Source organism: Lagopus muta, chromosome 4 (genome assembly GCF_023343835.1).
Source record: "Lagopus muta isolate bLagMut1 chromosome 4, bLagMut1 primary, whole genome shotgun sequence".
Taxonomy (NCBI): domain Eukaryota; kingdom Metazoa; phylum Chordata; class Aves; order Galliformes; family Phasianidae; genus Lagopus; species Lagopus muta.
The window spans coordinates 15,588,516-15,876,873 of NC_064436.1; the positions used below are offsets into that span (position 1 = coordinate 15,588,516).

The following is a 288,358-nucleotide window of genomic DNA, read 5'->3' on the forward strand; positions in this document are numbered from 1 at the left end:
CAAATAAACACACAGATAAACACATGCACAGAAACAGTTATGTGCACATGGACACACACAGACATACAGACATGCACTCACCCCCCACCCACAGAGAAATGCATGTACAAGCATACGTGGAGACATGTGAATGCAGACATGCAGATGCACAGAGGTACACCCATGGACACACAGATGTGCAGAGACACACAGACACACAGGTAGATGCACACATTCATACACACAGTATATACACTTTGTATATGTGCACACACACACACACTACAAATTGCTACTAAATTACCACCAAAAAAATAAGTGTATGTATGTTATATGATGAAAGGAAATGTCTATATTACCCTGAAGTTCAGGATCATCTCAGTGCCTCTGTATGTTATGGGAGGTGCTGGTCACCAGACCCCTCCCAGGAGAGGGACTAATCAGTGATGTAAAAAATCCTCATTTCAGAGATGATCTGGTAAGGGGCTGGTCTGTCCGGGAGATCTGGCGCAGAGTTTTTGTGGGGAAGCTTTAGCAGAGATGCTCCTTTGACTTACTTTATTACCTTTTTGGTGTTGCTCCTGAAGCAGGCATAGGACATCAGCTCCTGGTGCTGCTCACCGTGGCTGCTGACTGGCAGTGGTATCCCGGACAGCCTAGGAACCCCCTCTCCCCACCCCCACTATGGCAACCCCACAGCAGCCCCTCTGGCAGAGCTCCCGTTGGGGAGCGCTGTGGCCATGGCCAAGGGCTCCATACAGCTGTGGTTGGTGCGGGCTTGCATACCACCGTGCCACAACCCAGGCAGCACCATGGAGTCACCCCACCAGCACCCAAGGCAAGGACTCCAGCACATGCAGACATGGCTCTGGCTGCTTTCGAGTGGTTGGACTCGATGATCTCTGGGTTTCAGGGGTTGGACTTGATGATCTCTGGAGGTCCCTTCCAACCCCTACAGTTCTGTGAGTGCCAGGGGCACGCATGCTGCCACCAGGATCAGGCAGCAGGTAAAAAAGGGTGGCTGAAGGCACAGGTAGGCGCAGGAAAAGAACACTGCTGTCACGCTCTGGTAGGTTCACATTCAAACTTTACTCTGTAGCACCGTGAAATGTGACAATTCATGTCCCTTAACTGCCATATCTACCCCAGAGAGCACCACTGTAGCAAAGGTCCCATAGGGTTACAGCCCAGCTGCCAGCAACACAAAGCTCAGGCAGAACAAACCCCCCAGGTCCCACTGAGCACTGAGGCTGCACTTTCAACTTCTATTGTAGTTTTGCTTCATTTGAAGAAGCAAATCAAGTCACTCTGCCTCTGATATTACATGAGGATATATTACTTCTCTTACTTTTTTCCCTAGGCAGGTAGCAAACTGCTCCCACATCCTGCTGGCACACACACTGTTGTGCTCAAAGCTCAACAACGTGGATTCACAAACACATTAAGTTTCCCAGACATCGCTAAAAGTGCTCCAAAGTCCTGCAGGGAACTGTGGTCTCCTCAAGAGGGCTGAACCAGGCCCTGCCATAGGCCCGTGTCACCTTCTCCAGGGGATTTCTGCCCCTGCAACATAACCCTCCTGCTCAAACATCAGATGGACCGGTTGTGTGTGATGCAGGAGCTCAGCTACAGGCAGAGCAGTGACCGCCTGGGCTGCTGTGCATCACACAAAGCCAGAGCTCCTCCTTTTCTCATGAGAGTATAAAAATACCAGCATACTTATACTTATCTTTTGGTTTTTGTTTCTGTGGGTTTTTTTTCCTTTTTACAAGTTATAAAAGGCTTTTACAAAACATAAGTACGCACTCCATTAAACTTCTGTTCCGTCGTGCAAATTATTGTGGACTTTAACTTCTAAGTTCACCTGCTTCACCTTCCTGCTTTTGACACTGGAGATGCCTCCTGTTTCCCTCAGTATATTGATGTTCCTCACGGTGCAGTACTGACTGTTCACTGCCTTCTCTGTGCCCTTGGGCAGCTCCACCTTAGTGTTCAGAGGGTGCTCCTCTGGGGCAGCTTGAACAGCCTCTCTCTTCCTCCGCAGTGTCCGGCACTTCCTGGTGACAAGGCAGACTCCCAAAAGCACCAGCAACAGCAGCATGACAGCAGCAAATGCACTCCCAAGGGAAGCACCTGTCTGCGATAAGGAGGCTGCAACCACAGCTTCCTGCATCTCCAAGATCAGCGACTTCATGTTGGTGCCGTTCTTGACCTGATCACCCTCGTTATCATAGATTAAGGAGTCATCCAGCATCAGCCTCCCATCACCGTCAACCAGGTCTCTGCGGCCACGCTTCAAGTGGTGAGTAAGGGATCGCTGAACACGAGGCCCTGCAATGCTCTCCGGGCCTATTATGTAGATTACTTGAAGGTACCACTGATGTCCAGCTTCCACCTGTGAGGAAGGCAAGATGTGCACACAGGAAGTCAGATAAAATGATTTTGTTAAGTAAAGACAGAACTGGATGCTTTTTTTTTCCCCACTTTTTTTGAGTCATGCAGATATCAGCAAAAATATTCAGCATAAGTACCTGCAACAATGCTTATCACCAAATTCAGTCTTCTTTTCTGTCTTTGGCAGTTGTAATGATTAATGGAGAACACTGCCAACCTGTATTTTAACTGTTCACTGAGTGCTTTGAAAAAAATCCTAACCATCAAAACATATTCTTCATCTCCACTTCTCGTGCAGGAGTTTGATTCTGAACTGTTTCCTTTGTTCATCTATGGTGTGACCCTAGGAATGCCAAGAAGTCACTTAAGCCCATGGAGGTTGCTATGTTATAAAGAGGACCTGACTGGGGAGGGATGACAAAACTAGGAAATCAGGATCACCATAGCTGCCCTCAACTGAGAGTTTCCTTTGCGTTCCTCCCACTGTGGCAATTCCTGCTGTGTTCTGCCTAGCTCCTCCAAGTTTTGTCCTAAAGCCGGCCTCTGAGCATGGAGGGGAATCGCAACCTGAGCTCTCCTGGCCCTGTCAGTGGGAAGGGGTGCAGAGTGCTCTGAGCTACCTAATACAGGACTTAGTTCTGCTCTATGGACATCGCTTAGTACATACCTTGTAGAGAGCATCCACCTTGAGAGTAAATCCATCCACACCAGGCATGCTGCTTACTGAGTGAAACTCAGACAGTTCAGAGGCAAAGTGGGCATCAAAAGGCACATCATGGAAATACTTATCTGTGACCTCTGGTTGGTTTCGGTCCTGAAAATCAGAGCAAGAGTGCATGCCATCAACACCGTGCACCTGAATAACCACGTGGCTTTCAAGAGCAGCTTCAGTGATACTGTAAAGGAAAGCAACACTCCCAGTGATTGCTTTCTTTTGCCAGAGCTAATGTTGTCTCTCCCTGAGCTCATCTCACTTTATATCCTAAGGCTTCCTCCTCTGTAATTAAATATTCCCTTAAAATATGTCCTTTCCTGCTCAGAAACACTTGCTCACGCGTGGGCACAAATTTCTTAAAATTGCTCATTATTGTTTTAAAAACAAATTCTAACACATTGGGGCATTTTAAAGCTCAGCCTGGCGTTTCTGCACACCTTTCCAAAGGGAAGCCAAAAGCTGAGTGTCTCAGTAACACCTGTGCACTTCTGCAGAAATTGAATCCAAAGGTCCAAGTTCCACAGACATGAGCACACACACTTTTTTAAAATGATTATGTTTGTGCATGGGACATATTTCTAACCTGCATGATGTTTAGGCACTTCACACTGTTCTAGCACCGAGCAGTTCAACAGTAGGTTTGTAGAATGGAGCATCAGGAAAAAAAGCAGCTAGCTCATGTGCACACTGGATGAACTAATAGCACTAAGCTATTAGCTAAGTAAGGCTGCCAGTGAGGACGCTGGCAAATGTTAATTTGAAAGCCTGTAATTAGAGCTGAACGCACCTTGAGAGCATGCCATAGCAATGAAGGGGAATGCTGTGAAGCTGGTGAATAGATCTCCCTTTGTACGCTGCCTGTGCCACAGCACAAACAGAAACCATTTAAAACCTTGGTACATGTGGGTTTTCTTTTCCTTTTCTTTTTTTTTCCTCATTCATTTTCTTTTGCTTTAGACTAAGAAATACTCATGGTTTAAGACTGAGGAAGATTTGGTGTTGTCTTTACAGCTTGGACCTGTCTGCCAACCAAAAAGCCGCAGCATTTCACTTCTCATCCTTTTGTAGACAGAGCCTGTTTGCTCTAGGGAAAACAAATCCAAAGCAAAAGCAGAGGACAGCACTACAAGCACATTATTTCAGTAAGAACCTCTTACAGTACTCCCTGATGGGCAGCTTCTCCCCGCAAGCTGGAATGTCATTTAGTTCCCCATCTGTTAGGTTAGCAAGGGGCTAGGAGACCAGACTTATTCAGACATGACTGCACCTAATGCCCCACATTATCGTTTTGTCCACAGCAGAAAACTTACCAAGAGGAGAAATCTGTGTTTCAGGTGTTTGTTGGGTTGAATACAGCCATACTGAGGCCCCTCATTATAGACAGTTCCTGTTGGGTCAAAGAAGGGCACATAGCCATCCTTGCCGGTGCACAGGTAGACTTTCTCCAGCTGCAGTTTGTAAGCAGCATTTAGGTTTTGTTCAGGATTCCAGAGTACACGGCCGTACAGGATTTGCCCTGAGGAGATTGGGAGGTTAAACTCTCCAAAGGGCATCAAGGATGAGAGAACAAAAAGTTCAACAAGAGAACCTCTGTTAGAGCCACACACCTCCCACAAAAGCAGCTGTGCTTTTGTACAAGCCCATGTGCACAGAATAGCCTGCCATGACAGAACACCCTGCCACGAGCACATTCTTGTCTTGTGGTCCTGACACTGCAGTGCTGTGACATGCTCAAAGTACCAGTTGTTGCTGTACAAGAGGCAAAGCCAAATCTGAGTTATACCTTTTTTTCCAAAGTTTTTTTTCGAAGTTCTGCAAACAGAAACATCCAATACAAGAGGAACAAGAAAAGAAATCCTACCTTTTGAAAAAGCCCCTTTGTAATCCATTTCTGCCAGAGACATTTCAGACTTGGTGGGATCCATCAGAAACACCTTCTCATTGTTACAGAGCTGAAACTCTGTGTTTAGGGAGTAGACAACAGGAACTGGGCGGTTTGTCTGCTGGAAGGCAATCGGGATCAAAAATCTATATTGAGACAGAAAGGGTGAAGTTTAGTTTAGATGCATCTGAAGTTACATGCCGGTGACACGAAGTTACATCTGCTTTACCATTTTTCCATTCTGCTTTCACAGCCCAGCAGACTGTACTACAGCAGTATTCAGCCTAAGCTTGCCTGTTGCCTCTCACCCTGCCCACTTTTCAAGTAAGACTATTGTGCCCCACACAACCAGCTAAGGCTTTCTGACTATTACACAGGGTTCTGTAGCCCCAAGGCTGAAAACCGCTTGGCTGAGAGCCCATAAGGGGAGGTTACTGCCCTTCCCCTCCTGCTCTCGTGGCACATCCCCTGCTTCCTGGGATCATGCAAATAACCCAAAACTGGGTTCAGAGGTGAAAACGGTGACTCTTTACCGCTCAGGAGCATGAGCTGTACAGGGCAGGGGCTTGTCTCCAGGCTCTATCCATGGCTGCGTTGGCTGCACAGTACAAGGAATTAAGAGGATTGTGTACTCTCCAGAGTAGTCCTTCCTGAGAACAGACAAGAGACACCATCATCATCAAACCAAACTCCAGACCGTTCCACTCTCTGATGCATTTGCCTAACATCCACATTTTCCAAATTAGTGGAGCAAGGAGGGTTCATAGTAGGACCTAACCCACAGCCCAGAAACACCCATTCAGCAGGTGCAGGAGGAACAATTTTGATTGACAGTGTTTTATTTGATCCTCAGTGCAAGTAACCTAGATTAAAGAAAGATGAAAATAATAATAAAAAAGATGGCCTGAAGAGCTGAGCCTGTGGTCCTCACCTGTTATAAGAGCTGGTTGCTCTCCAGAGCTGGTAGGGAGAGTCGAAAGTCTGAGCACTCCACAGCAGCTGCAGGTCAAATTCGATCCCTCCCAGATGGTCTGGAGTCATTAAAGATGACTTCATATCTGGCAAACTGTGGTGCTCCATTACAAAGAGCCCTGTGGTGAGGACAAGGAGGTGACAATAAGGCCCTGTGAGATACCACAACGCACACAGCAGCACAGAGGGAGAGAGACCCCAGGTCTCTCATTAGGAACAGCCTTAGAACCTGCTCAGCATCTCAGCTATCGGTACTTCACATCCAAGTGCAGATTTTAGCTTCTGGTAAGTACACTGGCTTGAGGTGGAGCCTGCCTGGGTATTTCTGCAGCCTGCTACTCCCAAATGCCAGCAGTTTCCAGGCTGTCAGGAGATGCCCCTGTTCCCATGACCTGTCACTGTGCTGCTCCACTTTCTTGTTTTAGGGAATGATTGGTGGTACAATTACGAAGACAGGCTGAGGGAGCTGGGCTTGTTCAGACTGGAGAAAAGAAGGCTGCGGGGTGACCTCACTGCAGCCTTTCTGAACCTAAAGGGAGCCTATAATCAGGAGGGGAGTCAACTCATTGAAAGGATAGATAACAGCAGGACAACGAGAAATTGTTTTAAGTTCAAGAAGGGAAGATTTAGGTTGGATGTCAGGGGGAAGTTCTTTACAGAGGGAGTGGTGAGGTGCTGGAACAGGCTGCCCAGAGAGGTTGTGGATGCCCCTTCCCTGGAGGTGTTCCAGGCCAGGTTGGATGGGGCCCTGGCCAGCCTGGTCTAGTAACAAATGGGGAGGTTTGTGGCCCTGCATGTGGCAGGGGAGTTGGAGATTCACGATCATTGGGGTCCCTTCATCCCGGGCCATTCTGTGGTAACTGTGTGAGACAACAGCAGAGAACGTGGAGCTGTCCTGCGTTGGCAAGAACAAGAGAAAAAGGAGAAGGCAGTCTCTATGTAAGACACCTGGTGCTACATGAAGGCTTTTAATCTAATGGAAATAATTAAATCCAAACCAACAAGGGCTTATGAGGGCCCTAGCTCAATCAATGACGTTAGGTGTAAAGTTTGTAAAGTTAAAAGTGAAAAATGTGAAGTATTTCTAAGCTGAGAGGCTAGTAAAAGGAAGAACAAATTGGCTCTTGGGCAGAAATACTCTGATCATTAACACTGATCTTAGCCATAGCTTGTTTTACTACCTGTGCTTTCAAAACTGGACTGTATTCTCATGGTGCTCTCCTTCTTCATCAGGACTAATATTCATTCTCACCTCTGAACTTGGCCTGGGTCTTGAACTCAATAACCAGTCGGCCATCCTCACGGATGTAGATCCTGATTATCTGCAGCCGGGCTGAGAGGACGCTGTCCGTCTGAATCCCTGTGTGGTAACAGAAAGAACAAAGTCACTGTGGAGGACAGGTGGCACAACAGTCCTCACATGGTGACAGTCAGCCCTAATCAGCCCAGAAGCATCCAAAAGGGAGCTGAGATCATCCTCCAGTTGAGTCAGCTGTACAATTCCAGATATTGCGGGAAAGAAAGATAAATGAGCTGGAAATAGAAGACTGACAGGCAAAAGATAAACCATAACTATACACGGTGATGTTAAGTCTTAGATGTCACCAGGAGTGGAGGACGAGCACAGAATGGGACCCACCACTGGCAGTACTGCCGTTATGATGTGAAAAAGTCAACCTGTGAGAGCTAGGAGGCTGAAGATCACAACTGCAGTTCCCACATGGAATTCAGTGGAGAGCATTGGAGAAACCATGCCAAATGTCCCATGGGGAGCAATTTCTGCCTGGCTGAGGAAGCTCCAATGAACACCTAGCTCTTTTCCTGCACCGTCTCTGATGACTGTTCCCATTAACACATGCTGGGAGAAATGACAACTCCCTTACTAAGCTTTCACAAATGCAAGCACAACTGGACTGACACTGGATGCTACCCAGACTCGGGACTGCAGTGACATTGCATAAACTAAGAAAAAGGGAAAACTGAGAAGAAAACAATGCTCATATACACTCTGAAGTGCCTTGGACATACCTGTCCTCCACAGAACAGTGTCGTAGAAAAAGGAGAACTCCATCTCTGTGTGATGCTCAAGAGAAGCCCAACCTCTTGGCGCTGTCACGTAAATATAGGACACGTAGAGGGGGACGTGGACTGTTAAGAAGGACTGAGCAGAGTCCCGTACCTGTCAACAGAACCCAAGCAGGTGATTATGCACTCTTCAAAGGAGAGACACTGGCCTGGACTTGCAGCACCCTCTTTGTTCACATTCTGCTCTGCAAGTGGGGAAAAAAGTCACAATGTCTGCAACAAAAGACTCCTATTTAGTAGAGGTGAGATGAGACCAAGCATACTGGTGCAGTCAGGAGCAAATCTTTTTTCCTTCCTTTTAATGTCTGAACTATTCACTACAGGAATAAAACATCTACATCCACATTACAGCTGCAGCCTACTGGGATGTGAGACACAGGGGATGGCAGCATGGAGCCCTGCATGCCATGCACCTCTGTAGCTTCCTTGGTACTCCTGTGTCACACAAGCTCTGTGGTGCAGATGTGACCAGGCTGGGGGAATGCTACTTTGCATATCACACAATAGAAGTATTTTTTAAAAGCTTTATAAATCCGAGTGTTTCCCAGGCTGCCTGCACTAACTGAATGACTGTCAAGCAAGCAATGTTACTTGACTACTGAAGGGCAGAGTTTTAGACAAGGCTCAACAAAGCTCCCACGTTCACTGCTCCCACTGTGGACTAAAATTAGGTAGGCCCTTCTGACTATGGGAGCCTACACCAAACTTCTAGAAAGAGGGAGAAAGCTTGAGTCCAGGATCAGCTAAAAGTATACGCATCACACTTTTTTGTAGACCCCCCCCTAATATGTGGCTTTGAACATCTGCAATGAACATAAAATGAAAATGCCCACAGTGTTTCTGGGAAATCAGAGGCATGCAAGTTTTCCCCTACAATGCAGGAATTTGCACTAAAAGGAATTAATTTGCAAAACATTTATCACTAGACGATAATTTGAAAAATAATGAAGAACTGATGTTATAATAATATATATAATAATAAAGAAGTATACGAGCAGAGAGCACTCCTCACATACTAGAAAAACCCTACAATTAGGTCAGATATCCACACATGAACTTTCTTTGCAGGTTTGACCAAAGTGCCTTCCTTTTAAATAAAAGCAAGTGCTAAAACACACTGCTGTCCTTAATGCACCTAACAAAGGGAGTTGTGCTCACAGCTTTACCTTGAAAGGAGTTTCCAATTCCATGAATTAAAATGAAGCAATTCTGCTTTCTCAGAACTGCCCTAAAAGCACTTGGAACAGCACAGGTCTCTGGCTCTGTATACAGCATTTATGATTTGTGGGGCACAGCTGTACTGTGCGAGCCCTCAGAGAGCTCAGAGAGACGTTCCAGACTGGTTGGTGCCAGTCTGCTCATAATACATTATGCAGTTGCCCAGGTCAAGGAGCATCTCTGAATTTGTGTAAATAACTGGAGCTATAAAAGTGAAGTTAACAAAATATTCCAGACCAGGAGAAATTAAAATAGTTTGTGTTGACCATAATCTTCTGATTGGAAATTCAACAGAAGAATCTAATGCAGATGAGAATCAGAGACTGCAGATGAGTGAGATGGACGTTTATAATCTGTCCATGAGAGGGCAGTGAAGCACATGTTTGTCGTGAAAAACACTATTTTACAAGAGAACGTTTCTGGCTTTTGATGTGACGGTAATTAATTATGTGTATTTCACAAATACTGTTTTTCTCTTGGTAAAGGAGGAAAAAAATGTGCTTCAGGTGTACAGAGCAGAGCAGCAGAAATACCAAGCAAGTAAGTATTCATGAACACACAGTAGAGGTCTGCCACAGAATGGACAAAAATCTGGATGATGTGATGAGTTCAGGATATGCCATCTTACCTGGAAGTCAGCAGTTACAGAGCCTCCGCAGACATCAATTAATTCAGTCATGTCGTAATAGGCATCAAAGGTCCATATGCAGCTCTTCAGATTGAGGTGCTTGTACAGCTGGATTGTCTTTGGCTCTCTCACCGTGGGGTCGAACTGGTAAGGGCGGTCATAACCAGGACCAAGAACAATGCTTTCGTATGTCACTTCATCAAGGAATCCTGCCTCTGGGAGTAAGAGATACAAGGCCTTCAGATCTTAAAGAGTTTGAGCTGTGCATTGAAGTCCCACTTGCATTCTCAAGTCATGTCAGTGATTTTTAGTATATTGAGGACTTAATGTCTCCTCTCCATCACCCTAGAGGTCAAACTGAACATACACAGATCTTCAAGGGTGAAAACATTACAGGAATGCGCTAACAATTTTAAAAAGCAAGCTTAAAAACCTATTAATTAAAGAGTGAAGTTAAATTTTAAGCTTAAAGGTAGAAAGAGCTTGAGCATGAAATGAAGAGTGAAATGCAACAACCCTTTGCCCTCCATGGAGCAACCATAGGCCACATTGCCCTGAATGTGAGACATAAACTGTATTTTTTCTAGCTCTGGCATTTACCCTAGCGATGACCTTGCTCTGGCTGCTTCTTCTTGCCCAACTGCAGAGCTCAGCGACACAGACTTCCTGTGAATTCCACTTTATCCACACGGATGTCACAGAGACAGGTTTGAAAAACAGAACATGAGCAACACAATGTGAACCTACAGCCTCTTCAAGCAGCGATGCTGCTTAGCCCTGTTATAATTTGAACATTCCTGTGCAGTACATCATTTTCAACAGAGCAACTCTGTTACAACAGAGCACCATTGCTATTAGCACAGGAAGGTTATTTATTACAGGAATTATTATTTCCATAATATCAACAGCCCAAAGGAAGACAGAGCTTGCTGTGCATTATTGTTACTGGTTTCCCAGTACTCCCCTGTTGTGCAAATAAAAGCTGGCTTTAAAGGTTACCTGAGATGCCTTTAAGGTCTCTGATGGTGACCAGGTTTGAGCAGACATGCTGATGTCTGTAGATAGACTCAGAGAGCAGGAAATGCAGATTGTGTAGTGGCAGGGTGGAGATGAGGGGCAGCATACCATCCTGGTGCGGGATCTGAACCGAGATGTGAATCCTGGAACAAAGAGTGGATGAGAAACAGAAAAAGCAGTGCTAGCAGGCATGGGAGCCCTGTGTCACATAGCAGTGCAGAGCAGACATGGTAAGCCTGGCAGTGGCAACTCTCAGGTGGGCTCTGTCACTCCAAAAGGCCTGGCAAAGGACTGTGCCCTCTTCCAGGTTTATACCTGTTGGGATGCTCCTTGTGTTTGACATCCAGGTACTTCAGAGTGGCAACAAACGACTGTGCCTGGAAGCCTCGAGCTGTCCCAGCGACCACAGGAGTGTGACAGATGGCACTGTCTGTCCCTATAGTAACTGTGTTGCTCCTCAAGGGGGTGCCCACATGGCCAGCCTTGTCCACAGCCTTGGCCACACAGCGCACGTGGAACCGCCGGCTGAAATAAATGCTGTCCAGCACCTGCAGGGAGCAAGGAGAGAGCAGTGTGCTCCTGGGTCAAATGCACCAGCACTGCGACATCTCTCCAGGTCACAATAACACTTTGTCCTGGAGTTTTGAAGCAGCACAGAGGTGAGACAGACAACTGCATACAGGCAAAATGGGAGCATGTGCATGCCAGTGTCTGCTTCTCTTGAGTTGAGGTTCCAACTGTGAAAGGTGCCTGAATATGCCGGGTGCTTTACAGCTCCTTAAGTCTGCCCATACACATGATGGACCTGCAAAGATCTACCTATCCCTGCCTCCAGGGATTTGCTCAAATGTCTGAGTATTAATAGCTGCTTCCTGCATCAATAGAAGTAACACCTTCAGCAGGCTCAGTGAAATTTTCTGAAGCCAGAAGAAAAATATTTCTCTAAAGAGGACTTCATATTTCATACTAATTCACAAATCTGACATTTTAATCTCTGTGTAACCAAAGCACGCACCATTCATACCTGAGTATGCATCATCTAGAAACAGACCCAAATGCTTGAAAAGAGCTGAGACACCGCAGCTGGGAGAACTCAGGAAAATCCCCAGAGGAAAACAGTAATTCTGCTTGTGGGGCAGGATATGAACAGTCCAGGACAGAGAGGTCTGAGGCCACACATGAAGCAAGGCAGCAAAATGAGTGCCTGGACTAACAGAGGCCAAACTAACAGCGATGCCTTTCCTTCAACTTGAGCAGGATGGGAAGAAAGCAGACAACCCTGAAGGCAAACGATGGTACTCCAGATAACATCAGAGCATTGAGCTCCACCCTCAAGCACAGCCACTTTTTCAAGCACCAGACTTTACAGGTGAGTGATCACACAACACACAGACTGACAGTGCTGTTCCAAGCCCTCTGCTGACTTACACCACATGCTTTTGTTGCTTGGCCACACCAGTATCTAGCCACATACCTTATGGTTGACGCTGGTGAATGGTGTGTTGTCAGTGATGGTTTCAAAAGGTGACCTGGCCCCATTCCCATCTGTGGGGGTTGCTACTTCCCAGCTAAACTGTATGGAAGACTGGTTGATCCCAGCCTCGCTGCAGCGCTCCTTCGTAACCATGAACTTGGGGAAGTGAGGGTCACAGGGAGTGACACAGATGAGCGGATAGCCTGGAGAAGGGGATTTCTTAGCACCATTCTTGGTGGCCTCTTCCACACGGTCATAATCAGCCAGGGAGACAACCTATACAGATGCAAGATAGGAGCATTCGCCTGGGTCTGAAGGAAGTAGCGTAACAGGCAGTCCTTCCTACTCACTCTGAGCCTGCTGCATCATTGCAGCTCTTAATGCTTTTTTCAGAAACTGTACAAGAGTTCTGAGTCTGTACTTGAAGCGTACTAAATCACATTCATTGCAATGGGCAACTCACCACAGGAGGTGCTGGCAGAATGAGGCTGCCTGATGCCTCCTGATCCAAAATAGTCACTGTTGCAGTGCTGATATCTCCAAGAACAGCTTCCACTGGGTCATCTGGACCCAGCACCAGAGAAAAGGACTCATGCCATTCCCGATCTTCATTGGACATAATCTCCACCTTAAACATGATGTGGTCCACACCTGTGAGAATAAATGCAAAAGAAACAGAGAATTCATCCCTGGATATTGCTCTAAGTTCTCATAAAAAAAAGGCAGAACTCATCTATGCCGTGGCCACTGAAATACATCGATAAAATACACATTATAAATTTTATTTCCACTCATTGCTACTAATAATTCAGCCTTTTCCACACAGGAGTTTATATATAAAACTTCAACTATGACAACTGATCTGATTGATCAAGCGATAAATTTACTAGCAGATGCCATCTGAGGATTAATAATGCCTGTCTTATATTAGCTGTCTGTAATAAAAGTCTATGATCTGAAGAATATCCCCCTCTGCAGTGAGAATCTCTACTCTCTCTCACACCAGCAGACACAAATGTTTTGTGACAGCTTTTGTCTTAGCAACATGGTCTATGCTTTTAGAGGATTCAGAAAGATCTCTGGTGAACCCCTAAGGACTGCTCTGCCACACACCCAGTGCTTCTGGTACACAGGATAGTTCTGAGGGCTCTTCATCCAACAAACCAGCGTTTTTGCATCACAAAACTACAGCTGTAGCAGTAGATAGGGCTGCAGCCTGGGAGAATCACACTTTTAAAAATAAGTTTTCATACTACTACACACATACTATATTTGAAATACATTACCAGAAAAAAAAAAAAGCCCAAAAAAGCCCAACAACAACAACAACAAAAACCCAAAAAATAACCCCAGAAATCCACAAACAAAATAAATCAAGTGATAGAATGTATACAAGAGAAAACAAGGCAAGATTTGAGATGGTCTTCCTGTCTTTTCATGTACTCTTAATTCCAGCAAGCAGAAATCTCAGTCATCTTTCTGTCTCCTTAAGTATCAACAGCCTGCTCAGTAAAGAGCTCTCCACATCTAGGATTTCATTTCCTCTTTCTCATTGCTCTCCTGCTTGGATAGCAGCTGAGCACTTTGCATTTTGAGCAGAACACTTGTGCTCAGAGAAGAAGCCTCTACTTTGAGGTGTTTGACCTGAGAATGATTAAGACAGTAAGGGGAATGGACAAATCACAGAACGCTAAGGTTGGAAAAGAATGATGTGTTACATTTGTTGTAAGTAAAGTTTTACATCCCACTTGTAGCAAGCTTAACAACTGTGTGTCTTCTCCCACAAATACTGTGAAGAACCCAAGAACAGATTCCAAATAAAATCTAAACTGCTGAATCTAAAGGTATGTTATATCTTCTTACAGTTCGTGCAGTTTACAGTAAGACCAGTTAAACTGGTGCTGTGTTGCAAGTCTAATACAAAAAGTCTCTTTGTCTAAATTTCATGTTTTCCTTCAGTGCTCCTTCCTAATATCCTTCCTGATATCTCTGGTGACACCACCAGCTCCGACCTCCCCTCCAAGAACTCTTTACCTGGGCTGAATTTGAGCACTCGACTCTTGGGGTAGTAATCCACTCCGGCCTGAGCTGAGCCATCACGAGTGCTACAGCGCACTTTTGAGGTCCTGTTCTGATCTCCTCTCCGGACCACTTTGATATTTAAAGCAGTGACGCCCTCTGGTCCAGGTGGCTCCCGTACTTGGTATGCAGCTTCCTCAAACTCAATGGTGGGTGCTATAAAGAAAAGTGAAGAAAAAAACCCCACATTCGCACAGCAGCTGTTTACAGATGAACTAAATGTACTCAGCAACTGGGCTGAGCCAAGTCCAGCTCCTTTTAGACTGTATCTACATGTCTACCGAGCAGGGGGCTCCTCAAAGCAGGGGCCAAAGCTGCAGCTGTTAGGGTTGGATGTGTACTAGGGCAAGGAGTGGGGTAAAGCCCCATTCCTGTGCTTTGGGCTTTGGAGCATGGCACACAAATCTTATGCCCCTGTCTTCCATGGAACCATATGTACTCAATCCATTCCATGCAGTGGCACTATAGCCTCCATTCCACATCACCCCTGGCAGCCCCCTTCTTTCCTCGTGGATCTCTCCAGCGTGAGACACTGGAGAAAAGGCAACATCTCCTAGGAGAAGCACAGCTGTGACCTATACAATTGCAGGGGCTTGGGACAAACTGAATCAAATTGGGTGTTATTCGATCTCTCCCATACGATTACACCAGTGCACAAAGCACCCACACCAGCGACCATGTGACGGTCCAGCATACAAGTCTGTAGTTCTCCAGCAGACAAATTGGTATTTCCATAAGAAATAACAAAATAGATCTGTTGGAACCATGTTATTGAGACTGTGTTGATGGCCTTGGAACCATACCCTACGCTACGGCTCCCACAACTTGCTGAGCCTACTCTCTTACCGTCTTCATCATTGGTGATGGTCACAGTTGCCATGTCTGTCTTTCCAATCCTAGCTCCACTCCAATGGTTTCCAAGCGGACTACCAAGATAGACATGGAACTGCTCCTCTGGTTCAAAGGCAGAGTCATCACGGATGTAAACACTGCAGTTTTTCACCTAAAGCCAAGAGAAGAGGAGATAATAGAAGACACTGATAAATTCCCTGAAGCCACTGGAAGATTACCCTGTTTCCTCACTGTCTGGATTTAATGTCTGAGCACTGTCAGTCTTGGAAGAGGAACCCTTCTATTTTTAAGGCTACTCTGCATGGAGAAACGCAGTTCCACAAATCCATCCTTGTTTGCTACAACAATCCTGAGTCTGATTGACAGAGGATTTGCATTTCACATCTTAATCAGTTCTGTTATGAAACAAAGACCTTCATTCAGAGACAAGTCGTATTTCCAGAACCAGAACGATTTATGACCATAAGCATCTACATAAGTTCTGACAGCCACTGTCAGCTCCTTCTAACAATGCAGAGTCACGGAGGAGATCTGCACCACTCCTTTCAGTGGTTCTTCACTCTCTCCATAAGCCAGGTTCAGCTCACCTTCTCCCCTTTCAAGAAAGTGATGCGGGACTCGTCTGCATTTCTCCTCTCTGCAAAGTCCTCCGTGACCTCTGCTGTCTGGCTCTGGGTGTAGCACCTCACAGAAGACTCATAGCTCAGGTCGCCGGTGCGGAAGATGGGGATGTGTAGTGCACCCTCCTTTTCCCTCACTGTGAACACATCCTTGGTGAACTGCATGCTTGGTACTGCACAAAGAAAAAACAAAGCAAAACAAACAAAAAAAACAACGAAAAAGTCAGGCAACGCTGGAATCCCAGAGTGACGAGTCAGTTCCACAGTGCCAGGAAGTGTTCCAGGCATATACAGCTCTGGAGAATTGCTGCACAGTCTGACAGACAAAGAATGAAATGGCAGCTTTATTATGCCTCAGTAAAGGATTTCATTTCAAATTAACAAGCGATCATGACTGCTATCTGCCTTCCTAAGAGCACAGGGCTGGCTGACCCCACAGCACTTCAGAAAAAAGATACCCCTACTCATTGTCTTTAAGTCACTCATTCCAGTGGCTCGTGAAACCCGCTCCTTCTCTAACACTGTAGTGCTGTTCCAATGTGCTGAAGAGCAAGACAGGTCTGGCAGTGCAGGGATTGTGTTTGCGGGGCATGTCAAGAAGGGATTACATGAGGACTCAGTACTGAAATACGTGCTAAGTCTCAAAGCATTATCCTACTGTCTGTAGACAGACATAGAAGATACAGCTATAGCAGCATAAAGGACTATTACAAAGTTAGATTATACAGTGTGTGCTGTCCTTAAAGAAACAAACATGAGAGAGGAACAGAAATAGGAGATGAGAGGAATGAAGGGAAACAACAGAAACAGGAGGATGAAACATCCTCACATAGTTAAGAGAGACTTCAGTCCATAGAAAGCATGAATGAGGATGGAGCTCTGTGCAGAGGAGTGTGGCTGAAGGTGAGTGAACACTACAGCAGAATTCATGTTCTGCACTTTTGAAGTCTCCAAGCTCACGTGAATAGTGATGCACGGACAGAAACAGGGCATCCAAATGGAACGAGAGGATCCCAGGAAAACAGGTTAAATCAGACCTAGGAGTAATCTCACTTGGACTAGCTTCTTGCTGCATGCAAGTGTTAAGTAAGAGGTAAGGTGATCCAGACAGAACTGTGGTAAACAACTTACCATCTTGGATGATGTCATTAATGGCCACAATTGCTTGGAAGGGCTTTATCAGCTCAGCTCCATGGGGTGAGCTGAGATAAACAACAAATGTCTCCAGCCCTTCTATCACTGGGTACTGAGCATCATCCAGGATTGTCAGAGTGCAGAACTAGAAGGAAAGCAGAAGTCCCACTTTCAAAAATGTGAAAACGTCATCCTTTCTGGTACTTGTTTTTGGTTGTCTAATGCTGCAGTTATGTTGGGCCTCTCCTAACATCACTAATCAATGGCAACAATGATATAGATAAACTGGGCTTATCAGTTCAGAGAAAAGGGAAGAGACAACTTTTATCCTAGGAGACGTGATCTGACTATCTTTTGTAGCGGGAGTGCTAATCTGATGGGAATCTGCATAGCAGTTTCATTTACAATTCTCAGGTGGCCTCCAGAGGATTTTCAAGATTGTCAAATGGCAAACACAGAGTGTGCACATACATGAGGGAGAAGAAGCATCCTCAGACAGAGAACACTCATCAGGAGACTAAGTGGCTCCTCACCTCTTCTGTCTTGCCTGGCCTGAACTCTATTTTTCTGGAGCTGGGGACATAATCGACTCCTGGGCTGGCAGATGGAGGGTCTGATGTCCGAGTGGCACACCACACTGATGTGGGGGTTGAAAGATCAGGTCCGTGCCGGAGAACTGGAATTTCAATGTTTCCTGCATCGTGAGAGACAACCAAGATCAGAAAACAGGCTCATACAACAAAAAATATTCCTCAATCTTCAGCGGGCGCTTTTTCCATCATTACTGCCCCTTGCAGAACACAGGCTGTTGCAGAGAACAACTCTCAGCCCTCTCCACTCAGGGCAGGAGGGAAATACTATAACCTTACACAGATGTTATATGATGCTGCTGCTGTGCTGCAAATCACACTTTCTGACACCTCATCCTAGTGGAAACCCCTACCACTCCTCACCTGCAGCCTCACTGACGGTGAATGTGGCATTTCCCAGGAACACTGTTGAGGCATCATTGGGACCACCGATGAAGACGCTGGCTGAAGCCCGGCTGCCAATGCGTGCGTTTTCCGAAGCATCGGCCAATACTATCTCAAACTCCTCTTCTTCTTCATATTCACTGTCATCGATCAGCATGACATCACAAGTCGACATGGTAACACCTGGTCCAAAAACTATGCGGCTGTCTTCTGTCATCCCTCGGGACTTGAAGTCAGAGCCAGACTCCAGCATATAAAGGCTGCTTCCTTTGGCTGATTTGGGAACAGTGTAGCAGACAGCAGACACAGTGCTGCCAGCATCTCCTAAAGTGCAACAGAAAAAAAATGTAACTTTATGGAAATACTCTATTTGGTAGAGGAAATCAGATGTTGACTAAAGTAACAAAGCGGTATTTGCTATAGAAAGTGGGAAGAACACCATCCCTGTTCCTAAAATTGCACCAAAGCTGCCTCAGGCCTCACTTCCAGGCACACTCCAAATCTGAACTCTTGGTTACTACGGCCAGGAAATAGATGGCACTTTGGCACTTGTCTATGAAAGAATGTAGGGCGCAGTGATAGGGTCTACTCAAAACATGGTATCTAAATCACAGAGAAGCAGTAAATAAATACAAAGGTCTGCTCCTGCTCATGCTGAGAGAAGAGATGGATTCAAGAGCAGGGAGCTTTAATTTGTTTGGTGAATCTTAAAAGCAGAGCTGGGGAACAAAAAAAAAAAATTAAGCCACCTCTCATGCGTTGTTTCTTGTCTTCTGATCTGTACCACAAATCAGTGGTACTTTTAGTACTAGTGGTGGCAATGGTGATAAGGAGACGGTTGGACTGGATGATCTTATAGGTCGTTTCCAACCTTGTGATTCTATGATTCTATGATTCTACAAAGCTACTTCACAGCCTGTCCACAAGTGCCTTATGTCTTGGCTATCATCTCCAGGGCTCCTCATCCACCTTCTGGCAGGGTGGGTTCAGATTCAACCCACCTTTCCTTTCAACAGGCGCAGAGAGAAACCCAGCACTCTCACTGACGTGGTACGTCTTCTTGTCGAACTGCAGCATGGGCTCATCCTCAGTGTCTGTGATGGTGACTGTGGCCTGGGTGATGTTCCCCAGCAGAGCATAGGCTGGCATGCTGAGCTCCACAGTGAAGCTCTCGGAGCTCTCAAAGACGTCATCATCGTTAATGACGATGGTGCAGGCCTTGGTGTCTTCCCGCTCTTCAAACTGCACCTGGAAGGCAGCAAGTGGTCTGCAGGAGACTGAAAATTTCCTGCCCCTTCTGCCTTACCCCTTCCTCAGGTACACACCCTGCACATGCAGCACTACACACCAACCTTAGCCAACAATAAATGACTAGGAGAGGTCAAAGGCAGCAGCAAATGCAGTGTGTAGGCAAGCCCTGAGGCCTTCTGCCTTCATGCTTTTGGACTTTTGCATGACTTTAAGTGACATTCCTATCCAGGCAAGCACATTATCTTTCAAAAAAGGAAGAGTCCCTTTAATGTTCTTATCAGTTCTACTGGGAATCTTAAAATCACAGGGACTATAAACTTCACCAAGCCACAGAGGTCCCCTGAATGAGCACTTGGTGAACTTCACTCTTGGCCACAAAAGTTCCTTAAACTGAAAGAAGTATTGCTGAAATATGCTCAAAGTTATGGCAACGCTTCTATCAGATTAGCAACAGCTGTAAAACCCAAGAATTTACACAGTGCAGGACAAGAGAGAAAGAGTTAATCAGCAGGAAAAGTGGGCTTTCTGAAAGTTTCCAAGGAGCCTCTGGGTAAAAGATGTGACTATGAATTCCCAGTACTGAGGATGATTAATGCAGTCCTTAACTGCATAAGGAAAACAAAGTGAAAGGATGGAGGTAACAATCCCATGCATAGCACTGGGAAGACAGTGGAATTTTTCACAAAATCCTAGAGTCTCTGTTATAAGGATTGTGGAGAAAGAAATGGCTGCAGTCAGAGAAAAGTCCTAGCAACATATATAAAACTACAGTGAAGCCAAATCTTCAGGAGTTTCAGCTCCTGGAGATGAAGGCAAAAAGAGTGCTGCCTAAGCAGAAAACACACAGCACTGCACTATGTTTCCATCTGGAGGAACAGGAAAAAACTCAAAACGTGGATGGGAAGCTCATGCCCAACAGCTGCAATGACCAACTGTAGGAACAATGTAACAACAGTGTTCTTCCAACTCAGATTCAGCTTTTCTAGAAGAAGTATTATAGATGCTACTGTGTTTTAACGCAGACTAATGATTTAGATGACAGCTGCATCACTTTTCACCCTTCCAAGAGGCACTGAAATTATTCAATTCACATCATGCTCCATCTTTGAAGTGCTGGGCCCTACTTCTCCATCCTTCTCACCCTCACTACGCATCAATCACACACCACAAGGGAGCTGTCAGGGTAAAAACAGAAAAAAAATTGTAACAGCAATGTCCAGGCATTCCATACTGGGGAACAGGTGAAAACGTAACCCAGTTTACAAGCTTAGCCATAATGATTAGAAGCAAGCTGCTGCTCTCCACCAGTTTCCCAGTGTGCCCTGCCTTCACTGTCACCCCAGTGGCAGTATGTACAGACAGAGCGTTGAGATGATTCCTCCCTCCTCTGCCCCCTTCCCCAGCCTACCTGTCCTGCGTACTCCACATAGTCCTGCTCTCCAGACTGTGAACCAGAGCTGGAAGTGGCTGTTCCCTGCTCCGTGCGGCACAAGACAATGGCATACTGGTTGAGGTTACCAATCCGCCGCACGGTGACGCTCACAGAGCCAGCACTCTCACTGACGTTGTAGCTGGAAATGTATTGAGCAGAGACAAATAACAGTCACTACTTAATGCACAAACTGAGGGCGCTGGCATCCTATAGGAACATGGGCAAGACGCTCATGCTGGATAGCAAACTGTTTAAACTGACACCAACAAACTCAAGCTGACTGTTGTCTGCACAAAAACGCACAGGATGCTAACAACCAGGGACTTGGGCAGATGTCAGCTATTCAGCAATCCTGCTCTAGGGTGTAACCCAGCATCAGCAGGCCCCTCTCCTCACTGAAACACATGGTTGGCTCCCCCAGCACACTTACAAATCAGCAGCACGACTGCTGTGTGTGGTGCAATAGTAAGTCCTCAGTCCTGACTAGGCATCAGGAAACAGGCTTATTTGATGGTACCTGCCCCAGGATTCTATCCTCATGTTGTGGGCCCATCAGATAATAGAGTTCTGCCTGCCCAACCCTGTTAAGACCCAAATTGTCAGCAGAATGCTGTAAGCCCCGTGCCCTTTACCTGCTGTACGTAAAGCTGAGGAGAGACCACTGAATGTGGAAGACATTGCCACGGACCACATTGGGTTTGCTGTCCTTCACGAGAAACTGAAAACTGTCTGTAGTCTCCTGAACCTTCTCCTCATGCAACACATACTGAATAAGGCCCTGGTTCACATCCTCTGTGGGAGGAGACATCCAATGAGCCCATGCAGAACATAGTGAGCAGCACAGACATGCAGCCACAGCATCAGGGTCTCCACAGGCCCTTTATGCTGCTACACGCTAACTTCCACATCCTATCTGTGCCAAAAGCCAGCCTAAAAGAGGCAACAAGACATCTCCTTGTCTAGTCTTTATTTGCAATATTTAAAAATACAGTAAATTTAAAGAAGTTTTAATCAAATGCATGGAATATGAACTTGCTTGTGCAGCAGGTTTCAGCTCTTTTCCATAAGCTGGAATGTCCTAGCAGGGCTTCTCACTGCTGAGATGGCTCCAGCTCTAAAATAACATAGGTCTTTTCCTCTTTTTTTCCTTTTTTATTTTTACCCTTTTTTTTCCTGAGCACACAGGACACCAGGCTTGGCTGGCTGATGAGTAAGAACTGCTGACTGCATTTGTACAGGACCTCGTGCAGCATGGCATGAGGCTCTGCAAACTGCAGTACCAGAAATGCTAAACGCTGTGCTGCCCGTTCACTCTCATCCTGCCTGGGGGAGGCTGGAGGGAGCAATGAGAAAGAGCACAGTGGGTATGAAGCAGAGTTACTCTCTCACCTCTTGTTGCTAATGGAGGACCCACAGTCCCGGAAGACTGAACTTTTTACATGCTGCTGACTTTGTACTGCTGGATAAACATCTCCTTGACCTTAGGATCACATGCAAAATCTACAACCTATTATGTCCCAAGCCAAGCCTCTAGCTCTAACCTGGAGAAGGAGGGCATATTACAGGACACAGGATGGCACAAATTACAGGATTTCTGCAATCAACAAGAAGTGAAGTTCATTTCTTACTTTTGGACAAAATTTGGAGACTTCAAAAGAGAGCACCGCTCTTCTGATCAGGCAGTGAGTCTACCCTGAAGTCAGTAATATGATTTTACTCCTTTTCTTCATCCCTCCCACCATTTCTTCCCCCCATATATAGGCTATTTTGACAAACTGAAGCAGATGAAGAAAAAAGCAACAACACATAGCCCATCTTCCATACCCTGAGAAAATGTGGTCACAGTTGTTCCTGGTTTCAGCTTGTTCTCCACATAACCATTCCTGGGAACATTTGTTATCTCATAGATCAGCTGTTTGTCATCTGTGTCGGGATCGGTGGTCAGTAATTCCTTCTTAGTGATTAGATTGGTTGCCTGGATTAAAGCCAAACCAATGGACTTAAACTGTGAAGATCAAGCAGTGCAAGTCTTTTTAACCAGTCATCCAAAAAGACCTACCACCCTGCAGTACTCCATGAGGGAGGTTTAAAAGCATGGAACAGAGTGGCCTTGGACACACAGAGGCTGCGGAGCCCTTAGCTACACCCCACATGAAATTTGACGGCATAGGAAGGACTCAAATTCTGCCTCAGATCTGGAGTAATAATAATTTTAAAAAAATCTGGTTCAAAGAAAAGCAAATTCAAAGCACGCTGCCAAGCCCTACCTAGCTGAGGCTAAAAGCTATGACAAAATCTTCCAGTTTCAACTGGAAAACATCACTCTGTGGACTCAATGATGCTGAGGTAAGCCCCAACCTTGACAAAAGCATTTGCAAACAGTCTCGATTTTAACGTTTCACTCAGGACAGTTCATGCTGCTTTAGTCAGCTTATAGTAACCTACTTTCAAATGACTTGAAACAGATGTGCCTCAGTTCCACCACGTTTTGCTCTCTCTTTAAAAAGAAAACACCTTTAAAAGCAGGAGAAAATAAGAGAGAGAATTAAACTGCCCAAGACTGTAGGATTGCTTTTACTGAAGTCAGGAATTTGAGCTGAGACAGCCATTTCTTAATGCAGCTTTCTAATGCAGTGCCTTCAAACTCTTTTTCCTAGGAAGAACTGAAGTTTTCAGTTAAGAGTGAGTCCTTAAAAATGAGCACAAGATAACCTTCCCTGCAGTTTTGTTTAGACTTTAGCAAAACAAAGGCATGCCACAGCAAGAAATTCCTGTATCTTGAAAGCCATACATCTTCAGTGCAGCTGTTGCTGCACATAATCACAGATTCCCTGCCATCAGCAAAACTGAAGATATACTGCCCTGGGGAGGAGAGACAAGGGGCAGGACATCTCTGTCTGGTTAAGGTGGGCAGGAGCTGTACAGAGCCAGAAGCATGTACAAAAGCCTGCTGATGTAAGGGAAGGAAGTAATTTTGTGCTCTGGAGCCACATTGTCTGGATTAGCCAATGGAGCCACAGTGCAGGCATCCCTGCACGCCTGTCTTTTCCAAGAACACAGAGGGGCTCTTGCAGTCTATCACAAGAACAAAAATGCCAAAGGGTCACAATATTCTCCTGTGAAGTTCTTTCTTCTGAAACAACTTGAGAAACAATCTAATTCAAATCCAGACAACCAGTTACCTTGCCATCCACATACTCCAGCCATTGCAAACCCTGGTTGGTGACCACCCTGGGTGTCCCATCATCCACAGGGAGAATGTCCATTCTGAAGCGCTGCGGTGCTGCTGTCATAACCTGACAAAGTTTCAGAGAGACAGCTGTTACTCTGGGAGTCAAAGCCTTGGCCACCATATTCTCAGCCTGGCTTCCTTTCTGGCTCATTAGGATCAAGATCCCAGAGCAAATCTGCATTCACAAATCTTGCCGTTACAGCACTGAAGAATTATAAAGGATCTCATAACCAAGAATATTCAGCCTTTATCTTCTGTGGAGTAGCGGCAGCCAAATCTGCCTCCTCTGAGAGGAGGCAGCTTTCTATCAGCTATTTCTGTGGTCTCTCTCACCTCCCTTTGTCCCTTTACCTTTTTCCCCCCATCCTCCATAACGAAGAAGGGATTGGTCCCATCGGACACAGTGAAAGCAAAGCGATCCTTCAACGAGTTGCTTCCATCGTGACTGTAGCTGATGCGGTTCTGGTAAATGTCATCCATGGTGAAGGTGGTGGTTTGGTGGTAATGCTGCCCATTGCTGGTGTGTTCAATCAGGCCGTGTCGAGGGGGCTGCACAACTGTGAATGTAATTGCCTCAGCCTGCATGAACGAGACAGGGTGATAAAGCTGATGACCCTGAATTGATTCACCCTGAGTTCTGCCTGTTCTCGTCTCTCCCCCAAAAGCCAGACCAGAAGGAGCAGGAGGAAATGCCATTTTCATCCGTGTCAAGCATAAACTTGGTATCAGGACCTAAGCTCTGGTCAAATCCACCATGTTTGGAGAGGGACAGGGCAAGGGTTAGCTCTGATGATAACTTTTAAACATTTTGCATGCAGGTTTGCTGTATGCGTCTCAGATATATCCCAGATGAAGCACATATTTCTCAAGCCAGGGCTTTGCTTTGTTCAGTCATTCATCTATTTATATACAAACTGGGCCTCCCACAAGCTCTTTGTTTGATGTTATCAGATGGGGTATGAGCAGGGAGGGATGACACTCACTGTAATCTCTCTCTTTGAGCACGAGCCCACTTTTCTGATAGCCCACATGTGCAGCAGAGCAGGGGAGGGAGGAGCCTTACCTTTGTGTCAGCATCTGTTGCTTTAAGCTCAAACTCTGTGATGGTTTTTCTCACACCTTCCTGAACTCTCATCCCAAGGCTTTGCACTACCGGTAAGGAATCATCCACAGGGTTTATGGTGATGTCAAATGTCTGGCTGACCTGGAATAGGAGGAAAAGTCTCTATTGATGAATTCAGTTCAACAAGAGCACAACTCCATTCAAACAGTAACACTGTAAGGAGATCACAGTCACCCACTGAGTTTGGGTCAGTTCCTTCTGGAGTTATTTAGTGAGTGAATGTGAGCTTATAAGCTTAGATTACATAAACTTGACCTCTTCTATCCCTCCCCACTAATATCTTCTTCTGCTTTCTGTGACATTTGTAGACACTCACTCTTCCCTCAATCACTCACTGTACTTTGTTCCTTTCTATTTGCAGCTACAAATTTTCCTTTTCAGAAAGTAGGAAGCAGATCTTGAGGGTCTAACTGCTTCTGGGTGCTTTATCAGTGCACTGGATCAAAGCTGATCTCCATGAGCAAGTGGTAAACAAAAGAAAATCAGATGTTGGTAAATCTGTCTCATGGGTCTACACCTCAGGTGGCTGCCCCTCCCCTTCACAGAGCTCTTAACTCTCCCTGTGGTACATAACATCTCTCACAGCAGGGAAGAGTTACCACCATTGCTAAATTATAAGCTTATGTATGGCTTTTTTCACTTCCTATGTTACATGCATCTCTCTCTTGACAGGACAAGAGAACAGACTCCCAGCACATCTTACAGAATCAACAGTCTGCCCAGACTCAGGGGAAAATTCATGCTGGGACCTACCTCATTTGTTCCATCAGACACAGAGAAGGTGAAGGCATCTGTATGCTTTTCAGTGTCACTAGTGTGAACATACTGGATGCTGCGAGAGGCCAAGTCTGCCTGGCTGAAAGAACTGATTTTTATCCCTAGAAAAAGAACGATAGGGGATAACGCATATAGAAGGAGTGAGGCAGGGAAAAATGCAGGGCGTTGGACATATGTAGCCACAAGTGTTTAGTCTTCACTTGCCATGCTCTAACTCAGGCTGTACCTCATGAACACTCTGTTCAACAACTTCTAAACGAAAAAAGGCACTTCCACAAACAGAACTATAAACTCCTTTACAGACTTCACAACACTTCTCACTGCTGGCACACCCTATTCAGGATGAGTTGCTTGTTATAGAACAAGAGAAAAACTGGTGCAAAAACAGGAGCTGTTTCAATCTTTTTTTTCTTTCATTCTCACCACCATGAAAGATTGATCTAATCATGGTATCACTGACTATGGGCAGAAGATTCCCAGCCTCACAGCTTACAAAAATGTTCTCAAACTCTCTGCTTTATTTTCCCCTTCTTGTACCCCAGCATGTAGAACAGACTAAGCTCCATTTTCCATGCTGATTTATACTGACACTTTTACAGGTCCTTAAGTGTGACACACACAGAAAGGTAGCCAAAACACATTTTAAAAAGCACTCAAGCCTTTAACCCTTACTGCTGTATTTGCCAAGTTTTCCTGCTCTTATCAAGAACAAAAACCCAGAAAAAAGGTTTTTGCTAGTTTATCGTGTTAAACGGCTACAGGCTACTATCCCACATAGCTAAGATAGAGAGATTTGGCTTAAATAAATGACCCAGGAATGGTTGATTAGCCAAAGTTTCCCTTGAGCTCATTAGCTTTAAAGGTTTGTGCTCCCTTTTGAGCACTTCAGAACTCTCTCCTTAGGTTTAGGTCATTTAAATCTGAGAACAACTCTTTCAGTTTGTACAACCCTCTACCTTTGTCCATCGTGGACACAAAAAATCAGAATTGTCACATCTTCAGTAACAAGGGGAATAAAATCCTTAATCCATCTATTTCAGATTTCAAAAGAACCAGATCCATCAATTAGTTTGCAACTCAGACAGAAGTACTGCTTTTTAATTTTCTCCCAGCAGGGAGTTTACTTATTTAAATCTTTCATTCATTATTCCTACTCTGTCAACATGTGTGTCAGAGTACATCTTACACCGTGAGGCTATGAGGCCAACCATGCACTGAAACTGCTATACAGGAACTGACTGCATTCTGAAAACACAGCAAACACACTTCAATGTCTTGTCAAGGAGAAATCTAATTCCAAGAATTCTAAGAAGAAATATATCTTAGATGAGTATAATCTACATCAGAACAGCGTATTATATGACAGTACAGATGTAAACTAATTCAGCAACAAGGAATATAATACTCATACTCTTTGTGGATAACTGAGCATGGAAAGCAATTCTGAAATTCAGATCATATTTGCATGGAATTGTTTTCTGAGTTTCACAGGATTGATCAAAACCCCCCTGAACTACCAGACTTCATTAGCTAGCAGATCCATCATGCCACAAAAAGAACTCACTGCATAATCCCCTTCTCCTCTCCAGAGCATAGCTGAAGATGAGGCTGGAGTTTAAGTACCAAGGTGCACTGTGGTCAAGAGGGAGGCAAAGGAAGGTGTCTATTCACAGACGTGGGCTCTATTATCGTGGTCATTAGGGGATGTATTCTTTAGGGCACTGCACTCTCTGTGGTCACAGAGAAGGCTGAAGGTTTGCCTGTCACGCCGAAGCAGCAGTCAGTACTGAAAGAGGAGATTCACACAGTGCGCTGGACTGATCTGCTAAGTCCACCAGGTAAGGCATGGGATATAAATTCAGCAGCTGAATTTATCCTCATCTGCAATTACCAGGCTGCTGTGCCTTCATGCCTTATCCTCCAGCCCTTTGAGCTAATGGCCATCAATTTCTAACGGGAAACATATTTCTGTGCAGCTGCCTCCATGCTCATTTTTCCTGCAGTGAATGTTTAGGACTCAAGAGGTCTGCAGAGCTTTGCTGTTAGGATCACCCAAGCAATCAAAATGTCATCCTACTAACCTGGGGAGGCTGCATGCTCCAGGTGCCCCAGCTGTGGCTGCTTGGTGAGCTTGTATTGGAGCTGGGCTGGCTCACTGTCCTGGTCAGTGGCAGAGAGCTGCAGCGTTGTGATCTTCTTTGAGGAGTTCTCATCTAAGACCAGTCCTGTGTTAGTGATGATAGAGGGCGGGAATCTGTCCTCTGCAAGGGTTAAATGCAAAGCAGAGTTAGGAGAGATGGTCTCTTTCCATTCCTTGGTGTTATTCCCACTGGGTACTAGCTCACAAGCAAAAGACAGCATAGTCACACGCCATCCTCAGAAGGGAACCCCTCCCAGAGTGATAATTTCAAAATGAATATTCTGGGACTTGTCATTAACAGAAGGGACAGCAATGTAATGTCTTGAAGACAATCTGGACAGAATGAAGACATTACAGGGAATTCTTATGTCTTTATGTCGTTTCCAGTGAAGTCTGTCAGAGGCCAAAGAACTAATCTTTGCAGCCACAGATCCTCCCCGTACTCCAAACTTCAAAGGCCTTCAAAATGGCAGAGAATAAAAGCTGCATCTCAGGAATTCCATCTCAATTTGCTGTACACGTGGAATGGGCATCTATAAAGCTTTGCAGCAATGAAAATGTAACTTTTGACTACTTTTTACCTAATACACTAATATGAAAAAACTGGTCCATCAGCCTGTTGCCATCTGCATCAATCACATCAAAGGTGAAGGCAAAATTTCCACCAGGATCCCCCTTCTTGTGACTGTAAACCACTTGCCCTGGAGAAAGGGAGAGGAGAAAAGAGGCACTTTATTACAGGTAACTTCATGTAACTCCCAGTTTGGAAGCAGGCTGACAAATATAAGCCAAGGGACCTGGAGCTTGACAGAGCTCCTGGATTCAGGTTTCATTGCTTTTTCTCTTTATTCTTTTTCTCCTGCTGAGAGAGACTTCTTAATACTTGCTTAGTGATTCTACCATAACAACCTTATCTTACCTTCTTCCTTGTCCTTTTCTTTTTCAAATCATCCTTCCCCATAAAGGGACAGCCATATTTCACTTGCCATGATTATCTAAAGTCATTCTCACCTTTCTTTATATTAGCCTGGGTAAAACTTTTGACAGGCCCTCTGACAGAGATCTCGACTGGATTATCAGTATCAGTCAACTGCAGACGGCCCATGCTGGGATCTCTCTTCATGACATATCTGATCATTGTGTCACCTGGATAAACAGCTGCTGCTTTCAAGTGTTGATCCGTGATGCGTGCTGCAGAGCCTGAACCAGAGAAAGAAAAAGCTCACAAATAGCTTCAGCCAATCCAGCTAAGTGATCTGACTAGACTAGACACACTGTATAAATAGCAGCTCACATTTTACAGAACCAGAATATGGTACTTCTGGGGGAGAAAGGAGAACCCCACCATAAGTAAAACAGAGGCCTCATCTACAAGGATCCTCCACCTGGATGTCCACTGTGGCACAGCAGTGTCCCAGGCATATGGTTTGTTCCTGCTCAACTGCTTGTTCACTAGGCTTGCTGGAATGCCCTGGAATAAAAACTGTGTGGGCACTGCACTGCCGTGGAAAAGTGGCTTTCAGCCTTGCATGATGCCATACTTAACCAGCCCTGCACAACAGAGACATAACAGCTTGAGTAGAGCTGACACATTTTCAGAAATGTGAATTGAGTGTAGACAAAGTTTCTGAAAAGCCGGCAGCTGTCTGTCAGAACTGAGGTTAGATGCTCTCACATGTTCCTTCTCAACTAACAAATACAAAGCCCTGAAATTGTTTTTGGGAGGCAGTGCTTAACTACAGCATGCACAAAAATATCTATGCCTGTAATTCTTTTTCCCCTGTCCCCTTGAACAGACAATTGATCCTGGCTCTGTTATGAGGAGATTATTTGGAAAAGACCTCCCCAGTCAAGCAAGAGGCATGAGTTTACACCTACACCACGCAATTATATTCAGCAGGAGATGAATTTCTCCCACAGGGCTGGCTAAACAAGTGACACCATTCCACCCTCCCTCCCCATACCAGTGGGGAGCTGCAGGACCCTGTTGACAGTCAATGTGGGCAGCTGCTTCTTTGGCAACTCCATGGAGAACTCCAGCTTCCCTGTCTGCATGTAGAGACCATCTGTAATGGAGAAGCCAAATTCATCCGTCTGCGCTTCTGCACCGCTCTGAGAATAAACAATCAGCTCATCCAAAATGTCCTGGTAGGTGAAGGATGAGCCCAAAGACAGCACGTGTCCATGCTCTAGGGGCTCCACAGCAGTCTGCCTTCTGCGAAGGTGACCTGACAAACAACAGATGCATCAAAATTATGAGGAGGACATGGCACTCTTTGCATGCAGACTCCCAGTGCGATGCATGGAAGTGAACATGGTTTTACTAAAAGAACTGATGGAAGTTTTTTGCATACTGCCTTCACTGTACACTTTGCCTTTTCTTTATCATTGCAGGTAGATGCTCAGTTCTTTGGAACTGAACCCCACAATAGAAAATGGAATAACAAAAAAGGGAGCTTTCCAGAGAAGTGGGTGCAGTCTGCCTTTTCTCTCTCTCACAGATTGGGAAAGCTATCAAAGAGCATGTCTGCTCTGAAGTGCGACTGTTATGTCACTGCTGATCTAAACATGCTTCATACAAATGTAGCAGGCTTCCCTCTCACATCAGGGGCTATTACAGATACAGACAAACACACACACACACACACGAACGTTCCTACTCCCACCCCAGCTTGTCAGGACTTACCATGTTCAGGACTTTTAGTAACCACAATGACAAGCTCACTGTTCTGGGTGTCCAGGTCCTGCAGGTTGAGCGAGGCGTTGGTAACAACCACACTAGAGCTCTCATGCACTCTGACAGGCTCCAACACCATCTTTGGGGGCTCATCGTTCCGCCGCTGCACAGATCCCGAAGTCAAACAAGGGAAAAGGCCAAGGAGAAATGAGCACTTTATGACAGCAGTGGCACTAATATCAACAGACGGACTACAGCAGACTCTCCAAATCTCCCCAATAACGTGGCTGCTTCTAAGAGGATGAAGACACCTGAGAAATAAGCCCTGATAAGAGTCTGCAGTGCACAGCCCTTCTCTGGTGTGGCAGGGGAAATATACTCCTGTACTAGGGCAAGGAAATAGTTCAGAGGAAGGAAACTCTCTAATCCCCTACCCACGTATTATAAAGGTGTGAGGAAAGCTCACAACTAGAAGGAGCTGTACTTCAAAAAGTCAAGTGTCTATGTGAAAAGAGAGTGTTCTTGCAGCCAGAAAGCACAGGCGTACCTGAATAGTGATGTTGATGCTGTGCACCTCAGACTGGCTGAAGCCATCGCTCACGTAAAAGCTGAAAACATCACTTGTTGGCTCAATGCTTTCGTGGACGCTCTGAAAGTAGTAAATGCTGTTCTCTAGAACATCTTGAATGGAGAAGGATGCATCTGTGGTAACAGCACTCTGAGGTCCAAAACTCTCACCTGCAAAACAGAATGCTTCTGGTAAAAAAACGTTCAAGTCACTGATAAACTAAAAATAGAAGCAGCAGGATTAAGAGAAGAATGACACACTGAAGGATGCAAGATGTTCATTCCTAAAGCATGGCTTTTGTCATCTTGTGACCTTTGTAGAAAGCGACATCTGCTGCATTAGAGCAGGCATCAAGAAAGCTGCAGTTCTATCCACAGTAAAAGCAAGCCCACATCTGAGAATTACAACATTCTTCAGTGATGAGACAACGGCTAATGTGCCATCTGGCATCGGTACAATCACTGTATCAAACTGCACCTTGCAATAGTCTCATCCCCAAGAAAACCAACCAGTTGTGGCCCATTCAAGGATGCAGGCTCTCCATTACCTAGATGGCAAGAGCTGGGAACTATTAGGAGGAATTAGGTGTGGTGGTTAGCAAACCATGTACTCCAGAAGAAGGGCAGTACCTGCTGCAACAAGCTGTGACACTACCAGCCCATGATGATATTTTACCAAGGGAAGCTGTGATTTGAGTAAAATGATTTATGTTATTGCTGCTGGGATCACCTATGGGTGTAACTAAGAAGACAGTCCTCCTGGATGAATAACTCTAGACAGTCCAGCATAGATTCTACTTATTCTTGGAATTACAATGACATAAAAGTGTGTTACCCAAGATGCTATTCCATAGCTCTCCCATCCTTCAAGCTCACTGTAACATTTAGAGAATTCAGTAGAATTTGTTCCGTAGAACAAGGGCAGTCAGAATAAAGCATGATGAAAACAGAACGTTTGAAAAAAGCTCTTAATGCCCCAGTATCACAGCTTGGACCAGCTTCCAAACAAGAATTAGAAACTAATGCTCTCCAGAGACAGTTTATCTCATAATGCTGACCACTGCACAGAGGAACTATGATAAGGTAAACTAGAATCTGCAATTTCTATGTTTCCTTTCAGTAGCCAGGAGGAAGAAGAGAGAGCCAGGCACTTTACCTGTTTTAGTGTTTTCAATGTAGCCATACATAGGTAGAGTGATAACTGTGACCCTCAGGTCTTCCTTGGCAGCAGTATCATAATCAGCAGCTAAGTGGTGATGAGCCAGAAGTGGGACCCTGCCCCCCTCATCCACCTGGAAAACAAAAGTGTATGACAAAGTACAGCCCACGCACACAGCAATGGATGAGTCATGACTGAACAAGTGTATCACCACCCCATGTAGAAAAATTTCCTGGTCCTCACAGTGCTCATTTCTCTTAAGTCCTGTCCCATCCTCCCTCAGATCCCACCGTGAGATTAGCTGGGAGGTGAGGCAGGATGATAAAAACAAAACCTGCCTGGCCCACAAGAGAAGCCTGTGAATGATTTATCAAGGGAAAAAAAAAGGACTGGCAGAGTCATGCTGACCTCTTAGAAGGCAAAATCTGCTTTTCTTGTTGAGAAGAATCTTTTGAAAGCGAGGGAGGGTGAACTCCAAGCTACAAAAGAGGGAGATGACTTCAAAAGGCTTTGATAATGAGTCTGAAATGCCAGGTATCTGTTCAAAACACCAGATGTTTTCAGAGTCTTTCATCTTCTGCTCATCTTTTATATATAAGCTGGTGAAATAAGGGACCAAATACTAAACAAGGTAGATTTGATTTGTTCTACTGATATCAATGGGACATTCTAGGACAAACCTAGCTCCTGACTAGAATAGAAGTAAGCAGATGAGGTTCAGGGATGCAACAGTACATTCAGTCTCCTCTGGGCTCCAAGTAATTTCTTAACCCTCTGCACTCACAAGATTGCACGTGTAACACCATGCTTCTGCAGTGATTTGCCCTCAGTCCAGAAAAACTATCTGATTCCCCATGTGTAAGACATTCTTATAACTGTTTCCAATCTGTTGGGTAGCCACTTACAATGATATGGTCAGCAAACACAATGAGTGACGGTACTGCCAGGGCGGACGTGATGGTGATGGTAAACATCTGTCTGTCAAGCCGGTTATTATCAGCATCAAAAACAGAGAAGTGAAAGACATCCGTAACTGGCTGATTGCTTGTCTCAAACACAGTCGCGTAACTGCAAGTCAAAACACAAGCTGTGTCAGAGAGTCTCGCTGACAGCTGGGTCAAAGCACCTCATCCAAGCACATCTCTTGGAAGAGAAGCGGTATTTCAGTTCCCAAACCCAGCCATTTCCTGAACTCTCTGAAATCACTCCTTTTACACTGTCTACCTAACGTATCATCATGACATTGCACAGAAAAAAATTCTCATAATTTTAACCAACTACCTTTCAGATATGTGTAAAACCCTAATTCTGTACAAAGAAAATGCTCTTACTTACAGTCTCACAGGTTACAATTGCCAAGAAAATACTATCTTGGAAACATTTCACCACCCTAATACAGTCCCGAGTTCCCTGTGGAAAGCCCACCAAGCTGTTAACTAGTATGACTTAGAAGAACAGCTATTTGACACCTGATCCTCTGGTTGTTGATGTCTTCCATGGTGAAGTTATAAACCCTAGAAAGCTCTTCATCATGAGAGCCAGATGTCCGTAAGAGGGTGCCGTATGTGGGCAGAGATATTAACTGGATTCTTATCTCTGAGTCAGGAGAATTGTTGTCCTAAACATGAAGGAAAAATGAAAAAAAAAAAAACAAAAAACAGGATTAGTGTTTGCTTCCATCCATTGAAACTGGAAGGATGAAAAAAATATTGTTTTAGGGGAATATATCAAACCAACAGGGTCAGACCCTCAGCTGATGAACAATGAATGAATGATGAGAAAAGTCAATTAGGTGGACATTCCCAGTACCTGCTACAAAATGTATTTTCCTTTTCTCTCAGCTCAGAGAGGTTCTCCTTCTGTCCTTGTATTACGCCAACAAATTCCCAGAGATAAAACTGGCACTTCTATTTTCAAATTACTTTACACTCCCAGAGGACTGGGTCATTTATGTAATACGCTTTTCCCAACTCCAGAAAAAATGAGCCAAAAAGACACCCAGCAGAGGGAGTAACTGTTGCCCACTAATGCTTCAGAGGCACTCTCTTGTTCAGTTCTTAGTAAAAGTGGTGTGGAGCAATGCTTCAAAAGCCTGTTTCATATTAAGCGAGAAGTTGTTCCTGGCTCTTTTAAACTTCATTAGGTACAATCACTTCTGTGACATAATGACTCATATGTCATCTTTCTAATAAAAGCCTTTCTTGGTTGCCAGAAAGATAAGACCCAAGGCAGAAATCATATTCTCAGGATATGGATCAGGAAATAAATCCTCTTTTCTGTGACTGTTGTGTTCTTCACATTAAACCTGAACAGCTCCCTTGTCAACCTCCTTCTTCATAAGGAGAATGGAACAGGTCCCTGACTTTTATCCAGGCAGATCCTTTGGAAAAAAACATTTGCCTGCCTTGTTATTCTACCTCATTCTGCAGTTTCCTAACCATCTCTCTGACAGCCACTACCGTAGGTCTCTCCAGACTCACATGTGCACTGCAATCTCTCCAACCTCCTCTCTAAAAGGAGCATACCTGCACACCTGAAATCCACTGCCAGTGTCTGTGCTGCTAAATTAACTGGGAGAACACCCTTCTCTGAATTTTGCCAGCAGGACGACGCATACAAGAACACAAACATTGGAATAAACTCAAAGCTACACCAGGAAGCACAGAATCTTGATTTGCTCAAAAAAAAAAAAAAAAAAACAAACCCAAACCAACAACCCCTGAAGCTTGTGCAGAAAAGAACCAAACAATTTCACAATTGTGTGAGGAGGAAGAAATTGTCATGAAAATACATGTGTTGTTAGGGAGTCTGTTTGATACAAAAATCTGGGATTAACTCAGTTCTCATCTTAGCATGGCAGTTTCAGGGAAGCAGGGATAGCCTTAAAACCCTGCTGGAAGAAAGAGTCTATTGTCCCCTTTTTGGCAGGACACAGTCAAAAGCTGAGCTCTTTGCCAAGAATCCACACTAATGGCAAAGAGGTGTGGGTGGCAAAGGGTTTGTGTGAGGATTAGGCATGGGATGATGGCAACATTCATCGGATTCAGAAATAGACAAAAGCTTACAGTATAAGCAAGGTGCAATCGAGAGAGAGTTGCAGAGCTTTTACTAGCCACAGTGATTGCCAAGAGGCAGCCTGGAGCCAGCTGTGGACCGCTGTTATCCAACAGGGACACTTCCACCCTCAGCACTGTGGTCACTGTGGTGACGCCATCGGTGACAGAGATTTCCATGCTGTCTTCTGCTGCTGCTGAACCATCATGCACGTACTGCAGAGCATTTCGAGTGACGTCTTCATAGGTGAAGGTGTCACCTTCCCAGAAAGAAATACAGAAGTCAGGAAAACTGCTAGTGCACCAATCCAGTTCAAATGGCCTAAGGCCCCAATTTAGCAAAAGATTTAATCACACACTTACCTGGCATTTAATACCATCCCTACAGAGCTGTGAGTTATGAAGACATTTTTAAGAAAGTAATACATGTGTAGGGCAAAGGAAAAGCTGTAACCTTGTATGTTTTATAGACACAGTGACTCTTCACAGAGACAATTCTCTGGAAGTGCACAGATCCTCCTTTCTTCCCAGGTGCTTTGTGAACTCAGGCCTGTCATAACTAGATAAGGCTTCCCTCTCCACATCTGTTTGCACTACTCTCTTACAGACAATATTTGCTCATCTGATCATACACTGGAAACTGTTGCCATCAAAATCAACAGGAAAACTCCACAGAAGGTTTTGACTGCTGCATCACCACAGATTATGCAGACCTCAGCAGAAATGTTCACTAAGTATTATTTCATACGTAATTTACCACGTAGAGCAAAAGGTTTCTTCTGATTAGCAGCTGATATTCTTATCACAATAGAGTGACTGCCCACCAGCCCATATGTGTGTTATAGAAATTCATTATCTTGGCCAGGATCTAAACAACAGACAGGAAATGATCTTTCACGTACTCTCTCCTGAAGTCACACTCTTTCAGTCAAAGAATTCAATACATTTGTGGCTGCAGCTGCATCTGTTAGAGGCATCTGTCTCCTCCTACCCAACTAAACCAGTTAATAGATAGGTAGAAGCTGGATGTGAGTGGGCACTCCCTCCCCTGTTCTGAAGAAGATTTCTGCTCAACTCACCTGCTCTCATGTGCTCCTGCACACCTGCACCATGCTTGAGCACGATGCCATGATGGGGAGGTTTCACCAGCTCAAAGAAGAGGCCCTCAGGAGCTGTATCTGTGTCGCTCACAGCCAACTGGATCCCTGTGCCAGACACATAGAACAGAGGCTTCAGCATCCTTACACTCTGCTCTGGTAAAGTCCCTAAATTTTTGTCATCTGTTTTTTTGAATGGAGCCAAAAAACTTTAATTTAGTCAGTACCTGAAAAGTCAAATAATTCTGGAGCATCCCTAGCCCAAGGGATTGCTACCTTCATGGAAATAATTAGTCCCCTGGTAACGTTTGGATCGGATATTGATTCAGAGAACTTACTGTCAGTGACTCACAGTATTTCTAGTATGACAGCTACACAAATCTCCAGTTTTTGAGAGAGATGTGCATATGTCCACATATTAGGGGGATATTTATGAAACCCCCAGCAAGCATCCTGACACCACCAAGAAGTGGCTTACGTGAAAAACTCTGCTGCCCCATCCTTTCAGTCTACTCACCGATGGTGGCCTTGCCCCCCTGGTTGACCTCCAGGAAAGGAGCTGCGATCTGGAAGACTGGAGGCTGCTGCTCTGCAGAGAGCAAGTGAATGACAAACACCATCTCTGGGGTTGTGTGCTCTCCACCTGACACTAGACACAGACAAAAACAACAACTGAGCATAGGGATGTGCTTTCAGGGATTCACAAATCTACAGATCTGTGTGGACGTAAACACACAACTCACACCTATCTGGAAGTATCTACCTTTGTCCCTAACTCATTTTCTAGCACAAAAAGTATAACTTGTAAAAATCAGAGCATGTTTGCATGCATACTATTTTCCATTTATCTACAAAGTGTACCTGTAAGTCTCCTTGCAGGTGGATCACTTTGCATACCTGTGCTAGATAGTACATGGAAAGGGAAACATATTACGTAAGTAAGAAGCAGCTAATTACTAGCAATTCAATGGTGGAAATATTTCCATGGTATATTTAAAAAACAACAACAACAAAAAAAAAAACCATAAACAAAACAAAACAAAAAACAAAATCCAACAAATTGAAACACTGATGTCCCTGTTGAGATAGAGGGAAAACAGGAATGAACATGCATTTATGACACATTCCAGGAAACTACTGGAAAAAAGGTGTGCCTACTGAACTGCATCTTAAATTGTATAAAACACTGCTGGGACAAAGGGAACGAACATTCCTTGGGCACATTATTTCCAGAAGTTCCTACTGGGTGCCCTCAAAAAGGCCAAGGAGTAACAGGCAGCGTGAAGGGCACAAGAAGGAAAACTTTGGCCAAGAAACAGCAAATGGTTTGCATACCTGTAAATCGGAAGTTCACTGACTCTGGGAGACCTGATGGGATAAATACAAGCACAGAATAATTGTAGTTAGCAGAGGACAGATCATACTGATGTGGATTTGGACAGCTTTTGGAGAAAGCAAGTGCAGACATTCAACCAGACTGGACACCGTCCTCAATAAGGAAAGCACTCTTTTCTGCACTTTCTTTCCAGGTAGTGAGAAAAAACACGCTGCTCTCCTCCAGTCTGTGAAACTCCTCTGGGTGTCAGCAGAGGGCATGGCAATGTATAGAACTGCATCTACCATGTACTGTCATTTCATCACATAATCCCATACACCAACTGGTCCAACATGTTTGAAGTTTTTCCTGTTTTTCCTCCTCTACATCTTGCTCCTGACTGTTATCCTCCTGATGGCAGAAATCTAATGTTCTGGCAAAATTGATTCAGTTTACACTCATCAGTTCTTGTCTGAATCCAAAGACTGCTGGAGCCAGTACTCAAGCATGAGAAGGGCAACAGTTCCTAACCACAGGGCACCAGATCGACAGTTTGACCACTGCCACATCCAATATGAGTGCCAACAACGCTAAATGCAGCAAAGAACACAGTCATACCCCAATAATTCACTGAAAGCTAATATACTGAACAAGAGGCAAAAAATCATTTCAAGAATTGAGTGAACTTCTGAAGCATTCCCCAAGACAGATTTCCACATCCTTTGTATTATTCAATGAGTAGCCCCAAGATCATTCCAGAACTGGAGGAGAACCAGCACTCTGACTTGGCACTGCAAAGAACAGTCAGCTCCTTACCTGCAAATGAGAATGCAATAATCTCTCTCAAGTGTGGAGCTGCAGTTGGTGGACGATAAGCAATCTTGCCATGGTTTATATCTGCTTGAGTGAAATACCTGACTGGGGAGAGAGGCCTGTCTCTATGCTCCACAATACCTACAGAAACAGAGTTCAGTATTAAGAGAAGGAACCCATTTATTTTTAAAACAATACACCACAGAGGATGGCTTCTTTTTATCTTCCCAAGTATTTCTTTTTATACCTTCAGCTGTTGCTACATGAGTCAGATGTTTGAAACTGCACCCAGTATGGGTTCTACAGAGCAATACAGGACAGTAACTTAAAACAAATTCTTCACTTGCTTTTTTCTTCAAATACCTCTCACTAAAGAGGCTAGAAGCAGAAAGCCACAGTGCAACATGCAATGTCTTCCAGTCAATCATAAGAAAAATATGTGCACTGCAGCATACTCCTAAATAAGCCAAAGAAACAAGATGATAGAATGCTAATGAAGGGGGGCAAATAGTTTAGCAGATGCTTTCACAGAACAATATACAGTAAAAAAAAAAACCATAAAATTTGCTCAAAGAAGCATACCAATTAATTCAAGCTGCCATGTTCTGAACAGGTACACTTGCCTTGGCCAGGAAGGAGAGGGACAGTCACGTTGAACAGGATTTTCTCACTGGGTATCTCTGGGTCCACAAAGGAGAGGTGATGGGGCTCAATCACTGTCACGCGGTCCTCCAGAACCTCAATAAACACATTAGAGCAAGAGCATCAACACAAGAGACATGGAAAGACAGACAAAAATACAACAAGAAAGAATTCGCTTTGCAATAAAAGATAAGATAGACTTTGAATGTAAAGGTCTGCCTCTTAGACATAAAACTGATGAAAAACAGATGAGCTGAACCCTTACCAAGTTCTTCAAACTTCTACAGAATAGGAACTAATTGGGATAAAATTACAGAAGAAAATAAAGCTTAACAGTAGTCAAATTTGCTTTTAGGGACATCTAAACTCATTTTCAGCTCATCTAAAATCCAAATTGAACATGTAACACAGAAGCTGAGTACTATTATGCTCAGAAGATGTCACTACACAGGCCTACCCCCAATAAGTCCTTACTGGGGAATTAGGAAGGGCTTATAACTTTGGAAAAATAAGAATCAAATGCCTCCTCCTTCCTGTTACCATGATCTTGCCCCCACTTTGAGATTGTCCATGAGAGGGGCAGCATTTTTAGTACAATCTGTCTCCTGCAGATGCTGGACCACCTCAGGTAGAGAAGCTGCATTTTTCTGTCTACAGGAACCAAGAACAGATAAAAAAAAATCTGCTTTGATCAAACACTCCCTGGACAAAAGTATAATTCACTACCTACCTACTCTTCCAGTCCCATCTAATGTGGCTGGACTGGATTTGCTCTTAAAAGAAATCTTGAAAATGTTTCAGTCATTTCCATACAAATACAGAGGAATCAAAGCTTTCCTTTTTGTTTTAAGCCTGTCTAAAAATGCCCTGATCTTTCCATTATAGGATCATCATTAGTCAAGGGCGGGCAGTGTGTTACAAGAATTATGGTGTTGTACGATTAGACGTCAGTGGTCAAAGGCAGTTAACTTGCATGAATTTATGAACCTTAACCCTGCAAAAATAATGGCCATGAGAAATCATCAAATTAAGTGAAGTCCAGCTGAGTATGAAAAATAACTAGCTCATTTCATAATCACTAACATAATATGGGGAGTACAAGCCAAATTAGGGAAAGTACAATTAATTCACCTCTGTTGGAACATCAGATGATCAGGTTCAGGAACAAATTACAGGTTTCCACCCACCACATCATGTGCAGCTCATTGAATCCCAGCACTTTAATGCCTTTAAGTCCACCCTGTCAAACCGATGTCTCATCCTGCAATCCAGGCTGCCCAGAGAAGCTGTGGATGCCCCATACCTGGAAATGTTCAAGGCCAAGCTTGATAGATTCCCGGGCAGTCTGATCTACTGGCTGCCAATATGGCCCATGGCAGGGAAGCTGGACCTAGATGATCTTTGAGGTACCTTCCAACCTTTCATTCTATGATTCTAAGACCCTTGAGACCCAGTCTGGACACTGAAGGAAGGCAGGGTTCCTTAGCAACAGCTCAAAACATCACAAATGTCACGAAATCTACAGTTCATTTCTCTTCAGTATTTTCATGCAAACACATCAGAAGAGAAACCACAGCCTAATCTATGAATGTCTGTTGGGAAGCATCAAATAAAAGTTGACAATCCATCTCAGATGTGAAACAGTCGCATATACAGCTGGAACCAAGAGCCATGAAGTTTATTTGTGATATTATAGAATCACAGAATCACAAGGTTGGAAACAACCTATAAGATCATCCAGTCCAACCATCTTCACCTCACCATTGCCACCACAAGCACTAAACCATGTCATGCAGCACATCATCCAGATGCCACTTGAACACTGCCAGGGACAGCGACTCCACCACCTCCCTGGGCAGGGCATTCCAGTGCCTGACCACTCTCTTGAGAGAGAGAGTTTGTCTTTATGTCCAACCTAAACCTCTGACACAACTTGTGGCCATTACCCTGTGTCCTGCTTGTTGCCTGGGAGAAGAGGCCAAATCCCTCTTCATCACAGCCTCCCTTCAGGAAGTTGTAGAGTGCAATGAAGTCTCCTCTGAGCCTCCTGTTCTCCAGACTGAACAATCCCAGCTCCCTCAGCTGCTCCTCATAAGACTTGTGCTCCAGACCCCTCACCAGTTTCATTGCCCTTCTCTGGACACGCTCCACGACCTCAACATCTTTCCTGTAGTGAGGGGCCCAAAACTGAACACAGTACTGAAGCTGTGAGGTTTCTTTCAACGTAGCTATATACAGCCTCTGTGCAAAAACTCCAGGCTCCAATGTAACTACAGTGTAACAGCAATTCATGCCACCTCAGGAAGCGAGAACCTTCCTTTCCACATGCTTAGAAAAAATGTCTCCTTCACCAACCCAATTTCTGTTTGCATTGAGCTGGTATGTATGTAGCTCAGGCTCCTGTTATCAGTGGTATCAGTGTACTGCAAACAGGTAACACGAGTGAAAAAGTAGTATAGATGTTTGCCCAGTTCAACTACCAAAGTGTCATCAAATTTTCTTCCACCTTTCTTGGAAGGACACTCAAAGAGACAAGGTTTACAGGTATGAGAAGACTTAACATTTTATGCTTGCTGTTCAGCTAAAGGAGTTTGAAGATGAATGAACAGAACTCAATCATGCTGATGCAAGGAAGTGCAATTTTACGATGAAAAGATTTAAGATTATAGTTTCTTCATAGTTGCCTCTAAGGCCTATTTGTCTCTCCCACAGGTAGGGCTTGCAGGTTGTGAGGCGTCCCTCTGTAAAATGTGTTTTATGGCACTATTGAATTTTGTGGTGTGTAATTAGCTATAAAATCCAGTGCAGCATGGCTTAGTCAGACACCTCTCCCATCAATTTTACCAGTAATGGCAACAACAAAAAGTCAAGAGAAGAAAGACACATTGCAGGCTATTGCTCCAAGTAGCAATCTGAACATGTTTTATTAGTGCCTGTGAAAGGTCAACACTATTTTAAACGCTGACAAGGCCCTTGTGTCATGGAATTTTGACTAACTCCACTCCCATTGCTTCCTTTGGTCTTTTCTGGCAAAGCCCCATACTCTCCTCCAGCCCAGGCACCCAGAATCCCTCCTTATACAGCAGGAAAAGGAAAGCTAGACTTCTCCCACGTACATGATGGGGCTTGTCTAGAAGGCATGTGCTGAAGTAGGAGGGTTCACAAAACCAACTCTAGACTTTGAACACAATCAGAGAAACAACTAAGTTACAGGCAATGTTGTTATCAAAATGGTTATTCCTTGAGTCAAAGCTCCAAGACAAGGTAGTTCAGTCCATGCATGTAGATGCACCAAGGCTTGCCTGAATAGTTTCCAAATGCATTATTATCTGTGTTCCAACATCGTAACAATAAATGAAAACTTTCTGGTGTAGAAGGGTAAGTAAATTTGCAGTGGAATTACTGGCAAGATCTACTCATTGCAGTCTCTCTAAACCACAGCTTCTTCACTCTTGCTACTCCTAAAGGCTTCTCAGGAAATGGTATTTTGAAAATACTAAGAATTCAATAAAAATATTTAAAATATTTTCTCTTTTCCCTCTCCTTTCAAGTTTATAAATTCATTGCTTCTAACACTGAGTTTCTCAACTTTTTTTTTTTTTTTTTTTTTTTTTCTTTTCTTTTCCCCCCAACCATTTCCACTTTTAGCCTATCTAGTTTTTTGTTTGTTTGTTTTCCTCCCGTTTCCACCCTAGTTATCTATGTGGTCTGTGCGTCTCATCCCTTGGATTTAGGTGTTCGAATCGAGCACAATAGTGTGGACAATAGCAAATGCAAGAACCAACATTCAGCAGCCATCGCTTGATGCAAGGCTTTTGTCACTTTGCACTGCAGCAATGAACATGGAAAACAGCAGTCAGTGGTGTCAGACACTTACAGCCATGTGCAAAGAGGAGCCAAGGGAAAGCTGAGGTGCTCTGGGTGTCTGTGGGAGCACAGCAACATTGAACACGTGGCTTTCCAAGCTGGCTTGTGGACTGGCAGAGCTGGACACCTGCAAAACAAAGATCAGATAAATGGAAACCTGTCAGAGGACATGGAGGACATTTCTACATAAGTTTCTTAATTTTCTTCTCCTCTCCTGCAGATCTATGAAGACAAAGACACAAATTGCTCCAGGGTGTACCAACCCAGTGCTGCAGGGAACTAAGGCTATTAAATAAGAATCAGTTTCTCTATTATTGCCTCTACAGTCTGTTCACCAGTTCTCTACCCCCCACTCGCTCATTACTGCCTGTGCTGGACACTTCCATTTTGCCAGATTTTACTTCAGCTGGCTGTATATTTTAGTGGAACTCTTCATCACGAGAACAAAAAACAAACATAACACATTTTTAAACTATCTTCCCATCCCCAAAATGACAACTCACTGTGCTGGTTTTCCAACAATGGTACCGCCTTGACAGTGACTCCCTGTGATCCCAACATCTTCCATGACAGTCTGTGCTCATGCTTCAGAAAGACCCATAAAGATTTTTCACGCGCAACTTCAACACCAAAATTAAGCCAACTGCATCTATCTTACCATAACACACTCACAGTGACAACATACAAACCAAATCATACTGCATTTGTAAAAATTCAAAGAACCAAAACCCTGTCACAGCAACCCTGGGAGGCAAGTGCCTCAGTTACAGCTCTATCTATCAGCAGGTATGGAAGCCCACGCTTGATTTCAACAGAGCCCTCTGTGAGTCAGAATAACACCTCAGCTCACAATTTCAAGAAAATGCTTGAAAATGCTCTGCTGACTTAAATACAGTTAGTTTAACCATTTGCTGTCATCTGAACATCAGCTATCAAAATACTGATGAAAACTACACATCAGCTTCATCTGAGCTATCCCAACCCATAGCTGAAGGCTCAGATGTGTTTCTGTCTCCTGATGTCACCCAGGTAACCACAGCTTCCTTTCTTACTTAGTATGGCACTATGTACAATTACTGCTACCATTTCAAGACACTAAAATCAAACATTTAGCTCATGCAAAATGCATACTCTGAAGAACATGGCAATTAAGCTACAGATTAGATTGTTCAACATCGACACTCACAAATTCCTCATTATCACTTATGTTAATTACTTTAGAAATTACCTTAATTGCTTCTCCAGTGCTACAGTAACACCTTCTGAGTTTTAAACCAGATGTATGCAGTGTTTTTCACAAGTGTTCACGTTTGCTGGATATTATGGGATATTGTTAGATGTTCCACACAAACAGAAAGGACCAATTTGAAGATTTTTTTGGCCATTAAAACTGATGGGAGGTGAGACTTTCTTTATTGTTACATCTGCTGGAGAATATTGGTATCTTTTTGTTTGCTTGCAAGAGAAATTACTGTAGGGCAAAAATTAATGATTAACTGAAGCACTGAAGAAATCAGGAGGGTTGCTTGGTGTTGGAACTTACAAAACAAACATTAAAACAAAAAAAAAACCAAACCAGTCAATACTCTGCACCCAGAGCACATATTATGGGTTTTAGGAAAGGGTGCTGTAATTACCATACGGTACCAAGGAGTCAAACCTACTGCTTGACATGCAAATAGCCCAACATAAAAACTGCCAAGATATGAGCTATGGTAAGATACCCTGCATGCAGAAGCCTTTTCACACAGGTCTAGACTTCAGGAATACCCTAGGAGAGCATGGGCCAGAGGACTTCTGCAAGCATCTCCTCATGCAGATTTGTTACCCAGCCAAAGGATCCCAAGAACAGCCAAACATGTGGCCATATGAAACCACATCCCTGCTTTTCCCTCCTCCTATGGGATTAGCCTCATCTCAAAGAAAGCTGGGGGATGGGGGACATCACATCACAAAGAAGGATGGGAATACAATAATGAAGTGTATCCACCCTGGTACATAAACTCATGCACACTCATTCACCAACACCACACACCTACATACACCTAAGTCTGTATGTAAGCATGAAAATGCCCACAGAACTTCTCTGTGAATAATAGAAGTACCTGGAACTGAAAGGAGTCACTCTCTACTTGAGTTCCAGAGTGCCTGTACCACACAATGCCATTGTTGATGTCCTGCTGGGTAAAAGAGGTTGTAGGTGAGGCTGCTCTTCCATCAGGCAAAAGCTGCCATGACTCCGCTGGGCCATCTGCTGGCATTGGGACCAGAAGCACCACTTCACCTGGGAAAACGAAGATGAATAATCAGGGCACAACTCATAAGATGATGATGCCTTTTCACCAATTAACAAGCATCTGAAGACAAATGCCCACCAACTCCACATTTTTTTCCATCTAGACTGATGAAAAGATACTGCAGTAAAGCACATAAAAAAAAAAATCACCAATGAACCTTTGTGGTTACACAAGGAAATTTTATTTACTGTCTTAGCAAAGGGCAGGTTAAACAGTTTGTTCAAGGACACAGGAGAAATACATGGCCAAGCAAAGTACAGGATCTGCAAGCTCACACTTCCAAAGTGTATTTCTGCTAAATGACCAACACACGTCAACCTTGAGATCTGTCTGCCTGATAAACTGAGCAGAAAAATACTTCTTGGAGCTCCTGTGAAGGGGCAAGACAACCAGACACGATCAGGGTTAAAAAGCATTGCATCACACTATCCATCTTCCCCTCAAGGATACAACTTAAGTATCAGAATTCAGCATACTAATTTTTTCAAGGTCAGATTTTTTTTTTCTAGCTGTTTTTGGTACTTATTATGCCAAAAAGTATCCTCAACAGACTTCTCTGAATAGAAATACTCAATTATAGAGCTCCTGAACCAACAGAGTGAAAAAAACCTCTATCACAGGCTGTAGATAAAGTCTGTATGCTCTGGTGTGTAGCTCCTACTCCAAAGGATGTGCAACTTTTGTCTCCCTAACATTCTGCTCATTTCTGATTTCTGTATTGAGAAACAGGTTCTCAGCTGGGCTAAAGGTCACTAGTACCACAGAAGTAAGAGGAGAGCAGGATGAGGGAACATCCCACGGGTTATCAACTTATCAGCTTTCCTCATGTATGCCTACAAAGATTTTGATGTCCCCACTGAAATTCCATCGACTTTAATCTAAAAACATTATTTAAATACAATTAATCAAAAGTGCTGTGTGCCAGAAGATGAGCATGAAAACCATGGTCATCAGTTTCACTGAGCCACACGAAACATGAATGCCTTTACAAACCACTTACATGAGCAAAACAAAAACCTGACAAAAAGCTTTACGATCAAAATGAATTGCGTATTTTTCTGTACTGCAACACAACTTAATTGTCCGGGAGTTAGCTCAATCTATGAAAAAGTGTATGTTTCCCCAGTCTTTACTATTCTTGGTTATATATAACTTATCCGCTCTTTGCATAACTTGTTAGTTGAATATTGTTCTTTTGTACTCATCTTAGAAAGCATCCCTCACGGCTACCAATTCAGAAGCTGTCTTTATTACAAATCACTTCCACCCTCCTTACAGCTTTAATCATTCTGTTATGCAAAACACTCATCATAAGCTCTCTCAGTTCATTTCCCAAAACCACTCTCATATAAAGTAGTAAAAAAATAATTCAAACTGAAATAATACACTTCCATTTTATAATCAAACCCTATGCTAATATTCACTTCCCAGTGAAATCCACTGTCCTAACTATTTTCCCTGATGCTTTTGGTGCATGGGAACTCAACCCCTGAATACAATGTGCCATTTCTAGAGATGCTAATCAAATCACTAAAGCTGTTAGGGCCTGCATGTCGTGCACCCCTCCCAAAGAAAGAGAAGAAACAATCAGAACATACAGCAGCTTTAAGCATGCCTGTGTGTCTTATAAATTAATATTTAATTCAACCAGAAAGCAAAGCTCTGTTGTTTGCTTACATTGCTTACGAACTTCATTTCACTGGAATCAAACTATTTTTAAACAGAAAGGTATCTGTTGATAGGCTACACACAGGATTGTACAGCTTGTGTATACTCTGGCAATTTCTTGGAATATGTCATAGAATCATAGGATGGCTAGGATTGAAAAGGACTGCTAAGAACAACCAGTTTCATCCCCCTGCTACATGCAGGGTCACCAACCACCAGACCAAGCTGCCCAGAGCCACATCCAGCCTGGCCTTGAATGCCTCCAAGGATGGGGCATCCACAACCTCCCCAGGCAACCTGTTCCAGTGTGTCACCACCCTCTGTGTGGAAAAACTTCCTCCCAGTATCTAACCTAAACCTCCCCTGTCTTAGTTTAAAACCATTCCATCCTCTAAGAATGTATTCCACACACAGAACTTTATGGTTTAACAATACCTGCCCTAAGAAGAGAGGTTTTTTTTTTTTTTTTTTTTTTTTTTTTTTCCCCCTCCAAGTCACAGAGCTATATTAAGAATCCTCTGTGCTGGGAGAACAGAGAAGATAGCAATTCCATTTCTATGGACAAAATTAGGTTCAGCATAAAGGGATCCTTAAAAAGATCTGTTAAAAAGATCCTTAAAAAAAAAACAAAACTGTTTCCTGAAAAGCAGCTGTAAAGAACCAAGTCAACCCCTGCAAATGGAGGGGATCGGGACAGGGAACTTCCTTCCCCAATTACATCCTTTCTGTTGGGTTTCAGGGTCTCAAAATAAAGGACAAGCAGCATTCTTTGTCCATACCGTTGTCTACAGAAATACAGAGGTTAATTCTAAAGTGGGTTTACATCCCAAATTTTCTACATTTTCTATGAATGTTTTTTCTATTAGTCAAATACCAAGATAAATAGACGAGCCTCCCTTAATTAATAATTCATTTTCTACATCACTGATTTTTTCCTCTCATTCTATGAAATATTTTATATGAAACTTTGAAGATCATGAATTTCCACTGCATATTCCTCACTTGAAGCTACAAACTCACTTGTACTACTGCAATTAATTACAGTAGAGATAATTATGGTGATACAAACTCAAGATTATAAATTTTAGTTATGGTTAGGCGGCAGGAGACAAACTCCTCGGGGAAAAATTCTTGTTTTCATGTAAATGCTTATTAAAAATGAGAGTATGTCAGCAGCAGAAGAGAATACAAATTAATTGTTTCTCTTCTAAATTGCAAAAAAAAAAAAAACAAAAAAAAAACAACACCCCAAACCAACGTAACGTATGTCTCCAACAGGCACTGGCAGCTGTTAAAGAAACCAGCCTATCCTTACAGCAAAAGGTAAAACCACAGCACCTACATTGCTAACGTGACCCTCTAATTTCATTCAGCTCAACAGATTTAAGGTAACAATAGCATTTCATAAAAGTACAACATGTGTAACTTATAGACATGGTCCTATTGAAGAAAACAGTGACACTAATGGGGAAAATGTCATTTCTCTCTTTCTATTTCCTTTCCCATTGCATATGACGCCTTCTCCTTTCTAAGCTGATTCTCTGAATTTCTATCTCAGTCACAAGTTTTAGCACCTTCCCCACTCCTCAGCATGAGTACAGAGGATATTCTGAAAGCTGTAGTCCTAAGCAGGGGGATGCTCGTGAAAGCCATTACCCATAGATATGAGAGACAAAAGCCTGCCACAAGCAATTTGGAGACGGGAATTATATATGGAAGCAAATGTCACCAATTTGTGTTTGTGCCAATAACCTGTATTCCATCTGTAGAAATTAATCTAAATGATGTCGTGGAGTTCAGGGAGCTCTCTAATTCTTCAGTGTAAACTTCTGCTCAACTGTTTCCAGAGATAGATACTACTTTACGCTGCTCTTCATCTAGACATTAGTTATGGGATATTTTCTTCTGGCAGAGAGAGAGAGAGACTCAGCTCTCGTAAGGATCTAAATTTACCAAGATTTCACTACTCTTAGAGAAACACAGTTGCAGACAGGCAGGTTACTAGACAGAATCATAGAGCTTCACTACTTTGCACTGCATCTGAACTGGAAACAGAGGTCAGTGGCACTTCTTCAGCATAGTATTACAAAGAAATATTTCCTCAAATGCAACTGGTTTTGGGAAAATGCCACTGAAGGATCAACTCTGGCATGTCTATGAAGAACATTCTTTTCCCCATAAATAACCAGAACACTGTACTTTTATTTAGCAATTGGAGACTTAGACACACGCAGGGTGAAGAGCAACACACTCTACAGCTGCTTTTTGACAATAAAACTCCAAAGAAATTCACCATGTCTTGGCTGGTCCTTGATGTTGTAGGTTATCTCAGAGTCACGGGCTCCAGGTACCTCAGCGTGCAGAATTGTCGTGGAGATCTGCAGCATGCCTCCCTGGGGCACCCAGACCAGGGAATTTGTCACCAGCCGAGGGCTTCTGTAAGTCTGCATGTGAAGGGAACAGTGCAAAGAGACTTAGCTGAATGTCACCAATACTGTGCTAATGGAAACAGACTGAAAGTGAAAAGAACAGCAACTACTTTGTAGCTTTTTAGACATTCAATGCTAGTTGTCCGTTCAAGAAAAGGGTGTGCATTTTTCACCTGTATCCCTTGGACCCAATTCTAACCCCGCAAGACTGACCTTGCTCTGAAGTGTTTTTTTATTTCCTGTATCCTACACTAGACTTCCCCAATTTCAGCCTCCCTCCATAATTCTGTCTCCTACTGCCATCCCTTGTTCTCTCTCCTTTTGACACATCTTGACAGAATTTATCTCCTTGGCACAGTGGAAAATTCATTATCAACATCATTGGAAAACATATGTCTAGTATCCAATGGGCACTTGAAATGTATCTGACACCTTAATGACCACTTCTTCTCTCACCTCTCCTTATTTTATTTCTAAAAATAGACACTGTGCTTATAGAACAAACGAAAATCTCTCTATGGCACCTCTGTATCCTCACACGGATTCCTGTTATCACGAAAAAAAACAGATTCAAAAATCAACCTCATGCTTTTCTAAAAGAAAATGGGGATCATTCTTGCAGCTTTTGGCCAAATCATTTTTTATCCACTATTTGTTCCTTCATTTTTCAAATCTGTATGTCAGGGCTGGATGCAGTCATAGTTTCCTGACTGACATATTTCACTAACCCCTACTATGGCATTCAAAGGCTATATTAAAGCCCTTTGGAGCTCTACATAACTTTGTTAGCTTATGCTCTGTTGGACAGGCCACCAAAATCTGTATCCACTTCAGTGCCATGGCTCTTATAAAACCACTTGCATACTTGAAGCATGACTTCTGCTCTTGATTTCTGATAATTCACTTTGAAACTAGTTGTGCTGAACTGCATAGTCTATCAAAATCTGATAGCTTCATTTAAGCTATCATCTTCCTCCTCATCACTGCCTCACACAATAATGCATGACCCAAAAGAACTGATGAAAAACTCACTATTATTTTCTTCCAGAACTGCAATGGAGACACTTCGAAAGGGTTAAAAAAAAAAAAAAAACTATCTGAAAAATAACATTAAAGGACAATTTCACAGCTTCTTTTTGACATTTGTCTGCCAAGCATTTTTCATCTATTCAGTTTGTGTTTATTTTGAAGGATTAATTTTTAAATGCCACATGATATTGAATTGTATCAGGTCAACAGCTTCGTAGCGTAACGGCTGCTTTATCTTTTTAGAAAACAACTGAAAATAAGCCAGACCTAGTGCCAGTCAAAAGAACCCTGTCACCATATCTAAGTTTTGTTTGACACAATTAATTAAGAGTATGAATGAACTCACTGCTCAGGAAAAGCACTTTCAGAGAGCTGGCAGAGACCAACATCCTTTCTGACCCATGCTACTTGCCTCCAGGGAAGATAAGATGCAGCACACTGTAAATGAGTTAGACTGCCTACCTGAAACTCTTAGAGTAGTCCAAGGACTACTCAAGTCTTTGAGTTCAGTCTTTGCAGGTGTGTACAATAACCCACTGCAGCTGGCAGTGACTGCAATTAGCAGTGCAACTGCAGAAGCAGCTAAGATCTACTAGATTTTGCACACTGTCAAGACCCCAGGTTTTTATGAAGTGAATGGAAACAACCTGCCCATTCAATATGGACTAACACACATTCTAGAACCAACTATCTCTTGTCCTTTTCCTCCATTCACGCCAGCCTCTTAGGAAGAAAAGGCATCCATACTCAACAGAAATAGGCATATCACATGTGAGTTGGTCTGACCTTATCTTACAGTACACAGCCTGTGATCATATTTTCTAGGACATAGGCTCACAATTCTCCACGGGAGCACCACTGGTGGTTCTCTGCCAGAAATGGAGCACCCGCAGGCCTCAAATTAACTTCACAGAAGCTGTAATTGTTAAAGAACATCAACAGAAACACACAGCAGAGCAAGTCATTATTAAGAGCTCTCAGAACAGAGGCTGGCTATTCAGACTGCAGTAGGCCAAATTAAGTGTTTCAACAGAAGTAAATAGTGAAAAGAAAGCTGTTACCAACCAAAGGGACGAAATAAACCATCCAAACACCTTGCAGAAGACTAGGCACCCGTTGTGAACAGACACAACCCTCTAATTCATAATACTTCAAAGGTTATGTCATGCTTTTATGTTTTCACACTTTCACCACAGTGGATTAATGTCTGAAAATTATACCATCTGAGCCTACCAAATAGGAATCCTTAGACATGTCCTTTCACACCAGGACTTATTAAATAAAATCATCCAGCAATACATTATAAAAAGCTTCATGTACTTTGATAAGTAGCTTGGTTTAAAAACCACCCCTTAAACTCCCACTCCTCCAGCCAGGGTTCTACCAGGCTTTTCAGCAATCTCTAGATGTAAATCAAGGAAAGAAAAAAGGGTCTTTTTGCAGGCTTGTCTCAATTATGTATTTTCAGAAAGAAACCCTGCATCCAATTCAGCTCCCAAGGCTACTTCACAAAGATGATAATTAGGATGAGGCAGAAGCTGGGTGTCTGCCAGCTCTACCCTCATACTAAAAGCTGTTCCACTCTCACCTCTGCCACCACCTTCATTCCCCTCTGTCGTCAAGCACTGCATGTAGGGACTTGGAAAAACAATGAGAGAGAAGGGAGCACAAAATTGGCTAATGGGAGAAATCGTAACCCAGCACAATTCACCCTCACTGGCACTTACAACAAGAGCCTGCTTAATCAATCAGAAATAAAATAACAAAGTTACAAACAACACAGCAGTGCCCAAGAATTTTATCGTCCCTCTGATCGTGACTGCTCAGGGCCACAGGAGGGTAAAGAAGCCATAGGTGGGGCTGCTCTTATTATGTGACTCTAAAAACTCAGTATCAGCCTCGTAAGCAATCCCTTTTGATTTGCAGGCAGATCATGTCACTGATTACCATTAATTACTACATTTCAGATTTAGGAGCACTCTCAGGGTCCAAATGGGATCACTCCTACCCTGTGCTAACTACACATGGGCATAAGTATGGCTTGTAAACTCTCCTCAAGATTTTGATGCCCAAAGCACTGCAAAAGACATCAAATACAGCAGAGGGCAAAAGAAGGGTAATAGTATTTCCTCTTAAATTCCTTTTACAGAGTGGAAGCACATAAAGATTATGTAATTCTCAGATCCACACATAAAGAAGACTGTGAAAAGTGTTCCACATTGACTAAGGAATAAGAAAGTACTCAGTTCTTATTTGTTTTTTTTTTTTCCCCCCTTCTGTTTTATTTCAGCTCAATACCAGAATTGAAAAGCTTGCAAGCACTTCTGCACCTTTATTTTGTTTTAAGACTCCATCACACAGTTTCGTTGGCTGGGATTAGGTCCTCCAAAAACAGACAGATGAAGCACCTCTGTTTCTAAATTTCACTGCTGTAAGCCCTGTGAAATTTAATACAGTGTGCCACTTCATGTCCAGATACAGAAGACAAACAACTGTTTTTATACCTATGAACTGCAATAAAAGTAAGAAACAAAAATTTAAGTGCTGATTAATGATCACTGAATATTGGTCTCCATGCCCCATCATTCTGGAATTTACCATACAGAAGCATCAGATGAAAGATTTCAATGGAGTCTGACCCTGGGAGACACCAAAGTACCCAAGATACACCCTCTCAATATCAGCCTAGTAGCAACTTCATTGTTCCCGTTGCTCCAGCCCAAGGAGCAGTTTGACCATCTCACCAGCCCTCTTTCTCTCCATCCACTCGTTCTCCAACTTATCACCCTTATCAAGACTAAACTCTCACCTGCAACTTCAGAACACATACTTAAATTTTCAAGTCTCTGAAATGCAAACCTTAATTTTTTGAAGCTGCACAACCTGAGCTGAACCATTCCCACCACAAATCAAGAATTCCTGCAAACCTTCATCAACACACTCCTTTCTCCTGCCTCTGACCACGGCCTGACACGGGATTAGCGATATCTCAGGGATCTAGCAGTACTTCTCCAGATTGCTAATTTGCTTGCAAAGATTTATGTCACAGCAAGTACCTTGGGAGCAATCTTAATGTGGAACAGGATGTTCTGGAAGTGGTACCCATCGTTCACTTGCAGAAGAACCACATCATCCTGGGTGTCAGAGCCATCATGAGCATAACGTAGCAGTCCACCAGCAAGGTCATTGAGGTGGAACATGTAGATCGAAGAAGCTGAGTCCTTGGGAGGTTTGATCATCTGACCATGACGTGGAGGCTCTAAAACCATCAACATGACATCCTGAGGATTGTCACCATCTCTCACATCAAGCAATACGTCTGTTATAGTTCCAATTTCCCCTCTGTGGACAAGGAGAGCCTCATTTCTCAGCAGATAAGGGGCCTGAAACACAAAAGCAGCTCTTAGCTGTTTGCTAAACCTTAGTGATTTAGCCAAATCTGGAAAGAAAAATGTGGGGGTTAAAGAAATTAATTTGGTTTGACTCTGCTGCCGAGATATAGCAGGCTTTCAGAGGATCACTCTCTATTTCCCCCCCCCTCCAGTAGGAAGATCTAATAATATCTAGTAGTTTAGACCGATTTAGGATTCTCATGCCACAGCAAGCTTAGCAAGGCAAAATACTCAGGACATTTATAAAGAAAGCAATTTAGCTATCAGCCAGAGTCTGCATGGGGGGGAAAAAAAAAAAGAAAAAAAAAAAAAAAGGAACACAACTTAACTTTAATATCATCCACAGAATTTCAAATGGAAATATGGACTTCAACTATCTTGGAAGGGCTACATTTCAGATGTATGTCAGCAGGCCCATCTGGAACACAGACACCTCAGATGCTGAAGGTTCACGTATGTGAACAGCAAGTTCCGAGCTGGGGTGGGGATGGAGACATATCACATTTTTCCCCATGTATAGCCTACAGCTTTCATAACTTAAGATACCTTTCTCATGCTTGAAAGGCTGTCTGTCCAAAATGAGCTCCAGAGACGGAAGAAAGGAAGCAAAGAACTCTGATGGTGAGCCAAACTGAGAGGCAGATGCTTGAATTAATACTTCTAAGCAGAAATAAGTTCATCAGCTAACAATGAAGGATGTACTTTTACTTGTCTTGAACTAAGACCACCTCGAGGACGGCCAAACTGGGTGTCATCAGCACTATTACTTATTTTTCTTTGAAGACGCCTCACAGACTCACAGCATGCTAGAAAGAAGATCAGCTAGAGTCTACATTCCTGCTGATTCAAATTAGTTCTCCAGTTCTTCACCATCAACAATATTCAAGACTGCAGTCTCATTGATCACAATAAACATCATCTGCCATCAGTAACACTTTGCCTCAGGAGGTAGGCAATCCTGTAGAGACAAAGTCAAAGACCTGGGGACATTCATCAGAACTAACTGCTGCCATCTCACCTGCGTACAGCTTATGAGGGTTATTAACCATCAACAGGCAAAATTCCTATTATTAAACCTCGCTTATGTATTCTGGGGCAGTGACTGTAGCTGTTACTCAGATGGATGTCCTGCTGAGGTGAACAAGAGATTAGACTAAGAAAAGATTTCAGCGCTGGCCAGAATCAATAGACATGGATCAGAATCAAAATCCATGGCTTTTCTTACACTAGAAGTCACATCAGAACAATTTATAAGTTATTAAGTGACTAATATGGAGTACAATTAAAAGCAACACAACACAGTTATGTCTAATGCCTAATTAAGATTCCTTAGGATATTTCCTAAAGAACATTAAATAGAACACACATGCATAAGACTACAGGATGTAGTAGTCAAGTAAGCAGCTCACCATATTTTTGGGCTACTGGTTACAATCCAACTACCACCAGCACAGAAAAGCACCTTTCAGACACAAATCCATCCACAATAGCAATGATTAGAAGAGACACATTTCTTAAATCAATCATTCTGAGGATGGATGCTGAGTCAGGCTTGTAAGAACGTAATCCGAACTAAGAGACAAACGATTGATTTTCAGTTACAGTTTTAACAAGCCACTTAATGCCTCACTGAAGGTGTAAATGGACCTTAAGAGTTGATGATATCATTTGCACTTTTTCATACTAAAGAATAGGTCAAGCAGCCCCAACAACTTCAGCTCAAGCACAGCTATTTGACAAGCTTCCAATTTGGCAGTTTTTCTACAAAAAGGGTTCAGTGCAGGCTGTAGTCATTTTGGAATTATGGGTCTCACTCTACTAAGTGAGCCCAGCCCATACTGATCATACTTCCACCACCATCAGCAGTCAGCAAGGAGCTACGCCTGGGCAGCTCCAGCACATCTGCAGCATTCTGCAATGTAATGCGCTCACAATTTGCATCTTGCACACCTCTTCATGTCTGGCCTTTTAGGAAGCCTAGCTTTAGAAAATGATTCATGAATGTATTTCCTGTTTAGTATCTCTTGGTGATGCTCTCCCATCAAATGATGCTACAGATTTTAAATAACAATAAATAGAGATGTGGACAATTAACAGCACCATCAACTTGACTAGAAATGGAGAGCAGTTTAAGAGAGACACTGTAAATAGTCTGTGTTGATTTAACTCCCAGCTATCCCTGAACAGAACATTTAAGTAAAAGCTACTGTCAAGGCATCCCTACCATAACAATCAATCATCATTCAATCACCCTGCAATAAGAGACTGAAGTAGACCACCTGCTGTCCCAAAGAATAATTCAAATGGCTGAGACTCCTTAGCCCTCCCTGATAATGGTTCTATCTAACATATGGTTCTGTGCAATCACTCTACAAGCAAAGTTAGACAGGCCAGCTTCTTCAGCCACTTTACCCAAGTCCAGCTCTTCCAAATGACTCTGGCTGCCCCTCAATGAAATGAGAGTTGAGCTTCACTTGCTTGAGCTGAACATCAGCTTGAGTATTGCCCAGCTCCTTTGTTACCGCTGCAAGAAAGCAGGGCTCCAAACGGTAAAAAAAAAAAAAAAAAAAAAAAAAAAGGTTGTTTCCAAGCTTTGTTACATTACCTGTGTTGAAAATGTTTGAATGTTGATCACCTCAGGATGGGAGAACTGCTGATCGCTGACCCTCAAGGAAAGCTGTCCTTTCCTAAAGAAGTTCCCAACAAGCCAAAATACAAGGTAATATAAATGAAATAATCTCATAGGACTCAGTAAATATATAATTTGTATTTTAAAATATTACGTATTGAGCAAAAATTATTAACTTAGCAAGAGGTGCTTTAGATAAAGGTTTTACAATTCTGGTTTTATGGAAGTTACTCTTCAGGAAAAACAAAAGTCTCAACATGTAATAAATACTTTTAACTACGAAATAACATACCCTCATTTCCCTTTAATTAATGCTATCCACATAGGATGGTGCTTCCAGGATTAAGTATGAATTCTAAATGTCAGCTATTCTCAGCTCAAGAAAAATGTCATTTATACAGCTCTGAAGCAGATGCTCCTGTTCTTCAGCGCTTTTGTTTCTTAATTATTTTTTCAATAATGCCACCAAGAGTTTTGTACATAACAAAACACATACATAACAAAATCTTCATGTTTCATTGTGACTACCAGGCAGAAAAACAGCGCACGATACAGAAACTCATAATGCTGCTTCTACACTGGTGAACATGAGCTAACCCTTAGCATCAGAAGGACACCCAGAAAATTTTATTGAAATCAATGATCAAAGAACACCCTAATTTCCACAGGCAGAAATTTAGAGCAACACTCTATCAGTCTGGGCTAAGGCTTTATGGTGAAGTAAATCAAGTGTGAAGTTTGGCAGGATGACTGGCTCACTGCCTGGCAGCAAGCAAAATCTGCCTCCTTGCAACCTACTTGCAGCGTGAGCACTGCCAGATGCTAATCACTGCTAATCATCCCAGAACACTAACAGGGCTCATGCTGTAGGCAAAGTCATGATCACTGAAAGCAGGCTATGCTGCAGACCAAATCAGTAACAACATTTCAGCATCTTCCTGACAGTTTCAGAGAACCGTTGTAAGAACCAGCATGATGTAACAATTCTAAACCCACAGGAGACTATGTTATGTCTAAGATGGAATCCTGCATCACAGTTCAGGCATATGGATTACCATTACCCCTCACATCATAAAGGAAAGTTTCAGACCACCATTTCCACTATGGCACAGTATCTCAAAAATACAATGAAAATATATCTAGTAGCAGTGGGAAGTGTGCTTCAATGTAAGAATGTTTCCAACAGGCAAAGGAATAACTGTTTTCAAGATAAATAAATTTTCTTAAGGCAAGAGTTTAGAAGAAGTATCCACACAGTTATACCTGGATTTCTCTCTGCTGTGCACAAAGCGGACTCTATTCTCCTTCACATCCTTGAAGCTGAAGTGGTCACCTTTGCTCAGCTGCACTTCTTTCCCATTCACCACCATCACTAGCCTGCCATTGGAGGGAGCACTGTCAATATGGAACAAGAGCTGTTCTGTGTCACCATCCAGATCATGCACATCCAGTAAGGAGAGGTCTAGGGGCTTTACCCCACCAATCCCTACTGTGAGGGTACTGTTTACATGGAAGCTTGAAGGATGCCTGCTGACTAAAAAAAAAAAAAAAAAAAAAAAAGAAAAAAAAAAAGAAAAAAAAAAAGAAAGAAAACACAAAAAAAGAGAAAGAAATACCACTGAATATATATTCTAAGTAAAGACAGCACTAAGAAAATAATGCACATCTGCATTTTAAGAAGAAACAGCACAAAACTGAGCACCAAAAACGATTCTGACTGAACATGACTTCTGGTCTTAAAATCTCAACTCTTTACATGGGTAGATAACAGTAGGACAAGGGGAAACAGTTTTAAGTTGAAGGAAGGAAGATTTAGTTTGGATATGGGGGAAGTTCTTTACAGAGAGAGTGGTCAGGCACTGGAACAGGCTGCCCAGAGAGATTGTGGATGCCCTGTCCCTGGAGGTGTTCAAGGCCAGATTGGATAGGGCGCTGGTCAGCCTGGTCTGGTATTAGATATGGAGGTAGGCAGCCCTGCATGTGGCAAGGGAGTTGGAGCTTCGTGATCCTTGAGGTCCCTTCTAACCCAAGCCATTCTATGATTCTGTGAAATCTGCTAGAAGCCTGCCAGCTTAGATGCCTCATAAGGACAGAGACCCACCTTCACACTCTCTGGTCCACTTGCTGCCATAGAATCCCTGTCCACAGGCAGAAACACAAATCTTGTTTTTCAGAAAAGTGTTGCTGTCACAGAGGTGGCAAAGGCTGTCACTATCACACTCCAAGCATCCATGAGGACAAGCTGCATTAGACACAAAAAACGCAACCCTGAGACGCAGTTAAAACAGAGCAAATGCTGGTATGCAGAGCTGTCCTCCAGGTCAGGACGGAAACATCACTGCTATTACTGTCCTACAACTTGACACAATAAAAGGGCATGGACAAACTGCTTTGATAAAAATAGCCATTGAGAAGTTCCTTCCTCACTTGACCAGCATTTTGCACTGACTACAGAGAACCTGACACAATCTTCCAGTTGGAAGACACGTGCTTTTAAGTTACTGTTCTATCAATTTGAATAAAAGTACTCCAAATATATATTTACGTCCTAGACAGCTTCCTAACCCACAAATCCAACTGAAACCTTTCTAACAATGTATTTTTAATACTGAGCTTCTATGGACAGTGTATCTACACAGTATTTCATTACTCCAGCATTAGATTTATGTAAACACAGATGCAGCCTGTTATTTAATACTCAGGTTGACTGCATTATTTCAACAGTGAGCTAAGAGAGCATCAAAGTGCTTCCTCTTCACTTCAGCATTGCACAGTGTACAGAACACAGCCTACAACCTTGGTTCCTCTCCGCCACATCACACTCACTTCGCTTACCCATGCATTTTTGCTGTGCATGGTCTGTGTAATATCCCTTCCCACACTTATAAACACACTGAGTGTCCAAGAGGAAAAACGGAGCTTCACAAAGGCTGCACTCATTTGGTTGGTGACACTGAAGGCAATGTTGATCACACCCTGAAAAACACATGCAAAGAGTGAATTCAGTACCCCTTCTGACTGTTTCCCACACTATGCTGTTAAGTCCCCAAACAGCACAGCTCCATGGTATGCAAGTGGTGGACAGCAGCGAGCGATCTGACATATGAGCACATCTTCCATGTGCATCAGCTGGAGACAACAGGGCAACCCACTGGTAGAAGTGGTTAAGTGGTAACACTCAAGAACTTACTCTGGCACGTATCTGACTCCTTGTAGAAACCTGTGGGGCACTGTTCCACACAAGCTCCTTCGTGGAGAACACTGCTCTCCATACACTGCAGGCAGTCGGTCCTCAGGGGGCCTTTACAAGCATTACAGCTCCAGTCACACTCTGGAAGAAAAAGTGTCCAGAGCCCTCTCTAGGGTGAATAGTTCACTGTATAGGTAAACATCCTAGCACAGTAAACTTCGTAAAATAAAAACTGTTAAAGATACACTAAAAACAAACAAACAAACCCCTACCGTGCTTAGTCCTGAATCACTTACTACACAGGATACGTATTTCTTCTTCCCCTCTTGGAGCTAACGTGTCCCAGCTATATCAAATTTGTGCAAACTCAGCTGTTGTTCAGCATTAGCAGGGGAGTTGGAATAGATATCCAAAGTTCCCTACAATTCTGTGATTCTGTACTTCAGACCTGCTATCACTAGCACAGGTTTCCTGTCCATAAAGCCTGACTTTAATGCGTGAATATAAATGCTCCTTCTCTGCAAACAATGTGATTGTTGCTCACAACTATCCACCCTGCTTCACCAATCTCATCCTTCCATTTGACTGTGACCAAAAGAAAATGCAACTGTTGCCCCTCACTGTCCAAATACACGACTGGAAACCAGAAAGCCTCCAGATCCACACAGGACCGGATCTGTCTTCAGATGCCCCCTGCAAGTCTCTTCCCTTCAGTCTCTGTAATAGAGTCCCAACCAAGCACCTGTGCCAAAGGGCTACTCGGGCTGCTAAGCTACTGTTTGTACCTTGGTGGAACTGAAAGGGTCTTCATCAGTCATTAATGATAGATGCATTTAGCTGATGAGACAAACAAACAAGAAAAATGGAAGCGAAACAAAGATTTACTGAAGTGAGCCCACACAGCATGTCCAAGGCAAAAACAAAAAAAGCATCCTGCCCCATTCCAACACATTGAACACTAGATAATGCTACCTCTCTGAACAACTACAGTGTTAAAGGGATGATGTTAATTAGCTCAGGTAATGGAGAGAGAGAGTTAGAAACAAACACTAAGCACTCATCTGTACTATATTGTCACATGGTCGTGGTAGCACACAATAAAGCCATGTTATCCTCACTGATTTCCATTACGGAATTTTCACCTTGGAAGTTTTAGAAATCCTTCAAGCTATATATCTTTTAAATCACTCCAAATTCATTTTTTGCAGTCATTCAGTGATGCAGTATTTAATATGACAGAAAGAAGCAGGTAAGTACACAAGGCCCTATAAGCACTCTAAAACAGATTTACACTGCTAAGCTTCCTCATCATTCAGCTGACCCATAACTAAATCAGTTCCAGGCCCTGACCCTTAAAAAGTTTGCTGGCTCACTTACTAAATCATTTACAAGAGAAGGATTTAAAATTAACTTGTTTTTCTCTGAAAGGCTAAAGAATATGACAGGTGACTGCTGAAAAACAAGAAAAGCGTAAAAAACTCACAAGTTATATGTCACTGAACAACTCTCCTCCCTCTACACATATTTTAAAGCAGGCTACTCTTCAGATCATGCTGCAATATAACAGATTATTAATCAAGCAACTTGCTTTTTTTTTCCCCCCCCCCCCCCCCCCCTTTAAATCAGCATTTCATTTTCACCTTTGCAAGTCCTAGTAGAAAAGTCCAAATAATACTGCTGAGCACAGTTCTCATACTGGCATTCTCCAAATAAAAGAACCTTAGCTGGATCTCTACAAGATGTACAGCCAGTAGCTGATTCACAGCTCCGGCACTGGCTGTTGCAAGCTGCAAAAAACAAAAACAAAGAAAATCATTGCAATTATCGGTACACCAACCAATTGTGCAAATAAAAATGATGTTAAACCTACAATTACTCTACTCAAGAACCTCTTCAGAAACACTAGAGCAAACATCACAGATCATTCTTCTTATGTTCCCTCACACAGCCCTAAAAATGCAAAAAGCCTTCTTCCACTTGAAAGTCTCCTTACAGAATCTCCTGCTGCTACTTCTCTCTTCTGAGAAGGTCAAGATAAAACAATGCATGAAAACAGCTAAATCACAACCTGAACCTCCAATTGATCACCTGAGTGGAGCTATAAATCAGCCCTGGGAGCACAGCTGAAGGCAATTCACCTGTACTGCCAGAAGGGGTGGAGTCTGGCTCCACCTCTCCTAGACCCATTTAAAAGCTGGCTACGGGGAGGGGGGGAAAGAACTCTTCTGGAAATCTTCTTTGGAGTTTTGCAGTGAGCCCAGGATGTGGGTAAGTTTATGTATTTGTGGTTTTTTTTTTTGTTGTTGTTATTATAATCTACTTAGCTAAACTCTCTTTTTTATTTCATAATTATAAAATTTTTATATCCATTGATATAACAGACATATATAACATATATATAACAACATATATATTGTATATAACAATATATAACAATAAACTTAAATTTAAATCCCAACTAACTATCTTCCCCAACTCTGTCTGTCATAGTCCCTTTTAAGCAAAATGTGCCTCACACAATTCTAGACTTAACTCATAAATACACAAACTTAGGGATCAAAATAGACTACTAGAATCCATTTTTTTTTTTTTTTTTTTTAGCCCTAATAGGACCAAAGACTTCTTAAACTTCACTTGCTGCTTCTTCCTGTTCATTTGTATGGCTTAAAGTTTTAGAATTCTAAGGTGCAAGTAAAATGACAGGGGAAAAAAAGTAATCAGATGTACTGAATCTAGGACTAAAAGTCAGAGGCCTAAATTACTTCAGCCCAGTCCTTCAATGTCCTTAGTCTAAACTTGTAGAAATTCATTTCACTTGCTTTTAAATAAAACTAGACTTTTACAATTAACAAAATTTCCAAATACAGAAGTGTGGAAATAATGACATTGCACTTCTCAAAATGAGACCCAGTGTCCTTCAAAACTATTACTTGTTTTATCTCAAAAATGTCACCAGAAGTCTCTATCTTATTAAGGTGCAAATGAATTTCTGGCAAAACATTCATCTGAAGAATCCAGTAACTATTTTCAGGTGCTCTGGTGCCAGTTCCATTTCACCTAACTTAAAATAATAAGTAGAATAATTACTATTTGTGAAGTGCTATGAAAAAACAACTATTGAAAGTACAGCAAAATATGCAATGAGGTAAAAACGTGTCATGGTTCTATGTTTTTTGTTTTTGTTATTTTTTTTGTTTTTTGGGTTTCAGTATTCCACATTCGTTTCCGAACCATCACATCAATGTATTACAGAGGAACACATGGAGTCATTGTTGTCTACGATGTAACCAGTGCAGAATCTTTTGTGAATGTAAAACGGTGGTTGCATGAAATTAATCAAAATTGTGATGATGTCTGCCGGATACTAGTGGGGAATAAGAACGATGACCCAGAGCGAAAAGTAGTAGAAACAAAAACAAAAAACATAGAACCATGACAAAACGTTCAGAAATTAGATTTTCCCCAGAAAATATGCCAGAACAGTAAGCAAAAGTGTATCAGAAAGCAATTCTGTCTGTCAGTTGTATCATCATAAATCTGTAACTGCTTTTTTACTAAATCCAGAAATAACTTTCAAAGCTTTGCACTGTTCTTCAGACAGGCGCTTAAAAGCATCTTAAGAACACACATGTATGCACTCAGCACCTCTCTGAACTTCAGTATGAACACGAGTTCCTCAAAAGTGTATGGCGACTAAAATAAACTTTGAAGAGAGACCCAATTTCCTCTGCCTAACTGTCAACCTCTGATTAAACAACTTTCATTACCATTGAGTGGCAGTTTTTCTGCAGCCTGAGACAGTTCATATCTACATGGCTTATAAGCAGTACTTCACTTGAAAAGGCACAAGTAACACTTGGAATGGAAAAAAAAATCCACTGCACCAACACACTTTGCCTTGAGTCTCCTGCCACAGTGAATGCATACGCTTCTCAAAAAGCCATTTGTAAATGAAGAGATTAGAAATGGCACATCGTAGCTGACCTTGTGTGCAAAAATCTATTTGCATTTGAGCTACTGAACCAAATTCAGGAAGGGCACAATCCTTAGAAACATTCCACTTCTACTAAGTCTTAATAGAAGAGGCTAAGTGTGGTAAGTAGGCTTTCATTAGAACAGGCCAATCTGGTGTAGTTAGCAATAAAAGAATCCATGCTGCAGGAACAAACAGTGAACGTCTTGTAGAGTTTTCAGGAAACTAGCCAGGACAGTGAGAATCTCATGATGCCTTTTCTATTCCTCTTTTTCTTAATTCCTTTCCTTTTTTTTTTTTTTTAACTTTTATTATTACTGAAGAGTGTTTTTATGTCAACTAAATAATGGTACAAACTCTTCCAGTTATTTCTTTGAAGTCATGCAAGGCATCTCCATTTTCACGGGTAATCTGGAAATGTTGTGAGTTGTGTATTTCAACAAAAAGCAGGTAAAACTGACAAACATATTGGCTTCTTCCTATAGCAACCTCATCAGTAAAGAAATTGCATCTAGAGGGGAAGACATTGATACCTATATTAACTGCCGTGCAACGCTGTTATTCTATCATAAATCAGGGTAATACAGATAACAAATCTGAGCATTCAGGTTCAGAGCAACTAAGTCCCTTAAACACTCATTTTTAGTTATGCGTATTATAATGGGTCGATTCCAGTGAGGGTTTTAAAATATACGTTTTTAATGTCTCTGGGCCATAATTTTGAAACATCAGGTCCAATAATTGTGAGGAATAACTCAATTGATGTCAAGGTCAAAATAAACATAGAATAATATAAGGAAAGGGAGGCCCTGAGAGATTCACAAGGGATAGCAAAAGTAGAATGGCATATTACTAGACTTAATGCCAGATCAATTGTATCAAATAATCAGAAGGCAAAAATACCATAGCTCTACTAAGTCAACTGGGGATTACCTAAAAGCTGTACTCCATTCTACTGAGGATTCACATGTGGGAAAAATGTGGCACAAATGCTCAGGTTGTAATACAGCTTCCACAGCAGACATGGCAGTGAGGAGTGAGAGCAGTCTAAGAACAAATTGATAAAGCTCTTCTAAATTCGTCAAGTTCTCACAAAGCACACAATCTACCTGCATGTTTGGCTCCTTCTCTATGTACCACCTAGACAATTTAACAAGAAAACCAATGCAAACTCTAGTGCAGATTTTTCCTATGGGACCCCAAATCCTCCTGTTTTTGAAGCCAATAACAAAACTGCAACAGTTCAAATTCAAACCATGCTGCAGGCTCTGTTTCTAAGGCAGCTAATCACTTCTGTCAACTCAGATCACATTTTTAGGCACTTGAAACCTTCCTTCTCCTGGCAATAGGAACAATAAATGAAGAAGCAAGAAAAGATGTCAGTGAAAACACTGTGGAAAGCACAGACGGCTTGGAGGGAGACACTCACGTTTGCAGGTCTGGCTCTCATCCTTGTAGTATCCTGGAGAACAGACTGTAACGCACATTTTGGTGTGGGACAGAACCAGGCTGGTGTTGCAGGAGGAGCAGGAAAGAGGACCCCTACCTTTGCAGGTTTTACATGAGGGATGACATCCTGCAGGGACAGCAAAAGCAAATGTTTCTGTTCAAGCAAAAACAGATCTTCAAGGCAATTCTGAAGTGTTTAGCAGCCGTACTCTCAGAGATTCAGTCCCAAAAGTCCCTATCAAAGTCTAAGCTCTTACTGGTGCTCAGGTGCAGAACCACAAGCATTCCATCTTGTGAAACATGACTTAAATAGATTCAGTTAAGCCCTCTCATTTCTCTTTTTACCCATTCCTTTTTACTTCAATCTTCCCCTTAAGAAGAACTCTACAAGATCTGCCCAAGAAGCATCTATCAAAAAACAGCAAGGATAGGGAAAACAAGTGTCAGTACCCCTTCTCATGCTACCTCTCAGCTATTTTCACGTCAGACACTCCTGAGCCCAAAGTACTTTGTTTAGAATCCCCCTTGACAGAACCACTAAGTGCTTTTCAAACAGCTCTACACATCCCTGAATATTTATAACCATCCCTTCAATAGGAATTGCACCAGCTACAATCTATTTCAAGAGCCAACACTAAAAGAGAGATAACAGTCCATTTCACAGAATCGTAGGGGTTGGAAGGGACTTCAAAAGATCACAAACTCTCTGGGCATCCTGATCCAGTGCTCTGTCACCCTTACCATACAGAAGATCTTCCGCATGTCAATACAGAACTTCCTACCTGCAAGTTTTAGGCTGTTCCTCCTGTCCTATTACTACACACCACCAAGAAGAGCCTGGCCCCACCCATCCATCTCTCACCTCCCTTCAGATAGCCATGCATTCTCTCTATATTTCATTAACGACTTTGCAGGCCTCCATCACATTCCCTTCTCTTAAGATCTCCTATTTTCTAAGTTGAAGAACTTATGTCTACTTGGTTGTTCACTGTACAAAAGACGTTGCCCCCTTCCAGCTTTCCTCCCCTTCACTTTGAGATGGGCAGAACTGCTCACAGCATGCAGCATCTATAGTCAGCAGTAGAATGAGTTCTTTTGCTTTCCTTTCATAGTAGCTCCTAACAGTTTATTTGATTTTGCAATATTGCTCAACACTGAGACGGCATTTGCATACATTTCAAGATTAGAGCAAAGATGCCATCATTTTGCACATGAGTCTAGAACCAGTTATCTTTGCATCAATGCAACTGCCCACATCAAACTTCCACCTCTTGCTGTATTGACCAGACCCAGTTTTACATGGCCCTTCTGCTTTACAGCCAGCAAATCCACTGTCTGTCTGAAGTAAGGAAGTACATTACAACCATTCTTTTTCCGTGCATTTTTTAAGAGATATTTTTATGCCACATCTCTTGTTTATCTTCCCTGTTTTCTTTATTCTCTTTCTGCTTCTTAGTTTGGCTTAGAGATTTAAAAAACCACAGCAGAGGCCAATAGATCCTACCAATTTCTTGAAAGAGGATACAAACACACAAAATTATTATTCTACTTTATTTCTTGATACACCTTTACCTAAAGATTGATGTCATCATTACACCTATCAGGCCAAACTGATCACAAGCAAGAGCAGGCAAAGGAATCAGAGAAATGACTGCATTACATCATGATGGAGATCTGAAATGCCAGCACAAACTGTAATATAAGCTTTGACACAGTCTGAATAATGTAAAACTTCTTTTAAATGAAACCTTTATAGCAAAAGGAAGAAATATTATCCCTAGGCTTAAATTTCTAGGAAGGTAAAATATATCTCTCAGGGGTCTTTTCTATTAAATGACACTGAATATATTTCATAAGTCTCTGAAATTTCATTTGTCAAAAACCAAGTAAATAGACAGCTCCCAGTGTGCTTGAGAGTAGCTTCAAAACATTAATCATGAGCAGTCAGACTGGATTAGAAAAAGTTACTTCCAGTAAAAGGTGCAGTTTTGGCACCTACATCTTAATTCTAATGCGCAGAATTTCTTGTTTTAATTTTCTTCTCTTAAAATAAACTGCAGTACTCTTTGCTTTGTGTAGGATGCTTTAACATGTCTCCATTGGCCGCATAACAAAAGCAGCCTACTTAGTTCTAAGAGTTCAGGAACTGTAAAGCAGCTCAGACACAGTGTGGAACAACATGAAAACTGAAGGAGATACTCAGATAAGTAAAGAAACAGAGAAACAGAAGGCTGGATAACAAAACATTTTGATGCTCCTTCCCCTGTACAGATGAAAAGCTGAATCTACCATACCAGCCCACCTGCAAAGTTAAATGGCTTTTTGCATTAGAACTTGCTAGAGACTTTTGGGCCATTACTGTAGCTAGACAAAAACTGAAAGATTATAAATGTGGAAGGGGATGATAACTCCACTTTAGGTAGCAGACTTCCTGAGAAGTTCCTACGAGCAAGAGTTCTATTTTCTGAGCAGAATTTGCATGGTACTTCGTGGAACACACCCAAAAAGCATTTTCAGTGTCTGCATCCTGTAACAGTGCAGGTACTACACAAACTGGAGACCTGGTTAACAGTCATATGGAACATCTCTGTTTGAAATTATCCCTGATTCTATTTAAGTAGCTCACTTACTCACAGAATGGACCTCAGAGTAGCCATCTCTAAACAGAACATCGTGTATTGTCATTCTATTCCCTGTGCCACCGCCTTTGAGAGGTAGGATTTCCCACAGAGAAAATCTGCCCCTCACCTCCTCCTCACAAATACAGCCCTACCTGCTACTCATTATAGTCCCACTAGCTCAAGACAGTGGAGCACTGTGGATTAAACAATATGTCTCAAGGATCTCTGCCATCCTGCTGCTACTTGAGGTTTCTACAGGGATTACTCACGTTTGCAGGCACCGCTCTCTGTGTAGTATCCCATGGGACAGTCAGGAACGCAGTGATCACCGAGGAGCAAGTGACGGGCGTTCTGGCACTTGAGACAGAGGCTGCCAGTGTCCCACAGGTTGGCCACACACTGACGGCACAAAGGATGGCAGTCTAAAGGAAGCAGGAGAACGGATACTGTCATCACAAGTGGACAAAACAGAGCTGCTATTGGGGAACACTGCCAAGAACTCAAGGAAGGCATTACAAAAGGAAGACAAAATTTTCAGACCCTCTTACCTCTTAACTGGTACCCAAGGGCAAGATGTTGAGCACTGCACTCCCTAATGTCCCCAATCTATTCCTCAAGCTCTCAGCAATGTGTTTCCCCAAAGCAAAACACTGCAATGCTCAGGAAGAGCACATTATGGGGATGAGGGCAAGACGAGAGGACTGCTGCTTGAATGTGGCAATTTCTGATTGCTCTCCTTTTAAACATGCACTCCCAGATGTTTGCAAGAGAGGAGATCAGAAACTACCACATTCATCCTGTGCTCCTCCTGAGCATCATGATGTCTTCATTCCTCCTCAGCAAACATTCTCTGCATCTCTCCTGTCCTACTGAAGCACACTCCATTCTATTTGCCCTTAAGTGAGCATGAGAAAACTGAATACCAAAGTCAGTTCTAAGGCCTTTGTTTCTCCCAAGCCCTTCTCTGATTTTAGGTGCTTCTAACAACTGATTCACCTTTAACAAACACCCCCTTTTGAAGAACAAAGAGCACAACCTGTACAGCTGTACAATCTTCTCCAATGGTTAGTTCATCCTGATCAGATTTTCCCACACAAATGAGACATCCATACCCTGAAGAGGCCAAAGCAGACCTCAAAGCCAACAACAGCATTTAGAGTTCACATGAGAGAGCCTCTAAACCTTTACCTTTTCCTCTTTTTTTCCCAGCAGCACACAAACTCATGTCTCCTGACCTTTCCCTGAACCTAAGCACGTCGAAAGATTTTATAACAAACCTTTTGTATGCACAATGGGGCAGTGTAAGGCAACCTGGAGGCCAAATTAATCCTCATTATGGTAATTCAGAAAATTATAAAGGAAATGACGACTGTCTTGAAAGAAATGTAATTACGAGGCTTGATTCCAGTACCTGGCCTCTTGTCAGATTTCTACCAAAGGTTCAACTTTCTGTCTTTTGTCTGTTATGACAGCATTACTACAGATTGTCAGGCAATCTAAATTTACAAGCTGAAGACAGGTTCACATAGGAGTCTGGGGGAATTCTGCATCCATACCTGCAAGAGTATAATTGCAAATGTTGTCTAAACCGAATCTAATTTCTTCTATATGTTACATGCATGATCCTCACCAAACAGTGATGGAAAAGCACAGATGCAGCTCAGAAATCAGTACAATCCAGACTGCACACAGGATTCAAGGCTCTTAAAGCAGCTGCCTCCTTCACCTCTTGACATTACTCAGGATGTCTAATCTGCCTACTGTCTGCCCACACTCCTAACCTTTCAGATGGGAAATTAACAGCCAGACAGGAGATAAAGGTGAGCAAAATGAAAGAGTACGCTTAAGACAGTGACCCTCTGAGTTCTCAATCCATCACTGTCAGGACAGTGGTAAGAAGAACGAAGCAGTACGTGAGGACACCCTTAAACTCAGTGACAGACCCCCAAACCTGCTTAAAGGGGTTATTGTATTGCAGATTCCTAACTCTCTACAGAAGAGCTTAATATAACCAGTGCATCAGCCTAAAGGGCATTTACACCTTTACCATCAAAGCAAGTCAAGGTCTCAAACCTGCCCTGCCATCACTAGAGAGACCCGCCATCTTATCTGCAGCCCCAATGAAGTAAGAAGGGACAGCAAACAGCTTGCCATAGAATACAGTGCCTAATATCATATCATCCACAGGTCCCTGAGTATGTGATGTGATTGTATGTATAGAGCTGAAGGTAGGGGGAAAAGTTTTATGCACTCATATTCAATAAATTAACAAATTCAAATAGTTTCTCATGCTTCCAAGTTCAGTTTCCAAGCTCAAAATAATACCTCTCAAGATTAATCTCTTTCTGGAACCACTGGTCTCTATCATAGAGAAAATTCTGGCAAGAGACAGTAAGTAACTGAACATTCCAACTGTTTTTCAGCAACCCTGAACAAGGGACTCCTGTGTACCGTCAACAGGTTCCACAAGCAGAAAATAAAAATGGGACAGGGAAAAGCCAGGGTGCCCAAAGAATTAGTATCTTCTATAAATAACCAGGCTCTCCCAAACTATTGCTTAAACATCTATGTATCTACGAAACCAGGTACTGCTGCACTGCTGCAGTACAGTCTCCTCTGTTTGCTCCTAATGTGTTGAAAGAGATCAGCTACTGCTTTATAAGAAATCAGCCTCATCACTCTCTTCCTTCTTTGTAAATCTGCAGATCAAAGAACTCACAATGCCAAAAAAAAAAGAAAACCTCCAGATGCTCATGGTGAATTTGAGGGACATTGGGGAACTAGTGACAGAGTAAAGGAAGAACTGAAGTACTTTGTTTTGGAAAAGATTATTTAAATTTTTCACAGCAGGCTCCCTCTGACATGAGGATGAAAAGAAGCAGAGTGTTTTCTTTATGCTTCTCAATAACAACTCACACTGGTATCTGTATCCTGCTTCTGCCTTCTTCCTGTCCAGACTCAATCCAGCTCAGCCAGCAGGCAAGTTACTGCTCGAGTGGTCTGGGATTCAAGAGGCTTTTATTGCAAGCCAGTGTGGTGTGACTACCCAATTCCATCAGATTTCTTTCAGAACCCAAACTGCACTCTTCAGAGCAGCACATTACCACCTTGCTCACAGTCTAAAAAGAGTTTCCCTTTCTCATTCCCCTTCTTGTTTAATACCTTTATTGCTGACCTAGATGAGAGGATTGAGCGTACCCTCAGTAAGTTTGCAGACAACACCAAGGTGGGAGGTGGTGTCGATCTGCCTGAGGGTAGGGAGGCCCTTCAGAGGAATTTAGATAAGCTGGATCACAGGGCTGACCTGAATGGGATGAGGTTCAGCAAGGCCAAGTGCTGGGTCCTGCAAAAAACTCCAGCTCCAGCTCTTTGTAATGGTATCAATGTCTCTCTAAGAGTAGGGCAATAGCTCATTAATTTTACAAGGAGCTGAGTGTATTTCTTGTTCTATGTTCCTTCGGGAATTTTAAGAGCAAGGCAGAAAGGCTTGTTGTAGGCATCCTCCTGCATAAGCTCTCCTGGTTTATTTTTGAACATTTTTCACAACTGCACACAACATAAGAAAGCAAAGGCCCAAGCAGCCGAACACAGCGACTCGGAGTTTCCTTGCAAGGAAGATTATTTTTTCTAACTACTCTCACACCAAGTCAGGAAAAGATCAGTGATGAAGCCCCAAGACAAGCAGATGACCTATCTGAAGTACAAAAGTTAATGCTGGTTTTCCTAAGCCAGACAGGAGTTTTAGCAATGGTGCTATTTTTTAAACTGATGCTTGCAACAACATCCAGAAGCTAAATTGGATAAGCAGCTGAAAGAGGAAGAGAAACAAAAGAGAAAAACTAAGTATAGAGAAGACTTGAAAGTCAGCAGGGAACTGCTAAAGCCACAAATGTGTTCCTGTACATACACTTTAGATAAGAAATGATGTTTATGAATTCGGCATTCTAAAGAAAACTGACAGAAATTCAATGTGCCCAAGTACAAGTTGGAAAGACATCGATCCATTGAAACTCATGGCCATTTTGACTTTCTTTTGCTAACGTTTGAAATGCTTATTTGGTTAAATGTTATAAATAAGATTCTTTTTCTATTAACAAGGCAAACGTTCCAATCCTCATTCAGGTAACATGTACAATAATGACATTAATTCACAGGCAATGACTTGAAGTGACAGTTAGTTTTTTCTGCCCTATGAAATATTTTTCCTACATGTCTCCATAAAGTATGACAGGCAGCTGCACTGCATAGCAGTCCCTGTAAGTCAGAAAACAGTTCTGCCTGGAGGGTCAGAAATTAGACACAAATGGGAAGATAATTGGAAAAATAAAGAAATTAAATACTATTTTGGGAAGCAAAGGAAAAAGCTTTGTTACATTCTGATGCATATTACATATCACTGAAGTGTCAGGGGTTTTAATGCTTGGTTTTACAGGACAGCTGCTCTTTGAACAGTAATTAATAACTTGCAAAGGCAAACTTAGTAGTTCGATCAGTGCTGAATTAAGAGAGTGAGTGAAATTGAACAAGCTGGATGTGGACTTTTGTGCTCGTAGCAGAATTGGCGACACACATCCTTTTCATAATCATCAGACATAAATTTGGCACAAAAATCAACACACCTAGAACTGCAGATCCAAGACCAAAGCACAATTTTATTTATTATTTATTCTGTATGGCAATAAATGACTGTCCTCCAAGGATTTTTAAGACTTCAGTTAGATAAAGAAACATCACTCCATCTACCTGCAAGATCCCATGGATGTGAAGAGTCCATATGATACAAAGACCAAGTGAGAATACATACTGCCCTCTTAAAGACAGGACAAGCACACAAGTCACAGAGTTAGAGCAAAATCAGAGCTCATAAAAGGAACAGTGTCTCCTGATGTTCCTACTATGTTGGAGCTGCAAATCCTTTCCTTTTTTGGGGTTATAGATCCAAACATTGACACTCAATGATACCAGGCGCTATGAATCAAGCCTTGAAAACACATTTCTAGCTTGAGAAGACAGCTCTCCAAACAGTGAATCCCATTCAGGGTTTCATACTCGAAAGTAAATTCTACCACTTTGTAAGGAGAGGCTGCATCACCAGAACAAAGCTTGTTAGTTTGCAAGGAACGGATGCATCATCGGATTGCAGTTCAGTTGGAGCCCAGAAAGCCAAGCAAGGTTCTCTGCAGGTGATTCATTGCTGTCAGAGTAACGAGCCTGGAGGTCAAACCATGCCCTCCACATTGCTTGCATGACCACACAGTTTGCAATTTCTTCTCCTCATGATTGCCAGGCATTGTGGTGTTTACCTATTCACTTAGGAGCATGCTTATTGCTTCGTGGCATTTCTACAAACTTACAGGAAACAGTCACATAAAAGGAATAATTAAAGCACATAGCACGCATCCAGCAGCAGAGAAAACATTCCTGAGATAGAATCCTGGTTTATGATAAATAGTATATACTTTTTTTTTTTAATAAATAAAACGTACAGCTGTAAGATCATGTTTCCAGCAGCCTTTTTCACAGGAAACATAATGCAAAGTAACGGGAAAAAAAGGTGGAAGATATAAAGTGCATACAGCTATGATGTTACAGGACATTAATGAGCATCATTATAGCTCCCGAAATTTTACAGGGCAGAAATAGCTCATCACACTGAAATTACTTTTTGAATTACTTGCTGAATTACTTTCATCATATAATTACTGGACTACATGAAACATCTTGACTCCCCACTCTCACTTTCTGTTTATCTAGGAATTTCAGGGGATATTTTCCTCTCCTCAGATATTCTGTTCTGCCTCCCTTCTTAGACTGAACAGTAACTGTTGTTTACAAGGAAGGTGAAAATAAAATAATCTTCAGAGAGGAAAGTAAGCATTTCATTAAAAAAAAAAAACAAAACTCAAGAACACATAGTGTAAGCAAAAATAAGTCCCTATGAAAGGGAACCATCTAGATTAAATTGAGAATGATAGCCTCTCAGTGGATACATTTACTACATTTATTGCGTTTTTCCCTTTTCTTAGGATTCTGTATCTCATATGGTACTGTTCAACCTAGCATAAGACTCAAATACTGAATCTTTTATTGATAAAGAAAAAACTGGCTTGATAAAGCTCAGAAATTGCTGGAGCTCTTCCCAGGATATGTTTATATGCATCTGTGTGATGGATTAAAAGTGATTTTTCTTTTTAAACAAGTAAATGCAATCAGTGGCTTTTGATGACAGGCTTAAGTGCAGGCATCAAGCACCCACAGTGTATAACCCCTGTGCATAAATCCTATTATCTCTCAAAAATGCACACAGCAAACCTAGCTGTGCCAATTTTTCTTTAGAGCTCCCAGAAATTGCTTCTCTGAATCACAAACGTTTCCTTAGCTCACTTCAGTGAAGCTCTGTGCAGCACCTAAGCAGCCCTCCTTGCTCTGGGCCCATCAGGGACCCACATCTCTGAGAAGAGACCCCAGCCCTGGTAACTGCCACCTAGCACTACCAGGTGTTACAATTACCTGAGGCTGCTCCATCCCAGGCAAAGCCAGTGCCAGCCTGCTGCAGAGAGAATTCAGGGAAGGAGAAAAGCAAGCATGATGCCTTTAATAAGCACTGGGTGCTCTCACAGACTGGTAGGACAGGGAATGCACTGACAAGCCCAGTGTAAAAACCAGATTGCAACAAGATGCAGTTACATACTTGGCCTAGTAAATGCAGCTGCAGCCCATCCTACTCTTAAAAACATATTCATTAAGTTATTATTAACCATATGAATGCTCTATTGATTGCCAGGTATACCAGTCTGTACATGTGATCTCAAATCTTCAAACCAGCAGCAAGGCTGGCAGAAGAGCACCTGAGTCCCCCTCCCTTCCACCAGCTTTACACAATTTGCAATTAATTTCATGCAGCTCACAAAAGACGTGTACAGCAGGAATGGCCAGAGGCTTTGCTGTGTACTATGTACACTGGGGGTTTCCTAATGGTATCTACACGATATTTCACCCACAACAGGCATTTTGATTTCTTCCTGGTGTGTGCCTGAGTAGCTGGCAAATACTACAGAAAGACCATCCCTACGTATGACCCAAGGCCATCTCCTCTTACTTACCCACACAATATCCCACCAAGTTGAGATACTGCTCTTCCTTGCAGCTAGTCCTGCACCTTCCAGCAGCCAGAGTTGCGTGGGGATGGCAGGTTAAGCACTCCAAATCAGAAGGGCCATGGCATGTCTTGCATGATGGATGGCAGGCTGGGTAAGCAAATCATAATTGTTGTAATGCTGTTGGTATAGTCTATCTTATATTCTTCCCTCCCCAGGAAAATAGCCTTTACAATAATCATTTACTCCTACAAAACATAGACATAAAACAACACTCAAAGCATCAGTGACTGGCGAGTCATGGTTTGGAAGGCTCTTATAACCACACTTTGACTAAATGAGATGAAAACAAGGAGTTGAAAACTGAAAAAAAAAAAAACAAAACACATTTATTCTCTGTGTTAGTCAAGGTATAGAAGTACACATCATACCAATAGATTGTCCCCTTTTATTCCTCCCCCTCTAGCATACATATAAGAGAGAGTGGGACTGTACAAACATTATACTGGCATGAGTTGGTATTCACAAGTGGGCAAATGAGGAAGTTATTTCTGCACAAACCCTCCCAAAGTGAAACCAATAAAATGTGAACGCTGTGCCAGCTCGTTAGTTACTCTGTCTCCCAAAAGCTAAACAAAAGCATTGCAAAACAAGCGATTAAGATTGCTCAACAATATTTCATTCAGACTGTTTTTGTATCTTTCCATCTTTACAGCCAGATGCCATATTTCCATGATTTCCACACTAGATCTGAGGGAGACAGAAATACTACAGCTAATGATCTGTAAAAATATCTTAGAAGTTACTTTAGAAACTTTTCTATGAATAAAAGCAAACAACTTCAAAGTCTCCCACCTCAGGACTCCCCCAGGCTACACACAATTGCTCACTCCCCACACAGAAGATGAGCTTTTCACAGCTGCCATAGCATACAGCGCCACTGTTTAAGACCTAATGCACCAAGTCCCATTGCCTTCTCAGCGATAACGCCTGTGAATTGAGTGTTTAGAAAATTAATTCTTTTTAGACAAACCTCTATTAACTGAGCTTCACTGTTCAAAAATTGCCAGAGATACAAGCTGGCAACATAAAGATATCACTTCCCTGACACTGAAGTTTTGTTTCTAAGACATTTACATAAAATGGGATCCAGACTCACATAATACAGCAGTCACCTCAGCTCTAAGGTGGCAAAGCACAGCCTCAAAATTGATGAACGTTTATAACAATAAATACATTTACAAGAAATGAATACATTTACTTGTCAGACTGTTTTTCCTCGGACAAACAAATTGAATAAACACAGCCATGGACTATAGAAGCAGTTCCCTTCCCTAAACTTGAGGCCTCCAAGGGCAGAATCAAATACAACTTCAGCAAATTTATCTTACTGCCAAAACAGATGCAGGGAAGCCTTACTCAATGAATCTATTGCAAAACAACAGACAGCTTTCAAATGACCCTGAGGAGACTAATCAGATTTCAAATGCCTGCATTTCCCCATCCACTGTACAGAAAAGCTAATAATGAATGGCGCACCCCAAAGGCCACAGTTTTCTGCAAGCAGCATAGAAGATGTAATTATTGCAGTCACTTGGAAGGTCAGAAGTCAGAGCTATCTGTTGAAATGAGATCAAACAACCTGAATGAGAAGGCCACTTGCTGACCAGCGGGCAATGCTAAGACACAAATAACACTGTACTTGCTACTGGTCAAGCACATCCATAGAGGTAATAGCTTTTCTCCCGTATTTGCAGAATTCCTTCTTTTTAAACCCTGCCTCATAACAAGCAGTGGATTAAAAATGAAGCTAAACCTAATTCAGTGTGCTTATCTAGCCAAAGAAAAGTAGACATGTTTCAGAGCTGGCCAGTAAGACCTTTTCTACAACAGTGCTGGCTTAAAACTTCATCCAAGCCTAGTGAAAAGAAAAGCAAAATATTTTCAGGAAAGCTGTCCATGGGAGTAAAACTGATTATAATTTATGATTCAATCTGTATGCTTCCCTTCCATTTGGAAGAAATTCCATTTCCCAAAATTGGACCAATCTATTCTCTCCTGAAAATACTTAAATAGCCTCATATAAATCTGACAGCATCTCTAATTACATTCAGAAATGCATTACAGAAAATGCACACAATGAAATTCAGCAGTATAAGCTGCAGGTGCCTGCACTACGCACTTACAGGAGCAGTGATCTTGCTGGCTGAACAACCCCTCTGGACACCTGGAGAGGCATCTGCCCTCGAGCAGGAGGTGTGAAGACAGACAGGCTGTACAGTCCTGGGAAGTGTTCCCTATGCAGCCTGCACAGGAGGAGTGGCACTCTGCAGGAAAGCAAAAAACAAAAAGACAGAAGCGAAAAATCAATTTATCTCTCTCTCTTTTGCTACTGTCCTTGAGTACAGCAAGATTGCTTTGTTCCCAAAGAGAATAGGAAGGTGTTTCCTTCGCAGGATTCTCTATTTTATAAAAGGTAGAAAGGGCAAGAATGCAGGAAGACTGTACAGCATGTTTCTGGAAGATAGGAGCAACCACAGATATCTGCATACTTAATTGCTTTGCACCCATGCAGTTCATCTCCAAAATGGAAAGCTAACGCACGACAACATAATATCATTCTCCCCCCTCTAAGAGCTCTGGGTCTTGCAGACTCAGAGTCCAAAATCATCTTTTGCTATCACCCTACAGTTATCCCAGGAAGGATTTTCCATCCAGCACCCCTGGACAGTTATCATCAGTCATTCTGGAGCAGTCAGAGTTGGGTTGGCTGCCTGACTTTACAGCTAGCAAAGTGAATGTTCATTAAAAGGATTCAGCAAGAAGGATGAGAGTGCAGTTACAATGTCAAGACTTTTCCACTTTAGCCTTTACTGGTACTGATTCTAAAAAAAGTCAGTTTAAAGTAAACAATCTGATGAAATAAAAATGCAAACTGATTATCAAAAAAAACCTACTCATTTTAAGAGTAGTGGCTCAAGAACACAGATTCAACTGCATGTTAAACACGACAGAAAACTTCCTGCCTTCTGAGGAGATAAGACAAACACAGGGTTGGAGAGAATAAAAGAAAGTAAATGATTTATTTAACTACTATTAGCTGCCTGTCAGAGTTATCATAAATGCTGTGTTTTTAGGACTATCTCTGTCTCAATGGACTCGAACCAAATCAGAGAGAAATTTCTTAGTTTCAGCAGGGAAACCTGCTGGACATGTGGACAGAAATATTTCTGTAGATTGGTTAGAAATTCACAAGTACAGAGGTAAAAAATCCAAAACCAACACTATAACCTACATATGAATGCACTTCTTTTTTTCCTGCATAGACAGTGTAGGCATGTAATGTCTGCTGTGGGTTTGCATTTTCAAAAGGATAGATCTGTAAAATTTGTATGAGAATTTAGATGGGTAGCTCTAAGTCTGAAATGGTGAATATTCACATCCTTCTGCAATAAATCAAATTACTACTCTAATCCCTTTACTAATACAGAAGAGCTAATAACGTGAGGCTGTGCTGACATTCTTGCTCAGTGACATAATTAAGTGCTGTCACCGAACTCTGCTCAGTCCTGTCTGTGCAGGTCTGTTCACCCACTTGAGGCAACGGTATATGGATTTATTTATTTAGTTTCTATACCATAACCTGGATTCAGACAAAAAAGCCCATTCTCTGCCAAGAGACAGCCACTGCATGAATTGGGAGGTTCTGCATTAATGCCTTCAGGAGCCAGTCCAAAGTACTGAAACTTTAGTAGCTTGTGTAGGTCACTGATAAAAGACAGAACCATTCCATACAGAAATTACATTTCTTCCTTTTGAAAGAGCTACTAAGGCAAAAAAAAAAACAAAAAAACCAAAAAAACAACCCTCTCCCCCCCCCCCCAAGAAAACCACAAACTCCTGTCAATTTGATAAAACACAATTTAAAAAGAATTTATGTTGCGTCCACTTCCACTTCCAAAAAATATTGACCAGGAAGAAACAGCCATCAGTTGTGCTATTACTGATGTTGTTATTGCTATTCCATCATTCAAATGCTGTAGATTCACTGTCTCCTTGATGGCTCTTTTCACATAGGGAAAACATTTCCTCCCATTAACTTCCTTCTCCTTTGCCTTCCGGTGGTCTGTGTTACTGTGAGAGATTCTGTCTCATTCAGAATCATCCTGAATCCATGCGCATATTTTCAAGATACGGCAATGAGTTTGTTGTACTGACGTTCCATATGGCTGCCACAGTTGGACTATACAGAGCCTGAATGACTAGCTGATACACTCAGACAATATTCTGCAGTGGAATCTCACAGCAGTGGGAAGGCATGCATATACCCTAGTGAACACATCTTAGCCTCTCTTCTAAACTGCAGCCTTCATGGAAATGCTTCCTACTTGGCATTTCAGGAGCAGTGCTAGGACCCGTGCTGCGGGGCATGCATCAGAAGAGCTTTCACAAAAGAAAAGACTGCTGAGGGATTTTTTGACCAGCTACAGGGCTAAAAGTGGACAAAAGCTCAGTCTTTTCTGAACAAGGCTTAACGACTGATCCTGCTTAAAAATAATCAATGGTAAAATCTTACACTCAAACTGAAAGAAAAGAAAGCTACGCTAAGGTGACCAGACCAGAATCAAATCATTAACAAAAAAAAAACCCCAGCAACAACCAAATCCTTTACATGCAAATTACATGCAGAGTGTATTTTCCTCCAAAAGTGTTACAGAGGAACTCAAAGCATACTAGAAGCAAACATAGTACGAAGTGACCAGAAACATAAAATTCAGCACAGTGCTTAAAGCCTCAAAGAACAGTTTCCATCCTCAACTCACGTCTGCAGACTCCTGTGACATCCAGGTAGAACTGAGCCTGGCAGTGTGAGAGGCAAAAGCCGTGCACAGCTCCTTCCACAGGTTGATGGGGCTGCAGCACATCCTCTGGTGCCCAGCACTGCAGGCAATGAGAGGCCTCTGGGCCAACGCAGGTACGGCAGGATGGGTGGCAACCTGTGCATGTGTAAAGAGAGCAGTCAGAGACACAGCTCTGAGGAGAGATGTCTCAAAGAGATGGACAAGGCCCAATACCCATGCAAAGTCAGGCATCTTGTAAACAAAAACTGAGAAAAAAACTGGTTCAAGCCCTGTGGTCCTCTTTCCAGTTTTGCACTGCGGTGAACAGTCTGACAATCAAAGAGCTAACCAAGCAGCGACGTCTTGCAGCAACTCATGTGCTAAGGAATTTCTTCCATAAACAGACAGAGTGCCGTATCATCTATGATTAAACAGGGAAATACTTTGCTGTCACACTTTTAAAAGAACAGCTCTTCCCTTCAATAAAGTTGACAAACAGTTGGAAGAAAAAAAAACAACCAACAACCTTGATTGCTAGTGGCACAGTATTACAATGTTCCTTTAATTTCAGGAGCTGGAAACATGAACATAATCTCACCATTAAGACAGCTAGAAATAACAGTATGATGGGCTTAAAGGAAGCAGAAATACATCTCCTGAATTTTCAGGTTTTCCACTGTTGCAAAATATATTAAGTATGTGTATTTTATTCACCTCTTCAATTGTCTCAAGAAAATTTTGCAATTGATAGCAATGTGTGCTTATTTCAAGAGCATGGAGAAAAGAAACTTCCCCAAGATCAGTAAATCTTGAAGGTGTAAAACTACAATGTATTTGGGAACATTTGATTTTTCTCAAAATGGAAAACAATCAGTAAGCAAACATGGAAATGACTCATTTCTTGACCAGCAATAAGAATCAGTGTCACAGTTGAATGCTCTGAGCACAGCCAACAAAAGCCAATACAAATACATCAACTCTCAGCAGGTGAGGAATTCACTCAAATTACAGAGCTTACCCCTGCAAATGTTGTGATCCAGATAAAAGCCCACTCCACAGCTCTGCAGGCACTGGCCCTGGTGCAAAGCCAGAGGAAGGGAACAGGAGGTACAGTGAGTGGCCAGAGGTCCCTCACACGTGGAGCACGAATCATGACAAGCTGATAAAAGAAACAAGCACATGGAACTGAAATATTCTGTTTTCCCTCCTTGCAAATTGTGTTGCTGACTACAGCATCCTCCAGCCAACTGTGAAAACTGCCAGCTGGGAGGATATTCAGCTGTGTGAACTAATGAGAGCAGAAGAGCACTACTAATAACCAGTAACACAGTAATAACTCCTACTCATACTGCACTGCAAACATTTATCTCAGTTTGTCTTAATATGTTTCACAAGGCAGAGGTTATTTAAAACAATCCATCATAAGAAAACCCCCAAAGAAAATAATAAACAACGTTCCCCATGCTCAATTCTGTGATCTTAAAATTTCCTCCCCAAAGACAAACATTTGAGGAACAGAAGACATGTGAAGAGTTCCTTGAGAGTCTTAAGAAAGCTCATGCAAATATGCCTCTTACCCCTGCATTTTCCATTGCTGCCTGGGAAATATCCACCTGGGCACTCTGAAATGCACTTCCCATTGTGTAACACTTTATCTGAAGCACAGGTTAAACAACTGGGCTGGGCTGCAGTGCACGTTTCACAGGACCGGTCACAAACTACCAAAGAGGGGAGCTCATTAATGAAACACACTCAATAAGCTAATAACAGAAACATCAAACCAACCAGATAAATACAGTAAAGTAAACCGCCCCGTCTTTTAAACGGCACCTTTTAAATGATCCTCACCGGCACCAGCAACCTCTCACAGTATCCTGGAATAAGTAGTGACGTTCACAGAGGGAGACGTGCATGTACAGACATGTATACAGACTGACCTATGCAGTGTCTAGGACTCCTAAGTACAAATACCAGCAATAGCTCCATAGCCATGCTCCCTCCAGCTTTTGCTGCCCACGCAGAGGAATGCTTGGATGGATTACGGAAAGGAAAACTTACAAATCCCATCAGGCTTCTGTTCTCTACAAGCAGGTACTTGGAGTGAAAGGTCTGCATTTTCGTGCCTAGATCCAACTGCTACCACTGCAGGTTGTTTCTGGTGTTACACCCAGCAATGGGAAGGGGGGGGGAGGATCTCATTGCTGCCTTACAACATCCATCACCCTGCTTGCACCAGACTTACCTTCTATTTGGTCAGCACACTCTCCAGATCCAAAAGAGTTTTCATCTCAACAGCAACGTTATCAGCTAGGTTGCTGAGGCACAATTATATTAATGCTCTGACAATCATTGTAAATGACTCTGCCTCCCTGTAACTTCTGTATGTGCAACGCTTTAAGCTGAAAATGGACAACACCTCTACATAATTGCATACAGATCAGACACTAAAATCTCTTATTTTCCTCTTTCGTAATAAAAAATTCGAACAACTACTTAGTGAATCAAGAGGTTTACATGTCCTGGGACATACAGAAAAAGACTCTCCAGATAGCGTTGCATTTTTCTTTCCTGTTCACCAGTGGTCCTACAAATAAACCACCTCACAAATGTACATAACTGTACAACAAACATACTTCTCAGACTGTTCAGGAAGTAAAAGATGGAAGAAAAGTTGAGCAAAAATTTACCAGTTTCCCCCCTCTTCCTCTTTGCTACAAATCAAAACTACAAGCACGAAATTGCATCTAAAATCAAGCATGATAATGTTCCTAATCAATTTCTGTGGTCAGTATTTTCCCAGGCAGTCAGTTCTGAAGTTAACTGACTTCTTGTTCAAGAGAAACAGTATGAAACTCTGACTTCCTTAAGTCAGCAGCACTATTGCTGCTGTGTATTCAGCATGGCCAAGAATTGTACGTGTCTAATTTTTGTTTTCACCAGTAAGACAGCTTCACTTTAAAACAGCTTACAGATCTCCAGCTGGGTATCAAAATCAGTGCTTTTGGAAGATGATAAAAAACCTGAGCTCTGGTGGGTGTGAGGAACAGCTGTGCAGTTTTGAGGGATTTTTTTATTGCACTGGCAAAAAGTAACAAAAATGGTTAAGCTGCACCTGGATAAAATTTCACTTTGAGCCTACATAATTTTTAGCTACAGAAGCAAAATTTCAATTCTGCACATTTCAAAACACACGCTTATAACATTTACTGGGGCAGTGGCCAAAATTTTATCCGTGTGCCACCAGTTTTAGGCTTTCCCCCTAGCTAGCTGTGCCATAGCTAGTAACATTATTAACTATGCCAGCAAGTCCTTCAAAGAAGCTGGAGATGGCTGCCAGTAGAAACACGAGCTTGGTCCAAATGATTGCAGCAAATTTTAGATTATTTATTTGAGGGTTTTTTCCCCCTTTGTGATCTGTTTGGTTGAGATTTTGATTTTTGCCTCTAGCCTTCTCTTCCTCCTCTTCTCACAAAGCTTCCTAGCTCCCAAGTCTCACCCGTTGTTCAGGTATTAGTTACTGTGACGCTGAATTACAATCAAATTTACAGAAATCTGCTGGCAAGGGCCATTTTTCTTTCCACAGATAAATGGATTTGTCAAGCCCTCAAAAACAACTCAGTTAGGCTTTCAAGCTGTTCAATGAGAGAAAAACCTTAAACCTTTCAGCATCTGATTAGCTTAAATGAATTAATAATCTTACAAACAAACAGCAGCTTTCCTTATCTGATTTTTATGCACAAGGTGCATCTGGCTTCTTACACATTAATAAAATCACAACTGCTGCATGGCTGAATGAAATACTGATTGCATTTTTGCAGAGCATTTCTCAAACTTCTTGCAAGGGAGAAAGAAAACAGGCATTTACCGTTGCAGATTCCATCCTTCTCATAAAATCCCTTTCCACAGCTGGCCACACAGAGCCCTGCTTTTAGCACATGCGACGTGTCCTTGCAGGAGAAACAATTGTTGTCAGCAGGTCCCCAGCACGAGGAACAGGACTTGTGACAAGCTGCAGGAAAGAAAGGTAAAAGATTAATAAATGATTAACTTTCAGTCTTCTTTTTAAACTGAAGAATTTGCAGCAATTCATTTTTCTGCAATTCTGCTCCTAAAATTTAAAGGCATCCACTGCTTCAGAAAAGAAAAAAGAAAAAACAGAAGATCTCTGCTTTTCTTATACTAGTATTTTCATCCATCTCATCTCAGCGGCATGATTTACATCACCATTTTGTACACGCACTGCGACACCTAACATGCTTCAGCATTGTCTCTGTAGCTGTAATCAGATTAGAAGAGTGTTTGTAACATGACTAAAAGAGTGTCTGTAACACCTAAGTCCTGTTCTTCATTGTGCTAGAGAGAAGATGCATCCCTTTGCTGAGTAGGAATACTAGCAGCATTTCTCCCTGTGTGAGCCACGTATCATGGCTGGGATATAGCAGTGTTTTGCGTATGTCTGAAGTCTTATCACATCCCTGCAATGAAGGAAAGTCAAAATGCCCTTTTTCAGGCACAAGGGCATAGCAACATATAGGCCAAAATGTCATCCTCAACCACGATGATGTCTTGCAGTTGAAGTCATAGCTGTAAGGAAATCAACTCCGCTTACCAAAGCACATGTTGAACGAGCCACCATATTCAAAACTCTGCAAGTTCAGCTATGAGGAAAATACAGCCCATTATGGTTCCGTTTATGGAATTTGTGAAGCAGATGCACATTAAATCCCATGCTATCAGTGCTTACATGAACTGCACTAATTACAGTTCTTTTAGAGATTAGATTTTTTTTTTCATTAACACATCCAAAAGTGTTCTTAAATTTATTCTTTCACAATGAGGCAGGTACATGAGAACCACAATAGATAGGAGAAAATAGCACTATATGACATTTGCTCTGTATCAATGAACATGTCTGAAGTTGCAGCCACACAAGAAAAACTCATCAGTGAGTAACTAAAACTATGCTTACATGTGGAGCAGTGACAAAAGCAAACACCTTCCTGCCAAAATAAACCCCCTAAATGAGTGACAATTCATCTTCTCCCCAGTAACAGGAGAAAATGAAGTGCTTCCATTCCAAGACCATGCCTAATATTTCTGCGCAAGGGCAGAACAGAGGAGGAATGATTATGCAGGACAGCACACAGCTGTAAACATGCTTACAGCAAAAGAGCTATCACCAGTATTCCCCTCTCACTCTTGTTCTGCATGATTCTTATGCTTCTTCTGTCTGCCTGAGGCTATAATTGCTCTTGTAGTTTGTTAATTAACGAGACAGAGCACCTATGTTTATGCTTAAATATGAGTCACGCTGCCCAGAAGATAAACACCCTATCTCAGTGGATCTCATTACTCCCCGAAGCAGGGAAGCATTATCATCTCCATCTCATAGACAGGCAACTGAAACACAGATGTGACATGACATACACAGGGTTGGAAAAGGGTATGTTTAGGGGCTAAGATACAGGATAGACATCCAGCATTTGGTCTTTTGACCTTCTGCATGCTTCCTTCTCCATAATTCTACCTTTGATTAGTTTACCTTTTCTCATCATTTTCTTTTATTGCCTTATAATTAGCTGTTTGCTTTCTCCCTTCTCACCTTCCTTCATGGTTTTTCCCTGCATTATGCTAGATTTCTCCACAATGCTCTGACTATTCTGTCTGAATATTTCTATGTGAGAAGTCTGTCATAAGGATGTTGGGCATTTTGCACCTGATAGGATTTCTCCCACTGACTCCTACAGCAAGGTGAACTGGTACATATGCCAAGACTATCAAGTGCATCTAATTGTGGATGAATCACAATGCACTGAATACTAGACATCCCATTTGAAGGCAAAGATTTAGCACATTTTTTTGCTCCAGTCGATAATTTCCTTTGCTGATGAAAAGCTCCATCTCATTCCAGCTTGGATGATTCTCAGGGCATGTTCACACTTGCAAATTAACTTCAGATATGAGTTCATGCTGTAAATTCCTAGGTACTGAATCGTCCTCACTTCACCTTCCAGTCGGGACTATTTTGCTCCTCTAAGCTCACTGTACCTTTCAACACTTTTCTGACAGGATGGACACAAGGACTCAATCTTCTAATAATACACTCCCCACTGCACAGCTTGACTTCTTCACTGTTAACCTGCCTAAATTTGTTAACACATCTGAAGTTACGCAGTTATTTTCAGAAATTCTCATGTCATTTCTGTAAACACCATTCTTTTCCAAGAAAGGCTACTCCCTCCTGGCAGCCTGGCCTCCAAACTCTGTTTAAAAAACAAACAGCCTTGCACACTGTATTAAAAATGCCCTTTTTTATTAAAGACAGGTCAACTAGGCAACTGTGATTTGGCTCTAAGACTGTCCTCCCACTGGGCACCATTCACTGCATGTAGCAGATCAAGTACTCTTGAGAAGCTTCTCTCCTCTATATATTCTCCCAAGCAGCTGCCCTAAGCTGTGCTATGTGTAGGGCAAAATAAAGACTTGGCCTCCTTCTAGAGCCACACATTCTGCTGAGTGTAACTCTTACTATAAACAGCTCCATGCTGGGAAAGCTGTTTGGTATGATTGGAGTTACGTTCCAGGCTCTTCTCTGGAGCTAGGTCCCAGTAGGATCACCTCTGTCAAGTCCACACACAAATGTTCTGCTGGGATTTTGTCACCACTACCACCGTTCTCACCTACAGCTAAGCATGATGCTTTCTCTCAGCTCACCTTCCCTTCTGGCACTGGCCATCCTAAGCCCAACTACAGACAAATGGCTATAGGGCTAGCAGAGCAGCTGACAGTTCAGACCAGCTCACAGATCCTGTTCTCCACAACAAAAGAAACTCCCTATAAATGTTACTTTAAACACAGCCAGCAGGAAAGGGATGGAGACAAGAAGTAAAGATATTCTACAGAAGGGAGCTAACAGCATTCCCTATGCCATACTTTAAGTGGGAAACCTGTAATGCCTAGAGTTGAACCAGGTAATGATACAAAACTGTGAAGTCTGCAGCCTGCATGAGTTTAGGATCTTACTTTTCCCTCTCTCTCTCTCTCTCTCTCTCTCTCTCTGATTGTCACAGCTCTCTGTACTGATCCTGCAAAACTACTTCAGTGTATCACAGCAGCTTTCAGGCCCTTTAATGAGGCAGCTGTTGTTTTGAAATCATAAAAGCATAGAATTGCTCAGGTTGGAAAAGACCTTACAGATCAAGTCCAACCGCAACCTAACCAAACTACGATAACTCTAACAACCCTCCAATAAATCATGTCCCTCAGCACCATATCCAAATGGATTTTAAACACACCCAGGGATGGTGACTCAACCACCTCCCTGCGGAGTCTATTCCAGTGCTTAACAACCCTTTCTGTAAAGAAGTTTTTCTAATTCTCCAAGTCCTTCACAAGCCTTTTTGCATTCCTAGAAGGGAAATGACTTCTGTAGTTTTTCAGTTACAGTGAGAGAAATGAAGTACATCCTACTGGAAGTCATCACACCTGAAAACTCACAATGAATTTGATAAAATGCTTAGAAACAGATCCTCTGGAATCCAATCTACACAACACTGACCAGGCCCACATGGTTTCTTTCAAGCAGGAGATGTAAGAACTGAGGTTTGGAAGAAGGCATGGAAAGGAGAAGGAATGCAACTTGATTTTAGCAAGAGAGATATATGTAGCGTTTGGGAGAACAGTGAATGACTCAAAGCAGATCGGTGACTATTTCCTCAGGTTGGCTTACAAAAGAAAACAGGTTTGCAGTAAACCTCAGCTCTGCTTTGCAAGCCCTCCCTGCAATCGTGCTCCACAGTCTCTTCCGATACAGCCATATCTGTATGCAAAGTAACACATGGCTCCAGGAGGTATCAATTAACAGTTTCCAGATGACAAACAAGCAGAGCCTTATTCCTGCTCCTACAGATACAATCCTACACTTCTTGTGCTTGCAGCAAAAGGCATTATTTCCATGTCTTGAGGATCATTCTGACACAAGTGCAGCAGCTACCTAATTCATTTGTTCTGTTTGACATCAGATGGCACAGCCATAGCTGTGGAATCTGTTGGTGTGGCTGAGACAGCAACTCAAACCCATTCCTGCCCATTATACGTACTTGTACACACCCAGCCTGCAGAGGCTTTGCTCTTTCAGCGCTGGACCACTGCCAGACTCCACAGCTGCTTGTTGCCCAAACAGCCAGTCACCAGACTCACTGAAAAAGTAGGGGGGAAAAAATGGAAGCATTCAATGAGCCACTGTCAGCTAAAACATCTTTGCCTGGAGCAACTAAGTGGCTGTGAGAAAATGTGTCAACAGAAGCATTGCCAGGAAGCTGTTTTCACCCTTCCTTGCTATTTTCAGTTCAGATTCAGTAGGCGTTATTTTCTATTCGCTTTTCTCTTCAGTGTGAATGGACACGTGTGCAAGATTCCGCACCTTATCCAGAGACTGCTGCAAGAGTTGGAATGTGTTTTTGCAGTAAAAGCTTCTAATATCAAAGTATAGGCCCTCACTAAACTTGTAACCTTCTTATAAAATGGCTGCATATGTTACTTTTCACAAAAAAATTGCTGAGGCAGAGACTGGCACAAGATAGGTCGTGCATTTTGCTTAAAAGCAGAAACTGGAGCATTCTCTCTAATTCAAGATAAGGCAATCTGCCTAGCATAGGACAGAACAACAGTTCTATGCTTCAGTTGACACAATGGTATTCATTAAGCTGCAGTCAAATATCTTTTCAGAAAAATCAATGCTAAACAGACAGAACTTCGGAAACACTTATTTTCTGTGCAGGTGACAGGAGCACTAGCACAGGTAGGCTGGAGAAGCTGTGGAGTATCACAGTATTACAAGTCAGCTAGGTGGTTGGCCCTGGGCAATCAGCTCAATATGCCCCTGCTTGAGCTGGGCGTTGGACCAGATGACCTCCAGATGTCCCTTCCAACACAAGCCATTCTATGGTTCTGCAAGCCTCTCTTCTTGGTGAAAGCAGGAACACCCTGGTGGCTCCTGAGCCAGTGGGTGCCTTTCTCTGCTCTTACTCAGGGGTCAAACAGAAGTGACTCCGGGCATTGAGAAAACGAGAGGTCCTGCAAAGTGATATTTCTGTACTTTCTCCTAGAAATCAGACAGTGACTTAACAATCCACTTATCAAACTACCTCTTATCCACATAAGCACAGGTGTAATATTGCCCAGCTTGATGACAGCAGAAGGGCTAATACAAATGGCATTCCAGCAAGAACACAGTAAGAAATCACTGGTCGACTTTTAGAAAGCAAAGAGAGGTCCATGTTCTGAGCTACATAGCATCAGTAACCACCTCTAACCTGTGAGCTGGGAATGCTTAGCTTAGCTTAGGCACATTCTGTCACTAACTCTCAAGGTGAGCCTCTGCAGCCAGGATACAGCAAAGAAAAACAACATGCTGTGAATAAAAATTAAAGGGCTTTGCTACAGTGCAAGCTGGGTCTTTTAGTATCAAGTTACACATCTCAACATTTGCACTCTCAGAGATCAAAGCACAAACACTTGTGCTCTAAGTTTTTGAATAATCTTGAAAAACATAAATAATTAAGTTAGAAAAATGCAAGGAGAGTAGTGAACACTGCAAGTCCTTTGAGCCCTTCCACTCTATCAGGCAGACATCTTACATTTTTCCTTCACTTTGCTTTGCCTTTGGTGTAGGCTTAATTGTTTCCATGACCGATTTCTTACAGAGAAGCCTTCATCTGCTACACTGTTCCAAGCCAAATTCAAAGTGAACCATGAGTTCTAAGCACACCACTACAGGTTCTCAACTTCACATTCTCTTACTGATTTTAACACTTTAAATAAATAAGGGTGGGGAGAAAGGCGTGAAGCAACGTTGGTGTAAGACTAAAACTGGGAAGACATCAAGAAACAACTGTCTTCCAAAATTCCAAGTACGTTCAGTTAAAGCAGATGTCATAAAACATGAACAAAAGGAAAGACTAATTCATTGTCTTTTGTTGCAATGCAGACAATGGTGTCTCAACAGCAGAATGCTGTGGGAAACCTGTTTTTATAGGTGTTTTTCATCTCCAGAGTGAATTCCTCAAGAGAGACTTTACTGGAACGGTAACATTAACACAGTCTAGTTCATTCTTTTTATGATTTTGGAACATGCTTATCGCAGTTGTTAAAACGATTATGAGAAAAATACTCCTGAACAGCCTAAGGCCCATCTGGGCAATCAGATTACAGATCTGTAAAAATGAAGAGAATACAAAGAAAGAGTGAATGGAAACGAATTATGGACTGTATCTGAAATTTAAGACTTATTCCACCAGTTTTACTTTATGCAGAAAATGCAGCCAGGCAGAACTAAAGCAAATCAGTTTAATTCCCCCGGGGAAAGAGGAACAAATTTTCCCAGCAACTTTCAGCTACAAGCACGCGTGACTGCAAATTTGGATGGAATGTACAATCAGTAATCTACAAACCAGTAATAAAATGAAACATTAGCCTTTCCCTCTTGCTTCAGCAGTACATGGGCACTGCCAATTAAAATACTGGTAGCAGGTGGAAAGGAAATGGTAAAATAAAACCAAACGAAGTAGAAGATTATTTGATACTTAAGACTGTAAATTCTTTTGGATTGGGTCTCTTTTTTTCTCTTTATATGTGCACAAAGGGGCTCTAGCCTGTAGTCAGTGCTGACAGAGGTTTCTCAGACTTTCAAATCCTGAAACAAATGGTGAGCTCTTCAAGGCAAGCCACTTTAGAAAAGGAATCTGGACTTAGAATCTAAAGTGCTTTCCCTTGAAATCTGCCAAATACCCTACGTTTTTGTTTAATTTTAAGGAGCAAGGCTAGTTTCAAAGAAATTAAAATAGTGGCTCAAGAAGTTGAGCATGTGCTCCATACTGCTTATGAATTAGAGCTGTAGAAATAATCAGAAGCCTTTGAAAAAAGGCAACAGCAAGAGAAGAAAAGTAGTATCTTTAGGGAAAACAAACTGCCACGATGAAAAAGCTGCTCCATTACAGTTTAGGAAAAACACAAATATTTCAGAGGAGCATGAGAAGCTCATAAAAACACTATTATAGTCCCATCACATAGTAAACTAACACTGCTACCTTCATATCAGTCTTCGAGACAGTATGGTTTAGGATTTAGACACGGACCAGATGTCTCGTGGAATTACTAATTTACTTGGTAAATATTCTTCTTAAGAACAGTTAGCCCAACCACGAAGAGAGAGCAACACATGAAATGAAATGAACAATGGCAGAACAGAACAAAAAATATTTTTAACAAGTCTTTACTGTGAGTTTTTCTGGTCCTATAAATAGTCCATCCCTACAAGTAATTTATACACCTCGAAGTGCTGACTCCTCATAGGTTAAGCATTAGCAGCTGCAGCTTAGTCCACACTAAGCTAAAAACTCCTATGGAGATCAGACTGTCAGACACAGTTCAGGGTGTTAAATCCTTAGTGAAATGAAAGCACACACTCTGCTCTGCATCCTCAACACCACAAGAAACACAGTCATGTTTCCAGAAGAGAATTCTGAATTGTAAGAGGACTCTGATGAAAATCTGAAACTGCAGCCTTCTAAAGCAGAGAGTTTTATACCTACCAAACTCACCTGCTCAGGAATTTCAGTGAGTATTTCCCCAACCAGTAATCAGTTTTATACCATACGACTTGGTTCCTTTGATCACTCCTCACTTTACTCTCGGGTGAACATTAACACCTATGTCAACAGCAAGTCCCCCAACAGAGCACATATCTAATCACGTGGGTACCGCTTTGTCTGCCATTTTGCTATCACAAAGCACTGCAATCTTTTTTTGCTTCAAGTTACCTGCACATATGAGTTGATCCTGAAAGAATCCCTTCCCACATGAAGTCACACACTGCCCATTCTTCATCAGCAGTGATGTCCGGCACGAGGAACACTCGAAGCCATTCATACAGGCTGAGCACGTTTCATTGCAGGCTTCCATGAGAGGAAAAGAAAGATGCATTAATTCCAAACGTCTTGATGTAGCACAACACGTCTGCTCTGCTGAAGAGACAATTTTGTCTCACTGTGGCAAAAAAAAATTCAGAATTCACTCTCATTTGAAACCAAAGCCTATGGCTACCACTCAGTATCGTGCCTGCATACTTTTCCAAACAGAGCTTGACAATCTGTATAGATTACTACGGGATTCTGCAAACAAATGCAAAGCAAGCCACAGAACACACAGTCATTTGGCAGTGTACATCCCCTGCAGGCTTTACCTAAGCAAGTCCCCCCATCCTGATAGAAGCCTGACCCACACGTCTCCACACAGCGTCCATTCTGCAGCCGCTTCTTCACATCACGGCAGGCAATACAGTGATCAGAGGACTGAGAGCAGGTCAAACAGTCTGGGTGACACTTCCCTGGTGCAAAAGAAAAACACAAGGGCAAAAACCATCAGCAGTGTTTTCAGATGAAAAGAATAAAATAAATGCATAATCCAAAATCAGAGTAAAATTAATTACTAGCTTATCTTGCTGGTTCATGTTCTGTCAGTTTTGGAATGGTTTTCTTCCAAACTAGCATGAAAAAGGCTAAATACTATATTGTTGTGTCCTAATATGTGGGAGGGTATTGTAAGGACTGTGGTTTCCTAGGCTATAGATAAAACAGAAATTTCTTGACCACACTGTTGTAAAACAGTAAAAATCATGAGCGATCTGGAATTAATGGCAAAAAACAACCTAAATTTTACATTCTTTTACGCAAACTCTGCAATAAGTCACCTGATGCATCCACATCAGGTCAAAGTATAGTGGCAGACCACATCCCCTCCAGTCAGAAGCTTTATGTCACAGTGCTGTAGAAGAATTTCTTGACCACAGGTATTTCCTCAAAAGTTATGTCCAATCTCTCTGCAGAGACCAGGAAAAAAAGCCTATTTTTTCTTTATTACTGTGCTACTTCTGCTTGCTGGAAGAAAAGCTGTCTGCTCCTATCTGACAAGTCAGCAAAAGGACCTCACTACTGAAAACTCTCTATTTACACTAAATAACCTGCAAGTTTCCAGGCAGCTGTATCTAAGGAAAGAATTGGGAATTTCTCACCAGTTACTTTCGAAAGGTACATCCAGCTCCATCCTCACAGGCTGACAACAAACTGATTGCTCAGAGAGGTACAGAATGGACAATCTTTCTTTAAGTCCCCCCAAAAAAATCCCTCTGCTCCAACTAAAATGTTCTTAGTGAGTGGGCATATTTGCTGTTTTTTTTCTTTTCTTTTTTTTTTTTTTTTTTTTTTTAACTAAACACAACTATGCTTGGGGCTAGGTGCTCTACAGTGGATGAGAATAAATGGGTTCTGTCTGCCTGCTTCCCCCAGCACATCTGTGAGAAGCAGCAATAAATTTTCACTGGCTTTAAGGACGCAGATGTGTTAGGAGCTGATGTCCTGGGTTCACAAGTCAAACTGCTGCAGGCTGGGTTGTGTATTTGTTTCTCATAGCCTCCAGCGGAAAACAGAAAAAGTGGAAAAACTCCAGGTTCATTCTGTGTCCATTCACATTTTAGGATACAAAAATGCAGGTTTGCTCTGTAAGTCCAGTATCATGACTTCAAGGTATGCATTTTCCAGAGCACTACCACTGCAGAAGTGAGAAGAAGAGGCCAGGATTTTCAAGGGTTACGGGTACACCGGTACCTCTTGATAAGAAAGAGAATAGGTAGACCCAGGGAGCACTTTTATGTAATCTGTCACCTCCCCTGGAGTTAGCGCAGATGCTGTTCCCTTGTGAAAATCTAGGACAATTTTATCTCAACTGCCCCAAACCCATTTTCCTCACTTTTCAATTTGCAGTGCTTTGCATTTTTATTAGCATACAGTAAATAAAAAGCTTTAACACATTAATATGGCAAATGTGCCAAACCACTCCTGCAAATGACAGTATAATTAAACTGAGAAGCTCTTTTTACATAGATAAACCATCAACTGGAGCGCTGTGATAGAACCAAAGTTAGAAGAATACATCAAGAACAGCTACCAAAACGAAGAATGAGCAAACCACAGATAAAGCCTACCAATTACAAAATGTAAAGCTTACTAACTGCAATACATAAATGAAGGAGAATGAAAACATCCTGGGGAATAAAATGAATTTATATGTAAAATTAACCTATAGCTAAGGCTATTCTGATTTTTCCAAACAATTATTATCTAGCAGCTGTTCTGCTCCAGGTGAGCCTGTGGCACTGTAAGCATGTTCTTTCTCCTTCACACTCTCAAGAAATAATCATCAGCCCATAAGCTCTAAGACTCTTGTTAAGATTGGAAAGACAGTGATCTGCATTATAAAATTTGTGTTGGAAAAAAAGGAGAAGACAAAATACTTTCAAAACACCACCTCCAGGAAGAGACTCTTGACAAAAGAAAGCTATCATCTAAAGCAAACAAAGTCAGTAGGACTCACTTCCATTCTTAGGATGGAGCCCTATGCCTCTCCAGTAAACTGAATTACAGAAACCAGTTACTTTGCAGCTGCAGATTGAAGACAAGTTAAAATTCACTGCGTGTGTCAGACCAGCACGAGAGAGACAAGGGACAGCCAGGATCCCAAAATGTGTGTCAGATGAGTGCACGATGCATGTGCTCCCACCCAAAAAGAGTGACAAAAGGGATAAAGGAGTAATACAAGTGATAAAGCACAACAACAGACACTGGGTCCATACCTGGCTGGCAGCGTGGACAGCAATCACCCTTCTCCCTCACAGCCATGCTGCCTGGTGGGCAGGGCAGACAGGAGCGCTGAAAGCAGACCACCTCTGCATCGCGGCATTCACACTCTCTGCACAGCCCTTCCTTCCACGTCTCTCCACTCTGCATAATACGACATCCAACAGCCAGGATTAGTGCTCTGCAGCACCAGCATAGCTGCTCCGCAGTCAAACCAAATCAAGATAGCGCCGCAGCAGTAATGCCGGGTCTGCCATCCAGCAGGGATTCCCTGCTGCTTACTGCTTCTGTGGTAAAGGAGAGTCTCTGCATAAAAAAGGTGTTTTTCCTCATGCATGGAAGTCCCCAGATAAACTTCAAGGCTACACCAGTAACAGCAGAAAGCTAAACATCTCTGAGGCTGTTTCAGCTCTGAGGCCAGTTGTCATGAGACTACGCGTCTCTATACCTCTTGCCCTCTTTATCTTTCCAAATCAAGGCAATCTGCAAAGTGCTCACAGAAAAGTCCATGGCCTGTGACCTCCTGATCACATTCCCTCTTAGCAGTCCCTCCACAAGGGGATGTTTTTCAGTTAGCACTAAGTCGTTTCTGCTTCTAACACTTACCTCTCTTTTCTCCAACTCAAAGCACTTCCTTGTGTCTCCAAATTTTGCTGCGTCACTCATCCACTTTTTTTCCCTCACAGTTCAGAAACATGGGTTTGATATCCTAAATCTTCTGGGTCTGAATCTATTTATTTGCATAATGACCTTCTTGACGCACTTAAACCTCCTTCTAACCTTGAAAGTATTTTACTTTCCTTACTCCTCTCTTCCGTTGCCTTATTCTACTTCAAAAGGACTTGCCACACAGACTGAGGTGGTGCTTTCCTCAGAACTAACCATCCAAACTGACACTGCCAGCTGCATGGTAAATGAAGGAGAGAAATCTCTGTCCCCTCTCCTGCAATCTGCATCTTTGGGTCTGCACCAAAGCTGCCCTTGATGGCTGAGGCTCTGCTGGTACCATGTGAAGAAATAAAAAGGCAGAAACGAGTCAGCAAGCATTTTAAATGCTTGTGAAGCTTTTGTGGCAGTTCCTCTCAAAAAGAATAAAGCACAAACCTGAATAAATCTAACATCTTAATATATTTTATCTCACTTGGGTCAGAGAGAGATCCAAGAAAGAAAAGTAAAGTACTAGCATTAAAAATTAAAACAAACAACAACAACAACAAACAGCATTAAATTTTTCTCTTCTCAAATCTGTTGACAAACAGCAGCCGTCAATCAGGTCCAACTCTCATCTACCTGAGCAATAAGAAGACCATTACTGGCATATTTCAACCACTTTATGTTTTCATTCTGTATAACTTAAGAAGAAAGTTCCTTGAAAATATTTGTAAAATAATGAACTCATGTCATGGTGAACATTGCATTAAATGATACAGGCAGAACATTATGCATTGCCTCTGCTATACAGCCTCTACCAAACAGGTCAAAAGTAAGGTATCTTTACCTCCACGAGATGCACAGGAAACCAGTGAGTACAGAGATTAAATATTAATGGGAAATGATTGATTATACTGCAGAAAGGAAAGCAAGGCCAATCTTCTCTGTAGTAGACGCACACATATAAACAATGTAAATGTAACAAATTTCATACATTTTAAAAGCAATCTGCAGATAATATTAACAGATTACTTTTCTGCTGCACTGAAAATAATGTCCTCCTCGGAACTCGGGAGAGTCACTTCTCCAAACCTTCATAAGCAGGATTCTCTATTACTGCTCCAAAGTATCATGATACTTACAGCTTTGGCATGTTCTTTGTAAACACAGTGACCATTGTTTGAAATACATTCAGGACAGCACTTCCCATCTAAGTGAATTAATTCTTCACCCTGTGAAGAGAAAGTCTGCTGAAATTCAAACGAAATCAACAATACCAAAAATACTGCAGAATGCAGAGGCAGAGCAGCTCTTGCCCTGGAATGCAATCTTCAGTCTCTATTTCATGTTATCTTTTCTGCATCCTATTTTATCTCTGTAAGTACAGTTTGAAAAATGTGCTTAATGAATACTGAATTGCAGAACAAACCTCAGAAAAGGCTAGGGAATTCAGTGATAAGACTATCCTTAAACCTTGCTGAGAAAGAACACCCGAGTGAAATCCACAGCAGATACAGAGAACAGGAATACCATTTTTTACTGTCCTTATCCAGGACTTTACTGAACCTTTACTGAACCACTGTCAAGATCTGAATGCATAAGCATTCAAATGAAGGTAACTTCATTTCCAATGCTCTGCTTTTTTTTGTCCAGTAGAGTTTCAAAGCACATGCTCTATTTATGCCACATGGAAAAATCCTGTTCTTCATTTCAACTGCAGAACTCCATAGGTTACACTTGTATAACCAATAACCCTGGTCTGGAGATGATAATTTATCAGTAGAAGGAGGAAATGAAGTGCCCTGACTGGTCAGAACTTCTTACGCTTAAGTGGAAGCTGATCATTCCAGAAAAAGGAAGACTCTGTTTTAAGGAATTAGGACACAGCTCAAAATGTTCCCTGTTCCCCTATATTCAGCACTAGTGAGGCCGCACCTCGAGTACTGTGTCCAGTTTTGGGCCCCTCACTGCAAGAAAGATATTGAGGCCCTGGAACGTGTTCAAAGGAGGGCAACAAAGCTGGTGAGGGGTCTGGAACACAGGCCATATGAGGAGAGGCTGAAGGAGCTGGGAATGTTCAGCCTGGAGAAGAGGAAGCTCAGGGGAGACCTCATTGCTCTCTATAACTTCCTGAAGGGAGGCTGTAGTGAGCTGGGGGTCGGTCTCTTCTCTCTTGTCATTAGTGATAGGACCAGGGGGAATGGTTTCAAGCTACGGCAGGGGAGATTCAGGCTGGACATGAGGAAGTATTACTTTTCAGAAAGGGTGGTCAGGCACTGGAATGGACTGCCCAGGGAGGTGTGGAGTCACCGAGCCTGGGGGTGTTCAAGGAAAGGCTGGATGTTGTGTTGAGGGACATGGTTTAGTGGGAGCTACTGGGAATAGGTGAATGGTTGGACTGGATGATCTTGAAGGTCTTTTCCAACCTTGGTGATTCTATGATTCTATGAAAAGAAACAGCTTCTATTTCCTGATATGAGTTGTTTCTCTAGATCAGATTCTCACGCATTACAAATATAGACGAGCTGATATATGCCAGTCATGAAACAGACATAAGTCTACAAAACCACTACAACAAAGAAGTTACGAATGAATGGCTAAATTAGATTTATTAAGTGTTCATTAAGTGTTTGCAAGGAGCTCACATACCAAAAGAAATTCCACAACTATTGTTGGTTTCCCTTTCAGCCTGTTACTTGTTTCTTTGGCTGGCTCGCAAAACTCAGCACCAAAGTTTAACAAACAGCTTTGCTGATTCGCCTCAGCCAGACACACATTCCAGCACAGTCACTCCAAAATATTTTTCACCTTGCCACCTAATACCTATACGTGACCTACGTGCAGTAACATCACCAGCTATTCACCAAAACCAACAGCTAGTCCCAGCCACGCTCTAGTAAATCTCAAGCATTTCTGAGAAGGTTGTATAGCAACTGCTGAATCACGGCCTGAACCTCTGATTGATTATCTGAGGCAAGCAAAAGTCAGCCCTGAGAGCACAGGTGAAGGCAATTCACCTGTGCTGCTGGAAGGGGTGGAGTCTGGCTCCACCTCTCCTAGACCCATTTAAGAGCTGACTAGCAACGGGGAAGGATCTCTTTCTAGAGATTCCTCCTTTTTGAGTTTTCCAGCAAACCCAGGATAAGGGTAAGCACTTTATCTATTCTTTTTGGTGTAATAACCTATTTAACAAAACTCTCTCATGTATTTCTTAATTATAACAGCTATATATTCACTGATTATACAAAGGGTGCAAGAAAAGAAAGAAATAACAGTCTTTGAGGACCATACACAACTAAAATCTCTCTTTTCTGGTTATATATATTTTGGTTACTTAAATCATTACTTCAAATTGCTGTTGGCAATTTGAATCTCATGTTATTACTATGGATTGTAAACTGTCCCCTTCTCCCCCCATCTACATCCCCACCCACACACGTAAACATAAACTACTGGAAAACTGAAAACAACTAGTTAAAGAACACGACTATCCTCCCTCCAAAAAAATATCCTACAAACACATTGCTCTGCCAATGCTCAGAAAAAAAGAGTGGCTGTAGGAGATATTCCTCAAATGTATACCTGAGCATTGTCATCGGAGTGCTTGATACCAGGCTCCTGAGAAGTGTTCCAGCAGGGTTTTGTGATGCTGAGTTTCAGTGGTCTTGGTTGAGTGCATCCATTTCTACAACTAAAACTATCCCAGCTTGCCACGTAACTTGTATCCCTAGCTTACCAGTGCCCTTCACAAAATGGCTTTTTGGAGATTAGGTCAGAATCCCTGCAGACACTTTCATATGGCAGTTCTGCACAAGTTTCTTTCAAAAGATTTAACAACTAAGCCTCTATTCTACCCTCACGTAATGCTACTCCACTATGTCAAGCTGTCTAGGATTTGCAGTTCATATCTGTGGCATCACATTTTAAACAGGATGATGTGACCAGAAAATTAATAGTGCCTTAATGAAGAGAATCCAAATGTTCCTAGCTTTACAACAGATTTGTTAATGCAGGTTCCTAACTATGGACAAAAAAAAAAAAAAGGAAAAAAAAATTTGCTTTTTGAGTAAATATTTTATTGCAGTTAATTAAATGCACATTGTATTACTTAAGTAAACTGTGACTATACCTAACTTGAGAAAACTATCCTAAGAGAAACTAAGATAATAAATCCTTGTGCAAATATATCAAGAGGGAACAAAACTCTGCAGCAAAGGACGTTGCCTTCCTCCCTCTGTCCCCCTAGCAATTACATTTCATTCAATTTGAAAATGCAGCAGTTCATACTCTGACAATTTGTATCACTTGGAGATGCTCAGGTTTTGAGCTGGTTACTTTTCAGAACCTGTTTGAAAAAGAGCTGCATGAGCGATAACGTTCACGTTTTGAACCCTTCTTTTTGAACCTTATGTGTCATCATCTCCTGCTATCATCCTGTAAAATATCCCTGGCTTTTCTGCATAATGGTTTCTTTGTCAGAACCTAAGATATGAGCATGAATATTAAATAATTTTCCCTACTGAGCCATGACAGCATGCCATCATCGTTAGTGTAAATGATCCAATTTACAGCTAAAAGCATGGAGGAAGCAGACTTGAAAAGATGCCAAGTGTTGAAGATTTTATGACAATCACAACTTTCCATCCAGAAAAATCTCTCTGTGCACTTTAAGGTCACATGATAATCATCACCACTACACCACTGACAAGAGTTTGGGTCAATGGCTCAGATGAACAGATGCATCTGTCCCTAGATACATCCTCTCTGCATGACATCATCTGAGACCCTGCGTGCAAGCTCTAACTTTTCTGAACATCTAAACAATCTAATCTGGTGATCCCATTATATGCAAAATGCAGACTTCAGGCACAACAGAAGTGTACTACTGCTCAAAATATAGCATGCAGGCAGTCACTAGGAAAGCCATGTTATGGAGAAAAAACTCAGATTGCTACAGTTCCTTCCTTTCTCTTCACTGACTCTAGAGTAGCTGGTATAAACCAACCACCAACTCACTGATTAAAACAGACATGGTGAGAAGTAAGGTAGAAGCCTTATTGCACTGCAAAAAGGCAATCCAAAAATGTGTGTCTTTGCACAAGAGTGTGTGTATAAGAAACACTTCTATCTACCTAATGCATTTTCCACATCTGTTATAGAACAACTATAACATAATCAGGCTACTTAGAGAAAACAGCTTGGGCATAAAACACTGGCTTCACTTCCGTGCCCAGAATAGCATGGAAAAAACTGAGAAAAATAGAATACTGCCTTTGATGCTCAATCACCTTACTGAAAGCCACTGCAGCATGCAGAACTGTGAAGCCAGGAGTTGGATTCCATGATCTCTGTCAGTCCCATCCAACTTGGTTGTCTGATGATTTCTTTAGCTGTTAACTATCTCTACCCTGTGCATATCTCTGCACATTAAGCTCCAGGTGAAGCCAGCTGTCACCCAAATTAGACATCTCTAACATTAGCAGGCAAACAGCAGGGTGGGAGATAACCCGAGTTAAATGAGCCGCTGACTCAGCCTGCCTTGCTTCGCAATGCAAATGTCGTGAGCAGTCAACCTCACACAGAATATCCTGAGTTCATTCTCCTTTTCTGTGAAGCATTTTCAAGGTAAACACACAAAAGCAGCTCCAAAAGAAGGGCAGGTATTTTGTCTCAAAATGTCAGCTTTGGAAGGAAAAAAAGGAAGTAAACCAATCACTTAATAGGAACATTTTCGAAGAACACTTTTCTTACCTTGGCACATTCCACTTTGTCACACTCTGCTTTGTGACAAGTCACTTGGCCTTCATCACATACACAGAAGTCACAGCGAGTAATATTCCACATCTCACCATGGTACCTGATAGCGCCATCATACAAGCAGTTTTTCTTGGAAGACACACACTCCTCACAGCACTTCCCAGAACGCTGCACTTTGATCTGCCCCTACAAAGCATCAAGAACCACTGAGAGGAAACTGTTAGCCACGCTCATTGGGACTCTAAGCACATGTGCAGTGACATGCAGTCAAGGTAGCAGAACTGAATGATTTTCAACTACCTTCTCACAAATAACAGAGTCACAGGTTTCTTTCAGACATCTGACGGCCCCTCTATGACACACACATACACTGCAGGCATTTTTTTTCCACTGTTCGCCGTGCTGTTCGAAAAGAATAGAAGAGATGTACACAACAGTTAAGTAGTCCTCGTAAACAACAAAGTTCATTCCAGAAATCTATGCAACCTATTCAATACGACTCTTTCTGTATATCTGTACTCAATGCCAAACTCTTCTTAAGAAATGTTATCTCTACACCATCAGCAAATATGCAGGAGACAGGAGGTCTCAATGACGGACTTATTAATTACAAGCTAGTGAAGGCCTCACCAACATCACTATATGATAAGCAAAAAATAGCTCTTAGCAGAAAATCACACATGCTACAAATACTTTGACCTTCACTAGGGCTTTCTTCTTTCCTCCATCAAACAAGTGTGAAAAGATAACTGTCTAATCTGCTTCACCACACAAACTTCCTTTCTGCTCGTCAGCAAATTCTTATCTAGCCCTAATTTCTTTCAACTCTTCTGGCTGTCCAGGAAGAGAAAAAGAAATGTTTATACTATGCTATTAGTGCTGGCAGAAAGTCAGACATGAGGGAGAAGAAAAAAGGTATGTGCCAGAACGTGTGTAGAGTTGACTCTTGGTATAGTTCATCAGAGGTTACCTGGTACACCCTTCCTGACACCGAGCAGGAATTTGGAACACATTCTGGACAGCATTTTCCAGGAGACATAACCAAAACTTCATCCTAAATAGGAAGCAGTAGAGACACATAAAATAAGCTTATGAAAAGTTAACAAGGAATTCAGCATCACTATCTGGAATTTCAGGCATTTAATATCTATGTGATAAGCCACAGTCATCTCAAGGCTTGGTTTTGGCTCCAGAGTCTGCAGCCCATCTTCACGGTATAAGTTCAACAAATGTTTCCTTCTTCCCGTTTTCTGGGAATTCCAATCTAAATCTCCTCTCTTTTAGTTTGAAACCATTTCCCCTTGTTCTAAACACAACAGATGCTGTTAAAGAGTCTGTTCCTTTCTTTCTTACAGTCTCCCTTTAGATACTGAAACGCTGTTATCACGTATCTCCACAGAGACATCTCTTCTCCAGGCTATACAGCCCCAGCTCTCTCAGCCTGTCCTGCTAAGGGAAGTGCACCATCCCTTGGGTTATTTTTGTGGCCCTCCTCTGGATGCATGCCAACAGGTCTATGTCCCACCTATAATGAGGAGTTCAATTCTGAATGCAGAAATCCAGTTGAGGCCTCACAGCACAGAGTAGAGGGGCAGGATCACCTCCCTCAACTTGCTGGACACACTTCTTGTGACGGAGCATAGGACACGGTTGGCTTTCTGGGCTTCAAGGACACACTGCTGGCTCATGTCCAGCTTGCCACCCACCAGTACACTCAAATCCCCATTGGCAGGACCGCACTCTACCCTAACATCTCCCAGTTTGTACTGGGAGCAGGATTGCCACAACCAGGTGCAACACCTTGCCCATGGCTTTGCTGAACCTCATGAGATTCACATGGGCCCACTATTGGATCCCATCTAGGTGTCTCTGGATGGCATCCCATCCCTTAGGCATGTCGACCTCATCACACATTTTGGTGTCCTCCACAACATTGCTGAGAGTGTACAATTATGCTTAAAATTAGACTTAAAACTAGAGTATTCCAATTTAAGGTTTTTCATTACTTATTCACATCATGTTGAAATAAGTTGGCACTTGGCATCAATATAACCATTCCTTCATACTACAATTCCACCAGTTCTAAACCAGGTCCCCTGCTACAATTCCACATACATGCAATGATTTGGAATGGGTAAAGTACCGTTCACCAGCACATCCCTTCAGCCCCATCAGGATGACTAGATTGGAAATAGCATAGAAATGTGAAGAACTATTATCTCACCTCTTTTTTTAACCACATCACTAGTTTTCAAAGAAAAAGTAGACAATTTCATACAAAAGTTTGCAACCGCAGGTTTCTCAGTAGAGTTAAAAGAACTCATTCACCATGGATTTTGTTGAGACAGCATAATCCTGTTTTGCTCTTCTTGTAGCTTACTAGGCAGAGATAACTAGCAGCAAAGCTCCCTGCAGACAAGTACACAGAGTGAGCTCCATCTGCCAGACACTCTTTTTGTACTGGAAGCAAAAAATGAGGAGGGCAGATTTGAGGAACTTGTACATTCAGAGGATGCATACGCACAGAAAGCACGTTCCTAAAAAGTTAGGACCTGCCCTGCCTCTCAGATCCTCTTCTGCTGTGGGACATACCCAGGTGCCCTTCTGTGTGCAACAAGCATTTTGTATGTTATTCTCACTCAGCACCAAGGGAAAGGTACAGTGTAAATTTGAATGATGGAATATCAGTGTTTCATAATTGTGTCAACTCTGTTGGGAGAAGCTATTCATTTGCATTTCATGGGGAGTAAAGAAGGAAAAAGGGGATAAAGGAACACACAAGAAAATTTTAGGTATGATTGAGCAGAACAGAATCCCTGCACATCTTGCGAACACTCCTTCCCAGGCACCTGGGTTGGAAATAAGTGGAGCACTACCAGAATTGGCTTCCTGCTGCATTAACATGGAAGATCATAGCTGATTATTCTCAGATACATCACAGCAACAACACAGTCATTTCTGTTTCCACTAATTAAATTCCAATAAATAGCTGATAAAACATTAGTGCAAACAGTCAGCAGGTTAACATCAGTCCATTTGTGGTGGGGAAGAGATGATGTAAAGCAGGCATAAATTTGTTTTAATGCACAGTACTTAAGTCAACTAATAGCAATTGACTATCTCAGGAAAAAACAATTAGCATGCAGAGAAACAGGTGTTTTTTCCTTCTATCAAAAAAAAAAACCCAACAACCAACAACACATCTGGTCCACTAACAGAAATGTGAGTAAGCATGAGTAGGAAGGAAGATTTATAATTACTGCTTTTGTTCTTCTCAGTGCTACAGGGAGGCGTGCTCAGCTGAAGCAAACGTTTCAAGGGAGTTTGATTCAACATTTGAGCACATCAGTAGATAAAAGCATGGGCAATGGTAGCCCCTACAAAACAAATTCAAGGTCATAAAAAGACATTCCTCGAGAGCCACTTCCTGTATTTCAAAGATGTCCTTAGCATTGCGTACTGCAGTAAAGCAGTACCCTGAGGTGCCTAAGAAAACTGGTACAGTGGCCCCAAGGATAAGAAATCCAAAGGGTGTCAACATGCTCTCAAGCACTTCCAGTATGCAATGCAATAAGCAGAACTCAAAAAAAAAATCAAGTCACTTGTATAGAGTATACAGTACTGTGCATAGCTGTCCTTACTAACCAGCATGTTAACACTGCATACAATTCTGTAATGTGTTGGCTGGTTTTATCACTGCTTAAGTGCTAAGAACTCATAATCTGTCCACAGCATAGACCTCAGAGACAGAAATGTCCCAGTTGGGCTAAAACAGTGAGTCACTGCATGAGCTTGGTTAAGCCATCTTACTTGTTTTATTCATTTCAAGTAGATGTAAGAAAAGCATTCCAAGACTTCTGTTTCATCTTACACCTAAGGGGAATTTATCAGCATTTGACTTGTGAAATTTGACTGATATTTTCAACTGCATTTCCAGATTTCTTGGGAAAAATAAATATGGTAAGCAAAACCTGCCAGCCAAATACTTAGGCTCATGAAGATAACCCTCATTAAAATCTTGCGCTTTCATTCCTTCTCCCAAAGAAATAAAAATATTTTCTGATTGATTCTACATCTTTTTTTTTTTTTTTATAAAACCAAAATCCCCTTTTCTTTGGAGCATACTTGTGCTCAATCAGCCAGCATATACAAGATACAAATAAGCTGGTGGGAAAATAATGTATAGGGGAAAAACACGGCCTGTTTACACTGTTTACACTCATCCATCATTCTACATACAAATACTCCTTTTTTCAAGTCACCCAGATCTCCCTGCTAACTTGTATGTTTGCATGAGAAATAGATTTTGCCAAGTGAAAGAAGACAGTCACGAGTAGTGTCCCAGAAGGCTGCTGAGTCCTGACCTGTTTGCACAGAACAGCCTCGCAGGAAGCTGTGAAGCACTGAGTCATTCCATCCCTGCAGACACACTTGGAGCACCGACCAAGGCGCCACTCTTCACCATCCCGGAACAAATGGCCATCAAAGTAGCAGGGTTCTAAGAAATAATAACACGTCAAGGTCTCAAAATTCTCTTTTGCCAAACCACAAAATAAAAGTAACAATTTCAACAGTTTTCAAGGGCTTTAGATTTGTGAATTAAGAGCTCTGGATGCACTTCCACTACTGGATTTTAATAAGGTATCCAACAGCTCAGATATTTTTGGAACTTTCACCTCAAGTTTTCAGGTGCATCAAGTGCTCTCGTTATATAGTAAGTGTCTGTATTCTTTTTCCAGATTGCAATATCCAAAATAAAGACATACTAGGCACAGTGGCTCAATGCTGCAATCTTACTACTTGCTATTGGCCTGTGGGTGAAGCTGTTAAAAATACAGATAAGGTTGAAAGATGGAAAGAGAATAAAGCAAAACACTTGACCCCGGTGTCTCTTCAATGGAACTGAACATAAAAAGAAAAGCTTTCTAAATTTGCAACTAGAAGGGTATTTCCAGACAGGGAGATACTGCTTGGATCACGGGAGCCAGAGTGTAGTCTGTTCAGATGTGATACTCACCACCAAGGCCCACACACATGGGACAACATTCTCCCTGGGCAATGTATGGCAGTTCATCTCTTCCACAGGTGAGGACTGGGCAGGCTATGGGGGTGCAGCTCACCTTCCCATGGGCACAGGAGCACAGGACACATCCAGAGCTGGCCCACTGCGTGCCATGCTGCAGGACAGAACACAAAAGAAGGCAAAGAAAATACATTCATGAATCCAGCTGCCACTGAGTCCTGTAAATGCATCTTCTCTCTTTCAAGCTCTCCATACCAGTATGTAACTTTACTATCCCGTCAGCCCAGTCAAGCATTATACACTGTAGCTCTTACTTCTGGCTGTGCCACTAAGGCAAAAATAGGTTAAAAATGGTGAAGAAGCAAACCTGCAGATCATCTTAATTTTTTCTTCCTCATGCAGACAGACATCTAGCAGTAAAACCCTACCAAAGACCCAGTCTAATGGATATATCTCCTCTCCACTACTGTTTCTATAGGGTGGATATGCTCTCTTCAGAAAAATACTCAACAGGGGCCCCAACACACACCTGACAACAATGAACACCCTGTGCCGCACATACTTAAGCTCTTCACTATGAATAAAATCTCATTAGCTTTGCTATTCATTAATGCAGCAACAAATATCTCTGCCCTAAGGCTACGTGAGGTAACACCGAGCCTGAGAAGAAACATGTTGGTGTGTTATAATGCTCTCCAACAAACAGAAAACGCTTATTTATACAAAATATGAAGTAATTCACTAGGCAAGGAGAAAAAAGATCCTTGTCAGATCCAGGGGACGTTTTCTCCAATGTAGCCACCACTAGGGCCACTGTTGTTAGCTAAATACTTGCAGAAAGAACTCACAAAGCACTATGCTGGCTTAATGACAAAAGAAAAAACTTCCTCCTTCAGGCCAATCTGTGCTAACCATCAGGAGAAGACTTTGCACTGCCAACAGAAATTTTTTTGATGTTCACCTCATACTGGAACTTGGGTGTGACATACAGCATATGCAGAAATATGCCAGCAGTCCCCATAGGTGGGCGCGCTTCTTCTCCTGACTTAGGTACAAACGGACAGACTCGCAAAGAACCAAACGTAAAAAGTTGCAGCAAGAGTACAGGAGAACAAAATGCACCAATTGCAACAAGAAATACAATGTAATACAATGTAGCTTCAGCCAAAGAAATAGGTACAAAGAAATAATAGAAAATTATAGATGTGCTAGACCTCTGAGTCCAGTCTCAGTCCAGCTTGCAACAGATCGACACTGGTTGTGCCCCATGTTGCTGAAAGACCGTTAAAAGAGTATCTGGACTCCAGACATTTTAAATACGTGCTAGGAACTGCAGCATATTTCTTAAAATTTGGACCTGAACTGCTTCTTGTTGAACAGAAAAGTCTGTAGGAGAGCAGACATATGACCTGGGTTCCCTGTTAAGCCATTTTTCTTTCACATGCCTACCATTCAACATCATCCATGAATCTTTTTTTCTTATTTGTAGACATTTATATTTACTATTTTGGCCTTCCAGATTCCCTAGGTGAAACCACATGCTGCAACCTGATTCTTGAGTAATTCAGAATTATGAAACCCAAGTGCACGATAGCAATCAATCTCTACCTGCATACATGACTGCTGATAGAAAATATTCATTCAGGGAAGCTAATAAGCCAAGTACAATGTGTTTTGCTTCTCCTAACATCACTATATTGTTTCAGTCATTCACAGAAACAGTGAAGTGAATGAGTAAGTGGGAAAGGAAACTTTCTCCCTTTAAGCCAAGCAGGACATGACATTCATAAAATCAGACAATAGCTTAGGTTGGAAGGGACCTCAAAGATTGTTTAGCTCCAACTCCCTTGCCATGGGCAGGGCTGCCAACCACTAGGTCAGCCTACCCAGGATCCCGTCCAACCTGGCCTTGAACACCTCCAGAAATGGATCCACAGCCTCTCTGGGCAATCTGTTCCTGCACTTCATTGCCCTCTGCATAACATCTCGCCTACATCTTTCCTCGAATAATCTAAAGCCATTCCCCCATCTCCTGTCACTACCAGACTGCGCAAGAAGTCAAGTCACCCTCTCGCTTGTAAACTCTCTCTAAGTACTGGAAGACCACAACGAGACACCCCTCTTTTCATGCAGCCCAGGATATTGCTGGCCTTCTAGGCTGCAAGAGCACACTGCTGGCTCATGTCCAGCTTTTCATCCACCGAGACCCCGCCAAGCCCTTCTCTACAGGGCTGCTCTCAATGAGTTCTTCTCCTAGTCTGTACTCATATCTGTGTACTGCAGTGATACAATTTTTGCAAACTTTGAAGACCAAAATCCCATTATGTTATCTGATAGTAACAGAATTCAGCTCCAATAAGCCATCCTTCCTCCTCACGTCAGAAAAGCATCCTACACTGCTATGAAACAATCAGAGAGCTAAGAACAGGAATGGCTCATCACCATGAAAGACCACGGCAGAGTACTCACGCTGTGGATCTGTCCTTCATGCTGGCAATATCCTTCAGTTTGGGAGGCACATTCAGGGCAACATTTGTTTGGGGCTATTTGGAGCACTTCTCCCTGGAAAGATACAAGAATCTGATAAGCAGTGTATGTGAAATGGAAAATTTACCATGAAGGGAACGATATGGAGTTTGGCTATACCCAGTGCTTTCAGTTTGAAGAGAGAATGTATTATTAAATAAAATATATGATGCTACTATGTGAAACTCCTCATTGAGAACTACCTCATTTTGCTATATTTGACGTTTTTACCTTCAAAACAACAGGAAGGGAATTTACACTTTCTAACAGCGCAATTGGTAAATCCTGAGCAGGAATAGTTTTCAAACCAGAATAAAGAGTAACTGGAAAGCAAATATCCAAAACAACAAACAGGATTATTCACTGATTATTATCTGAGGAATGTGGTAGAGCCAAAATTTTTTCAACACGTAACACGTTTTCTGCACGTACAGAATGGACCTCAGTCTAACATTTAGCCACACCAGAAGCTCAAGCTGGCTGGCAGAATGGAAAAACATCCATCACCTGAACATCTTTGGTTTACTAATCAGCACTCTTTAATAACACTATCTGAAAAATAACTGAAAACTACTGAGCACTTCTAAACCACAGCACAGTCTGGTGCCACTGCTACCACTTCACTTTGCATTTGCATCTAGGGGCTTAGCAAGCTGACTGCACGCTGCATCCAGATCAGCAGCAAGGAAGTAGATGATGCTGATGGAAGCGACTCACTGCATGAACGGAAAAGCAGTACAAACATCAGCTAACACTGAGAAAGATCTTAGCCTTCTGTCCTTGAAAAATCTCCATGGACTCTCCAAAGCAATGCTTTCATGCTCATCACAGCTGCATGTTAGATCTCACTGTGAAAGGGTGTCTGTCACTGATGGCAGCATATCTGGAGGCCCCTGGCATCACCTGCAGGATTTTTCTCCCACAGATAAAAAAAAGGCCAAAACAAATTTACTGACATGAACACAACAGCTGGAAAGGAAGAAAACAGAAACAGAAAACCAAAACCAGTGAAGGTTCAGGAAATAAAATGTAGTAATTTTTTACCAATAAGGCCACCTTATTCAAAATGCTGCACGAGTGTTTATTGGGAGATATTCTACATCCTTTCCCCAAGGGTATGGCCAGCCCCTCAGGGATGGCTCTTGCTCAGGAGGTATCATCATTTTCTTTGCTAAAACCCAAAATGCAATGCCCCAAGTTGTCCTAACCCTAGCCCTATTTCCCATTATGAGCTTTACAGTTACCACCTTTTCATTTATCCTTTTTTTTTGTTCATTTAAATGAACAACACATTCTCTAGTCCACCCATTATTAGGTGTACCATAACAACACTCTTATTTTTTTCTCTCTTTAGCACAAAAATTCCTAGTATCTCAGTCTTGCTTTAATCAACACACAGTGATAATAATGGGGAAAACAGTAAGGATCAGAATTATTTCCCTGTTAATACTGTTATACTGGAAAATATTTCAACCTGGTTTATAAAACCATACAATTATTATATTGGCAGTGCTTCTTTAAAGCACTAATTTTCATGATCATTCATGCATTCTATCCTAGTAATCCAGATGCTAATGCAGCACCAGTTCCATGGCTAATTACATATAACCATTAACGAAGTCTCAGATAGAGAAAGATAAACAGGAGACAATGAAGCTCAACAATCATCACAAGGCACAAGAAAGTGAAAGACAATCTCTGCTTTGTTGCTGTCCACCAGAGTGGAAAGCGTCCATCTGCCTGCTTGACAGTGACCCAACTCCATCTTCAAATGAAAGGTGACTGGAAGCTGGGCTCATGCTAGGAGGTCCCAGCTCAGTTCAGGAGCCTTCTTTGGGCACCAGACTGCCCTGAGAGCACCAGCAGTCTGCAAGCCATTTTACCACCAAGTTTCTGGCCGTAGAAACAGTCAGAGGTGGTGCATCACCATGCTACGGCCAGAGGCTTCACACACTGGGTTCTGCCTGTGTGTTTCTTCCACATTCTTTCATCAATGAGGAGTGAATGAGCACAATGACTGTTCCTGACCCTGGACAGTCCCACACACCCTGGGAGGGAAAACATGAATTCGCTGCTTCTTCCTGCGCACCCCAAATCCTGCTGTGAATCAGATTCTCAGGTTCAAAGGAGCTGCATGGAAGCAGCTGAACATAGTTTCCTACAGTGAATGCCACAGTGCTGCACAGAGATAAGTAGCACCTAATCTCTGCTCATTTGTCCCAGGAAAAACTTCATGTTACATTCTCTTCTTGTCCCCCCCTAAAACAAGAGTTTTTACCTCTACAGGGACTGCAGGACCCATGCCCTCCACTATATCTTTATGTGCACTGTGTGTATACCCACACGACAGTTTAACAAGTCACTATTCTAGGAATCTAAAGCAGAAGAGGGCTGGCAACTCCAGTGCTCAGCTGGTGTTTGGATGGCTGCAGCTCCTTACCTTCTCAAAGTCACAGTGAGGATGTTTGCAGATAGTAGGTTCACAGGTAACAACATTGCTTTGGCAACTGCAATCTTGACAAGAATCTGGCTTCCAAATTGTGTTATTCTGCAAACAAACAGAAGTTTAAAATTAGACCCATACATATGAGGTGTGCACTATTTCATGAAACAACAACAAATTCATACCGCTCAAAACAGGCTCTAAGAACAAAGTCTGCAATGGGCAACTCCCTCCCATATGCTTATCAGTCATAACTTTGGTACTGTTCACTCAATCAATTCAAACATACAGTTAAAAGATGCAAGCACGCACGGCAAATAACCAACTCCAACAGTAAGACAGCTAATAGGGAATAACTTCCATAAACCTCAAGGTGTCTACTACATTTTTTGCCACACTTCCCAAAACCTTGAGGCTGTCTAAACTGCAGCTGTGATGATCACAGCTTGCGTTAAGGCTCCTGAGCTTGCTTTGAGGCCAACGCATCCCTGGACAGATCTCTGTGGCAGCGTGCAGCACAGCACGCACTGGTGGGAAATACAGGACCTTACTGAAACCCTTGATTTGAAGCCAGTTCTCAGTTCTTGAACATAATATTCAAAATCTTGAGCCTGCAAGAATGCAGAAGGAAGGGTGCTCAAGTTGAAACCATGATTTAAATTGAGCACGTTACATTAGGCTGTTAAATGGAAGCAAATGTCTAAAGAGCATAAGATGCAATTAAACTGATTTAGTCAAAAACACTGAATGCATGGCCAGCTATGAAGAGGCTCTACCTAGTCACATCTATGCAAAACAACACGGAAGAAGAGAACTCTAACCAAGCGGGCGGTCCAGCAGATTTAGAAATAGCTGTCACCACCACTTGATCAGTGCATCCATCTGGAACCCCCACAGCTAATTTGCAAAGGTTTTCACCACCCCTGCTTGACTCCTTCCCATTCCCTCCACGCCGAGGTCATGATCCCACGCTGCTACAGCACTTTCATAAGCCATCTCAGGCCCTTGTCCAGATGCTTTGACACTTTGCAGACATTGCCTTCCCTCCCAACAGTTTCTCCAAGGTCTGAGCAGCCACCTGGGACACGTTACTTTTGGCAAGATGCTTGGAAAACAAAGTTTTACTCCTCTTTACCCCTGAACACCAACTTCAAGCCATCCTGATGCTAAACAGCAGCAGCATCCCAGAGAAGCAGCCAAGGCTCCTGCCTTCCTATGAACATGGGCATGGTGAATAACAACCGTCTTAAGAGCAGGGAAGCTTAAGGCACAAGGTTGGAGGTAACAGACTCTTTGATAGCAGTAGGATGCTTTTGCAGAGGAGATGACAGTCTCTGGATCAGAATGCTTGCACCTTGGCATCCCTCAGAGCAGTTGGTACAGACAGGGTATTGGGCAATCCTCCTCACTTTCAGCCAGCATAATAACAGTGCTATGAGCAATGGGTATTCTAAGAGGGGGATACAGCTGGGCTGTATTGGCTGCAGGGTCAGATTTGTCTGGCAAGGAGATTCAGCACTACAGAACAATTTGTGTCTGAGCACAAAGGACGATCTCCCACTAAGAGTGCTGTGCCTTGCTATAAGCAGTGAATTGTTGGCATTAACATCACTCAAAGGCTTTCTCAAAATGCTACAGCAATGCAAATGGAAATGAGTCCCTCAATCGTGTAATGAGGAGAAAGAGGAAAATGAGGGAAGGAACCTATCTTTCATTTATCATGAATAAAGCTTCAAGTTTAATGGCTAAATTTGCCTGTTTTTACACAGTCTCAGTGACTTACCAAGACAACTCAGAGAAGCAACAATTTGCTATTAGGGTATCTACTGGGGAAACCACAGGGTCAATGATTTTCAGCCTTGTTTCAGAAATCTTTCCTCTTGCCTGCACTGGGCTCCTCTTCAGTTCTCAGTTCTCCCAAGTTCCCTTTCTCAGCAGTTTAAAAAAAGCAACCAGTAGCTACATATTGAGGTATTACAAATGATATATCAATTGCTACATCCATATTTAATTATCTGCCTTTGAAAGTCTAAAGAAAACACAAAGAAGAAAATCAGTTTCTTATAGGAAAAACTCTTCTACATTAGACAATCATTATACATGCATTAGGCTACATTTATGCCATAAAAGAGATTTTCCTGCATACTACAGAGTTCTGCTATCCAAGCCATCACTTCAAATTGATCTGAAAGATGGTCAGACCTACCTACATGGTGCAGTGATTTACTCCATTGAGTCACGTGACGTACCACACAGGTAAATTGAGCAAGGAAAGCATGATCACCAGTTTACCAGCAAGAATGCATTTAGGGCTAGCTACTAAACAGAGCCTCTGTGAATGATGCTGGCAACACCTCATTAAGGCAAGAGATGGCAGTAAGAGATCCATGGGGCAGGGTATCAGCAAGACAGAGAGGAGGTAGTTTCTGCTCTGGTAGTGCAGTTGGGACCCCTCTGACACACACAGCTGTGGCTGTAGAGCAGAAACCTAGAAACCACCTCTGCCAAGAGATTTACTGCACAACTACAGAATAAATTTGGGTTAAGTTATGGATGTGCAAAGCTTTAGCTGAGACATGCTGTTGTTAACCCATTCTGCTCTCTTCAGCATACTCAGAACCACCCTAAGATTTGATCGCTGTGGTAACATACAGAACACCTAACATCTTTCCACTGGCAAAGTTAATCATCAAAAGCATTTTATGCATCTATTGATCTATTCACATACTTGTTTATTTCCAGCTGGAGGGGAATTCCAAAACAGCGGGTGGCAGAATGGCAGATGAGAAAAAATCTGTGCACAAGTCATGGCAGCACTGAGAAGCAGCCTGCATTTTAAACTTGGCCACTCATTGCAGGGTGAGGCCACCAAAGGGTGAGCACTGGGCATGGGAGAGGGAAGGGAAGAGCTGGTTGAGTGCATCCTTTAGGCGTGTACATATTGCTGCTTTCAAGGGAGCAGGTGAGGCTCTCCTAAGTCTTCACTCCATAGGCTTCTCCCTTTTATTAAATAAGTAGTATTTCTATGGTGGGCTGCTGGGCAAAGGACTCACATGGCAACCCACCTTTACATTCTGAGGTTCAAACGCTCTGGTTTCCGACAAAACCAACCTTCTATCTTCTCCTTCTCCTGTTTCCTACCATAGCCTAAGTGGGCTGGCTGCTACCTGGGGGCTCATCCAGCTTTTTTCAAATGCATCCTGCGTGAGAATCTGAGCTGGATTCCAAGGCTCACAGCTGGAACCAATCCACAGGTGACTTTCATTGCTAGGTATCAGACATCACTGCAGTGCTTTTGGGAATTCATAAACCCGTCACTTGATTTTCCAGGTGGGAAAGTCTTCCAAGCAGCTCACAGATCTGTGTTCAGCTTTTATTCAGGATTCCTGGCTATGGAGCAACAGACCTAAAATCAAATTTGAACATCTGACTCCTGACAACAATTAATATTACTGATTCCTCTATAGGAAGGTGGAGGGGTTACTCTCTGTAACGATACTGAATGTCAGAACGTTATAGTCATGGTAAACTGAGCAAAATGCAATGCTCTGGTTACAAGCCATTTGAAGTGCAAGCCACTTAATTCCTTTGAGGTCAGACAGAAAGGCAGGACATGTACTTCACGGATAATGAAAATACACAAAAGAAGCGGGAGTTCAAAGCAACAAGGGCTTCTCCGTGGTATTGCTGGGTACTATGTCACCATCATATTTAAAACTAATTGTAACACACCCCCTGTGTGTATTGCTAAGTATATGGCTAACAGTCACTAACACAGAAAAGCATAAAAAGATTGATCAGTGCATATGTAGAAATCTTATGACCTGGAGAATGCAGTCTGTTATCACTGCTGGTATTTTCATTGCTCTTTTCTTCTTTTCCATTTTAGACCTGACTCTCTTGTTAAGGCAATCAGAGGCCATCAGTTTGTGTATGTTCTGCCTCCAGCTAACCCTGAGATCTCAGAGAGCTCATGCTAGGGTAACATGCTCAAAGCAATGCAGAAGCAAGGAAAGGCTCCCAAGTTACTCTGTTGATAGCAATCAAAATAACAAGCAATCAATTGCAAAACAAGGATCTCACCAACCTGCACTCCACTCTGCAAGGCTTCCTTAGTATCCATATAGCACTAACAAAGAAACTTGGAAGATCCCAGATGCTACTATTTATAACAGAAAGCAAAACTGTATTCTGTAGACGCTTAAAGAACTACTGTAAATTCACACTGTATCTTCTCTAAGGCACTGAATCTCAGTGGATAAATTATCTGCAACAATTAAGCTCCAAATTCCTATCCTGTTAAGAGTGCACTTTTATCAATGACACTTTAAGAGGCTTTTTCCTTACAAGTGCTAATATAATTAACAGTATAAATAATGAAATACTGTGCACAGAGCACTTTGAAGATGGAAAGCACTCCTCATGAACCAAGTAGTGCCATTATAACTAATTAATGCTTTGGATTTCCCTACTTCAGAAGAATAAATGATACCTAATTCGACTGAACCTTAAATGCCGTGCTGCAAAAGGAGATGGATGTGCTCCACTTGTTTGGTTTGCAGGACAGGACCTAGAAAAGCAATATGTGCTCCCAGGCATTCAGAGCTTGCGGGCACCTAGACACAAGGCAAAGCAAAATAAAACCCAAGACACTGGAGAACAGCACAAGCATGTTGTGGGTTTGGAGAATACTGATGTGGAGGAAAAAGTAGGAGAGAAAGCATCATAGTTGCACATTAAAAAAAGGCCAAGAAGAGATGAATGCAAGAAAGCAACTGGCAGTTAGGGTACAAAAGGCCTGAAGCAAAGCAACATCTGAAGGGACAAAGAGCAGAGAGTGAATATGGAAGCTCAGGGCAGCTGGAAGCTCTCCTGGGTTGCTGCTGCTACACTCCCACATTAACCAGAGCACAGAGTGACATAAATCTCTTCGGACGTGCCCTTTTTGAGCAGTCTTCCTAACTTCATACAGCTGCACCTGTTCCTTCTCTATCTCAATTCAAAAAAAAAAAAAAAAAATAATTGGAGTTTGCTATTAATATCTAAAAAGCCTCAGTAACCTGATCAGATGCAGCTTGGCATGAGCTCTCACAGCACTGGATGACAATCCATGCTCTATTCTGACGCAGTGACTGTGGAAATAAGGTGCATGCAACAGCTGCTTTGTCTCCCTCCCTCTTCCCACGGTTTCATGGCACTGCTTGGCCAACCCACAGAATGCCGCAGGATGCTGGATTCCCCACGCAGCACAGCAGGGTCATCTGCTTGGGGGCACCGCTGCAATTAAAAAGCAGAGAGAAAGCAGCAGCCTACTGCTGAAGCTTTAATTGTATCCAAGAATCAAGCTTGGATTTTTTAGTATCATGCTGCAAACTACACGGTTGTTGTTGTAAAACGTGACACAACCATTTCACAACAGGGCTGCTCTGTCCTCAGGCACACACAAGAGTGGTTGCTGCATTCTGGGGAGTGAAGGACCTCACCACAGCCCCTCGTGTTCTGAAGGGCTGCGGCTCAGCTGGCAGCAATGCTCCAGCGAGGCCTGGCTGCACGGACCTCCCGTGTGGTTCTCCAGCAAGGAAGGCAGGTATCGGGTGTCCCATGGCAGCAATATGAGGCTGCTTTGTTGAAACCCTGGGCAGAGCCCGGAGCAATTACACTTCGGTAACAATTACCAGCATCACCCACCAGCTGCCAAGTGAGGAGACTTGGCAACTCAATAATAGTGCTTTCATTCATCATTTCCACTCCAATTAGCTGACAATGTCGGGCAACTGGCAGAATAAACCCAGGCGTAAGGGAAGCTGAGATCTACGTGGTTTGCAGGATGGATCTGTGAGCCAAGCAATGAAGAGATGGAAGGAATTCACAGATACAAAGGATTTCTGGTCCCCATTCACATATAGACTGTTTTTTCTCCTGTTGCCAATGCCAAGTGCATTTTCCAATCTGCCACACGCTTGTGTCTAACAACCACTAGCAAATGGTCTCTTGGGTTTACAGCAGCACGTTCATGGCAGAACGTCACAGGAATGGCTTAGGTTCAGAAACCAAAGGCAGTTGAGCTCAACAGAAATGGGTGCAGGCCCACACTCCTAGGAGAGAACAGAGCAGTGATGGCAGAACGTGCAGCAGGATTGGCAACACAGCAGCTTAAGCACGTCTTTGTTGGGAACTCAGAACTAATATTCAGTTAAAATCAGGGAGTTAAAAAATTATGCATTAAACCAAGGCGCTATTTTCAAATATAGTTCATTAGTCAGATCCTTTCTACAACTTCTAGCTCAGTGTTATGTCTTTTACCAGTCGTCCAAGCCTTTTAAAAAACAAGAGTCTGCAAACAAAACTTCCCCACAGGCCTAAGGGGCTGCAGAGCAAGGAGGACCGATTTCTTCTGCCACGGGGTGCTGCCACAAGCTTTATCTGCCTTTAACGCTGACACAAAAGCAGTCACTTACGGCTCAAAGCAGTGGAATTCTCTGTGACCAGACAAGGATAGAGGAATTAAAACAGATTTTGTAATTCATTAGCTCTAATCATGATTTAAATCAGCACACAGAAACCTTTGTTTAGACTAACAAGACAATTATTTTTCTGCAGCACTGTTCCTATGTAAAGGTTAATGTGTTTTGGTTGCTAACCACTCAAGTACATTCATCTGTGCTCAGGCATATCCTTGACACTAAATGCTGCCTGTTATTTTCCCGGTTGGAAAAAAATCCCCTACTTTACTGACAATCTCTTCAGTGACCCTAGTTTGCCACATTTTTATTCCAATTTGTACATATTCCTCACCTATTGGCATCAACTCCTAGCAGTACTTCTAAAATCCAACAGAAGTACCATCTCTCAGTACTCTCTATCAGTTATTTCCTCTGTAATGAATATGTAAAAAAAAAAAAAAAAGAAAGAAAGAAAAAAAGAGAATATTTTGCATTTAAAAACAGTGAAATAAAAGCACCTTGGATGCATCACAGAACATTTTTAGAACTTGATGATCTCAGCCCAAATTTTAGTGCTGAAACAGGGTTTCCTCCCTGTGCTTTTAACCTTTGCTTTTTAGATTTAAAGGAAAAAGGGTGAACCGCTTAAATAAACTGAAACTAATCATTTTTTTGGCTTGTGAACAGAAGGCATCTATTGCCAGAACTTGATTAAGCACTTTGTTCCTACTTTATTGAAAAAATAATCCATAAGTTTAACAGATTGACTTAAAATAAACAACAGAAATGGTTGTAAATACACACTGCTTGCTTTTTTGCAATAATGTAAATGACTTAAAAAAAAATTCTTAGTGATTGTCAGAATTTCAAATGTATTTTTTCAAAACAAATTTCAGTGAACAGATCTGTTCCAATTTTGCATCTTGCTATTCATGGATTTTCTGCCCCAATTCTGCTTTTAATTCTTCTCACATTTAGGTTTGCAGATATGTCACATCCAGCAGAAAGCGTCACACTTACCCATTAAGCAAGCATTCAACTTGGTGCTTCAACTAGCACCAATAAACAATGGGTATTTATCTGGAAAATCATGCATCATTTGCTCACACACATCCCCTTCTGCACATACGTCCCAAATCCAAGCACATACAAGGGCTTTACACTTCTGGCCATCATATTTTTATTTCATCTCTTTTCTGGAAGCAGTAATTTTAATGCATCTTTGGTTATCTCATAAAGCCAGGACCTTTTAACCCCACCATAAAATCAGTACCAGAAGAAGCAGAGCAGAAAAAAAGCTCTGAGTTTCTCTCTTTTTGCCGGGGAAAACAGTCCCTTGTGTAACTTGGGTCATGAGCATTTTTTCTTTTATTTTTCCTCCTTTTTGTTTGTTTGTTTGTTGTGGTTTTTTTTTTTAAGCTATGCAGAGGAACATGAGTTTCCTGATGAAGCAGCAAAAGCCGTGTGCCGAGAGAAGCACCCGAAGAGATGCAGGTGCTCTCCATGCAAACACAGTAGTAAGCCAGCTGACAACGCAGCAGCTCAACACACTGCACTGTGTTCAATTTTCTTGGCTGAGAGCACAACTTCCCAGACCTGCCAGGAACAAAACACTGCACACAGTCGAAGAGATGCACTGAAAGCATTACCCCAGAGAGAAGTCTCTGATGTCCTTTCCAATTGCCAAGTTTCCTCTCCCTCTTGAATAAAATCTCTATTGCATTCAATAGAGATTTTAGAAAGAAAAACAACAACAACAACAACAACACAGATTAAATCCCACCAATTTTAACAACATCCCTCAAACCAAAAGCTTGGCTTTAAAGTCCTGAAATGCTGAGGTTCACTTGAGGGTACAAAGTTGGCTTCATTTTGAAGCTTTTATCCAGAGGCAAAGCAAGTGGGTTTTCTTTTCTTTTTTTTTTTTTGGAACTGAAATCATAAATTATTTCTTATTTTCAAGCCTTCAGTAATAGGGCACCTCTTATCTAATCAAACATTCAAAAAAAAAATAATGGTATCTGGTAACATGGAATTGTTTTACGTTTTGCACCAGTACAAACCCCCCACACAGAGCCCCTGAGCACCGCCAGAGCAAAGCAGCCCAAGGTTCAGACCTAACCACAGACAACACACCCTGCTTCATATAGAATTACAGGGGTTAAGAAGGGAAGGGCAGGAATGCTTACAGAGGGCCATTTTTGCACAGATCCACTACTCCTCAATTTAACTTCTTGTAAAAACATTTTCTAGAGCACCAACAATCAGGCAGGATAAGGAAAGACTTGCCTAGAACAGCTTGCAGCTTCCTTGCAAGCCTTCTTCACACACTGGGCACCTCTGTAAGAGGACACAGTGAACAACAAGAAGTAAAACCAATTCTCAGAAGCAAAGAGCTTGCAATCTTAATACCACTGCACTCACTGAGAACAAAGATCCATCTTGCCTTTGACAACACCCAAAGTCAAGTGAGAATATAAATATGGACAACAGTGTTTCCTCCAGAAATACCCTCCATGCAGTTTACAGTTCAGAGACTTACTGAGCCAGAAGTCGTGTTTCTGCATTTAATAATTCCCAAGGCTGTGTCCTCTGTGAATCTGTCCACTCCTTGAACTCATGGAAGCTTTAAGCACTGACATTTTACAGCAAGGTTTTAGCACTTAACCACATGTGGAGTGAGAAAAGCATCTCCCTTGCGGAGAAGCAAAGCCAGGACCGTGCTCCTCTGAAAGGGGCAAAAACAGAGGTCAGGCAAATAAATGGTAGCATAAAACACCAGGTCCTCGCATTTCCCAGGATGGCAGCTGAGAACAGCTTAGGGCAGGGAGGGACCAAAAAAAGGGAAACTTAGAGGACTTGCTGCTCTCCCATTTCTGCAGATGACTACTGAGACCCAAGGCAAGATTTTTCTCTCTATTGTGCTTGCACTGCACTTTCCATCCTGTGTCGGTCTGGCAGTCTTTCTGGCACTGAGGCCAGTCTTTCTTACCCCTTCTTCAGCACTGGCATCATATGCCCCAATCTGAAGGCCTGGAAAAATGCAGTGGTTTCTGATCTGAGCCAGCCAGGAAATGGCAGTGCTACTGATCCATGTCTGCCATCACTGATGCCATCAGGGTGCAAATAAAGCCTTGGGTATAGGTCTTAGCTACAGTGAATGTGGAAATGGTGCACAGACAGAGCATCCTTAAACAAAAAAGGTTTCTTCCATTTAGTTCCTTTTGCTGCAGATCTTTTTCATGCCCAATTATATGTTACGTTTGATGGATCACACACACTAGCAATTCTCCTTAGTATCAAAAAAAAAAAAAGTGCTTTTTTTTCCATCCCCTTTACTCAGTATTTCTGATAAACTGCAAACATCCTCTCCCAAATGCCTTCTGAATAAATATCAAATCCATGAAGTTTGAACAGATTTTGGAAAGAAAGGAGGTAACAGACAGATTTAACCTCAACTTGATCGTAGCTTTAATTACAGCATTTATGATGATATTATGACCACGATCTCTGGAGCAGCAGGAGTCAGAATCTCTGGTGTGTGACAGTGTACACACAGTGTGCAGGTGCATCTCAATGCAAAGTGCAGGTTTACTTGCCCAGGAGCAGCAGGGAGGTTTTATTCTGTTTCCTGGAAATGCTACTGCTCATTTGAGAACTGAACATGTAAAAGCTGCCAGCACTTCAGCAGCCATCAAGCACTAAAAGCAGCAGAACTGCAGGCAATCACTGTCACTATTGTGCACAGAACCACAGCTTGAAAAAAAAACAAAAAATCTATCACAGATTTTAAATTGGCCATTAAACCAATTTGATCTAGTGCATATATTACCAGAGATTCCCTACAGAGCACAGTCTTACTCTGCTTTCTAGGAAACACTGCTGGCCTTCTGAGCACTTTTTAATGTCTTCCAAGGGAGGACTTTGTAGTCCCAACACAGATAGGTCAAATGATAAAGGAATACTGCCAGTAGGATGCATAATTTCAAATTCATCCTGCCATGATGCTGAAAGGCAGGCAACATGGGGCGAAGTGCTTCAGCGTTAACTGTATCTAAGCAAGGCACCGTGAACAAGACAGGCTAAGCCTTTTATCCCACTCCTAATAAAAGGAAAAATATCAGGGTATGAAAATCATTGCAGCTCAGACAGCTGATTCAGCAGAGAAAGAAAAGCTCCTTCGGTAAAAGTCATTTGGAATAGCCCCTCTGAAATGCTACAATGGGTGAAACATGGCTCTATTTTCACTTCTTGAAGGCACCAATACAGTGTAGGGCAATTCTGCAAGCCACTTAGCAAATATATAGATATTCCCTATTCCAAGCTGGATATTCAGCTTGGAATTGGAAATATTGGATATTGGAAAGAGCAAAGCAAGGAAAAATGTGCTTGAATCCTACCATTGTTACCATGGATCCAAGCACAGCAATCTCTCATACAGTTCCCAGAAAATGCAACCCTTTATGTCCTTATCTTTAATCTGAGCTCCCCATGCAACAGATTAATAAACCAGTTCTCCTTCCATCAAAGGGGGTAGAGGACCTCTGCAAAAGTCCTAAAGAGTCATTAATCTCCCTGGACAAAGGCTTCATTACTGTGCAAAAATGATTAGGAAAGGTCTATAGAAAAAGAGATTTCTCAGGCAGTCCTCATGTCTTCTGGTATTGTTTCAAGAGCCTGGGGTTCACTGGTAGCTGTCAAGATCTAATAAGGTGGTCATTTTACGAGTAAACTAACTGAAATTAACGGCAGCAAAAGGTAGGTAACAGCTCAGTATTTTACTTCAACACATAGGTTCCATGTTACCTAACCTTATAAACAGTTAAATTGATTTTGGCACACAGAAGCTACAGGCTGGAAAACAAAATCAGGCTTGCAATATCCTAGAAAAGGTAATGATGACTTAAGCATTTGTGTGCTTCTTGTAAGAAAAGAAGCCTGTGTGACCTTTTCTGATAGCCAAAATATATTAATACCCACTGTTTTTAAATGCTTCACAGCATCCACCTTTTGTCTATTTTATCCCAAACTTTCTGCACTCGTGTTTAGCATTCCTCCATCTCACTGTCCAATGCTCACCAGGTAACACCAGCAGGTTTTTCTTCCTGTCTGCCCGATGGGAGAGGAACTACCTGAAGGACTCAACTTTGATGCAATAAAAACCTCTGACTGGATTCGTAACTACTAAAGACAACTCAACCCATTAAATATGACTGTCCAGATTCAAACTCCAGCTCCTGAAGGCCTCAAGCTGCTAGTTAACAGCAACAGAGAAGCCTCATACTTGCACTTTCCTGTGTCAAGCAAAAAGAGAGCAATTTCACTCAAGCAGTCAGCTCAACAACTGTATCTGTGCAAAAGCACAGCATCAGGCAAAGGCTGCAGAAGCAGATAGGGCATTTGCCTGACAGAACAACAGAGTATGAGGCTCAGGCAAATGGAGAAATACAGTTTTCCCAAATGATCAGCTTAAGATCCTACAGTGACACTACTTCCTCTATTAAGTGGAAGGGAAATATGTTCTGAAAGGAAAAACTAGGACGCACAGAGGTACTATCTTACGACGGGTTGCTGTCAATGCTCTCCATGCACACCTGAAGAACACAAACTTTCCAGCAGTACATTTTTTTTTGTTACTACTGTTTGATAATATCTCTCCAGTTACCATCAGCATTATTAGCACACTCAACCATCTGGAGAGCATGAAAACATGACACACAATCATTTCACTTTGACATATGCCACAACTGACTGATTGAAGAAAAAAAGGGTATTGTAAGTTGAGATTGTAACTCACTGTACAATTATCACAGAAAAAGAAGGGAGACACAAAGAGAGATTTCCCTGTCCTCATTCCTCCATCTCTGCACGTCACTGTCAAACAAGTTGCTCTTCCATACAAATGCCACGTAAATAAAAATTACGTGTGCCTGTAATTGCAGGTCAAACTGTTTCCAAAACTCTTCTTAGGCTCTGAGGCAGTGAATGACAGTCAGGACATATGAAGAGTGAGAGGACCTCTTACAGCGTGGAATAAAGGAGAGAAGAAACTGCTGAGTTAAGCAATATGGTCCCAACTGTTCACCAGGTCACGTGTGCTCTGAAAATAATCCTTTTTTGCAGTAACAGTAACTGTATCCCAAGTAAAACAAGCTGAAGAGTACAGTTAATTATCTCTTACTCTACAAAGAAATTCCACCGGCATAAGGTTACCCCATTGTTTTGTTGTCATTTCCTCCACAAACATCTTCGTTAATAGGAGGTTTTCTTAGGGAACTAATGGCAAGCCAAGTACTGTTCTTTATTACAGTTATGAACTTATCCACATCCAAAGCCAAGTGTCATTTTTCTTTGGAACAAACCCATACGCCTTTTTTTACAATGCCAAAAGTGCTTTCCATCAGGATTTTCCCAAAAATAAAGGGAGTCTGATTCACAATACAAGAAGCACCACCAAGACCCTGCCAGATATGATCTACAACCTTAACTTCACACTGGCACCAGAGAGTTCACACCAGAAAAAACAAGGATTGAAGAGGAGGAGCACAGATTCAAAGCACTTGAGAATGCCTATAGGGGAGCAGCTTTGATAGCAGGAAGAAATAACTTCAGGGCTAGAGAGGGCAGTCACCTGAACCACAAGTCACTGCTTTTCAGGGAGGTTGAGACAAGAAACAGTCATATAAGGCATTTAACTCCAGCCTGCGAGTCAAGTAAGACAAAAGAAAAAAACCAGGGCACAGTTGTTCTCTGCAGGGGAAGCATGGTGGTGGTAATGAGCACGACTGGCTGTTAGCCAGAAATAAATCATATTATACATTGGTAAGTGGCAGCATTCAAAAAGAGGTAAATTGCAGCCGCCTTTGGGCTCGTGCTGGAACACTCATTTTGCTTTCATTATTCAGAAGCACTGCATGAAAGGTCATGGCAAAAATATATATGTTTATTTAAAGTTCAAGCGCTGTAATCCTATCTAAAGTGTATTTATTTTTTTGATGCACAGGAATGTGTACACTGTGATTCCATGAACTGCTCTTGCAATATTAACACCAGACATGTCAGGGGTTGCTCTAAAAATAAATGCAATGCATACTTAGCACCCCAATTTGTTCTCTCTACTACAGTTTTTCCACTATTGAGAAGCCAATTTTACAAAACTTGACTGTCCAGAATAGAAGCAAGCTAAGGGACAAAGATAAACATGACCTCTAAAGCTCATTCACGTTCCTTTTATTTTTTTTTTTTTTTACTCTCACTCTCTTCTCAGTACTTAACATCTTGCTCAGAATAAATCTGTGGTAAAAAAAAAATGAGGAATAATTTATATGGCAAGTCCGTAATGGCAGCAAGAGCAGTCAGGGTAAGAAAGAGCAAGCATAAGCACTTATTTAGACCCTCCTGAAAAGAGACTGGGTGGTCCTTAAATCTCTTTAATGCTCACGGTTTAGAGGAAGGACAGTTTTACATCACACCATTTCATTTCTCCACTGTAGCACTGAATCTACAGGACCTCTCTATGAAAGATTTAGCAGAGGCAAAACATTTGCATCCCTTACGATCAGGCTAAGGAATAAAATGCATCTCCCCTTCATCCTCAGGCACGCTAGAATGGGCTGAATATTACTGAAAATAACACCTGAAACTTTGCTTTTGTTAAACTTCTGCTAGAACTATTTTAATTCTGTTTCCTTAATAAGCTTAAATGAATGCCTGCTAATGTGTTTTTTCCAAGCACATCTCTTGGATGTATAAAGCCCCAGGCTTCAATGTCCAGATGCATTCAGAGACGAGACTCACAGAGCTTTCATCACATCCCTCTCAGTGCTGCCATGGATATTTGCCAGTCTGGAGATTGCTCACTGACAGGGTGTGAGCTAATTCTTGTCATGCTGCTTCACGCTTGGCTAGGAATAATTGCTGCCTCATTACAAATTTAATAACAACTCCATGATATAGTTTAACTCTTCTTTGCAATTTTATTCTTTTTCCTGTTTTTTTTTTTTTTTTTCCTTGTAATGTTCTTAAAGTAGATATGAATCAGATTAACTGTTATAGAGTTCAATGATTTTTAATTAAATTTTTCCCTCAAAAAAGGTAAATTGATTTTTCAAGTTTTTGCTCAGGTAGCTTTTAGAGAGTTTTGGAAACATCTCCACGATATTTTTGACTCTAAGTTCCAGAAGGATCTTGAAAGGGTTTCTAATTTTCCTTCATCTGCATCTACTTTGAGAAAGCTTGATATGCCCTGAAAGATGCTCAGCTTTTCTGAAGAATGAAGAGATTTAGGAAGAGTGGCACAAGAAAACCTCTTTAAGGAGCATTCAATCAAATGGGCTGAGGAATGACAAGCATAACATGGAGAGTGCATTTCCCATTCCATTCCCCTTTTACCAATTCTGCTTCCCAAGTGAAACACAGCCTGGAACTGCAACAAAAAAGGAAAGCAGGATACTACTATGGAACTCTACCACAGCCAACTGTGGGCTGTAAGAGAGTCAAAGAGAAGAACAGCAACCGCACTCACTCTCAACGCAGGGAAAGATAGGATCCTATCTTTCCTAGGTAGGTAAACACACACAGCCAAAAAAAAACAATAAGCCAAGAAAAGGTTCTGGTGGAGGATGCTTCCCTGCTCTCTTCTCCAAGCACATGCACAGTTAACACCATTTCAAGAGTCTCAACAAAAACTAGGCTTATTCTCTTGCTGCAGTGATAACTGCCTCAGCATTTTGATCTCTTTGCCATTACTCAGATACTCAGAATAAGAAATCTGGAATTATCATCCTGATGCACTTTAAAAATCTATTTTCAATTATTTTGCCTCTCTCTTTCAAGCATAGGCCAGTTTCTCTCTGACCCAAGTTTCTGCTAACTAATTTGTGCAAAGCAGACAAGCAATACCGCTATGACAGGGTGCACCTCACCCACTACCAGGCACGCTGTAAAGCCACTGTTTGGAGGCCAAACTTGTCCTCATCAAACAGGGAAAGTGGTTTGGCTGGCCACATGATGCTGCACAGTTGGGGAAATGCTTTATTTTTAGGAAGGCTTAACCCTCCACCGTCACCATCTGCAAATGAAACATGGAGAAGGAAGTAAAGCCAGAGGTCAGTCCAACTCAGGTACAGCAAATAGCACTAGATGGTCCCAAGGGAAGTACAAGGCACCTACAGCCAGCAGAATGCTGATCTCATTTTGCAATCCCAGCACGTGGTCTGCTTCAAAGACTTCCTTCAGCAATGACTTCCATCCAGAGCTGAGTGATATGGGGGGGCGAGGTGGTGAACGTGGCACTACTCCTTCGTAATTTGTGGGGACGCTGTTTTCTGGGAGCTCTTAAAAACTCCCTCAACAGTGCACCTTGAAAAACTCACTGGTTTCATTTGTTGTTCTGGCCAGTCTGAACGACAGTGGGAGGGAGGTGAGTTTCCCATCCACAAAACCATTTCTTGAGGGATTGTTTCACACCCTCACTTCTTCGCTTCCCACTTGCTCACTGTGTCATAAAAGCAGCCTTCCTATAGCTATGATAATCCCACATAAGGTCTGAATGTGACCAATCTAACTGCATTGGTAAACTCAGTTATAAACAAGACCACCTCCAAAGAATAACCTTTGCTGCACAAGATCAGTATCTACAAGCACTGCAGTGAGGCACAAAAGAATATTCCCAGAGCCATGAGACCTGACAAGTCCTTTCAAGAGTTTGAATCACAAGCCTTACTCCAGTGCATCCACTTCTCCCAGTGACCTTAGCGATGGAAGTTCCAACCATCAAGGCCTCCAAGAGCCTGTCTACAGTTTATTTCTCATGCTTTTCAAACAATAATACATACATGAAGTACAACCTGACAATAAAAGGCTTAATATGTTAGAAAATCATTCTGTTATACTTTTCCTTCTCCTACTTCTTTTCCCCCAGTAAATAAATTAAGCAGAACTGGGAGATGCAAGACTACTGAACAAATATTCTTTTTTGTAGAGTATTTCCCCATGGCCATAGGCAGCCTGGAAGGGGAGAAACAAAGCTGCAGCACACACATAAGTGTTGATTTGAGCCTGAAAACACAAGTCCAATAGACTGAACAATTTTAAAACAAAAACAAAACATATTCTGGGTTTCAATAAGGTGCACTGTAAAGACAAAATAACAAATTACAGTTGAGAATGCAAGGAATCCTGGAAGGAAGGCAACATATAATCAACAATCTATTATCATGAGACACCTGGAAGCACATGCCAGGGACTGTAATTAACACAGGTGAAGAGCTGCAGAGACAATGCAGGGCATGTGAGACTGCAACACTGTTTGAGTCCATGGTGCTGTGAGCAGAATAGATGACACAACTCCGGGGAGGAAGCTACACAATACTAATGATGATAGGGTTAGCTCTCAAGAGCAGTAACTATTTTACTGCAAATATCAGAGACAAGGAAGAAGGCAAGCTATCCTCCTCAGCACTGCTCCTTCACTCCACTGTGCTGCAAGACTTTCAAAGAGGTCTATGCATATGGCATAATGGATTTTCCAAACAGCTGCATTCATCATCTGATTCTGACCTCCACAGGCCATGTCCTTTCCTGAAACTTCAGTTGGCTTTACCTTGAAAAGAAAAAAAAAAAAAAAAAAAAAAAAAAAGTAACGTGGATCACAGGAGTGAAGGTAACAGCTGTATCTGGCCTGTTCTTCAGTAGCTGGCTAACATCAGGCATTCCAGTGCTCTCTTCTCTCCTGCAGTAAATATTGTGTTTTAAATTCATGCAACAGGTGTTTCAGTCCTGCTGTTCATCTTACTTTCGGGTTCTGTGAGCTGAAGTATAGGTTTATGAGCTTATTCTCCAAGCTGAGAGCCCAAAAGAAGCTACTATAAATGTAACCCTCACCAACTACTGAATAAGAACATTTCTGCACATGGTACATGTTGGTCTTTCTACTATTTCTTTGCTGGAATTCAAGCGATCACCCATGATAAGCCAAAACATTAGAAAAAGAACAAAAAACATAGCTCTCCATGTAATATCCTGGAGTTGGGTTTAAGTTTCTGTGGCTGCATGCAAGTTTGGAACAAGCTGCAATCACAGGCATGCTTTGGTAGCAATGGTACAACAGGCTACACCATACCCATCTGGCAGGGTTGACTCTCCAGTTTCAATTGTGAATGTTGTATCTGCAGGAATACACAACTTGCTCTGTGCAAAGACTTAAATATTGAATGGAGCTTGTGTAGTGACAGATGAGTGGAAAGTGGCTGCATTATCACCTTCCAGGACAAACAAGTGGAAATTGCATCTGTGAAGCCTGAGTGCAGCCATCTAAAATACTGCCCCAGCAAACATGCACCAGGCAGCTTGAAATCGAGAACAGACTCATCAAAACACAAAGCATTACTGAAAGCAAACCTGTACACTAAAAATTCTTCAGTTTCCCTCTCACCTTCAAAGTAATACCAGTCTTTTAAAAGCCTAAAAAGCACAGCATGTCACTGAGGGAGGATGGCTGTGTGCACCACCACTTTTTTCAGACTAGAAAAGATGCCCAATGGGAGCCAGGGCACTCCCTATACAAGCAGAGTGGAGAAGGGAAAAGCCAAGTGCTCTGTGCTCTCCTCCCTATCACACGCCAGCCCCCACCATGTTGAGAAAAGGAGACAGTCAAGCCACACTGTGCCTTGAACACAGGATAAAAACCTGTTCCTTATCTCACTATCAATTTTCAGGGACCTCCTCAAGAGGAACAAAGAGATACAAAATGTCAGAGTTCATGTCAAAGTATACCTGGCATGAAAGCAACCAGATACAAAGACTTGAACAACTCTTAACTGTATGATTAATCTGGGTACCACTCCCAGCTCCGCAGGCACAGTATACCAAAATGAAAAAAGACCTACATAAACAAGTCCTATCACATCCTCCCCACCCCTTCCCACCCACCAATATGCACTGTGGTGAAAGAGTTTTGTAAGACAGTGTGTCTCCTATCTAGAAAGAGGACGAGTCACTCCAGTATAACTTCTATAGCCATCACTCATGCATTGTTAGAGTTACATTTACAGGCTTTATCTCCAAGCATAACAAAAAAAAAATGTCAGGGTGCCAGGAAAGGATGGATTATTGCTTATGTTGCCATGCTGAAGCGGACACATCTAGATCCAAAGCAACATTCCAGCAGAAAGACAGAAGAGATGGGGCAAAAGGACAGCAGACAATCCCCAGGTTCCCTGCTGGCTCTCCAGGCCACAACCAGAGTTTACAACCAGAGTTTAAAAGGAGCCAGCACTTCCGATAACTTCCTCTGGCTGCACCACCTGCTAGGAATCATCAGCACATGGCTCCCAACACACGCTATGGGATAAGAAAAGATCACAAAGAATGTCCAACAGTGAGAGTCTGAGAAGAATGTTAATCCAACCAGTGAGCCCACGCACGCTCAAGGACCCAAACTGTAATTCAGATGCCTGACAAGGTAATGGTTTTAAAAAAGGGAAAACGTCTTCACTTCTCCTTCCTTCTCTGACATGTTTTCATTTCTTACTGACACAAAACATTAAAATCTCAATATTCAAGCCATTTTACTTCCTCTGCGCTTTCCCACTTGCAGCTGTACTTGCTTTTCTTTTGTTGGTCAGCTCTGATCCCTTCTGTACGCTTTTCAAAACTCTCCTGGATGGGGAAAGTCACACTGTGACTAAGACAAAAACCACATTATGCCACCCAGCATAACCTCATTATTCAAATGTCTACAAAGATGAAAAAGTCTCCAAATCTTCTTATTTTCATGTTTTTATACTTAGCCAGAACGCAAGAACACTCTACAAAAAAGGACCACATTTTAGTGGTGATTTTAAATGCCCCTGAGAAAAAGGACAGTTATGTATTCCAGAGAAGTGTTTTGTCTTGGGAAAGCATTTGTTTCCAGAATCTAAAATGAAAATCATTTTGGACAGTACTGAATGCAACTTTATTAATGCCTAGCACAGAGTTAAACCCCTCAGCTCCTAGACTGCAATCATTTTGCAATTTTGGTGTTGTCAATTATTCATACAACGAGCTAAACTAAAAATGCACGCAGCTGAAGCTGCCACTGCCACCACACTGCCTGCCACATCAGGCAGCCAGCAACTCTGACAGGACCTGGGAGCTTCGCTGACCCTGAACACAAGGACTGCAAGTAGTCACCGCTCCCAGAGAAAAAAAATCAGCAACCAGTTTAACACCAGAGAAAGATTTGAAACTCAAACACTCTTTGGGAAAAAAATAACATTGCTTTTTCCTCTGAAAAATACCTCCCGTGGAAGTTGTGCCCTACTTTTCAGCTGGTCACACATGCCATCCCAAGAGTTGAGATTTTGATTCTATCAATGTCAATGCAATGTAAAACAACTTTAATATTTCAGGTGGATGGGCCTGGTAAATCCCTTCCTTCCAGATGTCATTTAAATTTTATGGAGAGGCATAAGAAAAGTGATTTATGCAAGATGGAAGTCCTAAGAGGAGCAGCCTGTCACACACAATTCTCATACTATGTCCATTGTTCCACTGTAACTGCAAATTGCACAAATTCAAAGGAAGGAGACAGCAGGGAACCATACCTCTTAGGAGACAGGCAGAAATGCAGAGCTTTCCACTTTTGTGTCAGCAAGTTGGTAATGAATGACGCTCCCTTCTGTTTGGTGGCCTTCATAAAATGAGCCCATGGTGTTTTTACTCCTATGTGGTCACATGTCTAAATGGCATCTGGAAATCAGGGTCACTTAAAGGACACTTTCAGTAAAATAGACAAAAAAGTGAATTGAGCTTGGATCGCACAAATCAATTCCATCCACAGAGACAGCAGCTGCCAAAACTAAGCTGTGTATGGATGGTTTGGCTGCAGTGTGCCCTTCTCAGCACTTTCTGAAAACAAGAACACTAGGCATCCATGACTTACTAGCATACCCTTACACATCTTGCTTTCTCAGTCCAAAATGTCCAAACTGTCTCCAGGAGCCAGGCCTATTTGCTGGCCCCACAAGGAGAGCACAGGCTGTTGAGTACACCAAAGCATTGAACACCACTCTGAAACACAACAGAATGCAAATATACAGGAGGTAATACACAAGAGTGAGCAAAATCACTCTCCTCATAAGGAGATTTCCATTACACCAATCCAGAAAAACCTTCCAGTAAAACTACCAAGAGGAATAGGATGAAGTGCTCCACAAAAAATAAAAAATCTTCAGAAGTGGCTAGGCAATGGCAGACAGCTGCCTTAATGCAGGCCATTTTTGCATCTCTCAATGAGCAATCCAGAAATAAAGCCATAATTCCTCATTTTGTGAATACTGCTGCCTGACAAACTCAGCAGAAGTGCATCCTTTACATCCTTTACTGACAGGTTTTCATCTCCCGCTAGAACAATTATTTCCTGTTCTCACAGGCAGGCTCTCCACCTTCAATTTCCAGCTAAGGAATGGAAAACAAAAAACTGCATTTGACCAAACACACATCTGACCCTGCGTCAAGGCTGTACCTTGCCTTGCTTTGATTCTCCCATGGACAAATAAAGGAAAACAAGCCTCTGGCCTGGAAGTGGTTCATCTCATCCTATCCTTTGGGCAAACTGAACTTCAGTCCTGCTAAGGATGGGTGCACCAGAAATGCCCTTATGCAAACACTTGGCTTGTCTTTATTACTTGGTCTTTGTGCACTCAGCATTTTGCAGACATATTTGCAAGTACAGCTTCTTCCTCTGTTTTTCTCTTTTTTCCTTCCCACTTTTTCCCTCTTCATGTTTTTTTTTCAAATTCAGGAAAAGTAACATTCAGCTAGAAGCTGAGCTAAAGCACTGTAGCAGGGAAATATGTGAAGTGTCTGCTTATGTCTCCAGCAAATGAGGGAATCATTATCATCTATCCAACTGTCACAGGGATTTGTATCATACGGCTAGGTCATTATGATTTAATTCTTTTACATGGTATCTAGAAGCCATTTACTTCCAGCAACTTGCAGTTAAACAGACCACAGCAGCCACCGTTGTACAAGTTGCAACATTCATTATCACGCTCGTTTGTCAGCCCTCAAACAGGCTCCTATAATTTTATCTGAGTAAGTGCTCAGCAATTTATGCAGGAAGAAGGCATAGGTCGGTTTGATCTGAAGCTGGTCGAACTTCAAACATGCAGCTGAGTTCAATAAAACTCTTTGCAACTCCATCTATGACTGACAGAAGACTACTGAAAATTTATACAGAACAGCTTCCAATACTAACTGCAAAGTCTCCAAAATAACCTGGCTCTCCTGACAAATCCCATTTGGGTTGTGGGCGAGGAGTTACTCAGAGCGCGACTCCAGTGGACAGAAAGCCAGATGCTCGCATACAGTCCATGCAACACCACGATGCATTCCCTGTGCATTCTCTGCCATCAAAACATAAGGAAGGATCTCAACTTTTACAGAAGGCTTTCCTCTCCTAAGCAGTCACAGGATGTTTTTAACTCACAGAACCCTGAATGTAGCTCAGTCACAGGTATGATCCATATGGACCCGCTCTGGGTAGGATAATAGATTTGAATGTTTTTCAGCACATATCCATTTGAAAAGCACCATATAATAACATTATACATTTCATCTCAGGGATGTCACTGCCATGCAGTATCTGTCTGTGTGTGGTACGTACAGCTATTTTGTGGAGAAACAAAAAGAAGATTATCTGGAAAAAAATACACACTGGAAACACCAGATTCAGGTACACAGACATTCAGGTCACAGTTGGTTGTCAAATGTAACTTCTTGCAACAGCTTTTCCAAAAAGGTAGAGTTTATTATTAACTACTACTAATGCCTAAGATAATTTCTCAGTGTTGACTTAACCAAAGAGAAAGGTCTACAGAAGTAACCCAAACAAACAAAAAGGATGCCCAATGAATGAATCCATCTCCTAGAGATCATAGCCATGAAATACAGATGCTTTCTTGCTTTTTGTTTGATCAAAATTGCATAGGAAGCAAAGCTTTCTGAACCTGAAACGTCTCTGATGCTCACCAACAGCCAAGGGTAGTTTTAAAACGCAAGACAGCATGATTTGCTTTCATGCAAAACTAATATTATGATTTTGCTTAGTCTGATCTGTTCTTCAGAAACTCAAAATGTTTCCTTGATAATAATGAAAACTTTTGCACTTCACAAACAGGAACACCCACTTTTTCAGCTAGGTTTCCTTTTAAAATTTACACGACTATGTTCTGCAGGGAAATGCACTAAATTACGACTGAAAAAGCAAGGCAAAGTGAAATCAAAGAGAAAGCAAACCCCTAAGTGAAATCTGATGTGCATGTGCATGGCAGCCCCCCTTTTTGGTACGTTTGCCCTGATGAGAGAGCTTTACCTGTGACCCCATTCACGGTTCTTAATAAGAGCACGTTGCAGTCTGACCCATCATGATTTATGTCTCAGCTTTCCAGTGAAGAGATGCCAATATTTGTAAGCTGACCCCACATCCTTCATTTTATTCTGTCATCTGCTAATTGCACAAGACATTTTACAAACAAAGCACCTTCACAAAGAGCAAGCAATGAGCAGAATTTATTGGACACAATGGCTCTGCACAAAGAGGAATCTCCCAAACCATTTGGTGCTGTTCCTGTTACCTAATCAAATAATCAGGTCTCAGCACACAAATGGGCCGCTCATATTTCACAAGATGCAGCTACTTCCCACTGTAAGGAAAGAAAATACACAGCAACTAGCCAAAAACTAAGGGAGGTCTTACGGAAGAATTTTCTGTTATACTGAATACCCCTGAGACGAAGCACTTGATATGAGAACAAAAAGACAGAGTAAGTTCTGCAATTCTTGTGAATAATTAATTTAAGTACAAGAAAATGCTCTTCTAGGAGGACACTTCTTCTGAGCAAGCACATTTTATAGCGATAGACATAACTCCAAGTCACAGGAAGGAAAAGGCATTAAATAGGTGATGATAAAACTGAAGGTTTCTCCAGGAATGCTCCTTCTCAGTAAATCTACAAAAAAGTACTTGTTAGGCTTGACAAAGACCTTGCACACAAAATAAATACCTTGGCAAATGGGAATGCAGCATTAGTGCACAAAGTGCTTGCTTCAAGATGGCCAACCCTTCTGGCAGATCAGAATGCATCCTTGACCCTAACCGTAACTCCTCCACATTTCTCCAAAGGGAAGAAGCACCTTGCTCACACAGTAATGATTATTTCTCTCAAAGGCACCAGGGCTTTCTCACCAGCTGTGGAATTCTACTCTCATTCCTCAAGAGCTGGTATCGTTGGATTTTTCTGCCAGCTGTTACAGCTACCGAAACACTCAAGTGTTTCTGGTCACCAAGGGAAATGGCCTTTTTCTCCAGCAGCCACAGACACCGCCAGAAATTCTCCAAGCCACAAAATAAATGATGTCATTGGACTCAGAGACACGTTTTCAGAAAACTGTGTGCTGGAACATAAAATGTGCCTAGCTGACACCAGACAGGATGCAAATCGAACACTCCCAGGCTCACTGAATGTCATCAATCAGCTATGCAACAATTCTGGACAAGGCTGGTACTTTTGGTGGCAGTGTTTAGAAGCAGAACAGTCACAGAGCCCCTAGTAACAGGCAGCAACACTACCTTCAATGAAGTGACTTCAATAGCAAATGGTTTCTTCAGCTGGAGTTACCCAGCCACACAACTGACCAAGGAAGGAGCAGGACTACAGCCCTGTCCCCTGTGGCCCAGACAGTAACATCTGCCAAAAAGATGTCAGTATTCACCATCCATTCCCACATTTCAATTTGTACCTATTTTCCCTCCAGTCCTTATTGGCCTTTCCTCCGTTTCAGCACAGAATACACAAAAAAGAAATGCAGGAGACAAAACGTTTGCACCTGCTGCTCTATCAGTCTTCCATTTCTGTCCTCTTTGCCTACTGAACTGTCATAGATGTACCCTTATTTCCTTTTTCACTCCACCTTCTGTAAGTTTAGTGTCTGTATCTGTTTCCTGAAGCTTGTGAAACAAAATCTAAAATTACACATAACTTAATCAAGCCTGGAAAGTAATTTATTTGCCTATGTACATATAAAACATTATGCTTTTTCCTCACAATGGCTTTAAATATGATTTAATCATCTTCAGTTTGGCAATTACACCTCTGGGATCTGCCAATACATCCAAGGAAAAAGCAGCTGAGAACAGATGCGTTTCATAATCCCCACAGCCTGTAAATGATGCCTTTCTTTGAAGTCAGTCAGTCATCTCTGGCTTTCTCTTACTGATTCATGTCTGTAGCTCACCTGAGGTTTCCTCCCTGTTCAAGAACCATTCTGAGTTTTCTGGACCCACAGCAAGCACCCACATGGTACTTTGTTCATCCTCCTGCCCACTTCAGGATGGGACTGGTCCCACTCCAACAGTTTAGCTACAGTTTCAATGCACAGTATCAAACAGCAGCAACAGGACACAATGTGAACTGCAGATTGAACTGAAAAGAATTAACAAAGCCATTTTTAACAGCCTTGGTGCAAACAGAGCCCTGCCTGGGGACACCTATTTCCTGGGCAATCCTGTTTAACGCTACTCCAATACAAAAGGTGACTTCTTTGCTGAAACTTCATCAAACAAGGCTATCAACCCTGCAAGGAACAGAAAGATCCATTTCTTTGAAAAAGAAACTGAATGAAGACCTTTCCATCATTATAGCCTCTGCAGAATAGCTTTGAATCTAAAAGCAACACATTCAGACCAAGCAGAAACCACAGCCACAGTGTAAATAGTATTACTAGATTTACCGGAGCAGGAGTGCTCTGAAAACAAGCATCCTCCTGCAATCAATGATTTGAGGTAAACTGCCTCTGCCCTTGCTATTTATCGAAGTCAAGTACTTGCTAGTGTTTATACAGTAGAGACAATATTTCAAGCCATTATAATCTCCTGTGCTTGCCAACAAGGATGTTATTGTTCCTTAGCACTCTTAAAATGTATCATTTTATCTCAGCTTTAGTAGAAATAATGATTACAAAGGGACAATCTCCACCAGGCAAGAGCCTTGTTTAAGTGCAATCTGTCCTGCAGCCGTGCCTAGAGACCACGTGCTAATACTGCAGAACATCCCACAACATACACAGTAAAAACAAACAGAAGGCTTTGTAAACCCACAGAATAGCACGAAGAAAGGTAAAGTCCCTCATCCATTTAGGGAAAAAAAAAAAAAAAACATCTATGCAGTTTATCACTTCATGAACGCATGCACAGAAATGACACGATTGTAAAAAGCCTGGGTGGAAGAGGTCAAGGAAATATGAATGAAGGCTGCAGAGTGGAGCAGAAGTTAGAGGGAAAACAGGTTTGCAGCTCCATCGCAGACTAGAACGTGTCTCTGGGCAAACCACTCAGTGTCTCAGCATGGCACGTGCAGAACAGGATGATCTGGAGATGCAACAGTCACAGTAACAGCCATGGGGAAAAAAAATAAAAGATAAAATTCTGAAGAAAAAAAACCCACAACACCTTGACTTTGGCTAAAGCTCAGGATCATTCAAAGCTGTCCACAATTCCGCTGGTTTTGGCTTGCATTATTTTATTACTTTTGGTTCTTGACTCCACCGGCAGCCTGCCTGACTCCCAGCCTTTGGGAAGCCATGTCTTTTGCTGCTGAAAAACAAACTATCAGAGATCCCATTGATACTCATTGGCTGTGCAGAACTACTCAAGTTTAATCATCCACAGGAAACAAAACACAACCGGGGGCTTCCTGGGCCATACCTGAGAAGAGTCCAAGAGAGGGAACAACAGTCAGCATTCAGCTGTTCTTATACATGGGATGCTGCACAAACATGGTGATTCCTACCAAAAGAAGGAGGCACAGCCAACGTAGCAGAGCATTTTTTTAACTCAGTGAAATAGTTTCAAGAGTAAAAGAAAAAGAGTGAAAGAAAAAGGAGTTTTGTAGCATTTGATGACAAACGATAAAAATGCCAACACTTCCCTCAAGGCATATGCTTGACCTGCTGAGCACAGGCACTGAATCACGTTGTCTGATGAGGCCCAAAGGCCAAAAAATCTCTTCAGCTGTATCTAGCCTCTGGGGAATCAAAAGTGATTCCTATCAGCACTAAACAACAGGCCACCGAAGGGGGATCACTTTTCAATCCTGAACACCTTAAAGGAGACTTTTAAGACAAAAATACATTAAAAAAAAAAAAAACAACCCTGACTTACTGCCAATATGAAAGAGAGAATAATTTTGTTTCCTCAAATTTACTTTCATTAAATGGTCCAACGTTTTTAATGGCTTCCTATACTGAAAAGAAACATGCAAGAGTGATTTCTCTTTTGAAGCCTTCCCAGCAACTCAAAGTTTTCTGAAGCAGGTGTTTAAAGTTGAGCCCTCAAACCTACATTTATGCAGTCATGCATCAAAATATTCAGTGTTACTCTCAAAAAAAGAAAAAAAATACCATACTCAGTTGAGCCTCCACAAGCTGAAGGTAGTCACCATACAGCTAAAGCAGCTGCAAAAAGAATCAATACATCATCACAGGCCCTGCATCCACAGCCTAGCTTCAGCCTTCCGATTTTCCAAGAGCTGTACAAGTCATGATTTAAACATTTGTCTGCAGGCAAGGATTTGGGGGAAGAAGTAAAAAAGTCAGGGCTATCCTGGGGGAACATCTGGAAAAAATAATTCCTACTGGGTATTAGATATACTATATCTCCTTTAAGGACAAGCCATTATCAGCATATAGTTCTTCAGAATGGGCAAAGAGGCACAGCTCCGAGCATAAATACTCAGAAATGTCTAATACGATGCCACCTCCTGAATTAAAAGCAAGCAAAACATGCAATCGTTCAGTGCTGGCAACCAAGACATAGCATACAAGTAGAAGCACTTTGGAATAATTCCCCTGCCTGGGAAATAAAAGCCCAGTTAATTTTATCAGCCTTTCAGTTCCTCATCACTGCAATGACTAAGTTGTCAAGGGTGAAATTATGAGTTACAGATGAACTAATCCTGTGGCCTCTATCATGTCCTCCCTCCCCTGACACATCCTCCTTCCCACCCTGCTTCCCAGCATCTACGGGCCTTTCTGCTGAGCAGGTGCCACCTTCTAAATCAGCAGAAAATTCAGCATTTTTCCCCCATTCAGGTTTCTGCCTCTGAGAGAGGCAGGAGGAAACACGACCAGCCCTTTCTGCAACAGCAAACAGTTACCTACCCTCACATTGCCAGCGATGGCCGATACGCTGAATTTGCAATTGTTGGATCTTTCTTTAAATCCAAAAACTAGCACTTATGGTATCAACACACACCAATGCTTAACTTTCTACTGTAAAACATTAACTTGCAGTCGGTGTTAGTCATCAAGCCTCCTAAAAACCCAGTATCAAAATCAAACATAGCAGCCAAACAAAATGGGTCTTCTATGCTTTTCCTCCTCAGACACAAGAAAGAACCTATCAGATACATTTCACTGCAGAATATCAGGAACAACTTAGCATATCGGATACAACAGGACCTGCTGACTAAGAGGAACCCAGCAGTCATTAGCAGAAAATTTTCTTAATTCAAGCTACTGGGGCTTTACCAGATAAGAAGTTTAAAAGCTTGTGGTTTAAAATTCCACCAGTGAAGAGGTAGAAGAAATTGCTTCAGCAGATTTAGACACTGAAGAGATTTCTAAACTTCCTACAGAGTATTTTCATTTTCTTTTCTCATCATCCTATCCCATTTCTCATACATTACAGTGCAGCTACTGAGTTTGCTTAATGAGGTTTACACAACATTATAGGTACTTGATTTAGCTGTCACAGCTAACATCTGTAATTAATCCTCCCAGGAGCTAGAATGCTGCACAGCTTGATCCCATACTCTGTATTTCTCATGTGGTACAAATTACAACCTCTGTAATTCTCATCCCACATCAGTTTTATGCCACTGTAACTTCTATGCACTCATTTGGCCACTCAGACCAGCTAGTGGAGAACATCACCCACAGGAAGAGGCTGTACGGAAGCTGAAGGATGACAGCAGCAGCAGGAAGCAAGAGGGAGCTCCTTTTCCCCTTCCTTCTTCCCTTTTCCCTTCTTTTTCCCCTCTTTCCTTTCCTTTCCTAGAATCATAGAATATCCTGAGTTGGAAGGATCTCACAAGGATCACTGAGTTCAACTCCTGGCCCCTCACAGGACCACCCAAAATTCAATGCCTATGTTTGAGTATTGTCCAAAAACTTCTCAAACTCTGTCACGCTTAGTGCCATGACTGATTCACTGGGGAGCCTGTTACAGTGCCTGAAGAACCTTTTCCTGATGTCTGCCTGCCAGAAGATAACACTGATGTACACAAAGGACACAAGTATGTCTAGGAACATCCAACCTTGTTAAGTTCAGATACCTCCAAAAAGAGACTGCAGCTCCTCTGGACACGTATTCTGTCTGACCATCCTAGCGGGGACAAACTTTTCATCAAATTTAAAGGACTTCCTTCTGTGATCTGCTGCTGTTCTTTGTTCACCATCACGGACGATGTGGCTTCATCTTTCAGCATCCACTAGGTAGTCTTCCCATCTTCAGGCTGAGACACTCCCTCTCCAGGACCCAAGGCTCCCTGTAGCTCTCTGAGGGGAGCCTGTTGTCATTCCGATGCAGCAGCCAAGTCCATATTTGCCTTCTGGAGACTGGAGGAATTTGTTCTTGGAAACAAGTGAAGGGTAAACAGATAGGAAGCAGGCAAAAACCTGGATGTCCAAAGATCCCAAATGTTTGATCTACTGGCATTCATCTCTGCCTGCAGCCAGTTGTTTGGCACCAGAAACAAAAGCATGCAACTGCTCTGGCTGCTGGTACAAGATAAGAGGAAACAAATGCTTCTGTGGTAGGTTCCCAAGATAAACTGTCATACGTGCCCAAAGGAGTAATGTACAAACGTGTTAATACACATACAACAGATCCTTGCTTTCCAAAGCAAATACCTCCTAGTACTTCTAGTTCACAAACTTGTTTGAGATAGGCAGTGAGAAGGAATCCCTACGCTTTAACTTCTCCATGGCTTGTTCACTTGAATAAATGAGATTTCCTCTCCCTGGAGTTGTCGAATGGTTCCATGCTGAATGTACACTTAATGTGCATGGCACAAGGTTCAGAGTGGATCTCCCTCCACTAACATTTCTAAGGAAAAACTACTGCCCTCTGAAACCACTGACAGAAGCTGAAACAGCAACAAACATCTAAGTAAGGGGCTGTGCCAGATCAGTACCTTGTTAACAGAGGTACAGGTGCTCAAATATTAAAAGGGGAGGGAGGAGAGGAAACATGAAAGAACTAAGCAGTAAAAAGAGATGTGTAGGACAACTTCAGTTCTAACAAAAGCACCAAAGAATGACAAAAATAAGCACCCTTGCTCACAACTTGTCCCCAACAACTTATACTAATCATTTTTACTGAATCTGGGAGCCCCAGACCAACTCAGGGTCCCTCAGTCTATATGACCTGGTACTGCAAGTGCCAGTTCCCATGATCACAGCACAGATAACCTAAAGCTGAGAGAAAGCAAGCCAATCTGGATGGAAGCTGGCATGGGCTTCTTCTCAGTAACTGGGGGAGGTTGGTGACAAAGTGATGGTACAAGCATTTGCTTCTCTTCATACCATATTCATCCACAGCCCCAGTAAAGGCTGGTGATAAATTTATCAGAGTTAACCTAAATACTGAACTAAATGCTTTCAGTTTAAAAACATTTTTGACACAAGAAATCTTTCTGTGTAGCCTTTTTTATTTGCCCTGATACATTCTGTAGGATTTTTTTAATGTCATTCCAACAAACTTTGCAAAGATAGCGTTTACCAACAACCACATTTCAAATTTTGTATGCACAAAACAAGCCCAGCAAAACCTCAAGCAGGAAATAAACCTCCAGAGGCACAAAAATACAATCACTCACTTTTTTGATCAGCCTCCAAGCTGTTTTTCTAAAGGGTACTCACTTCTATCCCAGAAACCTGGCACACAACACACATACCTGCTTTAACACTTCAAAGGTGCAGGCTACTTTCCCTGACTCGTGCCAGCTGTTGTGGATATCCTCAAGCACTTGCTTTTGTTCACAGCAGACCCACCTGTCTGAGAGCTGTCTAGAAGACCAGAGAAGGAGGAAACCTTTCAGCCCCTTGGACACTGCAGAATGGGGTTCAAGACCTAAGAGACAGGCTTCAGGTTCATCTTCTGCACAGAACATAACGTCATCAATGAGACACTGCAGAGTAGCTTTATAGAGTCAAAATACCTTCCCACAAGCAGAAAATAAGCATTGGATTAAGGAGGAGAAAAAAAACACCAAAAAAACCAAGACACGCTATGTATACATATGAGCAACACATTACCAATTTTCTTCCCCTTTCTTTGGCTCCCCACAGAAGATGAATTGCAGCTATGAAACACAGGATGATGCCTGACAGATGGATTTTAAGCACTAAAGTTCTTTGTGCTTCATATTAGCCTTTACTTCAACTCATTCAATTTAGTGAGTAAATTTTGAATGGGGTTTCAAACAGAGGTGTACAACCTATCTGCACGAAAATATGCTCTGAATTGAGTGGAATGTGGCATGTAAATTACTTCAATTAATAGCTTTGATTCAGAACAGCAATTTAGGTAAACACTTAAAAGAAATCCCCTTCAGGAAAGACATCAAATATTTGCTTACTTTCTAAAACAACTGAACAAAAACCTGTTCTTTTCATCTCTTAACTTTTTTGATTTCTGAACATCAGCAAAATCACAGCAGAGCTTTCAGAAACTATTCAAAACCAATTCATTCTGGGTACACAAATCACTCAACAGCATGCCATGAACCCTCACTGGCTGTCCCCTCATCTCTTGCAGCACTTTTCCTTGTGAATTACTTCATTTCAGCCCTCTTCTTGGCCTGAAATAAACCTGAAGGTCGTAGACTTGAACATGGTAAAGTCCCTCAACTCAACCAATTTCCAGTTCCAGTTGTTTTGTTTTGTTGGTTTTTTTTTAACACGTTCTCTTTCTTTGTGCCTATTGTACCCACATCTCCCCAATCAGCATTGCATCTCACAAGGGAAGGTTTGTTCTATATTCCTGCTCTACTTCTACATACTTTCACAATTCACATATACAGCTAGTTTAAAAAGACTGTTCTGTTATTTATCAAATGGGCCTAGGAGTTTTTCCTGAGACAGAAGGTCACAACAGAGCAATAGATTCACCCACGAGCTCAGCCTTCCAGTCCCCTACTCAGGCTGCTCATTTCCATCCTACACCAGCAGAAATGGATCAGAAGCTTATTGAAGCTGAGTATCACAGGTCCTTCCCTCTGACAAGGGAACGAAGGACTCTGCAGACAGAAATCAGCTTTGGTACTTTTTAACTTCCAGATGTACTACTGCCTTCCAACGTCCACCTCACTGTAGTTTTGAACATTTTGTATCGCCCAGTGGAACAAATGGTTGGAAGGCAATTCAGCTGAACAGGTTTCTTCCATCATGCAACAGATGCTTGAAAGATGGTTGCATGTGCTTCCTCCTTCCCCCAGATCAGCTCAATGAAATGTTATTTCAGCACTGTTGCACAGATAACATCCCTGACTCTGCACATGAGCTCCTTCCAACTCAGGTATCCCTCCTGTAAGATTCCAGCACAAGTACTGCTACAATGCTCTTTTTTGAATCCATCTACTCCTAGGGGACTTAAATTCTGGCCTCCACTGAGTGTCTGAAATCCACAGGTCAGACTGGAGAGGCTTTCTGCTTTTCTAAATCTGCAACAAAATTTAATAAAATTGTAAACAGGCTCCTTTAAGTGTAAATATTAAGACGCACTGCGAAAACATACAATGCCTGCAGGAACTTTTATTTATTCATGTACATTCTCATATTAAAAGGTGAGTGAAAACACTGGGAGAAAGAGAGCAGGAAATGGGAAGAATCCTAGAAACTTCCCTTTTAAAAAAGTTATGTCACTGATCAATTTTAACAGTCTTGTATGTGCTAAGGATAGCGAGAGACTCCAGCGTAACAGTTGTGCTGTACTGCTTTCGTTTCAACATCAACTTACAGACAATGCAGTCAATAAACTCGCAATTGGAACAGAAGGAAGCCAAAAGCTCATCAGAAAACCCTCTGGAAGTCTGTATAAAATAATGATTAAGAGAAAGGGAAAATTAAGGTGAGGAGAAATAGTTTTCTTTGGATTCCTAAGACAGATTCCTTCGGATACATTGGGATCATTACCTTCCCAGCAACAAACTGACTGTTCCAAGAAAGAAAACACACAACAGAAGCTTCTCTGCAGTAACAGCAAGTACCTTGATGGTAACATAAAGCAGAGCCAGCAGCTGCTCCCAGATAAGCCAAAGGCAGAGCACGGATGGATTTCCAACACTGAAAGTGCTTCATAAGGCAAAGATAATAGCTTTTGATCAGAGTAAGAGTAACCCCACCAGAACTACTGCAGAAACACACGCACAGTACAAAATACATCCCTTTCTGTCCAACTCACAGCAACAAGAACCCCAGCAGGATGCAGACCACACCCTTGGTGAGAATAGCAGGGTGGGTGAAGGGAGGGTCTGTCCAAGGGCTTTCAGATTCAGAGGTGAGCCGCCGCGATCATGACTTCTGGTGCAAGGGCTTGCTACTCAGGACACACCATCATCAGCTCCAGAGTTTCTGCAGAGCAGGGAGTACCTCATATCTCAGCACACACTGGTAACTCACAGGTGATACTGTAACAGGCAGTTGAGGCAATATCCATAAGCATCTCTTGGGGGAGTGCAGCCTATAACCCTTCATCCACACACAACCAGCAAAGGGGACACCTTACTGCTCTCTATGACTGTGGGTCTTTTTGTAAAAACGCAGCCATGCAGGAAAAAGCAGTCAGTCTCTCCTCAGTTAGGTTTTAGTGATGTTTTCTCAGGTAATGTATGTAAATTATCCATTGTCACCATCAAGCACAGGTTCATGAGGCCAGCTGTATGAGCTTTACCAAGAAGATCAAGTGCCGGGTCCAACACTTTGGTCCCAACAACCCTGTGCATCATTGCAGGCTTGGGGCAGACTGGCTGGCAAGGTGTGGAGGAAAAGGATGTGGGGGTGTTAGCTGACAGTTGGCTGAACATGAGCTAGCAGCGTACACAGGTGACCAAGAAAGCCAATGGCATCCTGGCTTACATGGGAAATAGTGTTGTCAGTGGGACTAGGGGGGTGATCATCCCTCTTTACTTGGCATTGGTGAGGTGGCACTTCAAGTAGTGCATTTGGTTTGGGGCCTCTCACTACAAGGAAGACATGGAGGGCCCAGAGTGTGTCCAGAGAAGGGCAGTGCAGCTGGTGAAGGGTCTAGAACTGAGTCTTACGAAAAGTGGCTGAGGAAACCAGGACTGTTTAGTCTAGATACCAGCTTAAAGTTGGTACCTTCATAGAGCCTGTATCTAAACAGAGACAACATATGGCACAGAGGGAGAAGCAACAAATTAATGAGCAACTTCTCTCCTTCCTCCCACGAGCTGCACACTAGGACAGATCTCACAGACTGGTCAATCTGGCAGTCTCTTAAGATCATTACTATCATTGTGTGGGCACACCTACAATCGATTTGAGGGAAACAAACAAACAAACAAACAAACACATAAAAAAAAGAATTACTGAATGGCTATCACCATCCCTCACCCGGAAACAGCCAACACAAACAGTTGATCAGCACAGAAGTGACATGTGGAACTGCCATTCCCACAGGGTCAGCTGGGACTAAGGATGTCCAGAGATGGCCAAGCGAAGGGAATCTCGGTTCCACTATCAGCTTATCTGCTTCAAAACGTCCCCCAGTGCCAGCTGCCTCTGTAACCACATACTCATATCCAATACTAAATAATTTATTTGTAAGAAATGTTATGATTGGTTCAAAGGAAGGAGTCAAAACTTCATGCATAGGACCCAAAATGTGGAAAGAACAAGACATAAGACAGTAAAGGACAGAATACAGAATAGTGCAAATCTCATACAAGTAAAGGTAAAAGGTAAACCTGTGCTCACTTAGGAAGACATTAAGCGATAAACCAGCTATCATCTTGCAGCCTTACTTCAAGTACTAAATAAACTCAGTGGCTTGAAGGCTGACTGCCAGTGTTAGGGCCAAATGCCCAGCTGGTAAAAGGCCCAGCTCCATCAACATCAAAGCAAGTAAGCCATTTACAGTATCTGAGACCCAGCCCTCTGAAGCTGTGTGGTATGGAATTTGGGCTCCTCAAAATAGAAATCCTGATCATTTCCAAAAGCAAGTCTGGCCACACCTCCAATTTCTCTGCAACACTGAATGAAATCTGTCTACAATCAACCACCTCAATTGCACCAGTATCATTTCCAGAGAAAGAAAGACAGAGATCAGCTCTTCATGTCAGCACAAGACAGGTATTTCTTAGCTCTCTGACCTGCCCAGCAATCTTTGCACAACCGAGCTCTGTCACTCCAGACAGATGTTGCTGTCAACACAGTCACAGAGATTTCCAAAAACAAATGTCAGCAAACTGTAGCTTTCTCACTTCCATGTTAGTTTTCAGTCGGGTTAGCCTGTCAGAAAAACAGCCCGATTTCATACCACTAGGAGAGAGAGTATTGGAAAACAGCCGCTGCACACAACCCTACAAAGCCTCAGGAAGACAAAGGAACACAATTCCTCCATGGAACCATACTGAAATAGAAACAACAAAGTACAGAATGAAAGGCCAATATTGTCACTCATCCCATTCTAAAGAGAGGCACAAGAAAACGGTTCACAGAAAACAGAGCATGTCCTGCATGGCAGAAATCTCCAGGGGGTGACAGGACTCATTGTGAAGGGCTGGGAGAGGAGGTCAGAAGATCCACTGCTAGACAAGCTGTTTGGCAGTAAGTGAAGAATTAAATGAGAGCTATGGACCACAAAACCTAAGAGACAAACCAAGCAAAGAAACAGCCAGCCGTGCTTACCAAGGTGCCCAGGACAGGCTAAGCCTAAACCAGACTGGTTAAGAAATGATGCAGTATCTCCATCAATTCGTTCATATCTGAGGGCGGAGAGGAAAAGTTATAATGCAACCAGGAAGGAATAAAATTCTTACTTAACCCTCAACTTAGTACAGGCCATATAAAACATTTTCTCCCTATACAAGACTTCTTTCCTGTACAATAATCCTGTCATACATTTGGACTGAAGTGCTGAATTCACCACTTGTGCAATTCCTTACAGACTGATCTGGAATGCCACAAACACTGGATGAGTCCAAAAAAGAAGTAAAAACTTCATAAAAATCAAAGCTCCCAGATAAATTCTTTCAGGTAAGAGGTTATAAGCAGAGCTTCCTAGAACTACATGTAAGCTGAAACACGTCACTGTTTTTACAGCTCCCATAGCTAACTTGTGCTGCCGCCACCACAGAAAAGCACAGTGGTGACACTTAAGGCACTCTGATTATATCAAGTATCTGAAGCTTTTCAAATATCAGTGCAGCCACATAAAGGGGGAAAGGCTCAATTACCATGACTATCTTTCCTATTGCATTTAACTGAGAATAACTGTTAAGAGGTTGTTCTACAAGATGTGATGAATTCAACCAGATGCTCTCATCATTTCTACTGCAGTGCTTGAAAAAAACAGCTTCTATAAATACACTAAAAAAAGCCAATGAATTACAGAAGCATGAAATGACTTCAGTGAGGTTAAAAAATTGCTGGTATCATACAGAAAGCACTGAAAATATGTTCAGAGAACTCAGTGCAGCTCCTACGGAGACAGCAATGCTGGTTATAACAAGGAGGTTACTTACTGAAGCAGCAATATGAGCAGCAATCATCTCCTCAGTGTGAACACATGGATTTACCAGTTATTTCTAGATGCTAAAGAAGGCATCTGTGTAAACAGGACACTGTGCAAAAGATACGACCTTGAAAATGAGATCAATCCCCTTGCAGGTACCTTCAACACAAAATATGTACTCACAGACAAGACTAAAAGGAGAGAGATGATGATATTATTAACAAATTGCTGTGGTTCACTTTGCTAGACTTCCATATAAGCAAAGGGTCTAACAACCCACACCTCACCTATCACAGAAATGTCACAATTCTCAGTTGAAACAAACCACAAAGGCTGAGACCACTTTCTAAATGAGAGCTGCCTGCATCTTACATTTTCCTAGCAAAGCCACATGTTGAAAAGCATCAAGCATTGCTTGCCAATTCCTAAGAAATGGAAGCCCAGCAAAATATTCCTCTTAGCAGGCATAGTTCCTAGCTCTTTTTTGATAAAGAATACTTCCTATTTTTAGTAGGAAATGAACATCAAAATAATAATAATTTTAAAAAACCCACACAAACAAACAACCTGAGGAGAAGGCTCCATATTATAAATCAGTGCTTCTGGCAGCCTTGCCAGATACGTTCAGCATGACACAGAAAGCACCCACACTTACCTATAACTAAGCATAAATACTGCACCAATGGAAAACTGGACAATAGGACACTAAGCACAGCAGAAAATGCAGTTTAACAGCACCACCCCCTCCAAAGATGCAAAATGTCACTGTGATGCCTTTTTGTAGAGATTTCAAGAGGCTTGTCCCTCTGGTCTCAGACATTTCTCTGTCTGAAGCAAGGAGAACTGACGATCCTAGATCTTGTCAAAAGATGCAATGCACTAAGGGCAGATAAGAAGAGATGGAAATATCTATGATAAATCCAGCACACTCCTCTCCAAAGCCTGAGATCCTAAGGAATCGTGACTCTTCTACAGCCAGCGAAACCTGCTGAAACACACAGGAAAGCATCCCATGACCTTATGGGGACAGGCTGCTGCTAAAATGACACAGAACTGTTGGACAAACAGAACGCTGTGTTGAAACACCAAAGGACAGACGTGGCACTGATAAGCTGTATCTTCCAAAAGAAATAGTAGCAGCAGCATTTTCCTAAGTCATCTCTGATAAATCACAGTACTAGCGGACCAAACAGACAGGAAAAAAGAACATTACAGAGGTAAATATTATTAAACTCAGTTCTGCTTTTTAGCATATCAGTGTGCCTTGGATATGCTGTATCATCACAGCCACATCACATAATCGGATTACTCTGAATTGTTGAATAACTAACTTCTTAGGAACTAAAATTGCAGTGTTTTTCCTCTTTGTTTTGGTTTGGTTTTTGTAACAGAGTAAAGCAAAATACTGCAGCCATGCCTAAACTTCTGCAGTTGTAAGAACTACTGCTGTTAGGTAACAGGGCTTATAGCAACATTCACTGTGGCCACAGAAGCGGGATGGTTTTGACAGAAAACCTTCACATTATGTTACATACCTTGGTGTCATCTTCAGCTGGCTAAATATCATCAACAGGAGTAAGATGAGAGCATCCTGCTTAAATCACAGAAGGTAAGACCTGTGCCAGGACACGGCATTCAAGTATGGAACACACCTCTGATGGAACACTGCATAAACGCAGAAAGAGATATGGGTCTACAGTCTCCAGCAAACCACCCTTGCTTTTTCTCTCTTGCAGAAGGGAGAATTGCTTTCCTATTTAAAACCTTGGAAGGCCAATACACAGCTCATTTTGCTACAGCACTTTTAAAAGTCATGTAATTTTGCTTCCAGCGCAAAGCCATACTATTCCTTTCAATGCTTTGCCATTAATTTCCAACAGAAAAGCCAAGATGTTCCTGATAACGTTTACATTCCCAAAAGAAAGCCTACGACATAGAATTCCTCACTAAATCAACCTGACAACACTGAGCTTTTCCAGTGCAAACACAGCCCACCTGTGACGACAGACAAGTCACACGTACTGAACACACACACACAGTGCTCATGGGCAGAGGGAGAGCCTGGTGGACCTGAAAGTTTAAGCCTCTCTTGCTCTGTAATACTGAACCTCAGCATTTCTGTGGACTATAACCAAGCTCTGTTGGTAAGAAGCATATAAAGAGAATTAATTTTATCTGCCTAGGTAATGCAAACTTAAACACTGGGACAAATTCTGCTCAATTTATACCTGATTCTAACTCTATTATCTCCATTCTATCTAACAAGACATCCCAAAAGTCTTTAGGAGTCTTTAAGAGTAACATACTCACCTTTCTTTTGTCCTAAGTATTTCATTATTTTTTTAAACAGATTTTTACTATGTTTATGTTCATTCTGTGAATCCATGTTTTAAATAAAACATGGAAAAGGGACCTAAGAATTTCTCCTTGAGTCATTAAATGGAAGCACATAATTCACTTTCGTTTTGGAAAGATTCCCACTAATTGAGGCACTGTCAGCTTCCTTTTCTGTATATGCAAGGATCCTGCAGTCCTGAGGACCGAGGAGCTGAGGCAGAAGGAAGTAGACTCAACTTTTAGGAACATCTAAACAAAGGTAAAACTTAGGTTTCCAAAACAGAACACTTCTCAAATTCTGATTCTTTAAAACAAAACAAAATCCAGTGGAATAAAAAAGCAGTGTTATGTTTACTCTGTAACACTGGAAATTTAACTGTAAGTTCACTCCTTAAATACTGAAGAAAATAACATATTTTACATATATAGAAGCTTCTATAAAACTGCTAATAAGTTTGCTCATGTTTTCACCTGAAATCATACTACCAGGTTACCATACCACCATGCATAGAAGGATTTACTGTACCCACTAACTCAGAAGTGGTCATTAGTGTGTCAATAGTGACAGCTCTTTCTAAATGAGGGCAAGTTTGCAAGTTTATAACTAAATAACTGTATCTGTATTTCTTCTGAAAACATGGATACCACAAACCATGGAAGAAGAAACAACTTACGCCATAATGGGCAAGATTAACTTTGGTTTCATGCTAGCTAACCACACAAAAATCAACCATTCCCATATGACTGTGACCGACTATGACCATATCCACTAAAGTAGAGCAGTATATGAATCCTCAAGAAGCAAAAAGGTTAAAAGTTTCAGGGAGATTTCTAGTTGATAATTGTAACAAATGGGTGTATATACACACACACACACACAGACATATATATATATATATATATATATATATATATATATATATGTATATATATAGCTGCAAGGTCCAAAATTTCTTACCTTTGTCATCTTGCTGCAACACCTTCATTTGAGCTTCCACTGAAACCACGCTCAATACCAACTAGAATTGATCAAATTAAAATTTTCTTTTCAATTTGGAGTCTGCAAAAAGTTCAGTATTGATCTAACTAAAACACACAAAGAAGTTCATGAAACTTCTGGGGTCTTTTGAGCAAGTAAACATCTAGCTCAAAATACCACCAATTAATACTTGAACAAGTAAGATATGGTCATGATTCCTCATCTGGAACAGGAAGGGGAGCTTGTTTTCCTCACTGACCCTCTGAAATATAGTTAAGGATCTCTGTAAATGCCTGAGACTCTCCTTTAGCCACAGTATTCTACATGGTAATATATCTGATGCCAAGGTTACAGGGATAGTTAGAGGATTAATTACTGGAAGATACTGAAGCAGCTATAGTGATTACAGAATTGAGTAAGTGCTGCCTATCTTCTTCTAATAAGTCTCCCTAATCTATGGCTCAACAATAAATCATAGCAGTAAGAGAATTACAGCGGCCTTCCAATTGAAGTCTGCTGCATATATTCACACTAGAAATGAATTTTAGTACACATGATAGAAATGCAAATATCCCAGCATCATAAACTCCAGTGCATCATAGCCTCACTTGTCTCTCTATAGCTATTTTCAAGGGTGACAGATCTGAGATGAGGTATTAAAGCAATGAGCACATCTGGAAGATGTGTATTTTTATCTTTTCAATCAATTATATGTCTCCTGAAAGTATCAGGGAATATCTCAGACTCCTTGTGATACTCAGCAGTTGAAACAACTACTGAAACATCTCAGTTAATGTTTTATCCTGGACAATTGTGACTCAGTTTATTTAACAAGCCTGTGAAACAACTATAAGGCTGAGGGCCAGTTTCACACTGGCATTTCTGATGGAGATATGAAGTACTGAAATGAAAAAAAAAAGAAGAAAAAAATGTATGAAATCAACTTTGAAGATAAAAATTTCAACATGGGACCCCTGTCCACACGTAGCAGTCCAATTCTGCTTTAGGACTGACAAAGACATTATTATCTATTTCAAAATACCAAGCAGGCACTGACCACTTCATTGGAATTTGTTTGCCAAAGATGTTCTGAGGTTGAGAAATGAAATTCTGAACACAGCCTAAGCTGGCAAATGTGCAAATGTAGCCTGGCACTGGCACAGAGCAAAGCTGACTCCCTAAAGCTCTTTGACATATGGCAAGTAGGAGCCATCGATCAGTTAAAAATTCACATCCTAACTATATTTTACATATCTATCTGCTATTACCTGGTGATGAACAAACACATCTAAATGCGTCTGTTCCATTCGCCATGACCCACTCTTGCGTCAAGTGTTAGATATCTTAAGGACACAGCAAGCTGTTCACAGGACATAAAGAAGAAATTCAATCCATGCTAACAGTTTAATTAATAAACAAAACAACTTCTAGACTTAGTTTTATATAGAGAGAACATTTCTTCTTGAGGCATACCAATGCCTCCATCGCTCGCACTCAAAAACAAGCTAGGATCTTTCTATATCCTCACAAGAAAAAGGTGCCCAATTTCCACTCACCCTTTATCCAGAAGTTCTCCGGAGATCACAAAAAATTTATAGCAAATTTCTATTAGTCCTAGGCACTCACAGCAAGCACCAATTATTTCTCAAACTACTGAAAAAACCCTAGCCCAAAAGACCTTGGTATGACATTCAATGTCATTCAAAAGAAAACTTCATGGTTCAGATATAAACCTATGATGACTGGTACTAAACAGAAATTGAAAGCACTGACAGAATGCACAGCTGCTGGAGAAAGCAGCACTCTCAGCTTTGAAAAACTGCAGTGGTGTTTACAGCATCTTTCTCAGATTCCACACATGATTGCTTCCCTCCATCAGAATACCAACATCAGAATGAAACAGCTGAAGTTCACAGATCACAGCAGTCTACAATGAGACTTGCCTGGGTGCGTGGAGCAATACATAGAATGCAAGTGAATATGCAGGAAGTTGAAAGAAAATCTCAGAGGAGGGCAATTGCTTGCTCCTGCTGCCACAACAAGCAAAGAACACAAACATTTTAAGCTCTTTTCTTAAAGTGTCCTGTTCTCAAAGCAGAGAGGCTACCAGGCAAAACTCCCATCTCCCTTCAGGGAGAGGCAACCCTCTCCCCACCATCTGCTGGGCGCAGGATATGCCTTACATGTTCCCCCAGCGTATGCAGCAGTCACAGTAACAGTCATCCCATACTTCATATGGAAACAAGAAAGACATATGCAAAGAAACTGCTGCATCACAGGGACTAGCAAGCATGCATGGGTGGGATAGATGCTGGCAAAAAAAATGAGACTGAAAACAGATCCTCCCCTTCCAGCTACAAGCAAGCAAGCTTAAGTCATTCTTGGTAGGTTCGTTTTCTGACAATGCCCTTCCATATTTCTTTCCAAGAAAAGACCTGTTTGTCTCTTTTCTAACATAAAATATGAACCACAAACTCTGATTTTTTTGCTCCTGCTTTCTGTCTTCATTTCCTCACTCCTAAAGCTGCTAATATATACACATACTCAGAGTGTCAACTCTACTTCTGTAAAATCCTGTCTGGGAATAATTAAAACTATATTGCTTTCTTGTTAAGTTCAAAGACCTTAAAAAGTAATCTAGTGAACATTAATATCATAGCTTAGGAATATGATTATAGATTTTCCAGTAGTCCATAAAAGCTACACGATAACTGTGTCCTGCTATAAGAACTACGGCCTACTGGCTGATTCCTGCTACTAACAATTATTGGGCTGAAGAAAAGGGGAATCAGTTGTCACTTACAATTCCAGAAAGAAAGATGAAATGCAAGTGCTGACTGTTGAAATATAAAATCAAATTGTAGCACATTTTGCCCACAGAACAATAAAACGAAATCCCTTCTGGAAAAGCACTGATTCCCAACCTGAATACCCTCTTGAATCTTCTGCCTGCAGCACTGTGAAACACTGTACTCACCCACTCCCAACCTGATCTTTGCTTCCTGTAATCCTGCTCAAGTGATAGTCACCAGCAGTGGTTGTGATGGCTGCATCTGACTTCAGCAAATAACCACCAGTCGGATATGACTGGTCATGACAGTGGTATCTGGCCCCAAGTGGATCTCTGGGATTTGTGGGAAACATAAAGCAACAGCCAAGGGATAATTTATGGCTGCGTGCTCACCTAACCCACAGTGCTGGTCAATGTCAGACTCAAGCCAAGTTTGGAACAACGTCCAACTCATGCCAATTTTGGCAGAAACAGACAGTAGTGTGTAATCAGTAAGCAAATATGACTATGAATGAACAACCTTATCCCATAAATACTGAGCAGCCCAAGAGCCCCTCAACATCTCTTGCATGGCAGCAGGCTGCCCAATCGGATCACCCCTCATTAGGGACCCAGGTTATGCCTGCTGCACAGGCCCTTTCTGGCTGGATATCAAGAGATTCCTTAACACTACAGATCATCAGTAAAAGAATAACAGCTTGCTAAGCTTTGTAAGCTTTGCTAGGATTATATCCTTGATTGACGGTGCACATATAATCCCTTAGATATAAACCACTGACCAAGGCTGGGACTTGGATATAGCCGCAAATAGGCTCCTTATCTCTTTGGGACAAGGAGTCTGAAAGCACAATGGGAGTCTCCTGGCTGAGTGCGTTTAACCCTATCCTCCATGCATTAAATAATAACTGGACCTTGCCTTTTCAAATCTTGTTAAGTCGCCGTCTTATTTATGATTAAGCTGAGTCAGACAACTATTTCATATCAATAAATATATTGCTGCTTCTCTCTGACGAGTGTATAATTCTACAACAGGCACACATCTGTCACTGCCAGACACAAATGAAAGTCTCCAACACATGAATATCCTCACAAACCTACTTGTACCAACCCCACTGAAGAGAACAGCTCTGCAACCGAAATGTAGGCACATGCCATGCTCCACAAAGAACAACACTGGCTTATGTCCTCATACACACTGATAGATCATAATGTATTTAAAGATTCGATGACTACCACTTTCCATCTCCACTTTCACCATGCAGCCAGTATTTTTTTTTTTTTCACCTGACATTTTTACCAGCTGTAGGACATTGCCTCCAGCTCCAAAGCTGGCACTTATAGAACCAGAGCTTTCATGGCAGGGCCCAGGTTAGGCATACATACCAATACAACAGAGTTTCTTGCCTGTGCCAGCTCAATTAGAAACTACATTTGAGACAGGTCCCCAGGTGATGTAAGCTGTCACCTTTCTATAGCATCCTACACTGCTTTGCTCTTTTCACAAGCCTTTCATTTGAAAGCATTGCAAGCATTTTCCACCAGCAGAAACTTCTACTTCTACTTCTACTACAACTTCTTTTAACAATTAACAGGACATCACAAGCTGTACTCCAAAGAGAAAACAAACAAGAACCCCAATCGAAGTTTTGAGAGGATTGAAGAGAGGGAAGGAATGAGGAAACACAACCTGAATTAGTGACCTTGTGAAGTAAAAGAGGAATTTTTATGTGAGGAATACAGGAAGAAAAACTAAAAGACAAATTACAATGAATCACTTCCTAAAGAAGGCTCTTTCAGTGCCTATAGAGAGCTAGAAGACAAAAAGATTTGTGAAATTCATAAATGACTAATAACCATTGAATTGTTGCACTGGTAAATGAACCTTTGAGAAACTCACCATCTCCTGCCAAGGCTTTGGCATATAGCTCCTATAACTGTGACATTAAATGTTTATCATCTACCTAAAGATCATGTTTGTGGAGGAATAGCTGCCATCCAGGAAGATCACTGAAATGGAAAATACAGAGCAGGACAGCTCGTGTAAGGACTCCAATCTCCAAACACAGCTGATCCAGAATCACCTCCCACAACACAATAAAGATGAAAGCGCGAGCCTTTTGCCCGCCCATGCAAAGAACATGACAACCAACAGATTCTCAGTAGTTGCAAGGTAAAAATACACAAGTTACAGAAAGCCCAGCGTCTCCAATTAAAGCTCAAAAGCCTCAAAGAAATGCAGAACTACCTTTAAGCCCAATAGTTTGACCACATTTCTTTTGGTTCTTTTCTGTCCACTGCAGAGAGAGCTGTGAGGCATCCATTTCAGGGCATGCAATGACACAAGCTTTGCTTGTGCTGCATCAAGTTAAACATATTATGGCACAAAAACACCAGCACCACTACTGTAGTTATTCTGTGGAAAGGGATGTCACCCCCTCAGAGAGTTGGAGTGCAAGACACAAATCCCTGTATTCTTCCTGTGCTACTTCTCTTGGTGCCTGCTTTTATCCCTTTCTGCATCAAATACAGGACAAGGCATAGGCAGCTGTTAACAGTGCTAGTGGCCTACAAATTTATCACTCATATACATCGTAGAAGACCCTTCGGTTGCCAGTGGAATTGGTTACTGGCTTTTTCACTTAGACAAGCACGTAGAAAGAGTGGTATTTACGCTCTCTCTCATTTATGACATGTTAGTATCTTGTCAGCGCTTCTGAAACATTAAAGCCCCCTAAGGCACTGCTCATACACAGTCATTACGGGTCAGATGCAGAGCCTTCCATCTGTAGCATAACTTCTCTCTCCTACCAGTACGGCAGAGGTGTAGTGCAAGCAGAGCCTGCCAGCTTTTCAAGAGGATCTCACAGTGAGCTTCCAGGACTTCATCACTGCAGGAGTTTTTAATTGAGGGTATAATCACACAGTGGTGTTAGAGCTCCACAATTGCTTTTCAGAGGTAAAAAATGAAAAGTTAAAAACAGACTGATGTGCAAGCCATGCTGATCACCTTTATATACTATGTCATACTCACTACACTGACATAAAACTAAAATACATAGATTCTGAGGTTCTAATTCTATGTTATTTATCACTGAGAACAAGTTTAGTTTCAAGTTCCCACAAGCAGAACAAACATAATAATACTGGAAGATATCAGTGCTCAGCTCCGCTACTAGCTTTCCTTGTAAAATTGGCATTTATAGTCCTAGCCAAAAAAAATTACGTCTTATAGCATAGTGGTTTTCATATCGAAAAGAATTACTGCATCATACTAAAATGTGTGCCTTGATCCACCAAGTAGTAACTCTTAGCTGGAGATGAGATTTCAGTACATCCTCAGGAGAATACTCTTCATCTCACATCCAAGCTTTTTACCTCATGTCATAAAAAAAAAAAAAAAAAAAAAAAAAAATGGAGCCTACCCATATTCCTCCATATTATGCTATTATTATCAGGAACACAAAGAACATGAGCAGCACCTGTATCATTAAAAAAAAAAACAACAAAACACTTTTCAAGTAGATACTTTTGTCTTTTTTATTTTCCATCTTCACTTCATCTCAGCACTCTGAAATCCCTGTGGAAGGCATTTCCTATGTAAGAAGTGTCTCATTAATAAACCTGAATGGAACACAATTTATGTAAATTGAGAGGTATATTTTCCATCACCTTGCACTTCCATTGACAGCCACACAATACAAAGATAAATTGGATATTAGGCACCACACATAAAACATTACTTAGTGTTATGCACTCGCCCTAAGATGTGAGAGGCTAGACAACAGCACTGCAGAATCAGTACCCTGTTACACCAAATTCACCCCCAGCTCTGGCCTCTCCATCACTAGCTGGGAGAGTGATGACATCTAATTGTACATGCTCAATAAATAAATGTTAGCACAGGGCATCATTCAGATCTTATCTCTACAACAATATAAGAATCTGCAATAGCAGGAAAAAGCTACCTCAATCTCACGAGTCTCCCACACATAACTCACAACCTCCTTAACGCCTTAAGTGGGCAACTGCACAAGAGCAAACTGGGAATGCTGATTGCTCTAAGAAGAAATCCCTCTCCCCCCAGCAAAAAGAGCAACAGAACGTTCTGTAAAACATTCATTTGCACATTACACAGCAGAGATTCATGCTGCTGTAAACTACAGTTTATAGCTACAAAATGTTATATGCATGTTGTAAACATGAGTTTATAGTTTTGTTCTCTGGAGGAGCTGAGGATGTAACCCTCAGGCTAAGTGGGAGCAATTAAATCACATTATTTATATCATCCATTTTCGACGTCTTAAAAAGTTACCAAGAAAAAATTCAACTGATATCACTGATTCTCACCTCATTTTCCCGGTATTAACTTGCTATCCTTCTAAAAAAAAAAAAAGAATCATTTAAAAAGAGGTTGCTAACTCTTTTTTTTTTTTTTTTTTTTTTTTTTTTTTTTTTTTTTTTTTTTTTTTTAATATCACTGCTACTCTATCTTGTTATGTTTCCTAACCAAAAGTGGTCTGCATCTTCTAAAGATGTATTTCAAATAGTCACTTAAGTTACTTAGGATAGAACCTATCCAGAATGGGATGTATTACTTCATGTTTGAAGAAGCATTTTCTATTTATACTTCTCCTGGCACTTTTGACTCAAGCTACAGATGGATACAGAAAAAAAAAAGCAACTTGATATCAAACCTTCTTTAGAGTTCATATAACAATGCACCCACACAAGTTCCAGATTTTTAAGTTTATCAATTTTTTTTTTCATTTACAAAGGAAAATGATTACATTAGGCACTAAAATGGATGAAATAAAGAAAATACAATCCCAATTTAAAGAAAAGCCTTGGGGCTTACTGTGTAAGAGGCCGATTCTTGCTCATTCATCTCTATGTCTGCATTTCTTCTCCCCTACCTTGTTCTAATATCTTCCCCTACTGGTCCAGCCCCTTGCAAGTGGTTCTAGAATGTTACCACTAAAGCACAAGTTGAATTGATGGTCCAATTAAAACACAGCTGAAGGAAGTCGTATTTATACAACAAATGTTTGGCAACCTGTGATTTTTATTTTTTGTGCCCTCTTCCATGATTGATTTCAGAGCAGAAGCATTAAAAGCTCAGCTATCAGAAGAGCTGGTAGACAGGCTCTTCCCCTTTCTGGAAAAGGCACAATTGCTAAACCCGAGTCTCTCATTTCAAGACATTCAAGTCAATTAAGAACTTTACTTACCTTGTATCCTTTTTTAGATCTTAGATTTAGCTTTCAAAATGAAAATGGGAAAATAAACTTTTGGTAGAAGTGCAAGTACAGTAGAATTTGCTGTGGGCGTTAGGTTAGGGCTTTTTATTCTTATTGATGCGATTTCCATTCGAACTTCAAGATTAAAACCATATTTCACTTCAAGAGAAGTTGCTGCTTTACAGCATTAGACAAGTGCTATACGCGTTATCTGGAAACTTCCCATAGAATCTGTCGATGTACCCAATTCACCCTGCATCCACTACCAGCAGCTATCACAACAAACCATGCCCATGTTTTAATAAAACCAGAAATAAAAGCTAACTGGACACAGCTCAGATGAACCTGTCCTTAATTAGCAGACAGAAAGTGTAACTTACCAAACCACGCTTTGCGTTTAACCCAAACATCGCTTTTATTCATGACCCCATTCTTCCCCTCTCATCTGGCTGAAAACTCTTCTTGGCATAAGCCAGCCGGAAGAACAGTGCAGACAGACTTTACCAATACCTCCTCCAAGCATCTTCTTTAACTGGGGCAACACAGTCTCCTCATCCCCACCAACACCATCCTCCAGAACAACACACAGCATGTAGTTTCTTCTTAACTAAACAAGGGAAGCTGCTGTGCTGGCTGCATGGACCTGAAAACTCCCTCAAAGGTGAAGAACGAGGGAATAACACAAGCCTCCTCAGCACAGTTGGAAACAAAACATAAAAAAATGTGTTTTTCCTCAGAGGAAATGCATGAACAGAAGTTGACCCTTGATACACAATCAGCTAAGTCACTCAAGCAAGATGCAGAATGCTTTCCCCAATAGTAAGGATTCAAGTAACTCTGCAATAGTGGCATTCACTATACGTGAATATTTGATTTACGCTCCAGGGATTTTTCAAGTGACTTAACAGTCTGGGTTTGCAACAGAAGCAAAACAGCCATGTGCCATTAAGCAAGGCCTGCAGCAAGTAGAGTTCCTATAACAACCCAGAAACGGCTCACTTACAGCTACTTGTATATGACACATCAAAAGAAACAAAAATAAGAAAAAAGAAACCCTGCGTAGCATGAAGCTGAATGGAAAAAAAGGGTTTCTAACCATAATTTAAGGAAGATTCTGCAGATGTGTTTGCAGGGAGGAATGAACAACTCTTTCAGTACCACAGGCACACTGCAGGGCAGCCACTGCAGCCAACAGACATCAGGCGAGGTTGTAAAGTTTGGCTTGTTGCCTCCTCGTCATTCAGAAAATGTAATTCAGAAAAAATCATTTCTATTAGTAAATGATTTTTAATAAACACAGCACAAGTAAAGGCACATTCCTCCTCTACAACAGATACTATAAGGATAATATCCCTAGATTGCAGGTTTGCCCTGCACTTGGATTTCTTCAATGAAGACATTTCTTTATATTCAATCTCTTAAAGTCATATACAAATGCTAAGACACAAAGTTATTCCCTAATGCGCTCTGCTCCCTTCTGGGCACACAGCAGCATCACTAATGAGGAATCCTACACCCCAATTCTGCTACCAAACTCATCTGACAGAACAGATGAGAATCTCACATGGTCTCAGGCTAGGATGGTGCCTGTTCTTGGTTTCCTCCTGCTTCCTGCAGTGCAGTCAAATTCACAAGGCTGGCACAGGGCGCACCTCTGCTACAAGCAAACTCACTTGGTTCTACTGGTGTCATCTATTCCAGCTAAATTAATCACATACTGTTCTGACAGTGCTGCTGTTTCTCTGGCGAGAGACGGGATAGGAACTTATTTTAAGAATGACAAGCCTGACTTGTTCCAGTTTTAATGTATTATAAATGTCATCTATATTAATATTTTTAAATATAATTTATTAATGTTTTTTGTTTTTTGTTTTTTTTTTTTTTACCTTAGCAGAGTCTAGTGTGACAGGACAAGGGAAAATGTTTTCAAACTGAAAGAGGAAAATTTTAGTTTAAATACATTGTTTTTGTTTTTTCACAATAAAGCTGGTGAGGCTCTGGAACAGGTCACCCAAAGAGATGGTACATGCCCTGCTCTTTGGATACATTCAAGATCAGGCTGGATCAGGCTCTGAGCAACCTGACCTAGTTGTAGATGTCCCTGATCATTGCAACAGTGTTGGACTAGGCTACCTTTACAGGCTCTTTCCAACTCATGACACTGTGAAGCCAACAGTATTGTAAGCAAGTTCTTTAAAAAAGACACATATACAAGATATCCCACAGTTTTCACGTACAAAATTTATGTTAGGATATCATCAAGATCTGCACTAGCATTTCAAACATACAGCTGCAGGAGAAGAGTAGGGAAAGAACATCAGAACAACAAAAACACAGATAGCAAAAAAAAAACTTGTGACTGACACATCAGTAAGAAGTGGTACTGTCCTCACTGAGCTGCACTGCTCAGAAGAAACTAATCAGTCATACAATTTGTTATAGTTGGAGTCCACACACTTTCCAATTGCTTTTGAAAGACTGAAGCTCCACGTTCCATTTCTAACAGAAGCAAACTCATTTGGCCTGATATGGCTTCCCCTAAACCACCTACAGAAAACATTCACCCCCAGCAATTTGCCCTACCTTTCCCTCTTCAGGCAAAATAACTTCCTAGATGAAAGGTCCAGGACAGAAGGTCAAAATCTACACAGTGGTCACATTTATTTTGCACATGTCCAGCCTGGCTAAAAAGCTCTACAAGAAATGTAGAAGACTCGGTTTTTCCTGTATACTGCTGCATGCTGCTTCCCCCAGAGCAACAAATCTCTGAGCAGATCAGCTGTGGAATCAGAGGTTGGAATAGAAGCATTCCAGAAAAGCAAGCTTTTAGACCATTTTCTTTCAGCACAAAGTACCTCTGCAAGGAGAACATGTGATCCAGAACACAGTAGTTTTACAAGAAGCACAGACTTTAACTATTTATGAAGTTATTCACTGACTTAAGTGCATACAGAGGAAGACTAGGAAAAAAAATAATACTCTGGGTTTAGAAAGAAGAGTCAAGGTACGTTTTACTTACCATAATTAGCTGAAAGAAAAGTAAGTGTAAAATTGCCATCATTAACATCCCATTAATTTAAGGCAAAAAAGAAAAAAACAAACAACTGAACACAGAACGTACCTAATATTACTGAGACACTTTACAAAAGACTATTTTGTCCTGCTTAGGACTGTGTGCTTACAATCTGTATCTTCCAGGAGCCACAAAATCAACACATATAAAGAGATGGAGAATGGTTGGGTTCTCAAAGACCTAGTGAGAATTTCTGACTGCCCTGAGGGCAGTTTTTACTTTGCTGTCGTTTTCCCTGCAGGCTGAAGACTGACAGCTCTACGAAGTGCTTTAAGTTCACCCATCCCCAGAGGCAGAGGTGACAAAATCAGCAGTCAGACTCCAGTTCAACAGCACTTTCTCAAACACTTTCCCCAGCATTAACACATTCAAGCTTACCTACCTCAAACAACAAGCCTTGATAGACACAGGCACCTGCAGGACAAAACCAGAAAATGGATTAGAATTAAAAAAACAACAAATAACAATACTGCCCAGTCATACAGGTGGTACCTTACAGCCCAGTAAACATTAGACAGAATAAAGTGCACTGAAACTGGGAGAGACATTACCCTTAAAAGGATCAAACTGCACCATCACCAAGCCACCCAATTTTTGCTTTTATTTTTGAACAGGTCGACCCATTCCCCATAACAACCTTACACCCTCTCAGGTGAGGGACAAAATCCTGCATTTGGTGCCACTCAGGTGAGGGGCACATCTTCTCTCCCTTTGCTGCCATACCAACAGCTGCCTCCTCTAAGGTAGAAATTCTCACAATACACACATCAGATGGAGCTTATGATTGCATTTTTACTATGATTCATGGCCAGAACTCTCCGTGAAATACAGGGAAGCCACTTCTATTCAAGGGCAAAATACAACTCTTAAAAATGCAGAGTTACATGGTTACAGGGCATTTCATTTGCATGCTAAAGAGCAGCCCCTTCTGTGTGCTGCTATAAATCCCTTTATCGTTTATAGGAGAAACAAATAAGCACATGAATATCCACATAAAAACGCAATGACTGTGAGAAGAGCTGGCATGAATTCCTGCTCCTAAATCACTGCACATGCAACAGGGGACATTTCCCCTATCGACAGGCTCACTGAACTGTCCTTCAGGCTTCCTTGTTCTCATTGCTGACCTTACTGGATGAGGGAAAGCATCTCCAAGCAAGCGATAGGGAGGTTTGCACCCATTCAAGCACATTTCATACACTGTACTTCAATAAATCAAATAAGAAGTTATAAAATAAAACCATGAATAAGTTGAATGACAGTTCTTCCACTGATTTTCTGGGAAACTGCCATTCTCAAACAACAGCACATATCTGCCTAGTGAAAATGTGAGAAGAATGTGAAATCAAAAGCAACCCAAGAAATTCAAAAGATGAAAAGCTGCCTCAAGGGACCACGCAGACAACTAAGAAATTCCTTGTTAAAGAGTGTTTTTTTCCCCCTCAAAAAAAGCAGATTAGACAAATTTGTACAGAAAACCTCAGAGCTACTCTGCCTCAGATCAAGAGCTCCTCCTTCGAGCTGGTCCTCAGCTCAGCAACAAGAGGCTGCAAAGGCACCATCAGGAATTACTTTCCCTCGATGAGAAGATGAGCCACAAGAGCCCAGTCATGTTTCTTTCAAACCCAGCAGGAAGCTTTCTGCTCATGCTGACAACACACAAATCAATCCCTATCCATCACACACACTGACTGAGCGCAGGAAGAGAACCATGTGCTGAAACACTGCCTTTCACTCTCCCCTTTGCATAGTGCCCTGCACAGCACACTGAGCTATGCCGTTAGCCACCTGGCATTTGGAAAACGAGCTCTGCATTTCTGTAGTGGTGTCAAGGTACTCAAGTGCAACTATGACTATCTGCAATTACCTGTTCATTCATTTACTTCAATCTCATAGCAACTCAGGTTAGACTCAGCCAAATCTTGATGTCATGATACTACAACTGCTTTCTCAGAATAGCAGTTATCTTCCTGCTCCTTTACACCTCTTTCTCTACACTCTCCTCTGAGAAGAGATAATTTCAAAGTTCATCATCCTGCTGCAACTCAAAATTCAGTGCAAAACACTACAAGGTCACTAATTGCTAGAGGGCACATGAAAAATAATACTTAATACCAATTATTTAAAGCCCGGATGTTTTAGTCTTGAAAAGGGTTTACTGTTCTCCTTTTTATGCTCACTTCACAGCTGTAGTTCCTTAAAAAACCAAAAATGATGATTAAACATCCTAAAAGATGAATTATTGCGTTGAAACCCTCACTAAAGACCTGAAGTCCTTAAAAAAAAAAAAATAATAATAATGAGGAGGGAGAGAAAAGAAAAAAGAAAAAAAAATCACCAGCATTCCCCATTTCAAGAGGGTTTAATTACATGTAGGACCCCTTGGTGCCTGGCCCTGTAAATACCTTGTGTGAGAACAATCTTGTGCCAAGGAACTCATAGTCTACAGCACAGAGTGAGGCACAGAGCGAGAGCAGCTGCCTGAATGGCACACCTACTGCCTCCACTGCACTCTGCACACAGGCTCACCTCAGCCCACGTGCCAGTACAAAGCAAAGAGAGCCCGCTTCTTCCTCTCTCTATTAAGAGCGTATTTTACTCCCTCACCAGTTATGAAGGACATTCAAATACAATAAATCTTTACAAGGCTTGGTAAATCCTCAGTTTCACATACATCACAGCTTTTTATTATTGTTGCTCCCAATTCTTCCTGTCATTCCAACATCCCACCCAGCAGCTTTGCTCTGAGCCCAGGACCTCACAACACGCACAATGCACAACAGCACACTTTGCATCATCCCAGCTTTCCACACAACTCCACATCACCAGCACGATAAATGCCTGTTCGCAAAGCTGATCCTGACGGGTATCCCAAAAGAACAGCGCTTTCCATACACTGAATGAGCTAGGGAAGAAACCCCAAAACTTTCAGTCTAGTTGTAGGGCACACAGGATACAGGTGGTTGATGGCGGCGGGGGGGGGACAAGTTCCTCAGAAGGGACCTCTCCACAGGTTACATCTACAGTTGCATCTGACGGTTCCTCCATTCACAATCACGCATGCAGCTACCGACTACTTCTGTTCGTGAGGACAACCGCACGTGTGGCACCCGGTGTTACACTGGGAGACGCATTCAGAGAGTCGGCCGCTTTGGGAACAGCCAACCTGCATCGTCAAAGCCCTCATCGCACAGGGCACGCGCCTTTGCCCTCTATCACCACGGCCACCTGCGTCGGGCGGTGGGACAGGGAGCTCTATCCTCCTCCTTGCTCTGGCTCTCGAAACCCACCGTTCTAAGGAACGCGAGCCCTCCCAGGAAGCCTGCTCTGGAAAAACCCATCCACAGCTTAGCGGTGATCCGCAGCGGTTCCCTCCGCACCCTCAGACGCCCATCACCCCGAGGCGAATCCCGCAACCCCAGCCTCACCGAAAGCACCTCCGGAGGGCAGCCGCAGGAGCACCGCCCCGCTCTCCTCGGCTCCCCGCGCTCCGCGATGGGGCGGCGGGACGGGGCGCACCGCCCGCGGAGAGGCAGCCAAAATGGCGGGGGGCGGCAGGCGGACCCCCGCCCGGGCCGGCGGGAAAGCGCCCCGAAACACCGAGAAAAAAGGCGGGGGGGCACTTCTCTTAAGAGCACCGGCCTTCCGCGGGGGAACGACCGGAGCCGGGACGGGGCCGGGGAAGCAACCCGGCGCGGGGCAGCGACTCACCTGAGGCGGAGGCGGCCAGCGCGGCGCCGAGCAGGCACAGCGGCAGCCAGGCGCCCATGGCCGGCCGCGAGCGAGAGGAGCGTGCTGCAGGGAGAGGAGGCGGCGCCGCGCCGGAGATAGGCGTCCCGCCGCCCCTCGGCAGGTGCCGGGGCCGCGCCTCGCTTCCAAACTTTCCCGCAGACAAAGCGGCCCTGCTCCACGGCCCGCCCGCCTCTCCTCCCGCCCCCGGCGGCGAGCGGCGCGGGGCGAGCAGGCACGAGCGCCCAAGAACGGGGCTGAGCGTCGGCGCCGCCTCCGCCCCCGGCCCTGCGGGTGCCCAGCTGTGCCTCTCGGGGACGGCGCGCGAGGAGCGAGCCGCGAGGCCGCGCGTGGAGGCAGGGAAGGGGGGGGAGGAGGGGGAAAGGGTCGTGCGGCCGTCGGAACGCGGCTCGTGGGGCTGCGGGGCGGCTGGTGCGGGCTGCTGGGCACGGTAGGAAGCTGACGGGCGGCGGCAGCTGCGTGCCGCAAGGGAGCGCTTCCCTCCCCGCCTCCAAAGCGCCCAGCTCAGAACTCGGCGTGCTTTGCTCTTCCCTTGGCACATTCTTCGAGGAAGAAATAACCAACGGGCAGGAAGAACAAACCGAGCGCCCAGAACTTGACAAAAGCTAACGAGGTGGCCCAGATCAGATTTTCTTTTTTAGGCACTTCCCCGGCTCCTGCCCCGGCGCTGCGAGCTGCTCCGCTCTCCCGCGTCACGCGATCAGCAGGAGAGCTGCTGCACTATGAGAATGGGGTTCCCATAGGGCAGGGATAGAAACCTCTGAAAGCAAAAAGCAAATAAATTGACCCTACTTTTTTTAGCCTGTGAGCAAAGTCATCTTCGGTTCCTTTCAGTGCACCTACTTCATAGCAATATCCCAATTATGAGGGAGCAGATCCCTCACTCGCACAGTGCCGGACCACTGATGTGTTCTGGTTTGTTTGTTTAACCCTCCTGTTTGCTTCCAACACAGCTGGTCTGATTAAATGCAGCTATGCCAGCTAATTTACTAGCACTCCCTCACGGTAACTCAATCTGCTCAATTCTGATCACCTGCTAATGAATACCACTGTTTTGAACTCTGAGGTCATTTTTTTTAGAACCTCATGCCATTAATTACTGTAACAACTCCAGCAACAAATATGAGAAATAAGATGTACAGCATGGCACTGATCCGAGTTCAAAACAGTAATGTACACTATGAACTTGTGGCTGCTATACCAGTGTTACTCATTAGCTGCTCGCAGGAACTACTTGCACAAAAAGGAGGAGCAGAGAGACATCTAACCACCAGCACACATCTCAGCACTCCCCAAACAAGTATTTCATGTTAATTCATAATACTGTAGAAACAACTAAGGAAGCAAACACATGGGCCTTAATTCCCTCTTAGTTAATCAAATAAAAATCAGGACAGCTTAACTGAACTCAAAGGAGCATGAGCCAGGCAAAGCAGGTGGAAATAGTTAAGGAGAGCCAGGCATTCAGTGTCCATTAACTTTATAGCTGTGCAAAGCCCTGGAGGTTCCTACCATGCAGAGGCACTTCTGTACCAGGTGCACATTTAACAATCAAACATTGATTGGAACATTTCTGGCTGCTTGCTGTGCTCATTTTCTGTTAACCAGTGGTATAAACAAGGCAACCAAACACTGTCAATATTTTGTCATATAACCACCTTCACAAAACGCACAGCATCTTTCAAATTACTGCTGCAGAGCAGTCTGCCTGTTAGCTTTGAATCATACAAAGCTAAGCAGAAAAACGGCCTCTGACATACTTAAGTATTTCAGTCAGTGCAGGAGAAAAGCTCCAAGACAACACAGTCTAGCAAAACAAGGTGTTTTGACAGACTTAACTCCAAAAAAACAGTTGAAAACAAGACATTCTGTCATCTGCTCATGCTCTTGGTGAGATTTTGATTCAAACCAATGATCAAAATAAGCCAAGTGAATCCTTTCTTTGTACATGATACAGAAAGAAATGGTCAGGAAAAAAAAAAATGTAATTACTAAGGAATGCCAACAGTATTTGGAAAGTCAATCTGTTAATCTTTTGCTTTGCATGTATTTTTCATTGCTGTGCTCAACTGCATGCTAATGTTTTGTTCTGCTGTGTCCAGAAGGAAGAGAGGGAGAATTGGCACAGAGAACAAGTTGCTTAACCTATACATTCTTTGATTATTTCATGTTTCTTGCCATCTTTCCTGTACAATTCTGTGTCCTTTTACAATTTCCCCCTTTTCAGCTGCAGCCTCCTCTTCTCTATTTCTTCTGCCTTCCTGCCTACTGTTCTCATTTTGGTTCTCCTTCCCTCTTCCTTCTTCCCCATCTCCAGAGTGCTGACCTGCTGACCATTCCCATGCCACTACCTTGTTTTTGTCATCTCTCCATCTTTCTTCCAAGACACCCTACAAGGCAACTCACAGTTACTGACTCACCTGTGAAGCAACCAGTTTTTGCCCCTTTGGCAAAAACTGCCTAAACTTCACTAAAAAAAAAAGTAAAAAAGCTAAGAAAGTCAGATTTACAATCCTTCCTTGTACTTTGTGTTATTAGCCATATCTACCCTTACAGTAAGGTCTCTCTGCTATCAGGACTACCCCTTCTCTAATACTCTATACTCCAGTTCTTACCTATGCCTACAATCTCCAGCTCTCCTATTCTGACTCATTTTACTCCCTTCTACATCCTGGGCCCTCTACTACACTACAACCCTTAATATTTTAAGAAAACCAAGGGGTTTGAAAAGGAAATACAAAATTCAAGGCCAGAGGCAGCTCCTTAAGGTGTTTATGACCAGTCTGCAAACAAAAGCAGCTGAACACTCAAGCTGAGCAAAAGAAAAAATGTGCTCCTTGAAGGAGTCAATTTCTACACCCCATGCAACATAGATGAAGAGTAAAGATTTAAGTCAGTTTCTTTCCATCTCACATAGAACGAAGAAAAGCACTTCTTTGTTGTTGTTAGAATCCATACCATTCTGGTATCAGCAGACTCGAGTGTGTGGACTTTTAATAACATCAAGAGAGAATGTATTTCACCATTCAACTGTCAAGGCAGATAGCATCACAGGTTTTAACTCACTCAAGATTACCATAAGAGTAGCTTACACTAACATTATTTCAAAGAAGTTGTTCAAGTCAGTCAAAGAATTCAAGACAATTTCAAATATGTAGTGATTCTAGAGGAGACTGCTCTTCATTAGGATCCTGGAAAACATAAAGATATTTAAAAGAAAATATTCCAAGTTTTGCACCAAGGCCTCATAAATTGTATGTTTTGTATAGTCTTCTCTTTCACATCTGCATTTTTTTTTAACCCCTAATTCAACACAAATCCAACTTTCCCATTTAAAGTCTATTTACCAGTTATCAGCTATGTAAATAACAGAACTAGACTATCTAGAGAAGTTGAATTTTAGTAAGACTGTAAGTACACATCTTGCAAAGCAGTAACCCAACTGTCATCTGGAGCCACATATCTCAGAAACAGGAGCAGAAAAATCCATGGAGATTTTAAGAATGTGTGGTTGTTTGTTTTGTTTGTTTGTTTGTTTTAAGCATACTTCAAATCAGATCTCTAACCTGAGGTCAGTTCTCTATGCATTTGTCTTTAGGCACCATTTTTCAATTCAGCATGCAAAGCACTAGTTTGTATCAGATAAGTCATGATTTATGTCCTTACGTCCATTGAAAACTGAGCACATGGTGACACATACACACAGAACAGCTTAAGAGGCTGAAGAGTCTTCTCAGACTTGTTGGATTTCTTTGAGTTTAGCCCACATGGCCCAGACTTGGAAATCTGTGAGTTACACCTTCCAAAGATGACTGCAACCTCCACCTAGGAACTTGCTAAATTAACAGAAGTCTCCTATGAAGCCAGTTGCTTTTTGGAATAACTCAAAAAGCAGCATATAGACAACTATGAAACAGATTTTTCTGTTTTGCCACACCTGATTTTTAATTTGGAGGAGAGGGGGAGGAAGAGGCAACTTAGGTCTATTTCTGCTCTGTCTTCTCTGAAGATAATTTGACCTGATAAAGTCAGAGAGCAGTAAAATAAATTGACCTTATTCAGACAAGAACAGTCTCTCTACTGTGCTTGTACAAATCAGAGGTTTTAGTGTCTCTGGGTGAAAAAAATAAATTCCATAGAGAAAATTGAAGAGCAAGAAACCAACAGCTACAGGTACAAACAATCCACAATGAAATTGCACTGTACCTCCTTCCCTTCCCTGGAGTGAAAAAGCACACATCCAATGCAACTCTTCTAACAAATATTAAATGGCAGAAACAATTCATCTTTGATAACAGTGCTGTGCTGAATTCCAAGCAGCAGCTCTGTCAAAATTCAACAAAAATCTCTACCAGTGGATATTTTTCTTGGCATACAACAGTAATGCACCAGAGGCTGTAACTGTGCCCTAAGTAAATCACAGTTCTCACATGAAAAACAAACAGAGATGGTATTAAGTGGCACAAGGTTTCTTTTGGAAGAGGACTTACCTTCATTCCCTAACATGTTGAGACACTCCATTGACAAGAAGCTTGGCTTGACTTTAATGTGTTCTTAAAAGGATTCCTTCTAACCTAAGTTATAGATGAAGCACTGAATAGGTTTTATCTGACCAAGGGAAAAAAAATAAAGCTTCCTTTCATAATATTCTGATACTGTGATAAAGCTTGCTCTCACACAGCACAAAGCCTGATACAACCTACCCATCTTAGACTACTACGTGTTGCATTTCAGTCTTGTCAAATAAATAAAGCAATTTTGCTCATTTAAGTACGCATATTTGGAGAGGACAGAAGTATTTTTATCATGGTGACTAAGTCTGTGGCCCAACAGACTGGGATACAAAACCTGTCCTTGATTTCAGTTTTAAGTTTTCCAAATTCTGTAGCCTTTCCAATACCCTTTCACAAAGGCTTTTGAAAGGAAATGACAGTTAGAATGCCATTCTAATAAGCTTTAAGAACATTCTTCATTCCAGGGTCTGGAATTTCAGCATAGTATGTGTATTATTACTTTACAGTATCCAATATCTATAATATCCAAGACTACAAACCACCACTGGAACAAAGGAAATGCAATCTTTTCTCAATGTCACTGCACACAGACAAGGAATAATGAGCGATTACTTTCGTACACTATGCATAGTAGAGAAAGTTTGTTAACGAAAGTCTTCAAAATTCATTGAGGTTATGCTTTAAGATAATACACATCTCAAGCCACTATAATTCAATGCTGAATTATTTTGAAAAAGAGATATTTGAGAAATATTTCTCCTGAAAAATGAAAAACTTGAGCTTTTGTTGCCTCCTTGTCAACGCACAATCCTGTCAGAAAACTCCATGAAAAGGAGGAAAAGCATTTCCCAAACTGAGTACTCAGTGTCCGCACTTCTCTTTATGGATGTGCCTCCATTTCAGCTAGGGACAGCCTGCATAGATGTGTGATACACGTTGAACAGCACACACACACATGGACTTCAGCTTCAATGAAGCATCTGATTGCCTACACTCATTCAGAACAGCTCTCCAGCACAATTGCAGTCAGTCCTGCAGCAGCTGGCTAGCAAAGCACAGAGACCATCAAACAATGCAGTGGAAACCATTCTAGCATGCATTTTCCAGAAGCCTTAGAAGTAATTGTCTTTCTACTACACAGAACTCGTATGTACTTTGAGCCAGCTAGAAATCCGTTCTTGTTCCAGTCCCCAAAATCCAGTAAACCCTGAAAGGGAAGAATAAAAACGCCTGGAAAATCCCTGTGAAAGACAATGTGCTTGCAAAGGCTCAGAACCCCTGAAGTAAGGTTTTTCCACAGGGCACCTCTGGTGTAAAGTCACTACCCACCTTGTTAGAATGCCATCTTTTCTGAAGGCTAACTGCAGGTCCCTTCCAGTTTTGTTCTTCTCATAACCAAACTTTCCAACTACTGTTGGAAAACAATATTTTACTGGCCTCCTACAAAGAAGCGTATTAAAAGAAGCTGAAATACTATTTGCCTTACTGCTCCTTTATTTCCATTCCAGTCATTTATCCTATCGTCTTGCTGCACTGTAATCACAGGACTCCTCCTGCTGGAAAGACAGATGAAACTTTCAAGAAAGAACATAACTGTTAACCACTACCCTTTCTATTGGAAAAAAAAATGTACACTTCAGGGGTTGAATTTTTTGTTAAGCTTCCTTTAGCTAGGGAAACAATCATTCTAATGTTTCTCCACATTAACAATACCCACAAATACTATTCACACTGCAGTTTTAATGAAAACCTTCAGTGCAGGTACATAATATAAAAGATACCAACCTCAAAGGAGCTGGGCTGTAAAGAGCCCTGCTTCCACAGAGGGTCACACCAAGCAAACTTCCCCACTGCCACAGCCCTCACATATATCTGCCTTGGTCACACGAGTGACCAAGATAACAAGGCATTGCACAATTACCACTTGCAGTAACTCACCTTAATTCAGAATTTCCCTCTTCCCAGCAATTTTGGAAGAACATGTTTTTACCCTTGTTTTGCAAGTACTCTTGGAGCTATAGAAATCTTCACCTCATGTTTGACTTCCAACTGTACAGTTTCTTGATTACTTCTACACTTTTCACAGGCTGTTCTAGCAGAAAGCCTGATCTTTGTTCTCAAAACCCTCCCCAGTGAGTACCTGGTTCTGCTATGTGGTAGAGCACTCCCCACTGTGTCTATATGCAACCATAGAACAAGCAACCAGTATTGAAAGCCACCGATCAAAGGCAGTACCAAGCCTTAGATGTTGATGAGCATACCTAAAAATCAGCTGTTGTTAGTCAAGGACTTCATTAATGACAGAATTTCCTCGACCTTTTTACTGTTTCTATGCATGTCATGTTACAAAGCCTACCTCAGCATTTAGAAAGTCTTTACTCCTTGCAGGCACAATCAGATATTTGCACAAGACTTCACCAGTGACATCATCTGACTAAGCAGCATGCTGTTTCCAGATCTTTCCAAGCAGTTTTGTAGGCTTCATATTAAGTGCTCAGCATGATGTCTATACAAGCCTACCTATAAGAGCAGATACAGATATACATGAAGTATAACTTGGCAGATCCTATTTTGGGAAAATTAGCAAGAAAGTCAAATTCTGGATGCATACAAGGCTGGCATTTCAGACATTTCTGCTGTTACAGTACAACAGAACAGCAACTGTGAGACTAGTGTTACTTCCAACAGTGAGCAGCCTGGAAAAATTCCCAGTCAGTATGGAGCAGCTAGCGTTCCTTGCATCAGGTTTAACACTGTATTTGCAATATCCCTACCCTGCTGTAACTTCACCTCCATTCCATAGTTTACAGCAACAGCTCTGTGAACTCAGTTTGACCTACGCAGATTGAAACTTTCTGGAGTGCAACTAATTCCCATACAAATCCAGGTTTATGCTGTGAATCCTTCATTCCCCACAACTGCATGCATGTTTCCATCGTAATTTCTTCCATGTTTGGGCACATACTTCTGTAAGCATCAACTGTGAATTTCAGTTCTTTGCCTGCTTCTCCGTCATTAAAGTAACAGCAGCCTCACATACAGTAATTTAAAAAGCAATTGTACATCATTTGCATTACTAAGTGTATTGCAACACTCCCTTATTTCTACAGGGAACATTTTTCAATACTCAAACAGCACCTATTCCAAGTGCCATATATCACATCCTGGTTTCTTATACTCATAGCACACTTGTGGAAGCAAAGAGAGAATGATCTTCAATTTAGTAACCTAATTCTTCCTCAATAGATATTTTTGGCTGGAATGCCGTTGCCAACCAAATTCAGCAGAACTTGGATTATGCTAAGCAAAGTTGGACAGGATAGAGTGAAGAACAGAAAACACTTTGGGAGAAGAATTGGATACTCTGGTGAGCATTGTTCACCTGAGCTGTGTAATCAAAGATCTCCTTGTCCTTCTATCCACTTTCCCAGGCATCTCTACTTCTTGCTGATGGCAATACATGCACAGCAAAGTATGGTTTATTAACAGAAAATACCATGTAGAGACTTATCAACTGCTCTACAGCAACCAAAAGTAGCTGCTCTCAAGTTTAACTTCGTATTAAGAGTTTACTTGGAGTAACCTTCATTAAAAACTTACTTAAAATATGTTTGTACTTACTGCAAGTAACATCACACAAAAGCAGTGCAGGCGGCAGATTATTGCCTTGTAACACATCATCTTTTGCTTTGCCATGCATTTCTGTAGGCCAGGACTGCATTAATGCAGTTTTGCTTTTGATAGAAGATCTGTGCTCTGCTTACCTACCAAAGGAGGTATTAAGCATTCATCAACAGAAGATCTTGTAAAAGATTGCCTCTTATCTTACTTGACTTCCAATAACTTAACATTTAGGGCAGATAAACAGTTTCATGTAATGCTGTAACTGATCAGAAACCACTAAGGCACTACAAAAACAAACTGAGCAAATAGTACACTAGCATTCATTTCCAGAAGCAAGAAATGCCATCTTAGTTATGCTTACTTTAGCAATTAAATGGATTTCTAAGGCATACTGGCACAAGAAACACATGTACAACAATTCCCAGTCCGCATGTTTTTAGACTAAGCTTGTTAAATGGGAATAACCACATGTTGTCTTTCTTCTTTTCATCTCTCTTCCAGTCCAATAAAGTATTTCAGGATAAAATCACAATATTACATAATATTTGCATAACGCCATTTCAGTATTGTACTAACTAGGGACATTGTTACTACCTCAATTAGTAACATCACAACATGCAAAGGTTATATCTGAATAAATGCAGCTTAAAGTTAGATGAGTTCATTAGCTTTTTTGTTTACCTGACCTCTAGAGATTCACATTTTTAGTACTTCCACAGCATTCAATTTTTTAAGTATGCCTTTTTACAGGAATACACTAATTCCCTAGTTTTAATTCTCTTAAAGTACCCTCAGCAGTCAAAGGCTGAGATAAGTTCACCTGTATATTTATGCTTGAATACCACTTAAAAAAAAAAAAAAAGAAACAACATCCATCTTCTAAACCACACATCTAGACCCTATAAAATGTCCTTTTTTCCCCCCCTAAAATTCAAAGTGTTAATCAGTTGTTCATGAACCATTTGAGATGCACTGAAGCTTAAGAGAGACATCCTCAAAACAAAGCACACCTCCCATGCTTTGCTCTTCCCTGCTCATACAAGCATGTACTCTCAACACAACCTCCAAATGAAAAAAGGTTACAGTATAAATGATGTTGCTGTACACTACGCTATACTTTAGCTAATGAAGACAGATGTAGTGCAGGCAAGGAGCTTGCAGAACATGATCCAAGATAAGCTTGGCAGAAGTCAGTCTTTTGTTGCAGAATAAGTTGCTCTTCCACTCTACACTGGCATAAGCTAGACTTAGCCACACACAGACACCAGTAATAAGCACAGCAGCTATTTAAAGCATAGGGTAGAGAGAAGAAAATTCCTTAAACCTTAAAAAAAAAAAAAAACACAAACCTTAAACACTTGGAAAAAAAAAAAAAACCATGTATCTGCCCTCCTCTTCAGAAATTTGTCTTTTCTGTCTCAGTTGATCAGAAATACACACGTTTCTGCAACATGTCATTTCTTGATAAGTCGAATCAGATCAAGCTAGATGTATAGGTCAGGTAACATTCAACACAACATTTTTGCTAGTCGCACCAACTCTTCACTTCCATAACCAACACTGGTTGAACTTTATTTTTTTCCTACAAGTTGTAGGAGCACAGCCCACGGCCAAAAAAAAAAAAAAAAAAAAGCTATAAGGCTGAATGTATGCATAAGTCAGCTGAAGTCAGGATGAAGCCTTCCTTTACCCTTAAGACAATTTCCTGGTTAAACTGCGTAAAGCACTCCACTTATTTAAAAACACAGCAATGTGGCCTAAAAGCAATGCATCAAGCATCCTCCCTGACAGCAGCAAAATGCTTCAGATGGGGATGCAACAATTTCAAAGCAGACATGTGTAACCCCATTAAAAAAAGAGACAAGCCACATCCTTATCTCCAATAAAAAGAATTAGTTAAAGCCCCCAAAACAAGCAAACCTATAAAGTTCAGATAACCTTATCCGCTTTCACATAGTTGATCTTTCTTGGACTCGTATTAATTGTTTTGGATGCATTTCTACTAGCACATGTCTAAGAAGAAAGAATGAAAAAACCATAGAGAAACACTTTCTCTACGAGAGGGAACAAGAATGCCACCTGCTGGAAACAACGTGAAGCAAGCTTGGAAACATTCCACAGTGAGGTGGAAAAACACATGCTTTCAGTCTTCTCTCGTCTTCAGTTCATATTCAAGAATGCTGGGGAAAAAAAAAAGTAGATACAATAACAAGTCAAAGTAATTGCCACACTGTAGTTAAAGTCAGCACAACAGCAGGATTATGCTAGGAGCATAATGATTACTACCTGTTGCAAAAAAAAAAATGCTGGTTTTACCATACCAACTAGATCCAAAGAACATCAAGTTAACTATATTTGAAGGCTCGACTTTGCAACATTTAAGAGCTCAATTCTCATCAAGAGGATAATTAATTAGACGGCAACCTAGCACATCAGACTGTGCTATTCCTAACAAAGTTCTGTTTCAGTTAAGAAGTCTTCACTTTCAAGATTTTCCACCAAATCTAAGTGGTATTCACAGATATTAAGAGTCAGAGGAACAAGTTAAGCTAGTGAATAACCAAAAGGGACTCCACAGCCTTTCTGCCCCAGTTCTGCAAACAATGGCAGCATGGGGAGCTTCTACCTGCAGGGGCCACTGCACCTCCACAATTGCTAACCAAGCACATGGCCCTCACCTCTTAACGACTCACTGCTCCTCTCATGTGCTTTCCATCTCCATACAGAAACACCATAAATCCTCATAAAGCATCAGTCAGCATTTTTAGGTAAAGTCTCAACATGAACCATAGCACACGAGTATTCTTATGAGTTACCTGTACTGAAGGATCTATTATTGTTGTGAAGCCTTCTCAACTTCAAGCCCATTCACTTACCCCAAGCAGTTATCTGCAAGGGCTGTCAAAAGAGCTTTTCTACCTTTATGGCAAACAACAAATTGATGTATAGCTTTTGGATCTTCACTCAGGTTTCACCCGAAAGTAGTTTAATATATGACAGAGAAAGGTCAGGTTGGGTTTTAGGAAAAGGTTCTTCACCAGAGGTGGTCAGACACTAGATGAGGCTCCCTAGGGCAGTGGTTACAGCACCAAGCTGCTAGAGTTCAAAGAGCATTTGAACATCGCTCTAAAAATAAGGTTTCACTTTTAGGTGCTCCTGGGTAAAGCCAGGAGGTGGATGCTATGATCCTTGTGAATCCCTTCCAACTCAGGATAGTCTATGATTCTAGGATCCTAGGATCTAGAATTCTAGATGCAGTATCTCTTCCCTGCATATTACAAGCACTAAATGGATTCCTTCAGAGGCATAATCAGTTACACATGGATTAAATGTTACTCAAAATGTTGCACAATCACTCTTCTCACATAAGATATCCCACTATTTTCTGGGTGAAAACAAAAAAAAGATATAAACTACTACAGTATGTCACAAAGACTATCCTGCATTCAGAAGCAGGAGGTAGCTTCAGAGTGCCTAATGAAGCAGTAATTCTCTGCATATCACTTCAGTATCTATATTTCATGAAAACAAAGTTGGATACCACAAGCACCAAGAAGATGCAACTCCCACCAACCTAAGAGCAAATTCATCCCTGATTCCACAGAAAACAGGACAGTAAATTAAAACCTAGCTTCCTTCTCCTCGCAAATTATACAGCAGCTTCCCACAAGGAACTGCATTAGTTTCTCTGTGTGGGACTGAGCCTGAAGTACAGAAGTATTGAACATTCCGCAATTTCCACAAAGTAGAAAACCCAGCATTATTGATACAACGTGTGCTGGTCTTTCAGCTCTAACTGTGGCAATTGGATGGTGATAACTCAGAGTTTGTGGAACAAAAATCAGACTAAGAATAATCACGTGCAAAGAAAACACTAGATGCAAATTAGGAAGCTTGCAGTTACCAACAGAAAAAGCCTAAGACATCTTCAGTTTTGACAACAAACTCCTGTTTCTGACAATTTCTTGTCACACAGATTTTTAAAAATCAGAGTCACAGATTTATTTTTTTTTCTTTTCACAGAATATGATTTGAACAACACCATCTGGTTTTCAAACTTGATCAGACGCACAGGGAAAGGCATCAGGTACTAACAGACTCTTGGACAGGTTTTTCTTCATCATCTTCTGCAGTTTCTTCTTTTTCTTCTACTTTCTCTGCTTCAGGGAGAAGTCCATCAAGGTTCAATAGTAAACCCTCACTGGTTGAAGATCTAATAACCAGCTTCTTCACAAAAGGACCTAAGAAAATAAAGAATACCAGCTATTCAGTTACTCCACCAATTTTCATGTCTCCCTACTGATTTCTCTTAATACTAATCCAGATTCTGTCAGTGTATGACCTGAAGCAGAACCGTACAAGACGATCAAAATACTGAGATAAAATAAGTGATAGTAAATAAATTAACAACACATTCTTCCCACATAAAGCAAACATAACATTCTCTATGGTAAACCCCATATCTTCATTCTGTCAATACCATCTCTACACAGATTGGCTTCCAAGTGTTTACAACTCCTTACTTACAACAATGAAGCCCTCTTCCTAACAGTCTAATTCTAGCCAAAATGATCACATGGGCACAAATGTAGGCTCCAAAACACATTACAATTGGTTTTCCTCTATTTCCAGCTTCATGAAAATTAACTAGGCACATGCTGATCACAGAAATACTCATACATGACAGAGGGAATAAAAGAAACCTATATTATTTCAGGATCCTACCACCAAACATTGAATGAGTCCTTTGACAAGAACAACCACAGAAATAGTCCAGTTTCTTAGTGGAAGTGTATCTACATATACTCCAAGAACATATGCCTGGTAGCATTTTGAGTCTTCCAATAGATTAAGTGATTTGCAGAGGAATGCTGTTTTAGTGCTAACTGCACAGCTGCATGAAAACATGCACATATGGATCATCTGAAAGAATCAGAACCTGGTAGCTAAGTGATTGATAGTTAGCAAGCCTACGTAGATTCCGCTGTTGTAAAGATACTTTAAGGAACATGCCTGCATCCGACACACTGCAAATATTTTTTAAACCAGTAAGAACAATCAAACAAAGGCCCACACCATAAGCCAGATACCACAAAAGAGGCAAAACACTATGAAAATAGCTCACCCTTAGTTAACTAAGTTGGTGTAGTTCATGAATAAACCCCATTAATTGAAAGTGCAGCATACCTTCAGGCAGGTAGCTAGCATCAGAGTAATGTCAACTGAAGCACCTCTTTAGTAACCGAAGGTGGATTCTGTGATTCTGAGCTCAAATTCTTTGTGCTGAGCTCCAGAAAGGTCATGCTAGTGGGCAAAACCAATCCACACAGACTCTGAAGGCCTTTATGACTTAAGCAGATTCACTGTATGGCTATAAGCTATTTACAAATCAACCTTAAAACTTAGTTTTGTGCATCATCACACAGTTCTGTAGCACAATAAGAGCTGACATCACAAGTGCACACGCTATCAATGCCCTCAGGGGCTGTCCAGTTCGTAAGTTATGATTCACTGAGTTACCCAATAGCTCCCTTCTCCCATCTGAAACAAAGCAGTGAGGTCATTAATTATATCCTAATTAACATTTGCTTCTTCATTTTGATTCAACAGCTTCAACTAATAGATCAAAAGAATAGCTGCTTACCAGCACTTGATGGTTTGAACTTGCAGATATCCTCAATAATTGTTTTCAAATTGGCAATGATCTGCTCAGTAGGCATATCCAGCTGAAAAACAATAATGCAGAATTGACCATGATGCTCTCAAAGCCTACACAGATATATCTGAAGGTGCTGGATATATATATGATTTCTGTATTTGGATAAATATATTTTTTTTCCACTGGGAACATCAAGCTATTTCCCTAGGATATCAAGCTAATTGGATCCAGAGGAGGGCCAAAGATGATCAGAGGGCTGGAGCACCTCCCCTATGAAGACAGGCTGAGGAAACTGAGGCTCTTCAGCCTGGGGAAGAAAATGCTCCATGGGAACCTTGCAGCAGCCTTCCAGTACCTGAAGGGGGGCCTGGAGAGGGGCTTTTTTTTTTTTTTTTTTTTTTTCTTTTTTAAATGTATGAAGCAGCAGGATGAGGAAATATGGCTTTAAACTAGAAGAGAGTAGAGTTAAGCTAGATATTAGGATGATGATTTTTACTGTGAGAGCTGTGAGACACTGCAATAGGTTTCCCACTGAGGCTGTGGATGCCTCCTTACTGGAGACATTCAAGGCCAGGCTGGATGGGGCCGTGAGCAACCTGGTCTATGGAAGGTTTCCCTGCGTATAGCAGGGGGTTGGAAGTAGATGATCTTCAACATCCCTTCCAACCCAAACCATTCTGTGCTTCTGTATTCCTGTTAAAGAGCTAGACATCCCATTAACAGCCTTATCAAACTGTCTCAGAAGTATTTTATAAGGTTGTATGCTCTTCATTATTTCCCATCTTTCTACACGTGACATTCAAGAACAACACTTCCACTGCTCCATACACATGTAGCCTTACAAATGTTCTAAAAACAACGTACATAAGCACTTGTTCAAAATCAAATGGAAATTCGATATTTGAAGAAGTAACCATCAAGAAATAGAAGTCAAAATACAAAACAGATCAACTCCAAAAAAAAAACAAAAACAAAAGCTCTTTAAATTGAAGGCATTAAGATACACAACTGAAAGAACACAAAAGAACACAAAAGAAATCTTAAACAGCAACACAAAAACTTGGAGCTCTGCTTCATTTTTACTTTCCCATTTCAACATACTACAACTTGCAGCATGAGTATTGAGCACAAAGCACAGAACAGTTTCCAACTACCCTTTTTATACACTTCAGTTTCCATCTGTAGCTTTTTTGATCTTCCAACCAAAACCATGGACTGATGGCTCCTCATTCTGCACAGTATCCTTAAGTAACAAAGGACTTACAGTGCTTCAGCTACATAAGCAGACCTCACTAGATTGATCGTAAGTACTTAGGAGTGAACCAGCCTCACTGCCAAAAAAGTATTGTTTCCTCAGATATTGAGCACCTCAAACCACAATTTCTATTTATCTCTATGGACACTCCTTAACAATGAGCAACTTACAAGGAAGAGACAAACCCAAACATCCTGGTTTCGATTAAATCCAGGGCCACAGCTCTTGGAAAGCTGAATACACATTTCCCAGACTTAATCTTCTGGAAGCATAATAACCTGCATTGTCATTGAGTCTGCCCCCTGGTTTCACCATACAATCCAGAAATCTTCACTTGTATGAACGTCAGTATTTTTTTCATAGAAATTTCAGAAATTTAAGATAAAATAGCATTTTTCTTACAGAATTAACTGCACTTCAGTGGACTGTACAGTAGTCACTGGGGTCCCATCTTTCTGTCCAACTCCTCTCCCAGTGCAGCATAAGCAGACTTCATTAACATCTCACTTATCCATAAACCTATTCATTGCAATAGAAATGCTGTTAAGCTTCAGTAGTCTCCTCCCAGATTTGGTCCATTGATCTCCTTCTATGCACTTCTGGCAATCTTCTAATCCAAACACCATTCCTCTGCTACACAGACCAGCAGTCATTCATTTTTATTACTGCTATGCTGATTGCAAAGCATGATGATAAACCTGTCATAAATTAATAGATGTAGAAATTTGTTTGCTAATGCTGAGCATTTCAATTCACTGACAGACTGATCACGCTTTACGGAATTAAAAATAAAAGAATGCTTGGAACAATCTAAACAATTTAACACTAATAGCTGATTAGAAACTATACTTCAAATTTAGATTGGAATATTATTTGCTTCCATATCTTGCACTGTATTCATGTCTCAAGTAAGCCTTCACTTGTACAGCTTGATAAATGTTAAGTTACTTATCTGTAACCAAGTCTAGAACTCAAAAGAAACAGTTTTTTCAAGTTTCTCTAAGCAATACGTTGCAATTCCTTTTAAGAACTTAAGACTACAACACGTTATGAGAGAAGGCAATTACCTCAAAACAGAGATATCTGCTAACATCCCATATTTGATACTATTAGAAAATAGGGCAAAACAAGTTACATTCCATCAGATAACATGACACATCCCAACAGCTTGTGTGCCATAATTTTCTTGAGATGTCAATGGCACCATAATGAAGACATGTAATTCCCAAATGGTTCTGAATATTTCTAAGTAGTTTCCACATCCACACAGTAAGTATCTCACAGTAACTCATGGTGTGTGCACAGTCACTGTGTTTCAGCACTTAAATATTTAGGTTAATTTTAAGCTTACTAAGCTGACAAAAGCACTCCAGACCAGACCTAAAGCTGTGCAAGCTGCATAGCAGATTGATTCAGTAGGAATTGGTCAGTATCTTTAGGTCTTGAGTCACACTGGCAAATAAGAAAGTTTACAAAAGGAACAACTATTAATTTAATTCTAGTCCATTTTGTGTAAAGCAACCACAAAGTAGCTTAGAAAACCGACAGTATGTACTACAACTGGAACACAAAACTGAAGTTCTTCCCAGCTTACTCTTTCAAGTTTAGGACATCACTCTAGAGTAGCACTAGGTGCTGTAAGGAGGGTCAGGAAAGTTCATGCTTCCTTATTTGTACGAAACATGCTTCTTCAAAAGGGTCTCTCACTACCTTTGCTGAGGCTTCATAAACAGTTTTAAACATCACGTTTTCAGGAATCTTTAGAGGTAGGCAACTGAATACACAAAAAAGGCACTTGCCTACTTGCTGGCTACATCTGCAAATGAAGAACTAGAAGATGCCCTACTATTAAAACAACAAATAGAGCTTTTTCTGAGCTGCGCACAGGGAGTTGTGTCAGGACATCGGTCACAGCAGTGCATCTGCGCTAGTGATATAGCTACTGTGCGTTACATGTAACACACACAGAGGAAAGGTCAGCCATGGCAGGGCAGGAAAACCTGGAGAAGGCAGTGTGAGAGCCTCTTCTTCTCCCTCCTCTGCATATCTACCAGTCACTTTCAGTTCGGACAACAGTAATTTCACATCACATTCAAGAAATATAAAGGAGCTATAAAGCTTGAGCCTCCGTCTTAGTCTCGCACTGTCCCCCTTTCAGCATATAAAGAATACATGCAGTAACATAATATTCCTAAAATACTGCCATCCCAAGAGCCTTACACAGCGAGGCACATCAGTCCCCCCTCCACTCCCAGAACCAATTATGCACTTGCGAGGAAGCCAGAACACGCATTAGCACTGATCCACCAACACATTTTTCAGCCTCTTCCTTCACTTCCTCAGCCTCTTTCCCACCTCAAGCCATAGGACTGAGGCTCCTACATTAAATGCTGCAACAATTCAGAAATTACAGCTTCAGCACCTGCACTCAGAACTCAAGTCCCACTTACTAAAAAAGTCTTACAGGACAATGCAGTCAATAATTATCTGTTTCAAAACTGGAACTGGAATTTTTACGGCTTTATCTCATGGCAATTAAGAGACCTGGGCTGGCTAGTAGTCATTTAACCAGAAAGCTGAATCAGTTCTCAAAGCACCTGAACTGAGCTTAAAGCTGCAGTACCTGAGGGGAAATTAAAAAAAAAAAAAGTATCCCCAAATCCCCTAATACAACCCTTCTAAGAGAACTAACAAGAACAGAAAACCCATCAAGAACAGCATTTCAAGTCTGCCTTCTTCACCTGCAAGATGCAGAATTCCAATCCCCTATAATAAGTAAAAATTTATTGCAATCCACTGCAAAACAAGAAATAAGCTCACAGAGAAGCATGAGTTCATAGTTCTGAGTTCCCTTTGTCTCCTAGTGCTAATAAGAAATGAACAGCAATGCATTTCACCTTTCAGTTCATATGAATGCTGAGACATTTCAGGAGCGCAGTAAGGTGTCAAGTAACTAACAAGGGTACTGTGACTGGCATCCTGTAATAATACATGATCTCTGCACTATTCAAGTAAAACCACATTTTCTCCTATTCCAAGAGAAACACTTGGCTTGGCTGAACTCCAGGAACTGGTCCTCAGAGGCTTCTATAGAAAAATGTTAATAAAACCTCTTTAATACAGGTTTAGAGCTACTCCTAACAAATTTCATTTTGAGTTGGACCAGCATAACAAAACAACTGCATTTCATCATTATTCAGAGAGTCAAATGTCTTTCATTACACAGCGAGGGCAGAAACCAGAGCTTCTCTTCTTTTGAGAACAGAAGAAAGCCCCCAAACCAATAGCTAAGTGCTGACACACATGGCAGATGAATGTTCCTGTGAGAACATCTGGAGGACAGCCAGTATCAGTTAGAGAAGAGCACTGACCTATTTTGTGCTGTCTTGCTTTCCACAGGCTTCTGCTCAGTTGTGAATCTTCCTGAGAAAGTCAGCAAGTAGTAGGGGAAAAAGCAAAAGAAAAGAAAAATCCCAAACCAGAACAGAGCTCTCAGTAGGAATCTAAACTAACATAGACCCTGTAGATCCAGTCTTCTCATCCTGGCACTTAAGTGGAATGCATTTCAGAGGTAGTAGCTGTAACAGTGCTGCTTCAGAAATAACAGTAGGAAAGGCAGAAACGCAGGCTAGAACAACCTTTATCATGGCTGCACCCTTGGCACTCACAGTTGTAAAGTACTATTCCCTAGTTCTAATTCAGCTTGCTACAATTTCTACCACACCTCCAATTCCTCGTTTCGTTCCAAATTCAAGCTGTTTGCCAGTAATTGATGACTAGGAAAACATCATTCTCAGGACTGTGGAAACCATCAGGACCTGCACAAGACTGTCAACTATCACTAGATGGACAGACTCACAAGATAGATAACAGAAGGCTGAATGGTCCTAACACCCTGGACCTACCCAAAGCTGGATTTGCTCAGAAACAGTTCCTTCAACATCCTACCTCTAGTGCAGACTGGCATTTCTGTTCCCCATCTTAATGTAGACTTCCACTCACTTGTATATCCCACATATCAGACATCTCCGATTGTCTCATCTCTATACTTCTAACCCCACAAATAAAATAGTGCTTCTGTACAAACCATCCATTCACAAAAGGTATACAATATGCTTCCAAACACAAACAAACAATTCTCACCTCTCAGAATCATCTTGCTCTGTTTCACAGAAGAACCATTCCCTAGGCAGCTCTCTGCTCAGACAAGAAAACCAACTGGAAACTTCTTTCCAGTGTCACATTTATTTGCATTCTGATTTTTCTAAGCATCTCCAACTTGGGAGAAAAGAAAACTGTAGCACTCTAAGTTCTAAAATAGTGCCAAAATCCTCAACAAAAATGACTTTAATCTGTCCTCTTCAGATAGCATGATTTTGAAGGGGATATCTTCAGCATTCTCATTTTGCCTCCCTTCTGCCTTAAGTTCTGTGTCTCAAAAGAACATTTTACATTCTCAGTTTCACAACTCCAGATCTACTAATTAAATCTAAATCTACTGCCAACTCCCAGGCTTCTCAAAGACATCTCAATTACTTACTACATAAGAAAACACCATTAAGGCTGCTGACTTATGTGGGAGTACAGCACAACTTCAAGCTATTGGCTGTAACTGAACTAACAGGCAACATAAGACAGCAGCACTAAAGGGAAAACATGTCTTTGAGAAATGCCAGCTTGGCAGAGTCCCAGAAACATCTATACTACCACCTGGAAAACAGCAATATATCTTCACGTCTCCGTGTAATTCACAAATGATTATTTTCCTCACTGGCAAAGTTTAAATGTAAAGAGCTCTAGATTTAGTAGTAAGCAGACATGCGTAACCACGCAAAGCTCCCAGAGCCTTGCCTAGAGCAGACTGCCTCCCAGCACCACTGCACAACAGCACAACTAGGTCATCCAAAGTAGAGCAGCTACAGAGGGTGGAGACACTTGATGCAAGCTGTAGCCACAGACATACTTCTGCATACAGCTCTCTGAACACGTCACATGTGCTGTGCTGGAGTCACCTCTGCCACGTAGCTGAAAGTATCTTGCCACAGCTGAACTGTGCACAAGTAAATCCCCATCATACTGCTTCCAAACCAAGATTAAGAGCTCGTTCACAAGACCCTGCTATTTACTAATTAAAAATTAAAAAATAAAAAATGACATCTCAGGCCACACCCAGAACTTAAGTTGCCTTGCAGCACCAGCATCTTATATCAGTAACAACACAGCTTAAGACTCTGACACTCTAACCATAGCAGTAAGAAGGTATGATAAGTAAAACCAACTGCAATTGCTTCAAATGCTATCAAACCATCTGAGTTCTTCAATCACTTCCATTCAATCCTGTGGGTTTTTAACCCCTTATAAGTAAATGAATAGAAAAATAAAAGAACCTTAATATGCAGATATTTTAAAGACTGATCCACAATACAAGATGAAGAAAGTTAAAGGACTAAAATTTAGTCCAAAGCAAAAACAACATGAAACATGGTCAAAATGCTAGAAACAAAGACATCCATGGATTTGTGATGTTTCACATAGTCACTTAGACTTGTAATACAGATAAAGATGCAAACTGTCTGTATGAAAATGTAATGCATCCCATATTTTAGGAGAACCATCCTGAAAACCTCAGTTTTGAGTACTGCATATAAGAACAAGTTCTTTAAATTCACATGCACAACTCACAGGCGCTAGCCAAAATTAACAGGCTTGCTTATCTCCACCACCACCAGACAAAACTGCAGAGATTAGGAGTCTCATAAACTTCCTTTCCACACCACTATCAGTTAATGGAAAGTTAAATATAGGCAGGATTACAAACAGACATAACAGAATGGAAACAAAACAATTCAGAACAGAAAAAAGAACGCTTAGGCAAAAGGACTAAAAGCCTCTAAGAGAAGAAAAAATACTTCTCTAGAACTCAGTTTCTTATGTGGCAGTAGTTAAAGCACAGATTAATTTTATGGTATTTAATGTGTGGTGCAATCAGCTTTTTTTTCTGCCCTGAACTAGGATCAAAGTTTTTAAAATGAAACTAGGTCTGAAAATTTCAAAATGAAAACAGTCCTTAATTATTATGGTTAAGTGAATACTTTCTGTTCCCCTTGTGCATACTCTACAGACTTATAACCCAAAAATCATTAACTACGTTAATAAAACTTTGTTTTCTTCACATAGAGATGTTGGGACTGGGGAAGTATGCATTAAAAGCAGAAACACTACAGGGATTGCTAGGAATAGAGCACATTTTGTATTCGAGTTGCATCTTATTTTGTTCATTATTACAATTCACTGCCAATAGAACAGCAATCAATCATAGATCTCATACTCAGCACCCTTAACTTCTCAGCATTAGATATGTATCTCAGTCTAAGTGGAGCCATCTTCCACCACTGTACTTTAATGACATACAGTGCTCACATCAGCTGAAGACACTACACAAAACAGACTGAAGTTTCATTTACTTCATGGGTCATTAAAACAATACTTAATCTGGGAATGCACAGGACAAACACTGTTTTCTTCTCTGTTTCAGTACTAACTTCAGCTCTACTCAGCAGGACAGTCAAGAACTCTCCATTACCACTTACTCTTGCTATCCTTGTCTTGATTAGATGCTCATCTTGTACCTTGTACTCAAGACCTTCTCTGAAGAACTGTAGCATTTTGGGAATATCATGGCCCAGGGAATCTAATTAAAAAAAAAAAAAAAAGACAACAAAGAAGTTAATACTTACTAGGAGGACAGAACATACTATTAGAAAAGGGAGAATTCAGTGTTTCACCTTGAAGCAACTAAGCACCAAACAAAAATGCTGTTTCCATGTTTTCTATTTAAATCTCCTTCCATATTCCCTCCTCCTTCATTATCAGCAGATCTTCACAGATGATATAAGTAAAATAATTAAATATGTAACTCAGATCTCACTTCAAATAAAAAAAAAACTTGTGAAAAGCATACACATGTAGTCTTTGTTACCTAGTATAATTATTTGGAAGACTGGGATCTACTAAGTTAAACTCAAAACCATCTCCAAGCATCTGCCTTGGAAACAAACAGTACACAACTGTGTAATAGCAAGATTACACTCTACCTGCAACACTCTGGCCCAGTGCAGCCATTGCACAAGTAAAGACAGCTGGTTTTGTTATCTCAGCTGCAGGAGCTTGTTTGACAGATTTACAACATCACTCAATCGCTTCAACTGCAAGTATTATTTCTCCCACATGCCTTTGGATGGCTCCAAGATAAATCAGCCATCAGGAACAAACAAACTAAGCAAGTTTGTAATGAAATAACACAGCTTTCATTTTTACAGAAACATCTGGAGTATTCTGTTGTAATACTTTGGACAGGCTAATACATTTGCTGCAAACATTCAGGAGGCTAAGACCACTAGCTTGTGAAAACATTGTTAAGACAGCTGGGAGAAGGTAAGTGAGAATGTGAGTCAAGATTTACTGCTTTAAGAAGCTGACACATCTGTGTAACAAACAGAGCTCTAAAACACATCTAAAATGAGTAAGGGAGATAAAAAAAAATATTGAGACTGATATTTGATGCTTAGAGAATCTGACCTGAATAGAAAGTTTCTCGTGCATAATAAAAAAGGAATGACATGCAGATAAGTGAACAAGTTACACTAACAAGAAGCATGAAGAATACTGTTATTCAGAAGCACTAACACAATGAGCAGTGATGAAGATGGGATCCAACAATTGATAAACAACATCACTACCTCAGTGAACACGGTTAACAAGCTGCTTCTATTCTCTTAAGTTTGCCACACAAAGTTCCCAGTACTATTACAGCTGATCATATACAGAATGACACGGACAACTAGCTGACAAACCAGCATCAACTGTAATCCCAACATTTGTGTTGTAGGAGAGAGGGGGAAAGGCACAGCACTAGCTTCCTAAAGCAACTCTCATAAGACAGAACATGTGGCTCAGTCACAGCAGCAAAATACTTAATGCAATTCCATGCCCTCAACAAAAAAGGTCACCTCAAGAGTTAAATCTTGCTCCAGTACTTAGGTTTATAAAATAGATTTGCTTCTTACTTCTTTTTGTGCTGGGGTATTTTTGTTTTAACTTGCTCCTTAATGGTATCAGTTTAGGCATTATTGCAGGAACAGCTATGTAGAAATCCACTTGAATTTCTTCTTCCAAAATCTACATTAAGACAAATGCAAATATATTTAGGAATACAATTAATTACCCAAGTACACAAGTTCAATCTACCAATGTGCCAGAACATACAAAGCAGTATTTCACTGTTCATATTGGCTGCTAACTTCCAGCTAGATCTCTGGGACATGAAGTTTCCCCATCAGTCACTACAGCAAATTAAAACATTTCATTTACTTAATTAAAAATAAATACCCATTTGATTAATTCAATGCCTCCTACAACAGCAGCTCCATTCTCTCGAGCTATTTCAGCTTCTTGCTCATTCTGTTGGAAGGAAAAAAAAAACGTGTATTAACATCAGTACAACTGATTGCTCTGTATCAACAGCAAAGGAATGTCTTAAAACTAATCAAAGACCCAAAATATCCCACACTGGAAATTTAACACTAGAGCAGCAACTCTAGCTTACTCCACTCAATTCCAGTCCCAGTAAAAAGCAACAGGCAAGTCTTCAGTTCTCTTCTGGTGAAGCATGAGAAAAAAAGTCATCCCACTTGGAAAAAGCTCCATCACAAGCCCTTTCTCTCCTATCACCATCTTCTGAAAGTCACAGACAACCATCCACTACATGGAGACAACATTTACTAAATACTACAAGAAGAGCATGGAGAATGCTGCTTAAAACCACTACAAAATAAGGCTGTTTATCTCTGCTATTAATATTTTGCTTCAAATAGCATTTAGAATGTAACTTCATTTTTCTTCCATGAGATTTAGCTGTTAAAATACTCTGAAATATTGAACAGTAGCAGGAAACAGTTTTTGGCTCAAGCTTTTGGAAAAGGTAAATATTCCTGACCGAAAGTCAAGACAAGGTTTCCCTCACAAGAAAGAGCTGACTAGCTTCACCCTTACACATGAAAGTGGTGGCATGTGACTGGAGTCCCTCAATCTTCTTCCACATTCACATCTTTGGAAGACCCAGGTCTCCTGTCCTGACTGAATTTAAGGTTGAGAGAAGGTTTCAAGACACTGCAACACAGAAGCTAGCATACTTGTCAGGCCTCCACAGTAGGAGGATTCTCACCTTGAAGTTTATGTAGAAAATCTATCGTGAGTTCAAAGGGTCATAAATTCAGTTGAAGGCACTTCTACAGGATAATCTCATAGTGATTATACATAACCATTCTGTTAGAAAAATTAACAGGCAAAGGACGACATCAGAGAGCCTGCACTAGCCTCATTCAGATAGGACAGTGACTGCACACACCATATCACACTAGTCAACTCCTACAACAGAGGATGAAGGATTTGTGGGGAAGGTTGTTGTGTTAATTTCATTGGTTGCTTGCTTTGGATTGTTTGGGCTTGGTTTTTTTTTTTTGTTTTTGTTTTTTTGAGAAGTTACTCCCTACTGCTATCACACAACTGCATTCTGTTCCAGTACAAGCTATGGTGAATAACAAACACTTGTAGTCTCCACTGTCTACTAAAGCTTAAGACAGTAACGATGGAAATGACTGCTGCACCAAACTGTCCATCTTTATTACAGGATAGTCAAAGTTTTCAACCCTATAGAAGATTTTAATATCCCTCTCCCTTAGTTACACCTGTGCAGATGTTTTCTCTGAGTGCATTGCTAGAATAAACCACATGTGTAAAGATAATATAACATAGAAAATTCAAGATGCACATTAATGTATTAAGACACTGTTGAAGATGTATCCCTGACAAACTTGTGTGTTCCATAAAGCATTTGAAGAGTCTTCTCAAAGCCAAGTACCATACATACAACACAACTAGTTCCTACACAAGAGCGTGCTGGGTTCACGACACATAAATAAGTAATTCAGACTTACTGACCTCCGTGAAAACCAAGACCTTATTTGTCTCATCTGTAAAGCGGTATGGAAGAAGAACAATGCTTGCAAACTGATCCACTTTTTTCTACAAAGAGAAAAAGAAAAACTGAAACAAATCACAACCAAACAGCGAGTCATTAAGTAACTTTGTCCCATACGAATGCAGCCACCTGACAAAAACATGAGCACTTAGCCTATACTTACATGTAGTAAACAATCTAATAAAAAACACATGACGCACAGATTGTGACAGCTTTTGTACACCTGCTGTAGAATACAATCAAAACTTCACCAACTTAAAATGAATGAATTATTCATGCTGCTGTTTGCTCAAGAGAAAGGAGCTGGGGTCACCGGCTCCCATGTGTAGGGCTGCTACACTCAGGTGGCATCAGTAACAATCACTGAGATGCTGCAGTCACAGCTTATCAGAATTATGTTACCAATTTAGCAGACAGTGCAAAACAATCACAAGAAATGAGTCCCTTGCTAAGGCATAAGCATACCACACAGCTCCCCACATCAGTTGCAAGAGGTCTGTATTGCTTTAAGTATGAACTTACCTAGCTCTAAGAGCCCCCTGGTATGCTAAAGAAGATATTTCGTTAGACCCAGAAGGAAATAAACTTTTAAGAAGCCAAGCTTTTTAACTATGGAGGAAGCAGAATGTCTTAGAGTAAGGCTCAACTGGGCTAGACACCTTTGAACTGACAAAAGGGATGACCCTTAGCAGGGTTACAAGAATACTGCACCAAGACAACACTCAGGCCAGAGTCCGAATAACCTCTTAAGCAGATTGAGAAGGCAATAAACATCACATAGAAAAAAAACTGTCTATGCTTTTTCTTCATTTCTTCATCTGCGTCTTTTGAAAACTTGTAAGGACACCACCCACTACCAGTGTGGTGAAGAAGGCTCACACTGACATACTCACTTAACGTGACCACGTTGTTAACCCAACTGAGGAAATCAGATGGCAGCATAGCACTCCTCTAAAAACAAAACGCTTACAACAACTTCACAGGAGTCCTAGCTCTCATGCACTTCAAAGTAAAATAGGGAGTCCTGCTCTGGGTCCAAGTCCAGTTTGTCATACTTTGGGAGCTGGCATCACCTGTGGTCACGCAACATGAAGCCTTTTTCCAGTAATTGCTGAAGGATATCAGCAGCTCTACAAGAACGTAACAGGGCTTGTGGATGAACTCCAAGGGTTCCAAGGAAATAAACAATGAAATAAGGTTTTTTAAATAAATAAAATAGATGCTTCGCTTTCACAAAGAAGCGCCCTCACTCCAACAGTGTCAATAAAAATATCAACCAACATGGAATAACACTTTCACAGAACATAACAAAAAAAAAATTAAAAGTGGGAAGCAGAGATGAGAAGAAGCCAGACTAAGACCTTGCCCTATAACAATCATTCCAGAAGAAAACATGCATCTGAAGTAATAACCTAGGTGGAAAGGTCAAGTAGGTGTGAGCCTTAGTTCAACCAGTTCTGTCTGAACCTGAATTTCAGATACATAATAGCCCATCTTTGTAATTCCTGAAGATGCACATCTTCACCCCAAGTACTTAAACTATATTAAATAAGCATACACAGAATAAAAGAATAAAGACACCTGCAAACACGAACAGCATTCCAACACTCAGCCAGAGCATCTGCAAGAGGCAGATGAGAAGACCACTAGTAACGTTTACTCTAAACTTAAAACATGGCTATTCACATTATAAAAAAGATAATGTAAGAATTACCAGCCACTTCCCACTTACCTTCTTTTGTAGTTCCATATCTAGGGTCACATTAATATACACAAACTGTTTTGGGTATGTGAAGTCCAGTTCCTGAAATTTCTTTAACATACCCACAGCTTCTTCTACATGGTAGGACGGTCGCTCGTAGTACCATGTCAAGTACACATCATCCACAGGCTTGCTCAGCAACAGCCGCCTGCCACGTCCTTTTTTCTTCTGGGCTTCTTCCTTCTTGGCCTTTTGCGAGCCTCTTTTTGTATTTCTGAAGCATGCAATGCAAAAAACAAACAATAAAAACCCAACCACCACCAACCATAGAGCGTTACGTATTTTAGGAGAAAGAAATAGATACTGTTAAGTATCAGTTAATCCGCAAAGAGTTACAAAGGTAGGTTCTACACATAACAAGCAGCGTCCCTAAATTCACTCTAATTACTTGCCTCTAATGGCCAAGCCAAAAAACAAACTTCCAATGCAGTTAACAAACGAGCCCCAACCCTTACATAATCCTGCCTGACTTATTAGGCTCTCAAATCATCGAGAAAAATACTTCAGGCAGAGAAAGACACTATTTCTCTAACAATAAGAATGCAAAAGGTGAGAAATTAACTGCTCTTCAGAGCTCTCAGTATATTGTGCACTCCACTGTTCTGTATATTGAGCTAATTTTTTCCCCTTTTCTACTCAGGCGGTAGTATCAGACTTAAAGAAACATCAAACTAAAAAACGTTAGGACGAGACGTGAGAGGAGCAGCTGAGGCACCTGGGTTCGCTCAGCTCAGACAAAAGGAGGCCAAGGGACGCCTCGCGGCGGCCTCCAACTCCTCGCAGGTAGCGGAGGGCAGCGCCTACAGCCCCCAGCACACACTCACTTGGCGGCGGCGGCGTAGAGGCGGGCAGGCGGCGCGGCGCACAGCGGAGCGGCGGCGGAACACTGCTGGAGCCCGGGCAAGGCCCACCGGCGGCACGGAGTCAGCGCTGCGGAGAAAAGCACGCACGGCTTCAGACGGGCACCCGGCCCCGCGGGTAGCCCTCCCGCCTCCCTTCCCCGCTCCTCCCGGCCCCGATGCCCGCGGCCGAGCGCCTTCACCTCGCCGCAGTAACAAGCCCACGGACGCCGCCATCTTGCGCAGCCGCCGCGGTGAAACGCAAAAGACGTCCGCCGGACGCTGCGCTTGCCGAGCCCCGGCTGAAAGCCGCTGCGCGCACCTGGGGGCCGCGGTGCAGCTGCTTGACGTTTATATTTCCTGCTCCGTTCCTAAATACGGCAGGAGCTTCTTGGACTACAATTGTTATTTTTAAATTGGTGTAGGATTCTTTTTTATGGGCATTAAGCAACTATGTATATACTAAAGCTGTGGCAAATATAATGCAAGACCTACTACGAGTGCTTCACGTGTGCCTATGAAGGGCTAACAACCTGCATCCTCCATCCTGTTCCTCAAAAACTTCTGAACCCACTCTGAGCTCCCCATTTGTCAGCATGTCGCTGCTTCAGACCATGCATCTTGGCCCTATGCGGGATGCGCTGGCTCAGAGATCAGTTGTTAATAATCCTGTATTACAGCACAGCGAGGAATCAAGATGTAACGAATGTATTCTGCAGAGGAAGCAGGGCCTTGGGGAGGCTGCAATGTACCATATAAGTGCCTAGCGAGGCCCCAGGGATGCAGGTCTTGCCAGCAGTGACCCCAGGCAGGCCACTCGCAGAACCTGGATTCTCAGTTACACTACCTTTTGAGAAGGGAGGGAAACAATACCTGAGGTGAGGGTGGCGAGGCCGTGGCCTGTAATGGGAGCTGGGAGATGTACAGAATGATTAACCTTGGCAACGGGAGAAGGGAGGGCACAATCCTCCTTCACTGATCCATTTGGTGGTGGTTTTTTTTTTTCTGGAGAGGAAATGACCAGAACAGATAAAGGCACTCTCCTATCAAAGAAGTCAGTGCCAATGCCTTTCCAAGGCAGCACGTGACTTTTCTCCTACAAAAATACATCCCAGTAAAGATTTTTTTCTTTCTTTTTCTCTCACTCTGCCCTCCTCTGTGCATGTGTGCACCCACTCCCAACCACTCATTTACACTGGAGATCATTAGCTGCCTGAACTCTTTGCTCTGCCATGGAGGCTCCTTCTGTGCTCCTCATTCTCTGAGCACATACGAGCATCTCTGGTCCCACAGGTGAACGCATCACAACCAGCACTTTTCTCTGCCCTTATTTTTTTTTTTAATTTTCCCCTTTTATAATACACTTTCCCTCTCTCTACACCCACATATTTTCTTTTAGAACTTAGGAACGGTTCCCCGCAGGAAGGCCATCTCCACCTCTGGCATGCCCAGCTGGAGAACACCTCGCTCCGATGCCGGCACACCATTTACGTGCCCTGTCCGCCCTCTGGCACGGGTCTGCAGAGAGACGGCGCGGGTTTCGCAGCAGGGGGACACCTCCCGCGGAGAAAGAGCCGATGGCAGACAAGACCTACGCCCCCACAGGCTCACGCTCAGCGCGGGGCCCCGTCACCCCGACACCTGAGTCACTTCCTCAGCCCGCCTGCGACCGCCGGAGGCCTTTCGCGGGGCGACCTGCTCCTCACGTACACCCTGTCAGACGCCTCTCTCTGTAATTAACGGCAATTAGCCACGGAGGGCTCTTTTCCCTCCCTAGGATCGGGGCCCCACTGGCGTCCCCAGGAGCCGCCGCCGCCCCGCCGGGCCCACCGGGGGCTCCCCGCCACCGCCCCGGGGTCTCGGCGCCGCCCCGGGGTCCCTGCGCCGCCCGCCCCGCTCCTGTCGCCTCCTCCTCCCGTCCCCACCTCCCGCTCCCCCGCCCTCCGCGCCGCCCGAGCCCCGGCCCGCTCCTCCCCGCCGCCGCCGCCGCCGCCGCCGCCGCCCCGTTCCCCGTCCACGGCGGGCCGCCGCCTGCATGTCGTTGCTGCCCGCCGCCCCGCCGCCGCCGCCCCGCCGCCAGCCGCCGCCGCGCCGGATGCAGGTGAGCGCCGCGGCCCGCCAGGGCCTGGCGGGGATCGGGGCCGCCATGTCGGGGCCTGCGCCGCCCGCCAGCACCGGGGCCAGCGGCCGGCCAGGCGGCTGCGGGGCGTCGGGCCCGCCCGGTAGAGGAGGGAGGCCTCGCTGAGGGGATGAGGGGCGGCGGGAGGACCGCGCGTCTTCCCCGATCCGGGGCCCGGGCACGGCCGTGCGGGCTCCGCGGGCCCACCGCTGGGACGGCCGGCCGCTCACCTGTGCGCCGTGCGGCGGGGAGCGCTGCTTCTTTCCGGGGGGTTTCACCTGCCGCAGCACCGCGCTCGGGTGCTGGCAGAGGCGAGGACAGGCATGAACGTCCGAGTTTGTGTCAGCAGTCCGGGGGCTTGCTTCGTAAACTTCTCGGTGGAACATGGCGGAGCGCGTCCCGCCGTGTGCTGTCCAACCGCCCGAAACCTCGGCCACGTTCTGTCTGACCTCCCGGGACCTCGGGGCAAGCAGCTTCGTCTGCCTGCTGCTGAAACTTGGAGGAGACCGAGTGCCCGCTTTTAGGAGCCGCAAGTTGTGTTGATTGGCCACCGCTGGGACGGGAGGCCTGTGGCCAAACGCTGTCTGTGGGGAGGGCATTTTGCCCTGCTGTGCTGAGCCCCCCCATCCCGAGTCAACCTGGAGGGGAGCACCTCGTCTTGAGTTGCTCCTGGCGTGTGTAGACATGGCCGATAATGAAAGTAAGGATAGCGTAGCTAATTTTAGTGTCTGCCATTTTTTGAGATGTTTTTGCCCCAGTGCAAGTTTTTTAAGAAATACAAAGTGTATTGTGTCCAATAAGAGCGTCATCCCTGTGACAAAAGCCTAGGAGTTCCTAGAAGCAGCATCCACATGTGGAGGGCCAAAGGGCTTTGGCAGGGCTGGAGTGTGGCCTTTACAAACACAGCACCACTAGCGTTTTCCTCCCTGTCTCTCTGTCCCAAAACGTGATGTGATGGTGAACTTTGTACTGAGAATGCTGTCTATCCACAGGGCAGCCCGCTGGGCCTGGCTGTGCACTGGCAGTACTCCAGACTGACAGAGGCGGCTCTGCATGCACAGGTCCCTGCGTGGCCCCTTCCATTTCCACCGCACCATGCTGCAGGCCAGTGTGTGCCTTATCAAAGCTCTCCAAACTGAGGACTGCAAATGCCTCAAGCTCTCTGTGCCCTGCTGAGAGTAGTGAGACATTACTACTTGATTGTGTCATTTTGCTCTGGAGTAGATGAGCGGTGTGTGCTGATGACATCGTGCTGCTCCGTAGCTTGCCTGTGTCTGTGCATCACCATATGCGTGGCCCACAGTACTGTGTTGATTGATCCAAACAGAGCTTATGTTCCAATATCTACTCAGGCATGAAATCTCCTTGCCCACTGCCTTCAGAGACCATTGGGGATGATAGAAGGCCTGTGACCACCAGGTTGGGCAGAGTGGTGGGAATTCTGCAGCACTGTGCTGCCCGCTAAGCACACCTCATTAAACACTTTCAGTTTTGTCCTTTTCTCACTACAAAAAGTGAGGAGCTGTAGCACTACGAGTTGCTGAAGTACAACAAAAGAGAAATTATTCTGTTTTGCCTTTTCTTTCTGCAAGGGCTCTTGCTTTCTAATTTAGTCGGTGAATTTCATTGAAGCATAAAGTACGATGTAAGTGGATGATAGGTACTGCCACATCCTTGGGCTGACGTTAGGTTTCCTTTGCCCTCAGAAACCGAGATGCTGACATGCCTGTGACAAAGGAGTAGGAATACCCGTTGTCAGACTGCTGGAAAAAGTTTGTTTGGCAGCAGTGTGAAAAACGCGAAACTTTGCAGATTCATTTAGAGCCACTGAGCTTCACACCGGGCCTATATGGCAAACTTCTGCTGGCACAGCTCTGTCTGCGAGCGCTGTGACGAGGTGTGACCCGTGACTGACATAGCTGTGCCAGCAGAAGTCCCTGCTGTAGATGCAGTTATCTGCAGAAGTGCGCTTTTACTGATAGGGCTTGTTTTCGTTTTTAAGGGTGTTTTTCCTTGTAGCGGTGGCGGTGTCATTGCCAGCAAAGCGCAGAACCTTTAGGGTGAGAGGAGTTGGTGTGTCTGGCTCGGAGGGGACACCACCAGCCTGCGCTCTGTGAGGGCAGCTCTCCTCCCCCCACCCCAGGTATCAGGAGCTCGGGAACGCCTGCAGTAGCAATTCTCTTGCTGAAGTAAGTGGTGTTATGACTGCTCCTTGTTTTCTTTCCTCACAAGGATCTTTGTAAAGCTTTGTAAAGGCGATAAGCTGGTGTTGTTTTTTTTTTATTGTTTGGATTCTGGCTGTTTTTCCTTACTGGTCTTGCTTTTATAAAAAGCAGGGCAGCTTTGCTCTGAGCCTGCCAAGTACAGCAATATTCTGCTCTCACACCAGTCCTGTAGAAATCAGCCAGAACACGATCCCAATGCGTGTGCGGACTGTGGAGGTAAAATGAAAGGGAGCCATTGGAGAAAAGTTAATTAATTTGCAGACTGGGGTGAGTCTTTACTTAATTTAAACCTAAAGCATTGCAAAGAAAATCTTACATTGAGGTAGGTCTCTGCAGCTGCTGTCTTCCTTGTTCAGAGTCAGTGTGCACAAATGGGAAGGTGCTTTTTCTTTTCTATTTTTTCTGAGAACATTTTGATTTCAGTGGTAGCATCGATAATAAGCACAACTCTTGAGCAAATTTCCAGTAACAGAATAGAACTAGTGCTTAGATCAGCCTTATGGAGACTTTTAGGTTGCTGAAGTTTAGAAGGGGGGATACATACAAATAAATAGTTTGCTTTCTGGGAAGAGATCTGTGAGTTCAGAGGGCCTGTGAGGCATTGGGTGTCACCCGCTCTGCTCCAGGAGCCAGCATCGTGTTGGATGCGTTATTAGAGAGCATAAGACAGCACTCCAGAGGCCTTTAAAAACTAAGTTAAATACCTCTTATGCATACCTTCTGAATCTAATTCAGGAGGATTTGCTGTGGATTTGCTACTTAAAGCGTTAAATACTAAGCCTCTGCTAATTTTTTTTTAAATTCAGTGCTTCTTTTGACAATGGCCTGTAACAAAGCTTGTGTGCTTGTTAACTGCTTCACTTCCTTCAGTCTCGATGGCTCTTGAACATGCGGCCGCCCTCCTCTGCGTTTGTCTGCGTCCCACCAGCGGCGCAGGCCAGGGGAGCGAGCTGCCTGGGTGCTCCTGCCTGAACACAACTGCCTTTGTCAGGTCTTCCCTCTATTCCAGCCAATTGCATAGAAATTGCGAGTAAGCCTAAGAGCTGTGAGTTCTCCCCCATTTATCAGGTTGTAAATTAACTTGGGTGTCAAAATGTGCAGGCTATTTTGAGAGGCAGCTGCCTCAGCCGAGCTGACTGCACCGTGTTGGTGCCAGAAGGGGAAGTCCTGCTTTGCTCCCAGCCCTGACACGTGTCGGACCCTGTGCTGAACCAGTTTCCCTTGCTCACCTGGCGGCAAACAGATAAACAGCATGGGAGGCAGAGGCTGCCGGGTGCTGTTAGATCATCACGAGGTACCGTGTAACTTCACCTACTGGGGAAGCCTTTGGCTCTCATGATTTGTCTGCACAGCTTCTGCATCTCATCCGTACTAATAAAAGCAGAGGGTGTTTTAGGACATTTCTGTATCAGATGGCAGCATTTCTGCACCTTAGAAGACTCATGCATCTCAGGTTAATGTCAGTAAACTTCACGCATGTATCTCCCATCTCCCCTGAAAACAAATAAAAAGTTCAGAAGGGACAAAGCCAACTTTTGAGTATCCTGTAGGAGATGGCAGAAAGACTTTGTATGCAGGGGTTTCACTGGGTCCATTTGTGCCTCTTTCAGGAATGCCTTGGAATAGACCTCGAGGTGTAGAGGTGGCTGTAGGATTGTAGCAAAACACACAGCCTGGTTTTTTAAGAAGCTTAGCAGGCTCACAGAAGTGCAGTGTGATGGCACTGTACTGGATATGACTTGGTTCCTGTTATTTGGGAGATAACTTATCTTCCAGGTTAGCACTGAGAACAACAACAACAGAAAACCATCTGAGATTATTCTTAAGGAAAAATCAAAAGCATTGGAGGAGAATCTCATCTGAGAAGTTGCCCTGGAATCCTGTTAAGCAGGACTTTTTCAGCCACTTGCACTCTCCAGCAGAGGATCGAGAAGTGATTACGTGGTGTTCAGACACTACTAGGAAGCTTTCCCTCCAGGTTTCAGAAGGTAGTCACTGAAGATATGATTAAAGCTAGGCAGAAATGCCTTTTATGATGTTCTCCAATAAACAATTTTTTAACACCTTCCCTTAAAAGGTATAATTGGTTTAGACAAAAATTCCACAAGATTAAGAAAAAGCAGCTACAAACAATTTTAGATGCCACTTGTGCAGTCAGTGGACACAGATTTTGAAGTTAAACAAGATCAGCACCCAAGGCTGAGCAGCAGAACCCCATTTAGCCATTGTATGCCATGCAAACAGCTAATTTAACCAAAGCTTGTAACCTGCATATGTACACAGGGAGCAGATAAGGTTGTGTGTTCTCCCTTACTTTGGCATTTCCTGATGTAAATCATTAATGGCATTGTATGATTGCATGGCATTGAAGCTGCTCATGCTTAGCATTTAGCTGAAAGGTTTTATTGTCATTCTGCTTGCCTGTTAGGGAGCTTTATGCGTAATATTTTTCTGGGAAAGGTATATAAAATGAGCCTAAAGGGACTGCAGGACTCAGCATATTTCCTGGGAAGTGAGGTCTGTGGTGCAGTTGTATGTTTTAAATAAAGTTAACACTGTGTGTACATTGTCTGCAGGCAGATTTCACAGATTTACAGCACTGCAGCGCAGTCATGTTGACAAAAGTGTTCAGACTGCCATGGGCTAGGAGAAGAGTGAAATACTTTTTCCTTTTTTTTGTCAAAGTAAACACATTGGGGAACACGAAACACTGCCACTTGGAGCACAGTGTTGTGAGTAGGGCTGGGGGAGAGAGGAGGAGCGGGGATTTTTGCTCATTACTTCTCTGCTGAAAGCTGGATGAGGCTGTCTTACGACATTGATGGTTAAAAGTGGCAGCATCAAAAATAGTCAGCTCAAAACAGTATCTGGCTGGCTTCGATTCGGGTAGGTCCATGGGAACTCTCATGCAGCTTTACTTTTTCCATCAAATTATCTGCCTTGCCTACAGTCATCAGCAGTGCTTGTTCAAGGGGGAAAGTTGGTGGAGGCGGTGAGGCTGACATGGAAATAAAGATGCCAACCCCACAAAGCGAGCAAACCCTTTCTGAATCCATGCAGTCTTGGCACTTCAGATGGAATTGTAGTCTTCCTGTCCTTTATTTTTTACCCATTTGCAACTTGTCAGTTAGACTGTTTTCAGGCCCAAACCACCCAATCCCGCAGTCATCCCTGCTGATGAACGGGGAGACTGAGGTGAAGCAGGGTTGGTCATTACCCTACCTGAAGAGTAGAGGAAAGCCCATTGTGCCTGCAGCTAGAAGCAGCAGGAATTTTTGCAGCTGGGAAGCAGAGGCAGCACTCCTGCACAGAGCCCCAGGCCTTCGTCCTTCCTGACATACACACACACGGAGCTTCCAGAGGCCAATGTGGGCAATGGGAACACTGCCTACATCCCTTCATCCTGGCCGTTAGGTCTTCCACAGACATGACTGTGATTCACAAGCTGTCCCATTCCTGCTTGTGGCCACTTGCATTGGTGGTCACCTCAGGAAGCGAGCCTGAGAGAGAGCTGTATTCTGTTTGGTGATGAACGTGCCACATCTCACAAACAGAAGGGATGCATAGCCTTCACCTTTTGGATCGCAGAACAGAAGAGGGAGCTTCATCCAAGGACATTGTGTATTGGTTTTAAGACATTTTAACAACTCTGGGGACCTGCTTTACTGACAGATCGTTCTGAAAGGGAGGTTTTTATGGACAGCTAAGGAAAGTTTTGTGAAAGCTGATAAGTATGCCCTTTGGTTACATTTGAAACCACAACACGTTTGGAGCAGTAACGCCGAGTGACCCCCTCTTCCTTTATTCTTTTGGCTTTTCTCTGATGTCAGGATTTATCCAATACAATTTTTTCTGTTCAGCAGATTTTAAAAGTGTGAAGAAAATTACAAAAACATCCACTTTTGGTCAAGCTGTTAATAATAGTCAGGATTTGTAGACTGTGCTTGAGTTTGCTGTTTACCCTGTAGGGCAGCTGAATGAATTTATTGGGTAGCTTTTCAGGAATGCTTCCATCTGACTGAACTTCTTTGTGACTTCTAATCAAAAATTAGTTTTGCTTTTTTTCCTTCCCAATAAATCAGTGTAAAAGCTCTCTCGAAAGGCTCTTACATTACTTTGAGTTCTTAGAGAAGCATGTTGAGGAATACGTCCTTCTCCAGATGTCTAGCTATTCTTTTCCCACACAGTACTCACAGGAAAATTGAGGAAGGAGAGAAACAGAAAACTTACTTTGTATGTTTTGCTTGGTATTATGGTCCTGTGTTCTGTAAACAACAGAGTGGAAAGGTCTTGCAGGTTTTCAATTATGTGCAACTGCTCCTGCTTCTGGTGCTTACCATGAAGATTTTTCTCATGGCCGAAAAAGGTGTTTGAGAGTCTTCCATGGAAAGGCCCAATTTAAGCACTGTGGAAACGTTTATCTCTTCCACAGAAGCTGGGGAGTTTGCTCTTGGGTGGTGGAGGTGAATGGATATCCAAGACTTGCTTGGCTCACCTACCTTGTGTTGAACTTGAATTAAGTTAACAAGCATTCCGATGGCTCTGGGATGAGAGAGTCTTCCCAAAAGAAATGTCTTTGTCTTTCTTCTCAAGCAGCCTCCACATGTGGGGAATATCTTTTGTCTTTCTTATTGCTCTGGACTTAGAGAGCTGGAGCAGAATTACAGTGCTGGGAGGAAAGTGTCATGTTATCACCTGGTCGTCTGCAGGGAGAAACATGGATAGGAACAGCTGCCAGTGCTGTGAAACTGTGAGTGTTTCCTGGCTTTTTGGAAGAGGTTTGTTTGCTTGCTTCTTGTCAGAGCATGTACTGGTATGCACGACTCAGCTCTTGCACAAATGGCACAAGCTGCTTCTAAACAGAGTTTCCTGCTGATAAAGATGAATGTGAAACTTAAAGCACGATTTTGCAGCACACAAAGGCTGAGTATTTGTCCAAAAACTGTTCTCTTTAGGCTAGAGAGAACAGTCCTCTTGACATTTTGTTAGACTGGAGGAACTGACAAGGAGAGGGAAAGGCCAACTGGGGTAGTGGTGAAAGTAATTCCAGAGAACTGGTGATATGACCTTACTGACTTCCTCTATACCTTTAAAATTCAATTTGTATTTATCCTGTTACATGAATTTACAACTGGCCCTGGAAATGGGAGAGAGCTAGCACAGGATGAATTATCCACCCAGAAGAAATTTCCACTTGTGAACGCCTTTCCTCTAATCCCTTTTTGTTTTGGAAAGTTAAGAAAGCAAAAGGAAAACAGGGCTAGGCAACTTTTCACATGCCAGAATACAGTGGAGTGCCAGGGTTCAGACTGTCACATAGCTCTTGGCTTGCATTTTTTTCCTTCAGACAAATTAGGCCTTGCCACTGGGAGCACTTAAATATTCAGATACATTTTTTTTTACCTGTGCAATGACCCTCATCCTCCTTGTTAAACTAGGGTGAAAGTTGATGAAGGAGGGGTTCTCATCAGGTATAGCAGGAATATTTTGAGTGGATGAGAGAAACACATATACTAAGTATTTAAAACCTAGACCGTGCTATAGTATTCCTGAATCTGTTACCTGTCCCTTCCATGTACTTTAGGTGCTTTAGATGCTGCTTCTGCAAAGCAGTGGTGTGTATGCAGTGCAGAGGTGAGTGATGCCTGGTAGGACCGATGTCCTAGGTTGAGCTTCTTTTCTTTAACTACTTTTAGAGATCATCTTTTTTGCAGTCTTATACAGCAGTTGGTATAATGAGTATTTGGGTGCCCTCACAACTCAGTTTGTTGTCACACTATCAGTGCTATGGCTTGCCCGGTGGCTTGTGTTGCTCTGAATATATGGTGAAGGACCATGACCAAAATTCAGCATGATGAAGGGATCGTGCAAGGAGGTCTTTCCAGACACAAATTTTTGGCACTTCTTGAATGACTTTCTTGTGTGTTCACATGTTAACCAAGAACAGAAAACTGAGCTGCTTGTAACACTTAGGCAAAAATTGCCAAGGGTATTCCCTGATTAGGGAATTAATGCACATCGAATGAAATACCTTTAGATGGCAGAACAGAGGAACCACCCAAATTTAACTTACCTTTTGGCAGAGGAGTGAGAGGAATTGCTGTTAGCTCTTGGCTGCACCCCTTGCTAGGCAACATGTACCATGGGGTTCAGGTTCAAACCCATATAGCCATTTCACTTTGATAGACCAGGAGTGAACATCATAGTGGTCATTCTGGGCTACAGTATTAGCCTTACACTAATTCTGACTCAGAGACCAGCATGCAACGAGTATTGGGCAGCATCTTTACCCACTGGAGATCCCAGCTCTTGTACATCTTGTTGCAGTCAGATTTTGTGGGTGCTTATAGCAAGTTAACCTTCAGATGAGTCAAATCTAATATTTTGCTAGATGGGAGTTTCTTGGTCCCAAGAGATATCTTGAGTTACTGTTGGCATGTTTTCTCATTTTCCACCATTCTTGAACACAGCTAGAAGAGTGTATGTTACTTGTTTACCTTGCTTTTAAAACTAAATTTAGTATTTGGAAATCAAGAATGGTCTAAGTGTGCATAGCAAAGATTCGAAATACTGAATACAGAAGCCAAACTATTTTTTTCTAACACTTGAATAATCATGCTTTTTTCTGGCTATCAGGCAAACTTTTTTACTTCTTCAGTTAAAAATGTAAAGTACATTTCTATACACCCTGTAAAGAGACTAGTTTATGCCTAGATACTGCTTTATTAAAAAAAAAAAAAAATCTCTTTTATTTCTCCTTCTCTTTTGGGCATCCTAGCACAGCATCCTGTGGCTGGGTGAAACCAGACTGCAGTCTGAAAGGGCTACTTTATTCCATCAGTGCTTGCAAAACGGTTTCCACTATTGGTTTACTTTTTTTTCTTTTGGCTTTTACTTTTAATCTTGTCTTTTTGACTAGTCCAAATCTACCTGCAGCTGAACAGGGCAGGCCTTGTAACTTTAAAGCTGTTTGAAGCATTCTTTCTGGTGGCAGATTTCCACGTTGTTAATTATTTCTGCAGAGAACAGATTGTGAGAGATAAGCTGGCTGTTACCTTCCTATGGTATAAGGAGAGTAGCTGAAGTGCTGCTGGGCTCTGTTATTTTGTTAATGTGTTGGCAGTCTACCACGTAAAGGTTAAGATAGCATTGTAGCCACGGAAATAATCTCATTTATTCTTTTCTCACAGCTCAAACTTTCTTTGAAGGATGAAAGGTTGTTGATGATTGGACTTGTGTTTTAAAGAAAGGGATAAATGTTTATTGAGCAGATCACTTCAGAGTTGCTGCAGTGGAGTGTGCCAATTAATAATTCTGGTGTAGTTTTGCTCAAAGGACAAATCGATAGCTGACTTCTCTCCAGGTATTGATCCCGAGGAGTTGAATGAGCCAAGGTGTTGGCTCAGGGCAACCTGAACAAAGTCTTTATTTCTAAGTGAGTGGCTGAATGAACCGAGGTAGAGGATTAGGTTTGTCAATAGAAGAGTCCCTTCCCAGAGGCTTGGAGGGATGCTAGGAAACTACAGCACTTTAAACTTACTCAGTGCTCAGTTTTCCCATGTCCTTGATCCTCTCAGTCTCATACTGGAACTAAGAACACCTGCTCCAAGTGCATCGCTGCTTTTCTTCTGTGCCCACCACCCAGAACAGCATTCGGTGCTGATGTTTGCCACAGGTCAGGCTGTCACAGCGACTGCTTCCTTCCCGGGCTCTTGATGACTTCAGCCCTTAATCCCTTAAGCCACTCTGTCCTGTATCTCATTAAAAGACCAGCACTCTCCAGGGGATGGGGCAGCACTGCAAGTGGGTCACTGCTTTGTACTGGTGGGGGATACTCCTGTAAATAACCGTAGTCCCTCTGGGGGCTTCTGGAGAGATTTATTTACTGGCTGTCTGTTGAAACTGTCTTCTTGCCCTGTAACAGATCCAGGCATACATTTCTGGTGAGCACAGCTTTAGTTTTGAGGAGATACCTGCTATGTGTTTGCATGTAAACTGGTGCCTGAGAACTCTGCTTCAAGTTGCAGGTATAAAATGCATCAGCAGACAAAGGCAGGTATTACTGTACAACTGGATGCACATCCTCAAGCAATCATATCCACAAAGAGAGTTAACAGGCTATTTCTCATAGGGCAGAAACTGTTCTTTGTAAGTTAGAACTGAAATGTTAACACAGAAATTAAAATAACTACCTGGTGCTGTGTAGTACTTCCGTGCAGCAAACAGTTCAGCTGTTGTTGTAAAGGAGGCCGTGACACAGAGGAAAAGGAAGGGTGGAAACCTGCATTTGCTTGTGTCACCTGTGATTTAAGAAAAGCCTGTCTTCTTCATTTAAAGGAGATGAGGGAACAGGGTGTATGTCAGTAGGACAATTAGCATTTCCATCAAGTGCCGGTTGGCTCTGAAATTAATAGAATACTGCTAGCTCCCCCCCTTCCCACTCCTCCATTTGGCTCTTGATGATTTTTTCAGGGTTTGCTGTGACTTCCTCTTGGCTTTGATGCTTTTTACTGAAGCGATCATGTGAAGCCCCCTGGGATCCCATTGCCATTGAAGTTACTGTAGGCTGCAGTGCCCTGGGTACCTCCTGTGTTCTGTGTTCCCTGATGCAGAAGAATTTAGGTGTGCTCAGACTTGGGCTAGGTGTGGAGGCAAATAGCGCTAGGGGATGAGCAGGGGGTGGGAAGCCTTGCAGGATGCAGTTGCTGAACACCATTGCACCTAGCTGTACCTCTCATTCGGTTGTCTATAGAGGCTCGACGGCCCATGGGCAGCGGACTTACGTGAGCAGAGCCAAGCACTGATGGGCCTGCCAGGCACAGGCAGTTCTGTGCTGGAAGCAAAGCAAGCCGTGTGGCTGGGGTGGTGCAGAGCTGCTAATGAACAAAGAGAGGATTGGCTGTTAAACAGAGCGTGTGAAATTTGAATAGCCTCCTCTTGCTGAGCCTAATCTAAGAACCACATGGAATAAGAACTGAAGCAAGATTTGGACAAATTCCACCGTATTGTTGTTGTGCCGGTTGCTGACACGGCCTTGTCAGCACGCTTTGGGGTTTGCTAGCGGGTGGGTGAGTGCGAGTCCGAAACCCTGGTGGTGTCTGGCAGAGCTGCCACCACCCTGGTGAGGCCTGCAGCACTTCCCAAGCTGTCAGCCCAAGACAGCAGTTACCCCATCGAGATGCCTGCTGCCAGTTTCAGTGCTGGTGGGTGTCTGAGAGTTCCTGCTGACTTCAAGAGAGGTAACACTGCTAGGTGCAGGCAGCAGGCATCCAGTCCCTTCTGCTTCTCAGCACCAAGTCACCTTCTGACAGAGTAAAGCATGGTGGAACAGGTAGTCATCCTCTCAGCGTCAGGATGGAGATCTCACAACTTATTCTTCTGCTTGTTTTGCACACTCCCCTTATGTGGGTACAAGATTGTGTCAGCTGTGAGACAAAGCTTCGCTCTGGTCCTTGAAGGAATTCTGCCAGAGGAGGCCTTGGTAGCCGTGAGTAAGGCCAAAGGAAGGCGCTTCTGAAGCTTGTTTAGTTGAAATATTTTCTATGTCTAGTATCTGTCTTGATCATGTAGTGGAGGTTAGAGTTTTGGTGAGATGTTCAGCTCATAATGGCTGTAAGGACGTCCTACGAGTTTCAAGTTAAAGAAGTACTGGAGGTAGAAGCAACAAAGATATCTTAACAGTCATGAAGCAAATTTGTTTGCAGATGCATATGACTGATGTGGTCCAAAAAACCATCTGTATTACCTTGCTGGATTTTTCACTACAATAGGATTTGAGAAGAGCAAGCAGATGCAGCTTGCTAACAGCATTACGCAAGCAAGCTCCTGTCTCACCCCCACTTGGAGCGCAGCTCATTTAAAAAAAAGCAACCTTGTGCTGAGGTTTTGTCTATCAGTTACTGTTGGAAGCAAAGTAACTGTTGCTACAGACTTGAAAGACACAAGTAAATGACCTTAAATGCTGAGGGTTACCGAAGTTGCCTAGCTTTTTGCTTTTCCACTTTTTCTGCTGTAGAAAAGATTGTTGGTGAGTGGAGGTGCATAGTCCTACCGAGTTAATGTAGAGGATCCCTTTGTTTTGCAGAGTCTGTGTGCCGTCTCATGAGAAACAATTTATTTCAGTGAGGGATAGAAAATGAGTACATATTTTTATAGATTTATATAAAGTTGTTTTTCTTTTCAGTTGCTTGTGGACTGCATAGTTTGTTGCTAGCTCCATGGTACTAAGCTTGAATTCTTAGCTGTTCTTACTTAAATTTAATTTTGACTTCAGATTTGCTCTTTTGCCTTGGGATTTTTTCCACTTTTTTTAAGCTGTCCTCCTGTTGGTAGGACATTTGTGTGTGTTCAAGTAGCCTCTATTTATTTATTTTGATTGTACTTGCAGAGATTGTTTCAAACCTCAGTTTTGGCAAATGGCTAACAGAAAGCTTATTTTTCTTACAATTAAAAACATGGTGAGGTATTTTAATTCGTTTCACCAATAATCTCTATTTCCAATCGGATTGCTTGGAATAAGAAATTGAAGAGAGTCTGTAGCTGTGCTGACAGACTCACAGCACTCGCTGAACTCTTGATGGAGGTGACTGAACACGTTCCTGCAGGATTGCACAAGGAGAAAATTCAGATCCAAGTAAAGACTGACACAAGTTCTCCATGCATGTTTTCTTGCTAGTATTTGTACTGGACATATTGATAGACCTTAACACATCTGTACATGGTCTATCAGTTATGTTTTAAATCCTCATAACATAGCATTGAGCAATCACTGTATTTTTTTTTTATTTTCACCTCAAAATAAGTCAATTTTTGTCTTTGTGGGTACTGGCTGTTCTTTCCCTTCTCCTTAGGGAGATGAAACTTTTGTCTGACACTCATATGAAAACGGAGTGAGCTTATTACAGAGCAGCAACCTTCCTTTATACACTTTGCAACCACTTATTCCTGTTTACAAAATACATAGATTAAAAATGGCTCTGCTTTGCAGCTTGTGATCCAGCTTTCCAGTGTTAAATAACGTGTGCCTGTGCGTATATATACACACACATACACACGTACACCCTGGGCTTATCAGCCAGCGAGGTTTTGAATTCTGGTGAGGGATCACCATCTGGAAGTGGACAGTAAGCTGTTCCTGTGCAGAGGAAGGAGGAATGATTCAGGGCTGTCTGCTGGATAGTTTTCAGGATGCTTTGGCAGTTTGACTCATGTATACACGCAGACTGAAAATCACAAAGAATGTCACTCTGCTGGAGGCCGGGTTTTGAGTTGTACCACTGCATCCATGAATGTAGGGCAGCAAGGAGATGAAGTTACAGCTCTCTTCTACTTACTTCTCAATTTCGGCCCTTATTGCATATAGACAATTTATTTATGCATTGAGTTACAAAAGAATGTAAATGGAGCAACATTATAGTAACTATCAGTTAAGAAACGCATCTTTTAAACTCTCCAGGGAAGGACCTGGTCATTATTTTGGAACAGCACACAGCTCTGAGGGACTTTGACCTATCAAAGTCCTTCTGCGGCTCAGATGCCAAATAATCTGGACAGCTTTATGCAGCATTTCTCTTTCCAGTGAACATATGTTAATCCTTCTGCGTTACGTGGCGTATTTACCTTCAGAGGAAGAGATCTGACTTTATTAAAAATGATACAATGTGTAGGGCTGCCTTCAGCTTCTCTCTTAGGGAAGTCACACTTAGTAATTCATACCGCTAACTACATCTTCCTTATCTCATGTCCTCTACACCTACTTAACTTGAGAAGATCTCAGACTGATACAGAAGAGCAGTGCTCTTTTTTGTTGTTTCCTCTTATTTTTTTGTTGCCCAAAACATCTCCTGAGAGTAAAAGCCTGCAGTGCAGTAAAAGCCTGCTTGACACTTCCTTCCTCAACAGACCACACTCTTCACATCTCCACTGTTGTTGCTACGTTATGCTTTTTTTTTGTTGTTTTAGTTGATAATCTATGCAGTATGGTCTCAGATCCAGATTTTCTTTATGCACTATTGGGGTCATACTGTTAAAGTTACATTTTTAGTGGAGAGCACTCTTTAATAGCTTCAAAAGTTTCCCAGGGGAATTCTTTGGAAGAAAAGGAGTCAAGGATTTTTTTTTGTCCCTCTTCAAAAGAAAAGAAACTGAGTGCACATGTCCTGCTCATAGCACAGCCCTATTAACTGAGTTTCAGCAAAGGCCTCACTGAACTCACCCACAGCTCAGGCTGACCCAAACCTGTGCTGCTTCCGTCCCACTTTCTCCTTTTGATAACACTGGTGCTCATCCAATTTGGGGGTTAAATGATACGAGGAACTTGGTCTTGCTCCCTGAAGGCTGAGCAAAAATAGATTAGGATTTTTTGGTACTGGTTTAGTTCCAGGACAAGCAGAGAGGGAGATGGGAACCAGCGGAGCTGGGATCCCAGGCAGAATTCATTTTTGCTTCAAAAAAAATACATGCAGTGGCTTTCAAGTCTAGCTTCATGTTGCTACTATGCCGAAGAAACAAGCGTGTTTGATTTAGGTTTGTTTTCCCTTTTCCGTAACTGTGGAAATCACATTGATCCTCGTTTGACTCACAACTATTTCAAAATAACATTACAGTGACTAACATCTGAAAAATGTGCGTGGCATTTGACTCTCAGTTCAGGGCTCATTTCATTGGAGGGCCTCCGACTGCCACAAATTGCTTTAAATTGGCAGAGCTTTTCTCATAACAAGCAATATTTCGACATAATTGAATTGGGTTCTCTTCCCAAGAGGAAGCAGTACTCCCAAAGCTTTCTGGAGATGTCACCCCATCAGTGGTCACTTCCTGGCCCACGGGCAGGTATGGTTGCTCACGGGGTGACTCAGCCAGCCTTGCCGTGAAGGCCCTGGTATGTTTGTTCGACTTCTGCCTGGTGGAGAGGAATGGATCTGTAGGAGTACTTTAGAGAGCTTATAAACAGGAGGGAGACTGACTTTTTACTTGGGTAGATAGTGACAGGACAAGGGAAAATGGTTTTTAACTAAAAGAGGGAAGATTTAGGTTAGATGTTAGGAGGAAAACTCCTTACTCGGAGGATGGTGATGCACAGGCACAGGCTGCCCAGAGAAGCTCTTGATGTCCATTTCCTATGTATGATCAAGCCAGACTGGAAGGAGCCCTGAGCAGCCCCATGTGGTGGGTGGTAGCTCTGCCCATAGTGGTGGAATGGGAACTGGATGGGCTTCGAGGTCCCTTCCAACTCAAGCCAGTCTGTGACCCAGCAGTGGGGCTGCCAGCCCTGTTCTGCACTGCAGCAGGGCTGCTTGGCAGCTGGGGCAGCCCCCAAGCTGCTTGCAGGCTATGATTCAGTGCTTATGACAGCAAGGTCCCACAGCTGGACCCAGCCTGCCCAAGCTGCCGGCCATCTGTGTCTGGCTAGCGATGAAACGGCAAGCAAACAATTCATTCAGTACAAGTCATTCCCTGCTTGCCTTTTTAACTGGCAAGGTGCCTTGAAACTCATAGGAAGCAGCCGCGTCCAAACCTTTGGCCAGCAGCGTGCGGCAGGGTGGGTGGGGGTATTCCATGTGCAGATACTGAGATTTCAATCTCTCTGGGTCTGCTATTGCTATAACATTATGCTGAAGCAAATGGGAATGCAAAAGCCAGGTAAGCACAGCCCATATCATAGAGCATGCACTCAAGTGCTGTTTAGAAGCAAAGTTTGTGATGCTGTGGCTGTCCCACGGCCAGATGTGGGAAAAGTAGGGTTTGGTTTCAGAGACGACAGACTAGGAAGCAGAATGAGGATCCGCCCTGGTTCAATTCAAATACTTGATGATTAAGTCTTACAGTTCCCAAAAGTTCTCTCCTACCATAAGCCCTTAATCCTTTGTTAGCATTCCACTTGATTTTCACCGCATAGCCTTTCAGTTCCCCCCCTTATAATCCACACTGTGCCTTACGGATGAAATACACGCTGCCAGGTGATGAAATTTCATTTTCTGTTAAAGGGTCATTGTGGGTAATCCTGTGACAGTGACAGGACAGTGTTACCCACTGCAAAATCAGCTGGCTGCTTTTTGGCATGGATGGATTTGCTCTCTTTGTGCAGTGCCTGAATCGTTAGGGATGCGGTCCTGCTCTGGGCATATATCCTGTAAAATCCCTTTGTGAGGCCAGGGGCTTCTGCACGTCCATGTGTTTAACAGTGAAAATAAATCCTGTGAACATGAGAACTGGAAATTTAGGACTACCAAAGCACAGCCTGTACCTGCGGCTGTGTTGGGCAGTGCTGCTCCTGATTTTGGGATTTAAGCCTTTCAGGTCTGATCCTAATCTGTTTCATTCATCTCCTCGAACTGCATTGCTACAGCCGAGCAGTGCGAGCAAAGAATCCTCTTACGCCACAGCTCTCGTTGCCATCTGACTTCACCTGTAAATAGCAAGCTGCTATGATTAGCACCATGCCTCGTGTCTGTCCCTGGAAACAGACAGTCTGAATTCAGCATGGATGGGATTCCCTTGCATGGTCATTGGGGAACAAGAACGCAGGCCTTTAACTGGGACTGCTCAAGAAAGGCAGCTCTTCTGTCTCTGTGAGATCTCTACTGGTTCAAAAAACAGCAGTGCTTTAAGCTTAGCTCACAAAGCAGATGTGTGGTTTTCAAAGAATCACAGAATGGTTGGGTTGGAAGGGACCTGAAAGCCCACCCAGACCCTACATTGTGTTGTAGGCAGGGCTGCCCCACAGCTCAGCTGCCCAGGGTCCTGTCCCACCTGGCCTGGAGCGCACCCAGGGATGGGGCAGCAAACACAGCTTCTCCGGGCAGCTGTGCCAGTGCCTCACGGCCCTCCAAGAAAAGGATTTCTTCCCAACACATAACCTGAATCTGCTCTCTGTTAGTTTTAAACCATTCCACCTTCTTCTGTCACTATCTGCCTGTGTAAAAAGTCAGTCCCCCTCCTGTTCATGAGCTCGGATTTTTCTGTTTGGGCACAAAATGAGCTGAAAAAAACTTGGATGAGTTTCCTCAAATTCTTCTTAGGTTTCTGTCCTGTCAGTTCAGCAAACCAAACCAGTTACAGTTATTTTAAGTTATTCACAGCTATTGGAACCCATTGTAAAAGAGACGTGTATGAGGAAAAAATGCATTCTGGAGACCAGCTGCTTTGGATTTGTGTAAAATTGAGGTTTATTTTGTGTGCCTGGGGAAGAAGAGCAGGGGATGAGAACAGAATCCAGCTAATCTTGTGCTTTTAAATGAAACAACTCCTCTCCCCCTAAGAATTCTTAGCGCAATGATCTGATGAGGTATGGAGGGGAACCTCTCTGTGTCATTCATAAAGTGCACAGCTTTTGATTTCTTCTGCCGAGAATCTGGGAAGTGAGATCATTGGATGTGTGTGTGCAGGATCACCCTGTAGGCACAAGTACCTGGACAGTTCAGATTTTGGATTGGGCTGAAGCCCCATTTATATAACCGAGAAAGGGAATTTTACCCAAACTTATTTGGGATCTCCCTTGCCAGTAGAAGTAAAAAGGTCTTGATTGATACTGAGCTTGGAAAAGCATAGAGCAGAAAAGCTGGGTGGTTAATGGAAAAAATAAGAGCTAATTCCCCTTTTCTGTAAGTGGATGGAAAAGGAGGACTGTGCATGTTGAAAATTATTGCTGTAAAAATGAAGCTGTTGTTTCCTGTGAAAATGAGGTGAGGGAGAAGTCTGCTCAAATGGATGAGTGGAATGCCATCACCTTGTCTACACGTTCTGCACACAGCAAGTAACTCAGTGATGATGTAGGTCATGCTTTGGTCTGGGATATGAACTAAAAATCCAGAAATTCTGCATTGGAGAGGTACAAGGGAGCACTGCAGAAAACCAGACTTAGTGGGGAAAATGACTTTTTCCTTTACAAAGTCCATATTCTGCATTGGTCTGAGCACCTGCTAAGCTCCATGCCCTGGACAGTTGGGCTGGCATCAATGTAATATTTGTTGTACATGAACACCAGGCTGTCCTGGAGAGTGTGAAAATGCTGGAAATGACAAAATGTTGCTAAGTGACAGGCAGTCATGGTTGTCATTGTCTTTCAGACTAACAGTGATGCCAAAGGAAAAATATGATCCTCCCGATCCTCGCCGAATTTACACCATCATGTCAGCAGAAGAGGTAGCCAATGGGAAGAAGTCTCACTGGGCTGAATTAGAGATCTCGGGTGAGTTGGTTTGGGTTTGAATTTTAGTTTGGTAGTGTTTTTGAATTTAAGAGCTTCACAGCCCGAGAGCTGCATCAGCCACTCTCAGGTAGAGGATCCTGCAGTGAGAACAGCTTTTCTACATTGAGAAGAAGAGTTAATTAACTTACCAGATTGCCTTCAAGCTTTCATGTGAACCACAAACTGAGGCTGGATGTGAGGTCTTAGCAGCACGTTGATGTCCCAGACCTCTATCTCTGTCTCTGCCCTCTTAACCAGGAGGGTCAGGGAATTGTTTAAGAGCTGCTTGTGGATGAGATGCATGCATCTATCTTCTGCATGTTTCATTGAAGTAGCGGGGTATTCTCATGTCCCACATGGTTTGTTTGTAATGCTTAGAGGGAGTAAAGCTGACTGAGGGGCTTGGTTTTCTTTTTTAGGTAGAGTGCGGAGCTTAAGTACGTCGCTTTGGTCACTGACGCACTTGACTGCTCTACACCTCAATGACAATAATCTTACTCGCATTCCACCTGATATTGCCAAGCTTCATAATCTGGTTTACCTGGATCTGTCATCCAACAAACTCAGAAGTTTACCAGCAGAACTAGGAAACATGGTGTCTCTCAGGTAAGAGAAAGCATTTGGGTTAAATTTCAAAAAAAAAAGTCTGCCTTCTGAGGTTAGGACTGAGGTTCTTTTACTTGGATTAATTCTTGTTTACTACCTCTATTCTTGGATTTAAAACCTGAGAAAAATCAAGGTTGATACAGATGTTCAATTCTAACAATTACTTCTGGTTTTATAATTCTGTTCTTCTGATCTCTGCAGATACCTATCCATAAGTTGGGTAGCATTCTGCTCTGAAACATTCTCACTTCAAGGCTTTGTGATTGCCCACTATTTAAATAGTGTCTGATTTTATTTTGCTGGTTGTTAGGTTGGTGGTTTTTTGCATTGTTTTGTTCTATGTCGTTTTGTTTTCCTGATGTATTTCAGTTGTGCTTCAAATTTTTGCATGTCTTTGTATAACACAAAAAAATTCAGGGTGAAAAGTGCCATCTTCAAAGATGAGCAGCATCATGCTTTAAGAGTTTTCTTCTGAAGTGACACTCATCAACAGCATTTTTTGCATTGTTGCAGGGAATTGCTTTTAAATAACAATCTATTACGGGTTTTGCCTTATGAACTTGGACGGCTCTTCCAGCTACAAACCCTAGGTTTGAAAGGTGAGCGAGTTCTTTACAGCTAAATATTTCTCAGAGTACTCTTGACTTACTGAGGGAGTTGGGCTCAGAAGCTTTGTGCATTACCTCAACATTTTCTTACAGTTTCAGATATTAAGCAGCAATGACTAACCAGTTTGGAAAATAATGCTTTTTTTGACGGTATTAAGCTGCATTATGAACCTATTTTACATCTGTAAGTGCATAGACAAACCCCATAACTTACCCTATTTATTGATTGAGGGGAATCAAAAGAAAAAAAGTCTTGTGTGGCAGCTATTTCTATAGCATCTGTTACCATGGTACTCAAGAGTTACAAGCTAAGCAATCTAAATACCTTCTGGGTCAATTTGTCTGCTCTCATTATGGGAGATTTTCTTTTATTGGAAAGCCTCAGGAAAGTCAGGCAGCTAATCACCCAGTTGTTCTGTGTTGTTGGCAGGCAATCCTTTATCACAAGATATTCTCAGCCTCTACCAAGATCCAGACGGAACTCGAAAGCTACTGAACTACATGCTTGACAATCTAGCAGGTGACAGACCTACAAATCTTGATTGACAGAAATGGTTTAAAAGCATGCATGTCTGACAGTATTTGCCACTAATGCAAGAAAGTGAACCACAGAGAGGAGAGCATTTTCTAACTGCTGTTGTGTTTTTGTCGAGCAGTTCTAGTCACACACACACACAGAGGAAGAGGTTCATGTGTACTATATAAGCTTTTCACAGGTTACCCAGCCAGTTGTTCTCACTGTGGTTTGAAACACTGCAGTTACCACAGAGTCTTCCTTGCTAAAGCCATTTCAATACTTTCCCCTTGAAATTATAATGCAAACTGAAGCAGAATGTCAAACTTAGAAATCTGATTCTGATTAAGAATATCCAGTACCTGCGTCATGGTTCTGTAACTGAGTTTTCTGTTTTGCCACTTGATCTCTCATGTGGTAAAACAGCACAAACTTCTGCCTCTGCTCTAAGTTTCCACAGATGGAATTTTAAATGGTATTGGGTCAGCTCACAGCTGAGCTTTACAGCATTGTACAAAACAGCCGTGGTTTGAGGTGTCACATATTATGCTAATTCATAGCAATCTCCAGCTTTGTAAATGGAGAGTATACACTGCAGGAACGATGGATGAACGGCAGAGTTCTCTGAGAGGGGAGTATAGGATGTCTGAATCACTACAAGATTTACCCCTTCTTCCTCAACAGTATTTTCAAGGTGCATGTGTATATCCTTGTCTCCCATGGAGCTTAAAAAGGCATGGGGAATTGGTGTTGCAAAGTACAGTATGGGACGTTATTGTTCATTCATCTGTTTGATTTAGAATTTGCAGCTGAGTTAATAGTTATTTCTTTGTGTTGCTTTTATTCTTAGTTCATCCAGAGCAGCTGCCTCCAAGGCCATGGATTACTTTGAAAGAACGAGACCAAATTCTGCCCTCAGGTAATACTGTGTTTCTTTTCCCTGTGTTCAAACAGTGATGTGCCGAAGAACTTTTCTTTGGCTTTTTTTTCCAAAGTGGTCTTCTGACTTACATGGATCAGATGTAAAAACAGCAATTTGTGTTAATTCATATTAAATAATTAACACATGTCTGTGCTGCAAATACCATTTTTGTAATTCAGATGGAACGCTGGTCATTTCTTCTTTGTGTTAGGCTTTTTTGCATTATTTAATTTCCTGGCCACCGATGTCCAAACAAAAGAATAAGCAAAAGAATATTTTTTTTTTGAAGTCTTTTCACAGAACTAGCAGAAACTGTAAAATATCTGCATACAGATGCCATATCCTAGCATAGGCAGATGAGGGTGAAACTTGGACAAGTCCGTCTGCAAGAGACAGAACAAGTGGCACTGAAGTTAGTGTAATGCCCTCTATTGTTGATTTTGATGAAGTTCATGAGGCAACTTCAGCCTACAAATCCAAGGCCTCTTCCCCTGAAGTCCTGAATGTAACCCTCAAGAAGCATCCAAGAGCTTTTGTAAAGAACAAAAATGCTACTATTGTTGTAGCAGAAGATCAGATTAATAATCAGCAAGGGCGATGTGGAAGTCCTCTGGATTTTTTTTTCCATTTTAGAAGCCCAAACTTAACTCAGTAGTGTGCTAGGGATGGTGACACCATAGTTAAGATCATCTGTCCCTTTTTCAAATTAAAGAACAACAAATCAGAAAAAAAAATAGTAAGAAAGGGGAGAGGTACCAAAAGTCTTGCAAGGCACCACGACATTAAGTTCTGCATTTTCATTTTAAATTCCTTAACAAGTCAGGATCTTACTGCAGTTTTTAATCCAACTTCTTTAGCACAAACACAGTTTAGAAGCTGCTAGACAGCACTGCATCAGCTGAATGAGCTGCAGGATATTTCATGGTAAAAACTGCAGTAAGCCAATTGGTTGTGAATGGCATGAAAACTGAGCAGCAATCTTATTCGACTACGAGCAGAAAAAATACAGCTGTGAGGCAACCTCACAGTAAAACCTCACTTGTTTTTCTGCAAGGATGAGCAGTCTTGTTGAAAAATTTAAGAGAGTTGAGAATTTTGTATGTGAAAGAAGTGTGTTTCAGTTTGAACTATCAGCTGCACGCTGACTTCTCTCTTTTCTTCTTTAATGTCACCAAATAATATATAAAGTGCTTGCTCATTCATTACTTCATTTCTCTTTCTCTTCCTTGCCCTCACCCAGTGCAGAAATGGCTGCTCCTTTCCATCTCCAGCCCACAGATCTGGAGATGGTTCCTAATTGTTGCCTTCCTTCATTCCCAAAAGAAATAAAGATTTAAGTGCAAAATGGGATTGCGTTGCTTTGCTATGTGTATTAAGCAGTCTCATTTTGGTAATAATGCTGATTATTTTTAGGAAGAGTTTAGCCTTATGTGATAACTGCTGGCTCAGCAGGGCCTTTGTTAGTCCTGTTAATGCAACTCTCAGTGCAATAAGCCCACGTGCATTCAGTAGGCCCTCCAGAATAAACTGCACAAGATTGAGTGTTTTCACTCTGCAAGTTCAGCATTTGCTGCCTTCAGAGATTGGTAATATTTCCTTTACTTTGTTTCTTTCTAGCTTCATTCACAGTTATGTGTTACAATGTGTTGTGTGATAAATACGCCACCCGGCAGCTCTATGGCTACTGCCCATCCTGGGCACTGAATTGGGAGTACAGAAAAAAGGGAATCATGGAAGAAATCGTCAACTGCGATGCAGATATCATCAGTCTGCAGGTAACTGGAAAATTATTTTTCTTTATAAACAGAAAATGCCGCTGTTCCTGCTTGATACAGAAGTTAGCATCTCAAAAATAATCTCACTAGAAAACAAGGGAACTGGCACATCAAAGTTAAATATAGATTGTCATTGGCACATGTATACCGTTGTTACGAAAAATCCATTGTCAGTGTTCAGAGCAGTTGAGTACTTCTGCCTTTAAACTGATACTATGGTTTCTAAGCAAGGTCTGTATGAGTAAAAATCATGCACAAGAAGAGAATATTTATCTCAGTGCAGAAACCTCAAGAGAATACTCGTGGAGATGAAAAGTTATTACAAAGAAAATGTGTTGCTACAGAACAAGGAGAGAGCCTGCTGTGATAGAGCTCTCAAGGTTAAATATTAACTGCTGCTGATACCTGTCATCCTGCACAAAGTTTTAATCTAGGACAGTACCCACACACAGATGTCAAAAGCAGCAGAGTAATCTGTTGCTCTTCAAAGTACACCTGTCACTTTCCCTTTCAAGGGGATATCAGGATATCCAGGAATGCAAATCTGATTCCATCAGGCCATTAGTTGAAGCAGTGACATGACTTGGACAAACAAGAAGCTTTTGGCTTTGGTGAGGGCTTCTGATTGCAAACCAAGACAAGCAATAGCTGTCACCCTGGAAGGATTTACTTGACTTTGTTAGTCTGAAGTATTTGTGTTCGATTTTAGGAAGTGGAAACGGAGCAATACTTCACTCTTTTTCTGCCAGCCTTGAAAGAACGAGGATACGATGGATTCTTTTCTCCGAAGTCACGTGCCAAAATCATGTCTGAGCAGGAGAAAAAGCATGTGGATGGCTGTGCAATATTCTTCAAAACTGAAAAGTAAGAAGCAGCTCTTCTTAAGTACATCAGAAGTAGTTTAATTTAGGTCTCAAAGTCTCTTCCTCTCAGTGGGCATCAATGACAAAATTACTGTGCTATAAAACAGAAGATAAAGTTCAGTACCAAGAATGATCGTCCTTCTCCTTTTGCTGCCCTGACTGTTCACAGCAGGCCTTCACTTTTTTTTTTCACGCTGTGAACAAAGCTACAACGTGAGGAACATGAAAGCTGGAGGGAAGGCAGTATGAGTGAAAACATACATGCTTCATGTGTGTATTTCTTGGCTGATATAAAAAATCCTCACCTTCTTTACAAATTCTGCCTTGCTCAACGAATCTCATCCCTCTAAGATTGATGTTTAAAGGTCTTTAATCTGGCTTAATCTTCTGGTATTAGAAGGTGTATTGCTGCCACAGGATCACTGAATACTCTGCTGTAATGTGGTCACATTATTGAACACCTGCTCTATAAAGTTACACTACACTAAAGGCATCAGACAATTGGGAAGGCAAGAGAGGTGATGGCATTCACACTATTCACACTTCTTTTTTGTGTGAACTGCTCATGGAGCCAACCTCTGTTGTACCACATGGGCATCCTTCTGAATATTCCCTCAGAACAGATGTCAGTAATTAGAATGGAAGCTTCACAAAGCCTTAGCTCTCTTTCAAAGCTTTCATTGTTTCCAGAAACAAAAATATCCCATGTTTAAAATGAGATGAACTGGCTTTGAATAGAGGATGTCATTGAAAACCAGCAACTGACGTCTTTAAACCTTGATACTCAGGAAGGGTATATAGCAAACTGCTTGTTATATTTTGGCTCTCACAGTAGGAAAAACAGAAGATATCTGTTTGTTAGCTAATAACTGTTATACTTCAATCAATATTATTATTTTCTTAGAGGACAGAAACAAAGAAAATTCCTTTCAACAGATAGCTTTCACTTTGTCCTGAAGCGAGGCACTTTGAAGCATCCTAAGTTTGGAAGGGAACTGATGGTGATGGCTGGAGGTTAGAAGGAAGCTCTTTTTTAATAATACATTTGCCCAAAGCAAAAACAAGCCTTTAATTATCAATTTTTTGCCTAGAACACTCCATAGTTGGTGCAGTAACCTCTGTACATTGCCTTAATAGTCCTCTCAGAATGTGGCATGGAAACAAGTAGACATTTCCTGAACCTCAGATATCTCATCTTCCAGAAGAGTACTTCACTTGCCAGACAGGCAGCCCTTACTTGGCTGGAGGAATAATTCTTAGAATTGTTTCTGCTTTAGGAAATGACAGAACAAAAGGAACATGCCTTATCCTGTCTTGTAGGCTTTGTCCTTGGATGTGGTCTTCCACGCAGCTGTTTGTCACACATGTTCAATGTGATTCTGTTTGTTTAATCAGATTTTCACTGGTGCAGAAGCATACAGTGGAGTTCAACCAGGTGGCAATGGCTAACTCTGAAGGTTCAGAAGCTATGTTAAATAGAGTGATGACAAAAGACAACATCGGAGTTGCTGTGGTGTTAGAAGTGCACAAAGAATTGTTTGGAGCAAGTAAGTATGAGCATGGTTATCTCATAGACTGACTCTGAGCTTCACCTGAAGGCATGACCTACTCCTTAGGTGAAGCATCTCTGTGTAATATTATTGCCATTGGCTAAGGTCACCAAATACTTGCAAACAAGCAAACACTGTTCGCTGTGCTAATTTGAGAAAGGGTGGCCTATTGGTGGCTAAGACAGGACACAGGTGACTTGATTTCCTGTCCTAGTTGTGCTTTCATCCAGATGCCCAGCATTCAGCTTTCTCCTTTCAAGCTTTTGTTTTTGTTTAGTTAGAATACAAAACTCTGCTTGACAAGTAAGGTTTTTTCAAGGCCACTGTGTTTGCATGCCTACACTCTTACCAGTAGTTGTTGCTACTGCTCAACTTTTATCTTCCAGTCTCTTTTTTTTTCCCCTTGACTGAATTCTTCCATCCTCCCCTAGTGAGTACACAACAGTACTGAGGTTCTGATACAGAAGAGTGATATTATCAGGTACCTTTTGATGCCACTTGATTGACTGGCTGTCATACTTTTGTTATGTTTGATCAGATGCAGAAGGCAATTTCAGGATACTTAAAATTGCCATCCTGCTCTGTCTGTATGTCTGCTTTTTGATCACTGGTTTCCAATACATACTTTGCAAAGGAACAGGATGTCCAGATTGCAAGATGCAAGAAGCTGCCTGTAACTTCATGCCACAACTTTTCAGAGTATTGTTTCTCAGATAGATAGTAGCAGCAGCTGTAGTATTTTCAAACAACTATGTTAATGCTGCATTTATTTTAGCAGGTTTGAGTTTTCCCCAAGGGAACAATTTTCCACGCTGTGGCAGCTAAGAGTCAGGAAACTCTCTTGTGGTGTAAATGTTGAGTAGACATGCATGGTTTAAGAGTCAAGTGATAACCACCTTCACTGTGAAATTCATAAAGCTCTTTAGTGACTGCACATTGGGAAATGTTATTGAGAAAGTCTATCCTAGAGATGTGGAAATGAAGAGAAAAAGAGAACATTCAGAGGATGCTAAGAAAAGCAGTGAAGCAGTATAGAAGGAATGCAACTGTAATTCTGTTAGATCGTGTTGATTATGTATTTCCTGTGAGGAGTTTTGGTGAAGTAGTGTAAAGTAACAATGGTTCAAGTAACATTTTTTTCTCAGCAGTGAAAGCATATCCATCTCCTGGTGTGTGTCCCTTCGAGTCCTTAGGTATTTACACCCTGATAGTAATGGGAGAGAAACTGCTGTGTTCACACTGTCAGCCTTGTCACTGAAAAAAGCGTATTTCTCTGCCTAGGTATTAAATCTCTTCATGTGGACAAACAGCTGCTCATTGTGGCTAATGCCCACATGCACTGGGACCCTGAATACTCAGATGTGAAACTCATTCAGACTATGATGTTTGTCTCAGAACTGAAAAATATCCTTGAGAAAGCCTCAAGCAGGCCTGGTAGCCCAACAGCAGATCCTAATTCTATTCCCCTGGTGCTTTGTGCGGATCTTAACTCATTGCCTGATTCAGGTAAGCCTGATCACTGTGTCTTAATTTACAACTTAACCTTTTTAGATTCCCTTTTTTCTACTGAGGGACACTGGGTACCCTCAAGTACTGCCCTGGGTAGGTGTATAATCAAATAATATTAGGCTGTTATAATCACAAAATAAACAAGAGAATTAGGCAAAGTAGACTATGATAACAGAAGAGAATAAATGGAAGGCTTACCCTTATGCTGGCCTCACCACAAAACACCAGCAGAGGCAATCTCCAGAAGAAATCCCCCCAGGTAGCCAGCTCTTAAATAGGTCTAGGAGGGGTGCAGCCAGGTGAATTGCCTTCACCTATGCTCCTCTGACTGACTCATGGCTCGCCTCAGGTGATCAATCAGAGGTTCAGGCCCTGACTCAGCAGTTCCTGTACAGTAGGTGTTGCGGAAAGCTTTCTTACTAACAATTGTTTTCCAAAACTTGAATGAAGAAAATGCAGGTCCCCAGCTGTGTAGCTTGCTTTTTGTGATCTGTTGTACTATCTAGAGAAGTTAGTCGTGCCACAAATGATGCATAAAGAAGCACAAATAGATCTTAAATAAATCCTTAAATAAAAACCAATGCCTTGAGCAGCAATGGTAAGCAGAATGGACATGTGTTCATGACATAATGTGAAAATTTCCTACAGAGGTGCACTTGCTTTAGTAATTATGACATTTGATACTGTAATAACAGCAGTATGTATGAAAGCTGCCACCCTGGCACCCCTTGTGTCACATACACATTGCAATACACGTACTTTGGTTTTACTGTAATCCCAAAAGAACTGTAGCAGCAGTGATGGAGCACCTGTGTTCTGTGGCTGCCTGTCAGAAAGGTGTAAATGCATCAGATGTGGGCAAGATCGCTGTGCTGATTGATGCTTAAATGGAAAGCTCTTTTTTTGCTGATTTTACACGGTCTCTCGGTGATGTTTCCATTAATTCCAAGGTCAAAATTTCATGGATCTTGTATATTAAAGCAACTGCCTAAATCCTTTCCTTTGCAAACAGGTGTAGTGGAATACTTAAGCAATGGCATAGTAGCTGACAACCACAAGGACTTCAAGGAGTTGCGTTACAATGAGTGTCTCATGAACTTCAGCGGCAGTGGAAAGAACGGGGCTTCTGAAGGAAGAATTACGCATGGCTTCCAACTCAAGAGCGCCTATGAAAACAACTTGATGCCTTACACCAATTACACTTTTGATTTCAAAGTAAGCAGTGATTTTTCTGAAATGGCAGGCATTGACCTGGTCTCTCCAGGATGTTGTCTTAATTTTCTGACCATTTCTCTCTGTTCCTGTAAGTGATTCATCACTGGCTCCTACACTTGCTGGACACTTTCCTACCACCCTAAAGTCCTTGATTTGCTGGTGTTTGTAAGCTTCTGACCTGGCTCTGGTCAGAGACTTATTGAAAATGGCCGCAGCACTTTGAGTGCAAAGTAGCATGCACATCAGTTACCCTGGTGGCAGTGCTGTGCATCTTCCTGGCAATCGCAGCAAGCAGCCAGTCAAGTTGAGGTTGCCAGAACTGAGGTCTGTTCTCACTTTCGTGTTTCTCTTTCTCCCTAGGGTGTGATTGACTACATTTTCTATTCCAACACTCATATGAACGTGCTTGGTGTCCTGGGGCCTTTGGACCCTCAGTGGCTGGTTGAGAACAACATCACTGGGTGTCCACACCCTCACATCCCTTCAGACCACTTCTCACTGTTAACACAACTCGAACTCCATCCTCCGCTCCTGCCTCTTGTCAACGGTGTGCACTTGCCTAACAGGAGGTAGTGGAGCCCTGCCCCTTTGAGGGCAAGGACCTGTTGTTATGGACCTGTACAGTTGTAAATCAAAGTATATAGGAGTGAAGTATGGCCAACCTTAAGCTGCTTCTTCAAGCTCCTTTCCTTATGTGTTTGATATGAGATTTTGCACATTTTGGTGCATACTGGTATCATTTGGCACTAGGGCTGGAACCAAAGTATTATTCCCTTTCCAGGATTTTAATTTAATTTTTTTTTTTTTTAACTGTCAAGCTTTTTCTTTTTGGTAGGAAGCTGCACTTAGAAATGGACAAATGAGATTAAAAACTTACCTATTAACATATTTAAAGGTAATGCTTTTTTTCCAGAACATGGTAAAATGAGCCAACCTTTTAGGAGAAAAGCCTTTTAGAAAAACAAGAATAGAAGTGATTGCTTTGTAGAAAGAACATTAGAAATTCTGTTTGAACCCAAAGTGAAGACTGAGCTCCGTGTTCAAAATAAATTTTGCACATTAGCAAAGCACTTAATACCTGGCTATAAATTATTAACAGTGTGGCCCTGCCCATTATCTAATACTAGAAAACCAAAGATGGCTTCATATCACAAAAAAACTTGAGGTCTAAATTCTGATGCAATTTCGTTTACGACAAAAATTCCAATGAACCTACTTCTCACAAGAATTCATACGTGAGCATTTCATGCCATTATGGAGTGCTTGCTTGGCAGACGTGACAGTAACCTTGTGTTGGAGCTCTGAAGAGCCTGATTCTTTCTGGGTAAGGGGTTCAGGAATCCAAACAGTTGCTGCTTTGGCAAGCCAGGATAACATGTTGGTCAGCAGAACAGTTTGGGAGCTGGATTTGGAAAGGATTTGCACTTAAAGCAAGCCATTGCAAGCCTTTGAGAATGGAGAAGTTCCAGATCCGCTCTAGGTTCCCTTTTCCAAAGGTCTTTTGCAAAGATGAGAGGCATTGGGTGAACTGGTTAAGCTTAGGGTACAGGAAAAAGCTGCTGGAAATGATCACACTTCTGTCTCCACAGCACGTGTGAAGCAGCCTTTCCACGGGGGAAGAGGGTGGTAGCGTTATCATTCCCTGCATTATTTTTCCTGCCCCTAGTTGCCAAATAGCCGTCAGATGTTTTGAGTAATCTTTCATTTCTGTTGTTGGTCAGGGTTGAATTAAAAAGCTTCTGGTTCATTCCCACCTGTTAATGCTCTTGAGATGTGTTGGAAATCCTTTTTTTCTTTTTATGCTCTTGGTGGCCAGTTCCAAACCTTGTGCCTCAAAGGGCATTAAACCTAAAGTAGTTTTCTGGAAGAAAATTGGTTGGCTGCTTAATGTTAAAAGAAAAATGGCACAGTAATAGGAAAAGGTTGTGTCTGTGTTTTTAAGTTTTTCTTTATTCTGCTTTTTTGCTGCTATAAGATTTTCTTGAATTTATATTTTAAACTTTTCATGCACTTTACTGTTTCTAGTCTCAAAATGTGATATTTTTAATAAATGAAAAAATTTTCCATTATCTGAATGCAATTTTTAAACAGATAGCCTATATTTATGTCTCATTCGTATACTTAAAAGTCAAATTTAAATTGTTAAATAATTAGTTTAAATGCTAAGGAGCCATCTTCTGTCTCTCAGAACTGACAAGTCAGGCTGTTCCTCTACTCTTTGATACTCCGTTTCCTTTGCTGTTTTGTACGTAGGAAATTATCCATAGGAAAAATCAATTGGACCCAGAGTAGAAGTATTCCCTGACTTCTGCTGAGGGGGACGGGACAGGAGTGGGACAGAATGCTAAGTTCAGTGAAATGACAGCTCCCTTTAAAAGAAGTGCCTAAAACTGGAGACGTCATCAATTGTCTGATACAAATTGGAAATCACCGTAGCTGGGTGAAATTAACGGATGTAAATTGCTTTGTGCAGCACCAAAAAAGCCCTTTCTGAAGAATTTTCCTCTAGGTGCAGGTATCTCCTTTTTAATATACCTCAGCGTTCAACACCTAGCCATGCAGGTAAATTGAGACAGCAATTAAGTATAGTACTGGAAAGTAGAATAGCATGAAAAACTTAATTTTGTGGACATTACCTTTCTGTAATCAGCTACTGTATCTCTTCTGGAGGGGTTCTCTGCTCTGGAGGTGTGCACTAACAACCGTTCTCCTCCTGTCCTACACGCATGTTAACTAGCAACGTGAGCAATAGTTCCACCATACTTCACTCCCAATATTTTTTGAGATGTTTGTATAAAATGGAATTTAAAGTTCACCTATGATTGTATATGAACTGCAGAGGAGCCCATTTATTAATAAAAAGAAAAAACGGCAACAATCTTTTGTAATATCAGGGTGGGAGAGGGCGGGGGTGAAACAAAAGCACCTGGTAAACATTGTAAACTGCTACGTTGTACCTTCTTTGGGTTTATAACTGACTGAAGTGTTCTGTTGCAGGAAGGTGTTTAATTGGATTTTCTCTGCTTCAAAATGCACTTCAGAACGTCCATTATGCTGTGTGATTTTTAAAATGCTGTTTAAACAGATGTTGCACAAAACCTCTGGATTTTAAAAAATCTCTCTAGAACTCTGTTTTTGTTTCAGTCAATGCACATAACCAGGGCATGTTTACCTGCCTCTCACGTCTGGCTCCCTCCCTCTTTTCCTCTGGTTTCTCCCCCTTTCCTACAAAAGGAGCAGTAAGGGGTTGTGCTTTTTTCCAGCCGAGCAGAACTGCTGCTCTTCATAGAGCTCTGCCCTGAGACAAGAAGCATGGAGCCATCAGCCACAAGCCACGTGCATGGGATGAGATCTGTTTCACAGTCATCTGCAGCATCCAGATGGTGACACTCATTTTCTTTTGACCCAGATGGAGGCTGACAGTGCCACATAGGGTATGTTATAGGGGAAAAGGAGGAAAGTAATAGAGAGCAAAATATCCCTAACTGTAAACACGTTAATGAGAAAACAGTGGTTCTCTCCATTGCCAACCCTTGTTTCCCATGCTTAGGCGCTGGGCACATCACAGTGTCCTCACCACCTGTGCTTAGGAAAAAGCCCTCAGCCCCTTCCTGCTCCTTGCTTTCTTGGTAGGGTTTCAATTATATCGTGCCTGGTATCAACTTCTAAGCAGCAGCACTGCCTAAAATAAGCAGAGAAAAAAAATCCAGCACCATTCTACAAGCAACTTTTTAAAATTCAATATGGTAAATCTGTTAGATATGGGGTTTTGTGTGTATATATATATATATATATATAAAAGAGAATTTTGTACATTGTAGCTGAATATTTTGGTTTCCTTATTTTGATGTAAGGGGTGTGAACATTTGCATACCATGCGCTGAAGTCAGGTTTGGCACAACGGGCTCTGAAAGCAGCTCTTCTTCCCATTGGCCTCGTTAAAAGCTTTTTCCATCGGTTTATCACACCTATATTCAGAAAATATTTCATTTTATCCATAAGCTTTCTATGTGTGTTTGAAGCCACTCTCTTTAGTCTGCAGAACCCTTCAGAAAAGTTCTTGTCGGTCTCAACCCCTTGCTGTCCTGTGTTTTACCAGCTATAGAGCCCAGAGTTTTGGAGCCAAACCTGTTGAGAAGTTTTTGCCATTGACCTTTCAGAACCATTCCATGGTCTTTAGAGCTGTGGCAGTGCTGTGGACCACTGGGGCCTCCCACTTTGCAGCTTTGCTGTGGGGTCTCCTAAACTCATGCCCAATCCATGCTTATGCAGCCAGAGCCCGTGGCCTTGTTTACAAAGGTGCCGAGCACTTGCAGCTCCCAAATCCTGAGTACAGGGCTGCATTTCTTATGGTGTATCAGCGTGGCTTTCGAGGGCCGGCTTTCCTTACCTAGTTGGATTTGAAGTGCAAGGAAGCATTGGAGATGTGGAAAGTTCACATGACTTGTTCTCTATGAGGTGGCTAAAAGCCCTTCAGAGGTTCCTAGAGCACAAGCACAGCAATGATGCCTTTCTGGTAGGAGCAGGGCTGACTGTCCTTCATGTCAAAGACCAGATTTAAGCCCAGTCATGCACTCTTCATTTTTCCCAATGTCTTTTAAGTTTCTCACATGAAAACTTTCCCTTGGCATGAAATTTAACGTAGTGGGATGATATGAAAGATTTTTTTTAATCCTGTCCACACCAAGTCAGTAGCCTGCAAGAGAAAGAACACAAAAGTGCGATCTGCACCCTTACCTGGGTGTGAGAGGGAACAGCAGTTGTTATCCCCTGTGACTTCAGCTTTGTGCTTAATTACCATTTATTTGTTCTTGACTGCTATGCATTTCTTAACAGACGTTTTTCTTGCAATGATAATAAAGACCAAAGGCCAAAATTGAACATAAGGAATGATGCTTTCCCTGTCACACCTCTTCGGCAGGCGCTCCTTGCAGCCTCTCGAGATGATAGCAAAGTGTTAGAATGAGAAGTGTCTCACTGTTTTACATCAGCTTGTTGTTCTTTTGCAATGGATCCAGGGTTTTTTCGGTAATAATCACAGAATTCCTTTCCTCACTTCATGCCAGTGTAGCAGATGGTGTTGCATGTAGGTGGATATATGAAGGGTGTAGTCTTCAGAGCCTGCTGTGTGCTATGTCACTGCTAATTGACAGGGGAAGGGAAAGGGAAAGGAAGGGAATGGAAAAGGGAAGAGAATCTGCTGAAGCTCACATTGGCTTCAGAATGGGGAAGATTTTGACTGTCAGATTTCCTATGCCTGAAAAGGATCCGAACTGCTTGATTGCAAAGAGCTTTATACAGATGAGAGACTGGAAAATAAATGTACCCTATGTGCAGAGGGGTTTGGATTTTTCTGAGACATGTTCTTATTAGCCGAATCTCTTCATCTCGTAATGAGGAAAGGCATCTTGGATTATGCAGCTCATCTTTTTTTTTTAAATGAGTACAGAAGTATTGTAGCACATCCTCCCTTTATCTCCCTTCAATGTTCAAAAGCAGCATAAAACCCAAGAAAACCTGATGAAAACCATTCATTTCCTACATCTCTATGCCAAGTGTCAGCCCAGAAAGCACTTTAAGGTTAAAAACCAATTTCAAAGGAGATTATAAAGCTTTAGATACAGGCACAGCCATAGCTGACATAGTATCTCCTCTTGTGTCAACATTTGCACGGATACCGAGCACAGGTTTTCTGTTCTGAGAAATGGAGCTGGGACAAAAGGCAGAGCTGGTGAGATAGGCACAGGTATGACACATTCAGAAAAGTGACAAAATGGCACCATCAAGAAAGTGACAAAACTAGCACCTTTTAAGGACTCGAGAAAAGTCATTTGACTCTACGATGGGTATTCAGATGTGACAAAGTTTGCAGGTTTGGCTATATTGGAGGGTAAGGGACTTCAGGAGTAGTTCCTTGACATATGTCTGAAAATAAACAGGAAGCTAGAGAAATGCTCGTGCACTTTGGTACAGGGTTTTTCAAACATCATTGATGGCAAAGCATGCCAAGTGACATGACTCCTTCCTTCCCCCAGTCCTGCAATAATACAAGGCATTTAGCTTAGAAAACCTCTCACTGATGAGGGTGAGGGTTTGAATGATTCTGGTACTTGGTCTTGTTCTCTTTGTTGAACAGTTTCTAAAACTTAGGCATTTACCAAATTTGCGTCTGTCTGTATTTGTCTTTGTTCCAAAGCAAAAAAGAAATCATGGTGGCTCTCTTTACAAGTGGCATATTACATGACTTTGGCTTTGTTTTCAATTTTTAATTACTGCATCATGTGTTTTCTTTCAAAGCAATTAAAGTGTTTGTGTGCACCACGTTAGCTAAAGATGCCCTTAATTCGTAAACTCACAGGTGTGGCCGCCCCCCTGCCCCTTCCTGCAGTTCTCCTTTGGGGAGGCTGGGTGCTTTTCAGCCGGACCTCTTTCTTGTGCTTCATTTCTGCAACAGCCGTGTCCTCCCCCCAGAAGGTGGAACTGCACACGGAGAATTGGGAAGCAGTGGTGTCGCTGGGACATGCTTACACCGAAGTTTTAAGGGGATTTCCATTGCGCTTTGTGCAAATGGAATGGGGAGGTTTCTGTGAGCAGAGGCTCCTCTGGCCACTTGGCCACCTGGAGCTGGGCTGGAGGCCAGGAGTTGCCCTCTGTTCTCCCATGCCCTCACACTGTGTGCCAGCCCTGGGAACCACCAGCCCCATACCGACATACTGCAAATCTTCCAGGCATTCCCATGCCTGACACCAGCCCTCAGGTCCTCAGTTGCAAGAGCAGCACTCTTGAACAGAAACATAGCAACACGCTTATTCCACATTTCCCACAGGAATAAGTAGTAAGGAATTCTTTCTGCCCATTTCCCACTTGCAGTAATTGATGCACTATTAAAAGAGAATGCCAGCTCCACTTGCAGAAAATGATTCTTTCTACACACTGAAAAGACTCAGTTATGGAGAATGTGCCATTTCCAACAATCTCTTGTTCGTGTTCCTGGGACACAGGAGGGAAGGTACAAAGGTACCGTCCAGGGCTACTCCTGACCAGGGATGTTCAGAGACCACCTCCCCCAGTTTTTGGGAAATCTCCCACTCCCTCCTATTTCCCCACACTCACACAGCAGAGAGGCAGCACTGCTGCCACCAGCATTGAGCTTTTCAGAGGTCAGACCACATCTTACAGCACACACCACTCAGGATCCTTCCTTCGGCGCAGGAAAACGCACAAAGAAGCACAAAACCTCCAGGTCCTTGGGGCAGAGGAAGGGCAGCACGCATAGGAAACACCCTGCAACCCTGCCTGCGGGCTTCACAGTGCCACAGTTCCCATCTAACCCATCCTGGGGCTGCATGCAATGGAAACACAGTATTCACACAAATCTTCATGGAGAGAATCAAGGGCAGAGCACTCAGAGTTTAATTGAACCCTGGGTGGGCACCATGCGTGGGGACAGCAGAATCACCAAAATGTAGGGCAACACCAGGGTCTGACAAGACCACCTGGTTTTGGGGAGGTTGGAGGAGAAAGGCTCCTGCCCCCAGCCAAAACCTGGGCTGGACAGAGGGAGGGATGGGCGCTGGTGGGGAAGGGACGCAGGTCCTGCTACGGGGCCGTTGGCTGTCTCCCTGCTTCTCCCCGTGACCGAGCGACTGCCGCCACTTCTTTTTTGGTGACATCTCTCTGCGTCAGCTTGTGGATGAGCAGCTGGATCCAGGGTGCCTCAGGGGCCACACACACCTTCTTGTTCCTCTTCAGGGTGAGGCTGCAAGGAGACCAGACCCACTTAGCCCCTCCCCAGAGCTCTCCTGACCCAACATCTTCTATGCTCCAGTATGCATACAGGGAAGCACACCCTGACACCTTGCTGTGAGAGAGATAAGTTCGGGGGTCTTCAGCCTCCTCTCTGTGAGGTAACCCCCCTTACAACAGGTGGAAGCACCCCCTGAGAGAGCGCAGGCCTTGCAAGAGGCACCACACAGCTTTGCAAAGGATGCAGGCACCCAGGCATTTTTGCCAGGCTCCAGACTTTCACTTACATGATCTCCTTCCTCCGGCAGTGAATACTCGGCGGCGTCACATCAATGGCGAGGATGAGCCCCAGGCCGATGACCTGGGCAGTCACTTTGACACACTTGCACCTCTTGTTGGTCAGCAGGCTCTCCAGTGACAGACCTGCACCACAGCAGCCCACAGCCGGCGCTCAGCCCCCAACCTCCCCATATCTCGGTCCCCATGGGACGCATGCAGGCATTAGCAGGGCACACAGCAGCACACATTAGCATGTGCAGGGACAATCCCTCCCGAAGCAGCTCCAAGTATTTCATATCATGCCTACAGCAGGGGTTTGGAAGATGTAACCAACATTCTCAGAACTAAACCATGTGCTGCCCACTTGTCAAGCACTCAAGCTTCACAGGGTCTGAGAAGAGATGCAGCCTGAAGACCTCAGGCAAATGCCACCCTTTCAGCTTGAAAGAAAAGATGAATCTTGAGTTCAGAGAGAGCCAGAAGCAGAAAGCCAAAAGCTCAGAGAAGCCCACGGGCCCACTGCCCCCACCCAGGGTTCACAGGGGGTCCCCTGGTCCCTCACTCACCATCCCCTGGCAGCAGGCTGCTCAGCAGCAGGCCCAGGGCCAGTGCCGCCTGCAGCGCCCGCATCCTCACTGCCTCCAAGCCACTGTTGGGCTGCTTTATAGCCAACCCAGTGGGGATTTCATAGGCTGGGAAACACTGGGGAAAAGCATCTGCCCTGTGCCCATCAATTTTACTTCCCTGCCATCGCTTCCCCTCCAGCACGTGGCCTGAAGCACCTCCTGCCCAATGCAGAAACCAGCAGAGCCCCATCCTACAAGCACAGCTCACGTGGCGGCAGGAAAGGTGAGTGATGAGCAGGAGACCCGGCCCCACGGCATGCTGCAGGGACAACAGTGATGGTAAATAAGAGAGGGCTGCTGCCTTTATTAGACCTCAGTTTCTTGTGCTCAGAGGAGACATCTCACTCGCTGCTGACGGTGGGGGGCTGCGGGATGGATCACTGTGGAGCTGGGGAAAAGCCTCTGCTTTTCCACGGGTGCATAACAGGGGAAAATGCCCTCTGGGCTGCGGGAGAAGCAGTGGTGGGGAGCAGAGTATCCAGCCATGAGGCCATCGTGCCAGGCCTTACTGGGGAGCAGCTTTCTTCCTCCTGTCAGGAGCAGAAGGGCAAAATGTGCAAAGAGCAGGATCAAGGGATGGCTCAGGAACCCCAGGTCCTGCTTTGCTTGCCCCTCAGGTCAGGGCCAGGATGCTTACAGCTTTGGGAGGTCCTGCAGGAGCTTCCTCACCCAGAGGGTGTTAGGATCCACACAGATCCTCTCGAGGCTTTTTAGTTTAATCCTGGAAAACATGCAGGGCTTCAGCCCCTTTCCCTCCAGAGGGGAGGCTCAAGGGACTGAGCCCCTTCCTTGTCCCTGACCCATAAGGAAGAGAATCACAGAACCAAGTAGTTGACAGATGGGGACCAGCCCCCTCACTGCCATGGGAACCACTTACAGCACCTCCAGGCGCCGGCAGCTGCTCCCCACTGGCCGCACCTCAACGCTCTCATACTTGCGCAAGGGAATGAAGGCAGTGGTGGTCTTGGCACAGCGGCAGTTCAGGTTGCCGTTGGCTTCCAGGAGGGCTGGGGGGACACGGCCATAGCTCACGCACCGCCTGAAAACCCACCTTCCCAGCTGCCTCCAAAAACATTTCCAGGCACTGCATCCCCCCCTCCCCACATCCCTTCAAAGTCAGTGCATCTGCCTCTGAAAACCCATAAGAAACACTTCAGCCCCTGACAGCAACAGGATGCTGCCTCCAAAAATGGTGCCCAGCCCTGTGCATTGCCTCCCCTTTCCTCACCTGCATCCCCAGGGCACAGGACCACCAGCAGCAGCCCCAGCAGCAGGGTTGCCTGCACTGCCATACCGACAGAACCTGGCCCCAGCCCAGCAGCATCCCCTATTTGAGCCGGGGAATAGGAGAAGTGTGGTGGCGCACGGGAGGCCCCGGGTTTGGGGGTGGTTTTCATCCATTACCCTTTCCTGCTGACAATGCTGGCTGGGTTTGTATTGCTGATAATACTCTGCCACACAGAGGCATGGTCTTCCTGAAACTGGCTCAGTTTTCTTCTTCCAAAGAAGCTGAGTCTGGTAACAATAGCTGTCATTTCCCCCACTGCTAGTTCCTAGCTCATGCGGCCATGCAAACCTGGAGATTTTGGAGTGTTCTTTCTTCTTGTGTGGTCAGATGTTAACTGTTTCTCTACAGCCACTATTTGCATGTCATCTGTAGCAGCCATCCCATCTCATAAAGATGCCCCACTCCATTCATATACACAGGACACACCATCCAATCCATAAAAGATGCACACTGTTTACTTCAGAGATACTAATAATTAGTGGAATAAAAGTTAATCAAGCAACGCTGAATGGCAGAAGGTATATGACATATGCATCCTACAAGCAGCTCGACCCCTGAAAACAACATCTTGAGCTTCGGCACACTTGTCCTTGCTTCTTCCCCCTTGCCCTATTATCCCAATTCTGTGGTAAACAGCCTCACATCAGCCCCAGGATGTCTCTATTTGCCTTTTGCTGCCTATAAAAACTTACAGCTGCCTGCAAACCCCATACTCACTGTGAACACCTGCACTTGGATGTGGCTGCATGTGCTGAATCTGTGAGAAAGCTTGCGCCCCCATCCCCTAACACACCTGACCTACAGCAACAACACTGTGTGCACAAAGCCCCTCTGTGAGAGGATATCAATCACAGAGCACCAGGCACAGGCGGCAGTGATTTCTTCACCAGGAAAGCAACACGAGTGGGGTTGATCAACGCTCAATGCAGTCCCTTAAAATTCAGTTCAAGGGAAAACACAAGGGAAGAAAAACCCAAATTTTATTTGACTTGAGGTCTCAAGACAGAACACACCATGCCTTCCGAACACCAACTTCCTCAGCAGGAAGCTTATCTTTTCTTCCTGCAAAAAGCAGAAGGAGGAGAAACTCATGAATAGCGCAGGGCTTTGGGGGAAGCAGCTCCTGTCAGAACCAAAGGAAGTGTCACCACCATTCCCCCAGGGCTGATGTCACCCACAGGAACAGCCTGGCAACCCTTCTGCTGTGCTGGGAGCTGGAGCACCCTGCAGAAAGACACAGCTAATCCCACGAGTCCTGGTTCCCCTAAAGGGGGCCCTGGGACTGCAGGCACAACTGGATGCTGCCTGAGGGAACATTGCTTACCCCAGACCAAGGGTTTTCATCAAAGAAACTTACATGCCGGCAATGCGCTTCAGCAGTTTCTTTACCCAAGGGGCATCAGGGTTCACACACACTTTCGCTGAGGATTTCAGTTTGATGCTGAAATGCAAGGGATGGTTATGAGCATCACGCTCCCTCCAGAGGGAGGGATTTTCACAGACAGAGTTGATCTGCAGAAACCAGCTTCCACTCACAGCACTGCAAGCAGCGAGCAGCAGAACACTGCTTACAAGAGAGGGGAGCCACAGGACAGCCGGAAAAGGGGAAGAAGCAGGAAGCATTGCACTCCTGCACTGGGCACAGACCGCTGCCATTCAAAGAAGTTTTTTCTGTAGTTTTGCACTCGTGCTGCTGAGATGGCCAGCATTTTTGGAAGACTTCAGCTTTCAGAAGGGAAGCAGAGAAGCACGGTGGTTGCAGAAGAAAGCGCTCAGTGCCAGCCCTGCTGCTGGAGAGAAGAGCATCTCTGCCTTGTAGCTATGGCCAAGCAAACACAGCACTTACATGATTTCTGTGCGCCTGCAAGTGCTTCCCACGGGCCTTAATTCAATGCTGTCATATCTCTTAGGGCTGATGTAGTCTGAAGTTGTCTTTACGCACCTACAGCTCAGGTTTCCGTTTACTTCCAGGATGGCTGAGAAAGAGAGAAAGTGGCAACTTACAGAAGCAAACAGCATTATTTAGAGGCTCAGTGATCCTAAAATTCAGCGAGCTTAAGAAGTTGTCCCTTTCCGTGCTTTCACTGACAATGCTTTCAGGGCCAGCATAAGGAGTTATCTGTGACCATACCCTTGCACCCTGCTCTCAACAGCTAAATCAGCTCCTAGCACAAGAGTAATGGAGGGCTACTCTCTCTGCTATAGGAGAAACCCTGTGTTAGGCAGTCAGGAGGGATCTCTGCCTCTTCCAGGCCATCCTGATACAAGATGAAGGCTGAACACCCACCCCTACCAAGGCTATCTATACGAAGGCACCAGGAGCTCACCTGCTTGGGACACTGACATCACCACCAACACCAGCAGCAGCACCATCCATGGGAGTGCAGCAGCTCCTGTCCCACCCCACGCCAGTGCTCGCATCCTCACAGTGGCTGCAGCCTCAGGGACGATGTGGGGAGCCCGGAGGGAAGACACCTCTATTTATTTGGCAGTGTCACGCTCTGACACAAGCAGCAAGAGGCAGACTGCAGCAGTCACACATGACAAATGGACCGTAAAGAGGTGACATCATTTCTCGGCTGCTCACCGCAGCCGGAGCAGAAGCCCAACATGCAGCATTATTGATAAAAGTAAGCTATTGGGATGAAGGGTGGATTTGAATTTCTCACATTATCTCTACCTCCCCCAGTCCTTTCTCATTAGCTGGGTCTGCATAAATGTCATCAACATTCATTCCCCTCATTGTTTACTCTTCAACCGCGAAGAGAACCCAAAATACATCCGAACGCAAACCCCATGCAAGGGGTTTTTTATTGCAGTCAGATATTTACATATTTGGGGCTATAATTCCCCACACTATTTTTTGCTCTCTCTTACATCAGCAAAAAAGCACTGTACAGTGGAAAATAATAATGAACTCTGCAATATATTTCCACTTATAACCTTCAAATCAAGCACTTCCCTGTGCTAATAAAACATCCAGGAAATGCAGAAAGTTACTGGTACAGTAGTAGCAGCAGAAGGGAAACCATCCCTATGCATTTGCAAATTCATGGCTAAATGCTGATGCGTGCATTTTGTGGCAGTTTGCTACTTATCAGCAGAGTGGGAGTGAAACACTGATGGACGTCTGACATTGGTGGGGGGAAACTTGACACAACTGCTTCCCTTGCGTGCACACACACCCTGTATGTTACATTCAGATCGGTCTACGGCACAAGGATCAAATCTCCACTTGGATGAACCAAGATCCAGGGCTCCTCCTATTTAGCCCCATGGCAGCATTTAGGCACCATAGGATCCCACAATACCAGCAGCTCCTGCTCTGACACAGGAGGATCGCTTTCAGCTGGTGCTGTAAAGTGGTGCCCACAGCAGTGCCCTGCACTCTCAGGTTATGCTGGGGCTGAGGCTGCTCCAAATGAGGCAAAGTCACCAGCCAGGGAGCAATAGGGGAAAGGAATATGTGGCCAGGAACAAAGAGAGAAGGAAGGCAGAAGGCAGTAGAAAGACAGTGTGGTTATGTGATAACATTGTAGTTGAGAGCTTTCAAATCACATCTGTGTTTTATATAGTAAAATTTGAGTTTTCCACTCAAATGCAGAAGCCCCTCTTCTTTCCCTTGGAATCTTATTTTTCTCTGACACAGGTGCAAAAATCTTGCTAAGACGTTTTTACAAGAGACCAGTGTCAAAAACGAGTGAATGAGAACTTTATTTCCCTTCGCATTGGAATCCCAGAGAATCCAGGAACAGCTTCCACTTTCATTAAATGACTGAAGTTCCATATCAGACTCATTCCCATGATTCATGTTCAAACAGATTTTCATAGCAAAGCCCAGATTTTGCTCAGTCACAGGAGTTGATGTGCCTGGGTTTTCCCCAGAATGTCAGGCAGTTGGGTGAGTCCCTGCTGCATCACATCAGAACACACACATTTGCCTACCTGGCCCCAAAGCTGTGACAAGTTTCTACTTTGGGTAGGAAAAGTGAAATAGATAGGATGAACCTAGAAAGGAGAACTTGACAGAGATGCTGTAATCCCAGGGTTTTTTAATGGCCTGTATAGTAGTGGTGGTGGTTTTGATGACTAATGCATACATTGATAAACGTTGCGGTGCTTTCTCAGGAAGGAAAGGCTTGCAGTCACTGCTGGTCACTGGTATCTGTGCACGTAGAGTGGTAATTCTGAGAAGGGAGAAGGAGGGTGAGGATGTAGCCTAAGACTATACATGTATGTAAGCTAACCACTTCCCAGATGCCAGTAATTCAGAAAAGTGGTCCCAGTATTTTGAACAGTGGACTTAACCATTTCATCATCAACATGTTAAAAATATCCTAACAGCTTCCATTTTCTGCAGCAGCTGTACCTTTTCAGGAGGAGCTTTAGTTTAAGTCATTTGTGGTTCATTTCCTTTCTTCCTCAGCTTTGCTACCCACTGGACCCTCAAGAAACCTTTCCTATGTCACTTGAACTGGAAGCCTACACTGATGCAGTGCAAACATCTCCCAGGGGATACAAATACTGCAGAGAAGTGACCTGTTGTTTTGCTGCGTTTCTGCCAACCCAAGCAGTGTAAGGTTGTGCAGTTCAGGGACATCAAGATACAGAAGACCTCAGTTCTGTTCATGAAGGTCAAAGATTTCCTTGAAAACACTGAAAAACATATGATGTGAAAGAAGAATTGAGGCAGGTGAGCCATGTGTGGCAAGAAGAAGGAAGCTCACACTTCTTGGCAGCAATAACCATAGAAGCATTTGAGTAGGAAAGGACCCTTGAAAGTAATCTAGTCCAACTCTTTGGATGGCATCCCATTCCTCACCTGTGTCAGCATCACCACACAGCTTGGTATAATCTGAAAACTTGCTGGGAGTGCACTTAATCCTGCTGATAATGCCACTGATGACCAATTAAAGAACATCAGCCCCAGCACTGACCCCTGAGGGACACCACTCAGCACTGATCTCCATTTGGACATTGAACCACTGACCACCACTCCCTGAGCACAGCCTTGCAACCAGCTTCACATCCACTGAACAGTCTGCCTATCAAATTCGTATCTTTCCTGTTTGGAGAGAAGGATGTCACGGGGAAGACTGTAACAAAGGTCTCATTGAAGACCATATAGATGATACCAGTGGCTCTTCCCTTGCCCACTGATGCAGTTAGACCATCCCAAAATGCCACTATGTTGAGCAGGTAGGACTTGCCCTTGGTGAAGCCATGCTGGTTGTCCTCTGTCACGTCCTTCTCTTCCATGTGCCTTAGCACAGCTTCTGGGAAGATCTGTTCCATGATGCTCCTCAGCACAGATGTGAGGCTGACAGGTCAGTAACAGCCCGGAGTGTCCTTGCTACCCTTTTTAAAAAGGGTACAATCAATGAGAGATGAAAGCCTGTCACAGCACTTCCAAGTACGTAAACCAGGGACTTGGCTGCACTGAAACCCACTATGTTTGTTTAGAATGAAAGCAAACTTTCAGCGCACTCTTCCTCCACCCACAATTTGCAAGCACTCTTTGCACCAGACATCAAATCATTTTAAAGAGGAAAAAAAGTCCCCCCAGTTGCAGTGAACACTCACTGAAGGTGTTGTACCGCAAACCACAGCAAAGATAGACACACAGATACCTCCTGCTGAAACCTGACAGAATTGCATGAACACCTGTTTCAGTATTACCCAGTTGAGTACCACATAAAAACCCCCTCGGACGCCACCAGAACCTGATCACAGTATTGAGGTCTCAGTTATCACAGAAAAAGCACCCCAGCAATTTCCAGCTGTACCTAACCTCCAGCCTAGGATGCCTTTGACCACCTCTTCCCATCCTGGCCAACTCAGATATCTTCTGTCACCTTGTGCTTCTGGCGGCCTTAAAATGCTAGCCTGGATTCACTTGTTCACTTATGAAGTTACTTGTAGGTTGAGTTGCTCTGGCTTTCCTTACATCTCCTCTCCTTGTCATGTTTTATTTAAATACATTTGCACCATGACTTTCTTTTCTTCCAGGCCTCCTGGAAGTTTTATCTTGGGCTTCTGCAAATAACACCGTAAGCTCTGCTAACCTATTATGTTGTTCAATTCCCACTTATCATGATTAGAAAAAACAATGGAACTCACAGAGGACAAAGCTGATCATCATTGCTATCATTAGTGGGTTTTTACAACTCTTTCCCCCCATCCCCTGAATGCATCTGGCTGTCATGCTGTGAGCTACGGAACAAGGAAGGCGCTCCAAAGGAGCAACACAAGGACCTTACTCCAAAACTGTTGAAAAGCTAGAGTAAACTCCACATAATTAAATATATGATCCCAAGAAGGAAAGCAAACAAAAGCCCACCCACTCACTCCACTGGGAGCTACCGCACACCTTGCCCTTCCTAAATACGCTTTCTTCAGCTGGTGCCTATTCCAGCCAAAAATCTGCTTTCATTCTAATGTGGGTCAGAGCCTAGGGTTGGAAAATCGCTAGCTCAAACCCATCCAAAACAACACTGCCACAATGGTGCAGTTCAGGGGAAAGGAACATGCAATCTCATCTGATCCTAAAGTCCTACCTTACATGAAAAAAACAGTGAAAAATGTACTTAAAAATGGATTAAGTATTTCCTTCGCTTGAGGACCAAAGAAAAGGGGCACAGACAGATAAGAGGGAGGTTTAAAAGAGAAAGTTTGAGGAAGTGGTAGAATGCCTTAGAACAAGAATAAAAGCTCAACTGTAAACCAGGGTAAGAGAAATTAAAGAGAATCCTAAGGAATTGGAACAGCTGGGCATCGAGCTGACCATGACCAGCCTTCCCACAATTTCTCCTTTATAATCCAAGTTGTGAGGCCCTACTTGTCAACAGAGCCAGCTGCAGTATTGATGTTCGTGGCTCCAACCCATCCTCAATCATAGGACCTGTGAAGCAAAGACCATGCTTTTGGGTACTTTTCACTAGAGGGAAAGCACAACATTCTTTGTGTAGGGCATTAGAAAATGACACCCAGGCTGAGGGCAGAGGCAGTCTCTGGGACTGCCCATCCACCCAACAGATGCAAATAGTACCAAGAAAGCGTGGGAGAAAATCCCCAGACTATGGTGCTAGTTCACACTTGTCGCTAGGAAAACCCAGTGCCCCTACACGTCACCAAGAGCTCTCATCTGCATTGTTTCAGATATGAGTTAACCCTCTATTAATCACAGTGTTGTACCACCAAGGCACCCTGGAAAAGCATGGCATAGCACAAAATGGGTGTGGCAGGAATGAAGTCATGAAGCCCTGGCAACAGTGGCAGGGCTGAGGACGTAGTGTGCACTCCCTGCACATTTGCATGCAGAGGAACCAGGCCAGACATTGCAGGTGCTGCAGCAAAGCGTTGGCAATTTGCATGGGAGGTTCATGTAACAGAGATGGTCTGGCCTTCCTTTTATTCCAGGGCAAGCAGCGAAGATGCTGCAACATCAGCGATGATGCTCCAGAACTTGAGAGTGCTCACACTGAGTGCACCAGAGAAGGTAAAACCAGAGTGACAAGACACAATAGGACAGGACGGAATGGCTTCGAGTTGTGCCAGGGAAGGTTCAGGTTGGATATTAGGAAAAACTTCTCCAGAAGAGCAGTCATGCACTGGAATGGGCTGGTGGAGTCACTGTCCTTGGAGGTGTTCAGAAAACATTTAGATGTGGCACTGAGGGACATGGTTTAGTAAGCAATATTGGTGGTAGGTGGATGATTGAACTAGATGGTTATAGAGGTCTTATCCAACCTTAATGATTCTATGATTCTACAGTGACACTGGTCACCTGTCCCATGGTGCCGCAGATCCAGCCAGGTTGGAGGCACTGAAAAAGCTGCCGAGGTCAGAAATACAACAAAGCTACTGATACTCAGAGTGCTGCAGGACATCCCCTTCCTGACCTGAGAGAGCAGCCTCCTGAAGGTGCATCTTCATTCTCCAAGAAGAATGCAATCATTGAATTGCATCCCACTCCTGTCACTTATTTAGGCAAACAGCTAAGGAATGCTGTGGCAAGGACTCCCCTCTCCTCAGAGTCTGACATCACAATAAAAGCAACTAGAGGTATGAAGTGAATTTTTCTCCCCCAAAATATTAGTTTCCATTTGAGTTGAGTCAGTAATTAAGCCTCCTCCATACCACTTGGCTTGCAGAACAACTCATGCGTTATTTCTCGTGTAACTGAACATGGTTTTAACCTATTTTCTGATTGTTAACTAGGGATATTTGAGGAGGAGTATTAAGAGCACATCTCAAGAATGTGCTCTCAAGTGGCAGTGCCACCTTTTAGCTCAATGGAGACTTCTTCAACCACAACAAAAAGTCTCCCCAATGCCTAATGGCACACCTCCGCTTCACGTTTCCACAAATGACTCGTTTCGCTACAAATGTCATTTCTTCCCAGACTATCTGATTGCCACAGCATGGCTGACATTTGCCTCTGCTGTTTTCTGCCTGTTCAAAGCATTATTTACCAACCTTGTGCTTGCAGGATCCTGACATTTAAGCCGAACCGAGCAATGTTACATTTCTGCACTCCACTTTACGAGTTCACAAAGCACACGGAGCAACCGGTCTCTAGCAGCTAGTACAAGTGCAGATGGCAAGGAGGGGAAATCCAAGTCTTCACTGAGAAGGAACCACTCTTCTGCCACACAAATGCCTTTTGAAGAGATGAGCAGCCCCCCCCGCCTCCGGGGTCAGAAAAATCCCCTCTCCACACTCCCACTGCCATAGGGCTCAGCACCCTGGGATCAACACTTAAGGCATCAGGAGACATCACGGCTACTCATAACTGCCCTCAGCTGAAAGGGAGAAACTTGAGGCCAACTTCTGCTTCGGAACCTAATCTCACCAGCTGAGAGAAACGAAACTGCAAGGGTTATCTTGCAGCTAAAATAAACCAATGTTCCAATGTTGCTCCAGGTTTGGGGGGTGTAGTTTGGTGGAGTGGAGCCTACAAGCCTGAAGCAGGAAGACTGCAACATTCTCACCCATGGCCTGGCAGCAGCCAGGGCAGACATGGGATGCAGAGAAGAGGGCAGCACTCTGGCAGAAGATGCTGAAAAGTGAAAAATAAGATGCAAAAAGCCATGGAAATCATGAAATCTGCTTTGATCTTTCCTCAGCTTTTACCTCCGTTGTTGCTGAGAACTGATAAAACCCAAAACATCTTGCCTGTCACACGGCACAGCCTTCAGTTGGATCCTAATGTTCCTGATGCTGTTTGCATGCATCTTCTTACTCTCATACCCCACCCTTCTGGGGCTGCCTCTGACAAGCAAGAAACCAAGCATCTCCCAGCTGGAAACTTTGGTGCACAAGAAAGGCTGTCCATCCAGAGCCTACAGCCTTCTGCCCCACTAGGTAAACACAAGTGGAAAATAAAAAACAAAACAAAAATCAGGTTTTAACCAACCAAATTGATTTTTGTCACGTGTATGCAGTGAGGAGGCTGATCTAAGGAGGAAAACTCCCTGTTTGACCTCAGCCTCCAAAAGAGAGGTATTTTGGTCAACTTTTACTGGTTTTGGACACAGTAACTGAAAGCAAGCCACAAGTGAATTCCCTACTGGATCTCCAAGATCAGCCTATAAGCCCCACACTGACAGGTGCTTAAAGCTGCCAGATTCTTGTTCCTAACACAGCCTAGCCTGGTCCCACAGGCTGAATGAATAAAAACAGGCTGGCCCATACTCAGTGCACTTCTTTGTCTGGTTTAGTTTCACCAGGAGAAAACAGAGTTCACACTCTCCATGACATTAATCCCACACGTGTATGCAAATGTATTTATAGACCAGAAAGGAAGATACATTGCTGTTACAGAATGCGAGAAGGCTACTGCATATAAAGGAGTGAATCAGCTTCCTTGAGGAGGCAAAGCAACCAGTTGTGAAATCCTTGGCACCAAAACAAAGCATGCTCCTGCTACATGAGGGAAAATTACGCAGCTTGAGGTAATGGACCGCTAACTTGGTCAGCACAGCTAAGCAGCTTTACAGGCTGCTCAAGAAGGAGCGATATATAAGCACCTTCTGGGCTTTTTTGGGTTCATTTCCACCTTAGAAATATTTACAAATAAAAAAGAATCCAGTCTCTTTTTATGTGGATTTGCCTTGAACTTCTGCAAAACATATTCCATAGGAAATAGAGATGCTTACTCGGAGTCAGTACAGGTGTGCACATAAACATACGTGATACTGCAAAATAAAGATACCAGTAGAGATACCTTATTAAGCAAATGGCACTGCTGTTCAGCTACTTAAACCTTCTAATCACTTCTTGTCCAAACGTAAAATAAAACCAATTGCTTCAGAAGCTGAGATGGGTGCAGGGATGGAGCAGCAGGGCCAGAGGGAGGTGAGATGCAGGCAGAAAGCAAGTGCACACCCTGACACCTCCTGGTGCCTTCAGGCATAACAGGGCTGCTCACGGCGCGCTGTACGCAGAGGCTGCCAGCTGGGAAGCACACATTCTTGAAGTAGAAATAGTAACTATAATTACCATGACGAATTAACAATAATTGAATATTAAATCTCACCAGTTTCCTGGGTGAACACTGATGTCTCTGAAAGTCTGACACAACTGGGACCTGAGGAAAACTTACTTTAATCTGTTTCAGTAAGTCTTTCACCTTTTTCTGCTGCTGAGCATGCAGCATAGTGCACAAGAAACTCCCAACATTGCCTGCATCTGGATTTGTACGAAAGAAGCCTCTTCCTTTTCTTTGTGTGCTAAGGAAGGATGGAGATGAACAGACAGCAGAGAAAAAAGACAGAAACAATGTCCTATAAAAAACCTGGGTTCTTTGACACATAAACTACTTGAACACATCTTTCTCTTTTTGGGGTCTGTTCTCCCCATCCAAACAACAGCATAAAAACAGCCAGGGACTGCAGTAATTTGAAGGACAAGTTTTAAAGGTTCACAGATGAGGCGTACAGTGACCTGATCCAAGCTAAGCCTCCCCAGATTTATTTGATTATGGTCCCGTACTTAAGTACAGTTTCCAACAAAATGAGTTGCTCATAAAATGCACTTCTGGCTTCAAACAATTGAGATTGCTGCTCAAATTGAATTTGGAGTTGTATTTAGGATTCATATTTTGGTTCTACACGGCAAAACAGAACAGGCTGCTGAACAGGGCAATCCCTTCTTGTGCTCACCCAAGGTAAGTAGCCTTCCCCTCTGCCAACACAGACTACAGCACAACAGAGCTATGACCTTGCTGCAGAAATCAGAAGTAGAGAGCCAAGGCAGTAGGACATTAGGGATAGAAAGTGGTTTTCCTTTTCTAGACAGGAGATTTACTTTCCACTGTGTTTGCTGAGGACATTTGACCAGATATTGATAGCACTGGAGGCAGCCTGCTGTGGCCATTTGTCACAGCAGTTTTGGCTGCATGGGAGGTGGAAGTGGTACGTGCAGGAGGTGCTTAGAAAGGCATTTCTCCCACATGAAATAATTTGTCCGCACAACACATGCACATAACAAGGGACTTTCCTTCTCCCTCTGATCATGGGACAGAGGAAGATGTACAGCTTCAATACCCACATCACGTACACGCAGGACTTAGATTTGCAAGGGCAGAACTAAGCTCTATTAAAAAAAAATGCTCCAGCAAGGTTCTCACTCAGCAGTGACACCACTGGATTAACGAGCAGATCAGTGTTTCCAGCAAATACATGTTTCAAAGTCCTAGTTACTGGTTTATTCCATTGCACCAGTCTTGGGCAGGGATGTAAAGACAGCACACATTGATGTTTCTACTTCACCCTTTCCAATGACATGTCCAAATTCAGCAGCCCTGAGAAGAGCTGCAGCCAAGCAGGGCTCTCTGCAAGCCTCAGCGCCACTAGAGAGCGACAGGCACTCGCGCTGCAGGCAGCAATATAACAGCAGAGTTACAAATTAAAAAGAGCGAGAAGTGCAACTTTACATGGCCTGGGAGGGACAGAATTGACTCTAACAGAGGCAAAAGGTCATGGTCGTAGCAGGTGGACTGTATGGGTGATGTTTTAATATTATCCTAAGTGCTACAGAAAAGGAAAATAAAAGAGGAAGGAAGGAGGGGAGGGGGAGAAGCCCTCCATTTACTTTTTACACTCAGCTCAGAGCTCTTTGCTCAATTCCCAGGCAAGAGCACAGGCAACCCGTGGAACTGGCTTGTCTTGATGTTCTGCTGCAAAGAAGGTTTTTTTTTGTTGGGGAGAGGCACAGAGGCATGCTGGAAATCTAGAAATGCCTGTCAGACCCCCACAGAGCCTGCAGCAACATACAAGGAACTTCCTCTGAGGGAAGACTGAAGAAGACAGCTGCAGTTGTCCCAGCAGATGAAAAGGACCTGTAGACAGAAAAGCTCCCTCTCCTCTATGCTGCCGTAGGGCTGGCTGAAGGTCACAGGATAATAAAACAATCAAGGAAAACAGCCTGCTGTCAACACATAGCCCTTGTAAGAGACATAGATGGGCTGCAGGCAGCACTGCTTTGAACGCTGAAATCCTTTCAAAGCACCCTACTTCACAGGTATGCCTGGAAACCTTTGCAGGTGTGACTGCTGCAGCACACATCAGTTTGGAAGCAGCCTAAAATATCAGAGTTGTTTCTGAGTTCACCAGAACAAACGTTTATGGTATGCACGGCCTGAAACAATATCAGTACAGTTGTGTGCCCTAACTGTAATCGGCAAGACTAAGTAATGTATACTGTAAGGACTGCTTCTGCTGATCTATGCTGTGATACTGGATGCAGCAGAAACTTCAGCACTAGAAGTCAGATAGGAAAGCAGAACTGCTGTTTTACCCCAGTCCAGAGAGATTTCTTACCAATATACCTAGAATACTGTTAAAAACATGAAAAAGCTAGTTCACATCTAACTCCTGTTCTCTTTCTCTCTCTCTCTCCCTTAAATAATCATGAGATGAAATGTGTGACCATCCAGCTGCACACCTGGAAATCAGTTGGAACTTGTTAGTGCCATTGGCAGCCAGTGTGCAGAATATAACAGAAATTCCACAGTGCCTGAGGCTTCCCACAGGGAACAGCTGGAGAGCCAGGGCAGAGCTTTCATTGCATTTGTGTCTAAATGCCAGGAGAGCATACATTTGGGATCTCCAACAGACATGCTTCCCCCAGTACGTTAGATACTGATTTACTAAACAGTACCACAGGCATAAGCCTGCAGTGCAAGACTTCCAGAGACTAAAGATGAAGGAGGCAAAGGCACAGTACCATTACCCTAATGGCTATGTCTGTGAGCCTTATAAGAAGCTTCTAAGTTAGCCCAAAGTCCTCTGTTCCCCAACAGTTACCAAGATTTGTCCCTGCATAGTGCAAACAGCAGGCAGTGAGCATGGGTGGAGGAAATGCATTTTCATACACAATGTCTTCAAAAGCCAGAATTTTTTGTACCTTGGGAAAAAAAAACAAAAAACAAAAACAAAACCAAGCTACTAGTTAAGCAATGCTTCAGTCTAATGCACAGGAAGCCTTACATGCTTCAGTACTTGTCAAGCCTTTGTACACAACTGAAATGGACTCTCCCAGCTGTTTCGCCTTGTCATTCTAAGTCAGACAATGTTTACCTGCCCTGAGCTCAGCGATTGGGACACGAAGGTCACACCATGCAGTAGGCAACATCACAACAACATGATTCATTGTAGATCTATGCTGGGCCTCGCCTCACCCCAGGTGTTTTCTGTGCCTGACTTGAATAAGACTGGGGAAGAGTATAAAGGTCATAGTGCTCAATACCTTTTAAAGGACTCCTTCCTAGATCAGCACCAGGAGTGCATTCAAGTGCACACGTACAACTAAAAGCCAGGTGTAAGCAAGCGGCTCACTGTTTGCTCTTTCCCTTGGTGTGGTATCAGCTCAAATCATCATCAGAAACCACATCAGTAACACTACAGAAGGCAAGTACTGTATGCTGTGGAAAAAAATGCACCCTGTACGTACCTCTACCCTAGAAGATATGAGCAGGGACAAACTGAGGCAAAGGCAAAGTCTGGTCACACCCCTGTGTCACACTCCTGAGATCTCAGACAAACAGAAACTAAGGCAGTCATCATTTCCATGCCGTAACAGACAAGGCCACAGCTATCCATCCTACTCAGAGATTTCCATGTCTATTTCCTCACTTTCTGAGAGTTGGAAGTATTTTCTGATTTGCTTGAGCTGGAGGGGTACTCACAGAAACAGCAGCAAACTCATGCCTTCCTGCTCACCTTTTCCTGGCTTAGTCTCAGCCTAACCTGAGAGCAGCAGCCTGCCTTCACTACCACAGCTAAGGAAAAACTCTTCTTTGGAGTTGTAACTTCACTCCCCAAAGCAGCAACACAATCATGAAGACCTACATAGTAATAGGTCTCCAGCTAGCACTGGTTTAAGCAAACTGTGTGCTAGCTCGTGCTCTCACACCTACAGCTATGGTGTCAAAAGCCTCTTCCCCATCTTGCAGTGCAGAAACACCATGGAGATTTCCACCTCGCAGCATTTCACAGAGCACAACAAACTTCCTACCATCGTTACACGAGCCTGAGTGAGTTTGTTTGTTATTTACAAAATCCCAGCTCCTCATCATTATTTTTGCTACTGAGATATGGTAGCTTTTTCTGAAAGGCTAGCTACCTTGCTGTACTCTAAAGGCAATGGGATTCTCACAGTTCATTGCTGCTTCGAAACGCATGGAAGAAGCTGCAGTTTCTCATAAAACAAAGCCAAGTTAAACATGACTCCCCTTCTTACTCCAGATAGATCTTAGAACCTGCCAAGCTCTCAATGAGAACAGCAATATGTATTCATTACCTGCATTAGCATGTTTGTGAAGTTACTTCAAGCTACAAGTACTTAACATGAAGTAAAAACATTAATCGTCTTCAACCAAAACCTCTGCTTTGCACATATCGTTTTTCAGCAAGACAGACAAACAGGTTCAAAGACACCATCTAATGCTTCATAAAGGAAAAGCAGGAATCTGGAACAAGAATAATAGAACATGGATTTTGAAGATACAGAACTTCTTTCCTCCTCCAGAACCCAAACATCCCGGGCTCTAGCCTATTTCCCCAAAGCCCAAAGACTGTCCAAGGCAGTAAGCCAAGGCAGTCCCAGCTCTGTTTAAATAGTTACAGGCCTCTGAAGGTAACACTGAGTGCCCTTCCTGTGCTTTGAGATGATTCACAAGGAAGAGCACTGCTTTTCCCACTCCTTCCTGTCCCCAGCTCCCAAGATTTGGTTGGAAAAGTCACCAGTTCTCAGTAATTCCTCCACAGCAAAAATGAAGTTGCAACACATTTGTCAATCAGTGCTTTCAGCCAATAGCACTCTACCTGAAGCGAGAAGGGAGTGTTATTTTAAAGGATGCTGTTTCAAGTCCTGTTCTTAAAATCTTCTAAAACAAAGGTGAAGATGTTTGTGCAATTCCTAGGGGCCTTAAAGACCTAAATCCAGCACTCTTTTGGGGTTAGATACAGAGAAGCCTAAAGGCTACGCTATCTACACGAGACTATCCAGTTCCTGGCCACTCGCTTCCTGAGGTGTACCACTTTTGCTCCTTCCTACATCCATTCCCTTCTTACTCCTCTACTTTCATTTTTGATCCAAGCTCTGACAAATAAAACACATTATAGCACTCAACTGTCCAGGGAGAACAAGCCAGAAGCAACCCATAACGCTTTTGCTATGGATTCAGAACAGATACAAATTGCCCTCATTGATGCATATTTTTCTTGCCTCAATGTAAATATAGAAAACATATTCTCCTTTTCCCAGAAGTGTCTTTTTCATCATTTAGAAAACTGCTAAATTGAGCACTGTTACAATGCTTCTATGCAACTGGCAAATTCCAATTGAAGTGCTTGTCAGTCAAATTTTACTGACTCTAATGTGTTTGCATTCTTTGGAGGTCCACACTGAGCACCTTACCCTCACACCTCACAACAGGTAGCTGAAAGAAAGGCAGCCCCACTGAGCAAAGAAATGCTTTCACTTGCATCAGAAAGAAGACAGAGCTAAGGTATACTGCTATCAATAAATAAACACCTATTCAAATTAAACATCAACACTACCAAAAACAACTTGTAAAACAATTGAAAAAAAACACACATACTTAACGTACTTACATGGTCTACATCCCAAGAGTATTTGTGAAGAGATAAAACAAAAACCCTGACCTCTCCATGTTCTTGCAGCTCAGCTTCTAGATGCCTCTCTGCTAACAAAATGGTCGCAGGCCTTCTTGCAATCAGTAGGAACCGGCTCCACCTAGGCTTTGGCAGCTGCCAGTCACTTGCTGAGTCCTTCCATCTAGGAGGCAAGGAAGGTGATTGAGGCACCTGCTCAATTTGGTGCATTTCTCAGCTGTCTAGTGATTGGAACCCAATAGAAAGGTTGAGCTGAGTTCATCAGAAGACAGAAGGAAGTTTATGATATTTACCCCCTGACTATTTCCCTTCAATCTTTTATCATCCTTTTCTGCAGTAATTTCCAGGCTTTAACTTCATAAGCTCTGAGCTATGTGTCAGTTTGCAGAAGTGCATGACTTGGGAGGAGGATATGTGTTTTCTCTTTACTGCAGATTCCATCATGTAATCCCAAATACAGCAGGGCTATGCCATACCTTCCCAGCTACAAGCAAGGTAACTTTGGGCTTTTCCTTTGAGAAACAAAGGCAGAATGCTAAGGGAACTCCAGAAGAGCATGATGAGTTTCCTTCATCATGTAGAAAATTGCTTCCACAAAGTGTTAGTGAAGTGGGAACACATTTGCAGAAATCCCCAGATGTCTCAGTAGAGCACGTTTCATTCAGAGGCAGACAATGCCAGCTGCTCTCTCTTCTCTCTATACCAAAGCTTTGAGGATGCATCAATCCCTCAAGAAAGGAGTTTAGCACTTAGTTTGCGCTCAAGGACAAAAAAAAAATCCTAGGATTAATGGGTTCTCCCCTGCTTTTATTCTGCTTGCACAATTGCAGTGACCCATTTTACAAAGCTTGAGGGTGAATGGACTCTGCAGACTATTTTGCTACTTGTTAGCATTTCAGCACGTAGGCAGCCCTGAGCTTGCCTTTTCCTGACCGTGATTAAGAGGATTCAGACTGCAAGGGTTCGCTGCTTATGCTGCTTCGTGGCAGGCTACGCAGAACATCCTTACAATAAAATAGTAAGGAATAGACATTAAGTAAGAAAAAATGCCTTTTGTACTGTCTTATTAGTTGTTGAAGCCAATTCACTGAAAAAGTAAATGAAGCCACAATATAAAACATAGGACTTTCATGAAATTATTTTCCTTCCTAGCCTCAGGAGACTTGATTTTTCTTAGTACAGATAACATTCGTTCTTATAAAAAGCCTTCAAAAGTCCTTGCTAGGAAAGCCCTACTGTAGGCATGACTGTGTCTGGAGACACTGAATTTATCAGTGGACTTGGATCAGGTAAAATTCATCTGCAGTTCAATACCCCACAAATGCAGTACCTCCCTTTGAAACAATCCTCTCACGGGCTACAAGCAAAGGCTTGTTGAGCTGCAGGTGCCCTGCAGGCTGTAATTTGAACACCTCTGTCCTAGATGATTTATCTGGCTGGCAGGCAGGCTCTTCCCCCCCAGCTCTCCCTATTTGCAGGCTATTTTCATTAGAGGAAGCTTCACTTCTGACGATGCTAATGAAGCTGAGCACAAGAAAGCTCTGATTTCCATCAAGTCCTCTGCTCCCTAGAGATTTGGTGAGAAGCTGGCTAAGAAATCATTTCCCTCAACATCTATTATCCTCCTACAATCTCTTCTCTGATGGGCTTCTCTACAGGAAAGCACTTCCCTGCTATTTCCTATCAACCGTAGATAGTAGAACAGAAAAAAAACCCTGCCGTTTCCCTAGTCTTTGTCTTGACTCCATGCACTTCCACCCAGTCTTTCCCAAATTAGTTGCTGTTATTTATGAATTAGAAAGCCCTCCCTCTTCTAAATTTAAACAATGGAATATCTTAATGGTTTCTCCTTGCCCCTTCCTCCTCCCCCCCTTCTCTCCCCCCCCAGCAGGCTATTTTGTAGGCTTGTGACAGATGTTCAGCCTTCCTCCTTTCCCGTGCAAGCACAGGCTCTGCTGTGCTCCCAGAGGCTTTGCCTTTCCATCTCTTTGTAGGAGCACTGAAGAAAGTCAGGGAGATGGAAAAATAACTGGAAAAAGACAGCAGATCCTTCACAGGGCTGGATGCAGACACCATGGGCCGTGTGAGACACCGTACGTCTCGCTCACTTCCTTTATGGCTAAGAGAACAGCAGTATCCCATAGGGCTACATCTGCTGCAGCAAAAGTATCTGTTGGCAAAAGCTCATTGCTCTGCAACTACCCCTTGTGTTGATGAACAAAAAAATTACAAACCCAACCTCTGAGCTTTGGTTTCTGATGAATAAAAACAGGCCAAAATGTGGAAACAAATAAGCATGATGGCAAACCTGACAAGTGCAGGTGTACTATCATTATCTAACTATCACATAAATAACAAATGTTTTATTGCTTTTTTTCTTTATTTTTCTTTTTTTTCCCTGCTGTGTAGGAACCTGTTTTCTGAGAACACCACTTCTAGCTTCACCTATTGCAGGATATTTCCTCTTCTGAAATGAAAATGGGAAGGCCAGCTCTGACTCAAAGTACAGATTTGAATTTGAGACTTCCTGAACTTCAAGAGTATTCTGCCTTCGTTTTAATTCAGCCCACAGTAAGGTAGGACAGTTTTGCTTGCTTGTTTTCAAAACCTATAGCTAAGCTAAGGTCTTATGTCAGCATTTGCAAAAGTCAGGTGTTTGTTAGGTATTCTGTATCTTAGTTATCCCTCCTGGCCACCTTTCAGATGTAAATGGCCTGAACTGGGAGCTTATGAATCTCTCCAGCACCTTTGGGAAGCATGGGCAGCTGGAGCTGTTCAGCTGCTGTGCTCTTGGCGGAGGTGGAAAGATGCTCCTCCTGTTTCACATCCAAATATGCTCTGTAAGTCTCCTCTGCTAGGTACTTTGAGTCGTACTGAAGCAGTACTTTTCAGGGAGTTATAACATGCATATGTTGAATTGAAGGGGCAGACTGCTTCACACAGCCAGTCATGCGATTTCAGCCCTGTCTGTATCAGTGCTGGAGGAGGCCAGTGATGTGCCACCCCTCCAATGGTCACAGGATCCAAAGAAGATGGACTGATAGGGGCAACACTAGCCATGCTCCAGGCTAAAATTATTGTGAATTTGTTACACAAACTGTAACACTTCTCACTACTTAGTAACCACACTTTTTGGCTCAACTTCTCCAGAAACAGTGAATCTTGGTTATCCTTGAATGGTACAGTAACACAAAGATTAGTTGCATCCTTGCACCATTTTGTAGGCACTATGATGCTACCAGGCTGAGCCTGACACATGCAATACTGAGAGCCCAGGGATGTGCAGCTGCTCTCATACAGAACTCCTTGCCTTGCAAACTACGAAGTTTTGTGTGCGATGCAAGGGGTTTTCCAACCAGACAGGCAAGTGGCTTCACTCGGCTGGGTAAATTTCCATGGTATAAACACGCTTCTCAACAAATAGCCTCTTGAGGTCATGTTTGAAGCACGGGCAAGAAGTACAGAAAAATGTGTACTGCTGTTAGCTACTTGAAAAAGGGCTTTGATCTCCTGTGCTGACAACTGAATGCCTCCAAGAGGCAATACATTTCACAAAGCATTCTATTTGCCTTTTGTATAATGTAAGACACACAGGCCATTACATACAAGTACCAGATACAGAGCATTGTTGCCTGCTAAAGAAAAAATAAAATCCTGTTAACAGCTGAAGAAATAATGTCAGGAGATGTAGTCTCAACACATAGCAGCAACATCAAGCCACAGCCAGCACAGACCTAAATGTGCCACACTCCACAGAGTCTGAAGAATTGACTGGAAAGATCTAAAGGAAGCAACAACATAAAAGCTAGAACCTCAGTAAAAGAGAAAATGATTTATGACCATAATTATTGTGGATTTATCTTTGAGGGCTGGAAGTTGTACACAGAATAAGAGTTCAGCACTCTCCTTCCAACATCAAAAAGAAAAAAAGAAAAGGAAAATAATTGAGAGATTTTACAGATTTTACTAGATAATTCAATGCCACGTAGTCAGGAGCTGCTGTTCCTACCTGGACAACAACCTGCTACTCTGAGATGGCAGCAAGAAAGGGCACAAAGGACATCCTCAGTTCCCCACAGGGTATGCCTGCTAAGCTCAGGCCTCTCCAGGGCTGCAGCATGTGTTTGCTGGCTTCCTTCTCACCCCAAGGGCCCTTTGAAATACCATGTACCAAGATCTTCATCCAGACTGCTGAAGTGTGCACAGAAAGGCCTCACACTCACGTCCTTGATACACTCACACCAGTGGCCTTGCCTCACCTGGTGCTCCCAACATGGCGCCCTGAGCTGCAGCCACAGCCTGCTGTACCTTTAGACCCAGCAACTAAGTGGAGATTGCTTTTAATAGCTGGGTCGAGCGGTTAAACGACATACATCCAGCAGCCTCCTTTGCTACCTATGCCAAAAGGACATAAATGTCCCCTAAAGAAGCTAATGGGATGTAGATGAGCCATCTGCAAGTTTCTGTCTTAGGAAGACACCATCTCTGTTTGGAGAGGCTGATGAGAAGGAAGCAAAGCGGTTCATTAGGAAGAGAGAGGTGATATCCCAAGGAACTGTACTCTAAAACAGACATTAAACAGCAATGCTCTGGATGGAAATGGCTGGCCCCACTTCCCGCTTAATGGCACCCAATTCCCAAAACATTTGTGCTTACCTTCTTCTGCATGAGCAGCTGCCACAGCCTAGCTGATCAAATCAGGAACAGGCCTCCTCTACAGCACCCTTTTCTCACCACCTCACAGGTCAATTGCCTGCTTTTTCTTTAACTACACATCTAAGAACCTGTGTAATGCCTTGTAACTCTGGCCTGGCAAGTTAAAAATGTATTATGAACTATCCGGAGCTAAATCCCAAAAAGCTATTTGCTGCTATCTGAGGGCAGAAGACAACTGTAGCAGCAGGTTCAAACCCTGTTCAGGCAGCCAAGTGTCAGGTTTAATCTCTCTGAGGTCTTCATGTCCTGGGAACGTTGAACTACCCCTGCAGAACAAAGGAAGCTGGGGACAAGAAAAAAGCATTGGCCCCAGCTCCTGATGTCTTTGGTGGATGAAAGGACGAGGCCGGCAGTGGAGGGTGCACAAGGACACACTTCCAGGAGCTGTTGGCTAAAACTTTTGGTGTTAAATCAATGTAGAAAAGAAAAGCTGAAGGATTATGCTTAACTGTCAGCATTCAGGAGTTAAGTGGTACTGCTAGGAGAAAGCAGAGGAGCAAAGGCACTGTCTCAAAGATCAGACACCAGTGGAAATTAAAGTCACTGTTATTTCCCCAGAAGGAATTGATCTGTATTCATGCCAGAGACCTGAGAAGAGTGCTAAGCACTACCACAGAAATTGTTTATTAAACCAGCTAGTAGATGAGAGGATAAGAAACCTCAGAGTATTATAGCCAGCAAAATAAACATTAATTATAGTGAGCTTTTGTGTGTTAGCAGTATTTGAAGGTACCAGGTGAGATCTTTACTATTGCTACGTGCAAATGGTAATTGGATACACTACAGCAACATGCCAACAGTGACAACAAAAAAAGATAATGGGGGAGTATTCTCATTTTGCAGGTGGGGCACCAATAAGCTGAATCCCCTGCTGGGTGGGATTTGTCTTATCAGCTCTTGAGACAAATAATGCTGAACTAACGTGGAAGTGCAGGAGTGAGTCCCAAATTTGGGCTCTAAGGAATACTATATCAGCTATCCAGTGGTAATGGTAGGTTGTGGAGGCAACAGAGGTACACATCCTGACAGAGCAACTACAAATTCCTGCTACTGAGTCATGTTTGATGGCATAACTCAGGTAAGTATCTGTCTTACTTTGCAATGACAGCACAGAGAGTGTGTGGTTTTCCCCAGCTGGCCAGACAGGCAAAAGACAGCAGCGTTATATCTCTTAAAAGAATCCAAGCTCAGAAAAGCAAAGGACAGAAGGCAGATGACCTCTGGATGCACTAGACAGTGATTCTCACATGAAAGCACAGCTAAATTGGGAAAATGGCATTCCTAGGAGAGGAGTGTGCTACTTTGCTCTTTTTCACAAACCAAGTTTCCTGTTGATCTGACAACGTGCAAATATCTTGGGCAAGGGGTTGGCAAGTCATCTGCACCTGGCTTCTTATCATCTGCACCACAAACAAAGTGAGGCTACTGGCCATTGCTTTTGTAATCTCGGAATGACAGGATGCCAAGAACAGAGTTCACCTCAAGTCCTTTTGCCCCTTAACAGTTAATATTCAGGCTCTGGGTGAAGAACAGTCCACAGATCCCTGGCTCAAACACTGAATACGAGAAGACAGATGCAGACCACAGCAGTGTTTTCCAAAGTTCTTTGGAGACTTGGGTTAACCTTTGAAAAATTGTACCCCCAGCCACATGAAATTCTCAGAGAACAAGCATACAGGCCCTTGTAAAGTAAACAGAGATGTTGCATGTCAGCTGTTGCATAACTTGAACAGCTCCTCATTAGCTTGGTGCATGTGTAATGCACGCTGGGTGAAGCTCTAGGCGTACATGCAAGGCTGTTGAAGAAGCAGTACCCTTGAAACTATAGCACAGGACCTTTCCTGCTACCGTGGGGTATCTGTCCTAACAAAACACTAAAGGATGATGAGGTTACCAATCAACTTCACACCAGTCCTGCTAGGCAAGGCAAAGACAGGATTACACCTAAGCACCCCACGAGGAAGAAGCTGGTGGCCTAATTCCATTTGCACTACGTTTATAAGCTCTGCTTTCTCTTGGATCCTTACACATACTGCTTTTCCACAACAGTTTTGTAGTTCTGTTTTCAGCTTATTTATCCTTAACAACAGATATACAGTAGGGAGCTATTCCTATCTTTGTTCTACAGAGGAACAAAGGAAGTGAGAGATTCAGTAATGTACAGAAGGTCAAGGAGAAAGCGTGAGACAGAGCAAGGAGCTGAGTTTGCCTTTCTAAGTCCAGGATAAGGTTTCTCACCATTCATTTCACTAGGTGGGACTGAAGCCAGCACCAAGCGCTCCGGAAATCCCATCGTGACTGCTTCCTTCATTTGAATATTTTAATAGTGTTTACATCTCCAATGAAGACGTACACACTACAGCAAAAAATAAACCAAAAACAAAACAACCCACCAGCACCCTTTGAAGCATTTTAATGAAATGCTTCATTAATTCAAAAATTGTTGAGATTGCAAATCAGGAACAGAACATACAGGTCTAGAGGCATGATCACTAATAATTCATGAGCAAAATGTTATGTTTATGCAACATTAAGGATGAGATTTTAATTTCTTATTACTGTAATTGATTTCATTCAGTTGTTATGGCAACTTTCTTCCTTTAGTACATGCACTACACTAGATTGCTAAAGGCATAAGCCATAAAATGAGGCTATGTGACACAACACAGCTGCAATGTGTGCTGTAAGACAAACACTGATTATTTACTCATATGATACAGAGTAGATAAAGAACGTAGCTAAGACTGTCTAGCAACTTCTATTCTAATATTATCATCACATGCTGATAAATTCGAGTTCCATCCATCAGTCCCAGCCAACATCTTATGTTCTTACCTGCAGCACTAACTACTCTTAGTTTTCACTACTTGTTGTTCTACTTGAGCAGTAACAATTCTGCCATTTTATTAAGCTAGTTAGTAACAGCAGCTTTGTCAGTACACGTTAGGCATGTAGTTGTATTTTGATGCTTATCCAGAATAGCTTTTATAAATCAGGAGTTCAGAGCAAAAGCTGGAAACTCGACAGTTGAGACTAAAAGTCAAATCATGCCTTTTGCCATCTAGGAGAAAGCATTCAGTGCAGTTGAACAACACCAACTGGCACAGGCTTTGCTCAGCTCCCGCTGTCACCCAGCGATGGTGAAATTGCTAAACATGCCCCTACTCTCATGCATTGCAAAACAGAGCTTGCTCTGTGGGCCACAAATTGCTGGCTCCTGCAGTACTAGAACTTAAAATCCTTTCAGTATCTTAAACTCTTCAAATCTTTGTGACTTGTCAGTCTCAGGCGCATCAAACTTCAGGGGAACTGAATACAGCAAGCCAGCTGCAAGTCAGACATTGCTTGAAAATGGAAACAAATGTTTTCTTTCTTGAAGGCCCTGTGTAATGTGCACTGAATGAAGAACTGCAGAGGCTGGCTTCTGCTCTTGCCCCTAGCATGTTTCACATTTCATCGAACTTCAAAGGCTAACGTGTGTCACAGAAATCTAACAGCCATTCATCTAACAGTCCTGCCCCTGTTCAGGACCTGAACATACTGATTGATGCTGCAAATTTTTACTCTTCCAGGTAGCTTGCTGTTCAATTGCGTGGTAAAGAATTTGAGTTTCCTGTTCAAAAGCCCATTATTAATTATTGTGTGACAATTCACTAGAATAGAAGCCGTTCCGCTGCTAATCCCTTGTAGCCCACTTAAAGCCACAGGAGAGCAGGTTTGAAAGGTGAGCAGTGTAATACCATGAGATCCCATCACAAACCAGGGCTGGTCCACAATGATGTGAACTGCCAGCTCTATACTTGATGTAGGTTAGGCAGTAACTATTTCACAAAGGCTCAAAGCTTTGTGAACAGAGGAATGTCCTGGAGCTCATACAGAAACTGCACAGCCAGAAGCAGTCCCATAGCAATGCTTTTCACACAAAGATTTCCCTTCAGCCTTCTGCTCCCACCCAGACCTGCCCCAGTGATAATGCAGTTAGGAAAACGAGACTGCATTTAAGCCCTTGAGATGGCAAGCGCTCAAAGCTTCACCTAATGCAAGAAAGCCTAAAACAGCATTTGAAAAGTATACATGGCTCTGCTGTTAAAAATAGAGCAACCACCCATTCTTTGAACAAAGCCAGGCAAGCCTCCTTTGAGGGATACACCTTTATCTGACCCAGCAAAATCAAAGCGATGCCCAAATTATCAAGCCACAGAAGTAAGCCTAGCAACATTCTCAAGCAAATCTCTTCTCATGCTGGGGACCAACTCAAAAGCAGTTGTACGGCACACCCCAAGCTGTATTGAAGAAACCAATCTCATTAGCTGTTGTTAACCCAAGGCCTGTGGCCTCCCACACTCACAACAGCTCACCTACGTGCTGTGTGAATAATCTGCCAGCGCCCAAGCAAGGCGCTTGCTGTACTGAAGCAACCTGAGTGGGCATCTTTGAAGTAGGAGCTGAAAATCTTGGCTGCAGCAGCTCTCGTGTTCAAAGTTGTCACAGCTGACAGCAAGGAAGCTTCAAGTGATAGAATGAACATTGCCAAGAGCCATTACATAATTGGCTTTTAGTCATACATGTGAGCTAAAGAACATAGAAGGAAATTTCATAGAGCTCTTTCAGACATCAGGTGTCCATTCCTCTTCTAGCATATGTGGGAAGTGAGAAGCCTCAGTGTGCTCCTGTATTTTAAGTAACTATGAAGGCCATGAAGAACCTGAGAACTGCCATTGCTGCTCTCAGTGGATTATGTTAACAATAGCACAAGCCCCGTGCTTCCCACACACATTGCCAATAAGCATCCTAATCTCCTCCAGACCCAACCCCAGAATCCGAAAAATGAACACTCCAGGGTCCTGTGTCTCCCCCCACAACATTTAGAGCTGGAGAACAAGCTGCCCCAGCTGAAGGAACACCTTTGTCTTCTCCATCTCTTGCACAAGAAAGAAAAGGACAAAGAAAAGGGAAGATCTGGATCAAGCTCCAAGGCACACCCTACGGTGATGTTTTGAGCAATCTCAGCACATCTAGATCTTGGGTCACCCGTTCAGTTCTTCCAGCAAGAGCCACTTAGGGCCTCTTATCCATTATTTTGCAGAGGACACCAGAACTACTTCCTAAGACAGGCAGAATGAGAGCAAAATTGTTTAAGCTTTTTTTTGTCTCCTCTCTCTCCAAGTGAAAGACAAGTACTTTTAACTGTAGAAATGCAGACACCAAGCTTCATCCAGAAGACTGGAATAGCTGCAAGCATAAATGCAGCGAAACCCAGAACACTCATCCTGTAATGAGCCCTAACTTCACCTCTAATGGGAGATCCCCTTTGCTAGGTGCAGAAGTGGACAATTTGCAGAACTTATCCCAGCACCACAGCAGAGCTGAGTGGATAAGCAGAGACACCTCACAGCAGCCTTCAAAACAGACAGCAGCAAAGCTGAGAAAAGGTTCACATCCAGTAGGGAGCTGCACACAAAAGACTCCTTTTTCTTTGCAAAGAACTTATCAAAACTTTTGGAGGATCCAAGTAGCAGCTTGGATGCCACATAAGTTAAACAGCAAAGAAGAAAGGAAGCAAGATATACTACCAGTACAATCAACTGTAAGTCATGGCAATTAACAAATACAACAATTTATTTTTGTTCTGAAGTGAAACAAGACCCAGTAGGTTTATCACACACAGTCAAGGTACTCTATTTCAGAACGGAGCTCCCAGGTGCAGAAGTAAGAAGTTTGAGTGAACAGTATTTGTATCGTACAGAGTACACAATAAATTAATATCTACATGCAACATACCTACAAAAAGTTACATACAAGGTAAAAAAATACAGTATTTTCTGCTCATTTTTTGTTTTAAATTTTTTTTTTCCTGTACATTTTTTAAATTTACATTTTTATTTACATTTTTTTGTAAACTTTTTGTATTTTTATAAAACTGAAATCATGTAACAGTTACAGACTTACGGCACCGCTCATACCCTAAAACAATTCTTACATCTACAAAACAGCCTTTAGATTGCTCCTTCATTTCTACTTTGGCACCACCACACTTCACACCATTATTCTGAGTTAACTCATCCGCTTACTACCTAGCCATATTCTCAGTACAGAGAAATGCAATCACACTTCAGTTTGTGTGCTTCCATAAGTTCAAAAAAGCCCATTACATTAACTACTTCATCAACATCACATTTACTGGATATTACTGCATAATATCAACTCTTCCTGCACTAACTGCTTCACATAAGCATGCAAACAAGTCTGATTATGACTCAATCAATAACATGAATATACTGAAATAAACTACAAGGGTTAAATACTAAAAGGAACGTAGACATATCAAGAGTAACCGTGTCAATAAATCTAAGCTGATAGTATGGGCTGACTTTTTAAACACTAAATATAAACACACAGTGGGTTTCAGCATAAGCTAATTTGTATTAAAGAAAATATGAAAAGCCCTGTCACATACTACCATTTTCAGTAAAAGTTTGTATTGACTAGAATCCTCCACTCCTACCACACACACTCAGTTCAAAACAGGGATTCCTAAAGTTTATGAAAAACTAAGCCTTAAATAAGAAACATTTGAAATACACAAGAACCTGCTGAAAAGGAGCACAGCACATGAAGTGTTAAAGCAGTTTCAGTATTCAAAAAGCCCATTTCACTGTGAATCAGCACTTCAGCATGGTACTGTATATGCAATAATTCCACTCAGCCAATGTGATTTAACCACAAAACACTGAAGAGTGGAGGGACCCTCACAGGAGGGCTCTGCACTAATCTCCTGCCCACAGGAGCACCAATACCGATTTTTGATCTTGCCGCTCAAGGTTTTGTCACATCAGACCCTGAAAACCTCCCAAGACAAAGACTACACAGCTGCTCTTAGTCCATCCCATGCTTGACTGCATCCATGGAACAAGTTTTCCATTGCTTTAACTGAAAGCCTCCTATTACAATTTATACATGCCATTGCTCATACTTGCTCCATGCATCTCAGTCAGAAACTGCAATGATCTTCTCAGCAACCCTCTCTTACATACTAGAAGACTGCTGCTCAATCCTACCACACACCCTCTTGGCCGAGCTGCATGAAGCCCACACTTCCCTCAACTTCTCCTCACAGATCCTGTTCCCCAAATTCCTTGTGCATCCTGGCAGCTCCATGGCAGATGGAAACAGGTGACCAATATCTTGGACCAAAAACTGGACAGGGAAGAAAAAAACCTTACTTCCCTCAATCTTGATCACCTGTTTAAGCAGCCCAGTAAGCCATCAGCTTCCATTGCTGCCATGACACTCTGCTGCTCATGTTAGCTGCTAAGCATCAAGGAACACCAGGTACAGGACTGCATTTATCCTCTAAGACAACAAAACTAGACATCAACTTCTTTTTTTTGCTGAAATGAGACCTGAATTAGAACATAAACCACAAGGCAGGCATTCAAAGCATTGTAGTATCACAGCAACTCTTGCCTTAATACAGTTTACAGAATACCACAATCCCATTTATTATTGCCAAAAGATTAGGGTGCATTAAAAATCTTAACCCACTACAATCAAGACTTAATGCAAAGACTGAGAATTAAGAGTTTGCCACTTTGTTTTAGGCTTGAGTTCAAAGAAGAAGGTGCCTTCCAGATCACTAGGAGGAGAACTGCTAAGGCTTTCTTCTCCACTGCTCATATCTTCACAGGAGTCCTCACTAAAAGGAACAGTAGGAAAGATTAGCATTTCCAGCTAATGGGAACACCCCACAATTTAAAAGCCTGGAAAGTATAACCAACCTTTCGCTTTCATTGAAACAGCCACCCTCTGGTATTGTTGGCAACTCAGGAACACTGTAGTAACTGTTCTGTAGATTCTGGGCTGTGCGCCTTGAAACAATCCAAACTAGCTTTTTATGATCAGGCTTGCAACATTCAGGAGAAGAATAGTCTGCCAGGCATTTTGAGACCAGTTCCCTCCAGTAAAGCAGGTCACAATCACTTATCTGAAAAGTGAAGAAACAACCTATTTACATCAAAATACAGCCACTCCACCTTAAGGAAATGACTTCACGAAAGAGATACCCAAATTTCAAAGGTTTGCTGCTTTTAAAGGTGAACTCCTATACACCTCCTAGGAACGCCTCTGAATTAACAGCTGGGCTGTCAGTGGTTGTCAACATTTAATTCATCCCCAAATGAGAAATAACTGCTGTTTAACGGAGACCAAAAACATTTTGAGACATCATACAGCAAAACTAACAGAAGGCCATGTAAGAGGGTCCTACCTAGAGATGTTTTACTGCCATGTAATAATGTCATCTTTATAAAACACTTTAAGGAACTACTTCTATCCCCCAAGGCACTGGGTTAGTTCAATTTGATTACAACTGTTTTAGACTATGGCCAGTTACAACATGCAGCTAGAAGCATCAAATTCTGTTACTGGGGCAAAAAGAACCAGCCCAGCAGACATTCTGGTCATACAAATGGAATGGAAGCCTCTCTAGAACATGTTAAATCAGCTGCCTGTTAGAACATGAGTAAAACGAGAAGAATTGCTAATCTAATACAGAACACATTTAACCTAGTTTTCAAACTGTAATCCTTTTACATGTCAGGTAGTTGCCAATTACTACTTGACCTCATTCACTATGAAGCAGCAGTTACTTGTATTTGGCATTCTACCAATGAAACAGTATTACAAGAGTTTCGGACTTGCTTAAAAGCCTGTTTCATTGCTTGCTTTAGCTGATGCCAAACACTACCTGTTGAAGGCTGCACACTGACAGAGGTGCCTTAAATTTAACACCAAATATTAGCCATACCAGTCCCAACAACTGCAAAATTAACCTCAAAACGTTTACCTTTGAGTGCTTTTGAACACGCAGAAGTATCTCAAACAGCTCAACAGATTTCAAAGATTGAACTTCAAGAGTGAGAAGGCACAAGGCCAAGACAGAAGGCTATAACAACAAAAAAAATGCTGCTCAGCATACTTTGATTGAAGCCTAAACGGAAGCCAAAGAAAAGCTACTTCTACTTACTTTTGCTTTAGAGAAGACAAGACGACAGTTGCAAGCTTTTAGCTGTGCTTCCAATTTGTCAAGATTCAATACTTCTTTCCTAAAAAACACACAAGAGAAGGAGCATTCATATCAACAAGCATTAACATGTCAGGAAGTCACAGACAAGGAGCAGCCTCCTCTTCAGTCAACATCATTTTAAAATGCAGCTGAAGAGGAAAAAGGCCTTTGCAAACTGAACATCAACATGCAATTCAACTCACCTTTCTGAGGTATGACAGAGTACAATAGTATGGTACAAGTGCAAGAAGGTTAAGGCAGTAGTAGCTTTAAATTCAAAGTGCAACTTTTCTGAAATTATCTTTTCCATCCGTTTCAGGTCGGACACAGTGCATTTACATTGGCTGATTCGGATAATCTCATGAGCAGATGGAATATTGCATTCTTCTTCAACCACTCGGGCGGCCAGTTGAAAACAACAAACTCCAATGCAAGATAAATGCTTTGGTTTCACCTAAAAATAAGAGGAAACACTGAGTACCTCCCACCTACTGTGCTATGCTTATCAAACAGGGAAATAAACAGCTCACCCAGCCTAGGTGAGCAATTTTGAAATATTTGCATTTCAACAGAGATTTAGTTCCTCATCTACACTTGATGGGGTGTTTGAGTCAACTGCGGTCATTACAAGTGTTTCACCACTTCAGTTTCAACAAAACACAGCTGGCACAGCCAATAAAGCAGTATCAATCTGTTACAGGAGAACTGAAGGTAGGTACAACAGCCAAGCACCCTCTACCGAAGTTGTTCTTCCTCATTACACTACAAAGAAATTACAGTGAGAACTGTAGTACCTCACTTCTCCAACCGGCAGTGCTCACCTACCCTCTGCTAAAGCCTACACAAATCCGGTCTGAGCTTGTTCTAGGCAGTCCTAGCCCCCTACAGCTCACTCCTACCCCTGCTATTCTCTGCCGTATAAGAGGATAATGTTTCGCACAACCTGGAAGACTGTCAGACCAGAGAACTCCAGGCATTAATTTTACCAGCTTGGTAATTGGCAACTGATTTCTGTTGGAATTGTCTGCCACAAAGCAGCACAAACAAAAGAACAACCAGAATATGATCTTTTGGCATTAGATCCAGCTCTAAGCTTAAGCTTTGGCACAGTACCTACAAGATTTTAAACCCAAATTGCTTATTTTGTTCTTCATTATCTCCTGCTCTCTAGGTCTTCTATATCTACTTATCTTTAAAGATGAGGTGAAGCCACAACAAAGAAATTAACATATCACCACATTTCATGCAACAACTACTGACTTCAAACCTTACACAGAAGCTCTTGGTATAACACAATTAAACAAGCACAGTTCTCTCCTAACTCACAACTTTCCCCCCTTTGGCTAATAAGGGAAGTTCAGACAGAACCTCCGTGTTTCCAGAAACACTGCAGCAGGTCCTCTTCCCCCTCAAATACCTTCATAAGAGCCAGGAATCTGTCCAGGATGTTAACAGCCAAAACAAACGTTTCAGTTGCAAAACCGAAGAAGTTGGTCAGACTCCAGAGATCTTCCACCTTAGCATTCCTTTGTCTCGGGCACAGAGTGTTTTCATTCTACAGCAAGAAAAGTCAAAACGTAATAGCAGTGACAGCGAGAACTACCAAGCCTCCCAGTTAGGTCAAAGGTAAGTTTTTCTTAAAGCCTGCTGGAAATGCTTCCTATTACTTTCTGTTTTCTTTATTCTGTTAGCAATAAAACCCCACTTAACGCACCCGAGGCTCGGAACAGCCCCGAGGCGCGCGGACACTGCCATGCCCATTGGCACCGATGCAACACGCAGCACATCCACACCGCTGGGCACACACTCCTTCCCAGATGACAGTTCTCACAGCCGTGCCCACACCGACTTAGGAAAGATGCGACCAAACCCAGTTTATACTCCCTCCCCGCCAGTCGAGGAGCGAGATGCTCTGCCTCCAAACCCAGCCCACGGGCCCAGCACACCGCCGCCCCCCGGCCCCTCACCTCGGCCGCGCACTCGATGAGGCTGAGCCCCCTCTCGCGGGGCTGGAAGCGGCCCTCCAGCTCCAGATGGAGGTTCAGCTGCCGGAACAGCCGCAGCGCCTCGCTGCCCATCTCCGAGCCGGCCGGGCGGCGAGGGCCTTGGGAGACGCGGACAAAGGGAACCGGGCGCCCGCCCCTCGCCGAGGGGCGATCCCACAGCGCCGGGGAGGCGAACCGCGGGCCCCGGGGGCTCCTCGGCGGCAGGGAGAGGGAGCCCGGTTCCCGTCACCGCACGGACGCGGGTGGGCTCCGCCGCGGGCACCGCATCCAGGCAGGGCGGCCCGCGCCTCCGCCGGCGGCCGGCCCCGCTCGCCGCCCCGCAGCGAGTCACGGCACTGCCCGCAGCACCGACACCATCCCCGTCCCCGCGGAGCTGCCGCTGCCGCCGCCGCCGCCCCGGCCCCGCATCAAAATGGAGGCGGCGCGGCCCCGCCCCCGTGTTTTTGTTCTGCCGGCCCGCAGATGGCTACGCGCGGAGCGCTCCCGGCGAGGCCCGGTCGGCGAAGCGCCGCGCGGAGGTAAAATAGTCCGCGCGCGCAGCCGCGCACCCTAGCGGAACTCCGAAAGGCTTCGGAGACCAGAATCCGCCGTGATCACCCAGCGGCTCGTTCTGTCACCGGAGCCCGGACAGAACAGCGCTCCTTCGGAAGGAGCGCCGGGTCCTAGCGGAGGAATACACCGCAGGATCGCACCACTCCTTTAAAGGGCCCCAGACCTTTTGCCGTCTTCTCCGGTTTTAAAAAGTCCGCCCAAACATTTCCCCATTTTGATTGGCCCGCGCTCCTCGGCAGCTGATTGGCTGGCGGCTCTGCTTCCTCCTCCTCTTCCTAATCCATGGTGTTCTGTTGTTTACCGTCGGCGATTGGTCGCCGAGCGAGGGTGGGTCTCTCCTGATTGGTCGGCAGAGCGCTACCTCTGCCCCGCCTACAGCTGCCGGCCTTAGCAACCGTCACGGGGCCGGGCGTGTGCTATGGCCAGCGGCCCTGCAGGGCACGGCGGGCGGCTTGTGGTTGGCGGCTGCGCTGGTGCCTGTCTGCCCCTTAGCTGACGGCTGAGTAGCTCCAGTACCAATTTGGCTGTCTGCTAAAACACACGGACTTTCGTAATTGGAGGGGGTCATGCAAAAAATAACAAATAATAATAAAACCACCCCGAAGATCCTTAATTGAAACAATGTACTCACCAACATCGTGTAAAGGGATGAATCATAGAATCGTAGAACGGCCTGGGTTGAAACGGACCGCAATGATCATCTAGTTCCAACCCCTGCTATGTGCAGGGTCACCAACCACCAGACCAGGCTGCCCAGAGCCACATCCACCTGGCTTTGAATGCCTCCAGGGATGGGGCATCCACAACATCCTTGGGCAACCTGTTCAGTGCGTCATATGTAGAACATATTTTATTTATTCTCCAGCATGTCGTGCTTTACAGAATAGCAGTTCCTTCCTGACATTGTTGGGAACTTACAAAGCAGTGAATGAAGAATTATACGTTCCTTAGCTGCAGGTGCGGTGACATTCCTCTAGTTAGGAGCAGTAGTGCTGTCCTTTCAGGAGGAATTCTTGGTTTGTGCTGCCCAGGAAGACTGGTGCAATAGCAACAAAAACAGCAACAAAAGAATTAAAACTCGAGGGAAAACCATACAAAATCTTTAGAGTTTCTAATGTAAGCAACAACTTCTGGCAAAGCTTTAACTTAAAAGCTGGACATTTTGCAAGACAAATTGTAAACTAAAAGCAAGAATTCTTCCTTATTTGTTGTGATGTAAGCCTATTAAATCCATCAAATGGCATTAGTTGTTCCTTAAAATGGTAATATTTTACCTAGCTTTGATAAACTATCTCCCACTCTGACTTGACAAAGCGTGTCCAGCAATTCATCAAGAATAGCTGTGTTTGGACTCACCAGTTGTATCAGAGATGTCATCTGGGCCTCCTGGTATGAAGGTTTTCAAAATGAAATGAGATTACAAACCTTCACAATTAAGGGACATGTGGTAACTGGCACTCCAGACAACACATGGAACTTCCTTACTCAGAGCCCAAGTCATCCAGGTAAGAAGAAAGGGGTCATTTGGAACGATGGTTTTGTCTGAACCACTTAAACAAAGAGCAGCCGGTAATTAACCTAAGTGCCCTACTGCAATCCGTTATACTGGGAAGGAGGGCAGTGACACAAGGAAAGCAGCAGAACTGCTAAATCCAGTCGGCAAAAAATGCCGGAGTTGTGACTGTCTCTCTGAGACCAAACTGCTGCACTATGATGAATAGGAACTTAGCCTAATTCCAGGGGAAAAACATGTCCAGTTTAGCCAACATGCATTTTTCTGCAATGACGCGGGAGGCAACTGCTCATGCATGACTTAGTATATTCACCAAGCATAATTCAAGCTCATTTGAGAATATGAGTAAGGCATGGAACACCAAGAGAGCCTGCGTCAAATGAAATTAGCCCTAGCATCCTTCCCTGCCTTGAGAACTGGTTGTTCTTTCTTTTTTAGTTCCTTAAGAGGCATCTTAGGGGAAAAAACCAAACCAAACCAAAACAAAAAAACCCCTCTATTTTAATTACATGGAAATATTTGACAGTTGTGTGGTTGCTTTTTTAGCAGAGTGGAGAGAAGTAGGTCCTGTAAGGAAATAAAACACCCTTTAACAAAATAAAATACCCTCAGTGTGTACATTCTTATACATATATTAGAAAATGTATCTAAAGGCTTTGTCTATATGTCTCAGAAATATTTTGCAGATTCTGTTGCTTTGAGAAGCAGTGAAACCAGATCCTGGAGATAAAAGCTTTCAAACCTGAAGCCTTTGTATGGGTTCCACTCACCAGGCCCTTTAAAAAGGAACTGCTCCAGAGATAAAATGTCTCACAAGTCTTCTAGAATTTAAAATTTCTTCATCTGGCAGCCCCTACAGGACAATGCCACTTGATTCTCTAGAAGGAGCAAATGTCCCCATGGTACAGCTCCTGCCCTCAGTACAGAAGGATGCAATTTCACTTTTCACCTTGTGCTAATGGCAGTTGGTCAAGCTCAGAATTCACAAATAAACGAATTTATTCAAATTTATGACATGCTTTCTCAATGAAAGAGTGCAAGCTTGCCAATCAAGACAATATGATGCTGGTGCTAAGGAAAAAAATTGTCTGGCAATATGAGCGCATACAGAGACAAGTAAAGACAGTGCATAGATGTCTCAGTGACCCTATTCCAAGTTCAAAATAGCTGTTGAAAGTAGGAAGGGAGGGTGCAGAAAAAAAGAGACCCGACTTATTTGCTCAGGAGAAGGGAGCTATACTTAGCAGAAAATATTTTGAGCAGACAAGATTCAAATACAAACCAATGGAGACAGGATAAATTTAGAACAGACTAAATGCTTTTAGCGATGGTGATTTTGTTTTGCTGCAGCGACATGTGGCAGAACATCTGACAGTGCTAATGGCTGGATGAGAGGAACTTTCATAACAAAAGGAAGCTTACCAGAAAGGGAAATGCAAGTTGGTCTACCCAAGAGCACTTGTAACAGCATACCTCTGTTGTTTAGGTGCCATTGCTTTGTTTAACAAAGACTAAGCTCACATGTTTTTGGATGGGCAGCCTGACACACTTTTCAGACCCATCCCCACAGTGATCCTGGAATCCTGGAAGCCCAGTTTCTTTATGTGGACATTTATCTAAACTGCAAGACCTGGCACACACAGCTGACTGCAGGGCACCCTCAGCAAATGAGCTTGCATTTATGGGACAGGACAAATGCAAAGAACCCTGTCTGTATCCAGAGCTGGTCATATACAGAACTCCAGTATGTATGTAGAGAAAGCCTTTGTCATTTGTGTATATTTTAGACAATCTTCTGCACTTAACATTATGAATGCATTCAAGGTATAAAGCTACTATGTACTGATACCACATACTTTGTTTCCTGAAAAAGGGCAACTGACACAATGTACAAGTGCTCCTCGACCAGCACAGCTGTGTTGAAATTCTAGGACAAGAAGAGGGGAATCGGCATACCTTACATCACAAATCTTCCTAGTATAAACTAGGCCTAAATAATACATAGTACTACAGCTCACAATCAAGGTAACTGCCTCAGACCTTTGGAGGTGGTGAAATGATGACTTGCAATGCTGAAGATGACTACTTTGCACCTCTGTTTTCACTGCCTTCATTAACATTTGGCTTCAGAGTAGCTCTGTTTTCAACCTACTAATGCTGCTTTAAGGTTCTCTTCCTTGCCTATATGATCTGCTTTCATTGGAGATAAACTGTCTCGAGAGGGTTTTGTGAGTCCCCTCTGACAACAGAAACTTCACTTCTGACTTCCAAGAGGTTACTAGAAGAGAGGCATCAAAAAGTCTGCGAGGAAAACATCATTTTTAGAAAACGTTTTTGTTCCCTATACAATGGCTGGTATAACTCTTGCAAGACACAAGTAAAAACTGAATTGCTTGTAGCAAGTGCCTAGTGCTAAAACCTTGTTTCAGGAAGAAAATTCAAGTCTTCAGTTGATAATTTGCACTGATAGGAAAGGATTTTGTTCCAGGAATAACTCAGCGGAAAGGCCCGTATCAGTTATCTCATGGCTCTGAGCACAGCAGTATATGTTATGCTGGTATGGTATGACAGAAATCCGTCATCCTTCATACTGCAGCACTAGAAAATGACCAGACAAGGGGAAAGCGACTCAGTGAACCTAATTCTTTCCTATGTTTTTATGAAGATACCTCTATGTGGAGTTGTAAATTTTATGCTGGTAAAAATTTAAGGGGACAACTGCCAACCTTACAAGCACAGCTGCCAGTGCAACTTACTTCTGTAGTGTTATCTAAACTCATTTCCAGGGCATTGAAAATGGCTCTGGCAAAGAAGAGGAAGGTGGAACCTCACCCACACATCAGGGCAAACCCTCAGGTAAAGATGAGAAGGGTAAAGCACATGTCAATGACTTCACCAGTGGCTGCGTAGAGAGTATTTGCAGTTCTGCTGCTCATAGTTGCTCACTGCTGCCCCACCTTGTTCAAATTTCCCTCCTTGTAACAAGGAAAATGGAAGGAACCCAGGAAGACTCCCAGTCTGTGACACATTTGATTGCTTACCCAGTTAGTAAAATTATTATTCATTATCTCTGTGTTGAGTGAGTTTAGGTGCACTTTGTATTAGCCCCACTGCAGCTCCTTTGTGAGCCAGCTCACTCTCACTGATTTCTGTTACAGCTACTGGCAGAAATCTATATTCCATCTGAAAGTCAATTAAAATATTCTTCCTGTTTTTTTGCTTTTTGTTTTGTTTTGTTTTGTTTGTTTTAATAATAATATCAAATGCATACATCAATTTCCTGCAGGCAAACAGCACAGGGAGTGTTTGTAACGACAGATGAAGATGCAGACCTGGTTCTGCTCCTGCTGACATTGCTGTGCAGCAAGGGTAATCTTTTAGGAGCCAATAATTACACCAAATGTCTAAGCAACGTGCTTCAGTGCTTTTATGGCAATAATTTGCCTTCAGTGCAAGTTAAATTGTCTGAAAGGAAGTATGTTTCAATAACCTTGTGCTTGTCTAAGCATGACCACGTAACTAGCAGTTTGCTTAAAGGTCTCTTAATAACAGTTTGTAACTGGAAGGTGTGTTTTATTCACTATATATCCGTGTGACTTATTTCAAGTGTGTTCTTTTATTTAATTGACAAGATAATTCTAGGCAACGTTGTACATAAGGCTTCTTAAGGCTTTTAAAAGTGTGGTGTTTTTTTCTTTTTCTTTTTTTTTCTTTTTTTTTTCTTTTTTTTTTTAAGAAAGGTGGTTGTGCATAATTTCCAAAGGCAGTTTCAAAATCACATGGATTCTGCTTAAATGGAATTTAAATCATTCATTAAAAGTTAAGCCAAGAAAAAAGAGCAGTCACCTTTCTGACTGCACCACCAGCGAGCTGTTGAGTTAAATGACTTTACAGTAGGCACGCTGCTATAGTCTTTCCAGAGTGTTTCTTAAGCATACCTCCTCGTATGCCTTTGGCTAGAATTGAATTGCATGGGACAATGTCTTCTATACTTTGCATAGAGATAGCCATTAGCTGTAAATCACAGAATCGCTGAATGGCCCAAGTTGGAAGGGACCTCAAGGATCATGAATCTCCAATGCCCCTGCCACAGGCAGGGCCACCAACATCCCCATTTAATACTAGACCGGGCTGCCCAGGGCCCCATCCAAGCTGGCCTTGAACACCTCCAGGGACGGGGCATCCACAACCTCTCTGGGCAGCCTGTGCCAGCACCTCACCATTCTCTCTGTAAAGAACTTCCCCCTGACATCCAACCTTAATCTTCCCTCCTTCAACTTAAAACCATTTCCCTTTGTCCTGCTGTTATCTACCCTTTTGAAGAGTTGACTCCCAAATAACAAATCATGTTAATCTGTATTTTTTCCCCTTTATGAGACTACTGCTGCACCTTTATCCACTTCAAGTTCGTTGGTGCATAATATCCTTCTCGTATGTCCCACCAATAATTTGTTTTGAGATTGATTGCTCTGCACTAGCATGAACAGAGATGTACAAATTTCCATGCACGGAACCATAAATGTTTTCCAAAACAGCTGCAGGAGCATTTGCAGCATAGCTCTATCCTAAGCTTCTGAATCCAGGCACATTTCTCTAACATTCTCTCAATGCTCACCAGAAGAAGTAATGCAGATGTACAGTCAGTACGTGGCTGTGCTGGACACGTGTAGCTCAAGAGTTCAGACTGCATGAGCTTGTATTTAGGTTCACGTATCACATGGTTCCATCCAGAGCCTGCTTTGATTGGCATCTGCTCTCCTCCTGCTGTCACTGCAAACCAGAGCAAAGCTCCCATCGCCTTCTGTGGCAGAAAAGTCGGGCTGTAGCAGCCGGAGTCCCAGAGCTGGGACTCTGCAGCCACATTCACGAGCTCAGCTTAAGAAATCAGAGGCGCGGGAGAAACCAAACGAGGGCCTTTCCCTCTCGGCACCCCCGCGGCAGGCGACGGCGGGCAGGGCTACCCGAGCACGGCCAGCTTTCGGTTTCCATTTCCCCAGCGGGGCACGGCCAGCTTTCGGTTCGCGTTTCCCCAGCGGGGCGGGGTGGGACGCAGCGCGGGAGCTGTCCGCAGGGAAGCGAGAGCCGGGCTCCGGCCGGTCGGCGTCGCGGGATGCCGGGAGCGCGGCAGCGGCGGCGGCAGGCCAGGCGGCAGCAGAGGGGGCGGCGGAGCGGGGCCCCGCGGAGGCCGCCTGATGCCGGAGGTGCGCGGCGGGGTGAGTGAAGGGACCGGGACGAGGCACGGTGTGCGTGAGGGGTGGTCGCTTTTATTGCCGGTGGCACGGCAGGCAGAGATGGTGAAGTGTCTTCTAGAGGTCGACCGAGGTGTGCGGCAGCAAAGTGGGATGCTGAAGCCCCAGGGGACGTGAGAAAATACTGCTTAGGAGGGAGCAGAAATGACTAAGGAGCCCCACGATGTGCTCATCTCTGCTTGGTCTGCAGAACCCGTGCAGGTAAAGGGAGAAGAGATGGTGTGGTGTTCAAACTGTGATGAGACGCATGTTCTCATTTACTCCTGTAATGGGAAGCTTTATGAACAGTGGACCACGGCTCCAGGCAAAACCTCTAAATCAAGGTAAGAAGCTTTCACAGGGCAGTGGTCAGAGAAAATGGCCCACTCTTCCTAAAAGTAATGTTCAAGAAACTTAGGCATAATCCTGATGTAAAGAGGAAACTCTCAGGCTCCTAGAACCCAAAACTTTCTTTTCATTTTTATTCAGCAAGAATTGCTCTGACTCTGAGATTAATACCAAGATCTGAGCTGACTGAGATGCAGTTGTTACAGGTTCCTCTCAAAACTTAGTAACGATTGGTAGATGTACCAGTCCCACAAATGCCATGCAAATGACACGTGGCTTGGGAAAGCAGTGTGTAAAAGACCCAAACCCACCTGAACCTTGCCACTAGTCTATGAGGTTAACCAGCTTGTAAAATTGGCACAGCTGCTGGCTTGTTGGATGTTCTGCTAACTTGTCCAGGGATAAGCCTGATGCCGTTCAAGCTTCTTCTGGTGCCAGCTGTGATCAGATCAGTTTGTGCAGCTGAAGGAGGATGGAGTAGGATGGAGTAGCAGAGTGAATTGACTGAGAGATGACCAATATTTTTCCTATGTAAATACTTCTAAACATGCTAGGACATGGTGAGCAGAATATTTTCTTCTTTTACTTTGTCTGATAGCACAACATCTGTTTTGATTTGGTATGTTTTCCTTATCTTTGTAGTCTGGTGAAAGAACTGGGAAACCACAATATTGTTCAAATAGCCTGTGGAGATCATCATTCCATGGCACTGTCCGCAGGTAGCCTCTTTTATGCACTCTTCCTCCAAATGAAAGTTGCATTTGCTTGGCTTGCTCAGAAGGGAATGTTTGAATTACAGCCAGTAGTTAGTGACACCATCCGTGAGCAATTAGCAATAAGCAGGGGACAAATTGTGTTTGCTGTCAGATAGCTTTCCTTCCTAATGCTTAAGGACTTGCAGTTCTCTCTAATTCCTTAGCACTACCTCTCCTCAAAGGTTTGCTGTGGAGAGGAAATGTGTCCACCTCTCTCTACACTCATCAGATCTGCTCGTTTATAAGCCTGAACTCTTCTCTGTTTGGAAACTTATTGAAAGTGTGGGTTCAGAAGTGGTAACAGCCTTTGGTGAATTATACAGGCTGCATGGATCTGTCTTGAAGGGTACGGAAGGACACAGAGAGATGTAAATACTGATTGTGGTCTCACCTAGGAGCTAGATCTCTGAAACCAGCACTGATTCTCACTCTCAAAGTACTAAGATTCAAAGAAGGCAATGATATGGTGTTTTTTTTTGTTGTTATTGCATGCATGAAGGAGGTCATCTCTTTGCCTGGGGCTTGAATACCCATGGACAGCTTGGAGTGGGGAGCCAAGACCCACTCATCACCAAGCCGCAGCTGGTGAAAGGCCTACAGGGCATCCCAATTGCTCAAATTGCTGCTGGAGGAGCTCACAGTGTTGTTGTGTCACTCTCTGGAGCTGTGTACTCCTGGGGAAAGAACGATTTTGGACAGCTGGGACTCGGGCACACAGAAGGTATGAAGAGAAAGCAGTTTGAGAGCAAAGCAGTGTGAAGATTGATGATTTTTTTCACAGGCACAGAAATGGTTCAGAAATGCTAAGCCTGCTTGGAACAGCAGTGGGCAGCAGAGACTTGGGAAGAAAGTATAGCTGGATAAGTTTTTTCTTTTGAAGCTGCTGCATACTGACCAGGAAATGCATGCAGGGACAAGGCATTTATGTGTTATCTCTGCAGAAAATTTGGCAGCTTCCTGGCAGCACTGATCTCTGCTTTCTGGTGACAGCAACAAGACCCAAGGGAACAGTATGGAGCTGTGTCAGGGAAAGATTAGGTTGGGGATTATGAAAAGGTTCTTCACCAAAGGGTGGTTAGGCCCTGGAACAGACTGCTTGGGGCTGTGGTTGTGTCTCCACGCTGCCAGAGTTCAGGAAGTGATTATGCTTCCAGATATGGGATTTGATTTTTTAGTAGTCCTGCATGGAGCCAGGAGTTGGACACAATGTTCCTTATGGGTCCCTTCCAACTTAGGAGATTCTGTGATTCTATGATCATTTTATATGAACAAGTGAATAGGCTGGGACCATAAAACTATGTGTTTCACAGATCTCTTTTTAGGCCTATTATATCTCCAGGCAGTCTTGCATGAAAGAAATTTCTGTAATTTTCTGTGAATATAAGGTGGGAGAATAATTTGTCTTCAAACACAGAAGGCTACTGCAGAATTGCCTTAGCCAGATAGGACCTGAAATTACTGGAATGTCAGTATGTCCAGCTCCTGGAAAATCAGATATTTTGAAGCCAAGTACCTTTTGACAAACAAATATGAAAGTGCTGCATTTTATTTCAAACTTACTTAAACTGAATAGAAAAAGTACCATGAACAAGACAGAGCTGATGAGAAAGGGTTTTTGTAGTGTAGGGCAGAAAACAACTCAAAATGAAGTCATAAATACATGAATTGCTGTAAGATAGCAGTGTAAAATGCTAAAAATGTATTTACTAAATCTTTATTTGTGTGAGACACTTCAGTACACTTTCACTTTAGCTATGCTGTGTTTTCTTTCCAGACAGGGATTGCCCATCATATGTTGAAGCATTAGAGCACTGGAAGGCTGTATTTATCTCATGTGGGGCAGACCACACTGCAGTTCTTTCCAAGGTGAGTCTGAAACTGAAACAGAGAAATTGAAACTGCAGCTCCTGCTTACAGTCAACTAAGTGTGCTAACTATGGTAGTGGGAAAATTGGCCTTTGCTCAGATTCCTGTCACCTGGATGCAAGCTCTCACTGAGAGATAACAAATGAGAATCCGGCATTAAAGGGGTACAGTTCAACTCTCTGTACTTTCTGAACATACTTTCTTTTTCCATAACATGCCAGAGACTTAAGAAAATGTGAATAATATCTAATTCACGAGGGTTTGCTAATAGATTCTTAAGCAACAGGGAGTTACTTTCAGGAGTTAAATGTTTTTTCTTAGAAGTTAAAGGATTTGGACATATAAACAACGTAAGATTATGTTTGATGCAAAGTGAACTCTTTTTCTGTTTGAATCATGGATGTTTCTGAGGCCAGGCCTGTATAATGTATAATGTATTGCTGGGTCTCACTCTTAATGGTGATAATTTGAATGCCATTAATAATGCAGTTATTTGTTTCTTCACCTACAAGGATGGCTTGGTGTATACCTTTGGAGCAGGAGGGGCTGGCCAGCTGGGTCACAACTCCACCCGGAATGAATTAACACCTCGTGTGGTGGCTGAACTATGGGGAGCAAGAGTTTCACAGGTTGCCTGTGGAAGGTGGGAAAGTACCTTAATAAAATGCCTTCTAGGTCAGAGCCTCAGATGAATCATTGAAGAACAGTAGGGAGGGAAATCACCAACGTGTTTAAATCCCTGTATTCCAGTAGGTCAGTTCTGTCATTGTACATTCTTCACTCACGGCCTGCTCTCCTGTCACAACTCAGCCAAAACCAAGAATGGGGAAAGAGTTGAAAAAAACACTAGGAGCCCTTGGCTTTTGGTATTTCTAGAAACAAAGGGTGTACTGGTTTCCAAAGGACAGAAGACTGAGTGAGAAAAGTCACCGTTCACTTCAACAGACATGGGTCCTTAGAAAGAATCAAGGAATAGTGAAAACTATTGTTTCATTCTACCTTTCTGGAACTGAGACATAAAAAGTCTCCAGTTGACTTTTCTGGGTTTTAAGGCTCAGCAACATAGAAGTTTCACATGGAAAAAAGTGGAAGGAAACTAGCAAGGCCTAGTGGTTTAATTTTGTGTGCAGAGTCAGGGTAAATCACAAACACTAGAGGACAGTATAGAAAATTCGAGTCTGTATTTTTTTACTGCAGAACGTTTATGCAAGGAAGGGTTCTATGACTTCAGTTAAAGAGACTATAGTTGGACGACCCCCCACTTTTAAAGCCTCAGCTATCCCCTCTGACAATGTGTCTGTAAATTTTATTCTGACTATTTTAGTGATATTAACTTATTGTGATAATATTCTTTTTCTGAACAGGCAGCACACCTTGGTCTACGTCCCATCTTTGGACAAAGTCTATTCGTTTGGTTCTTATCAAGGACAGCTGGAAAGGGAGAGGAAAGCTTATCAGTTGGTACCACTGCCCATCAATTCACCAGAGGATAATGGGAAATTCTGTCAGGGTAACGATGGCTGTAGATGCATATGATCTGCATTACTTTCTTCCACATCAGGCAATGGGAAGGTGTTTGCTTTCTTGATTTCTTCTTCACATTGAAAAACTGATGGCCTCCAGTGGCTTACACTATATCTTATGCTGGCTTAATTGTCCCAGCACAGTCTAGATATGTGTAAATTTATTTGCTATTTGATTTATCAGCATGAGTAATGGCCACGTAGAATCAATTTTAGACCATCATCTACTGAGTTGTTGTTTTTTTTTTGAATGTGCCACTTCTGTGCACTGACCTCTATGTAGTAATGACTGTCTTCAGATGTTCATATTAAAATTCTTTTACACTTTCACAGAAAACACATCGCAAAACATGACTGAAACTACTACAGAAAGAAAGGAAAATATCATTGATCTTCTCTTTAAGAAAAGGGTATGTGTATATTTGTTTACAGCTTCAGTTTTTGACCACTGTTCACATTCCTGATGGAAGCTTTTGATTTTTCCATACTGCCTTTAGTTCTCCAACTTAAAATATGTCTCTTTGCACTTCTTTGCATGCTTGAGACCAAAAACTGACTTGTATTGCAACTATAAATTTGTTCTATATTTTTTGCATCTGGATCATGCTGGGTGACCACTAATTTTTTTCGTATTTAGGTTGAAATGTTATCATGGTAATTAGCTTTAAAAAAATTAATCTGCTAGATCTTTAATCTCATTGTATGTTCATACATTTCATGCAGAATTCCTATCCTTTGAACGGAATTGCCACTCTGAGTAGGAAAGAAGTGAATGCATGGATTTCTAATTCCAGTTCACGACATTGGAAGAGTATAAAGAAGTAAGTTAGAACCCTTGTGACTTTTTTTTCCCCAACACATGATTTTTGATAAAAGAAAAAAAATTACTGTTCGTTGAAGACTCCTGGAAACTCATGTTCAATCATTTAGTTGAGACCAGATCTTGTGGCAGAGCGCGTTACTTAGTTTTTGCACTAAGAAAACACATAAGCAACAGCTATTCAACATTTAAAGAATGATTTAAAGAGCATTTAAAAATCTTGACCATTTCAGGTCTCTCTGTTTCTCTGACCACTTTTAGTATGGTTTGGCCAAGTTGTTCTGCACCGAGAAGAATGAGGGAGACAGAGACTGCTTTCCAGATGTCAACAGCAAGGCCCAACTGCAAATGCTTGATTAAGAAGCTGTTTTAGTCAGATAGAATAGAACTAGGAGTATTGGTAATGAGTAAATGTTACTTCCCTACCGAGAATCCAGTTTTCACGCAGCAGCTGAATTTCCCATTGGTGCATTGCAGATCCCATCCATGGAGAGATCCCTCCTCTCTTCCACTGCATTGCCTTTCACACTGTGTAACAAATAAAATCATGTCCTCTCCTGACTTGTTTTGATGTTATCACTATCATAACCACCACCTGTGCACAGCACTGGCTGGTACAGGGCACTCAAGGAGGTTCCCTATGACAACTATACATGCTAACATAATAACTGTTCCTGCTTTAAGTATAAAGTCAAGCATGGGAAACACGGTTTTCTGAAGATCACTGACTCCACAAATAAAATGCCTTCTGCAATGCTCTCAATACAGTGCTATTAAGAAAAGTTTTACATGGTCAGGTGCAGATAGACTTGCACATATGGTTTTTTGTTCTTTCGGAATTCATGCACTGAAGGTACTGCTTATGTTGAAAGGACTTGCTTTGGTTTCTTTTTTCTTTTTTCTTTTTAATCTCAGGGCTATCGAACTGATCTTTTCATCTGAGGCTTGCATCAACGGAAGTTTCTTGGATAAAAGGTAGTGTGTGCTGACTAAAATTAAGTTTTTACCCCCTAGTCTTACTAAAACTTGTTGCAGAAGCTCTTACTCTAGGAGATTATCCCACAGTGACATTTGACAGATTATGATAATGCTATTAGGCAGTATTTCAGTTCCCAAAGGGTTCATAATAGCTCTTCCCAGCACTGAAGTTCGAGTCACTTTAGGGTGAAATGCAGGAAGTCTCTTATTAACTGAGCATCACTACACAACACAGGAAGGACAAAATATTAATCAGGTCACTCCACAGTGAGAATATCTTTGTAGAACAGATGAAGCTGTACTCACTGCAGTTGTGGGGTTAACTTTTCTAAACGTTTTCAAATGTTGGGATGCTTAACTATTCACTCAGGTATTAAAAAAGCTTGTTTGTTTGATTTAATTTTTAATTTATTTTTCCCTTCATGATAGAGGCAAACATTTCAGAACTTCCAAAGAAACCTCGGGTGTGGACATGACTAAAGTGCTACAGTTTTATAAGAAGATCAGCAAGAACGTAGAAGTATACCAGGAGGTAAGGATTTGATACAAGAATTCTAACTACACAGACACTGAGAAACTATGGGTCTGTCCTTCCCTCAGAAATTCAGATTTTCCCAGTCTTTTACAAACAAAGCAAAAACAAACAAAACAAAGAAACTTTCAGGAAACTTCATGAAGAGAAGGCACAGTTTGTTTATTGTTCCCGATGAAGCTATATACTAAGGAGATGGGATTGTATGAAAGTCACAGCACAGGGAACAAGCCCTTTCCCAAAAAAGCTGACAAGCTTCTCTACAAACGGAATTTATGGGAGAATTATCACAGTCTTTCTTCTAATAGAGCAAATAAAGAATGAATGAGTGACTCAGAATCAATCCGAAGACTCTGATTTTGAATTTGAATTGAATTTGAAGGTAGTATCCTAGACTTAGTGTGTGATGGAAGATAAGGGAACAAAATCTAGGAATTCCATACCAACCTAAATAATAGATTATTTTGGCATAACTCAACTGCATTTTTAATCTTTTTCTCTCTCTTTTCTTTTTCTTCTGAAGGTTCAAAAGGAGATCGATAATTTACTGCCATCATTGTCTTTTCCTGTTTCACCTGAAAATTTCAGAATCTACTTGATCTTGCCTTTCCTTCTGCAGCAACAGAATTCTAGCTCTTACAGTACTCTCAAGCTGCTAGCAGAAGCTATCCTGAGGCTCCAGCAGAAGGACCTGCAAACTCTTGGTGGGGTTTGAAGTTGATGGAATTGAATGATTTACATGTTTGGCCATTTGGGGCTGTTGAGCAGGATATAATACTGCAGAAGCAATTTATTCCAGAGTTCAGCCTGGAAGACATGTTTTTGGTAGAAATATAAATATGGGGTCTACTACAGAAAAAGCAGGCACAAAAAAGCCCTGTTTCTTGGCTTGAGGCTTACTAACTCTTAGTAGTAGTGTGAAATTAAGCATTTTATTAATTTGATAAGAAGGGAAAATGCAACTTCATCCAGAAATAGTAATTATTTGCATGTTACCTGTGGTGGATATCTTACTAGCTGTTGTTTTATTTACAGAATGCCTGTGGTCAAATCTAGAAATAGACCATTTCAAGAATCTGGTTGTTATATTTAGGAGGGTTTCCCTGAACTCTCTGACTCAACTTCGCAATCTCTCTGTGGAATACCCACAAAAAATAGAGACCCTACAAATACTGCAGATTCTTTACCAGGTGAGAAGGTGCTTGGATCCTGAGATATGATGTATCAGTATGATTGGGAATATTTTAATCCTTTTTATTTGTTAAATTTTCTGGGTTTCCTTCTTACAAGGAAACATGGTTCCTCAATATTGCTTCAGGATTCTTTTTAGCTCTGCATCGCATGGCTTTGAAATAACTGAGTTGTCATGCTACCTACATACCTCAAATTTTGCTCTTGAACTGTGCCTGGCTGATTGTCTACAGAAGTGAAGAACTGAAGCCCCAGATGGGGAGGGGACACTTGCAGGAAGGAGTGCAAATACCTTGACGTGTGCAGGGCTATGGTTGTGCTGTTCATCACACAGCACGCCTATTCACTTGTGAGAATCCCTTGTCAGATCTCTCACCTTAGGAACTGCTCACAGCATCAAAATGACAGCCCACCAGTTTTGCACAGCACAGCAATAGTGTATGATGCTTTTGGAGTCTGCTAGCTGAGAAATTATGTGAGCCAGTAGAATTTGAGCATGTTTAGCCTGTATGAATAAAGGGAAGACAGAGGACAACAGATGTACTCTTCTCATAAAACATCCTTTTCCCTGCTGAGATTTTCAAAGTTTAGGAAGGAACTCACAGATAGTAAGAGTTGCTAAATTTTGTTCAGTATTCAACTCCCTTTTGGCTGAGAATGCAGATTTGGGCCTCAACGTTTAGACTCTTGCGTGTATTTATCCACTGGATAAAATTCAAAAGTGCAGGAGAGTACTGCTTAGTAAGCAGCAACATCATTTGCAACCTTTTATGGTCACTCATTTCCAAAATCAGATCTTTGCCAGGCAACAAATATGAAAGCAAATGAGAAATTTCAGACTCTTTTGCAACATGATGGACAAAAAATATCCTTCAGGATGGAGTTCTGTTAAAGGGCCTTTGTTGTAAATGAAAATTGCTTTCCTGCAAGTTTTTACTCTTTGTGTGTGTGTGTGTGACTTGTCATTGTTGAGTGCTGTCCTACTTGTAGTGTTTCTGTGCTTCCATTTTTGTGCTGGGTCTCAGAGTTATTTCTGCTGAGATCCCTGTTACTCCTTAATCCTATTCTGGTGCACAGCTCACTAGCTCTGCTGCCAGTCCCATTCATACTGTGTCTGTCAATACAGGTGAACTCCAGAGCTGGTTTCAAGCTACAAGACAACGATTTCTATATACCTGAAATGAAAGAGATTATCCGTGATTTTCAAGTCATGGGCATATCAGTAAGTATAAAATCTTAGCTGCAGTACAAAATGCTCATTTCACTATTTTGTTTAATAAATCAGTATAAGCAGAAAGACTCTAGACTTCACCCCAGTAACAGTGCATTTCCCCACTTCTCCAGCTGTTCTAAATAAATCAAGCCATTTATGATCTCAATATTTTAACAGCTACAATAGTGCTTTTCCATTGATGAACCCCTAGTTTTGCGTGCCAAAGTTGTTCCCAGCATGTTCCTGCCTATGGCAGAGGGTTGGAACTAGACAATCATAATGATCCCTTCCAACCTAAACCATTCTATGATTTTATGATTTTATCATCTTAAGAAGATCTATTTGCTTCAAACTGGCAATGAGTACAAAATAGAACCACCAAGCATTATTACTATGCTTCTTGTATACTTCTACATGTTATGCCATTTATTTAACAGAATAATTGTGAGGGCTCTTTAAACTTTCATGGACAAACCCTATAGAGCACTTCTATTTACTTGTATCTAAAACAAACCAGTGGTAATAATAAACAAAAAAATCTGTGAAATAGTTCACTTCTCGGTGATAGGAAGGCACAAAAATTAGCTACCAAATGCAACCAGTGTCACAGGAAATACTATAAGTTACATGGGACAGTAGAAGTGTCTACTAGAAGTAGACACTAGAAGTCTATCACCTTGCATTAGATTACTCTGTATGCTGATACCTTACTGATATTATTGTGAATAATAAAACCAACAGCTTTTAACAACAATATGTAACTTGAGCATCCTGGACATTTTTTCTATGTGTTTTGATTTAACTCAAGTATGGAAGAGGCTATTAAAATCACTTTCTATTTTATTCCCGAGGTACTGTAACGCAAATGTCTGCACAGACAGTTCTGCAAAATTTCAGATGTTTCTCTGTCAGGGTTTCCCACGCATTGAAATGTTTAGAACCTGCTTTTATAAAGTGTGCCTCTATTGGTGTAGCATACAAATACACATCAAAGGCATGTTTCAGAAATGCAGGATGGCAGTTTAGTCTCTCTACATACCCTTAAATCTGATTTTGCAAGTGAAAATCAACAGACGTTTTATTTTCATCTTTGTAATTTCAGCTGACGGTGCTGATTAAATATCCCTGCATTTTTAACATGAAGCACAAGCTGGTGATTCATCTTTTAGAATGCAAAAGACTGTCTTCATATTTCAACATTGTAAGTACGGCCTTTTTCTCCTTCTCAATTTAGAACAGAGAAGCACACTTCTAACAAATAGTTATTTTATTCTTCAGCATCCAGTCTTAACCAGCGTATTTCACAAACAGTGGATTTTTCCTGTCAGAAGAGAATGCCTCCTGCATGACATCTGGAATCATTTAAGAAATGCAAACAATGGCCAATTCACACATCTCTTAAACGTAAGACATCAAACGATGTATTTTTTCTTCAGCTCTAAATCTATTACTGCAGCGTTCTGAAGTATTGTAAGAAAGTTCTGCTGGGGACGTAAGTAAATCAGGAGAGCAGTATCATACATTCTTATTCCAGGTAGCTAATAAGCATTGTGGGTATAATTTAAATGCAATTGGCAGTGCTATTTACTGTGAAGTTGCTTTGGAATAATGTAATAGGATTGCTCAGGAAACCAGTCAATTGGCAAATTCCAGTACTGTTACTGTTAGATTCACTTTACTAGGCTAATTTGCTGTGCATGAAAAACCTGGTGGACAGACCTTTCTTGTCAGCACTAGAGGCCAGCAAGTGACATGGCCAAAAAAAGCTGGTTCTCTCATGGTGATGCTGCCTGGAGGAAAAGGAAAAATAATGCCCCCAGGAGGGAGGAAAAGCTGATTATAACGCTGCTGTTTCTCTGTGATTTTATTTGTGGTTTCCCCTGTACAAAGGTTTTGGTAGCCAGCAGGTATTGCAGTGCCAGCCCTTTCCTGCAAAAGTAATTTGTTGGCTGACATGGAATCCAGACACCTGGTTCCCTGCCCAGAGCTGAGCTGAGCTCAGCCCAGGGACCAGGTGCCTGTGTTCTCAGTCACTGACACGAGGGCTGTTTGGTATTGCGCCTGTGGAGTGAGACATTACCCAATTCTGGTTCTTCCCAAGTGAGCCTTCTTGCCAGCGAGTTGTCAGAGCTTTTCCTTCAGTATATGAAGGAAAAGTATATACTAGATGTATAATCTAGAAGAAGATTCACAAATGGCTTCTAGAGCTACCTTTGCTTTTTTCTTTCTAACTGTGTCAGCTGAAAAAGGTGTCTTTTTTTTTAAACATAGGCAATAAGGTCTGTGCTCTGTACTATGCACTACATGAACCCCTCTCCATTGATAGCACAAAGAGCCCTGACAGATAACTGTGCTTACCTCGAGTAAGCCCTCCAGTATGTCTTTCATGAAAAAGTGTCTTTCATTGTGTCTTTCATTGTGCAGCAGCAGCCTGATCAGTGTAATTGCTTTGTTAATTTCTTGCCAGTAGACACTGGCTGAGATCTGTGATGTTTCCAACACAGTACTGCAGTTCCGATTCTTTTCAGCAGTTACAGGACATTGCGTCACTCCATTCCCTAGCGTTGCTGTAAATGGGAACAGGGAAAGCTGAAGTATTCAGCAGAAGAACCTTCTGTTCCTTCTCTACTAAGAAGGAGATAATGTTAAGGAGAAAGATACTCGACATATCTAGAGTATCCAAACAACATTCTTCCTTCAACTCAAGGCCTGTTATCAAACATTAAGCTAATTTATTTTACATTCCTCTGACACTAAGACAAATGCATTTCAATACATCAGGCCAAGGCAAACAATATCAAAGCTTATGAACCAAAGAGAGATTCGTACCACCCCATGTTGTCACTGCTTATTATTTGATGTTATTTCAGTCAGGGTGCAGTTGTCTAGCACAGATGGTTACCCCCTAGTACATTTTCAGTAGCCATTAGAGACGCAGAACTCGAAGAGATACACTAGAAAGAAATAACGTTTGTTATTCCTCCTCCTTCTCTTCCTTTGCATTAATTAAGTAACAGGTTTATTGCAGAGGACTGCATAGAGTTCAGACACCACCAGGCAAATGCTGACAGTCACCAGTGCCACAACAGACGTTTCAGATCAATTGTGAGACCTGGCTAAATTAAACAAACTGCGTTGCTCTAGAGAAGGGGGTTAGCAGAGGCACTGTGCTAATTGTGCCTAAAAAGCTTAATTCCCATCCAAGTCCACAAGTGGAAGAACACATAAACCGGTATCGTGACAGGAAGCAGGAGGCTGTAGAAACACAAGCTGTTGGTGCTGGTGCAGCCCTGAGGGAAGGTTTCATCCACGCTGGCCGAGTAGAACAAGCCCGCTAGGGACAGGAGAGGAACGAGCACGGTCAGCGTGGGCAGGGAGGGGAGCAGGCCGCCCCCTGCCATCGGCGCGTCGCCTCACGGCTGCTCCGAGCCCTCTGCCGGGGGCCGCTTCTGCGTCTTCCGGGCTGCCTCCGGGATCATGTTCGGGATGCCATCGATGACGGGGTACGCGATGCCCAGCTCCTCGTTAATGAGCTCGTTAGTCGATTCCTCGTACCTGGGCAGCCGAGCAAAAAAAGGAAAAACGGGAAAAAAACAAACAAACAAACAAACAAACAAGGGAGGCGTCAGTGAGCTGGCTTTGCCTTCAGGCCCTCCGCTCGCTCGCAGGCCCCGAGCCCTCACCTCAGCGGCCGCTTGGAGAGCGGGCACACCAAGAAGCGCAGCAGCGACGGCTCCAGCGGCCGCCCCGGCCCGGGGCCCTGTTCCTGCTCCTGCTCCTGCCCGCTCGCCCGGCGGCTCCCCGCCGCGCCCCGCAGCGCTGCCACCACGCCGCGCCCGCAGCCCCGTAACATGGCGCCACCCCGAGCCGCCGCTCCGCCTCCGGTGCCCGGCGGAGCCGTGCCGGGCTGCGCGCCGCCGCCGCCGCGCTGTGGTTCCGGGGCGGCTCGCTACTCGGCCGCTCTCACCATGGCTGTCGCCGGGCTCGCAGGTGCGCTTCCACGGCGAGGAAGGACAAGGACGAGGGCTGTGCCGGGAGCTCTTCACAGTCGCCGCCAAGGCCCTCTGCGATCCCCAGAGCGGTATCTTCCGCCACTTCCCCTCCAGGCTGGTCTGGTTCCCCAGGCAGGTAAGCTTGCTCGCCTGCGCCTGAGCCGACGTGCTCGAAGAGAGAGAGAGGCGTAACTTCATCTGTTTTTTTTTACGTTCTTGTTTGACTAGGCGTCAAGCCACGATGACACCTTTCTGCTGGCGGGCACCCTGTTGGGAATGGCCATGTATAACCATTGCCAGACTCCCTTACCATTCCCCAGGGTTCTCTTCAAGAAGATGCGGGATGTCGAGCCGACCCTGGAGGACCTGGAGGAGCTGATACCAGCAGTTGGCAGGTATGGAATGTCAGTGTTCTAAGGTGTGAGATTCCTAAGGCAGTTGTTAATTTTATGTGAAGCGGGTCTTCTAGCTAGGTGATTCACACAGCAATCTTGGAAGCAGTACTTTAATGTATTAACTAACAGTTTTCACTATGATGTCAAGGTAGACCTTATGCATAAACACAGTTTTAACCCATACTGCAGGCACATCAAATCAGCAGGCATGTGCCCACATGCTGGGTTTCCACTGCTGAGAAATATTTTGGGCAGATATTGCAGAACAAGTTGCTGCTGCTACAACACTGAACTTGTAAGCCCCTGAAGCACAACATTCCACACAAGTGCAATAAACAGCCCGTCACAACCTCTTCCCTGGAGCCCATGACTGTGTCAAAGGGCAAGAGCCCTCGGTAGACTAAAATGTCAGGTTGCCTGCAATGCTTTGAGAGACACTGCACTACAAAACAGTTATTCTGGATCATCCCACTGATGGACAATGCAATTCCTTATTAAATGATCTTTGAATGGAAAAAGCTGTGGTCACAGCCCATTTGCCATTGGAATTGATCTCTGCATGAAATTCCTGAAGGGCATGGGGATAGTCTTGTTTTGCATCCTTCACTGTCAAGGCATTTCCCTCAGATCACAGCATGAGAAGAATACAAGTTCAGTTTAGAGCTCTTTATGAAGGCTTGGTGTGAGTACAGATGTTCTATCCGTATGTGCATTTAAATACTGCTTGCCAAAGAATGCTTTCCAGCCAGTTTGACTGTAATAAACAATCTTTATGTCCCTTCTCTATCCCCCCCCCTTTTTTTTTTTTTTTTTTTTTTTCTTAAAAGGAATCTTAAGAACATTTTGAAGGAAGAATCTGAGCATAAGCTTGAAAGCCTACAGATGACCTTCGTGGTAAGACTCTATTGTGTCATTCAGATGTGCCATGCATGTAAAACAGGCAAAAAAGTATCCCATCACAAGTGATATAAAAACTTATCTATAAGCTCCAACTAGCAAGGGTATAGAAAGAAAAAGTGCTAGATATAGCTCGTATATGCTATCACATACACTGATATATAAATATTTAAATACAGATTTAGTGTCTGATGTTTTTCTTTATTTGTATAGCAAATGGAAGAAGGAGGTTCTGTGGTTGAGCTTAAAAAAAATGGTGCCAACATTCTTGTCACTAAGCATAACAGGTCAGTTTTATTTTTCTCATCCTGTGTCTGTTATGTGTTTATGAAATACCATTTATAGAAAATAGCTATTAGAAAACACTGAGCTTGAACAGTGTTGTTGGTCTCAGTGCAGCAGCAAAAGCCGTGTGCTTTCAGATTGTGCTGCAAGTATGCCAGACATTAGCAGTTTGTGCAAGCAGTGGATAAGACAGGGATCCTGGGACATCTAGCATTGACAAAGCCATACCAGGCCTAGTGGGGAAATTCATAAGCATATAAAATATCACTGAACAACATTTTCAGGGATATTATAAACAACTTGATGTATCTTTTTAAAGTTCTTTTAACAGCAAAATATTTCTTCCTTAATTACATATATGAAACATACCTTGTACATAACAGAAGAGGAATTTATCAACGAGGTGTTGCATCACCATTAACCTCAGCACAGAGTATAAAGAACAAGGCTATGGCTTAAGTTCATGTGACTACTCTCCATAAAGATTTTGTATTGGCAGTTGTATAATCAATGAATATACAGATGCTATAATTAAGAAATATCTAGGAAATGTTAGGCTAAGTAAGATTATTGCAACAGGAAGATAATAAATGGAAAATGCTTACTGATGTTGTAGGCTCACAATATTCTCCACAAAGAGTGATCTCCTGGAAGAGATCCTTCCTGGATCTCTTTAAGTGCAGGAAGTCTGCACTTAAATGGGTCTAGGAGAGGTGCAGCCAGGCTCCACCCCTTCTGGTAGCACAGGTGAATTACCTTCACCTGTGTTGCCATGGCTGACTCATGGCTTGCCTCAGGTGGTCAATCAGAGGTTCAGGCTGTGATTCAGCAGTTCCCATACAGCAGTAGAGCAGGTGGTATGGAATAAAGAATAAGGAAGAAAGTTCTTTATATTTCTCTTTTTCAAAAATCACCTCTTGTGTTGCTCGTTTGAATCAAAATATCTTCGCAGGAAGGAATTTGTTGACTTGTATGTGAATTACATGTTGAATGAATCAGTACGGAAGCCATTCGAAGACTTTATGCGAGGTTTTTCAAGAGGCTGCCCAGCTGAAAGCTGGAAGATGTTTCTCCCTGTTGAGCTCATGATTTTTCTCCTGGGACACACAAATTATGACTGGCATCTGCTAAAAAAGGTATCAGTTACAAGCAGAGTGGCCTTTTGCTGTTATGCACAAACTGTTTGCTAAGCACAAACTCTTTCTGTCCTGTACTATTATTGGATGCATAAGTCCCAAATACAAAAATAGTAGCTCAGGGGAGTGTTTTTATCATTTGTATCGTTGTTCTGATCAACTTCTAAACTACACTGGGTACAAGAGTATAG

At 42.7% G+C, this 288,358-nt stretch overlaps 9 protein-coding genes across 13 annotated transcripts in view; 2 read left to right on the forward strand and 7 right to left on the reverse strand.

Annotated features, from left to right (window-relative positions):
- Positions 1 to 1,059: 1,059 nt before the first annotated feature.
- On the reverse strand, positions 1,060 to 165,514 carry FRAS1 (Fraser extracellular matrix complex subunit 1). Its single transcript, XM_048940939.1, has 73 exons — positions 165,251 to 165,514; positions 161,922 to 161,953; positions 110,871 to 110,978; positions 108,374 to 108,466; positions 105,899 to 106,058; positions 105,246 to 105,379; positions 101,852 to 101,935; positions 101,182 to 101,283; positions 100,876 to 101,067; positions 96,267 to 96,356; positions 94,470 to 94,617; positions 92,025 to 92,168; positions 91,603 to 91,737; positions 83,649 to 83,792; positions 81,361 to 81,501; positions 80,802 to 80,942; positions 79,766 to 79,939; positions 77,129 to 77,269; positions 74,949 to 75,092; positions 68,115 to 68,267; positions 65,205 to 65,351; positions 61,443 to 61,589; positions 59,803 to 59,943; positions 59,448 to 59,588; positions 58,714 to 58,854; positions 57,876 to 58,146; positions 56,589 to 56,670; positions 53,648 to 53,974; positions 49,427 to 49,577; positions 45,274 to 45,452; positions 43,179 to 43,295; positions 39,283 to 39,397; positions 38,663 to 38,800; positions 37,867 to 37,899; positions 37,049 to 37,180; positions 36,514 to 36,639; positions 35,447 to 35,694; positions 33,851 to 33,999; positions 33,287 to 33,449; positions 32,379 to 32,514; positions 31,203 to 31,393; positions 30,665 to 30,818; positions 29,943 to 30,206; positions 28,990 to 29,178; positions 28,560 to 28,679; positions 27,920 to 28,099; positions 25,815 to 25,939; positions 25,002 to 25,142; positions 24,290 to 24,517; positions 23,889 to 24,002; positions 22,531 to 22,681; positions 21,339 to 21,498; positions 20,683 to 20,845; positions 19,025 to 19,271; positions 18,003 to 18,347; positions 17,583 to 17,743; positions 17,047 to 17,194; positions 15,883 to 16,088; positions 15,290 to 15,446; positions 14,399 to 14,599; positions 12,828 to 13,015; positions 12,365 to 12,640; positions 11,206 to 11,438; positions 10,873 to 11,033; positions 9,874 to 10,088; positions 7,971 to 8,121; positions 7,195 to 7,302; positions 5,902 to 6,061; positions 5,504 to 5,620; positions 4,950 to 5,116; positions 4,399 to 4,604; positions 3,041 to 3,187; positions 1,060 to 2,374 (listed from the first exon to the last, which is right to left on the reverse strand). The coding sequence occupies exons 1-73, from the start codon at positions 165,306 to 165,308 to the stop codon at positions 1,790 to 1,792; spliced, it is 11,961 nt and encodes a 3,986-aa protein (XP_048796896.1). The 5' UTR covers positions 165,309 to 165,514; the 3' UTR covers positions 1,060 to 1,789.
- Positions 165,515 to 167,839: 2,325 nt separating this feature from the next.
- MRPL1 (mitochondrial ribosomal protein L1) lies at positions 167,840 to 193,625 on the reverse strand. 2 transcript variants are annotated; one of them, XM_048942213.1, is made up of 10 exons: positions 193,185 to 193,625; positions 192,967 to 193,072; positions 192,113 to 192,356; positions 190,341 to 190,424; positions 189,393 to 189,476; positions 188,730 to 188,801; positions 188,408 to 188,519; positions 186,932 to 187,032; positions 179,072 to 179,153; positions 167,840 to 177,668 (listed from the first exon to the last, which is right to left on the reverse strand). In XM_048942213.1, the coding sequence occupies exons 1-10, from the start codon at positions 193,216 to 193,218 to the stop codon at positions 177,511 to 177,513; spliced, it is 1,077 nt and encodes a 358-aa protein (XP_048798170.1). In that variant the 5' UTR covers positions 193,219 to 193,625; the 3' UTR covers positions 167,840 to 177,510. The 2 variants fall into 2 exon arrangements, with proteins under 2 accessions (XP_048798170.1, XP_048798171.1); XM_048942214.1 differs by lacking the exon at positions 189,393 to 189,476 and having other exon boundaries at positions 174,780 to 177,668; positions 193,185 to 193,608.
- A 1,363-nt stretch (positions 193,626 to 194,988) lies between these two features.
- On the forward strand, positions 194,989 to 223,884 carry CNOT6L (CCR4-NOT transcription complex subunit 6 like). 2 transcript variants are annotated; one of them, XM_048941768.1, is made up of 12 exons: positions 194,989 to 195,082; positions 213,393 to 213,514; positions 213,934 to 214,120; positions 214,634 to 214,719; positions 215,159 to 215,248; positions 216,093 to 216,161; positions 217,782 to 217,939; positions 218,649 to 218,803; positions 220,198 to 220,349; positions 221,634 to 221,858; positions 222,874 to 223,076; positions 223,437 to 223,884. In XM_048941768.1, exons 2-12 carry the CDS (start codon positions 213,403 to 213,405, stop codon positions 223,647 to 223,649), a joined length of 1,650 nt encoding a protein of 549 aa, XP_048797725.1. In that variant the 5' UTR covers positions 194,989 to 195,082; positions 213,393 to 213,402; the 3' UTR covers positions 223,650 to 223,884. The 2 variants fall into 2 exon arrangements, with proteins under 2 accessions (XP_048797725.1, XP_048797724.1); XM_048941767.1 differs by lacking the exon at positions 194,989 to 195,082 and adding an exon at positions 197,164 to 197,289.
- A 6,836-nt stretch (positions 223,885 to 230,720) lies between these two features.
- Positions 230,721 to 233,870, reverse strand: LOC125691858 (C-X-C motif chemokine 13-like). 2 transcript variants are annotated; one of them, XM_048941769.1, is made up of 5 exons: positions 232,956 to 233,870; positions 232,605 to 232,734; positions 232,365 to 232,448; positions 231,668 to 232,257; positions 230,721 to 230,835 (listed from the first exon to the last, which is right to left on the reverse strand). In XM_048941769.1, the coding sequence occupies exons 1-4, from the start codon at positions 233,122 to 233,124 to the stop codon at positions 232,233 to 232,235; spliced, it is 408 nt and encodes a 135-aa protein (XP_048797726.1). In that variant the 5' UTR covers positions 233,125 to 233,870; the 3' UTR covers positions 230,721 to 230,835; positions 231,668 to 232,232. The 2 variants fall into 2 exon arrangements, 1 of the variants encoding a protein (XP_048797726.1); XR_007376285.1 differs by lacking the exons at positions 230,721 to 230,835; positions 232,365 to 232,448; positions 232,605 to 232,734; positions 232,956 to 233,870 and adding an exon at positions 231,131 to 231,245 and having other exon boundaries at positions 231,668 to 232,236.
- A 107-nt stretch (positions 233,871 to 233,977) lies between these two features.
- Positions 233,978 to 235,523, reverse strand: LOC125691859 (interleukin-8-like). The gene is made up of 4 exons (XM_048941770.1): positions 235,343 to 235,523; positions 234,862 to 234,991; positions 234,373 to 234,456; positions 233,978 to 234,077 (listed from the first exon to the last, which is right to left on the reverse strand). Exons 1-4 carry the CDS (start codon positions 235,434 to 235,436, stop codon positions 234,065 to 234,067), a joined length of 321 nt encoding a protein of 106 aa, XP_048797727.1. The 5' UTR covers positions 235,437 to 235,523; the 3' UTR covers positions 233,978 to 234,064.
- A 23,951-nt stretch (positions 235,524 to 259,474) lies between these two features.
- On the reverse strand, positions 259,475 to 265,169 carry CCNG2 (cyclin G2). Of its 2 annotated transcripts, XM_048942679.1 has the most exons (7): positions 264,905 to 265,161; positions 264,355 to 264,492; positions 263,141 to 263,391; positions 262,899 to 262,977; positions 262,719 to 262,817; positions 261,652 to 261,857; positions 259,475 to 261,569 (listed from the first exon to the last, which is right to left on the reverse strand). In XM_048942679.1, exons 1-7 carry the CDS (start codon positions 265,013 to 265,015, stop codon positions 261,431 to 261,433), a joined length of 1,023 nt encoding a protein of 340 aa, XP_048798636.1. In that variant the 5' UTR covers positions 265,016 to 265,161; the 3' UTR covers positions 259,475 to 261,430. The 2 variants fall into 2 exon arrangements, with proteins under 2 accessions (XP_048798636.1, XP_048798638.1); XM_048942681.1 differs by lacking the exon at positions 262,719 to 262,817 and having other exon boundaries at positions 264,905 to 265,169.
- Positions 265,170 to 271,791: 6,622 nt separating this feature from the next.
- Positions 271,792 to 288,358, forward strand: part of LOC125692661 (probable E3 ubiquitin-protein ligase HERC4) — an 18,658-nt gene continuing 2,091 nt past the window's right edge. The window contains exons 1-21 of the mRNA XM_048943455.1: positions 271,792 to 272,209; positions 272,448 to 272,580; positions 273,227 to 273,303; positions 273,839 to 274,060; positions 275,114 to 275,205; positions 275,718 to 275,848; positions 276,570 to 276,715; positions 277,062 to 277,138; positions 277,452 to 277,549; positions 278,464 to 278,523; positions 278,956 to 279,058; positions 279,582 to 279,762; positions 280,094 to 280,248; positions 281,376 to 281,471; positions 282,565 to 282,663; positions 282,741 to 282,866; positions 285,453 to 285,590; positions 285,683 to 285,849; positions 286,677 to 286,743; positions 286,960 to 287,033; positions 287,984 to 288,167. Coding sequence (XP_048799412.1) covers positions 272,119 to 272,209; positions 272,448 to 272,580; positions 273,227 to 273,303; positions 273,839 to 274,060; positions 275,114 to 275,205; positions 275,718 to 275,848; positions 276,570 to 276,715; positions 277,062 to 277,138; positions 277,452 to 277,549; positions 278,464 to 278,523; positions 278,956 to 279,058; positions 279,582 to 279,762; positions 280,094 to 280,248; positions 281,376 to 281,471; positions 282,565 to 282,663; positions 282,741 to 282,866; positions 285,453 to 285,590; positions 285,683 to 285,849; positions 286,677 to 286,743; positions 286,960 to 287,033; positions 287,984 to 288,167 — 2,517 coding nt within the window. The 5' untranslated portion in view covers positions 271,792 to 272,118. The remainder of the gene's footprint in view (positions 272,210 to 272,447; positions 272,581 to 273,226; positions 273,304 to 273,838; positions 274,061 to 275,113; positions 275,206 to 275,717; positions 275,849 to 276,569; positions 276,716 to 277,061; positions 277,139 to 277,451; positions 277,550 to 278,463; positions 278,524 to 278,955; positions 279,059 to 279,581; positions 279,763 to 280,093; positions 280,249 to 281,375; positions 281,472 to 282,564; positions 282,664 to 282,740; positions 282,867 to 285,452; positions 285,591 to 285,682; positions 285,850 to 286,676; positions 286,744 to 286,959; positions 287,034 to 287,983; positions 288,168 to 288,358) is intronic.
- On the reverse strand, positions 284,173 to 284,863 carry PIGY (phosphatidylinositol glycan anchor biosynthesis class Y). The gene has a single exon (XM_048943458.1). The coding sequence runs from the start codon at positions 284,861 to 284,863 to the stop codon at positions 284,633 to 284,635; it is 231 nt and encodes a 76-aa protein (XP_048799415.1). The 3' UTR covers positions 284,173 to 284,632.
- On the reverse strand, positions 284,876 to 285,330 carry PYURF (PIGY upstream open reading frame). The gene is made up of 2 exons (XM_048943456.1): positions 285,146 to 285,330; positions 284,876 to 285,017 (listed from the first exon to the last, which is right to left on the reverse strand). Exons 1-2 carry the CDS (start codon positions 285,313 to 285,315, stop codon positions 284,876 to 284,878), a joined length of 312 nt encoding a protein of 103 aa, XP_048799413.1. The 5' UTR covers positions 285,316 to 285,330.

Excerpts from the sequence above, each read along its gene's own strand:
- FRAS1 (XM_048940939.1), bottom strand. The coding sequence starts at position 165,308 with ATGGGCGCCTGGCTGCCGCTGTGCCTGCTCGGCGCCGCGCTGGCCGCC. Across the intron at positions 77,270-79,765 it reads TGTCACAGGAGTCTGCAGAC|AGTGCCACTCCTCCTGTGCA; the intron begins GTGAGTTGAGGA and ends GCTTTCCTGCAG. Across the intron at positions 58,855-59,447 it reads TGCACAGCAAAAATGCATGG|CTTGTCCTCATGGATGCTTG; the intron begins GTAAGCGAAGTG and ends TGTCTAATGCAG.
- MRPL1 (XM_048942213.1), bottom strand. The coding sequence starts at position 193,218 with ATGGCGGCGTCCGTGGGCTTGTTACTGCGGCGAG. Across the intron at positions 189,477-190,340 it reads AGGTCTTGGTTTTCACGGAG|TCAGGACAGGAGACCTGGGT; the intron begins GTCAGTAAGTCT and ends CCTTAAATTCAG. Across the intron at positions 188,520-188,729 it reads GCATTGAATTAATCAAATGG|ATTTTGGAAGAAGAAATTCA; the intron begins GTATTTATTTTT and ends GTCTTAATGTAG.
- CNOT6L (XM_048941768.1), top strand. The coding sequence starts at position 213,403 with ATGCCAAAGGAAAAATATGATCCTCCCGATCCTCGCCGAATTTACACC. Across the intron at positions 213,515-213,933 it reads GGCTGAATTAGAGATCTCGG|GTAGAGTGCGGAGCTTAAGT; the intron begins GTGAGTTGGTTT and ends TTTCTTTTTTAG. Across the intron at positions 217,940-218,648 it reads CAGATATCATCAGTCTGCAG|GAAGTGGAAACGGAGCAATA; the intron begins GTAACTGGAAAA and ends GTTCGATTTTAG.
- LOC125691858 (XM_048941769.1), bottom strand. The coding sequence starts at position 233,124 with ATGAAAACCACCCCCAAACCCGGGGCCTCCCGTGCGCCACCACACTTC. Across the intron at positions 232,735-232,955 it reads CCTGTGCCCTGGGGATGCAG|CCCTCCTGGAAGCCAACGGC; the intron begins GTGAGGAAAGGG and ends GTGTCCCCCCAG. Across the intron at positions 232,449-232,604 it reads TGCCGGCGCCTGGAGGTGCT|GATTAAACTAAAAAGCCTCG; the intron begins GTAAGTGGTTCC and ends CATGTTTTCCAG.
- LOC125691859 (XM_048941770.1), bottom strand. The coding sequence starts at position 235,436 with ATGCGAGCACTGGCGTGGGGTGGGACAGGAGCTGCTGCACTCCCATGG. Across the intron at positions 234,992-235,342 it reads GATGTCAGTGTCCCAAGCAG|CCATCCTGGAAGTAAACGGA; the intron begins GTGAGCTCCTGG and ends TCTCTTTCTCAG. Across the intron at positions 234,457-234,861 it reads TGCAGGCGCACAGAAATCAT|CATCAAACTGAAATCCTCAG; the intron begins GTAAGTGCTGTG and ends CTTGCATTTCAG.
- CCNG2 (XM_048942679.1), bottom strand. The coding sequence starts at position 265,015 with ATGGGCAGCGAGGCGCTGCGGCTGTTCCGGCAGCTGAACCTCCATCTG. Across the intron at positions 263,392-264,354 it reads GATTCCTGGCTCTTATGAAG|GTGAAACCAAAGCATTTATC; the intron begins GTATTTGAGGGG and ends TCTTATTTTTAG. Across the intron at positions 261,570-261,651 it reads TGTTTCAATGAAAGCGAAAG|TGAGGACTCCTGTGAAGATA; the intron begins GTTGGTTATACT and ends TGTTCCTTTTAG.
- PIGY (XM_048943458.1), bottom strand. The coding sequence starts at position 284,863 with ATGGCAGGGGGCGGCCTGCTCCCCTCCCTGCCCACGCTGACCGTGCTC.
- PYURF (XM_048943456.1), bottom strand. The coding sequence starts at position 285,315 with ATGTTACGGGGCTGCGGGCGCGGCGTGGTGGCAGCGCTGCGGGGCGCG. Across the intron at positions 285,018-285,145 it reads CTCTCCAAGCGGCCGCTGAG|GTACGAGGAATCGACTAACG; the intron begins GTGAGGGCTCGG and ends TCGGCTGCCCAG.